At 40.4% G+C, this 249,509-nt stretch overlaps 5 protein-coding genes across 10 annotated transcripts in view; 2 read left to right on the top strand and 3 right to left on the bottom strand.

Moving 5' to 3' along the window:
- Positions 1-4,945: 4,945 nt before the first annotated feature.
- dnajb6b (DnaJ heat shock protein family (Hsp40) member B6b) lies at positions 4,946-31,386 on the top strand. Of its 3 annotated transcripts, none has more exons than XM_074621383.1 (10): positions 4,946-5,052; positions 15,066-15,191; positions 17,601-17,710; positions 19,306-19,371; positions 19,537-19,638; positions 23,391-23,528; positions 23,618-23,810; positions 23,969-24,039; positions 29,404-29,571; positions 30,372-31,386. In XM_074621383.1, the coding sequence occupies exons 2-10, from the start codon at positions 15,127-15,129 to the stop codon at positions 30,479-30,481; spliced, it is 1,023 nt and encodes a 340-aa protein (XP_074477484.1). In that variant the 5' UTR covers positions 4,946-5,052; positions 15,066-15,126; the 3' UTR covers positions 30,482-31,386. The 3 variants fall into 3 exon arrangements, with proteins under 3 accessions (XP_074477484.1, XP_074477486.1, XP_074477485.1); XM_074621384.1 differs by lacking the exon at positions 4,946-5,052 and adding an exon at positions 12,286-12,348; XM_074621385.1 differs by lacking the exons at positions 29,404-29,571; positions 30,372-31,386 and having other exon boundaries at positions 4,956-5,052; positions 23,969-24,906.
- A 15,615-nt stretch (positions 31,387-47,001) lies between these two features.
- On the bottom strand, positions 47,002-179,341 carry ptprn2 (protein tyrosine phosphatase receptor type N2). The gene is made up of 22 exons (XM_074622592.1): positions 178,965-179,341; positions 163,369-163,419; positions 155,791-155,904; positions 148,071-148,312; positions 144,157-144,610; positions 143,732-144,028; positions 143,460-143,500; positions 142,477-142,895; positions 138,976-139,062; positions 131,783-131,862; positions 99,705-99,769; positions 76,248-76,463; positions 73,814-74,017; positions 66,690-66,837; positions 64,601-64,674; positions 60,388-60,465; positions 57,161-57,280; positions 56,166-56,332; positions 53,813-53,866; positions 52,730-52,794; positions 50,632-50,705; positions 47,002-48,493 (listed from the first exon to the last, which is right to left on the bottom strand). Exons 1-22 carry the CDS (start codon positions 179,050-179,052, stop codon positions 48,422-48,424), a joined length of 3,210 nt encoding a protein of 1,069 aa, XP_074478693.1. The 5' UTR covers positions 179,053-179,341; the 3' UTR covers positions 47,002-48,421.
- A 2,833-nt stretch (positions 179,342-182,174) lies between these two features.
- ncapg2 (non-SMC condensin II complex, subunit G2) lies at positions 182,175-194,466 on the bottom strand. 2 transcript variants are annotated; one of them, XM_074622590.1, is made up of 27 exons: positions 194,389-194,466; positions 194,069-194,196; positions 192,646-192,825; positions 192,395-192,509; positions 192,140-192,297; positions 191,867-192,001; positions 191,665-191,759; positions 191,424-191,580; positions 191,233-191,325; positions 191,018-191,143; positions 190,661-190,837; positions 190,263-190,415; positions 189,509-189,731; positions 189,326-189,423; positions 188,425-188,595; positions 188,274-188,344; positions 188,040-188,193; positions 187,743-187,910; positions 187,476-187,592; positions 186,373-186,528; positions 185,030-185,129; positions 184,654-184,862; positions 183,540-183,674; positions 183,295-183,398; positions 183,063-183,163; positions 182,852-182,951; positions 182,175-182,744 (listed from the first exon to the last, which is right to left on the bottom strand). In XM_074622590.1, the coding sequence occupies exons 2-27, from the start codon at positions 194,144-194,146 to the stop codon at positions 182,693-182,695; spliced, it is 3,426 nt and encodes a 1,141-aa protein (XP_074478691.1). In that variant the 5' UTR covers positions 194,147-194,196; positions 194,389-194,466; the 3' UTR covers positions 182,175-182,692. The 2 variants fall into 2 exon arrangements, with proteins under 2 accessions (XP_074478691.1, XP_074478692.1); XM_074622591.1 differs by having other exon boundaries at positions 188,425-188,592.
- Positions 194,467-196,129: 1,663 nt separating this feature from the next.
- esyt2b (extended synaptotagmin-like protein 2b) lies at positions 196,130-236,706 on the bottom strand. Of its 2 annotated transcripts, XM_074622593.1 has the most exons (23): positions 236,097-236,706; positions 229,211-229,252; positions 228,592-228,726; positions 228,200-228,276; positions 226,511-226,583; positions 223,386-223,475; positions 219,394-219,449; positions 213,604-213,724; positions 212,127-212,303; positions 211,880-211,962; positions 210,366-210,414; positions 210,117-210,206; positions 209,926-210,021; positions 207,275-207,337; positions 204,793-204,867; positions 202,315-202,401; positions 202,069-202,218; positions 199,264-199,616; positions 198,902-199,000; positions 198,484-198,615; positions 197,408-197,513; positions 197,252-197,301; positions 196,130-197,139 (listed from the first exon to the last, which is right to left on the bottom strand). In XM_074622593.1, the coding sequence occupies exons 1-23, from the start codon at positions 236,481-236,483 to the stop codon at positions 197,070-197,072; spliced, it is 2,661 nt and encodes an 886-aa protein (XP_074478694.1). In that variant the 5' UTR covers positions 236,484-236,706; the 3' UTR covers positions 196,130-197,069. The 2 variants fall into 2 exon arrangements, with proteins under 2 accessions (XP_074478694.1, XP_074478696.1); XM_074622595.1 differs by lacking the exon at positions 207,275-207,337.
- A 1,336-nt stretch (positions 236,707-238,042) lies between these two features.
- Positions 238,043-249,509, top strand: part of dync2i1 (dynein 2 intermediate chain 1) — an 11,729-nt gene continuing 262 nt past the window's right edge. The window contains exons 1-23 of one of the 2 annotated variants that reach the window (XM_074621718.1): positions 238,043-238,191; positions 238,360-238,413; positions 239,055-239,709; positions 239,795-239,862; positions 239,960-240,184; positions 240,294-240,353; positions 240,766-240,816; positions 241,457-241,691; positions 241,849-241,951; positions 242,127-242,256; positions 242,343-242,454; positions 242,536-242,624; positions 242,737-242,866; positions 243,020-243,192; positions 243,552-243,714; positions 245,040-245,153; positions 245,283-245,344; positions 246,804-246,855; positions 246,971-247,031; positions 247,363-247,462; positions 248,171-248,302; positions 248,953-249,176; positions 249,251-249,509. The exon at positions 249,251-249,509 is cut by the window's right edge and continues 262 nt beyond it. In XM_074621718.1, coding sequence (XP_074477819.1) covers positions 238,177-238,191; positions 238,360-238,413; positions 239,055-239,709; positions 239,795-239,862; positions 239,960-240,184; positions 240,294-240,353; positions 240,766-240,816; positions 241,457-241,691; positions 241,849-241,951; positions 242,127-242,256; positions 242,343-242,454; positions 242,536-242,624; positions 242,737-242,866; positions 243,020-243,192; positions 243,552-243,714; positions 245,040-245,153; positions 245,283-245,344; positions 246,804-246,855; positions 246,971-247,031; positions 247,363-247,462; positions 248,171-248,302; positions 248,953-249,176; positions 249,251-249,422 — 3,180 coding nt within the window. In that variant the 5' untranslated portion in view covers positions 238,043-238,176 and the 3' untranslated portion in view covers positions 249,423-249,509. The remainder of the gene's footprint in view (positions 238,192-238,359; positions 238,414-239,054; positions 239,710-239,794; positions 239,863-239,959; positions 240,185-240,293; positions 240,354-240,765; positions 240,817-241,456; positions 241,692-241,848; positions 241,952-242,126; positions 242,257-242,342; positions 242,455-242,535; positions 242,625-242,736; positions 242,867-243,019; positions 243,193-243,551; positions 243,715-245,039; positions 245,154-245,282; positions 245,345-246,803; positions 246,856-246,970; positions 247,032-247,362; positions 247,463-248,170; positions 248,303-248,952; positions 249,177-249,250) is intronic. The other variant, XM_074621719.1, reaches the window with a different exon arrangement.

The following is a 249,509-nucleotide window of genomic DNA, read 5'->3' as shown; positions in this document are numbered from 1 at the left end:
TTATGTTTTGTTGTAGCGCAGTGCTATCTGGTGGTCAACCAGCGGTACTGCATGAAGAACGTTTTGAACGTTTATTGTCCTGTATTTTGCACATCTTTGGGACACTTCATGTAAAATTAGACACCTTATTCTAATTAGACTTCCTTCTTCCGCCAGTGCCAGCTTCTAATAAATGAAATGGGGTAAACTACAGTTCATTGTGCCGGTGACCCCCTGGAAACACTTCAAAGACGCATAATTAATTCACTTTGGAAAGACAAGAAATTCAGATTGGGCTTTATGAATATGGATACAAGCCCAAAGAGGTTTCAGGCAGAAAAGTAGGTTCATTAATGTGGCGTAGCAGCACATTAGGACGGCATTATGTGTGTGACAGTGCAGCGTTATTAGTGTGCGTTCTGCCTGTCCAGACATGAACAGGGAGTGGACCAACCTTGGTTTCAAAAATTTTGCATGTGAGCAGCAGCTACATTATTTTGGGCTGCTTTACAGCTCACAGTCAAGAATCATCATGGTCTTTTAACCTTCTGCATGTGTCAATGTATGAAGTAAATTGCAGTCATAACAATCAAAGAAAAGCATATAAAAGTCTTATGTGAAGACGTTTAGAGAAAGCTATCGACTGCATGATAACAAATGACCCGTGCATGGTATCTATTGCTGTGATTCCTCCTGCTCAATGAGTCTAATTAGATACTGACTGGCCATAATGTCCAGTATAATTAATAGCCATCTGTCATTTTCATTGGGTCTTCCTTTGCTGGCAAGAGCTCTGGCCGGCTTTAACGGCGAGAACGACCTTCATTTTCCATCTAAAATCAATGCCAGTCTGTAATTTCAGCCTTGATTCGGTTCAAAACTGCAATAACCTGCACTGCTTCATTCTGTTTCTTTGGGTTATGATGAGTTCAGCCGCGTGGTTTTCTGTTTTTTTTACACAGATCTTCAGTTTCCTGCCCAGTTTTTGAGCTGGAAATATGGAAGCCCATTCCTGCCATGAATTCATTTTGACTTTTTTTTGTGCTCTCATATGTTGACTTTAAAGCTTGTCCCCTCACATCATCTAATACAGGCCCTACAGAACTTATTTTGCCTGGCTAGACCTCTTCTGTGTGTGCAGGTATATTGTGACTTCTCTCTGACTCTCCTGACATATGATCATAACAATAAAATGTTTTTATATAGCCCTTATCAAAATCAGCAATCACAAAGTGCTTTCAAAACATAACACAATAAAAATCAATGTAAAAAAACAAATGAGCAGTGAAATCAAATGGCAAGAACAAAATGAAAAATGATACTAATAATACTAATATACATATATGTTCACAGAGACACTATGCAAGTTCCTCTGGCAGGTTGTGGTGCCTAACAGGAATAAGCTCTGGCTCCTTTACTCTTAAGCGTAGCCAGTGGTGAAGTGGAGGGTGTATACAGGATATACCCTCCTCTTTTTCTGGTGGTTTATAGTATAATCACCTATCACCCAAAAAGCTTTTGGAATATATGTAAGGTACCCACTTCCTCCTCAGTAACCTACTACCCATCTACCTAGTAGTCACCCACCTCATCAACGACCACTTCAGCACTGAACGTAACCATGATAACAGCCAACCAGTTCCTGCCTGAGGACATCAGACTGTTCAGGTTGAGCAAGCAAGGAGAGAGATATGTTCTAGGGCCGGGCCATCAATGCTTTAAAAATAATGAGTAGGAACACCTGTGTAGGACATTTAAAAGTTGCACTTAAACCCTCTGCAAAGTCAGCGTGTGTTGCATGTTAGTAGGGCTGTGTATTGGCTAGAATCTGGCGATACGATACGTACCATGATACAGAGGTTACGATTCAATATATTGCGATACTGTAAGCAAGCTGATATATTGTGATTTTTTTAGTATAAAGAATACACCACCATATGCATAAAATTTGAGTAAAAAAAGTTATTCTTTAGGTAAATAAAAAAATTTAATCAGACAATGTTACATATATTCAGTATATACAGATTGTATATATTTCCAACTATTATTTTTAAATCTATAGTGTTTTTGAGAATCGATACAGTATTACTAAAATATAATATCGCGATACTCATGTGTAATGATATTTTCTTACATCCCTACCTTTAGTATCTCAAAGTTTAACTCAAGTCAAAAAATTATGAGATAACGAGCTTTTTCACAGTAGATATTTTGTTTTGTCATAGTATGAAAAGCACAGGTGTAACATAACATTAAGGATGGTTCTTCTCTATTTAATTGTCCCTGTTATTTTCTATGCTTTTGGAGGCATGTGAGAATTTTTTTTTTTTTTTTATTATCACAAAGCATCAAGTCAAATAGCATAAGGAGCAAGTTTCTTTATGTAATACATAAATCATTGACTAAGTAAGTTAAAGTATACAAGAGAGTACTTTCATAAACTAAAAAGTGGGCTACAATTATATAACTATTACACTAACAGTATACCTATTCACTTGTAGTATAGTTCATAGTATAGTTGCAGTACAAAATACAACTTAGATGTGAACAGGTTGTGTACTCAAAGTTTAAAGTACACTTAAAAGTATACTTTTATAAACTAAAAAGTGAGCCAAATTTAGTCCCAAGAAGTATTGAATTACTTACTAAGTATACTACTGGTACATTGATATTAGTATACTTTCTACATAAAGTATACTTTGGGGAAATGTACTTGAACTTTAGTATACTTCATAAAATAAACTTGAAGTATACTACTTTTTTGTAAGCTCTATTAAGACCTACTTTTGACTCAAATATGGGACCATTTTAAATACATATAATTTCCCTCTTTTATTGGTGCAGGGATGTTCTTCCTTTGCATTATTTTGTATTTTGCCAAGTTTATAATTACAATAGTCATAGGTCACCTGTTTCCCACACTACACGACAGATGGCGCAGAAAGCAGTTTGTCTAGTCCTGGTTCCTGCATCTTGGCATGGTAGCAACTCCGATAATTAACACAATTATTTGTCTTTTGCATGAATAATCTGATACAGGAGAGGCTAAGTGTTGCAGTTCATGCTCAATGCACATGTGAACAGTGAAATCAGTCCTCTTCTCGCTGGTCTGTTGAGTGTCATCATGGATGTGTGAGCAGGTCTGCAAACAGCTCTGCTGCTGCTGTCGACACTCAAAGACATGGTGCTTTCAAGTTCCCCTCGTAAAAACCATAGTCGTGGGTTCAGAACAGTCCTAAATTCAATTTCAATTAAATTCAAGCCCTTTATTGTCATTGTGTAGTACAACGAAATTAAATTGTGACAATCCCATAGGTGCTAATGAAAAGATAATACAATAAAAAAAGTATACAAAAAATAAATAAAAGATATAAAATATATAAAAAATATAAAAGATAATACAATATAAAATATAAAAATACAATATGTATATTGATGAGATGACAGTTTTGCCAGATTACAGTTTTGCCAGATTATTGCACAAAGTGTCCGTCAGATAATTATATAATTATTGAACAGCATCATATAATTATTGCACGGAGTGATCAGCATATGTTATTGCACATATCCGTAACAGTAGATTACAGTATTTACGTTGCACAAAATGCAACCAGACTCTTACTTTGTGATAACTTCATTAACTGACGTTTGTTTAAGAATACGCACAATATAAATACGATATCAGCCAAAATATTTAAGATGTTAAGAACAAAGTTTGACACAGGGCCCCCTCAACATGGCAGAGCCTCAAGATTAGGTAGAAATACAGGAGCGATCTTAGGGTTCTTGAACCGTGTTACAATACAATAAATCTTTATTGTCCACCAGGGTGGAAATTTTGTCTTCTGCTCACCGAACACAGGAAACAACAACATTAAAGAAACACAGAAAAATCTAAGTATACTTGGCTCGCTCTGACAAGTAGACAGAAAAGTCTAAGTATACTTGGCTCATACTGACAAGTATACAGAAAAGACAAACAGTGTGTTCCAATCCACGTACTTCTGGAAGTACACTTCAATGTAGTGCACTGTGTGCACTCTGTACTTACTTGAGTAGTGCGTAAATTTCAACGGGGTAGGGTCCTCTCGAATCGAATACTCTGCGGCGCACTTACTGGAAATGACGATCGCAACATCAGCGGCTCGCTTCCCGCCAAAATATCTTCTTCGGGGTTTTACGGCAGCTGGCATCCTTTGTGTTGCGTTGCTGCCTCCTTCAGGTTTTACCCGTCCACTACCCGCCAAAATATCTGCCTGCTTCGTTGATCAAGAATACACAGAAAATGAAAGCAAAGTGGAAATTACGTTTCCAACGTCGTCGCCTACGCCTACGATGTGTCCTCCTGTTGGCTGAAAATGCACCAGTATGTTTACGTATTGTATTGTTTTATTGTTATCTACGTCGCCCATAGACATATATAAGGTACGTTGTTCAGCACCGCAAAAGCTCCTGCATCATCTACCGCCATTTACATGTTTGAATAGCGGTCATGGTCCCGTCCCTTCCACTACGTAGCCAAGATGGCGACAATTGAGTGTGAAAAGTGTCCAGCGTTCTACACTCAACGATTTGACCGTTTTGAGTACAACATCCGGGTACTTCGAGTACACTGCATTTTGCCATACTTCACAGCGTGAACGCACTTATGCACTCAAAATAGTAAGTGTAAGTACGGAAGTACACGCATTGGAACACACTGATAGACTTTTCTGTATACTTGTCAGTATAAGCCAAGTATACTTAGACTTTTCTGTATACTTGTCAGTATAAGCCAAGTATACTTAGACTTTTCTGTATACTTGTCAGTATAAGCCAAGTATACTTAGACTTTTCTGTATACTTGTCAGAGCCAACCTCTGAAGTACATAAAAAGTCAATTGAAACCCTAGTGCGTTCATGTGGCAACTCCAGTATCCCAAAGTCCCTGAATGCAGCAGCAGCAGCATAGTGTGCAAGTCTCTCTCAGTAGCTGTAGCTGTAACAACCAGCCACCAGCGGCTGCAGACACACACTCTGGACTCCTGTGAAGACAAAAGAGAGACTCTTTGAGCGCACATTTCCTTCAAACAGGTGAGCCCTCTTTTGTATAAATATAAGCATGTGTTAAAGTGATGTATAAACCGTCTCCTGTCGCAGAGACTCACGTTAACGTTAAACATGAGGAGATGCTGCTGCAACCTGATGTCTACAGCTAGCCACCATGCTAGCTTCAAGCACACTCAGCTGTATGGTAATTATGAGAACATTCAGTCAAGAAGCTGTTGAATCAGATATTAAGATGTGTTTATGTCCTCTAGTCCAAACATAGCTGCAGTAGTTAGTGGCAATACGAGACTACCAGTCCAACATTAAAGTTAGGACTATTTTTAGAGATGTTTTCACTTGTTATGCAATGCTTTTTTTGCTATTATTATAATAATATCCTCATGCTGTCTGTCTTTTTCTCTTTCTTTCTTTCAAAGGTCTTTTTTATTAATTGTCAATAATCAATAGAACAGTCACTATACAAGGAAAGTTAATTAAATACACAATGACAAAATAAGTCTAATGAAAATAAGTCATGAAATAATAATAATAAAAGGATATTTTTTTAATTAAATATATATATACCTATTATTATTATTATTATATCCTCATGCTGTCTGTCTTTTTCTTTCTTTCTTTCAAAGGTATTTTTTATTAATTGTCAATAATCAATAGAACAGTCACTATACAAGGAAAGTTAATTAAATAAATACACAATGACAAATAAGTAATGAAAATAAGTCATGAAATAATACTAAGAAGAGAATTTTTTTAATTTTTTTTTAAATATATATATATATATATACATACACATATATACACATACACACATATACACATTCATACATACATACATATATATATAAATACACATATATATATATATATATATACATATATACATACATACACATACATACACACATATACATACATACACACATACATATACATAAAAATAGAAGGAAAAAAAATAATAATAAAAATAATAATCATGCTGTCTGTCAATACAAAACATTTCATTTGGCTTTAAGCATTTCTGTTAATCTGCTGTGTTTCCGCACACTTGTCTGATTTTGCCTGTTGATGGTAGCTTCTAGGAAATATTGCACAAGGAGAAACCACTTTTTTTTTTTTTTCTGTTTTGCATTTTCCTCAATGTAGGGTAGCTTGCATGCACTAAAAGGTGCCTCTTGTTTCACAGGAAGTAGACATTAAAGGAGGGAGTTCACATGAAATACTATATTTGCAAGTGTAATAAAATACAGAAATGTGTTATTATTTTCCTTTATTTAACCAGGTTAGTCAAATGTTTCAAAAGTCGCTTAAAGGGTCATTTAATTGCTGTCTTGTAATTGCTTTTCCCCATGTTGTCCATGTATCTGTTTTTATTTTTTCTCACTCACAATGTTGTTTGGTTACGATTGCCCAGAACTCTTTATAGATATTTATTTCAATATCCTCCTCACAAATACTAACCATACACTTCCACACAACACACACACACTTGTCTTTTTTGATATATTAACTGTATTGTTATTGTTGTTATTATATATATCTTGTCCTATTTGTTTTGTTATCACTATTATGTAGTCATATTATTTCTTTATATTAATCTTGTCTCTAGGTGGAGGCTTCAGATAAGCCCAGTGTTTTTTTTTGCCTCTTCCTGCACTGTATATTATTCATTTTGTTTTCTTTTTTTTGTTATGTTATATAGTCTTAAATTGTACAAAACAGATAAACAATTAGTCCCATTGAGATCAAAGCTCTCTTTTACAAGGGAGTCCTGGCCAAGATAGCAGCAAGACAGTTATAGTGAAAGTAACAGACAACACATAAATTAACAACATTAAATCTTGCTCATACAAAACACTTTGCACACAGACAACCTGGACTGCAGCGATTTCACCAGAGCCTTAAACTCATTCAAGGTAACTAAGTTTTGAAGTTGAAGATCAAATAATATAACATAAAAATAACAGTATCCACTGCTATTAGCATTATTTTAAATATGGCTTCATCTACTGGCTGATTAGCCGCAAACAACATCTTAATTTCATGGTATAAAATGTGAACAGAGACAAACAATCTTTACCAATTTGAGGCTGTTGTGCTGAAACAACAGATCAATTAATCGATTGGCACCAAATTGATCATCATAATTATTGATTGTTGAGTAATCTTTAGTCTTTTATCTTTATTTTATTTATTTATTTAATTGCACATATATAAAACTGCACAAAATCCAGTCAATGAAAAAAACAAAACAAGAAATGTGTCAGGAGAGGTCAAGAAGCCACAGACAAAGGACCTCCCCCAACCACAGGAGAAAAAAAACAATAACAAAAAAGGAAGAAGGATCTAAACTAACATGATTTTAAAAATACAACAAAAGTTATACAACAACAAGAAATACACAAAATGTGCAGAAAAACAGGAAAACAATTGTATCTTTCCTGCGACAGTGCTGTTGAAGTGATGAGGAAGGATGCTCCGTGGACACTGTTCTTTTTGGTATAATAGAGTTTATTACAAACAAGCAACAAATGTCATAACGAACGTCTAGAACGTCCGGAGGTCTCAAGTCAAATCTGAGAGTCCTGCACTTCGGAGCTCTTGCGCCTCCTTATATCGGGTTCATGTCATGTAACATCTGAGCTGAGCGTATAACCATGCATGGCTCCTTTGTCCTACACATTTATCTTTCAGCCCCTGGTCCTATCTTATGACCATATTCTCAACTTATGCTTCTTACCCATGTGTTTACCCTTAGGGCCTCTCGGTCATGTGCAAGACTTGAAAATATACCACACAATCCAATAAAAACAATGAGATACATAAAAAAAGAACAGTACAGAAAAAAAGAAAATATATCTAAACATATCAAAAGATAATTAGACAACATGAATGTGATGATAATTTCCTTTCAAAATGTTCGAAGGATAACGAGCTCTTGATAACATGTATTCTAGTGTTCTATATATGTACACCACGATATCTGAGGGAGTACTGGCCATGTTTTGTTTTGTAAAAAGGCAGGTGAAGATGATTAACCTGTCTAGTATTATGTGAATGAATTCTATTTAAAGAAGTTGCTAAACGATGATGGTATAGAAGAAGGCAAGAACATATATTTATATATAAACACATATCTGATGAATATTTATGTCATAAACTGGAAGAATGTTCAGTTTCCTGAACAGTGGAGCAGAGGCCTCCTTAGTTGCCAATCTTACAAATAGTTTTTGTAACAAATAAAGTTATCAAGTAAACATTTGCCGATTCCAGCTGCTCAAATGTGAGGATCATTGTAAATTTAATATTCTTGGTTTTGGACTGTCAAAACAAGACATTTGGAAACTTGGGATCTGAGAAGTTGTAATGCAAATTGTCCCACTATCTGTATCAACCCTATGATGCTTTAATAAGCAAAGTGGTATTTTTACTTGATGAATGACTGAAGCATTTGATTATTGAAATTAAAACCTATTAAAATATCTATTAGGGTTGGGACAATACACCTCTCCAGATTTGATACTATCACAACACTTGGGTGCAGATTCAATATGTATTGCTTACGTAAGCGTATGTCTATTGTGATGTGAGCCAATTAAACAAGTGAGATGTTCTTTTTTTGTCCTCCTTGATTTTTGAAATCTGGGATGTGCTACCCTTTCTCATTTTTATACTCGTTGCTATGAATCATTTCAGGTAAGGTACAAGCTTGTTAGTGTGTTGTGTTTGTCTCTGTTCTGTCAGCTGTGATTTGTGTTAGGTACTGTTGGATTCTGGCTACTCAGAGCCTGTTTTGTCCGGTGCTCTTGTCTTGTTAATGTCAGATTTGTAGTGGTGTTTGAGAGTACTTGGATGCTGACAGACCCACTCCAGCTTCCTTTGTTGATTGCAATCAGTGATGTGTTAAATTTGTAACAGTATGAGGCTGCAGGTAAAACAAAGTCTGTAGGCAAAACTTGCACAAATCTGAAATGTTGGACAGAAACCGAAACTGACAGAAACCGAAATACTGAAGTCTAATCAGAGATTTAAATCAAGAGATAAAACCTGGAGTTGCTTTGCTGGGTAATTAACTGGGGAGTTGCTGTGCAGACGGAAATCGTGAAAGCTTTTATGAGACTGATGCACCTTTTATGAGCCCATACCCTGATTATCTGCTGAAACTGACATGATGTTGCTTTTAGTAAGTATACAGCTGCAAGACTTCAGGGCTGATATCTTGTGATGGCCCTCATTGTTTGGGAAATTCCAGTCAGGTTGTTGGCCTCCAATCCTGAACTGTATATAGAGTTTCTGGTTAGACTGAGTCTGATCCGATATTCATTTTTATTATGCATTCGTTTATTTTCTCCTAAGTAATATATCCAGCCACTCAATGCACACTAAGCCTACAATAGAACCACAATAAAATCAATAAAGCAGCTTAAATATGCTTGATAGCTGCTGAATAGCTCTGCAATAAGAAACCTCACATCTCTCATTTAATGGTATAATATATCGTGCATAGGGAATAGTGTTTTATATATCTGTGGTGTGTCAGTATAGATCTGTTGTGGCATACCAGCATACCAATATTATTTAGCTATTATTAACAGATCATCAAATATATCAGATTTATATGGTATATATACCCTATGTTGACAGATATATGCAGTTGCAGTACAGAAATGTTTTATAATCTGTAATTCTATGTATTGCCGACACAATTATTTTGTTTGTGATTTTATTTAGTTATTTAAAGTTTACCAACCAAAGTGTACTATAAATGACTGTTAACTATAATGTTAAACAGTAGTTAATTGTAAAGTTTAACTGTAAGATAATACTGCCTCAGTAAAACTTTTATCTTCACCATTACAAGAATTTGACATTTAGTCTCATTCATCTGCTGTTACACAATATTGCCCCTTCCAGGGAAATCTAATTTGGCACACCAGCATAGCACAGCTGAAAAAAAAAAAAAAAAACTTGAACAGATGTTGTCTTAATCTCTCGCTGCTCAACTTGTCTGGAAGTGTTTGCTCCAAAATCCTGTGGTATTTCTACAGAAAGAGATGAGTACTGAGATCAGACCATTACTGTTGACTAGCTATGCTCCTGAACCCATGAATGGTATGTTATGATGACTCGTATAAGGTCTTCTTCTGGCGACCTTCTTTTTAAATCATTGAATAATCCGTCCTTCATCTATCCATTGATTTTGCTGTCTCTTTTTCCCTGTAACCTCCACCCGTTGCTCCTGGCAATCCTCCATTTCAAAGCCAGCTGGGTGATCTAGTCCCTCCTGGAAGTCCTGCCCTGAGGTATCCTTGCAGTCAGTCGTCCTCAGCACACCTGCTAAAGGAACAAAAACAAGGCCATTTGCCCCGTTTCATTTTGGCTACTCATACTGCACCCAACCGGCTGTCATTTTCATGAATTCTATTACCTTCACTTTGAAATCCAAGGGCGCTTTCACAAACCAACATTTAGTCTGTTTTAATCTAACTCTGGTGCGGTTCATTTGGGCAGTTGTGAGCGCAGTAATCGTACTCTGGTGCAGATTAAAACAACCGGTCCGAGAGGGGGTCTCGTTTCCAAGCTAACCCTAATGCAGTTCGATTGCAGTGAGAACATGATCTGACCCAATTGCAGGAAGTGAACCGAACCGCAGTCTGCCTGCGAGGGCATTTGTGGTGATGGCCACAGTTAAATGACAGGTTAACATGAGTGGAAGAGGAGGACTGACTTTTGTTTGACATCTGGGCCAAAGAGAACATACAGAATATGTTAAATAAAGTCCACAAAAATAATGACGTTTATAAAGTCATTTGAGATCAACTGGAGAAGTGATTCGTGTGCACAGTAGATCAGTGACGAGTCAAAGTGAAAACACTTCGACAGCAATATTTCAAAGTCCGCGATTCCCTGCATAGACGTGGCAGCTCTCCAAACTATAAAGATAAATTTGCTCCTTCGTACACGCCCCTCAGCACATACATTTCTTTTTATTTTGGGCTGCTTTAATTTGTGCACTGTCAAACCGAACCAGACTAAATAGAAAACAAACCAAAACTATCTATTTCACTCTTATTCAGACTAGCCTTACGGACTATGGTTTGTGAAAGCGCCCCAAATGATACTTTGAGCTTTGGGGTGTTATTTCAACCAGCTCTTAACCCTTTAAAAATAGACCTCCCGCGGTCGATGTTTGCATGATCCTGTTTAAATCGATCTAAAATTAAAAAAAACTATCAAAATGAGCATATCTCAGAAACAAAAAAATGTAATTTCCTCTTGAGATAGACGTCAATGGGAAAATCCCTAAATGTTAAAATATTTATGGGAACAGCTGTTCCCACAGTCAATTTACTAAAAAAACAGATAAAGTAATTTTGTCATAGACTGATCAGGGATCTCTGCACAGCACAAAATTATGGTTAAATAGGCAAAACGCAGATTTTCCATCTGTTTTCTTTGATTATCCTCTAATTAACAAGAATTTAGAAGGCCTGTGTATTTGTTAACTTTATTATTAATTTGACTCCTACTAGAGCTTATTTCAGGAAATTGAAAATATACTGGACTGCTTCTGTCTCTGTTATCTGATTAACTTGTAAAACCACCACCTCTGGTTCACTCACTGAAGCATCATGGGATTGACTGACCCACATCTGTTGCTCACACTGTTGCTCACACTGAGGCATAGTTCACGCTGAGCAGAGCAGGAATCCATCAGATCTGGGTTAGCTGTGTAATGCTACCACAAAGCATAAATCTGCACACATCTGCACGTAGAGTACATGCATGGATACACACCGCACAGAGCCATGAGTAACCACATCTCTAGTAGGCACTAGAGTCCATTAACTCCCCACTGCTGCAGGGGAACTGGTGGCAGGCGAGTGGGTCAGTAATGGCTGAAGTGAGGGGGATAAAAGAAGATCCATTTAATATGATGAGTCAGGACATTGGGTTTGGTTTTTAGAGAAAACCCAGATGAAAACGATGACTTTCTGGGTCATATCTCTATATTTAGATTGTGGACTATATTAGGAAGTGGATATAGAAAGGAGGACATTCTAACGGTTAGGATTATATCAGTAAATGGGGAATTCAACAGAAAAAGATAAAGTGTCAGAGGGAGATTTGGAGTTACACAGGCATCTGAAATAGGGGAGTTTAGTGTCTGTGCCATGTCTCAACCTGGAGTCACTTACTGGCACTGCCATGTGCCAAACACCCCCAACCCCCCCGCATGCTCACAACACACACAAACACAATCTAACTGCAAAGGCCACAGGTTATAAATAGCAAACAAACAGGACACAGTGGACTCCCCGTGTAAGTAGTCCTCGCTGGTTTGTTTATCATTTTTAGCGCGATAGCTAAGATCTCTTGATGATTAATGGTCGACTGGGTTTTCTTGGCAATTTCCTCGTTGTTTTTGTTGGCATGTTGCCGTGTGATGTATGATTTTGCCTGTTTGTGGAAGACAAATACGTGTCGAGTTGTTGGATTATTTGGGTGTGGATGGGAACCCAGAAGGTCTATGTAAGTGTGGCAACTTTGGGTTTGATTTACCAGGTTTGGTTGCTATTTTGTGTCAGAGATTTTTGTCTAAAATCTGTTAAGAGACCTCGGTAAATAGAAAATTGGTGTTTATCTCCTAACATATCGTTTTTGTTTCCCCCCCCCATGCTCTGTTATAGAGGTGCAGATTTTATGGTTTGGTTCCAACAAGTTGTTTATGTGTGGGAGTAGTAACTGTAGTAGCTGTCTTGTTAAGTATGATGCAGTATCAATTATTATAAAATTATTATATTGGGGTCCTGTGAGGTCGAGATTTGAATGCAACTCAACATGTTTGCCTTTTTTTGCTTTAAGGGAAATAGAGTTTTGCAAGCCAAAACATAGAGATTAACTGTCAAACTCTGTAGCTTTAACATGTGAGAAGAAACAGATCTTCAACTTTGTTCTTCTTTATACAGACCGCAGAGCCTGAAAACCAGAGCCTGCTCTGCTTGTATAGGCGTTGAAAGAAAACTTGTGACATGCTGTGTTTAAGTCCCACCCACATCAAAGAATATAGCAGTGGGAAAGTCTTATCCTCTAATTAACAAACAATTATAAAAAACCTGCTCCTCATGTGTCATTTCACCTCACATCAGTGGATTATGCACAATATCACTGAATAAGAGGGTAGAACGTAGAGGAGAAAATGTTATAAAGGTCATTATTAACTGACATGGACAGCCAAAGGCAAGCTTCATTGGATACATGAGGACGATGGCAGCTAAAGCTATATTTGGTTTAGAAAAGATGTTGTCCACTGTGACTGTAATGTAACTGCAGTGTTTCCAGTGTTACACCACCACACCAAATTCTGTTGTCAAATTTAACACTTTAAAAGTTTCTTTAAATATTTAATATTTATTATCTTTTCCAAATATTTATCACTCACTTTTCTAAATCCACATGAGCCACTCTTCACATCAGCAAGAGTGGTGAAGAACACTAGGGGAAAATGTCCTCCTAAGTTACTAAATGACCGATTTCTGACAAGCAATGAGGTAGCATTTAAGAGGCTATTTTTCTTTTTTAAATGAAGTCTGGCACCGTGCTCGCTCCACATAAAACGTACCGCGGCTCGTCACTACCAGCAAACTTCATGGAGAACAACGAGGGCAAAACAGCATCACCGATTTGTTTTATTCTCTGGTCAAGCTCAGCTAAAATCACAGACTCCCGTCAGCACGGTAGCGTGTCGTTACCAAGCCTGTTTGTAACGTTATCTTCACTTCACTTGTTCAACTGACTTTGGCAGTTTAGATAACAGACACTCGACTGTCCTGCTAAACCACAGACACTTGCCTCGCTCATGGACTCACGGCGCTGTGCCGCTGCAGAGTGAATATTGACCTTTTCAAACTTAAAAACATAACCGTCTAAATGGGCCCCTTTGTATTTCCTGTTGCAATGTTTGTTAATGCAGTCGCTGACAGGAAGTAAACTGGGACCAAAGCTGTTGGCCTAACAACAGAATGGCAATATAAAGGTCTATATGGGAAACGCTGGAGTGGGTATTTGGTGTTATTTCTGGCATTGAAAAAGTATATATTTTTTGGCCTGGTGGGGGTTCCCGTTGGTACAATATGTTGTACAGTTATTGGGGAAATGCTGCACAGTGAATAACCATAGGTTGACACAGACTAATGATTGCAGCTTACTATCATTTGGAAGATGGGTAGCCACCAACATTTTGGTAACTGTATCAGTCATGTGATCCTTATCATATTTGTCTCCGTTGCCTCTTTCTACATCAGTGAATCCTGCAGAAATGTTATTCACCATGAAGCTCAGAGTCAAATGTGCTGCTTTTAGTAGTCTGATGTTTCTTTGTATCTACCTCTAGATCAAGACTCGGTATGTTGGCTGCAGTTCTTATTATATTCTGAGCCAACTAGGTGCAGAGTTCAGGGGAGATTTTGAGCGGATGACTTTGATGACAATGATGTGTTGGTGCAGATCACCCTCTCTGTCTTTCAGTATTGCAAAGAAATTGGAAATCTGGGGCTAAAACTTGAGAATATCTTCTGATAACTTTTTCATCAGACCTGTTCAGTCTTGATTTTGAGAGGCTAAGCTTCATAACTTCAACATTAGGTCATGTTTTTTTTTTTTTGTTTTTTTTTTTAAATGCTTCAGGGTCTTTATAGCGATATATCCAAATTTCAAAAGTAAAACATGAATCACATTTTCTCTCTTAAAGCCTCTGGGTTGAGGGATAATCACCCGCATATTATGTAATTTTGGTGGGCTTGTATTAGCTTAGCTGTCCTCCTCCCTGCATCTCTATTTCAGTGCAGTTGATTACATTGTTGGGTATTGCCACCCTGTTTAATGCCGTCGCCCCCTCCCTCCCCTTTTACAAATTCACCCCTCGGGGTCTGGAAGGGAGGCATCCTGCCCGTCACACATGGCTACGCTCAGTCGCAGTTTGTTGGACTTTATCTCTCCAAGCCAACATGTCTTAACAGAACATAACTTTCTTTCCACAGAGGCGGCCACATAGAGGACCCTCACATAGGACAGCAGCTATAAACTCACACAGACAGAGCCATGCTGGAATACTACCAGACGTTAGGATGCCAGAAACATGCAACGCAAGAGGACATCAAAAAAGCGTAAGTGCCCCTGAGTGTTTTCTGCTCTGTTTTCCCCCCGGTGCTGTTGTTAAATGTCGCCCACTCGGAGGGGTGTAATAGGTTAATTATATCCCCCTCTAGCTGTATAAACTGACACAAGGAGAGAGAGAGCAGAGAGGCTGCAATACAGAACGTTTCCACTCTTCTTCCTGTAACCTTGCCGCTGTCAAATACCTTCCCCCTACGCTCACCCACCTCTCGCGGTCGCCCACTGAACAGTTCCAGTTAATTACACACTACAAAGGTTTCTCACTAACACCTTTTTGTTTCGACAAGTGAAGAGTTTCCTTTAAGTTGAATTTGAATGTTACATAAGCCTGTTTTGAAATCAGGCTCCAGAGGAAACAAACAGTTATTTTAGGTAATGCAGTAAAATCATGTGAGAGAGGATGAAACCATTGAACTTAACTGATTTATTGCTGATCAAATCAACCAGTGTAGTCAATTTGCCAAGCGTAGAAAGATAGCGAATGCTGAGCTCCTGCTATCTCTATGCTCTCAGTTCTTGGCTGCCAAAGTCAAATGTTATCTCGACTGACACCAATCAATAAGTCATATCTTTAGCCTATGACCCTCTTCTTGATCTCCGATTGAATTATTTGCCATGCTAGCAGTTTGTTTCTAGGGACGGCAATGTCAGTCCACCACTTTAATCCACACTGAATATATCCACAACTATTGAATGGACTCTCATGAAATTTGGTACAGACATTCATGGTGCCCAGAGGACAAATCCTAATGAAATTGGTAACCCTTTGACTTTTCCTGTAGCGCCACCACCAGGTTGACTTCAGTGTTTTTGAATGAAATGTCTCGACAACGATTGGATAGATTGTCACGAAATTTGGTACAGACATTCATGTCCACCTCGGGATGAATCGTAATAACTTCGGTGATCCCTTAACTTTTCTAGTACATCATCTTGTCATTTAGCTCAAAGCGCCGATGTGTCTAGTGCCCTGTTTATGTCATATTGGAGGTACCGTAATTACAAGTTTCCAACTTGGGAATAGTGTTCACGTCAACTTCCAAGTAGGGCTGGGCAATATGACGACATGTTGTATATCGTCGAGATATGGAATGACCTGTATCGTGATAGAAGATTTTGGCCATAACGCCTAGCCCTACATCCAATTACAAATGAGAAACATTTTTGAAAGCTTCGATATATCCGACTTGGCACTTACTAGTATGGAAGGGCCTGAAAAAGAAACTAGGCTTTTGCCCATTGGCGATCGGACTGTATATTGACAGTTAAAGGGATGATCGACAATTGTTTTTTCTTATGTCGATATTAAGGCGATTTTAATTAATGCCCTACTCTACACTTACATGTTTCTGGTGGAGCGGCATGTCCACCTGCTGAGCCTTGTTAATCAGCACTTGGACAATTTGAAAATAGAAACGATCACCCAACCCTAAAACAAACAAGTATTGACGCCTCATATCAGCCAAATCGTTAAATGTAATCAAACCCAAATTAAATGGATATGGTGGTTGTCACTGCACAGTTTTTTAATCCTCACATGACCAACTCTATAATCATATAGCCGACTTATTACGTGAAAGCTAGTTGATGTTACCATGGGAGTCTTTCCCAGAGCTAGTATGGCTGTAGACGCTCAGTCTTGATTGTTGATTAAATGTGATGGGTGTAAAATTAAAGAGAGCTAGAGTTAATACTGTCCTCAGAGACTTTTGAGCCGAACATGGAGTATTCAGAGCAAGATAATGGCTGCGGTTGCTTTTACTAGTCAACATACAGGCTTCTGACACCACATTGTTCAGCTTAGTCTGCCCGGTTGACCAGGCTTTAGACAGCCAGATAATGTCACAGATTACAACAAAGACGTGGACGACAAAGACGTGGACGACAAAGACTATTCACCACAGACCCATAAGGGAGTCAATCCCTGGATTGTGTGCAGCCTTTTTTGCTGGCTGACTCTCAGTCCGTAGAGTCTTGTCCACATCATCTGTGTGTCCCCTCGCTGCCGGTGCTGCTGCTGGGCTTAGAAACAAACAGCTGATGCAGCGTAAGCGGCTGTGCGAGCCTCCGCTGCACGTCAGCGGAGTTCAGGCTGTCTTTGTTATTTCTGCTTGGATGTGGGGGAAGGACAGTGTGTGCATGTATGTATGTATGTATTTGTGTGTGCATAAAGGGGTGTCTGTGTGTTTTGGTGTAGGCATGGTTGCCACCCTAAAAAAAGACTTGAATGTGGATATGTGTTTCTGACGGGGATGTCCGTAATACATACATACACATTTTCCACATCCCATTTAAGAACTGAATGTCTGCCCTTAGAATATCTACAGTATATGACATACATTGTGTGTTTGTTTCCGTTTTGATGTCTGTTTTTTAACTGTATGGCATTTGTGTCTCAGTTACAGAAAATTGGCATTGAAGTGGCATCCAGACAAGAACCCAGACAACAAGGAGGAGGCAGAGAAAAGGTTCAAAGAGATCTCAGAGGCATATGAAGTGCTCTCAGATGGTACGTTTTTATTCTGTAGAGGGAGAAAATATATCATATAGCCATATTAAGTGGTGATTATATGAATGTGATGACTGGTGTTTCTCTGTTGTCATAATTAGCACCTCTAATTTAAGAGTTGACATTTCTGCTGTTGGAGAAAAGTAAGATTGGACTTCCATGTCTGATTAGTAGGGCAGGGTGTTGGTTTAAAATGTTGCTGCTATTATCAGTACGGTGACTTAAGGTTTTGGAACGGATACTAAAATTATCAATCATGTTTTCCTACAAGAACACATGCAGCCTTTTAGGAACTTTGCTTGAAAAAATTTAAAATTTAGGGATGCACCGAGCCAGATCTTTTAGTCCCTTTACCGATACCAGGGCATTGGGTATCGGCCAATACCGAGTACCGATCCAATACCACCAGTGTTTAATTAATAAGCTGTATGCCTCACTGTATGGAGTGACTGGGATCATTATTTTATGTGTAAGGCAACAACAGGTTTGACTTAAACATTATTTTCCTAACTTTGTAAAACAAAATTTAACAAATAAATACATAGATATACATTTATTGAATTATTTATTATTAAAATAATAAATCGTGCACCAGCAACTCGGTAAAAAATCTTCAAAATGATCAGGAATTACAATTCAAGTGTAAACTTTTTTTATTTAAATTCCAATATATAATGTATGTAGTATATACATATAAAACTGAATTGAATAGACCGGCCCCATTGTCACCTATCCAGCTATTTGAGACAGTATCAACCCGATATATCAGTATTGGTTCATCAAAATGATGATTTTAAATCAAGGATTCTGATCTGATTATATAATATTCTAACAAAACTGTTAATTTGACCTGGCATTTGATTCCAACTCTCAGTACTTTACACTTTTTGATAGTTTGTGCTATTTAGGTTGGTAACAAAAAAGTATGATGTTCAAAATTTAGGTCATGCATCAAATGTGCAAAGCAGATAAATTTTTTCTTTAGTCACATTTCTGTTTCTTACGTGGAAGTAGTTACCAGAATAACTCTGTAAATATGAGAATGTCTGGAATTCAGATGTAGGTTTGAGAACACAACAGAAGCCTGTAACGTTTTCATTGTATAATCCAGTCACAAGAAGCAGGTATTGTTGCAGTGCACAATGTCAGGATTGTTTTATGCTGGAGTGAGTGGGTCTTGTGCAGAGTTATTGCGTGGTGGGTTTAGTTTTGCTTTCCATATGTCATTTGATGTCATAAACTGTTATCAGTTTGGCTTGTAAATGTGTTCAGACACTGATAGTTACGCCTTTCTTTGACCATTGAACAGCCACTAAATAGATCACAGCACATAAGTGCACATGCAGATGGTCAAATTGATTAACTACATGCATAAATCGCAGCTGGATGTGATTTGGAAATGTTTACCCGTTTTTGATTACTGTGATTTGTCAGAGTGTAAAGTAAAAATTGAAAGGGGCAGTTAATATGATGCTAACACATACTTTGCAGTGTGAAGACTTTCATGACCCTAACTAAGGTTTCAAATACAACAGGGTGGGAATTTTCTCTTTCTGTTGGTCTGTTTTATCTTAAGTCCTCTTCTTTTGCAACAGAAAACAAGAGGAATACTTATGACAGATACGGCAAAGACGGCCTTTCAGCAGGAGGAGGAGGAGGAGGTAAGGAGACCACTTTCAAAATGAGTGCATTTCATTTCATTACAGCTCAGTATTGCGTTTGGTATTTTTTATGACTTGTAATAACAGCGGCATTTCTAATCCTGCCTCTGATAAATGAATTGTGTAGTTTATTAGCTTTTATTGTTGTTTTATGTTTTACAGGAGGCCATTACAATCACTTTGGCGGCAGCGGCTTCACATTCCGTAATCCCGATGACGTTTTCAGGGAATTCTTTGGCGGCAGAGATCCATTTGCAGATTTTTTTGGTAAGTCCGATTCGATTCAGGCGAGGCACTGATGTGATTTCATGTTTCCAAAGAGCAGGAAGAAAGAGGGACTGAAGAAAGTCATAAGAGTGCAGAGTAGACAATGGCTATTATTAGCTGCATCATTTTATCTGGTCAGAAATATACACAGATGACCTGAGACGGAGAAAAGGAGAACATCCTGAGTCTCCCAGTTGTTTATCATGTAAAACATCGATATTTCTATTTCCTAATTAGTTTGCCTGTTAGCTAGCAGCCCCTGCTGTGTAGAATGTGGAAGATGGAGCATAGAAAACTTTCTGTAAAGCCTCGTGCTAATCTCCCCACAGCACAGCAGTTTGCATCTCCAACACTCTGAGCACTGTTTCAGCCTCGGGAAGTCATCTGCCACTAAATGTCACATGTTGGAGAACACTGAGTATCTCTGCTGGATGTTGACCTCAACTTCATTACATAGCCTTCATCTACTAACCAGGGTTTAGAGCTCTTAATTTACTCTTTCAGTTAGTGAAACATTAACTATGAAAAGAACAAAAACAATGATGATATAAAAAAGATTAAACACATTAATGCTTCTACACATACTGCATACATACTACACACATAAAGTAGTTGGAGATTACATATAGATTTAATACAGTTTAGCCATTTCACCTGTAATTTTTCTTATGTTATTTGTGCTGAAACAATCAATTCGTACATTGCAACTATTTTGATGAAATGGATTAATGGTCTAATTTAGTTTTTTCTAGCAAAATTGCCAAACATTCATCGGTTTCAGCTTCTCAGTTGAGAGGATTTAGTGCTTTTCACATGTAATAAACTGATTTTGATTGGGTTTTAGACTTGATACTTGTTACTTAGATAAAACGTCACCTTGGGCTTTGTGAAATTTAGGTGTTTTTTTCTGTCTTTTTATAGATTAAACGATTAATAGGCTAATCGAGACATTAATAGGGAGATTAATTTATTGTAAAAAATAACTGTTAGTGGCAGCCCCATCTTAGTTTGTATGATTTTTGATATATGTTGAATTTGCCCTGTTATTTCTATCCATTTTGACAGTTGTGGACGTGTTTTTGAAGCCACTTCTTAGTAGGGATGCAAAACACCACTATTAAATTACAAGCCTGCTAATTATTGAATGAAGTGCCAGAGACATAGAAGAGACAATAATCTGAACATAGGCCTACTTGACATTAAATAGCCTGCCTTATTTTATGTATATAATCAGTGTTATGGCTTCATATAATATAGAAATATCATTAATGAATTTCTTAGTGATTAGTTTCATATCTTAACAGACATTTCTCATCTCTTGTAAACCCTTGTAAACTATTATACTGCTGACTAAGGTAATATACTGTTGACTAGTGGCCATTCATTTGTTCTAATGACAGCTTCTTGTAGTGCCTGATGGTTGATTATATCAGTGGTTGTGTCATGTGTAGTATAGTTATTGGGGTTTAGCGCCTGTCCTGGGTTGTCTGGGTTCAGCAAAAGGCTGATTGGAAGGCATGTGTAGTTCACCCCATGTAGCTCTAAATATGGAGTTCAGACGCAGGCGGAGGATGGATTTGAGCGTCTACATCACTCAACTGGAATGCTTTCAAAAATAGCTTCCGTATTAAAACAAAAGCAGATGTAATAACGCCAAGTGTGTGTGCGCCGCGTGTCTCCATGTGTCAGAGCACATGTAAAACTAGGCGAGCGTGGGTGTACAACAAGTTATTGAAAAAACTGTAATCTAATATCCGAGTTATTAGAGATGATTCTTAAGAGGAGGGAGGGGGTGGTACTGAATTAGAGCTTGTAGGGAAATCCAAGTCAGATTGTTTTTTATAAACTGACCTTTATTAATGTTGTATTTATTAACATGAATGAGATAAAGTGGTGGAGGACACCTGCTGTTTTCTCTCGGTGCAGATAACATCATGATTTGGCCTTTTTAAGTGTTGTTTACTGAAGAGAGTAAAGTTCAAGTTCTATTTTGACCGGGGACAACCTTTATTACGCTTAATTGGCATGCAACAGGATATGTCCAGACGTCCGTCTTGTCAAGTTTATTTCAACTCTATATTTAGTGTTTTTCCTCGGATAGATCTATATAAAGAAAGAGACATTTTTGGTTTCCTCAAGATGGCAGACACAAAAAAAGAGGGTTCAGATGTGTTTTTTAAAATCCCATCCAGCCTCCATTCATGGCTGTCCAGCAGCTTGTGAGCAGCAGCTGGTCTTGTGGATCTGTCAGTCACCCACCTCAGAGCGGCCAGCAGACTGAGGGGTGTGGGTGTAGGGGTGTGTGTGTATGTGTATGCGCGCGCTGTAAAGACAAATGTAGATTCACACAATGATGAGGGCTCAGTTGTCTGCCAAGAACAGCACACACTCATTCTCAAATTAATATATGAAAGAAGTAGACAAGAAAGAGATGTCAACAGACTGTTTTTACACACATACATACAGCAGAAATATATAAAAATAAAATACCATCTGGGTAATTTTGTATGTTGGACATACTGCAGAAATATATATATAAGAAAATATGCAAAAAAATACTCCCTGGGCAGCTCCTATAATCAGACTTTGTACATTATGGCGCATATTTTGAAAACCCATTGACACTGTCACTTCAATGTATCCTCTGCTATTACATCCTGTGCCATGTTGTATAGGTGTGGCAAATTCCTCACTGATTTAATCTCAGCCTTTTATGCCTGACAGGTCTTTTGTAGTTCTATCAGAGTGCATGAGTGTGAGAGCGAGAAGGCCTTGACTTTTCTCCCAGCTATCTCTTTGTGCACACTAATCATGCACGCAAGCATTACACCAGAATTCCTGTGTTTAAGCAGCATTTCTTTATACTCCTCTCTCTTTCTTCCACCGATGTCTGCCGTCTTACCGACAGCTTTGTAAGGGCTGAGCTGTCTCCTCTAATGGCTTCTTCAAGGTAAATGGACAGTAGTGCACTTACAACAGTGGTCAGGAGATACTTTTATTTAAAGCTTTCTCTCCGAGGGAACAAGCACAGCTTTCTTGTCGCTGCCTCGGTACATTCAAGGTTGAAGGAGGCGTCTCTTCTTTCAGAGAATGGTGCCAGTGATCCAGCCTTATCCTGCTGGGGCGACCCAGATTGGCAGCGTGCAATTAGTAGCGTGTCCATAGGGTTTTAGGAGGAGAATTAGTGGTGGGCACTTTGACAGTTTAGGGTTAAGATTGTTCCAGGAATTACAAACTGATGCTCTTACATCCCATACAGCTTTTTTATTATCAGGTACTTAAATCTTTTGGAATCTATAAACTCTGCTCTAATCAATATGTTTATATTAATAAATGACCTTGTTCAGACTGCCAGCTCAAATTTAGTTTTTTGGAATATCCAGATTGCATCCAGATTGATTTAAGAAAGTCTGGACAGCCGAAAACCACATGAATCTTTTGCAAGTCGGATCCAAACCACATTTGGAGGTGGTTTAAAATGTGATTCCAATGGGAGGCTCAGTCCGGACGCTCAAAACGGATTTCAGTGTGGAAGTGCTAAACAGAGTCCATGCTGCTCCTAGCAGAGCTCTATGGAGGACGACATAGAGGAGGACAACAGCCCGTTGACAGACGCCGAAATAAATTGTTATTATTGGCATTTTTACTTTCTGTTGCTTCTCCCCTCGCCATGTATACCGGCTGTATACCAACCACCGGACAAACTCAGCGACAGAGGAGTTCTGTAATCTGTACGATGTTTCCCTCCACAGCTGATGACCCCTTTGACGATTTCTTCGGGGGTAGTCGCAGTCGCCAGAGGGGCGCAAGCCGAGGTAGTATGGGGGGATCGCTCTTTGGTTTTGGGAGCTTCCCAGCGTTTGGGCACAGCCTCCAAGGGTTCGACTCAGGTACGTAACATCCCAACAAATAACTCCACATTGTACTGGATTCATCATGGAGTGTACTGAGGTTTTCTTGAATGTGTGCTCTTTTGCAGGTTTTAACTCATTTGGAGACGTGGGTGGAGGAGGATTCACTTCCTTCTCTTCTTCATCTTTTGGCGGCGGCGGTGGGGGAGGAGGCTACGGCGGCGGAGGAGGAGGAGGAGGAGGAGGAGGAGGAATGGGTAACTTCAGATCTGTGTCGACCTCCACCAAGTTCATCGGCGGCAGAAAAATTACTACAAAACGGTACTTAAATGTGCAGCATTTTAAAGGAATAGTTCCGTTTTTGGATCATCGATTTAATCTCGGCAAGAACGGAAAATGTGTGTCAAACTATTTCTATAAGACCTCTTTACCAGCCTGACTTCCTGTTCTCTGATGTCTGCTTTTTGTGTTTGTTCCAGGATCATCGAGAACGGCCAGGAGCGGGTGGAAGTGGAGGAGGACGGTCAGTTAAAATCCCTAACAGTTAATGGTAAGGAGCAGCTCCTAAGACTGGATAACAAGTAATTATCTCGCCACAACATTTGACCAACATACAGATTACACACCTGGAAAAAAACTCGCCCAGTGACTATGTTTGGTACCGGCGGTTGGTCTCTCCTCTCTCTGTCCTCCTGCATCTCATTCCCAAAGAACAATTTTTCTCATTTTAGCTTAGCTGCAAGGGAGGCGAGAGAGAAGCTCACAGTATTTGTATATTTGTATTTATTCCATTATTACGGGGGGACCATCTTGATGGGATTTGTGTTTTTGTTTACTACAATGATTGAATTGTACTTTTTATTTCGGCCATAAGCACAAAGCTGGGTACGTGCTATAGCTATATATTTTTTCCTTTGGGGTGGATATTGTCTTTCTTATTGTCGCTGGAAAACAAGATGCTGTACATTTAGACTTAACGCATGTCATTTTTGCTCTTTTCATTTGACCAATTTAACAAGTGAATGATAAAAGCCTAACCACTTCACCCTAATGTCTTTAACTTCACCTCGCTAACCTGTTAGCTGTTACCATGTTCACGCGTGTGTAATATGAATGACATAGATTGTTAATGAATTAATTAGAATAATGTGCATTTTTACTTACTTTTACATTTGTTTGTGTATTTTAGGATAACACAGTGTGTTTGATTTGTTTTTGCATGATTGCTGAGTCCAGGAGGCTGCTTTGTAGTTTCACTGTAACTGTGTCAGCAACTCAAAACCATGAACCAAGACCGCACAACAACCTTAAACTGTTAACCGGACAGACAGGGGAATTTTCATTCTTTGTAAAAAGAAAAAAAAAAAAAAATAAAGAGTTCAGATTTGGTCAATAAACTTAAGTTCGTGGAAGGAAAGTCTGCTGCAGTCACCTGGTGTCTTTGTGATGTTTCTTTTTGCTTGAGTGGCTTTTCATCTTCTCACCTTCTTCCTGGGTGTGTGAAGTGTGAAGTGTGTGCTTGTGCCTGATCACATTTAAAACCTGCTTCACACAACTGCAGTAAAGGAAACCACAAGCGGCTGCTTCTTTCGGTACACTCACCCATCATACAGCTCACCGTGTGCATTATTTTAACCTACTAATTCCTGGTGACTCACATTAGGGCTTGGTCACTGATTCTACAGTAAACCGGTAATGTGCTGTGTGTGTGTGCTTCACTACAATAATCCTATTTAATTTAGAAATCACGAGGGGAAAATCCTCTGTTTTCAGCAAAGACGCACCTGTAACCTTGAACCCTGAAGTGTATTTTTTCTGTGTGGTAGGTATTCTTTACCTTTACGTACCAGGTGAGAAGGAAACGACAGGATTCATATACCCTTCCTTATGTTTCTCTCTCTTTGCCTCTCCCATCAGGACATTTTTATTGGGTGGCTTGTAAAAGTGCTGATAGTGCACCTCTTTTGAATACGCCCTCAAACACAACCTGAGCTCTGCAGAGGCATGGAGCCAAACTAAGGACTCAAAATGTAACTTATTGTTAAGCCTATGTGCAAACAAGATCTTATAGCTGGGAAAGTCCAATTACTGTTTTAAAAACTTGCTTCATTTGGAGACAAGTAATAAAAACATAGTTCTGCTATCCCAGTGTCCGATTAAACACCAGGCATGATGGGCTCAGAGTCAAAGTTAAATTGAGTGGTACGTATGATTGCAGTTGGCTCAGAGGTCACTGTGTACAGACAAGAGAGTGTGCGTGTGTGTTTTCTTGAGGAATGTGCTCGGGGCTAGTTTATTTACACAAGCCTCGCTGCATATTTTTGTGAGAGACGAGTCAGGAGTGGGGAAACTGAGGAGAAAGGAAAAAGACAGGGTGAGGCCTTTTTAGTTGAGTCAAGCTTCAATGGTAAAGTCTGATATGGTTTACAGTTATGATATTTTTAATTTAAGATTTATGAATGTGTTTTGGTGTGTCTTCTACTATTTGTCTTATATATGTTTTTCTTCCTTTAATTTCTTTTTCACCAGTAGGCCTACTGATTGAAGGGACGTTTGCGCTTGCGCAGTCCTGTTGCTAGGTGACACTGCAGCCCTGCACCAATCTCTATTGCTTACATAGCGAGTATGCTCTCTCTTCCCCCCCTCTCTCTCTCTGTAAATGTGATGAGTAAATTAGGCATGTGTGTTGTAGATAGGGGATTACTACACATTGAGCATTAGGCCGCAATAATTGTAGGATCTATTCAAATATGTCTGCATTAGATTTTCATGATATCAGTGGAGGAGTATAAGTAGTTATAGTAGGTGTTTCAGGAGAAGGAATTATATTTATGGTGCAATAGCTCCCTCTCCTGGATCAGTAGAGGTTTTATAATTTTGTGCTAGAACTTGAACCATAAGTTATAACATTTTGCTAATATTTGTTTCTATTTTGGCAAATTGGCACCATCAAAAATATGCAGAATTAGCTACTAGTAGTCTCTATTTGCATTGTACCCATGTGTGTACAGATAACTATCACTGGATTATGTTGATACTGGAGACAATTTAAAAATGCGATGATTCTTAGGCAAGTTCTGGAGTTATGACGAGCGTCTTTTTTTCTGTAATTGTTAAGTGGATTTATGGACATTTATTCACGATGGACATCGGAGATGATGATCATTATTATTTTATTTATTTATGTTTTTATTATATTTATTATTATTATTATTTATTTTATTTTTTTTCCTACCCAGGCAATCCTCCCAGGACCCATGAGGCCTATATTTATCTCTTGACTCCATGTAGGGGCCCCAATGTAAAGCATTGTATAGTCTAACTAAACTTAAAGCTTTAACTTTACTTTACATAAGTCTAAGAATTAATGTAAAATAAGTTGTCGAGTAAAAGTAAAATCATTAGTTAATTTTGATATGTCCCTTTTTAAAAAAGAGAAATTGCTGCTACTAAGCCTATACCAGACATTTTAATGTGAAGGTGCACCTTCATGTGGCCACTAGGTGACACTGTTTGTATACAAAAGACAGCATGACATTATCTGGCTGAATGATAATTTCCTCAACAGGAAACCACACAGTGATGGGTATAGGATAACTTGAGCAACACGTGACAAGTTATACTCCTATTAACATGACTTTTTAAAAATAAAGAAAACTTCCATTTCCTTAATTTAATCATCAATATAATTGTCAGTATTATTTTATTATGATTTGATAAAATTGGCTTTGTATGTAGTGATAAAGTCTTGCTGCCTCTTCTCCTGCACCCATCCATTCCAATATGACACACAATACTGTGATTTCCTGTCCCTGAGTCCCCTCATGTTATGAAAGATGGCTTCCTGTTGGCAGAAAGCAGTATCCGGTGTTAACCCCCCTCCACCTCGTCTGCTTGACAGCTTAGCGTGAAGCATCGAAACGGCCCAGAGCCGCTGGCCACTTTATGAACGATGGCAAAGATAAGCTGCCAGTTTCTCTTTGGCCGTGTCTGAACAAGGACACGGACTATCTCTCTGTGCTCAGCAGTAGAGTCACATCAGCACGGCACCAGATGTCTTGAACCGGGGGAAGGTGGACTGGTGAAAATAATCTGGTCCACAGTTGTAGTTGTCATGTAGGGTTAGCCTCCTCCTGAACACTGATTTATTTTAGGCTTTAGGCTCCAGCCGGCTGCAAGTAAGGCTTGCTTTTGTCACAAAGATCTTGTGTGTGTTTAGGTGTTAACCCGGGTGCTTGTGCTTGTGCCTGTGTTGCAGTCTAGACGGCGTGTATCAAACAAGCTTTTACAGATTCACACAGCATTGTTTAGCCCGGAGACAAATGACAGGCACTCTCAAGACAATAGCTGCAAATGTTCACTCTGCTTTTCAAATTAAGTCCTTGATCCAGAAAATAAAAGGCCGCCTTTTATGAGCATTAAAAGATCTCATTATCATCACTGCACTTTGATATTGTCTTTGTTGAAATTAATTAACTGATGATGGATTATGCGACTTGATAGCAGAAAGAATCTTATCACCCAGGTAACCCGGCCCATAATAGCCCCCAATATTGATCCTCTGGAACAAAGCTCTCAAGCTTGGAGCCACATACATGTTGCCTTAATCCAGCTGTCTAACTTCAACCTGATTGGACGAATGCAGGTTGGGATTAGTTGTTTTTTCCAGAGCTGGATAGAGAGCGAGTGAGAGCTTTGAGAGCCTTGAGAGTAAATCCACCAATTGTCCTGTTTCTGTTGGGTCCTCTGGGTGCTGGTCTCTCCTCGCAGGGGTCAACTCTGTTTTTAAAAGTGTGTTCAATTTGGAAACCTCGAAGTGTGGCACTAAAGCAACATAAATCACCTGTTTTCAGCAAGAAACTAAACTGCATACGGCGAGAATACTCAGCCAATTTCAACCTTAACACACACGAGAAGCGTTTGTGACAAAGAAATCGACTCGGGGTCAGAATAGAGGTCCTGCGATAATAACATGCCTATTCAAAGAGAATTGAAATCCAGGGATGTCTTTGTTAAGACCTGAGCACATGCAGCCGGCCTTGATTACCTAAAAACCCTTGAGCTCCTCCTGAAAGCCTCGAAAGAGAGCCACCTCCCTCTAAAAAGTGTTGCAATATAGCCACAATCTTCCATGTAGTATTCATGATTAAAACGACTATATGTTTATGTCGAGGTGCTCCCACAGGTGAATGTCAAACAAAGCTGTCTTGTCTCTAAAGACTTCTGATGTGTTTAAGGCCGGGCTGTTACAGGGGGATTTTGAAATGCTGGTGCAGATCCTCCTCTTAATGGGACCAGGTTCAGCACGGCGAGCATCTGGCCTCCTTTCTTCTCCTCTCCACTGCCTTAATTACACAACACAATGGCGATGAGATCTGCCTGTAATCTCGCAGCATAATAAATCCCCCCCCCTCCCAACCCCCCTCTATACCCTGCCTGCCACTAATTCAATATAAATGTAAATTACCTAGAGAAAAGAATAACCAAATCTCATTTTATTTACATGACTAATCACAATAAAGTCAGGCAGATGAAATATGAATGAAATATATGGTTGGCGTTTGAAAGGAGGGAGGGGTCTGCATCGCCTTAGGGACTCTTTCAACTTCTTGTTTTATATCGTCTTTGTTGTTTCATGTTGGTTACATCAATACGCCTTTTTGCACTCAACTTGCTTTAATAGATGTATGTTTGATTGTGTTCACACCGCCAAGGGCATCACAAGGTAATATGTTTTCCTTTCAGCTGACTTCTTTTTGCACCACACATCTCATGTCAGAAGATTCAAAGAAGCCACACAGAAGAAAAAAAAAAAAATGATGTTGGTTTGAACACCTCAGGCCATCCATCCAGACAGCGAGAAGAGAGGGTTTAGGTGTGATTCATTTCTGCTCTGCTCTGCCCACACCCACAGATGTTGCAGCCGAAGAGCCCTCGGCGGAGGAAGAGTCTCGTCGCCGCAGACAGAACGCACTTCCTGGCCTCGCCCTGCACCAGCACCAGCGCTACCTGAGGAACTCCGCCCAAAACCCCTCGGAGGAAGAGGAGGAGCACGGCGTACAGAGCTTGGGACTAACGAGAGGTCCGCCCACCCGCCACTGCAGGGCTGATTAATTACCAGCACACACAGGGGCTCTCCTTTTTAAAGAGCAGAGTCTTAATAAGCGCAGCTAATTGTCTGCTTTTGTGTCTGATGGCCACACAAAGGACGGTGACGAAGAGTGGCGTGTTTGATTGGCAGATGTAAACACCGCAGTAACGACCAGAGGTCAGAGGTCGCCCTCTGTTTTCCTTTGTGGGGTCAGAAAGTCGCACACAAAAGCTGAGCAATTATCTGCAACACACAGTCGCTGAATGTTTTATAATAGCAGCTTCGTTAGTTAAGGAGAGAACCTTTAATTTAACTGTGCACACTTTCTGCTGGGACGCAAACAAAAGGCCCTAATTCTCCATCTGAGATAATGACAAACTACTCAAATGTGGGTCCTCAGAGAGTTTATTTTTAACTACTGCTGCCGGCTGAAAGTAAAAGTTTTAAAACATTTGTCCCACTTTATAATAATTCACTCTCTCTAAAGTGTTTACAAGCTGTGACAAATGGCTTTATTAATAATGAATTAATGCTTTACTAATGCTTTATAGATGAGTTACAAATCATTTATAAGAACAAGATTTTGGTTACTGGTGTTTATCCTCTCACCTCACACTTGTTTGTCTTCTTTAGCTATTAAAGTCACAATGAAGGCCATTTGACCTTTGACCTTTCGGAAAATAATTGCATTTTTCACAACCTAGCAAGCCATAATTTTATATTATTAAAGTTTTATAACTAAATCATTAGTGAATCTAAATATCTAACGATAATGTTCTTTTATTTTGTAGGACACATGGACACAAAGAGGAAGAAACTGTGGCTAAAAGAAGCAGAGTCCAAAAAGAAAAGAGCTCCTCGATACTTCCCTCGGTTTGGTGGATTTGGTACCTTTTATTAAACACACACAAACTCACACACACATGTAGATATTTGTTGGCAGAAGTGTCATCAATCATATGTGGCATTAGTTCATCGTTGCTATGTATCAGAGGCCCATAACACCCCCAGAGCTGCGCCGTATCTCCCCTTGTCTATCAGCTGCAGTGCAGAGCGTAACCCCCTGCCTGCATTCATGAGCAGTAGCCTGCAGAGACTTCACTTCAGTGTTTTGTAAAGTCTAAGATAAATTTTTAGTAGTAAAGCTTTTGCTATTGCTGTATTTATTGTGGGTGGGCGTTGTGGATGGATCATTCAGAACTTTAATTAACCTCCTACGATTGGGCTTTTCCTACTTTTTACAGCACACGTTTTCAGAAAGTGTGTTTTGAAAGAGTCCAGGTGGAAGGAGAACTACAGTAGCAGCCTTGTTTATGATGAGTGTGAAAATTACTGCAGTAATATTGTGTAGCATGCGAGGATGAGTGAAGGTCGAGCTATTCAGTGGATCCTTTTTTCAATAGAGACAAGGAGGGAGAGGAACACCTGGGGAATGTGAGAGTACGAATGAAAGCATTGAAGAGTGACTTTTATTACAGACTGAAATGAACATGAATGCTCACTCCTCCATCACACATGAAAACTGACAATCAACACTCTGGCAGCAACATTATTCACTCTTTTACCGCTGCTCCCCCCAGGGTGAAAAATAGCTTATTTTCTTTTTGTAGGATTCTTTGTACTGAGTAGATTCAGCAACATGTTAACCTTCCATGGGTGCTTTTTGTAAAGGATTTCTAAAGCAGACTAAGGTTCCCCTCATCAGATTTGTCCTTGCCAGGTTGCTCTCATGATTATTGTAAGTGGAAATGTCTGAGAAATGTTCATTTTTTTATGGACTCCTACCAATAAATGCTTAAAGAAAAACATGTACTCACGGGTAGTCAACTTTTCATTGTATAGTACTACATATCTATATTAGCACAAATACCAATAGAGACACATGCACAGCGCGTTAAGCTGTAAACACAGGTGACATCATATCAACATGTAAAGCTGATTTAGCTTAGCAAACAGTTGCTTATTTACAAAAAGCAGACACGGAGCAACATTAGCTTTCATTTGAAGTCCAATATTCACTCTTATTTTAGCTCTGTTTTGGTCTCCACCAACTTCTGAGGGAAATACAGTACCCAACACTTTCTCATCCCAACTCGTCACATATCGCCGCTTTGTCACGCCCTTTGGCGTCACTTTAGGTTTAGGAAACAAAACCCCTTGGTTAGGTTTAGGAAAGAACTACATGGTTGGGCTTAAAATGACTACGTTTGTACAAGGAAAATGGAACTGGACGGTTTTTACGTTGCAGCTGATTGCAACGTGAAAGTGAAACTTAATGCACGAGACACAAACAGCGACCTCCTGGATGAAAGCCTTGTTTGTTGTGCCCATCCACCTCCCTTAACAACTGCCCTCCTGCCCGCCCCGTGTGTGCCTTTTCACTCTTTGAACTACATCACCACATTCCCGCTGTGTTTACTTTTGCTGCGGATGGTTTTACGTTGTAGTTAATGGAACGCCCAGTGCGTTATATACCAGTGCTAAAGGGTGTCCTATGTGGCGGTATCCCACGCCGATGGCCGTGACAAAGCCCCGCTATTTGACGCCCTAGGAATGAGAACGGGCTGAAATACCTGGCTATGATAGTTGCTTAATTTGTCTGACTGCTGTTTGGTGCTGATCAGGTAGAGTAGAGGACAATCAAAGACTGATAAGAGCAGTGAGAGTGAACCAACAACGTTGCTGACCATAAAACTCCATGAGCTGAAAGACACTAAAATAGCTTGAATAGTCTTGTTATAATTCTCTGTGGATTTGTCACTATGAGCGACCCCTTTCACATTACACATTGATTAGAGCAGCTTTAATCAAACTGCTCCCTTGCTACAGCATCAACAACACCTCACACACATACACATCAACTCTTTAATCAAGTGCAAAAACACATAATCATCAAACACTGTCAACTCTTAATCAACATGTATTTCTTCTTTGTTTCCGTTGCCAAGTCACCTGAGCTGCAGTGTCTCTTTCCTACCGTATATATGTTCTGTGCCAACTAGTCTCCGAAGCACAGTAATTGAATAGAAGCAGGGACAAAACACTTTGGATTTTCCTGTCACATGGGCAGAGCCCTGGAAGGAGCAGTATTCTCAGATTATTTTGAATGAGCCTGCAGTGTTTTGTATTATTCATGTGGCAGAACGAATGCACATGACCCAGCAACTCATTTGGCCCTTGTTCCCATGCAGCTAGTCTCTAAGGGTTTAATTAAACAGTGTCGAGGCAGTGGCCCATCTCCCTCTATCGCCTTACTTTTTACAGCCCTCCTCCTCCCGAAGTCATTACACAACTGTTTCTGACTGGGTGAAAAAAAAAACCCAACTGTGAAATCCTCCTATTGACTTCCGCTCTGAGGACATCTACCTCCTGAGGAGCGAAGAGCACAGCGACAGCTCACTGTCAAACTCCCTGTCAAACACTGTCTGCCTCCTTTTAAAAGAAAAATCACCCAATTGCACCCGAACGAAGCAGAGCACATATCGACACCCATCACCTCATGGAGAGAAATGATGTTAAATTTAAGTATCTACACTCAGTAGAACGAGCGTAAAATGAAAGACACAACCCTGTTTGTTTTATATAATTATAATAATATAATAATGTTCAAAATAATTTATGTATCAAAGGACAAAATAGATATTGTAATCAAAAAGAGGAGTAGAAAAAACAAGTGTAATAATAACTCAATTCTAAATCATAGGATCTGTAAAATCAGGTAAATACACTATACCAACACATAATTAAAATCTACACAATGTGCAAAACTCAGCAATAAACCAGTATCCCAGCATGACAAAAAAGTCAAATATGTGTATTGTATACAAAAAACAACAACATAAAATGCCCCAAATAAACAATGTAGGCTGTTTTGAGGCAACTGTTTGATTATAGCACACAATTTGTCATCTACGGGGTCACAAATTGCATCATACATGTTTTATTCATATCATGCAAAAAGCAGAGAAGTGGCTTATTGTTCAGCCAGATCAACGTGGATAGCGTCTTTATTGTTATTGTAATAAAAAAGGGCTGCGGCCGTTCAAACAGGAGGTCATGACCGCAACAAATGTGTAGTGCTGTTGAAATTAATAAATGTAATTGCATTTACAACTGCTTGTGATTGGATTAAATCAAACAAGCCCTAAAACGCAGATGTTTTTTCACTTTTTCGCTTTAAACAGTCGTCACTGCAGAGAGAATTTGTTACTCATCCGCTCGTTAGAGCTTTTGTTGAGCTCAAGGATTTAAGACTTTAAGTAAATAAAAACAGCTTGGGTCAAAGAAGCTTGATGCAAGAAGATTTTTTAAAACAATTTTACAGCATGATTTAGCTAACGACATTGAAAAGAGGTAGAAACAGGACACATGAAGCGAAACAAAAAGCCACCTGGGTGTGCTTTATCTTGCAACAGCTGTCAGACAGGGATTTAGGTGGGGCTAAATTGGACTGATATTTTTCCAAGAGTGCACTCAGCAGATTAGGAGAGAGGAAACATCATAGCAAGTGTCCTTTGGTTAACTGGTGAAGGGAGTAGAGAGATATGCACCCCCACCTACAATAATGGCTTTCCACACAGTAGTATAGCGTGAAGTATTTTCTTTAAATGTCAAAAGAGTAACTGTGAAACAAAAGTTAACACAGTAGTTCCCAAACTTTTCCTGTCAAGGACCTCTAAACTGACGTAAATTTGACCACGGGACAAAGATTTTGTCCCAGAGTCCCCTATCTCATAGGATTTTTGCTTTTAGATGTTTTATATGTTTTATATTACAGAAAGTAAACTCATACAAAAGTCATAGTGTACAATGTTAAAAATAATCATAGTATAGTATCTTAGTAAAAGTCATAGATTTTACTAAGATTTTAGATTTTAGTATGTCGAAAATAGTAAAAAATAAAAATTATAGTATAGTACATAGTCACTTTTTTCATGATTTTTTTCTACCTGAATGAAGAAGTTTTTACAAAGAAACATTATTAGTATGTAACATGTGAAATAGCTCATTGTAGTGTAGGGTTAGGGCTTAGTAAGGGTTAGGGTTTAGTAAGGGTCAAATAAGGGTTAGGGTTTGGTAAGGGTCTAGGGTTAGGGTTAGGGCTTAGTAAGGGTTAGGGTTAGGGTTAGGGTTTGGTAAGGATCAAATAAGGGTTAGGGTTAGGTAAGGATCAAGTAAAGGTTAGGGTTTGGCAAGGGTCAAGGGTTAGGGTTTGGTAAGGGTGAAGGGCTAGGGTTAGGTTTTGGTAAGGGTGAAGGGTTAGGTCACAGTTATTGAGTATAACATCAACATGGGGACCTTCTCTTATTATTAATCTTACCGTATACAAATATATAGAAATTTCTGGTTTTCTGTTGCATAACCCGCCAGCTGTATCTCTTCACAAACCTGGGAGGAGACGCTCGTCTCACTCCACTGTCGGGCACCGGGCATCGATGTGAGGGTGGGGATCGAACCCTGCTCTGCCGCAGCCAGAACCGAGAACTAAGCAGCCAAGCCACCAATGCCACACGCAGTGAGGACTGTTCTCTTCGTATATTTGACTTCGTCATTAGGAGTTAGACCGGAAAACTGACTGTGCCACATAAGGATCGAACACACAACCTTCAGTATACCAACCAGATATCTACCACAATGAGCTATTTCACATGTTAAGCACTTATAATCTTTCTTTGTAAATTTGACTTCTTTGAAGTATAGAAAATAGAAAAAGTCATAGTATAGCATATCTAAAAAAGTCATGCAAAAGTCATACTAAAGTACAATTAAAAAAGTGATACAAAAAGTCATAGTTTAGCATGACTAAAAGCAGTCATATTATAGTATGTCGAAAAAAAAGTTATAGTATAGTATGTAAAAAAAAGTCATAGTAAAGTAGGTGAAAAAAGTGATAAAAAAGACAAAGTATAGTATGTCGAAAAAAAGTGATAAAAACTTCATAGTATAGTGTGTGGAAAAAACAGATACAAAAATGATGGTATAGTATGTTGTAAAAAGAAACATTATAACTTATAAAAAAAAGTGGTAAAAAAGTCATAGTATAGTATGTTTTAAAAAGTCTTTGTATAATATGTCGAAAAAAGTCTTAAAAAAGTCATAGTATAGTATGTCGTGCTGGCTCAGAGAGGGGTCAGCTCTCTGCTCTGCCACCAGGTCACTGCTAGAAACAGATAAGAGAGAATCAGAAACCGCCACAGAGACTACCTACCTCTCCGTCCACATGTGTCTGCCTACCAGACTTCTCTCAATACCTAAACCTCTGGCGATATGCCTCAGGCACCAACTCATAGGCCCTTAACACTGCAGCCTTAACCGATACATGAATCTTACTTTCAGCCACACTGAGCGCGGAGTACGCTTGCTGTGCCTTACCTGTGAAAACACATTGTAACAGTAACGTGCGGTCAGCATCAGACCAATCTCTAGTGTCGGCTATACGCTAAAAAAGTGAGAAAAAAAGTATCTGGGACTCGTTCACAAAACATAGGGACCAACACAGATTACTGGCAACATCAAAAGCACGTGACGGCCCGTGGAGCCAGGGACCTCTGGCGGATGGCCTGGAGGCAGGGCAGGGGCAAAGCAGGAAACCTCAGTCGGACGGTGTCGGGGTAGGGCAGAAGAGGAGCAGGAAACCCTAAGCGGAGAGCCTGATGGCAGAGAAGACAAGCGAAGCCTATCAGGAGGGCGACCAGAAGGCAAAGCCGACTGAATTTAATGCAATCCATCCAATAGTTGTTGATCAGTAAATTAAATTATCACTCACCTATATCTTTTATATTCCTTGCAGAGTGTCTTCTTCAGCTTTCAGTTTCAGTTGTGTTGGGTGTATCTACCTTTTTGTCTCCCTAGGGGTTTTGTGATAGCATCTGTTTGGTGATGACATTGTTCTGTCCTTGTATGTGACCCCCCCAGCCATCTCTACCTCCTCTTCTTCTTTAGTTCAACCTCTATCAGTCCTTTGTTTGATGGATTTCCACAAACGTTTCACTCAAGGCCATCACAAAAATGAAATCCTGCAGCTGAAGGTATGAGAAAACAAGTCAAAAAATCATACCCGAAATGCAGCTCGTGTTGCTTTTACTTTTATGCCAGCAAAGTCAACTGTTGGGTGGTATTTTGGGAAGAAATTATCTGTGATGGGTTTCACTGCAGACAATCTACAAGTAAAACAACAGTCTGCTGATTGAGCCGAGCCCTCCGCCAAAAAAAAGTGTAGAATCAAACTGTGAGACAAAAATATAGAGGAATAATCTACAGGCCACTTTGATGACAAAAATGTCCCTCGCCCGCTGTGTGCAATCAGCACACTCTTGTAAGAAAACATACATTCAGTGAGATGAAGAAATGAGGCGACAACAATGTGTGAATCACTTTTAGTCGCCTCTGAAACAAGCAGCACATTTACAACACACCATGTCTGGAAAGTAGTGATTTTTGTTACTGTATTTGGATGTCAGGAAGCCAGTCGTATCGTAAATTCATGAGCCTGGTTGATAGCTCAGGGCTTTTGCCCTTTTCTATCCATAGGCAATCATTGGAGGGAGGAGAGAGGAGATGGAGGAGGAGGCCAGTTGAGGAGTTATTTTTTTTCTTCTTTTATATATATATATTTTTTTCCTTTTTTTTTCTTTTCTTATAACAAAATAAAATAAAATGAAATATGGATAAAACAAAATGGAGAGAAAAAACAAACAAAAAAACAAAACGGATAAAATAAATAAATGAATGAAAAATAAATAGATAGATAAAAAAAATAAAATAATGAAAGAAAGAAAGAAAACTGGCCAAACTGGCTATTTTAATATTAATCAAATTTAATTAAATTTGTACTACTTTTTAAGTCTTATCATTGTGACGTAACAAGTATTTTTAATTGACTAGAACAAGAATATTTGGTAACTCTTTCTACTCCTGAACATGATTTCAAAACAAAGGTTAGCGCTAAAAGCAAATACTTTATTGCTACTTGCGCAATAAATTAATCATCTTTAAGGGTTTTTACTTTGAATACTTCACCAATTTCATGTTCGGACAAATATCACTGAAAATGTTCCCAGGAAGCTTCTGGTTGCAAAAGTTTATAAATTTGGATTTCTTACTCTAGAGAAGAATAAAAACTTATATAAAGTTATTGTTCGGTGGTATTCATCTTGAAGTTTGTGTAACTCTTTAGTCATCCCCTCCGGGCTGGAAAAAAATGTGAAACTGTATACTGTACTCACATTTTGAGCATTTCCTGTGTGTTTTTCTACATTTTTTGCAGGGACATGAGCCCCCTGCCTCCGTACACGGCACAGTGGAAAGAGCAAGATTACTGTAAAGTGGGGAGAGAGACATCAATGTGATGTACAGTATTATCTCACTGAATATTATCAGACCATTTGGACCAGCACAGAGCATCTCCCTTTGAAGTGAAGATCAGGCCTATCTGACATCAGATGACGGTCAGAGCGCTCTTTGAATAATGATGTATGATTACAGAGAAGCAGGCGAACAAACATCCCACACTTTTGGATCATTTACATGTGAGAGGAGTATATGCTGTAAATCAACACTATCATCATTATGTGGTATTTAGGCTGCGGAGGAATACATTTACGATGACGTACAAAAGTACAGAAAGTTCTTCTTGAGAAAAAGTGAGAAATTTAGTTACTCAATGTGCATCACTGGTTAAAAGGGAATAAAACTGGTTTTCCTTGTAGAGATACATTAATGGACTACACTTAAATAAAACATAATCTAATGGAGTTTCAAATAAAATCCAATTTAAGCAATAAAATTAATAAATCATATTACTTTTTTTCCGAATCTGAGAATGTAAAGAGAATAAACAGGCAGTGTAGAATAAAGTTGAGATTTCATGTGTTTACATGAGTCAGTTTATGTCAATATAACATTATAGCCAATGTGTGCATATACTGTAGGTTGGTAGGATGAGGGTTAAGTTGACAAAATGAGAAGTTTGTGCTGAAAAAAGGATACCATGGATGTGGGGAAAGTTTAAAAGGTGTAAAATAAAGACAAAAATGAAAGCCTGGAAAGTCAGGAAAAAAGGTACCTGGACTCCAATACGTAGACCTCTCTGCTACAGAGAAAAAAATATTAAAAAACAATCATTAAATACATAAGAAATACACATAATATACAAATGGATATTAGATTTACACATACAGAAGGATACCGACAGAGTTCAGAGCCCTGAACACACCCCCGTCTAGCCAGCAGCATGAGGAAACGCATCATCACGCTTTCCGCGTGTCCTCCCCTCTTCATTGGCTAAATTTTGATCAGGCATCAAAGTTTGTGATAGGCTGCCGCGGCGGCAGAGAGTTGTTGCTGTTGCTAGGATCCTGTTGCTAGGACGGTTGCCATCTCGGAGGCTCAGCAGGAAACATGTAATGAATCATGGATGGTTGATTTTTCTCTAAGCACCCTAATCTGTGATGCAGATGAGCCCAAAGCTCGCCTCCCCCCACCCCGTCTCCACCCTCCTCCTCCCAAACGCACCCACCCACCCCCCACCTCTGGATGGGTTCATTAAAAAAAAAAAAAATTCAAGTTTGGATTTCGAGGGCTGGCATTTCAAATGGTCCTGAGGTTGCTATAGAGGGGGGGATGTGGAATACTGATATCAATTCTCATGCTAAAACAGGCGGGGTCAAAGGTCATTATCAGTTATTTGTTGAGGGAGAGCCAGAGGGAGAGCGGCGGCGACCCCTCCTGACCCCTGAGATTATTCTTAATGCTGTGACTTGTGAAGTTCGGACAGTCTCACACCTCCTGAAAGGGGAGATACGTGCAAACGACAGCTGATATTTAAACCACAATTCACACAAAAAGCCACTTTTAAGATAATTTCAATTGTAGCCAGAGATGAAAAATGAAGCTAATCGCTGTCTGTGCAACTTTACGCAACACAGAAAAACTGTGATTTAATTATCTGCGGCTCACAAAAGCATTTAACTGTGCAGACGTTTCTTTTTCACGCAGCTGTTATTATGCTACATGCTACAGTATGTTTTGCCTTTGAAACTCATGAAAAAAGCCTCATTAGGATTCACAAAAGGTCATCCATCCCGGCGCAAATGTGCCGCCGTGACTTAACAATCGCTGTGGGCATTTTTAATATCATGCTATTATACTGTGCAGAGGGTACGCAGGCCTGTGTTTAGCGGGAGAATACGGGGAGGGCCATCTCAACCCCCAATTGAACCATAGTGTGCATGACTTATTTATTCCTGTCCTGTAAAAGGAGTGCAGCTGTTTCATATAAAGTGGCAAACAGTTAAACTGTTCATACGAAACACTTCTCGTATAGACGCTGAACATTATCCACAGAGGGTAAGACAGTGTAAAAAGTGGTAATTACAGACAACAGATGACAGACAATATGGGCCTGCTGCTTTAATGGTACACAGCAGAAATACTGAGCGACTCTGCTGTATGTAAACATCTTGTGTTGTTCACCACTGTGGGTTTCCCTGCTACTGGAGCAATATTTTCTTTGATGTAATTATATGTTATATCTCAGGCTTGGCTCCTCATCCTGCATCCTGCTGCTCTAGTGCCAGACTTAAGTCTTTTGAGTGCTTTTGTGATTTATCTTTTTCCTTTTTTGCTTGTCATTTTGTTTTTTCCAGTTTTGTTTGACAGACACTCTTAATCCCAATGGGGCTTCCTGGCCAAACAATGATTCAAAACTACAAAAACAACCTCACACGTCTCTATATGTCCCATCCCCGGATCTTTAATTAACCCCTTTCCCTCCATGCAAAAGTGCATCCCTTGACAGTCTCTCCTTTTCCTACCCTTTGCCCTCATCTTTCCTCCCGGCACGCCACTAAACGGATCCTTTAGAATCTCGTTGTATACGTGATGCTAATACCTTCTGACACATTTGTTCACCGTCTCTTTATCATTAATAATTATGCAAAGGAGGCGCGTTCTCAGCCGAGCAAAAGAAAGCAATCTTAGTATGCAAATGGTTAAGGTCCCAGCGGAGTGTGGCGATTAGATGTGTGTTGATAAACTCACTTATGATGAGTGACAGTGAGCAGGATTGAAGTTGCGCTGGTCAGCAACCGCCGCCGACACTGATGAAAACACCGCCGCCAAATGCCAGGGTATCCCCAGATGCATGATGGGACAGGGATGAAACGGTGTAAAATGTCATTGTGGCTGCTGTGAGCCCATTAATAAGCGGAGAGGAGGAAGCAAAAGGGGGGTAATGAGAGGAGATTTGTTTCCTGATTGAAGGCTTTGCCTTTTCTGCTCAGCCAGATGTTGGACCTCGCTGAGACTTGTCACCTTCAGCTGCTAACATCACAAAACCTTTTACTAAACCTCATCAACTGTCATGACTGGACCATAAATCCCATTAAGGATCCAACACCCCCTTTTACATCTGACCCTGTAGTTCTACACCTGGATTAGGCTGCACCAGCTATTCATAAATCCTTCACTAAGTTTGTGTGGTCTTAGTAGCAAGTTTTAAGTAATACTAGCTATAGGTTCAAACTATTCTTTTCTTAAAATTGTTTCATTGTAGTTTTATTCTTTGTTTGATCCTTTATGAAAAGCAAATGTTAGAGGAGATGGAAAGGCAGAATCAGATGCTGTTTGTAGCTGATTAAAACTGTTTTAGTTGTTTGTTCAAAGATTCGGAAAAAAACATAAGACTTATTACAAGATTTATCACAAAACTATTGTTTGTGGTTTGGTAAAATAACATCAGTTTTTATCTTAGCTATGCTTACTTACTATGCTTACTTTTGACAACATGGCGTGAGTCCACATTTTAAACCACAGATCATTGCATATGCACACAAGTACGTGTATAACTATTCAGGCAAGATCAATTTTCTCAGGATCAGCGTTTTGACAAACAGAGACAGAAGAGGAAAAGAGAGACACTAGCCCGGAGTGCCAAGTTTAAAAGCTTGTTTGTTTCTTGAGAAGATCAAAGGTATCGAGGCCTTGGACAGACATGAGAGGCACAGCCTCTGCAATCTGCTCTCCATTCACTCCCAACAACACCAGCAAAGAAAAACAAGGCTTTTCTCTTTGGGAAATCCTGGAAAGCATCCCAGACAGTTTTTCCAACAAGCAAACACTCTGGGATCTCCCAGCCCTCTCCGCGGGGAAATGACATGTTTGTCAGCATGTTGTGTGTTATCATTCAAAGGTTCAATGATCCGCAGGTGTTTTTTTTTTTTTTCCGAGTGCAGAAAGCTTAAAGCACCTCTCGGACTTGGCTCCAAAACCGAGACGTGACTAGAAAAGTTGAGTAGCTGCGTTTTTTTTTTAATGTACTCAGCAATTATTTTTTAAGCAACCAAGTAGATCTGATTAAAGCTACACTCAAGTTCTCCGCCGTAATTCAACGAGACGTGGTTTAATAAGAAAAATCAATTATTTTTGTTGACTTATCCACAATACCTTAAGGGGATATTTCACCCATGAGGCTATAAGACCGAATACTAACAACAGCATTCCTCTGCTAGTCCAAGCTGTTGCTGAAACCAACTGAAGTGTATCTAATGCAGTGGTTACCAAATTGTACCCCCACAGCACTATGAGCTGGGCTCAAGTAGACTGCTCTCTCTCATTGTAACCCTTCATTGGATCCATAGCACAAGTTAAATGCATGTCCACTATAAACATATCCATTGTGTACGTTTAGCTCTTTTTCTGTATTTTTCAATAGGTTTGGCCAAGTTTGCCTCTTGTACCACGACCACTTATTGTTACTCTTCAGGCCTTTACACACCGGAGGCGTTTTTTTTTTTTTGTGCGATTAATTCCCACATCGATTTTCTGAGCTTTTGCACCGCGAATAAAGGCGTCAACCAATCAAGTTGTGTGGAACAAGTTGAGTTGTGGCTATATTTATGAAACAACACAGAGGCTGTATTATCTGAACCAAAACGGCAAACTTTTAACGCCTTTCAACCTTGACAAAAGGCAGCGCGGACCAGATCGACTCCCTCCGTTGTTAACTTTCAAAATAAAATCCCTAGACAGATAACATTTGCAGCGAATATTTCACATTTTCCTGTCGTTTATTCGTCATGTGTACAAAGGCCTTTATCATGTAAAAGTCAAAAATGAAGATGGGGATTGCAGCAAAACCAAAAAACTTCAGTTTTGGACAAACTTTTAACTAACAGATATTTATTTAAAACTGCAATAAAAAAAATTTTTGGCCACTTGGAGGCAGCAGAAGAAAGCTGTGAACGCAACACTCACATATTATCGCTTTTTATAGCAAATTTGTTAGTAAAGAGTTGCACATTTACACATCCAGCGGATACGGAGTAACATTATCATTCATTGGGAATAGAGCTGCAGTTTCTATACTGTAGTTACTTCATAGAGCTGATGGAGACTGCGTCTGAGTCTGGTCACTATGAGCGACCACTTACGTAAGTAATTACTGTATGTGAACTTTGTTAAAGGTGCTAAATGCGAGATTGGGAGCATTTCTATTGCCTCCGAAGGGCTCTCAACATGGCGACAGCTGAGCTGGCAGCTTGTAGCTAACAGCGCTAATAGTGAAAACTACAGCCAAAGTGCTGACAGAGCTGCGCTTCCGCATTGGAGCAGTCGGTCGGAACGGCGTTATCAACTGTAACCGCCATGTGAGCACAGTGCAGAGTGGCGGCCGTGAGCTAGCCAATGGGGCACGCTCACATGCACTAAAAGCATGCACGGCCGGTCGGCTATGTCAACAAAGCGAGGAGAAGCTGGGATTACAACGCACACAGAGGGAGAGTGAGAGAGGTAGACATTACTGCTCTATATCTTTACATAGACAATAGTTGTTTAATGCTCTATTAACGCTGCAGATATCGTATGTAGAGCACCTTTAATGATTACCTGTACAGCCGCTTTAACCAATATTCTGCAGGTGGAAGGTGGAGCTTGACCAGCATCTGACTGCATTAGGCTGTGCAGAGGATTTTGTGATAGTAAAGATACTAAACATAAACATCATATCATTTTGTAACCCTTTTTCTATATTTATTTTCCTCCTGAACACAAAAATGTGTCATCTCCTAATAATATGTGAATGTTTTTTCTTATCAAATCATCTATGTCTTTAAATTAGCTGAGCTGCTTCTCGCCCCGGGGAACAAGCACCCTCACGGTTGGGAATCACTGCTCCACAATGAAAGACGGAGTTATCCGACGCATTTCCTTATAAGACTGCATGAATTTACAAGTGTGTCAGAAGGACTGAGAGCCAACAGTGATTACAATAAACCACAGAGAGATCATCAAAGAGTGGGCAGGAGCTGTAAGACTCACTGAGGTCCATGGCTGAAAAGGCCCACTCGACGTTCTTGGCGGCGCGGAGGCCCCTCTGAGGGACCTGCACTGTGCGTTTTAATCTGCTTGTTTCAGGACTGAATGATTCATCGGCTTTGAGATGGCTTTACTTCAAAAGTCTCTCTTATAAGATGTGTTTCCTCATTTCATGCCTCTGACTTCTCACTTTTGTGTTTCCCCTGATTTTACAGCTTTTTTATCTGGTGCTAGAAATTTAGTCTCCAGCGACGCCAGGCAGAGTTTGTGAGTATTTCTTGGTGGCATCAAGGTTACACAGCCTACTTTACAGACATTTATATCCCTGTGATATGCCGGCACTCCTTAACAACAGCGAGATATGCCGATTTTGACGGATCTAACTCCAAAGACTTATCCGAGTTTAAGCAGTAATTTAGAAATCCCTAAATTAAAAATCACTTTGAGTTAAACCAAGCATCCAAAGAGGCAATACACAGTATCTAATTTTGTGACTTTTTCAGAACGCATTAATCCTCCCAAATGGGAGCTGACAGGATATCACATGGTATTGTAGCTCACCAGATACCTCAGGAAGCAATTACCATGAATACATTTTCTAATAAACTTGTACCCATCAGATGATAAGCAATTAAACATGCGTAATTATGGTTTCCATACAGTAATTTCTAAGCTGATTAGGTTTGTGTGCTTTACAACCTGAATGGGAGAATATTAATAGGGCTTTGGTTTGGTGTTGCTGGTTAGCGGTGGCAGCTCATCAGCAGATCATATGCAAATGAGGCCTCAGGAAGTGCATGAAGCCTCATTCCCAGCTATTAGAACTGTCAGGGGAGGGAGGGACATGTCAACGGGCAGCACACACACACACACACACACACACACATGAATATGCATTCGCACATAGGAAATTATATAGTCTCTATACATAATGCACATATTTATGTTTGCAGCTTTCTAATCCTTATTACACTTTGTGTCAAATTCATCCAATTTTATTTTATGTTCAGTTACAGATGCTCCATTAATTCCAATATTTATGTTGGTACCACTTTATACAAATGCACCCCTTATAAACAGCTTATAAGTTGTGAGTAATGGCTTTATTAATGGCTAATAAATAATTAATAATGTTTTATAGATCAGTTATAAACCATGAATACGAACATTTGGATTGTCTCCTCCGCCTTCCTCTTTAGCATCACACTCGCTCTTTGGATCATCACTTATTGTAAAGAACATTTATTAATGATATTTTATCTTTTATTATTTGTCCCCTTATTAGAAAGTTACCCATTGCTCTTTATTAATGACTTACTAATGTTTGTAACTCCAGGTTTGTGAAAGGCAAGTGTCAAAAAACAAGTCAAAGGTATTTTTCACGACTTCTAAATACTCATGTTTTTTTCTTGGCATACATTATGTCTTTGACAAGAGGCAAAAAGGTAACACACACAGTATACTAACTAACTTTCCATATGTGTTTATATGTTATTATATTATAACTGTGATGCCTCTAAAAAACTGAGAACTCTGTTTCCGATCACGAAGACTTTGAGCACAAATTATCAAAAATTTAAAAAACTTATGTCACTCAATAACAAACCTTGGAAAGCAGTATTAATACTATTTGTATCATCTGAGTGAAATAAAGTCAATTTAACTGATTAGACAACTGAGATACTCCTTCCGCTGAGGAAGGTCATGAAATGTGAGTGAAAGCACATTAGTTTTAACATTTACGTAGCTAAAAGCCTCTCTTAAAGATGCTGACTGTAATGTTATTTGGGGGTGAAAGATCATTTGTGTTGTTAACAGAACTGGGGAAATCTGCTCCCTTTAGTCGTCACAAAATGATTAAAACAAATGAAAATGCACACTTATATATTGTGATAACATATTTTTAAGCTTGTAAATCCCACTGAGATCACAAAACTTTTTGAAAGGGAGATCGGGCCAAGACGAAACAAAACAAAAACAAGCAATTATTGTCCGATTCCAATAAGTTAAAAGTTACGGCACCACTTTCAATGACGCCCATGTCTATAATGCATTTTAAACATATTTATAATGTGTTATAATCTGCTTATAGCACTGTGTAATCAAAGTTATAAGCACTCATAATGCTTTTTAACAATAACCACAACACATTATAACATTTTTTATAATTACTTATATGGTCAAGTATCATAATACTTTATAATTGCTGGTCATTGTTTTACGAGACCATGTCATTATAAACATTCTTATAATGCATTATATGATTATACTGCATATAGTATATGATTACAATAAATAAAAAAACATTATAACGTATTACAACTATGGGAACTATAATACATTATGATCCTTACAAAAAATAAAGGGAAAAATTAAAATAATGTCAATGTAGTGAGTGTAGTATGATACTTGACCTAATAAGTCATTATAAGATGCATTGCCTTAGTTTTTAAGTCTTAATTATTGGTTTTCATACTATTTTTTAATCTCTTATGCCTATTTATTCTACTGACCTTCATTTATTTAAATATTTTATTGCTTTTTGTTGTCAGTTTTAGTGTATGAATTGTATGAGATGCTATATAAATAAAGTTGAGTTGAGTTAAAAATGCTTTATAATGTGTTATGATTATTGTTATAAATCATTATGAATCATTTATGAGTGCTTATAACTATGATTATACAGTACTATAAGTAGATTATAATGCATTATAGGCATGTTTATAATGCATTATAGACATAGAAGTGCTACCAAAAGTCCCATCCTTCAGTAAATATTGATGAAATTGGACTTTTTGGGCGACTGAGCCGCCTCCTCTCTGTAACACAGCGAGAGGACCTCAGTGGCTGAAATACATGACTGATTTCATTTCAAATCCCAGCCACTTTCTCCTCTGACAGAGCCGGTGAACCAAACATTTCATCTGTACAAACCTGCGAGTCTCTCCCAGATACAAACCCTCAGGGAGCGCGATACATCTTTTCTTTGTGACTTTACTAAGGCTACCATTCAATCAAATGCCATTCAGTGAGAGAGCAACCCGGCTCCCTCCTCTGTGTGTGTGTGTGTGTGTGTATCAGAAATAACATGAAACGCCAACAGCAAAGCAGTATAATCTGTTCTGATTTATTATCAACCTGAATGTTACTTTTCACACAAAATATATAGTTCTCATTGAGGCTCTCAGTGTACATTTCAGATAGCACTATAGAGGGATTCATTCATTGTCTATACATAGAGGGAATAATCTGTCATGTTGCACAACATATCACAATCTACCAGTGATGGAGAGGGACGAACAAACAATCCCAATATAAGTTCTGCTTAAATATATCCTATTTTAACTATCGACATAGGAAGTGTCTCAGTTGGTATATTTGTATTACATTTAATATTAACAGTGATGTAAAATGTACGCAATGAGGAATAAAAAACACCTGATATGTTGAGAATATATCAAGAATCATGATGAGTGAGGCTTTTTTTTAAGAATCAGAGCCGATGTCTGGACCCAAAATACAACAATACACACACTTCAACATCTGTACACGTGATGCTGAGTATATAGTGGGTTGATTCAGATCACAGAGGAGGAGAAACATGTGAGGAGTTTATTCCCAAAACGCTATTTATGTATGTATCCGATACATCACTTCATTTAGGGGATATAATCTGTACAATATTAAGATTTTTACAGGCAGGAACTTCATTTACTTTACATATTATTATACTAAAAGTACTACAGTTGAGAGCTGCAATGATTTTTTTTATTGGCAACCGTTTTGATGATTGATTAATTGTAATTTTTTTAAGCTAAAATGCTAAATATTCTCTAGTTGCAGCTTCTCAAATGTGACAATTTACTGTTTTTCTTTGTCATATCTGACTTTAAATTGAATATTTTAAGATTTTAGACTGTTAGTCAGACAAAATAAGCAAATAAAAGGCATTATAAATGCCATTTTTTTTTCAATTTCAACAATTAATAAAGAAAATAATGTGTATATTTATAGATATTTAAAATAATAGTTAGTTGCAGCTATACTATGGTTTGTTTTAAATGTGCAAATTGTCTGTTTAAGCATCTGTATCAGCTTTTCCAACGGCAGGTAGCTGATTTTGGAACAAAAATCTTCACTTGACATCACGTAAACAGCTCGTCAGTGGCACTAGAACGGTATGTTCAGGAACAACATCACAGTTATAGAGGACCGGGGTTCATATTGACAAAAAGGTCTCACAGTAGGAGAGCGTATCTTAAGTTCCCACATCAGACCAGATCAGGCAAGATCGACAGTCGTACTCTGAGGTGAGATTTCGCGAATATGGATCCAGGTGAGATATCTGGCACGACATTCATAAGTATACAGTATATATAGAGGTGAAGAGGAGGAGGCAGAGACAGAAGAAGAGAAACAGAGCGAGGAGAGGAGAGGGAAGGGCAGAGAGAGATGTCAGTCTTGAGTGGGCAGAGGAAACCGGTGCTCAGCGAGCGAGAAGAAGAAGAAGGTGGGGGATGCGATGCCTTCACTGAGGAAGCGCTTTCAGGATGGCGTTCACCTCCTCTGCCACGGCTGTCAGCGCAAACTCAAACTGCTCCTGAGGAGGAGGAGGAGGGAAGGATGCAGGGGAAGGAGGGAAAGGGAAGAAAGTTTTAGTGTGCTTACAAGTGTGTAACAGCTCAGGAATGCCATCTCAGAATGATTGGCGTCTTCCTCCCTCTCTCCTGACCCTACCCTGGATGGCTACAGACTTGAGGTGAAGGTGAACCGCTCTCTGAGCTTTCAACTCGGAGTGCACGCGTACACGGCATCGATCCAGCCAGGTGTGTCTTAAAATAAAGCTTTTGAGTCAAGCTGTCTCTCAGTGCTGTGTGTGTTTTCGTGTGTTTGTGAATCCCACTCATAGTTTTCCCCGAGGAGCGCAAAAGGGGGCTGATTGATGTTTGCCCCATGGACATGGTGTTTTTATATTCCTCTCCTCTCCTCGGGCTGCAGGCCACGGGGTCCTCTCACAGAGAAAACGTACGTAGGAGTTTGGAGGGAGCAGTCTTTAGATGTGTCAACACATAGCCTGCCGTAGTCTGGCCCGAGGATAGGCTAAATCAATACGGAGGAGTCACCGGTGGCCCCGCGCCTTCTCGCTTTGCAGTGGAGATTATCTGGAGTGATTAGGTTTTTCTATTTTTATGTGTCTTCTGATGTTGCAATAGGGCCAGAAAATATGTAACTACATCCATCTATAGCTACACCGTGCGCCTATCTAACCCCAAGTTGACTTTAAAGTTATGTGTGTTTTAAAAAAAAGACACTTTTAAAACCAGGTATTGTGCTGTTCACGTTTACACCACTGGGGGGAGATCAATCTCTGCTCGACACATCAGAGACAGACGGAAGAAAAAAAATTGGTCACACATGCTGTAATTACTGCATGTTGATGTCTGTCAAAAGCAGTAACCAGAAAAAGAAGGGAAATAAATGTTCTCTCTTTTATTTTTGCCGAGGTCTATCCAAAAATAAAGTGGCGACATCATGAAGGAGGAGAGGGAAAAAAAAGATAATTGGTTGTCCAATCCTTGAAACCTAACTCTAAATTTCATACCTCATTACAATCTAATTTCTGTGTAGACCCAGCATGAAGCCACAAAGTGGAATCAACAATATTCCAATATAATTTCACTTAGAGTTGTCGGAAAAGAAAAAGAGAGGGAGTGAGAAAGCGAGCGCTGAATACAGCAGCAGGGCTGTAAAAGCAGCATTAATGAACCATCGAGGAACACTGGAGTCTGTTAGCAAGCAGCTTCCATAAATATTATTATCACCCACTGCTGCTGCATGAGCTTTGCCTTTATTATTATTATTATTCCTTCCAATTACAAGAGAGAAACAAAAGAGACTTCCTACCTATTATGTGTATTAGTGGGTGAGAGGAAATGCTTTGTACATACAACTATTTCCTAAAATGTTGTGAGGTGGAGCGCCCGCTGTGATTTAAACTGTTCAGACTAAAACATTTTATTAGAAGTATGAAATCAGCAGTACTAGATGGGTAAAATGTAGAAGGATTAAATGGAAATAAAAGACAATGTTAAACAATATGTTTGATTGTTGGTTCATTCTTTCAGTCATTTTCAAGCAAATCTACCAAACATTAGCTTGTTCTAGCCTCTAAAATGTGAGGATTTGCAGCTTTTCTCTGTTATAAATCCTTATAAACTGAATATGTTTTGCTTTTGGACTGTTGGTCAAATAAAATAAGACATTTGTAAACATCACATTGGGCTCTGAGAAATCGTAATGGGCATTTTTTCCCCTATTTATTGACATTTTACAGATTTATCAATAGTTATCGTAGTTACACATCTACTTAATTCTCCCTTTAAATGAACATATTACATAAAAAACTGTACATTTAATAGTTTAGGATTAATTATATATGTTGTTTAAGTGATAGAAATGAGGAGAAAATCTTAAAGTGCTGCGGTTTCATGCACAAAATATTCCTGTAACAGAAGATCTTGGTCTCTGTGTCTAGTGATAAATGTGGAACAGTGAGTTATTATCTTCCAAGACAATGTTTTTCTAATCCTGCAGCAGTTATCAATTACCACATCATTTCCCCTGATCCATGTGCATATGAAGTAGACAATCGTCTGTTTGAATGACTGCAACCCCTCCCTCCCTCCCTCCTCCACCCTCATCTCCCCCACCTCTCTAACTCAAAGCCGGGGACCTTACCTTTGTCTGGACCATGCCAGCTCTCTGGTCTCTCAAGTGCTCCAGGGTAGCGGCAATATCAATCTCTTTAGCACCTGCAACAGACCGAAAATTGGACTGAGTTCAAAGCAGCGGAGTAATCCAGCTCACATCTGTCAATCTCTCTTTATACTGGGCTCCCTTTGGAACAGCGCAGCGATTGAAAATTATTACATTCATCCCTCGAAAGACTTGGACGAGAGCCACACACTGTTTCACGATAAAATATGCAAGAGGATATTTTTGGAGTCTGGGAAATGTGCAATAATGCATTCAAAAAACGCTAAGCGCCGGCTTCTCTGTGAGAATCTTGTTCAAAAATTGGTTTAGATTATGTGCAACTATAAAGTCGGCAAAGAGCTTTTTTGATACGACAATATCTGAGTATGTGTGCGTGTGTGTGCATGGACAGTATGTGTGAATCAGCAAACTCTAATTAAAATGATTTATTGCCTTTGCAGCCGCCATTAACCTATGCAACAGTTGCTCGCCTTCACCAGTGATCAGCTGCTGTTGAGTTAAGTCTGTTTTGGCTTCGAGAGTGTGTGATGTTAATCTGGAAATCTTATTCTACTTTCAGATTTATGGATTTCACGCCACAGCTCGTTTGAGAAAAACCGACAGAGAAGGAAGGAGAAAACCGCAGAGAGACCCTGAACTCTCGAGATGTTTTTGAAAGTGAGGCAGAGAAAGGAAGCAAAAGAGATAGAGCACGGGCGAAAATGTGTGTGTGAGTGTGAGAGAGTGAAAAAAAGAGGGCTTTAATGCAGCTGGACTTAGTAGTCAAAGTACTCCAGAGCTCCGACAAGACTTTCATGTCTCAGAAGGGCTGGATTCCAAAGTTAAGCTGAAGAGAGGCTCTTCGACCAAAGGAAAAAAAGCTTTGGAGAGTGAGATTATGTTCATTTTATACATTCGATTCTGGAGCAGGAAACAAAAGGTTAAAAAGAGACCGGGTGGCACCTTTCATCACCGCGGACGACGAACGAACCAGATGAACTCCATCAGGACGGGTCAGACTTATTACTGTTTTACAGAAAGTGAAGGGAAGGTTCGCATCAGAGGCGACCGTCCTCCTAACCAGCTCTGACGGGGAGCACGGGAGGAGGAGGAGGAGGGTAAAGGGCAAAGGTCAAAGGGCAAAGGGCAGAGGGCAGGCTAAGCTATGGAGGGCTTTAAGGTGACGTAAGGCAGCCTTTGGAGGAACCCAGCTCCTGTGCAACAATAGATGTCCACATCCAACTGTGTTTGGATGTAAAACTTGGATATCACAACGAATATGAATACAAAAATACCAGTTTATTCACTGAAACTGAGCTTATTCTTATTCAGCTATCAAATCAAACCATTCCTGATTGACATGTAGTGTAATGATACACCCACGCCGCAAAGATGCTTTTCAGGTAGCTTCTCTTACCCAGTTGTTTTATATTTATTTAGACTTTCCGCAGTACCATGATGGCGCCAGGTTACTGTGATTTGTGGCCAATTGCAGACTCCCTTCCTTGACTGTGTTTTTTGATTATACAACGCGAACTAGCAATTTTCAACTCACAAATTGCAGAAAATATAAAAAGCACCTGCACGGCCAGATTTTTATTTTAACATCCTGAAGCTCAGTTTAGTTTATATTTTTGTAAAATAGGAAAAAAACATAAAAGGTGAGAGTTGGGTGCAACCTATACGGATTAAGAATAACAATAATTGTTCCCATTAAATATTAAATATTGATTCAAACCATTGGAGCAACCTTTGCAAATTCGGATTTCCCCTTTAAACATTTCATTTCCATGCATGCGCTATATAAATTCATGTTGCAGTTGTGATGCAGGTCAATATGGCGTGACGGTAGCTTAAATGGATAATTACTAATGTGGGCTCTTTTTTCGTTTTCCTTTTTCTCTTTGTTCCACTCTCTCCAGCTCCCTCCGTGTCTGTCTTCGCTGCCTCTCCAGGCCTCAGGAAAGTCACCCTCTAATGCATCCCCAAGACCCTCTGTGGAAAATGAGAGGCTTTGGCGTTGCCAGGGCAACACTTCAACGCGAGCAGAAAGAGTGAAAAGGAAGCCATTGATCGTTACCTTTAGCCATCCTATTGAGGACCATGTCAATCAGAATGTAAGTCCCACTCCTGCCAGCTCCATCACTGCAGAGAGTCAGAGAGAGAGAGAGAGAGAGAGAGAGAGATGGAGATCATTAAGGTGGCAGAGTGAAGCTTTAATCTCAGAGTGTTTTTCTTATGAGGAAACAAATTGCTCATTTACATCTGCATCTGCTGAGACACTGTGGAGTATATTTAAACACAAATTAGTCTACGCACACAGACACACACTGCTCCATCTGCCTTAAACCTGATATCACGGATGAAATAGAATATTTAAATAGCAAAAATCAATGATAATCTTGTGAAAATACCTGAGCAGATCTGAATATTTGATGTTCCAATAAATGTGATTATGTTAAACCTTTTGCACACGAGTGCATGTGTGGTCTTGAGACTTGCTCGGCTATTGGGGAGAGGGGAATGGTTTCTGAGGCACGCTGGGGACAAAGGCTTTTAAATGAATGCACCTCAGGAGCAGAGGAGAGGTTGAGAGGCCAGGGGCGGTTCGAGAACAGCTTTTGGAGAGCCTTGCTTTTCCATTACTCCAGAGATAGCCTTATGAAAAGCCTCCCTTTGTGCCCGCCGGCCATTCAACGGCTCTGCATGTTAATTGCAAACAAGGCGTGCACATCTCTCTAATAAAGGCAAGGCCAATAAAACAGGAGAGCGGCCTGAGCACCACCGCTTCATTAATCCACTGCTAGACACTCAGTGCGTAGCGCTCCCTCAGAGGGAGAGCGGCCTGCCTCGCCCCCACGCATGACTTAACAGGATGTGACTATTAAAAGTGGTCAGACAGATACCTGGTGTTTAATACAAACCAATCAAGGCCAGTTAACTAACTCAACCAAATGGGAAATGGAAGTGTCTCTGGCTCTTTGTGCCCACACCATTTCCATACAGACACAGCCAGTGGAATAAACAGCAGCTCCAGTGGAGCCAGAGAGAGTAAATGGACTGAGCGGGTTTAGAATAAACAGCCTCTCCCCTCCAACACACAATCGCTACCGCAATTCAGCAGGGTCAGCCACTGTCACAAGGTTCAAATAGTTATACTTGCCTGCAGTGAACAATTATCGGGCAAGATCGACCCCGGTAGCACTTGTTAACCTTTCTGAAATAAGAAAAAAAGAGAAAATTGGATGTTATTGTGAGCTTGGCGGCAAGTTGTCTTGAATGCTGCTAAATCATACTCTGGAATTTTTTTTGCTGAATAACAACAACAACAGTGATAATTAAAGCGTGACTCATGAGGGACTTCTGCTCTTCTGTGGTCTGGATTTAAAGTTAACGACAGCGACAATCAGAAGAGCAAACAGGACCCTGAGAGATGCACCCTCCCGTCAATCAATCACTTTAATTTGAGGACGGAGAAAAACGAATCAGTGTCGCGCCACGCAGATAAATTGAGCATAATTTCAAACAGCATTATTGTGACATGTGGGTGATGATGGATGTGGCGGTGTGATGTTGTGATTGCCGACCGCCGACGCATTAACCCCAGCCAATTATGAATGTTATACACCACAGGCACGGTGAAGGCCAACAAGCCTTTTCACACCCCGCTGTTGCCATGGAAACTGACTACACTGAGAGCTTCCGCGTCTTTCCAGTTCCCCTCGTTTTTCACCTTTCAACGACAAAATGACAAATAAATGTCTGAGTGTCTCATCATATCTCTGGATTATCTGGTGTTTTATGTTACTTATTATTTATTATTATTAGAAACATGTAAATAAATATAACATAAAGCATATAAATAAATATACTATAATATAAATGAATGTGTCAATTCACAGTTACTACTTCTACTATAGTACTTCTACTACTACATATAGTAATAATATTCTCTTATAGCTTATAATTATATTTTATATAGCTAAATATACTAAAATACATTTATATAAATATGTTATATAAAATATTGCTAGCTTGTGCAATATTTACCTCTGATATGTATTTCCATTTTCATTGCTTCCTTTGTGGAGTTTTCTATGTATTTGGACCTTAAGAACTTCAACTGTGAACTGCATTTCCCATGTGTACTTGCATTTCAAAGCACAGGTGTGCTCTATTTGATGTGGTTATGAGCTTTGGGCTTGGCTTTATCATTTAAATACATGCATTAAACATAGATACAAATTAAAATGTGATGAAACTGCTTATATTTTAAGCAATTCACTGCTTATGTTGCAAGAGTAATGCATTTTTTTGTGTGTATTTTGCATCAAATTACATTACATCAAATGTATATTTTTACATGTATGTATATATATTAGGAAAAATCTGAATATGTCCTTAGTTAGCGAGCATACAGAGATGGTTGGAGTTCCCATGCAAGCCAGAGGAAGGAGCAGTGAGAGGAGGAAAGGGCAGACAGAGAGTCAGGCGTGAGAGAAAGACAGTTTGTGCACAGGCCTGGCTGAGGAGACACAGTTTCCAATGATCACTTTTGTGACTATGCAACTGGGCTCATATTACTAGCTGCAACATCACAAAAATGACACTGGCAACCGCAATATACCAAGTTGGCCAAAACCGTGAGTGTACCGTACGTCGTGTGGACCTCTGAATCACAGAAATCAGAGAGCTTTAGATTCCCAATAAGCTACAGCGGCGTTAATGGAGTTACATCGAGGCAATCTAGTCGTTAGGGAGACCTCAGCAGCAAAGGAAAACTTATGTATGTAATCAAAACACAGCTCAAACCTGCACACCAATACCATAAATAAATATAACTGACTGCACCCAGTTTAATTTGAAAAAAAAAAAAAAAAAGCAGCAGCGACTCTGTCAGGAAAGGATGACATGATAACACTGCACATCCTCCCTTTTTTTTTTTTGCTCTCATCTGCATTACAAACCAGAGGGACAGACTTCCATCCACAAATCAGATGCATCTTTTCTCATTTGGAGGGCTTTTCCTATCCCTCTGGGTTCTCCCAGAGGAGCTATTGCTGCTCTTCTGCCAGAACACATTATATGGAGAACAGAGTGAGGTTATTCAGTCACTAGCTTTCCCCCTCTCCCATGTTTTTAGTGAGACAGCTCTCATTTAATTGGGTGTTTGAATTAGGTGTTTTTTCTTTTCTTTTCTTCCCAAGCCAAGCCAGGCAGTGCGGGGCTGTTAATTTGCTGCATCACATGTGCTGGAGGGAGGTGAGGAAAATAGGCCCAGGATGAAAGGGATAGTACAGAAACACAGTCCTTATTAGAACAACCATTCTCTAGGACACCAAAAAGGCAGAGGGGCAAAGGGGGAGACGGACCAGAGAGGCGCTGACAGAATACAGAATACAAGGGAAGATGATTAAGAACAAGCTGAGGTAAAAAGGCCAGTTGTAAAAGTGGAAATCTGTCTGAAATCTGCTGAGTATCTGAGGCAAACCAGCAGGATCTGCACTCTACTATACCTGCGGAAGTCTAAAAGGGTCCTGGCGGAGTTGGGGATCCCGCGGTCCATCCAGGAAAGGAAGTGGAACTGGGTGACGGTGCGGGTCTCGTTGGTCTGCAGGTTCTTCAGGTAGAAGCTCCGCACCAGGAAGTCCTCACACCAGATGTGCTCCGACACCAGGTTGACCTACATATAGGAACAGACGGCACTCAGTTAATTAATTACAGCTTCACACCAGCAGTTTTAACAAGGACCCATTCATAAAGGGTTGGTTCACCCAAATTATGAAAAAAAAACTCCTTGCGGCCATGCAAATAGTTTTGTTTTCCCTAACTAACCATATATTTTAGTTCCATCCTGTTCACAGACACACAAGTCTTTTTGTTCAGAAAGAAACCGCGAGAAGGAAGGTGGTACTTTTCTCTTACACAATTTTAGTTTAAATGCACGCTTTGTTAAAGAAAAATGATTTCAGCTGTAAAAAGGGTTTAAAGAAATGGTACACAGTCAATCAAACATATTAATTGTTCACTTCAGAGTGTGTATTAGGGCTGACTTTGTTTGATGGAATGAGATGTAGGGCAGCGACTAATGATTTCTTGATTAATCGATTAGTTGTTTGGTCTATAAAATGTCTGAAAATGGTGAAAAATGTCGATCAGTGTTTCCCAAAGCCCAAGATGACCTCCTCAAATGTCTTGTTTTGTCCACAATTTAAAGATATTCAGTTTACTGTCATAGAGGAGTAAAGAGATCAGAAACTATTCACATTTAAGAAGCTGCAATCAGAGAATTTTGACCTTTTTTTCTTCTTAAAATTACTCAAATAGATTAATCAATGATCAAAATAGTTGGCGATTAATTTAATAGTTGACAACTAATCCATTAATCATTGCAGCTCTAATTAGGTGTCATTAAGTTAGATACCAAAACATGTAATAATGATTTGTTCCTTATGAACGTCTTTATGCTACCGACTGACTTTACAGCATCCACAACCTCTCGCTGACATACCTCGTAGATGTGGTAGACATCAGATCCTTCGTCGGGCCAGTAGGGATGACACTGCTTCACTCCATTTTCAGAAAGCGGGGTCAACATGACGGCGACGACGCAGCCGCTCTCCCACACCATCTACACGCCAGGAGAAAAAAAGACGTCAGACATCCCTCGAACGCATCCAGACACAACAACCTTTTCATACTCATCTGTATGACACTACAGTAGCACTAATGTGGAGCTGAACTGTGCCACTAGGAGCAGCATATTGCACATCAGCATTACATAGCACCCTTGTATTAGAGTGAAATTGATTTCTTAATCTTGGCCCAGGAAGTATGAATAAATGTCACCTCTCTGCGCACGACAAATGATAAATGTTGGGTCGAGCAGCGGGAGGGCGCGTCATGTGTCGCCCTCTCTCAGTCGTCTGAGTGAGATCACAACATCTACTGAGCTGCTGCTCCATTTCATCTTATCACGATCTAATGTGTCCTTGGGATAAAAAATACAGGCCCACAGCAGCCATTAGGAAAATGAGGAGGAAACGTGGCTTTTATGATTGCTATAAAAACACAATGGCCTTGACAATACACTAATCACAAGCTTCTGTGATCCAGCCCAGCGGACACATTATGCGCCAAATGTGCCAACTGTGCCAACTGTGCCAGGATGTGATGAGATTAGGCAAGGTGATAATGTGGGGGAATATTAACCATTTAGTCTTGTAAGATCTGGCAAATATTTGCAGGTAGTGAAGAAAAGGTGAAAAGAGTAAACAATTTCTAGGCTCCAAAAACATACATATCATATGTATGGAAGAAGGCAGGATACAAATAAAAGCCTGTAGTTTCTGCTCTGGGAACTGTGCTCAGCTTTGTTTTTTTTAATTCTGAGGAAAAGTGAGCAGGAAAGCAAGGCCCAGCAGAGCTAAGGTAATAGCCGGGGATGGAGGGAGGGAGGGGAGGTGGATGGAGGAGTGGAGGATGAAGGGATGGAGGAATGAGGAGTGGAGGATTAGAGCAGAGCCGCCTTTCAGAGCGCTGCCTGGGGCTGGTGTGGATTAGATAGGACAGAGCAAAAAGATTTGCCTCCTGCACGGTCCATTTGCATGAGAGTGCCAGTGTTTCCCCTGTTTGTTTACTTTTAATGGGGAGAAAGTGTGTGTGTTTTTTTTTTTTCTATCCTGCCACAGCCCAAGGTTTACCATATTGAATAATGAATGGCTACTACTTATTCACAGACACAGAACTTATGTTCATTGTGTCAGTCAATCTGTGTCTAATTTCCCGTCATTTTCTGCTTAATTGGGAAAGATTTAGAGTTGAGTTCACGGCTAAATGGCGCATTTCATTAGATAATGGATATGCATTTATTCACCTGGCACGAGAAAAAATTGGCAGACAAACAAATAACCAAATTGACTAATAGATAATTATCAACTGTTTCATTTGAGGCACTTTCAAATTTACAAATTGAATATAGGAAACAGGGCTCCAATTTGAGCTGATGTAGTTAATTAAAGGTACACATTTTAGATAATAGGTATTGAATCTTTCTTTTTTTAATTAAATTGAACACCGCAGGTTTGTTTTTTGGGGTTTAAAATGTGATTTACAACAAAAACCAAAGGCTTTTGGTCTTTTTGGTGTGCAGAACCAAACCAGACTAGACATAACATAGCGTTACCATCCTTCCCCGGGTCACAAACATCTGTCCTAACACAGTCAGCACTATCATAACGATTCGAAATGCGTATATCCAGTTAGTATAAGATGCAGAGTGCAGAGTGCACGGCCAGCTGGTCTGCCAGGATTTATGCTTCACACTTCTACATCCTGGTCACGGCTAGCAGAGTTACTTCACCATATGTAGGTGATGGGCCCACTAATTACGACAGTGCTGTCCTATTAACGCATAAGAACGCCATTTGGCAACCATGCATCATTTAAGGCATACCTCCACACAAGACGACGTGTTTTACAATAGCCTATATCCAGTGATTAATGACAGGCTCGTGTGACATTTATGGACAAGGGAAGGAATGCAAATAGCATGGAGAAAAATGCAATATGAGCAAACATCAGCATTACTACAAATAATATTATACTTCCTCGGGGTGTGTATAACTAGACTAGTATTTACAACCGAAAAGCTGCAGGTTTCTAGTACATACTCGGCTCGTGACACTGTTTTATTGATGAGTAGGAACAGTAGAAGCACCAGTTTGTGTCTATCGTGCATTACATTGAGTGACAGAGCCAAGCATACAATTTTCATAAAAATATACAGTTATTATTTGTCTTACCTCTATTTGAGGGATAATTACACTCCAAGTTTGGGAGCTACATTTCCCATAATGCTTTGGGGGATGTAAATCAGTGAGTTACGCTGTGAACTACAACTTGAGCCCTGTTTTTTTTTCTTTTTTGCCTATATTTGTTCACATTTTGGCAAATTGGCACCATTTAAAGTATGCTGAATTAGCTATTAGCAGTTCCTGTTTGTAATATAGTCATACATGTAGAGACAACTATCACTGCATTACTTTGATACTGAAGAAAACTTAAAAATGTGATGATTCTCAGGCAAGTTCTGGATCTAAAACGAGCGTCTTTTTATGATTTCCAAACGCATTTACGGAAGTTTATTTGCCGTGGACATTGGAGATAATGATATCCTAGGGGAGTGTGAGTCACTCTGAAGCTAGTAATATGTGTCTCATGTCTGTGTCTTCAGAGAAGAAGTGGTGCCATTTTTGACGCAAATTGCAGCAATCAGACGTTTTGCTTGTGACATATATGCCATTTCTGGTTACGTGGATTGGAAAACACAGTCGCAACTTGAGAGAAGGCTTATATTTTTCATCCAGATGATTAGAAGAGTCTTTGAGGAGTCTGGAAACACCCTCAGAACAGCAGTAAGTGTTGTTAAACGACCTTCTGAGTTTCTCAAGATAGATATTTTTAGGACAATTGGTGCTTAGCTGGGACTTGAATGTAATAGTAGCATATGAAAGGCACAAACTGGGGCTACATTACTTCATTGATCCCACTTTGAGAAACTCCACCGTTGCTTAAACACCGAAGAAATCTAGACACTCTTAGACCAAGAAGAAGACATCACACAGGAATTGGTAAATCACACAAAAAGCTCTTTTGGGGTTCATCCAAACCTTCATCTCTGCAGAAACAAAACAGTAAAAGATGAAAAACCACAGTGAATGGAGAGAGGAGTTTTACCTGCCAGAAGTCCGCCACGGTGGAAAGAAGTGGGCCCTGCGAGGCGATGTAAGTAGGGTTGCGAGGGTCATGGTCCATCTGGGAGAGAGGGAGCAGAGTGTGAGAGTGTGTTTGGGCGAATGGAAACATAAAGTCTGAGTAAAAGACTTCCATCAAAGCCTCCATCTGGGCGGAGGGATGAGAGCAGAAAACATTTGATTCTGCTGTCTTCTTTCTCTTTCATGTGAACTTGTCATTCTTGTTCCTTTCCTCCTTGTCATTTCCCTTCTGTGCTCGAGATCAGACTATTTTCAATGGGTCTGATAGACTAAATTGGAATTTGGTAAACTGTGAACATCACACGGCCTTACGCTAGATAAGCTTTAAACACATGCAGGAAGGTCGCGGTTTGTATGCCATGTCAGTTGTTCTTGTTTTTGTGAAAAAAATGTTAAAGATCAGTCTCTTTAAACATCATGTTTGCATAAAAAGACTGAAGACCTTGGCCTTTGCAACCCTTTGAATATTCAAAATAAACACTTTTATTACCTTCAGTAATTCATTATCTCATCATTCAAGGATGTTTTTTTATTTCTCCTTTAGTTACAGTCTTCTCTACAATGTCCTCACACCAATGACCTCACAAAATGGCTTTCAGATCTCAGTTTCTGTCACGTTTTGACGTGTTTCTGCATGAAAACGTGATATAGCGGTGGGACTTTAAAGCCTGCAGGCGCTTCATGTGAAGAGGGCCGAGTGTTCAGGTGGGACATAATGACACGGGGGGGACTTGATTTGAGGGATGTGATTGAGACTTGATTGAGTAGGTGTTGTGCCCCAAAAAAATCAATGATCACATTTCATTGAATGGAATTTTTTATGCACACCCTCGAGTGCGAGATGCATCAGAGGAAAGGTGTTGACATATTTCGCAGGAAAGGAAACGAGTGGGTACATATCAATGCATTGCTGATGTATAGTTGGCATTATAATGATAGACGACACTCGGGTGTATGTAAGTGTAGGAATACATTTAATATCATTGATGGTAGACCTACCAAAGATCTTATATGAGTAAAATGCAGTAAGAAAGCCGCTTTTTCTTGGGGTTTTTTTTACGCTGAACTTGTCAAGGACACTGAACATGAGCTTAGAAGTGTAACATTTAGCTTTTCATTTCATTTCTTGGTGTTTTTCTTTGACTCATTTGTCAAGCTCATAGACCTTGACACTCACCCTTTAAAAGGAAAGTAATAATGGAGCATTTCTCCATGGCTTTAATATTACCATAATGATTTTCTCGCCTCATGCTTAATAACCTCAACAACAGGATTAATTCTCAACGCTCTGATAAAAGCGAACATACAACTTTGGTCCAAATTTTTTTTTAAATCAAAATCAATTTCTTGTCTGCTCATGTCTTCATGTCTGTCTGTAATTTCGTTTCATTATGGTGGATTAAAATGTCAAATTGTTTTCTCCTTTTAAATCTACTTCCAAGCTGTGATTTAATTACAAGTCGGGCTCAGTAGAAAACTGTCGGCGTTATTAAAGAAGAGTTCATTTTAATGGTTGAATATCATCCTTAGTACCGTAAATTGTTTTGGAACGTTTAGCAGTGAAATACTAAAAATGATGCAGGTACAGTTTTGATCATCTATATTTTTTTATGATTCATAGACGTATTGTGAATCAAATGTCTGTGAGGTGTCAGGCAGGATGTCGGTATTCATTGTGGGTATTGTAGTTGTGACTAAATGATCATTGGGGGGGCAGATGTGAAGCGTGAGTGACTGAACATGTTCTTTCAATACACCTACACAAGGGCTGGAAATTTGACTGCCTTTCTATTGAAGAATTTTCACAAAAGGACACATAAATGCAGGAAATATTACGTTCATTACCCACCGTTCTACTTCAATTAGCTATAACCGCGATGTTCAATTTTCTCTTCATGCTTCCTGGTTGAAATTCCCCTCGTGGATTCGTTAAAAAAAAAAAATACTCCCCCACAGAAATGAAAGGGTGGCGCCGAATGCTAGCGCCGCCACTCCGTTTAGCCAATCTCAAGGACACAGACATGCTGTAGCTGTGTGTTGACATCCCTGCATGAATACTAAAGCGCAAACATGAAAGAGTAGTCCTGCGTTTCAGCTGTCCTCCCCTTGCCATTGTGGGAAGAAGATAGACTACAACAAAAAAAAGGCAAAGAAGTGCTCTTTGGTTTGAAGTAAAATAGCTTGTACTGAAATAGCTCGCACAAATATCTGTTCCCGGAGAAGCGTCTCAACTTTCAACGCCTTGCTGTAGCGCCTTGATCCGGTGTTTATGTAAGATAGAGGGCACAAAGCGCTAAATGCAAGCTTGAGAAAGTTTGAAAACAAAAGCTTGGGAGAACAGGTGGGTAATGGAAAAGCCACACAGCGCTTGACTTTTCTGAAAAAGCCAGACAAAGACAACATGGCTTTGACCACATTTTGTGCCACTGCACATTCCTTCGACCCGTTCCTGCTAATGATGCCGTACATCTGGGAGCGCTTGCATCATTTGTGGTCGAGCATTAACCATTATCCACGCTTGTCCCTGTGTGTATGTCACCCTCTCCTTCGCAGGGAGCTCAGATCGTTCCTTCCCTTTGCCTCTCTGACCCCTGATTTCCCAGAAAGAAGCGACAGATTATTTATTCGTAGGCCACTGCTCCTGGAGCTAATGAGGAGGAAGAAGCCGCATTGACAGACATAATTATCACAGTTTTGCTGGGCTCAGCCAGGGGTCCCTTTTGTGGTGTAATTACTGTCCTTTCATCCACACACCACTGCATCCGCCATTACTTCACCCATCTTCAGCATGTCTTTCTAGATGCTTTTTTTTTTCCAACTGCACCAAAACAGTGGATAACTCTACTTTATATTAGGGCTGTCAATCGATTAAAGTATTTAATCGCATGATTGTCCATGATTAATCGGGATTAATTGCAAATGAATTGCATATTTTTTATCTGTTCAAAATGTACCTTAAAGGTTTTTCAAGTATTTAATACTCTTATCAACATGGCAGTGGACAAATATGCTTGCTTTATGCAAAAATGGATATATTTATTATTGGAAATCAATTAACAACACAAAACAATGACAAATATTGTCCAGAAACCCTCACAGGTACTGCATTTAGCATACAAAATGTACTCAATCATAACACGGCAAACTGCAGCCCAACAGGCAACAACAGCTGTCAGTATGTCAGTGTGCTGACTTGACTTGCTCAAAACTGCATGTGATTACCATAAAGTGGGCATGTCTGTAAAGGGGAAACTCCTTTCTCCTCGCCAAAATTTTGCGTAAGTTTGGAGCGTTATTTAACGTCCTTCTTGACAAGCTAGTATGACATGGTACCAATGGATTTCTTAGGTTTTTTCTAGTTTCATATGATGCCAGTATCTTCACTCTATCTTTAAAACTGAGCCCGGTACAACCTCCGTTAAAGAAATTAGTGGCGTTAAAATGAATTTGCGTTAACGCGTTACTATCGCGTACTACTTTATACCCATTGTCTAATCCACCAGTCAGATTTTTTGCCAAATTCTCCCTCTGATTAATTAACCTTTTTATAATATTATTCTATAACGGGGCAAATGTCGCACCTCCATGAATATGCCATTAGAGAAAACAGAGGAATAAATGTTTGTTTCTAAAGAGTAATAGACTTTTAGTGCAGCTGTGTGCGCCCCTCATCTATCTCCGCAGAAATTTTGGCACTGTATTTGAAATGCATAGTTTCCTGTTCCCTTTGATGGAATCCCTTTTCAGCAGCCTCAGGGGAAATCATGACTGGCAATGTTTTGGGGGAGAGAAAAAAAAACCCTTAGCCCTCTCCAACACTGAGGTCTTTCTGGATTTGTGGTGGGCTACATTTGTTTAGTCAAAAATAATGTATAATTCTTTATAGTGCGGATGAAAAAAAAGGGGTTTCTCTTGGGAACGGCCATTTTGAAAGCAGTGAAAGTAGCAGTGTGATTCAACAAAACACACCGAATCAACTGAGACTCCCAGCATGGAGAACAAAGTAAAAAAAAACAAGATCAATGCACTGGGATCGATGACAAGTCCTTTGAAACTTCTTTTATCTTAAAGTAAAATCCCACCACAACAGGTGCTCCTCCTGGTACAAAAAACAGGTTTCGTAGACGACAAATATCATCCACAACGTAGAGCAATAATGAATAAACAATACTCACTATTGGACTGGCGTTGATGTAATCGGAGTTGCCGTGGTTATTCTCCGCTTTCAAGGTGATCCTGGAATGATCATCTGTAATGGAGATGCATAATTCATCAACATACTTTTCTACTGTTTTTCCTCCCCACACAATAACAACAGAATTTTGAGCAGCAACAGAGGAATATGTAAGTAAAAAGGCTGCAGGGTCTGCAATTTCACCAGACTTTCATCATATGCACACACACTGTTTCTCAAGTCCTGAATTGCTTCACCTTCAATAAGGAATGTTCAGAGTGAGGTAATACTAAAATATCTTATCTTAAGAAGTCTGTAAGCCGGGAGCCTTTAAATCCCCTCTTTCTTTAACAAGTGAAACTGTTGAAAGATTCAGATAATCTGTTCCCAGTCAACTTAAACCCACCTCGGTAGTCGGTATTAATACCCCGGAGAACTTAGCGTCAAATATTTTTCTTAAATTCAAGACTAAATAAGCAGAAATCAAAGTTTAAAAATCATGTTTAGGTATTGTTTATGATAATAAAGGAGTTTTAACAGGCAAAAACTCTCCTTCATCGGCACTGTGTAGCTGATCAGATTTGACTGACAGTAACCCAAGCAACCCACCAACTGTCATCAGGTGTTTGTCAAAGTCAAGGAAGGATCCTTCAAAGGCTGAATTTCAAGTAATTTACGTCATTGAATCCCACCGAAGGACTGTTCCAATGTCTAGGATCCTTCAAATTCTACCAAGGACTGATTCCTTCATTCAGAGGATTTTCAAGGATGCATGTGTGTATCCTCTGCGCTCCTAAAACACCCACAATCCAATGCACAAGATGCATTTCCTGTCCCCCGATTTGGAAACACGCTTGTAAACTTTCAGTTATTTCACCTCAGCAGTCTGCCAAAATCTGTTTCTGAACAAATTTGAGGCGAGAAATTGGCAATCTGAATCTTCACTCATTAGATCTACAAGACAAAATAAAAAATTTGTTCTGACTTTCGTTGCTCAGCGAGCTAACCCAAGCACAAGCACAAAGAGGCCAGCAATGACAGAGAGAGACAGCGGGGAAAAAACAGCATGTAGAGCCAGCATGTTTTCACATCTAACTCTGTGAATTAGGGGTTTATTTTAACCAAACCAGAGTTAGTGATTGTTGGAACAGTGGAAAAGACTAACAAAGGCTGTTTTGGTGAGTTTTATTTTGTTTGTATCGAGTTTGAAATGTGTTTTACAATTGGCAAGGTAAAATTACTGAGTTTTTCAATGGAGTTTGGTAGCTTCGAGGAGAGCATAAAGGCTGTATTTTTTCACATCTAACACTGTGAATTAAGGGTTTATTTTGAACAAACCAGAGTTGGTGATTATTGGAGCAGTGGAAAAGACTAACAAAGGCGGTTTTGGTGAGTTTTATTTTGTTTCTGTCGAGTTTGAATGAAGTGTGTTGAACAATCGGCGAGGTAAAATTACTGAGTTTTTCAATGGAGTTTGGTAGCTTCGAGGAGAGCATATTAATTGTGTGTTTTGTACTTTAATACATTGTAATAATTGTCCAAATCCCTATTGATTTTATTTATTACTAGAAATTGTAATGTACTGGATTGTTCTAAATAAAGTTAATATATATATATGTATATATGATTCTTGTTTGGAAGAAGTGTGCCGGTGTGTGCTCTCCGAATGCTAGGAAGGAGTCTTGCCTATAGCCTCAGTAGGACCAGAGAAACCCTCCTCAGTTGTTGCTAAATCCTGATTGGTGCATGTAGATATGTGACAACACTGTGTTGTAACTGAGCCACGCCCACCTCAAACCAGTGAGAGAGAGTTTGGCAGATATTGTTATGTCCTCGTAGATCTCTATCACTCATACTGTAGTAAGAAATTTGAGGGAAAAAAGGTCTTGGCTAATATAAAGACAAAGTAATTGACCATTTGTTGAACTCTGATATACTCCAATCTTGGCTTCCATATAGTGGATGTTTAATGTGTAATGTGTTGAAGAAACAAACGGATTATTTGTTTGGAAGGAAGCATATTTTTACAGTGTAGATTTTATGCAAAAAAAAACAGCAAAAAAGTGAATGGACATCTGAAATGGACTCACATACGACCACGGCGTCTGAGCGGTTCTTCTTGGAGTTGTGCTCGCCGTGCCCCGCGCTGCAGGCGCCGGGCTCTGCCTGGTAGGAGCACAGAGCCTCCCACTCCCGCTCCAGACGGTTCTTGTTCTTCAAGTGGTCCTCCATGTATGACTAGAGGAAAACAGACACCACCTTAGCCACCATTTCACACTGTAACAAGCCAGAACCATTCATTTCAAAACGTGGCTGTAAAAATACATTTCGTGAGCACATTTGGTTTAATTAAATGAGACGCATTTCACCATGTATAGCTGGTTTGAGATACCTTGTTGTTATTTTTTATTGTATTTTCTTCACCATGAGCTAACCGATAAATAAAGTGGAGCAAAAACGCTAAACCCTCGACAAAAGCATCTCTCCATTAAAGCTATGACCAGGTGTCATGGAGCATTATTGTCCTACGCTGCTGTACAGCGTAACAACTGGGTGAGGAGGAGGAGGAGGCTGCTGAAGATCTAGGTGGGGAAGGTGTGCTAATGTTTGTGTCTTTGTGCATGTGTGTTTGACCGAGAGAGAGAGAAAAAACATCACGCACAATTAAGACTCCTGAAAGGTTTGTCTGCATTGGAAATACTTCAGGGGTGTTTCAATCACGTCCCTCACTGCTTGCACAGCCACTGATAAGATTGTCTGCATTTAAGCCGTCGCTTGGAGAAGACAAAATTGAATTCGCTAGAGAGACAAAGATGGAAAAAGAGAAGGGGGAGGGGTAGAGGCCTATGTGTGTGTGTGTGTGTATGTGTGTATGTATTCTCCCAAACCAGGGCAAGTAGGGAGCTTAGAGGCTGTAGCTGGCAAGACGATCTTTTGTAGCGTATAGCGCCGTGTTTCGCTTTCTCTCCTGTATCATGGCTTCCCCTTCCCAATGGGGTTAAATGCTTTAGTCCGCTATTGTGTGAGGCAGAAGATTACAGACTCATAAACTGATGTCAGGGATCAGCTGGCTAATACAATGAAAGTGACACCCAGATGTGCTGGGTTTTTATCCCATATTAAAGGCAGTATAGGTAGGCTGAGCAGAGAGAGGTGACACTCCATTGTTACATCCGACTTATTCACTCCCGTCTGTCAAAAGGGAAATCCAACTCTTTGCAGAATATATACAATTCATACATAGATGATAATCACAAATAAGCTTGTCCAACACATAATAGGCAATTACCCTTTGATGGCTGGCGAATTCAGACATCTCCTGCACGCACGCAACGGATATTAGGCGACTTATAAGAGCATTACGAATCCTACAGACAATGGAAATCAAAGTTTATTGTTCGATGCGGTGCCAAAGGTGCCACTCAAGTGTTAAAGGCCACACTGAGAACAGTAAAAGCAACTCTTGTGATTAATGCAGCTGCATAATGAGAGAACACAACAGCACAGAGCTTTCTCTCTGAACCCATTAAGTGACATTTCTGAAATATTATTGTAGATTCTCCGCTGTTATACTTTGAACCATCCGTGTTTGAACTTTTAATTTTATGCGTGCAAAGAACCCAATTATAAAAAAATGTCAATTCTAATAGCAGCCAACACACATATATCTGCATGTGTGTTACTGTGCATCGCCTACGCAACCACACAGCGCTGTCTTCCCAGGAAAATGACAGCATGCCATTATGGCCACTTGACAGAGCCTGTCACCACGATGCTCTTGTCACCCCGTACAAGTACTCTCTGCTTGCCAGCCTGACAGCATCCCACCTCCCCTACCAATATTACATCTCCATGTACTTGATAAATCCACTCTGAATTGCCTCCCATTCTATTCAAACGATGCCCTGAATCGATTGCATTCCAAATTCATATTTTCGCAAGCTTAATGCAATGCAGCCAGCAGGCCCTTATCAAGCCCTCCCGCTCCTAGGGGGGAGGCAGTGGACCATGGCGTATTCCAGAGACAGGGTAACGAAGGTTTAGTGAATGGGGGGATTATGTCTGCCAATCAGAGGGTTGGGATGGGAGGCCTGGGTGTCAGGGAAACAATGTCTAATCCTTCCTAAGCAGTCTCCTCGGCAGCACAGGGTGCTGGGTGAAATCAGGATGAAGGGACAACCAGGGGAGCCAGACACAACAGGTAACACATTACTGTCGAGCTCCGCTGTCAAATTAAAACGAACAATACCGGTAACAATTTGTACGGGGGAGCTTTATGATATGATAAACAGCACTGAGAGGTGGAAAAAAAATTATTTGTTTGCTTGCTAATAATAGCTAAATGAAAAGAACGCATTGTTTTTTGCCTTAAATGGAACAAATTGTTCTTTTGCTCCTATAAACAAAATTCAAAATTGTGAGTAAAAGCCACTGAGGGCAGAACATGTTGCATGAGTCAGTGGCTAATTTCTTTTGCCTAAGTCTATTTCACTTTCAAGCAAATAATTCATCATTTCATAAAAAAAAAAAAAAAGTGAGCAATAACTACTCAACATAATGAAAAAGAGCCTCAAGCGACATAATTATTGATTTTTTTTTTTCTTATGTTTTTTTCAGTAGAGAGGTGATTAAGCCATGGGGAACGTTACAGCAGCAGCAGCAACGTTTCTACCCTGTTTCTGGACAGCAGGACAGCTGGATAGACAGAGGTGTTTTTATGAAGAGGAAAAACAAGTTGTGTAAAGTGTAAAGTGCTGTCCATGGTGCTGAAAAGACTGCAGCAATAAGCACAGAAACATAAGTAACTCATGCTTCCATGTTACATCTGGTAATCATTTTTGAGGTTTTTTAATAGGGGTGTAAGAAAATATCGAAATATCGAAATATCGAATATGGCAATGCATTGATTATTAATCAATAGTTCACATGCAAAGATGTCAGTCAATACTTTATGTAATTTGCAAAGAGATGCGCCCTCTCAGTGTATGTGCCCTCTCAAAGTAGTGCAATGATGTTGGATGTTACAGGGACTGTGATAAATGCAAATCCCACTGTACTGATTGCATAAAAAACTAAACCGTTTTTTACTTTCTTATTTAATTTTATGCATATGGTGGTGTGTTCTTTACACTATGACAGTTTTCCTAAGATTAGATTTTAAAAAATCACAATATATCGCCTTGCTTACAGTATCGCAATATATCGCGATACATTGAATCGTAACACCTGTATCATGATACGAATCGTATCGCCAGATTCTTGCCAATACACAGCCCTATATTTTTTAATCAGTAAATATCATTAAGTCAGCGTTTGCATGGTTGTAGCACCATGCTGCAGCTGAAAAAAGGTAAACGAGAGAAAATGTAGGATAGCAGAGGTGTGTCAAAGCCCTGGAAAAAAAAAAGCAGAGCGGATGAGTCAGCACACAGAGGCATCCAATTTCACTTTTGAAGTTGGAAGTCGTTATGCAAGACTTTTTAAGTCTGGAGGGGGGTCGAACGGTGGGGCGCAACATCGTAGTTCATAGTTGTTGTGTGCGTGTGTGTGTGTGTGTGTGTGTGTGTGTGTGTGTGTGTGTGTGTGTGTGTGTGTGTGTGAGGTGATCGGGCCTCAAAAAAAGGGACCCCCAGCGTATGTGCTTTGGAAAGTCGGGTATTCATCATCCTTCTCCACACGGTGTGAGCTCCAAAGAGCGAGAGAGGGGAGATGAGAGGAGAGGAGAGCCGAGATGGGAAATATAGGTCTGAGATCAGTGATAACAAGGCAATCTCACACATGGTTTCATGTGAGATGGCGGCGGAATCTTAAAGAAGAGCCCCTATAGGACATCTCCATGTCAATCATGGCATGAAAGAGAAGTAAAGGTCCCTGAGTGTTTTACCTTTCTACGTTGCAACGCCTGCATAGAAGAAACTGGGGGCTAATAATAACAGCTCCTAGAAATGATTCACAGTGTGTCTTTTGTTATTGCAGGGCTAAATGCTTTTCTATTGTCAATGTTTTCAAAAGGGGCTTCACAAACAAGCCTTGACGAGTGCAACAAAACCCATCTATTACCACCAATACAAGGCATTACTCAGATTCACTCTCATTCATTACAGCCTCCCAATATAAAAGCTAGACATGCAGTGTGATGAATGCTCTCTCCATTAATGGAAACACTGCAAGGCATCTATCCATCTCTTTTATCAAGCTTATCTCAAATGAATGAAGCGAAAGTTGGGCAAAATTAAAACAATCCATTGTGTGTTTGGTGGAAAGCGTTGGCAACCAAAAAGCTTTTTTCAACCAAAATAAAGAAAATTTCTAAAACATCCAAATGACAATCAGATGGATAATGATATTTCGGGTTTCGTGCTGCTCTCATCACGCAAAACAAAGTCGGCCTTATTTTTTGCTGCAGCGGTAAGAGAGACGGAGGGGGTAAAGGATGTAAATGACAGAGGGGGGAGAGATGCAGGGCGGAATGATAAAGAGAGAAAATGACACAGTAAAGGGAGGGAAAAAGTTAGAGGAGAAAAAATGAAGACAACAGAGCCGAGATAAAGCAAGAGGGAGAAAACAGCGGGAAGAGTGATGGGGGAGAAAAAAACAAAGATAACAGGGTTGTGAAGGGAATGAGGTGAGAGAGGGATGAAAAAGAGACACATCCAAACAGATAAACAGAGCGAAATCAAGCTGTTGGTTTTCAGCACAGGGCCTAGCATATTCATAGGCAAAGGGAGGTTTAAAAGCAAACACTATAATGTATGCTGCACATGAAACATCTGAATAGACTATTCCTGTAGATCTGCCTTACAGATGATCTCAAGTATACCTCTACATCGACACCACCCGTTGTGTTTCACATGGGTTTATTTTAACTTTAAATGGATGTTGTTTAAAACTGTTAATTATATAAAACAGTTTATTATTACAATATTCTAAAAAAAATTAACTGTCAGTGTTTAGGTCTGTTTAGATAGTCAAGTTATTTGCATTTGTACCACCAATTGGAGTAACAGAAGATGTTTCAACCATTTATCCATTACGTTGAGTTAACGGTTTCAACTGTTTATCCATTATGTTTAGCTAACATCAATTATGTTGGAACAGTTAGCTAAACATAACGGATAAACAGTTGATATCCATAACGTTTAGCTAATGGTTTTAACTGTTTATTCTTTATGTTCAGCAAACTATTCCAACTGTTAATCCATTACTTTTAGCTTACTGTTTCAAATATTTATGCATTACTTCTAGCTGACTATTCTAACTGTTTATATCCATTACATTTAGCTAACTGTTCCAACTGTTTATCCATTACGTTGAGTTAACGGTTTCAACTGTTTATCCATTACGTTGAGTTAACGGTTTCAACTGTTTATCCATTACGTTGAGTTAACGGTTTCAACTGTTTATCCATTACGTTGAGTTAACGGTTTCAACTGTTTATCCATTACGTTGAGTTAACGGTTTCAACTGTTTATCCATAACGTTGAGTTAACGGTTTCAACTGTTTATCCATAACGTTGAGTTAACGGTTTCAACTGTTTATCCATAACGTTGAGTTAACGGTTTCAACTGTTTATCCATTACGTTGAGTTAACGGTTTCAACTGTTTATCCATTACGTTGAGTTAACGGTTTCAACTGTTTATCCATTACGTTGAGTTAACGGTTTCAACTGTTTATCCATTACGTTGAGTTAACGGTTTCAACTGTTTATCCATAACGTTGAGTTAACGGTTTCAACTGTTTATCCATAACGTTGAGTTAACGGTTTCAACTGTTTATCCATAACGTTGAGTTAACGGTTTCAACTGTTTATCCATAACGTTGAGTTAACGGTTTCAACTGTTTATCCATTACGTTGAGTTAACGGTTTCAACTGTTTATCCATAACGTTGAGTTAACGGTTTCAACTGTTTATCCATTACGTTGAGTTAACGGTTTCAACTGTTTATCCATTACGTTGAGTTAACGGTTTCAACTGTTTATCCATTACGTTGAGTTAACGGTTTCAACTGTTTATCCATAACGTTGAGTTAACGGTTTCAACTGTTTATCCATAACGTTGAGTTAACGGTTTCAACTGTTTATCCATAACGTTGAGTTAACGGTTTCAACTGTTTATCCATAACGTTGAGTTAACGGTTTCAACTGTTTATCCATTACGTTGAGTTAACGGTTTCAACTGTTTATCCATAACGTTGAGTTAACGGTTTCAACTGTTTATCCATAACGTTGAGTTAACGGTTTCAACTGTTTATCCATTACGTTGAGTTAACGGTTTCAACTGTTTATCCATTACGTTGAGTTAACGGTTTCAACTGTTTATCCATAACGTTGAGTTAACGGTTTCAACTGTTTATCCATAACGTTGAGTTAACGGTTTCAACTGTTTATCCATAACGTTGAGTTAACGGTTTCAACTGTTTATCCATTACGTTGAGTTAACGGTTTCAACTGTTTATCCATAACGTTGAGTTAACTGTTTCAACTGTTTATCCATAACGTTGAGTTAACGGTTTCAACTGTTTATCCATAACGTTGAGTTAACGGTTTCAACTGTTTATCCATAACGTTGAGTTAACGGTTTCAACTGTTTATCCATTACGTTTAGCTAATGGTTTCAACTGTTTATCCATTACGTTTAGCTAATGGTTTCAACTGTTTATCCATTACGTTTAGCTAACTGTTCCAACTGTTTATCCATTACTTCTTGCTGACTATTGAACCTTTTCATCCATTACTTTTCTGTTTAGGCTTCTCCTTTTAATTTGTTTTCACACGCTCTCAATTGGAACACATGGTGTACAGACGTCACAGCTCACTGAATACGCACATATATGCACATTTTAAGTTAAATAAAATCCTAATTTCTATTTCTTCAAATTAATTTATTAAATCCACAATCCACTGCAGAAGTACCTCTTGGGGTGCAAGTACCCCTGGTTGGGAACCACTGATGTGGATCTAAGTACACAAGCCTGAACTTAATGTATTCTCACCAAAAGCACATTTCTCAAACTACACTAGACCCAGTCTGGCAGGTTAAGTGCTTAGTCAGTGAGACATGATGTTGTGGTTGTTTAGTTGTAACAATCTGATGCGAAGAACCGCAAAAAAATCTCTGAGGGCCTGACAACAAACCACACTTCAACCAACTTCCTCCCTCGCCACATGAATCATTACTCACATCGTCTCTGGAGTCAAAGCAAGTTCCTTACCAGTATCATGTGACCAGTGGAGATGTCCATGTTGGACGGCACTGGCTCTTCGCACCAGGAGGAGGTGCTGCTGCGGGTCGACGGGCTGGCCGCAGGGCCATCGCTGAACTGGGACGAGACGCTGTTGAGCCGTGAGTGGCGCAGCGTCTCAGGCCGCTCGACACGCTCTGACGTCCGTATAGCCATACGCTGGCGACACAGCTCCTAAGGATTAAAGGAGATAATGGTGAAACACTGATCATCAACAATACAGTTTTTTCCCCCCAAACTCCTTGCAAGGTTTCATGTCTTCTTTTCATGCACATAACAATAGTTTTATGTAGGTTATGTGCTTATCCTTGCAGTGAGGGGCTGAGTTCTGTAAATGCACATTGTGAAATCCTGTATCTCGGCTGACTTGATCTGTCCTCACTTGCCTGTAGATTAATGGCTTATCCTCGTGGATTATGGAGTTTATACTAATTATGTCAAAAATACATGGTTGAGGAACCCTACACGATTTACAGAATAAATTCAGTGTGTCACACCTGGCTGCCACACAGCCGTTGTTTGAGAATGGATCTTTTAGTTGTTAAAAAAAGTGAGCTTTTATAAAGTCAAATCCTGCACAAAATCTCCATACTGCACAGTCAAGCCCTATAGAGCAAAAACTACTTTCTTTAAAAAGAAGATCCTTTTTTTTGTTTTGCAAAGAGAGGAGAATCTATCCATCAATCAAATAGGAGTTCCACAGTGAATGTATATAACCACAGCAAACCAAAGGAGATAAAAATGCATTGGCACAATTGTAAAGTATAATTTTCTATTTTGATTGATATCTCCAGGTTTCTCACTAACGGGCCCCACTGCTACAAAGATTACACTTCTCCCAATGACTCAGCTTTTCTCCCATAATGCCTCAGTGCAGAGACAGGGCATCAAAAATTCAAAGACTAAGCATTATCTACTCTAGCATATATAAAATGAAAAAAAATGAAAGAAAAAAATCGCCATTGTGCAATTTTATACATGTGTAAACGAATAAACACAGGCACACACTTCAATCCATAAGGTGTGGTCACACATCTGCCATGTTAAATTCATAATCTGTAAACCCCATCATGCTTGGTTTTGTGAGGCAAAGCCAGTCATCTCCACAGAATTCATTTGCATACTCAATTAATAACAGCGAGGGCAGAGCAGAGCAGAGAAAATGCCTCGTGCTATCTCATGATCTATCATAGTGATATTTCCCTCTGGAGCACACAGGCCCCTCTAAGCCCTGGTCTTGGATCAGCTTTTCCCGCCGTCAGACTTTAATGATTAGAGCCGTGAAGCGGTGCCCTGGGCCTTGGCCTCGGGGCAATATCCAGGTCCACCTCATAATTCATCCTACTTCTCAACATCTCTGCAAAGCGCCGTGCTGTACCGGAGCCCAGAAAATCGTCCCAGGAGCAAGCGGAGAGATGCAGTTAGCACCAGAGAGGGCCAGAGGACAGACACATGGAGCCCAGAGTGGAGCACTGGTAGTGGGATTACAGCTTCCCCTGTTCCCCCTCCCTCTTTCAGACTACTAACAAGAACGAAAACAGGCCAACAGCGATGTAACGATATCTCTCTCCAATATAAAAACACACCACTATCTGTCAAACACTGAGAACACACCCAGTAAAGGTATATTGAGAAAGAGAACATTTTGTACTGAAGCAAAACTTGATTAAACAAACAAAAAAGGTATTTATAATAAAAAAAATATTCTTAATGTTTAAAGAAAATGCATTCATATTCTTTTGCTTATCTGTGTCCATCTTTATAACACTGCAACACCTTCGGATAGATGGAGGAGCCCCGTGAAAACCTGATTAAATATTGAAAATGTTAACGCGACATGCAGATAAATATGTTCTGAGTGCCATGCTGGGCACAGCTGAGCCCCAACGCTGAAAATCAATACAGCCCAGGCTGTCCATGGCCCTGAAGGAACAGAGGGAATAGGTCACAGTGGCGGCCTGTTCCTCTGTCTCGCACATACACACGCACATACACTCACGCACGCGCGCACACGCATGTGCGCACATGCACACACACTTCTCAGGCAAGGGTGAGCACTGAATAATTGGATGAAGCGAATATCTATTGGAGCAATAAGTGGAAAATCCAACAAATAACGAGCAAAAAAATAAGATAAATAAACATAAAAAAGACAATTATTGAGCTACACAATAAAAAAAAAAATTAATTTCATAAAAAAAAGCAAATCACTATCGTCACAACTGCCAAAAAAACGCCATAAAAGCAGGTAAAAAGAGAATCATACACACATTAACAAACACACCCTCACAAACCAATCAGAAAATACACCGTACTCGAACAGTGTGCGTGTTCGTCCAATGGCAGAGCGCAGGCTAAGTGTCCTGGCCCCTGATTGGCTCATAGCGAGGTGGGCTGGTCTAACCTGATAGGTTGCGGTGGCATCAGTACTGGTGTCAGTCCCCAGGCTGGCCAGCTTCTCCTTCATGCGGAGGTGGGAGCGCTGGCGCACGCAGAAGAAGGTGGTGGACATGGCCAGCGCCACCAGGATGAAGAGCATGCAGAGGACGGAGAGCAGCAGGAACTGGCCCGACTCCACCCTGGTCTCCTTCACCACCGGGATCTGGGTCAGGCTGCCCCTCTGGAGGAGGACAAACAGAGAGAGAACACACTGTCAGAGCAGTACAGGATGCCACTCTGTCTTTTTTGTCTGATTGATGTAGTCTTTTTTTGATTTACAGCAACTGCCATATCAAATCTGCAGTGCATCACTTTCCAGCTGAAGTCTCGACTTTGAAAAAATGCGGTGCTTCCATACCTACCGCCACTTCCTCTCCCGCTCTTTCCTTCCACCCACCACCACAACCACCACCATGTCTGACCGGCCCCACTCATTAACCAGCTCTAATACTGGCCTTATAAGATGCATTCAGACTCAGTCAACCCCTATTAGCAGCCCCCTGTCCAGTGCTGTCTCCACGCCGTGCCCCACTATAGATATTTACAACCCCATTTAGTGCTGGCATGGGGTGGGCTGGCACTGTGCAGCTACAGGAGGTTGGGATACTAAAAGCTTGGGCTTAATTAGCTCCTCTGGTCCTGAGTTTGGCTGGATTAGGCCCTGGCCCAAGCCACACAGCTAATGGCTACCAGGACCGGAGAGACACCCCAGACTGGACCTTCACACATGCACCACCAGTTGAATAGAAAAGCCTTTTCACAGATCCACACCCACGCTGCATGTTAATTCAAAACGGGAAGGTATAGGCTTTGTCTCGCTGTGGCAGACTTGTTTTTTAATGTGCTGTAATATCATCTAAGAGATTTTTATCAGCGCAGGTTAAAGAATTGGCCTATGTGTTGATAATTGGTCCACTCATGGCCATTTACTGCAATGATAAATTCCCCGTGGGCCCCACTGATGCAAAATATTTTGAGAGCATAACAGCGGTAATTAGGAGCATTAATTGGGAAAGATAATTAATGATACCTAAAATGTAGCTACTGTTTGCTGATTGCATAAAATATACACATCGTGCCAAGCTAGTTTTGCATTTAACACTAAAAAACAGAAAGATACTGTTTTTTTCCAGCACATTTTAGTGACACAAAAACATGGGGTTTCTGTAAAAGCCACATTTTTGCTCTAATTTGATCAGCTGCATACATGCCAATAGCTATACATCTGCAAAAGGGCAATATCAATAACAGTCCACGAACAAATCAGCAGGCTCCTAATTGTCCGCATACGAGATGGAAAGATTGATGGGTGACGTGAATCAAATCTACAACATGAAAAAAAAGCTCTGACATTTAGCCCGAGGGGTCTAATGGTCCGGCTGAAGGATGCCTACATCTTGTTATAAGCATTTTCAAAACAAGACACTTCACCTCACACCAGCAACAATACGGTTTGACCTTGTGGCTCGTAATTGCCAATGTTTTAGCGGTTGTGCGGATGCCAAGGTCTTTTCGATTACGGCGTTGGGCCTGACGACGGTTGCTGTTGATTGCGATTGCTGCGGTTGGAGCATGTAGTTTTAATCAAGCATCAAGAGGTTAGACAACAACTGAGAGGTTTGAAGAGGCTCATGTACGGCTAGAGAGGAGAGGGATGGCCTCCATCCAATGACTCGTCCGTGTTCTTCAGTGATCAAGTGAACATATAGACAATTTCCATTTGCTGGAGTACTTGTTGAGAAGGCAGCCAGCATCCTCTCTCACATAATCACACTATAAAAGACTGAATATATAGCACATTAAAAACCCTCATTAGACGTATTTAATATTCCACATTGTTTGCTCTGTAGACACAGCATGTCACATCGGTGCAGTCGTTAAAGACTGCTGCCTCTGAAACCAAAGTGCCCCCTATAGACCTATTGGTTCAATCCTGCCTGACAACTCTAAGCTATTCCTCTTTAACGAAATTCTTTTCTTTATTCTGAAAAACAAAAAAAACTCTTATGGAGTTAATCAAAGACGTGGCCTTCTACAATCTGTGGCGACTCTTACTATTTAGGTAAACACCTTGAAATGAATAAAAAAAAAAGAAAATCATTTCCACTGTGGGAGCAAACAGGCTTGAAACGCACTGCAAGCATAAAAGAGTGTTTGAAGGCGGTAATCGTGTTAGAAAGAAACCAGAGGAGAGAAAGAGGAGGAGGAGAAGGGAGGAGATGTGAGACGAAGAATTACCTTCATGGGCCTTTAGACTTCTGTCCCTTTGTTTTTTTTTTAAATTGTTTTATTTATTTTTTGGGGAATCATTTTATTTTACTATAATTAGAGTATAAAAAACTGATTTGTTAAACTAAAATATTCAAAAACACAAAAAAAATATGAAAATGTAATTTAGTAAATCAAATGAATTATCACCATAATTAAAACTTGCAAAAATATTTAGATCTGAATGTTAGAGCATGATTTTGCATTGAAATTTGACATCGATATGAAATACAGTTTTTTCCCTCCATGAATTCTATTTTAAATGAAGATTTGCCTTTTAAACCTCAGTAAATTAATTTTTTTTTATTGATTCCTTTAAAATCCTGTGTATTTGTGTAGGATCCACACTCAGTGAAGTTATTACTCTGCCTCTAACAGACTTTCTCTCTTCTATTCATATTGGCCCTGTGTGGTGAATTAGCCAATCTGAGAGGAGACAAGGGGCAGATGGATTTCGGTGCTCTGGATTATTCAAATGATAGAGGAGAGGTCAGGCAGAGAGGTGTTGTTGGGGCGGCTGGCTGCCCATTCACTCACATCACAATACCTTTCAGAAGTACAAGAAAATCCTCCCAAACACACAACTGACAAACCTCAACCCCAAAAAACTACGGTTGATTTTTTTTTTTTTTTTTAAGCTGCAGCAACAATTGAAGATGGAAGAGGTTTGAAATCAGTTACATTTAAAGTAGTTTCTATGCATAAAACATGACTGATGGTCCTGCGATTAACACAAAAGATTACACATGAGATGCAAAATTTAGCATCATTTTATAAGCATTTTTTTTTTTTTTTTATAAATCTAGAAAAACACTGCAAGTAATCTATAAAATTGTTGTTGTAAATATAGTACTAGTGGAAATCGTTAGGCCTCCTTTTCAGACGAATTTGTAAACTAAAAACCTTTGGAAAATAATGATTAATTTGAGAATTAAAAAATAAAGTAATCTGATGTGGACAAACTCAAATTACCATAAAAACTACAGCATAAAAATGTGTATTTCTAGATATTAGAAAACAAATCTAAGAATAGAATAAAATAATAGGATATAAATTAAAGATAATTGCGTTTATTTTGAGATTAAACAGGATTAAAATAAAATAATTTATGCAAAAACAGAGCGGATTTGCCATCTTTCAGTCTCAGTGTGTAGTACAGGCTGTATTAGTTGGAGCTGCTTGCCGGGCAGCACCAGACAGGATCAACCTGCACACAAACTTTGTCCCCTGCAGCCAGATGTGCTCACAGCACCAACCGGGCTAAAGATCCACTTTTACTAGGATTTTTTAGATGCATTTATACATTAAGATTAACTACATTTGCACATTTGCATAGCCTATTTTTTTTTTCCAATGCTCGATCATATTTTATCCCATAAGCTTTTTTGGAGAGATGTGATCTCCAGCAGCAGAAAAGGATGAAACAGCTCCTAATATATTCTGCAATATATTCTGCAAAACACACAAAAAATAATAATTTTTCACATCGGAAATCAGCTTTCAACGTGCTGTGACAATGGATGACAAGTTTTCAAAGCCGGTCCTTTAACGCGCCTTTTTACGCATTTGACGCATTAAAACTTGCACACTGAACACGACCGAAAAAAGAAAACCAGACACAAGCCAGAAGATAATTACCTAAATCCATGTCGTGGAGCAGAGCGCACATTACGCAGTGATCGGATGCTGCTGCTGCTGCTGCTGTGTCCTGTATTCCAGAGAACATGGTTAACCACTGACGCTCGCCGCAGCTCCAAGAAGACGCGTCTGTGCGTCCCGGCCGCCCACTCAGTCCGCTTCTCCAAAAGTTCCCCTGCGCGGGTCCCATGCGTCCCCCCCAGCGCCAACAAAAGACCGCGGCTTCAACACGAAGATGAAGAAAAAAAAAAAAAGAGGGAAAAAAGGGAGAGTCGGAGAGAATAAGAAAAGGGAGAAGAATGTGGGATATGCCCGCCTGATTTTCCGAGCCTCGGAAGAATGTGCAGAAGCCCCACTAGTGAGTCCTTTCAGCATCCTCTGTGCCAATGAAAAGAGGAGAGGGGAGGTGGCGGGGTTGGGTTTTTTGCGATCATTTAGTTAAGGCTGAGCCCCTCCTTATATTCAGCAGCTCAGGAGTCCCCGTCCATTGCACATGTCATATCCACTGGTTGCTATAGCGATGCCTCCACATGTTGTCGACAGTGAATGTTCAAGGAGCGATGCCTGGCTAATAGGCTTGCGGGCCGAGGGGCGATATGAATGGACATAGGGCTAGACACTCATTTGTTGAGCTACTAGGGGTCTCTGTGTTTGGTGTGTGAATTGCTGTTTTCTCAGGCTCTCCTTTTCCTCCGCTCCCTCTCCCAGGGATTCAGTTATGTGAGCAGAATAAGGGAGATGGGGCAGTCTATTCTTCAAAGTAGGCTTTTGCATTCAAAGCTGAAGTGAGCACTATAATAAGAGGCTATACCACACAGTACAGTAGTTTGTAAGCTATATGAATGCTGCATGGGACACTGGGTGCAAGTCTGAGAAAATGCTCAAGTAAATTGTATATAATTGGCTAAGTCCATTCTCTGCTTCCCTCTAAGATCTGCCGGAATAAAGAAGAAGGAAAAAAAAGGAGAGGAAAATTGCAAGTTTAACAAGTTTTAAAGATAAAGCTGGCCAAAAAGCTATCCTAATTAGCAATCAGTCTGAAAAAAAAATGATCCAATGGAGAGCAACAGCTGCACTTAGCAGGGAGAGAGAGAGAGAAAGGGGGATTATGGAGAGCACAGGGTAGAGAAAAGGAGAAAGAAAAAGAAAGGGGGCGGTGAAGAGAGGAGAACGGGGGTCCTGTCAAATGCAGATGACGAGTCTTGGGGAGGGGGGCTGTGTGTGACGGGGGCTCTCCAGTTTATTTTTTCCATTCAGAGAGCACCCCCTCCTCTTCTCTATTGTCCCTCTGTGTGACAGCTGGAGTTGGCAATGTGAAGGGGAGAACAAAAACCAGCTCGCTGTCCAGCCTGGGTCCGCGGCCGCATCGGACGCCACCCCACCTTCAAAAAGCATAGCCAACCCCTCAGGGACAAAATCTGAAGCAGAACACACTCAAACTGACTCAACATTTTCCTTTTTAGCATCCCCAAACTCTAAAATATCATATCTTGTGTATGATAATGCTGCGAAACTGAAATAATCAGTGCATTTATGCTGTTTTTGTTCCTCAAAAAACACTATGTTCCTTCCTTATGTGTCACAGAGTGACACGTTTCACGTCATGCTCTCTGCACACTTGCATCCTCATTTATCAGGAATTATTCAGAATCCACATTCAGTTTTTTCGCCTGCCAGAGGGCACAAAAATGGTGCGACCACCAGTCGTCTGAGAGGCATTTTTATCTTGCACTTTGAATGCAAAGAAAGAAAGAATCGGCTGCAGTGCTGCTCGCTGCTGCACGAATGCAAGATGGATGCAGGAGTAACGCATGGTGGGAGACTTTTATCACGACTGCCAGTGAGTGGTTTTATTATTGGAGAGAAATAAAGAGTGGCCCCGGAAGTTAATCCCCAGAATATCAGTCCTTACATTAAGTCAACCGTACGATCATATCTGTCGAGATCTACGGTGAACTGGAAGAGAGCCCTGCTCACTCTTTTCCTGAGATACCCCGGTCATCCACCTGTCAGCCATATCTAAATCCACACTCATCCAAACAAGGGTATTCCCCTGACACCAGAGAAAAGGAAGGAAAAAGAAAATGTCTACCAAGAACCAGACACCTGCTCTTCGAAGGAAAGCCTCGACTTTGGCACCTGTTGTTTTCCTTCAATTGAACTCTGCGTAAATGGACATTATTTTCACACGTTTCAGCCACTACTACGCACCGCACAGTACGATTTCACAACCCGTGACACATCCTCCAGCGAGGCCAGTGCTAATGGTTATCACACCAGGGAGGTTTGACGTGCATCGATTCATTCTCGCAAAAAAAAACCTCAAAAAAAACTACAAGCAGTCAAATACTGAAGTCCCTCTTATGGTCACTGCCGATATTCGTAGACGCTGTCACGCCTGTGTGTTCCTCCAGTAAGTACTTCCTCGGGGTAACACATGTTCCAACAGTCGGCGTGAGTCCTGCCAGGCTTATCTGTCCTCCTCTCCTGCGCCGCTCCGGTGTTTGCCTCCATGACACATTTCACATTTCTAATAAAAAAGATGGAAAGCGTGTTTAAACAACGGGAGAAAGAGGTATGCGGCACTTCACCGTGTCGCTGAGAGAGAGGGGGGGGGTGGATGAGGAATGTTAAACAAATGTCACGATCAAGTGCACTACCTGAGATGGCAGAGCAGACACATCCACTGATGCTTGTGCATGTGAGTTGAGGACGGGGATAAAGAGACAATAACTTAAATATTTGCTTGCACCTACAGGCTGCACGGTTTTTAACACATGTATGTCCCTGAGTGTGCAATCTGAATATACATGCATAGATTTTTCCTTGCAAATGCACATACATGTATGTGAGTGTGTATACCTGCAAGGACAGCTTGGACACAGAAAAGTGAGAGATTGTAATATATGTGAGCAAACAGAAGCCCAGCAGCACACAGAGCCGGCGGACCACATACCAATCACACTATAACGACATCAGCGAGAGGCTAATGCCGTTTGCACTGCTGCTGCACAACAGCTGCAATGTGTACCTGCAGACTTAACTAACGCGCCGTGCCGTTACACCAAAAATAGTTGGGAATATCTGCTCGGCTCTTTGAAATGGGGTGCAATAAATTATTCATAATAATATCTGAGCGAGACTGTTGCTGCAGCTCCATTTGGGAAGGTGTTGGAGGATTAGCTTCCAACTGTAATGCAGAGAGAAATGTATATGCAAAACAAAACACGTTTGGGGTGTTCTGTTCCACCAGCTGTTATTGTTATTGCTGAAGTGATATTAGAAGATGTGTGTGATGGAAAAGATTTAAGCCTAATCTGGGGTTTTACTCTTTAAATGCTCAATTTTTCATGCTCATCTTTAACATTTGTAATGAAACAAAGCCCTCATATATGTTTGGTTTGGAAGTGTCGATTTGAATTCACAGTAGTGATGTAATTTTGCTATATTTTTTGGTTGGTACCCTGCAGTTTGATTTTGCCTGCCATGTCATAAAATAGCACTTATACTGAGATAAAATATAACAGGTGACAATGTGCTCTCCCGTTTAACTCCCTTTTAAACATCACTTAAGGTGCAGAAACTTAATGTCTCGGTGAGTGTGTGTGTGTGTGAGAGAGAAAAACACCATATTTCCTAATGGATGATGTTCAAAGACACAAAAAGGTCCCATTTCTGGGTTTCACTTGAAACATCTGAATTGCTGTGTCTCATGCTCATCACTTGCTCAGAGAGGAACCATTCAAAGCCCGTGTGTGTGTCAGCCATGTCATTCTGGTATTTTCCCCAGATGGGCTTGTTCAAATAGACCTCTTTCTTATGTGAATCCCAGCCCAGGCATTGCCCATGCCAAGTAGTTCAAAGCAGTAAACATCAAGGTAAATGCTATGCCTGTCATCTTGACTATATTTAAAGCAGAGGCAAACCCACACACAAGCACAACAATGTGCACTTCAAAAAGACAGTGCTGTGGCGTCATAGCCTGGAGTAGAAAATCACAGCATATCTGTAAAATGATGTAGAATGTTGTTGTAATCTATGAGGATGACAACAAAGTGATACATATTTAATCGCTTTACATGTTCAGAGTGTACTGAGTCTAGCTGATGATTTAGAAGAGTTAAATTGTACGGACTAATCTGTATCCGATGATGTTAAGAGGTCAATCAAAGTCTTTTTTTGTTTGTTCAATTTACTGTTAGCTGAGTGTCTCTTCCTACACCTGTCAACCTTTCCTTTCTCGAATGACATGCAGTTTACTGCTCAAAATTCGTAGTAATTTTTTAAACAATGCCTCCTTGACATAGACTGTATATAAGAGGTGAACGTAGTCACCCTGATGTCACCCATTGGTTTGTGGACTGCCATTTTGAAGCCTCGAGTTCATCATTTTGGTTGTCTTTTGCAACCAGAAGTGACACAAGAGGGTGGAGCTAAGTGCAACCAAACTCTGAATAAGACATTTTTAGGCGACCAAAAAGGTTATAATTAACTTTCATGAACTGAAAACACACTGTGAAAGGGTTTAAAGACGAAAAGATGGACAACTACGAGACCGGACAACGCCGTGGTAGCAACCTGTCAATCACAAGGTAGCCACGCCCTAAAATGTCCCCTGCTTTATGGTCTATTTGACTCTAAATGGGACCATAATTTACTAAATGAACATCATGCTGTATTGAATAAGACTTGAAACTAGTGATTGAGACCATAAACTCATGTTTACAATGTTTACTGAGGTGATAAATCAAGTGAGAAGTAGGCTCATTTTTTCATAGACTTCTATACAATCAGACTTCTTTTTGCAACCAGAGGAGTCGCCCCCTGCTGGCTGTTAGAAAGAATGCAGGTTTAAGGCACTTTTCAGACCCGGAGGTATCCCACCGGTTTTAGCCTCCGTCTTTTAACACAACAGAGAGTATCACTCTTACTACACCCAGATGTGCACTGCTTCAACATTTGGAGGAATCCAAAGCTTGGCCTGCCCTGAATAGTTACGGTTCCTAAACTATGGGAGTGGCGACCAAGCTTAGCGAGCAATCATTTAACACACAGAAAAGTTGTAATTAATAGCATTAATTATGGCCCTGTTCCAATTTGGTGGTCCAGTATTGTGCATGCTGGCTCACTGGAATGGCTGTGACTAAATAGAACGGGACCATAATTCATTTTATCAATTACACCTGTGTTTACCCTGCAACGACATGTCACAATGGCTGCTGTGAAAAGGGCCTGTACTGGGTTAGTTCATTCAAGACAAGACCAAGCTGTCAACTATGTTCATGAAAGTGGAGTTGATTTACTTCAACTTGTTTTTCTTAATTTGTTTAAGGTGCAGCCTTAATTCCCTACTGGTTTTAGCTGACAGTAATGATTCTTTCTACCTGCAGCTGTGTTGACAATAGCAATATGTCTGACAAGGATAATGTTCATGTTTGCTAAAGTGCCAGCCGAAATTAATTAAACTAAGTTAGCAAATGGTGCTCACACCTTAAAAATTAAAGTAACTCAGTATCAGTGAAGATGTTTGCACTGTGGTCTGCGACAGAGCAAATTACACCCAGATTTGCATTAATCACAGAGGCAAGGATAATTTTCTAGATGTAATTAGTTTTTGATGAGGGATATTACGATACTGTAGGTGAAAAGTCATTAGGCACCAAATAAAATGGTCAGGTCCAGAATGTGATCCGAGTTTGCTAAAACACAACCCAATCACGACAGGTAATTGAAGGTAATACTTCATTCTATTGTGTGAAAAGATAAAAGAAGAACCACCACTAAAAATCTCATCCAACACGTCCACAGTCAAAAACAGCGAGGAAAACACCAAGGTTTTAATTGTTTTGTTTGAATAGAATCCACACTACTTTTAGACTATTATGTTCCCGGCTGGGTTTTTTTTTTATCTTGGGGAGAGATAAAACTGCAATTAATTTTGAAAGGGGGGAAAACAGTGAGACAATACATCAAGTCACACATGAGTGGTGGCAGGCAGGGATATGTGGGCTGCCGCGGAATAACAGAGGTAGTCAAAGGTAGCATTCATAATTGAAACCCCAGTCACAAGAGACTTAGTGGGCTGGGAGACTCTGATACTGAGACTGACAGTAAAGGGACAAAGAGAAGTGTTCAGAGGAGAGCGCAGAGTGACTTCATGGGTTCAATAGGATGGGTCCTCTCCACACCTGGGTCCAAAGAACATCTGAAGGCCTCTGAAACTGCATTTCTCTGTGGCTGTTTGAACGTATATAGCACAGTGGTGCTGAATTTGATTGTCCAAAGAGTTAAAAAATTCCACCAACAATCTCAGAAAAATGTGAAAGGGCTGCTGTTGGGGGATTGAACTCAGGTCGTGTTGGATGAGTGCTTTTTCCAGTGCACCCTCCAGGCAGCTGAATGAGTCTGCTGCCTTAACTGATTTTAGTAACTTGACTATCACACTGTGGGATATGAGCTTGATAATGGCTCAATTCAAGAGACACGGGGAGCAAAAGTGACAAAAGGACAAGACAATTTGTCATTTTATCTCATGTGTCAATGGTGGAAGAGAACCAATTCCAGCCTTGAAGAAAAGACTAGCGTTTAGGCTTCCTCTGCTGAGTTCGTCAACGTCTAAATCATGATTGTTGATATTTTTTTGCATGTCGTTCAGATCACAAAATACTGCAAGTCATGTGTAGTCTGACACGTGTCCGGGCCAAATCTCGGTTACAAGATCACGGCAAGAATCGCAGGATCACATATCACATGAAAAGCCATCCTGTCAGGCTTCAAGTAACGTGTTTGTGTCCGGCAAGCCAGAGCAAGGAGACAACGACTTTGAGCGACTTCATTCTCTGCTCAGGTAGACATTGCTCCTCTATATCTTTATATAGATAATAGTTGTTTGCTGATATATTAATGCTCTCGATATCGTAAAGAGCACCTTTAAGAAACCATGGTCGCCTAATTTAGTTCAGGTTGAATTGCAGGCACAGATGTGTACCTTAAACTGACAGGAACTACTTGGTACCCTTATACTAGATTAAAAGGTATGCATCTGTGGCCCCTCAAGCCTGCTAAGGTATATTGGTGAAAAATATACTTGACAGGACCTCACACTCCAGATGGCCCTCCATTTGTGTCAACACTATAAGGTCAGAAGTGTACTTTAAATGATTCAACTTTGACGTGTTCTCAAGGGCTGTTGAACTACTAGTTGAAGATGGCGTCCCCAGCAAATGCCAGCACACTCCATCAGACCCCTGGCCTGTTTGTTTAATGGTGTTCATGACAGATACCAGAGCTTGCAAGTCATGATGGGATCAGACACAACCTTCTCGAAACAACTGGGAAATAAGAAGCTTAAAGAACTTCTGTGGAAAAACACAACTAATGGTCAGTTACAGTGGAGGGTGGATTGATGGCTGGCTATCCACGTTTGGCAATCAACGCTCTTTTATGGTCACATTTACGTCATTTTGCCTTTATGAAAACACCAAATTCAATTTGGCTGGAGTACACAGCCACCTTAATACAATTTGTATTTAATTTGCCGCCATGAGAATGCCTCTCAAGAGATTAGCAGATACCGGTTCTTCTCGTTTAGACTAAATGAAAACAATATACTTTTCTGATCACACTGGATTATTGGACAACTGACGTTGCCACGTGCCTCCAACTCTACCTGGGTGTTGCTGCTGGACTTGCAGCATATTGAGGCCGCCTGCCCGAGCATACGCCCCGATGATCAGCTACAGCTTGTGTAAGTGAAGATATACATGTAGAACCACAGGAGGCAGCGCGCGATAGGCTAAGGGTCGTATCCCTGTAAACGCACACAGCCACAGCCTCATAAATTCTCATCAGTGTCTCCATTAAACATTTTCCCCTGTTATCACCATGACAACGCCGGCCCAGCGTGCGCCCGTGGGGAGAGGCAGGCGTGTGTGCCTGTGTAACCCCGGGGGTTACTTAGAGGGTAACTTGGCACAGACGCCAACACCCCATACCTCTCCTCCAGACTCTTACTTTAGGGACGAGGAGGGGGGGATCGTGGAGTGGCATGCGGCCAAGAAGGCTCGATCTGTTCCACGGCGATCTCGCTTGACAGGCACTGGCTGTGTCTGGACTGGAGGCAAGCGCTCTGATTTCTCTCTTTAATTACTGCAAATCAGAGGAGCCACAGCCCATGCTAATGAAGCCACACCAATCAGCTGGGGGAGAGTCAGGGGCCTGGCGCTGCAAAACAATCCTCTGCACGAACAGAGCTGACACTCTGCCTGGCCGGCGCCGCAGCCTCCCCGCGTGTCTCGCTGTCCGCCTGTCTGTCTCACAGCTCCAGCAGATTTATAAGAGTAGTCTGCCCCCGAGTCAAACCAAGCAGCGCTGCTCGTCGAGAGAAACCTCTGTGAATCCCTAATGAGGCCGCTGCCACAGCTGTAGTACGGTATCATCCGCCTGTTCGCCGCTCACATCTCCCATCGCTTCACGCCACCACCTCTGACAACAATACAAAGTGCGGCTGATCAAAAATTCTGAAGGCAGAATTAATTATGATTTATGTCAAGATTTTGATTGCTCTGTAACGTAATAATACATTGACGGCTCATTATTGTAAATGCATATAATCAATCTAGCCTATTTTCACCCACAAACATAATTACACTGTATGGCTTTTTGTGGAGCGGCGATGATGTCTTTTCTCCCCTCCCTCTTCAAAGTGAATAATGTAATGAATGGTGACATGTGATTGTATGTGTTTATGGACCTGGATTGCCAAGATCCTTTTGCCTTTTGTTGTTTCCAACAAAGACATGTAATTCCTTCTATTAGTTCTTGATGTTGCTGAAAAATGACACGTTTTATTTGTTCTTTTTTCTCAAAATTATACAGATTAAGTCCCAAAGTGGGAGACGATTAGTTTGTTGAGTCCATGTTCTAGATGTGCAAAGTTTTAGTCATTACTGTTGACTGACATACTGTTTTGTATGTTTTTAAAAGCTGCAGACACGTAACTGTGCTCTGGTTTAAAGTATGATTCAGGCTCGGTGTACTTGTAGCAGCTTCTGTTGATGAGCAGGTAATCCTATTTTTATACAGAGATTCACCCGCATCCCGTCAGGTGTTAGCTGCATCTGTGCATTTGCCGCCAACACCCGACGTGATGAGCATGTTCCTGAATGTAAATAGGCATGTTGGCAACCACGTACACATGGACATGACTGTGATATGTAAAGCAAAAATCCCATCACAGCAGGCCTCTACTCCAGTTCACAGCACAATATCGGATGTTTGATCTTTTTTACCTTCACATGTGCGCCACATTTGCAAAGATTGCATCATATATCAGGATGAAAGACAACATATATTGCAGCAAACACATTGAAGAAATGTCTTCAGTTCATGGCTAAAGGGCCTAATTATTACTCTCAGTTATTGATGGATATTAGACGAAATTAAAAAGCAAGTTCAGATCCAGGTGAAGAAAAAAAAATCATAGTTTCTGCAAGTTTCTGCCGTAGTTTTGATTTAAATTCAAGGTTGTTTTTCTTAGCAAAACGTTGACATTTTGCAGACACATTGTTTTCACAGTAGTGAAACAAGTAATGATTACATATTTGTATGCAATACATTAATATATACTTACTTATATACAATTTTACTAGGGCTTTTAAAGATAATGCGATAATTATGCATTAACGTAAATTTGTTTTAACGCCACTTATTTCTTTAACGCAACTTGGGATTTTTAGGTTGTAGCGGGCTCAGTTTTAAAGCTAGAGTGAAGATATGGTATCATATGAAACTAGAAAACCTAAGGAATCCATTGATACCAACCATGTCGTACTCGATGTCGTACTGATATGTGAGTAGCCGTTTCAGCTGAAGTCTCATAGCCATGTGTTGTTTTAACAGATATAATAAACAGACTTATTATTGCCATATCTGAATCTTGCCAGGCCATTACCGCAGAGCATTTCCAAGCAGTGGACACCGACCAGTAGATGCTGTAAAGCCACTTAGAAGCAGAGTGGTCTAGTTCCATTTCATGCTTTATCACCACAGATGGAATATATTCATACACCCTCCCAAGTCAAGGTCATCATATAAAAGACCATAACAGCTCATCAAGCCATTTAGTTGACCTTGCCATGCAGAAAGTAACTAGCAGTTACAGCAGGGTTCACAATTATGGTCAATTAAAGTCAATAAAACATGATATGACAGCTGATTACATTTAATTTGCTGAGAGCAAAGTGGTTTCCGCATTGTGCGCTCACTGAGCAATAATTAATCGGCTGCAAGTCAACCACAAACTCAAAATGTGGTGTTTGCTAAAAAGACAGCTATGACTGATTTATACATCAAGATGAACATCTGACTGAAGTATATTCTTAAATGTGTCTTTTTATTGTATACTACTTTACAACCTGTCCTATTAGATTTGAATTTTTTTAAATGCATTGTCGATTTCAGCAGCAAAATCTGCTCAATACTTCCTCAAAATATGACTGCATTTCCAGCGACTAAGCCCCTACGGACACTCTGGAGTGAATTCACTCAAACAAATACTTCTGCCCTAATTTTGTTGTGATGTTAAAAAGATTACCATGGGCCACCGGTTAGCCTGCAGCTACTGCTTTCCCTGCTGCTGTCAATGCGAAGGTGCCAGATGCGCTAGGCAAGTAGCCGCATGATAAATGGCAGAAGGTGAGAGCTCTCTGTGGCCGGGACCGGGAGCACCCTGCCCCTGCATCCCGCTGCCAGTCCCTTGGCATGCAGCTTGTCAGGCCAAATGGCAGCCACATCCCCCTTCAACGCTGACATTTAAAACCTCTGCCATGCTATCCAGCTGTGGACACCGCAGGTTCCCCCCCCACCTACCCTCAGCCCCCCCCAGGCCCTCAACCCCACTGCTGCTGCTGCTGCCAGTCGACAAATTACCATAAACAGCCTTTTGTTCAAACAAGTGTGGCATTGTTTACAATGAAAGCGCAGGATGATGTTACATGTAGATCTAAGTTACCTTAATAAGGGTGCATTATTGGTATTTAGCAATATTAGGCAAAAGCAGGTGTATTGTATGAGTCAGACACTTCTTACAACAATCAGACAAGGTCATAATCTCAGTCATCAGTTAAACGTTGGACTAGGGGACCTGGGAGAATATGTACCTCACTGACATATTTCACCCATTTTACAGGTTTTATATTCCATGTAGTATGGTTATTAAAGCTGCAGTCCACCAAGCACTACTACAATTTAACAGCAGCACAGAAATCAGAAGCTGTCCTACACCGGGGAGAGTTGAGTTCAATGATCACCACATAGGGAATTTACTGAGGCGAAGACGGAGGGGAAGCAGCGGGGTGTCCAGTCAGTCTCTGGCTGCAGTCGGGAGTGTCATTATTTCTTCTTAAAATATTCCAAGCAGGTCAACCTGCACCCAGAAGGACGTCAGTGGAGCTATTAAGTCTGCCTCGAGAGATGTGGAAGTATCCAAAAGTTGAATTTTGTTTCATTTGTGGTTCACTGCACCCCATAAAACCTACCGTTTGGGTGGGAATAATCAAAATGGCAGAGCTAAACCGGTCATCTCCAGCAGCTCCAGAGTCCTATGTGCGGTATTAATTTAATCTTTTATATCATCCCAATCACACAAATACAGTGTATGTGTATATATTTAATTTACCCTGTATGTCAGGATTAATTACTGTTACTTTAAATGTCCAGATGGCACAATATGGTGAAACCACAGCACAGCTACAACTAAAACAGAAACAGATGATTTTTTAATGTTTTGGTGTCACCATGTCAGAGTTTCTCTCTCCAGAACCACTATTTAACACACGTAAAGAAAGAAATCCACTGTATAAGAGGCATAATTTTATATTCTTCGACGTCCGCTGACAGTAGCCTCAGCTGTCCAACATGCAAAGCAGCTACAGAACAGGACATGTTGCATTTTGAGAACAGATCACAGCTCCAGCTGCAAAAACTCTCTCATCTCCTGCTGCTATGCTTTTACTAAAAGTATTGCTCTCTCAACCTACACCAACTAGAGTTACCGAACATCTATTCATTTACTATTCTGACTTATTGCTTTGAAAGGATAGGCGGAGACACAGAGGCACCTTTTAGCACTTCAAAAAAAATCAACTCAGCTTATTTAGATGTCCTTATGTAGACTAATGTGTAAAACTATACTAGAGCCGCTGTAGGTCTGTTGACCCCTTTCTGCAGTAGCTGCTTTGGGCCTATTTCTGCTTGATTTTACATAAGCACTATTATGTTATTTGCATTTTTTTTTATTTTAAGGCTGTTAAATGGCCTTTGATTTACACATGGTGCACTTGATCATCAGAAAAACTAGAACGGGGGTTGGAAGCATAGACTACATGTATATAAAGATGGACGACGCATCTCCACTTCCTCCCTTGTTAGCGAGAGAGACGCACAGCTGCCAATCATGAAGTCTCACATCCTTTTTATAGCATCAAATAACTAATTAACCAAACTTATCAGAAAAATGAACACTTGAACATACATCAGCGTGATAAGAACTACCTAAAATCACAGACACCGTCTTTGGGATGGACATTTTTTTGTAGCATATAAGTTGCCTACAATTTTGAGACTTGCATTTCTACGATACAGTCCTCAGTTTTGGTTATTTGTTTCATATGTTAACAACTTGTAGACGCCAGCGTCTACACGCCAGGGCGCGCTGCAGCTATTTTGATTAATCATTTTAGTCATGCTCTGGTTCCAGCTTCTAAAATGTGAGGATTTAATGCTTTTAATTGTCATATATGATTGAATATCTTTGGTTTTGGACTGTTGGTTGAACAAAACAAAGGTTTTGAATACTTCATTTTGGGGTTTGGGAAATTATAACAGCCACTTTTTTTCACAATTTTCTGACATTTTATAGGTAAAAACGACTAAGCAAGTGGCAGCCCGATACAGAAAAAAGAACCAAAGACCTTCTAGTTTCAAGAAACTAACCATTGAATCACTGCACAACCCTGAGTTATTGTGAGATGTGCAGGGAATCATTGACTGGAAAAGAATAAATGTATGAAAGCACTGATCACAGATTGATGATTTATAACAGTGTAAGAGTTTTCATCAGTGGATTTTGCTTTAATTTGATCTAAACCTCCATAACACCTCCAAGGCTACCTTGGCCTTGAGCTTCTTTTTTTCCCAAGAAGAGATGAGTATGCCAGAAAAAAAAATATCTTATTTAATTCCTTACAAAAGGCGGAGGAATTGCCCTTCAGAGTAAAAATACCACAGTCAACTATACGCAGTAACCGTACCTCTCTTTAACAAAGGCAGCGGATCATAAAAGAAGCAAAAGGTAGGAGAGTAAACACTTTACATTCTGACACTCATTAAAAACAGACAAGTTCACCCTTACCCGGGGGAACGCACACGTCATGATATATAGAGAGGCAAATACCAAACTGCATGGCATGGTATCAAAGGCATTTCTGCAGTCCAAAGGTCAGGTGATGGTAAAAGGTTGCTGAGAAACGGAGCTGCTGGACGGTCTTTCATCAGTGGGAGGCAGCTGGAGTCTCCAAAGAGGCAGCGCTACTCAGGGCTGCAGGCACAGTGGGGCTGCTCCAATATGACATTTCACATCCAGATCTGCCACAGTAATGGCATTTTAGCCACTTTTAAAACAGCCAGATTGGCCTTCCTGCACTGCTGAAATTTTTATAGGCGGCAATTTTTTCATTGTTTGGGTTTATTACAGTGTCTGACGGAGATGGGATAGGTTGTCAATGTGGAAAAGGCAATTGAGGGCCGATGTGGAATTGATTTGCTGATACAGTACACATATACGCAACTATACAACACAAAGATGGGTAGAAAATATACCCTGCAGTGCAACCAAGCCACTGTCATTTCATCCGAGGACCCAAATTCACACTTAACGGAGAATAAGAGATCTCGGAAATTAACATAAAAAATTATTTTTCTCATCTTGTGATTCTTAAAAAAAACAGCTTGAAAAACCAGCATGGGGAAACATGTTTTGAAGTAAAGCATATACCCATGCCCGTTGCAAGATCAATTTGTACAACTCTTATCACAGTTATTTATTTATTTCAGCCTGTGTATCTGTCTCTCTCTGGTAGGAAATGGTCAGTGTGGTTTTCCTTTGAAGTTCCCTCTGAAATGATTTGTCCCATTCGCTCGGAGGAATTGCATTCGCTGATGGCTGCACATGGTATTTGTTGTTAAGTGGTATATGCTACAATATTCAAGCGTTGCTAGATTAAAGGAAAGCAAAATGCACTGATATTGCCTGACAACCATGCGCATAATATAAAAAAATGTGGAAATAAATATTCATGTGAAAAAGTGTTCCGCCAAAACAAAATGCAAATTTAATGTGATCATCCCTGAACCAGAAGTTATTGGATCCTATTGAGTGCATTAAGGGTGACTGCACAAATGTAGTTTTTGTTGCTCAAGTTTCCATTGTATTATATTTAAACGTAAAAATGACACACGATGATAAGGTGGAGGGACATTCAACCCAAGGTACATTATATAAAATGTCCATTTGTATCTGGAACAAAGACATGAAAACGTGCTCACAATGACAATGCTAACAAGCCTATGTTTAGCAGGTACAATGTTATTCACTTTCCCATCTTAGTTTAGCATGCTAGCATTCACTATACAGCTAAATATGATGGGTATGTTATTAGTTTTGCAGGTATTTGGTCATAAACCAAAGGTCTGACTTCATGATGGCTAGAGGAAAAGTTGAGGGATCACGAAAGATGCTAGGATACACTGTCTGGCCACCATGGATATCTGTACCAAAAGGTGTCAGGAATAAGGTCCATATCATACAAACTGCACTACATAAAAGAGAGAAGCACCATTGCTATTTAAACCAATGAAACCCCAGGGCTTAAACACATACACAAACTCATAATGTAGATGGTTTATAGTTCATAAAAGATGAACTATTACTGTACACTAGTGTACTGCTGTTACAATCATACTCGAAACCTGATGCACTGTAATATTTTTCCGAGGAAGCCTGTCAGAACATTTTCAAATAGATGTGCCCTTGCATTAATTATGGCACAGGATATTGGAAAGAAAGCCTTCAAATCCTTGGTGAGGGGCCATCACTACATGTGACCTTTCTCTGAGATGAGTTTTGCCTCTGTGCCTCCGCACTTAGTCCTTTCATTAGAAATATAACGTGAGCTCTCGACCACCATAAAATGCATCCAAGTTCTTTATGTAGCTAGAATAGAAATCAAATAGGAAAACCAGTGAGTTACTGTAGGTACACATTAACAGTCAGACGCGTCAAAAAATGCACACTTAAGCCCTATAAATGCCAATTACAGTATACACTAAGGACAGACACTGTAGCCACACAGACATCCATACTGTACACATTTACTGTACATTTGTGCATGCATACACACAACACACATCTGCACAGTGCAGAGACTCCCTGCCTGCCATATATGATTTACATTTAGTGGTTGAATAATCAGTTGACATGCAGCTCAGGGAATTCTATGCTTAATGAGAGCCTCTTCACATAAGCAGTTTGCCGGAGTTATCTCGAACATGAGACCGCTGTCAAAATGTCAATGAATCTCAATTTAACTACCAACTTAATCACATAGGGACCGACTCATACAGGCAGGCAGAATGTGGAGATATGTGCATCCATATCGCAGTGTGTTTGGAAATATTGGCATGAAGAAAATGGTAATATGGGAATACTTTACAGTTGTTCGTTACAGATGTGCAGTTTACAAAGTTCCCACATATTTTGACAAATTCATTTTTAAACTTTTCTATAATATCTTACCCCATTAGTTTAAAATTGGTAGGCCTATGTAGTGGTCATAGGGCGCAATAACAAGGGTCTTTCTCTAGAGTGCTATGCCCTAAAGGCTGTTACACACCGCGATTAATTATTTAGCATTTTCACGTGCGTCTCATTTTAGTGTAGAGCGTCAGATTGGTTTACAAACGCACCCGCCGTGTCTAAACATACAGTAGGTACCACCTTCCCTACATAACTGTACAAATAATGTGAGTCCATCGTCTTCAGTGCCGACATCACTTCAGCCGATAGCAGATCATTGGATGCATTGGACGGGTTGAGTGTGGGTTGAAGTTGTCTCGCAGCTATACCAAAGCTTGCCGTGCTGGTAGAAGCTGTGACGTTATCTAGTCTGGCTATGGCAAGCGTGAAATATGTGCCAACGCTGGCAGTCTGTTGAGCGGCCTTTTGGTTGTCTTGATATTTTTTTCACTTTAACATGGCTGACCAGAGCCGATTCTCCCATCTTGCCAACGTCAAACGTTTTGGTGCAGAGCCTACATCCAGCGCGGCTAGGGGTCTACCATTGGAAAGCCATTCATTATTAAACACGCACTTCCCCGGCATTTGCGGATAGTTAAACTGCTAGCGCTAGCTAACTTCCCTCGCTCGTTAAAGAATTCCCGCCGCCAACTAGCTGTATACGTCAAAACATTTCAACCGTGGGAACCCTGAGTGTTAAAATGTTAAAAAGGTCTTTAGACATTGCTTTGAACAGTTAGAATAGATGCCTAATTAAGCCGGTATATGGGGTAATATTTTCTCAGCTTCTGTCTGGGTGGAGTTTTGTCATTTCAGCTGTCAAAACTGTTTTATACTTTCTATTTCCAGAGCAAAGCTTCTTCTCACTGACATCAGTGTGAATCTTCATTAGTAGATTATTAAGGACTTGATTAGGGCAATATTAGCAGAGAAATATTTATCTTGAGACAATATTTTTAGATATTAGCCATCCCCTCACAAGCATTAAGTAAGATTTAAAGGTCTTAGTACACTAGGAGCTATTTCCAAACTTTGTATTTGTTATATTTCTCTCTTTTGGCCTCACATTGTAGAACACTCTTCTCTGACTAACCATAGCAATCGCTTGCAAAAAAACCATCTGACCGACATGCCCCTCCCTTTCAAAAAATATCTTTCCGAGCCTCCCTTTTATTCCCTCTCCACGCTCCCCACTTGTACCAGCCATGCTGTGTCTATGGCTGCTAGCGAAAGCAGCCCTTTTGCCTACTTTAGTGCCTGGTTGCCGTCTCCAGCATGGCAGGGGGGGGTGGACTCACGGATCCCCCCCATCCTGCACGGAAGAAGGTGCGGGGAGGCGGCGAGGGGTGCACAGTCACAGAGCTTTGTGCCATTTAGGAACGATGCTAGTTGAGGAAACAACCTGCCAGATCTTGTTTCCACAGTACTATGTGATAATGGCATGTATGTTTTGAATGTATATGTATGATTTCAATGCAGTATGAATACAGACGGTGGAGCCAATTGATGCTATAGCTGCAAAGAGGCCACACCAACCATGAATTTCTTTCCACTTCACTTCTTCACCCACCCACCCTCTCAGGTTTTCACACATTTACAGGACTCACAAATTGCTGTGAGAGGACCTCCATTTGCCTCTAGGGTTGCCACAAGAGTGCAGCTCCCACTTGGGAAACAGCTGTTATTAAGAACGATACACGATAAAATACACTGCTTATGCCCCGCACGTACATACATTATCTAAGATAAACAAAAGTAGTCATTTTTCTGTTGTTTCTTTCTCTTTAGGAAGCCGACTTCCCTGCGATCTATAATGGAGTAGATATTGCTCGGCCTATTGATTGATGTCTCCTTCCCCCCACTTTGACATTTGCTTATCCTCGTCCGCATCTACCGCTATTGACGTTCGCTCTATCTGGACATCTTCCTAAGCTGTTTTGTCATTTGTCACCTCTTAAATAAGAACGGAGGAGGGGGGGTTGTCAGCGATAACACTTAATGATACCAACCACATTGATGGTTTTATACAAGCTCGTGGAAAGAATACTGTCTGTGGAAAGCAGCTTTACTTAATTTCCAGCTCTATACCTCTTATACCACTAGGCAATTTTACCCAGCATATTTCTATTTTTCTAATAATAAGACCCATTCTGCAACCTCCAGCACGCATTCACCCATAACTGTGGTCAATTTACTGCAAATTTACTGAAAGCAGGCTTTTGGTTTAACACCTTTTAAACTAATGTATTTGAAGAGCCCACTCCACAGGCTCTCCTGTCAAAAGCTACTATTTTCCCCCGACTTACCCTCAACTCTTGGATACAAACTGGTGCGATCACACACATCCACATTAGAGCCGTTGCTAATAAAACGCCCTCTGAGTGAGTTTTGTACTTTGCCAACTCTTTATTTGTAGTACAGTAAATGCCGCGCTTCCTTGACATGCATTTCTACAAACACAGTCTGGGCGTAGATTTTTCTCCCCATGAGGTGGAAGACAGATTCTTCCTTTTCCTCCCTCCCTCTTTCCCTCCATCCCTCCCTCGCCCTGGCTCCTGCAGAGAGGCTATTATTGCAGCTAATTATCTACAAATAGGCCCAATATGACAAACACAACCCTGTACCAGTGCTGGCTAAGCGCAGGAATCAGTCTGAGTGGGAATAAAAGAATGAAAAGGAGGCGAGGCGAGGCAGACAAAGAACAGGACAAAAGTCACAGTGAAGAAAAAAAAGGGAAAAAATGGTGAATCATAGATAATTGAGAAGAACGTGATGAAGACACAATGCGGGATAAGATGAGAGAAAATGTGGTGCTAAAAAAGATATAAGTGGGAGGCAGATGGGCGAAGAAAGGCAGTGACACCAAAGGGAGACAGCATAGAAGGGACTAACACGGGAAAATGATCTTGTCTATACAGTGTGTGACGGTTGTTGCCAATGGCAACTGTCCTGCGATGCACAGGCCACATCCATTTAGCTCCCAGCATGCCTCATGATCAGGGCAGCTCAGGGGTCTAAGGCTGTCTGTCTCATTTCCATAGAGAAACTCATTTACCAGGCGAACACTGAGGGCTAAGACGCATCAATGGGTGCTTGATTAGATCCTTACCGCTGATACATATGAATATTTATCAGTGTTCAATGAAAACACATTTACTCTCCTTTCATCTGGATCATCCCTGAGTGTCCTCCTACTCTCCTCTTAATTCTTTCCAATGAATATGTCACAGGAGCATCAGGGCTCCCGGCAAAGTGACAGCACTCAGGATAATCTGGTTATTGTTGCTCCGCTGTGATGATCAACACTTGCTTTAAGTTTCGCAAAATGCATCATGCTTTTGTCTTGTTGTGTTTTTGTTCGCCATGGTGACGACAGCTCTCAGAGAGGTAAAGGAAATGAATACGGGGGACGGTAATCAAAGCAACACACTTAAAGGGATGTGTGTTTGGAATACATTGCGGTTGCAGATTAGTGTTTGGCTGCACAACTGAAGCTGCAGGTGTGATCCGGATGAAAAGACAAGTTGGAATCACCGAGTTATTCCCGTCCCATGAGGCCAAACACAGAAGTCGCACACAATCACAAGCACACCCACTCTTCTTGTCTTTCTTTTCTCACACACAGAGCATGAACAACAGATATTTTTAGTGAGTATAACTTACATCACTAACTCCGGCCTCCACTATCTTCAGGCCTGTCTCCTTCTCCAGCTGCTGCTTCTGTTGCACTGCACGGGAGACAAAAGCAGAGGAGGTGTTGAGTATGAGCACTGGATGACAAAGTAGCAGATTTTTCAGTTCCTTAGGCAAAACAAGTGGTTAGTGAAACTGAGAATGGATGTAACAGCATGAGTCAGATGTCAAACTGGTCATAGAAAATGACCAGCCCACACACACAACACACACACACACACACACACACACACACACACACACACACACACACACACACACACACACACACACACTCACACACACATCAAGAGGAGAAAACAATCTTCTGGGTAAGACAGAAAGCAGTTCTCCAGCTGACAGGAGTCTGTGGTGGCACCTGGAGGAATGATATGTTGTGTGGGTAGTCGGACTATAATAGGTAAGAGAGTCTACAGCCAAGCTAGCAGCTTTGTGAGGCTGCACTTAGGCACAGTGGTGCTTTCAGCTAATGCCAGCATATTAACACGCTCATAATGGCAATGCTAACATGCTGATGTTTAACCTGGATTTATGGCTGAACAGGAGTAGATGTGATTTATTGTCGGATTTCACCAGTTGATATCACCACCGCAACACCAGACGGATGTATTGGACCCATAAAACTAAACTGTATTCTCAATTACGTTTGGAGGGAAACACATTTTGTAACGGCTTACGTTTGTTTTAGAAGTATCACAAATATGTTTGTAATGATAGTCCGCGGAAGGCGGCAGCAAGTGATAAGTACAACGAATGCCACGCAGAGCAGGTGGCGTAGCATGTCGAGCGACCGTTAATGAAAGGTATTACGTGGTATAATAACGAGTATAATAAGCAAGAATGTCCACTACAGGCAGGTGGGACTGGTGGTGGATGGGTCAAACTTTCCCCCGGGAGGCTGCTGTTTGTTTCCCGTTTTGCGTTTTTGTTTCGTTTCAATGTCAGAGTCATTTTAAGCCAAACCATGATGTTTTTTACTAAACCTAACCAAGATGATAATAGGAAAGACTGCCTTGTTTCATGTCTGAATATGGAACTATCTTATGCGGTCGCTGTATTTACATTGTTTTATTCACTGTTGTAGCAAACAGGGGTCGCAGTGAGCAGAGAGTTTGCAAAGGAGATGGCTTTGCTAGATTTATAAACATCCAGGCCAACCAATCACAGTTCTTGCAGTTCCCACATGCCACTTCTGTAAAAGCTGATAGCCCCGATATATATTTACTTAGTTAGTTTTGAGAAAGGTGCGCGTCAGCTGCAGTGTCGCCTACAGCTTCACTGTGTAGCCGCAGCAGGTACACAGAAGTATAAATGAAGCTTTAGCAGGTATAATGTTCACCATGTTCACCATTGAGGGTTTGCATGGTAACATTTGCTAATTAGCACTAAACGCAAGCTGAGGTTGATGGAAACGTCATTAGTTTTGCAGGTATTTCTTCTGGAAAAATAGAAATCATGACCTGATGATGGCGCTAGATGAAAAGTTCAGGGATCATTAAAGTTATTGCAATTCATCCTGAGGGGGACATGAATGTCTGAACCAAACTTTATTGCAATGCATCCAATAGTTGTTGAGACATTTCATGCAAAACCTCATGGTATCATTAGAGGAAAAGACTAATCTTCTGGAACTATGAATGTCTGTACAAACTTTCACGACAATCCATCCAATAGTTGTTGAGATATTTCAGTCTGGATCAAAGTGGTGGAGAGCCCAACGTTTCCATCCATAGAGCCATGGTTAAAAATATAAAATGTAAACAAAATTTCCAAATAAAAATTGGCCGTTCTCCTCACACACGTTGAGTCAGATCTGCGGAAGATTACCAGAAAGCAGATGAAGTGCTTGCGGATTCGCAGCACACAATAACTTGAGCTCCTGCCTTTGTTCTTGCGGTAATTAATACACCACCCGAGTTTGATCCTCAGATCTATTGATCTAATCAAATATGGCATGCTATTTCCAAAGCTTTGTTCACGAAAGATATTCTCATGCAAATTAAACCAAAGTGAGGCAATGTTAAATATCCATCGGTCAAGATCACACATCTCACCGACTTTTTCCCCCTCCTTCCTCACTTTGATAGAAACATTTATATTGAAAAACAAAATCAAAGGGGCCTTAATAGATTATGCCAAATTATAGAGGAAAAAATGGAGCATAATTTTAATTGAGTTTGTTAGCATGTGAATGTGATTGGTAATGGGGAAAAGGGAAAAAAGTGAGTTAAAGAGAGAGGAAGAGAAAGAGAGCAGGTCCTTTAAATCCCATTTCCCCAGATGAAGGCTATGCAAATGACCCTGAAGAGCTGAACCCCACCTCACACTCCAAATTCGGCAAGGGCCTGTTTAATTAGTATTTTAATCTATCCCAATGATTCCACTCAGTCCACAATGTATGCAGCATTCCATCTAATTAAGCACGCTACTTTTAGGATAATCATCCATCTCCCTCGCTCTTCCTCGCTCCCCTTTTCTCTTTCTGGTTATTAAGGATCCTGCGCACATTGATCATCCTATCATCTCATCAACATGGCAGCGGAGGGGACATCTTATATTTTAGGTGTCAGCCAGGGGTTTTCTGAAGGATGGCTAAAAGGAGGATAAAGGAGGCAGGCGGGGAGAGCTGGAAAGGTCAACTATACATACAAGTTTAAATTAGAGTGCCACATAAAAGAAGTAGACAGAGGAGAAAATCTGCCCTTAGTGAGAGTCTTCGATGTCTCCACTTATTTCATGTCGCCACCCCTGTATTTAGTCACAGACATATTGGCTCTCCATAGATAGCAGTACCTGCACGGCGCCGGTGCTATTTAGGAGGGGGGTAATGAGCGAGGTAATTAGGCCCAGCTGGGTGAGGGCGTAGGTGGTGTGGGTAGGTGAAGCCGCTAAAAGGTCACACAACGTTTTGGTCCTAATGAGGACCCCTCTGGGGTCGCAACACATCACGAGTCAAACTACGGAAGATTAGCCTGGAATCAACACACATGTGCGTCACGGCGGCTTGCAGCTCCGGTTTTGACTGACAAGCTGACATTAACCGTCTTACGGCGAAACCAAAGAAGCCTGAAGGTCAGTATTTACTTGTGAATCAAAGCTGAGGACTCTCCAATCAACCTGAGGGAGAGGACGGTCCCACAACAGCCACTTTAAATGTAAATACAATGTACTTGGCGGGCTCATTAGCCGGTAACTGGATGGATCTGGGCTGCGGCGAGAATCCAGCCAATGGATTGCTTGTTCTGTCACTGACTGTACAGATAACAGCCTACAGCATCTCTTTCTGGTCACCCCTTATATTAACCTCCCACTGGAGCTCACTCTCTTTCTCTTTTTCCTCACAGACACTCACAGAGATTTTTGTAAGCTTCAAATTAGCCACCAAATACTCCTGACAGACTGTGGAAAAGAGATGTCAGGTCTCATTTCAGAGAGGCTCCTCCAGCCATTTTAATAGGCATTGTCTGAGTCTATCTAGTCTGATCTCTAATATCGAGATCTGATCCCTGCTGCTCATTTAATCTTTTTCGGTTTCCGAGTCACATTGAGACACATCATCTGATGTTCACCAGGCAACAAAAGCACAGCAAAGCCAAAAAGGCTTTTTTCATGTGTGTTTAAATGTGCTCCAGTTTCATGTTGAAATGACATACACATGCAACAGTTTTATTGGAGATTATAATATAGAGGATTGCCTGATGACCTGGGACTATTCAGTACAAATTCAGTTAATGTGGGTGATTACTATTTGGTGAATTAATATCTTAAGATGACCTACAGTGTCACTTGTGTACAATACAATTGGCCCTTGCCCATGTCCAATTAAAAACAATCCCTCTGCAAGAGAAGGCGGCTGTTGAATCTCCGAAATAAAGATTTTCATGAAATAAAAAACAGATTTTTATGCTATTTATGGTCATCATTTTCCCAGCCATTAGATACATTTACATTCTGTAATTACCTCTCTATAGAGTAGTTTTCATTGTTAGTGGCAGAGTCCGCCATTAGCGCAATGGACTACCTGCACACGAGGGAGCCACAGGAAACGATGCAGCAGCAAGCAGTGTTTCTGTTTTTAATTTGATCTCATTGATATCGGCCTGTGCTCTCTCATTACACTGTGTCAGAGCTGTGCTACGTTACTGCTAATGCAAACTGAAAATGTTCTACTGCTGCTTCTTCACGCTGAACTAAGACTGGGTGGCTTTTATTGTGAAGCAGCCACAGGAAACACTATGTATTTGTCAGAGAGGTTAGCTTTGACCATGATCGCTCATCAAAAATGCATCGACAATGGTCATTTTGTGCATATTTTGTCGGCAGATCATTTTCAATCTTTGCAAGTGAGTAACGGAACAAGAAGGAGCAGCCAGACTGAGCTGTTAGATGAAGAGTTCACCTCCAGCTCTACTTCTCTACGGCCTGCTGTGTGGAAAACGACTTGTACTTTGTGCAGCATGAAATCAGCTGACGTCTTTACTAAAATAACGTGAGGTTGTTTGGCTTCACTATAAACAAAAACACCAGTTGCTCTTCTGTTTTTCTGACAAAGTAGCTGCTCAAGAAGCGTTTGCTTTCATCAGCTACACTTATTATCACCATAAACGTATCCTCATGCAACAGTTCCTATGCTATCTTAGGAAAAGTTATTCCTACGAATGTACGTGAGACATGTAAATTTCCGCTCCAGTCTTTTCAAAATAAACTTCTGTCTTCACAGGAAACTACTTGGTTAGGTTTAGGCAACTTAAATATAAAAAAATGACACCGGAAGTGGCATAACTTAAGTACGGAAGTCACGTGACAAAAATTACTTTGTTAGGTGAAGGAAAGGATCAACTTGGTTAGGTTTAGGCAACAAAACTACTTGGTTAAGTTTAGGAAAAGATCGTGGTTTGGCTTAAAATAATACCGAAAGTAGCGTAACTTAAATGCAGAAGTTACGTGACACATAAATCAATGTTGACTTCTGGGTTTACACGGGGTACGACAGAAGTCTCCTGGGCGAAAGTCTGGTGTTTTTTGATCCATTCATCCACCCGACCTCCTTCCTACGCGCTATTTGTTGCTCTTTATATTTCCTGGTTCACGATTACATGGAATACATACGAATTGATTTAGTGCGATATACACAAATTACAGTGCATTACTTTTCGTAGGTACTTTATAGCTATAGTGTATGAGAACAGCCTGTCCCCAGCCTGTCCCCAGTAACGACGGGTGTCTCCAAATCAACCGGGACTGAAATCTTAAAGGTTATAACTTCAAATTAAAAGTTTAAAGTGGGCCCCTTTCACATGCAACGCTGCTCTATATATAGTACATTTATTACAAACACATAAAACACCCCTGAATGATTTCAGCTGGAACTGTGCCTGCTGCCAAAGAACATTTTTCATTTTTAAAATTACACTTGCCGCTATCAAATATTAGAAGAGTGTCTCCGCTAAGCGTCAGAAAATTCAGCCAGGTGAACAGAAAGAACTGAGCAACACTTCAAAAACTCATCAAGAACTTGCTGAAGAGGAAAGAGGAAGAGGAAAAGGCCATTTCAATCATCAATCTAAAGAATGATTCAAAACATCGTTGCCTTTCCTTGACACACGGCACACTAATGAATGAAATTACAGAAAAAAACAACCACACAAACACACATTTAAGCTTGATTTTATGTGACCTTTAAATTGCTCTGTAGCATATGCGCTCAACACAAATTATCTCGTGGCGAGATATAATTTGATTAAAATGTTGCTTTTCTCCGCCATATGCTGCAAACTGAAGCAATTGTGCGCTCCTCATCATAGATTCTAATAGCAATTCAGAAATGATTATCATGAAGTCATCAGAGCTTAAAGTCATGAATATATATATTCATTTTTTCTGATATACGACAGGGTTGTTATTGTTAGAAGCAATATAAATTCAGCATCGGTAGACAAATCACCGACTGTAGGCTGTAAGTATTTTGTATTTCACAGCAGCCAGCGCTGTCACATGATCGTAATGTTGCCTCTTTGGCCGAATGGGGGTATATAGTTGACAAAATGCATATTTCACCACCCTCTGATTGATCTGTTAATATTGAATAACATCCACATCCATTCCATCTATCTCCCCCCTCCCTTTCCTGCTCCTCAGGTCGTCTATTCACCACTTCCATCTCTCCATCCGTCACTCCAACCAAACAAAATGAAAGTGTTTATTGCGGAGGAGGGCTGACGCTCACGCCTCTCCACAGCCGTTAGCCTTATCAGCAGGCAATCGCTCCGATATTAAAGCTGCCATTCCACCCATCACTTTCCCCTTGCACATATGATGGCTGTCTCTACCTATCAGAGTGGAGAGAGGAGGAGGAGGAGGAGAGAGAGAGAGAGGAAGAGGAAAACAGAGGGAGATGCACCTGATCCCCCTGACAGATAAGATGCACGGCAACCCATTTTCTCAGTCAAAATCCAAGGCGGGAAATAAAAACAACAATATCCCTTCATACTTGGGAGTATGAAGAAGCACAGCGCTGACTTCCGAGCAGCAGCACATTCATTACATGTATGATATATAACATGAATGTGACCCCTTTACGTGTGACGCTGATGCTTATCAAAATGTAAATCAGTCCACAGATATTGTTGTCATTTTTATAAGGCTTATTTGTTCACCTTTTCCCCCCCCCACTACCAGTATATATAGAGAGGATATTCTACAGGAGACACACTAATATAAAATGACTTCCACATGAGCTCGGATTTTTTATGGTGAGGATAAACATCCTGTAAATAACTTAATATATACCGCTATCTGAGCACACATCGACGCCCAGAAAATCCCACAGACCCACTCTCGCTCTCTCTATCTCTCCCCTCTGTCTCTTCTTGTTCATGCGTATCAATTGTTATTCTGCTCCTTGGCTTTTATAAATCAAGACACCAAATCAAAAAGACCTGCACCTCTGAGAAAAACCTACAAAATGAAACAGAGGGACGAGCCGGAGGAGAATAAGGTTAAAAAAAAAAACATTCAGTGCCTCCAGCCAATGACATCATTATGCTAATATCTAATCAAGATAACGATTAAACCATCAACATTGTGTCAAAGTTACTAAATCAAAGGAGGTGCATAAAGGGTTTAATGATTAATATAAATGTATTTTTTAAATTTGATCGATAACTTGATTAAATGTTCAGTTACAAGGCTTTGTTGAATACTCAATTCTGATTGGTCAATCACGGCGTTCTATGGTCTGTTATTTCTTTATAGCAGACTGTTGCTATGCATACCAGACTGTTGCTATGGGTGTAGTGTAGGACTCTGGCGGACCGTTTTTTGTGAAATTATTGATTTCTTAAGTAAGTAGCCGTGTAATAAGCGGGATAATGTACAGCGAGCCGGTCCTTCAGGGCGATGCGAGACCCCTCCTCCACCGCAGGTTTATTTCACAACAATAACCGGCTCGCTGTACGTTATCCCTTACCGGTGCATCCCTAGTAGTAAACTCAATATTTTTAGGATTTGGGACTGTTCTTTGGATAAAACAAGCAATTTTTATTATGTCCACTTTGGTTTTTAAGAAATTGTGACACTTTATAAACCAAACAATTAATTGAGAAAATAATAATTGTGAGATTAATCAACAAACAAATAATTGTTTGTTGCAGCCCTAATTCTATTTGTAATGAGACAAAACAGAGTAGTGAATCTGCACATTAAGAGCGGGGAATCAGTGAATGTTCGGCATTTTTGGTTCATTAATGATTTAAAAGATTAAATAATTAGTAAACTGTTGTTCATTAATTTCCTATCGATTGTCTAATCTGATTAATACGTCTTGCATTATCACTGCCCATTCACTCTTTAATACTGGCGGCTTTTATAATGATAATCTTGAAATCTAATATAATTACACATAATTTAATATAACATTTCAACTTAATCCCTAAAAAGTAAACGTGCAGCCAAATAATTCAACTGAATAGAAAACAAACCATCTTCTCTCTCTCTCAGTGTAACCAACATGATGATAGCCATGACATCATTAGGCTCTAATGTCCAATCAGCAGTGCCAATCATATACAGCCATGTCTGTCACATGGTAGAGCCGTGCTGTTAACAGCAGGGGGTCCTGGCTGCCTCACTGTTTATTCACCCCGATCGATCGTTTCCTGTGGCTAAGCCAACAGAGCTCCCAAACAAACCAACTGCTGTTATTCAGCCTAAATCAACACACCACAAACATTCGCTATCAGTAACAGAATACACTGGACTCTACTGCAAAATACCGCAGAAGCAAAATGTTCCCTCTCAGATGTGTCTGGTTGACGATGTAGAAAAAGAGGAGAGGAGATGGTTTCTAATGGCTGTAGTCGTGCAATCAGCATGCGCCTTGTGTCCGTGGCAGGCCTTTGGTATCAAACACATTACAGGCCCCTTCCTCTTTCAAACAGAACCCACATGACACTTTTATAATTGCATCCTCCCTTATTAGAGCCCCCTTTCAAAGATGGCTGAATAATACACCTGGATGAGTCCTTGCCTCTGCTGCACATGTGCAGACACACGCACACAAATACACACACGCACACATAATATCTGTTTCTTTGCCGCCTGCTTGATTAATAGATTGTGGCTGCTCTGACACTCTGTGTAGAATAGGCATTTTGCCTTTGATAGGCACTGACACCAATTCTTCACGGGCTGCAGGAGATGGGTGGGGGGCGGGGGGGAGCAGAAGCAGCACCGGCAAATGACTTGGATGGCGGGCACCTCCAGATGTGGGAGAAACCCCACGGATGTCACTCTGCATTCTCACCGGGACACATTTACATCGTTTACGCTCCCTTTCGGAGATGACAGTCTGCAGATGTGCGCGACGTAAATCACATCTGACAATCGCTCACGAAGAAACAGATAGGTTTGAGGATTACGGTGAGTGATGAGGTGAACACATGCACATCTGAAACAATCATGGTCATCAGAAGTCCAGCACGCTGCAGAGCCACGCTGCTTGGTCTTTGGACGACCTTTTGCCAAACAAGCTGGTCTAATACACCGTTTGTAGCTCTACCTACGAAAAGTAATGCACTGTAATTCATATATATCCCACGAAATCAATTAGTGTGTAATTAATATGTATCCCACAAAATCAATTAGTGTGTAATTAACGTAATTGTGCATCAGGAAATATAAATAGCCGTGAACACCGCGTAGGGAGGAGGTGGATGGGTGGGTCAAAAAATACCGGACTTTCACCCAAGAGACCGGTGTTCATCTCCCGTATGAAACCAGAAGTCAATGCTGATATACTTGTCACGTAAGCTACGTATTTAAGTAATGCCACATCTGGTGATCTTTTCCTAAACCTTACTAAGTAGTTTTGTAGCCTAATCCTAACCAAATCAATCATTTACTAAACCTAATTGAGTAGTTTTGTACCCTAATCCTAACCAAATCGATATTTCCCTAAACCTAACTAAGTAGTTTTGTAGCCTTATCCTAACCAAATGGATCTTTTCTTAAACCTAATTAAGTCATTTGTAGCCTAATCCTAACCAAATCGATCTTTTCCTAAACCTAACTAAGTAGTTTTGTAGCCTTATCCTAACCAAATGGATCTTTTCTTAAACCTAATTAAGTAATTTGTAGCCTAATCCTGACCAAATCGATCTTTTCCTAAACCTAATTGAGTAGTTTTGTAGCCTAATCTTAACCAAATTGATCTTTTCCTAAACCTAACTAAGTAGTTTTGTAGCCTAATCCTAACCGAATCGATCTTTTCCTAAACCTAACTAAGTAGTTTTGTAGCTTAATGCTAAAGAAGTTGTTTCCTGTGAAGACTGAAGTTTATTTTGAAAATACTGTATGCATGTAACGAGCGGATATTGACATGTGTTGCTGGACATTCATAGGAAACATATCGAAAAAGGAGAAATAACTTCCATATCATAATTACTGTTTTATGAGAAAATATTGTGCAATAACACAAGATAGCAGCTTTACTGTCAATAAGACATTGAATAAAAAAACATTTACTGCAGGAAACTTCAACAAGTCTTTATGCATCCACATCCAGAGTCCTCTACAGCACTTTGCAACTGCAATATACTCCATGTGAGATACTACATGATACTCTAAAGCTAGATGAAAAACTATTCTCTCTTTCCTCGGGTAAAATTTATATCCAAACCATTTTGGATTGACGCTCTCTGTAAAAGAAGCTTCATTTCTTCCCCTGGATGTGTGTGTGTGTGTGGTACAAGATGAAAACATCTGGAAGTCTGCCACCGTCTGAAGGGAGCCTACTGGGGAAAAGCTTATTGGAGGAAGGGATGGCGAAGCTGACACACAGAGCTGCACACACACACACACACACACACACTGCTTCCCCACTGAGGGAACTCTGACAGAGGCAGCCCTACCTGTCACTGTGGCAGCAATTATCCTGCAGGCTCTCTCCACGGACCGTCTCCTGCAGGTCTCCACATTGCTAACCACATCACTGAGCACACACATACTGTGTATGCACACTGACGCACAGGAGGGCACACTGCACACCCGCAAGTACACATACTGTACATATTCATAGACACACACACACACACACGCATACGCGCGGTTGTGCTTTTCATCCACAATTCGCTTTCCACAAGCTAATGGCTCGAACGAATCGTAATGATGTGTTGGTGCAGACATCCTGCTCAAGCCAGGAGAAACACACATCATTACGTGGATGTGAGTGCTCATGCAAGCATGCATACCTCTTCTGTTATAGATAAATGCATTATCGCAGATGAGACCGCTAAGAAGTCCACAAATACACGCGCTAGAAAACCTAAATAAATCAATAAATATGCTAAAGCTGTCACAAGGCTGAGTTTGGAAACGGAGCAGGCTGTATTAGCATGAGGCCAGGATATGAGCTCCAGTGAGTCAAGACATAATAAGTCTTGGATATTGGGGAGAAAAAAACCCAGACATGCTCAGAAGGACACAGAAGGACAGGGTGTCCATTTTGGCTGCAGGGAGGTCTTCCCGAGGAAGGAATTGATCTGTTCCCCGCTGGTTCACTGGAGCTCGGATCCAGGACTCAGTCTGAGTCTCAGGAACAGGTTGCTTGTACGGAGCTGTGAAGGGTGATTTCAGAGAAAGGAGAAGAAAAAAAAAAAAAGAACCCAATGTGACCTCATTACCGTAGATTTGTTCCGACTGTCATTAGGAATCACAAACGCCATCACTCAAGTCAGGAATATGAGGGAGAGGATGAGAGACGGGGTGAAGGAAGCAGGAGTCGGGGGGGGGCTCTGACTGTAATCAAGTGGATTTGATCTGAAAACAGGATCTATCATCAACAAGCTATAGATAACAGAGAACATCTACACATGCAGTGCGTTTACCAAAGCATGCATTTGGCAGACAATTACCAACATCACACATTAAAATGTTGCCATGATGAATCCACCGTAACATGAAAGCAAGAAGCTACAGTTTGGTACAAATAAGATAATGTTACTGTGATGGGCAACTCCTCACAACTGCTTAACAGACATTTTCAGTTGTGAACCACAAACACAAACCAACATTTACATCATACAACCACCTAAAATTCCCAAACTCTTGGGTAAGGTTAAAGATTTACAGTTATATATTGATAAGATCCAATAAGTGTAACCAACTGTAACATACTAATCCAAGAACAAAGCGAGAACAAAGTAATGCACTTGTGTAGGCTGACAATAATCAGCATTTATAATGAATAAATGTAAAAAAAATATAAATGCTTCTTCAATTTTTGGAAATTTAATGGCCAGAAAATAGCCTTGAAATCAATATAAGACATGCTATTACAGACTTTATCTATGTACCAGACAAATATTTCAGATAAATAGTTAGTTTAACCGTTTTAACCAGATTGAATCTGATTTCTTGGCTAGAATCATATTTATTTTTCTCTTATTCTTGAAGAATAATTAGTAACTCTTTGCTAATTTAGTTATATTTGCCACTTATTTACCCTTGAAAATGGTCTACAAGGACATCCTGGTTGCCTGGTGGTTGAACTATGTTGTATCTCTACTGTGACCAAATAATGTAATGAAGGCAACATGCCCAAAAAACAAATCTTTTGTCAGGAATACTTTTCCTATTATATGGTCCAACAGTAGCTCACTGTTAATCAAACATCATCATGTCTGTTGCCGTCATAAATTAGTAGAAAAACTACATTACTCACACTCTGCCTCAACTGTCATTAATCTGTTGGTATTTGAAATTAAGGCTGCAATCGTCAGGGCTAACAATCATTTTCATTGTCAATTAACCAGCCAATTAATGAATTACTTTGTCAATAAAATAGTGATAAATGCCATCACAAACACCAAGGGGCTGTCTTCAAAATGCTCATTTTGTCAGACTATTAATCCAAAACCCAAAGCTATTCACTTTAAGAAACTCACAACTGAGAAGCTAGGTACGTTTGTCATTTATAGCTTGAAATATGACTTAAAGCTAGGGTTGGTAATGTTGAGAAACTAGCAAGAGTACACTAGATTTTTTTCCAACCGAAAAGCCCAGCTCAGTGTTGCCAACTCTTTTCCAATGAAAGTAGCATTAGCTCCAACAGTCCCTACATCTAGCGAGAAAGTCACCAAGTCGACAACACTGACAATCCGTCCGTTCAGGTTTTCCTCCAAAGCCACTCCCCCAAAATTATCATTATGAACGTAAACGACAAACGTGGCTATTGTTAGTACTCGCAGCTGTCAAACTAGCAGCTTGTGGAAGACTCCGGTGACGCACAATAATGACACAGGCAGAGGATGAGTGCACGGGTAGAGACCGCGCAGGTTAACCATAGGGCAGAATGAAATGATTGGACGGGTTTATTACAGTCCTGCGACAACGATTTAGTTTTCCTTTTTTTCTCAGAGCATTTGATTTATTGTTTGCTGTCGGGATGTAATGAGAACTTCAAATAATATAACAAGAAAAGTTTTATGAAGAACACTACCAAACCTAGCTTTAAACAATTTATAGATATTGAATCATAAATAGTAGCTAATTCATTTTTAGCAATAACAGACTAATCGTTTCAGCTCCGTTTGAAATGAGTTGAGAATAAATGTGACAGTGCGACTCAGTAAAAGATGCCACCATTTTCTAACACGATCCAAAATGGATCCTGAATCAGACCCACACTGAACTCCTGACAGAGTACAAACTCATCAAAATAACAGTATGAAAACACACTTGAAAGATGCACCGATTACAAAGCGTCTGTTTTGTCCCTTTTTCAAACAACCTCAGCCTTCCAGTTCAAACTAATGCACTGGCTGAGCATTTTAAATTTAATTTCCGATGCTCTTTTTTTCTTCCGCTGAGGTATTCAAAATGCTTTCAGCTGGAGGAGGTTAATGTCAAAGCGAGCACATTTGCTGTCAGCGGCCTTTAAAGTCAATCCCTCCCACCACGTCTACAGAGCAGTGGACATCTTTCCACAGAGAGAGTGGATAAAGTAACCTAGAGCTGCCTCCCTCTCTCTCTCTCTTTCTCCGTCTCTGTGAAGCATCCTGGCTGCTCCTCAGATCGCGCTGTTAATCTCGCCGTGTTGCCTTCCTGTGTACAGCTGGGAGTGGTGGGTGTAAAATGACAGCGTAACACAACAGTCTCACACAGGTGTCAAAATGACAAATATGACATTTCCCTTCAGAGATTGTATTAGTTCTGATATCATTTTGCATTCAGCCTGCCTGATGTGTAACCGGGCTCTTACTGCTTCAGGACAAAATGTGATCATCATTATTATACGTCTAAAGCAGAGCAGCTGCGACTGCAAAGAGAGGGGAAAAAAAAAAGCAAGAAATGTATTCAGGATGCAATTCAAAAAATCAAAATACACAGTTTGACTAGTGTGTTTGCTATTGTAGAAGCCCCCCCCCCGCACACTCTGAATCAATCATCTTACTGCGGAGTTTCTCAAACAATTCCTTTTAAAAGTGAGGCAGCGATTCAGAGTCGCAGCGTGATGATTAAATCTATACACCACAGCGGCGCCGACATACTGTTTTTTTTTTTTTTCAGCTTCCTAAATAACTGCAGAATCTCTCTATATGTTCCAAACTCTCCTGAGATTGAACTAAAGTAGTTAGAGTGGGGGAAAGACAAGACCGTATAAGCACACCTCCCCGTCTTTTTAAGGACACCTGTTGGGCTGCACGGCTCATCTCCTCCTCATTTAGCCGTCTGTCTGGGCTCCGCGGCGGGGCTGATTACCAGGAAGAGCTGATTCCAGTTGCACTGCTTATCAGTCTAATTAGAGCCCCTGGCAGGTGACTTGAAGGAAGTTGTGTCTCTCAGCTACAGCGATTTGTACAGGCATGCTAAGCTGCTACATGTAACAAGGAAGAAGACTAACATGTAATAATAAAATAGACGGGTGTGACATTGTGGCTTGAGAATTGTCACTGTTAGTGTGCGGGGGAAGTATTTTCCGGGGCGCCTTGAGGAGGTTTAATAGAGTATTTTGCATCACAAGAAAATTTTCAAGCGGTGACAACAAGTCAAGAGCAAAGAGGCGACATCTTGACTAACATCCTCTGGTTAAAGTATCAACTGTCAGAAACCGAGAGTATAATTGAGACAGGCTATGGTTCAATAGATGCAGCAGAGAAAATGGAGGATGAAATGAAAGCTCGATTTAAAAAAAAAAAAACACACAAAGAAAGACAAGAAAAGAAAAAAAAAAAGTGAGAAGTAAGGGCGGAAAGATATCGAAAAGAGTTGAGGACAGAGGAAGAAATCCACAGGAGGCGAGACAAGTTTTCCAGGTAGTGTATCAGTCACCGGTAAAAGGTCACTCATCTGCTGTTCGCACATCCAGGTGCTAATGTAACACCTCTCACACCTTCCCCGGTTGCCTGTGTCTGGCTGCCTGCAGGTTGGTGGGCAGAGAGACTGTTGTTTGTGCTAGAATAATATGCTGTAATCCCCCGTCTCAGATGTGGCCTTAACACAGGTAATTGGACTTGGAGTGTGAGGAAGCCTGTGGCTAGACACATACACACACACACATACCGCTGAGATGCACATAAACCGCAGTCTGATTTGAAATAACAATAGAATTGCTCATATTCTCAAGAAAGATAACAGGCCACTTATGAAGTATAGCTGCTTCTTTGTTTCTGGTTTTACACTGATTTTTTGTCACGCTTGGGATTTCTCTGCACGGTGAAGCGGTGTACATGGGGCTGTATAAAAGAGATCATCTGTAGTAAAGTGAGTTTGGATGGTGGATTATGTTTTTAATCCTCTCCCAAAACCAAAAATACCAGAACAAAAGCGTTACGAATCAATTAAACTGTGAGTTTAAGCAGCAAAGTTAGCATGTCCGGCAAACTAGCGTAGTAACCGACTGTTATGTCCAAGACCAAGACGCATTTCATTCTGCATTTTGTGCAGTTACAGATTATGTTAAAATAGTGTTGTGTTAGCCAAACAAATCGGTTAATCCTCGGCCTAAAAGCTTTTTCTCTTGTAACATTAGAATTGAAAACATAATGTTTGAAAATACAAACAATAAAGCATAAATGTCCAAGTACTGTATGTACAGTAAGCTACTGTATGCAGCTAAACAGGGTGATATTAGAATAAAACAACTGATCTGATCTTACATGTTTTCTTATCATACTTGTAATTACGACTGTCAATCAATTAAAAATGTTTTAATTGCGATTAATCGCATGATTGTCCATAGTAAATCATGATTAATCACAAATTAATCACACATTTTTTTATCTGTTCAAAATGTACCTTAAAGGGAGATTTTGTCAAGTATTTAATACTCAAATATGCTTTTTTATGCAAATGTATGTATATATTTATTATTGGAAAACAATTAACAACACAAAACAATGACAAATATTGTCCAGAAACCCTCACAGGTACTGCATTTAGCATAACAAAAATGCGCAAATCATAACATGGCAAACTCAAGCCCAACAGGCAACAACAGCTCTCAGTGTGTCAGTGTGCTGACTTGACTATGACTTGTCCCAAACTGCATGTGATTATCATAAAGTGGGCATGTCTGTAAAGGGGAGACTCGTGGGTACCCATAGAACCCATTTTCATTCACATATCTTGAGGTCAGAGGTCAAGGGACCCCTTTGAAAATCACCATGCCAGTTTTTCCTCGCCAAAATGTAGCATTTGGAGTGTTATTAAGCGTATTTCTCAACAAGCTAGTATGACATGTTTGGTAACAGTGTAGTTTGAGCCCAGTACAACCTCCAAAAGATCGATTGCGTTAATGAGTTAAAGAAATTAGTGACGTTAAAACGAATGTGCGTTAGTTAACTTTGACAGCCCTACTTGTCATATAAGAACTAGTTCTACACAGCGATACAAGAACAATGCTGTGACTTTATTTCCATGTGTTCTACATGGATCATCAACTGGTGAGGGACTTTTAGCATGGTATCGTTCCATCATGGGCCTATTTACGACCCTTTTCCAGGGTTCACATTATAACACTAGTGAGCCGGAAACATTAAAGGGAACATATCTCGCTCATTTCCAGGTTCATACTTGTATTTTAGGTTTCTACTAGAACACGTTTACATGCTTTAATGTTCAAAAAACACATTATTTCTCTCATGCTGTCTGTCTGAAACGCTCTGTTTTAGCGCCTGTCTCTTTAAGCCCCCCTCCTGAAAAAGCCCAGTTTACTCTGATTGGATTGTGAGAAAAATATGGTGCAACGGTAGTTCTCAAGCTGTGGGCAGTATATTATAATGAGTCTGCATATGACATAGGAGGGAGAGCCAAATCTGAATGGCTTGTTGAATCACATGTTTTCTGATCTACGCAGCCCACAAAAAAAGTGAGTTTTTCATAATATGTCCCCTAAAAATTCAGCTGAAGGCGGCGTTTTCAACCAACTAATGAAGCCAACATCAGATTAACTATCTAGCTAACTACCGCAAAGCGGGGCAGGGTTTACGAAAGGTCAATTAAAATACATCTTCATACTTTAAAAAAATGATAATCCACAATGTCTTCAGGCCAGGCGTACTTCAATCCTTTCAATCTATATGCAAAGACATAGCTGCAGGTATTTAGGCATGCTCACTCTCTTTCTGGAAAAATGATCATATATATATAAATTCCTTTCCTTTGTGTCATCCCAAGTCAATCTGAGGTGGATATTGGAGTTAAATTGAAAGCCTTAAAGAGCGGTTTGAGATAGGAGGGAGTTATCACCTCCACAGAGCTCCTCTGTTGCAGTCCAGCCTGATGCATACAGGCCACTGACCCATGACAGTCAGCCCGTATCGATTTAAGAGGAGGCAGAGGACACAGAGAGAAAGAGAGAGAGACAGGGAGGGAGGGAGGGGAGGAAAGAAATGAAAAACAGTGAGGAGGCCAGGGAGCAATATCCCTCTTAAAACTTATCCATAATTCATTGTCTTTTCTTTCTCTCTTCCTTCTATACTTTCTTTCTCTTTCAGATGGGTGCACGGCGGGGGAATGTTCATTTTTAAGGGGGATTAGCGACGACCTATTTTGAAATGCATCCCTGTGGTACTCGTTACACACGCGCACACGCACACACACACACACACGTACAGTACGAACATTATAAGGACGCACACTCGCAGCCTGGATCGTACAGCCACGGCCCTACTGTGGGAAAGAAGGAAATGTGCCCGACAGGAACCATTTCTATACTAGAGAGATGATTATTCCCTGTTTCTTGAAATTTGAAATTATAATGAGGTGAATCCATTACTGCAGGTTTTAATGCTTATAATGTAAAAATAATAAATTCATACATAATATAGGTATGTTCCTGCCAAAAGCGGAACATTGTGGACATTGTGCCAATAAAGCAGAGTCTGAAAGCAGCTCTGGACTGATGAGGAGCTTTGACCATGTGGTTTTTAAAAAGGTGTCATGTTGAATCCATTAAGCTCTGTGAAAGTTGCAATAATACTTGCCTTAAAATGTAATAATATTACCTGTCCGCCCAAAATAAAGAGCTGTGAGTTCCTCTCGACATGTCCACTCCTCTCTCTAACTTCTCCTACTCATTTGTACATTGGGAGGAACAGTATGAACAGTTAGATCATGGTGGAACATTGAGCATGTTTAACAAAAAAGCAGGAATTACATCCATATTGGACACTTTGCTTCAATGTTTGGTGCCAATGCAGGAACTACTGTGCCCTTTATGTAATGTTTTAGTTGGCTATCGCTAACCATTACTGTACCTTACCCACAGTTTACTTGCTATAACCACGATCATTCCTTAACCTTAACTGTACTGCCGTTGCCATGCAAGCTATATTTTCAAATACTTTGGTATTAGACACAAAAGAACCATCCAATACAGTTGGTGGTTCAGCCCAGCAGAAGAGTTCTGGGAATTAGTTGCTATAATATGATCATCATTGTAAAATTATATTTAGAGATACACCGATTTATTGGCCTTCATCAACATCGGTATTAGCTGATATTCGTCTTGTTGATTGCCATCGGCCTATCGGCAAATAAGATGACATTCGTCAATGGCAGTGTCCGCACTTCATCACAAAACAAATATTTTTGTTTGTCTGTGTCAGTACTGAAACATTCTTCTCATTGAGTAGGTAGTTGTATAGCAGCTGAAAAGGCTTTTATTTATTTTATAAAAGCAGTTATTTTTCAAAATATAATAATATATTTCTAATGTGAAAGAAGGTAATAGTAAAGGTTGCTTAATAAACAACATGACAGTGCATGATTGAATTTGTGCTCATTCAAAGACAGCGTAATGAAATGCTAAATGACTAAAACAGCCCAGTTATTCTTCTTATAATGAAGGTATCTTTGTTTGCCTGGCACAAAAGGGGGAATAAATAACAACAAAAAACAAACTAAATAACAACAACAACAAAATAATAACTGGCATTGTCTATCGGCCAAATTGTTATTGTAAAAATCTGTATCGGCCCACAATTTCACAATTGTGCATCCCTACCTGTGTGCTTTTTAACTGTTGAAATTAAGAACATTTTGTGAGTTGGCCAAACAGCAAAATTAAACTCTCCCTCTAAAACTATCTTGCTGATCCAAATATGTTTCTTACTGTTCATCATCATATATATACAGCACACTGCTTATAAATAAAGTGGTAACAAGAAAAGCGTGCAGACATACAGCATGTCTCTTGTGATAAAGGTAAAGAAAGATAGCAATGAAGTCTAGATCTCTCCAGGCCACAACAGTGCATTATACTGTACATGTCACTTTGCAATATAGATATCCACCTGCAGAGTTCAGTCACTCCCACAGCTTTGCAGTCAGCGGGGGGTTCATGCGTTTTGTATGACAAGATTGCATGTAAATACAGCTGTGCCGTGGGCACATCTTGGCACATCGTGCTTCTCACGCTTCTCACGATGTCCAAAAAAAATCAGCTCGCCATGACCAACATCAAGAAAAAAACACAACAGGACTGGACATTATTTACAGAGTTTTCAGCCAGTTGTGGATAACGGTTTCTTTACATCCACGCTGTTTTATGTTTAAGGTGGTGCACAAACTCACAGGTAACAACAAACACATCTTTGTGAAGAAACACAAACCATAATTCCGCATGAAAACAGAGCCAGCGGTTAGTCACGGCTGCGAGTCGCCTTAATTACTGCTTACGCCGAACTACTGGGACGCCACAATCTGCATTACAGGTAAAAAGGGGGCAAAAGTGGTCCAGAAGAACACAAACAGATATAAAGAGATGCACAAAGGAAGTGAAAATTGAACATCTGTCTTTTTTTCTTTCAAGCCCCGTGCCAAAGAAAGCTGGTGCTGCACCTGGACATGAATTATAGAGAGGCACTTGGATGAGGGGGGGGTGGAAGAAAGAGACAAGAGGAAGAGAGAGGTGAATGAAAATGAGGGGACAGGGTGGATCTCACGTCTCCCCCATCTGGAGACACTCACCGGGTGGCTCTATGGGATCAACGATCAATTGCCAATAGGAGGAATAACACGGTGATATAGTGGAGCTATACGCTTCATAAAAAAGTTGTATTAAATTATGCATTATAGCAAATAATAGTGGAATAAAGGCGTTTCAAAAATAATGACAGCTCATTGTGTATCCTTGTTGCAAAATGGCCCTCAAATTCTACACTATGTTTTCAGACAGCTGTAATCCTTTAGGAAAAAAAATATATAATTATTCTCAAAGAGGAACTACAAAAGCAAATAGTGCTTTGAAGATGGAAAGCCCGAAATGTCACCCACCCGCTTTGAAGCTCCCTGGCTCTCTTTGTTTCTCTACACTTGTAACTCGCAAAACCACTGACAGAGCGCGCTGCATTCAGGGGCCAATTTAGTGCGGATGTACCATTAAGAGAAAAAAACAAAACTCACACATACAAACACATGCTCATGAGCTCACACAGTGATATACTGTAGAGACACACTCAAACACCTGGAAAGGCTGCATCGTGCAGCAAATGTATGGCCATCTCGCTTTGTTTTGTACCAACCCTTTGTGCTTTCAAGCACTTTAAGTGTCATCTGCCGCCTCTTTGATACACAAGTCCATTAACAGACATATACAACAAATACAATATACATCTATCTCCAGTATATTTAACCTCATTATAAAGAGTTTTTGTAACTGTAGATTAGTTACTCTTGATGAAGTTTTGAATGTTTTACATCCGGTTTAGAGAGTGTAAAGCTGAAACAAAGAGTTGATTAATCAATCAGATGAAAAAAAGAATTGGTGATGATCGATTAATCATTTGAGTCTTTTTAAAAAAAAAAAAAATCTCGTTCCAGCTTCTAAGTTGTGAGAATTTGCTGGTTTTCTTTGTATCATTTGATAGTAAATTAAATATTTTGTGAACTAGGAAATTGTTGATTTTTGAGAAACCAATTAGCAGATTAATCGATAATGAAAATATGTTTAGTTGCAGCCCTAGTGTAATGCATCATAGGGATTTGATAAACTTAAAGGCGCAGTGTGTAGGATTTGTGCCTCTCTAGAGTCAGTGTTTGGTTTGTCCGTTTTGGGCTACTGTAGAAGAGCCCATCTCCGTGAAGAGGACCCGCTCCCTATGTAGATATGAAGGGCTCATTCTAAGCTAATGGAAACACAATTCTTATTTTCAGGTGATTATACACTACAGAAAACATACTTATTAATATTATATTCCATTTCTGTTTCTGTCCATGACTATAATACATCTCCAGTGTTCTTTAGGCTCCTTGGAGGATTTTTTTTTTTTGGCTTTCTGTTTGCCAGTTAACTAATTTCTAAATGACTTAATTTATTTTGTCACATACTGGCTGCTGTTCTGCAACAAGCAGGGAAATGTTGTTGCATATTGACAGAGATTAATTAAAGCACTATAAAACTTAAAGCCACCATGTGTACAATTTTCATGTGATGCATTCAGTAGACGCTTTTGTCCAAAGAGACGTGCAAACGAGGTACAATTAAAGCAACGTATCCTCATAATACGGTTCGTATGATATTTTACGAAAAGTTATTCCTCAGTTTTCTATGCGTTTTCCTACGAATGTCCAACATGAGACGCACATGTCGATTTCCCCTCCATTCTTTTCAAAATAAACTTCCGTTTAGGCAACAACATGACTTGGGTTTAGGAGAGGAGCGACTTGGTTAGGTTTAGGCAACAAAACTACTTAGTGAGGTTTAGGAAAAGATCGTGGTTTGGGTTAAAATAACTCCTGAAGTGGACAAATGAATGAACGTTGACTTCTGGTTTCACATGCGGTACAAACAGCAGTCTCTTGAGCAAAAGTCTGTTTTTGTTTTACACAAACAACCACCCCAACATCCTCTCTATGCGGCGTTTGTCGCTATTTATACTTCCTAAATACGAATTACAGTGAATTACTTTTGGTAGGTATAACTACAAACGGTGTACGAGAACAGCCTGATCCAAGTAGATTGAGAAGCCTTCAAGAAAAAGCGCCACAACACTCGGTTCCACGTTCCATTTACCAAAGAAATAAGTGTATAGCAAATTACTTTTTTTTCCTTAAAGATAGAGAATGATGCAGAGAGAAGTTTTGGTTTGTAGAAAGTGAAATTGAGGGAAATTGAGGGCTTTAATTCCTCTTTAAATGTAAAACATATTCTTGTCCTTACAGGTCATTTGGACTACTAATGAGTTCTAAAAATGTTATTATCTTAAGTTAAATTTCTGCTAATGGGTTGAGACAATTTCATCTGTTTCAGAAAATGCATTAACGTTCTTGATAATAAAACAGAGATCTGCATTATTTCATCTTGTTTTATGAAACACACACTTTTTGAAAGTATATGAAGTAAGAAAGTCTTATGTTCAATAAAATATAATGTGCTCTAGCTGCACGTTGCTTCGAATGAAGGCATCGTTCCCAGACAAACAGGAACATAAAGCCTGCGACTAAACTTCTCTATAAGTCAAACAAAGCCTTCTCAAATTTTCAGTATAATGGGAAATGTTTCAATGCTTTTCTTTTATTGAATTATGACTCATAGAGTAGCAGGAGATGGAAAGAAACTCATTTACATAGCCGTTTGTATCTGCTGCCTCATAAAGTAGCACCCATCAAGTATACAAACCACTGTGCACACAACAAACACGACGCACAAGTGCCTGCTGTTCTCGACATGAGGGCCATCAGCACATGGTCTCTTCACTGTGGGTGCAGGCATGGAAGATGAAGGGATGGGGGGGGGGGGCACGGAGAGGAGGGGCGGAGGGGCGGAGGGGTCGGGATGAAGCAAAAAGGGAATGAGAGAGTACTGCTGGTGGTATAGAATCGAAGAGGAGGTTGGATTTTCTGCTCAACATGGTGCTCAAACCCGCAGCAAGTATCCGCTATCTCAGTGGTCAGACAGCTTCTTCAGCTCCTGCTGTTGTAGCGACAAAAACCTCTAAGAGAATACAAAACATGAAGATCCCAAAGGAGGCTGCAGACACAGGGCTCTGGGAAGTTCTTTAAAGCAAATAATCTAAATGTTCTGGTGTTTGTGAACAGTATGGATGAAAAATGTCATTTTACTGTTTAGATGCAGAGAGAAAAACTGTGATGTGTGACCGTCTCATTGCGACTTTGTGGCAAAGTGTGCCGTTTTGTCAGTTCATAAAACATGAAGCTAGTGAGCCATTGTGTTATTACGTTTACCACCGCGTGTGAGAAAATGTGTTGTTGCCAGCCGTCCTGCGTTGCTCAGCTGGAAATTAAATCATGGTAAGATAAAAAAAAAAAAAACTCTCATCAACACTTTGGCTCAAATCCAGAGATCAATTAGAAGAAAAAAAAAATGTGGAGTCACATTATGACGAGTCCCTGCAAACTAGAACTGTTTGTACCAAAGAAATACACAAATAACATGATCATTAGTTTGTCATGTACACTCTGTGTGACTGCAAATCTTCTGAGAAAGTCCTGGGTCGAATATTATCTACAAAACAAGGAATATCAAGAGGAAATAAGCTTGAAGTGGACCAATCCAATGCATGCTCTATTATGGTATACTAGTGCAGTGCCTGTTCGGAACGGAGGTATTTATTTGATATTTTTAGGTTTAAAAACTGAATTGCTGATCCATGCAAGCCCTGAAAACATTATTAAACAAATAAAGTTAAAAGTAAGACTTAAAATCCTAATCTTTATTGTCATCTTCCTTCAAGAACAAACTTACAGATGCAAAGTATTTAGTGTGAGTTTAGACAATGGAATAAATATATTCATAACCTTGTCAGAAAGTTGGATTTTCTACCAAAACCAATGTGTTGATTCAATTTAAAAACGCTCAGTATTGGCAATTGAGAAGGTACCTTAATACCACGGCATCATGCTTTGACACACTTCACATTTAAACACATCGCTGTTTTCTTAATCCGCGTCTTTCTCATCTCAATGCTTTTTCCCCCCGATGAAACAATGCATATTCAATTTTTGTTTACGAACTCGGGGTCTCCCCGGGTGTCTGAGAAAGGTTGCTCCGTTGTTCCAATTTGCGTTGCGTTTCACCCCCTACTCATTAATCTCCCTCCTTTCGCTGATAGCTTCGTTTCGTCCACTAGAAATCGCTTTCAATTATTCATGCCTATTTTCCACAAATACCTTGGAGATGGAATTAGCAAACAAACAATGCCAGGCGACACTAATCCTCGTCTACAGCAAAGATCCTTTAATGCACTAGAGATCTGGCCGGCTGTTGACAGGCACCTGTTACTGTCTTCAGCTGCTTCGCAACAGCCATGTTGACACAGTAAATATGTTTACAGGAGCAGTGCAGCCCTGACCCTGCAGTACACCGAGGTGCAGGGATAATACTGAAGGAAAAGGAGAGAGGAAGGGCGGGAGAGCATGGAGAACGGGAAAGAGCACGAGTGAAAAGGATAAGGGGAGTGTAAGACACAGCTCAATTCATCGGTCGGGACATTCTTGGCTCCTCGGCACAATAGCGAACGTTTCCACATGACACCTTTTTCTCAAAGAGTCAGCGGCTGATGAAAGCTCGCTCTCCGGGCCAGGGACAAGGATAAAAACTCGATGTTTTAGACTGATTTCCAGATGCCAGAATGCCCCGTTTTTTTAATAGCCGTCTTTGACAATTTGAGATATTTTCTCTTTCCTGGAGGCACTAGAAAAACAAAACAAAACCGAGGATGAAGCATCGTGACCTTGGAATTAAAAAGACATCTGACGCCCTGGTGGAAAAGTTTCCAGCAAAACAAAGCGCGCAATATTTAGCGGTTTACTCTGACTCATACAACTCTGGTTATCTAGCATCCTGCAGCAAGCAAACACACACATTCACACACACACACACACACACACACAAACGCATGCATGTGTGGAGTAAACATACTGCGGTTTACCTATTGCAACAGACGGCAGAAGTTTCCGAGATCAACAATGCATAAATGTTAAGAAAGACGGAAAAGTGAGATGTGTCATATCGAATAAGCATCATAGTGCGTATATGTATATGTGTGTATGTGTGTGTGTGTGTGCGTGTGCCCTCTAGCAGACAGGAAGATGATGCAAGGGAGCCTGGCAGCGTACTACTGAGACTGAAAGAAGATAGTGAGACTGACGGTTTAGACGACTGAGAGCCGAGCTTGTAGCTGGATGACACACACACACACACACACACTTTCACACACTCACTTCCTCACACACACACACATCCACAGAGCCAGGGGCGATGGAGGAGAAGAGACTGAGGAAGACTTTGATCACCGAACTGAGCACATTCAAGCACTCAACCAGAGAGGGCAGTCAGTGATGAGGAGGAGAGAGGAGAGTGCCCAGGGAGAGAGAGAGAGAGAGGGGGGAAGAAGAGGGGGTGAAGAGGGAGGGAGAGGATTCGGGTTGTTTTCTGACCTCTACGCTCATTGATACAGATGTTAAGGCATGAACACACAGACAATCAGGCATCCGACACAGACACCGCCGAGCTCTGTTGTGTTAAAAGAAGAAAAAAAAAAAGGCAGTTTTTCTTGACATGTTTCTTGATCGTGCAAACCCACGCTGACAAAACTAATTTCATTTCAGCCGTGTGAACGCTGTGTCTCGACATGAGCATATTGAAAGCGGTGGCAACGTTCAGAAAATGTAATTCACGCTTATTTCTTTAGCCTCTAGCCGCTTGCTGAAATATTACAATATCAAACCAGACACACACACCTGTGTCGCATAGGAATCCCCGCGGCTTATATTACCTTTACAAACAGTGTATGTCCGAAAACAGGCAGCCGCAGCACTAACAGATCCGTCCTCCGCGCCGCCTGAGATGCAGGTGGATAAACCATTGTGCTGTTTGCGAAGAGAGCAGGTAATTATCGTTGGCATTTTGACAAGTGTTTGCCAGAGTGAAGGTCAACTCTGTCTGCGTGGGAGATCTATGCTAATCTGCTCAGCTGGAAAAGACTACCACTCACCACTCAAATGGTAGCTAGCACCATTATGCAGTTGCAGCTACCGTGTTTTCACTTTAGAGTCTGCAAGGGTGTGTGTGTGAGAGAAAGTGTGTGTGTGTGTGAGAGAAAGTGTGTGTGTGTGTGTCTGCAAGTGGATCAGAGAGGGTACTAGGCCTTCCCACAAAAAAGAGAGAATAGACAGACGGACAGACAGAATCAGGCAGACAGACGGAGACAGTCGTAAGAGTAAGATAGAAAAAGTTAAACCCAGTTATATTTAGGCTGGCTCTCTTATGTTTTTAGAACAAAACAATAGACATAGTGTGGGCGGAGTATATTTCACATCTGCCCACAAAGTATAGAAGTCCTCTTGGCTATGAGGGAAACTTCTCATTAAGTGCATTTCAACCCACTTGTTTTTATGCTGATTTTCAATTTGAGCATAAAAAAAAAAATTAGTAGACAACTGCAATTTAAAAAAAAAAAAAACGATGCTTGGCTGAGGTGGAAAAATGTGATGTATCGTTAAAAACAAAATGTGACAACGGAAACGGACTTAGTGAATTAATCGTGACGTACATGAAGACTTGAGGCCTTTACACACCAGGAGCGAATAAACAACATGAAAAAGCGAAATACTCGCCTGCGAATACTATATGTCTTGGGCTTTTATTGTGAAAGGTAAGAACCAAAGGAGTGGATCTGTCTTTGTCAAGGTTGAAAGGAGTAATAAAGTTTGTCGTCCTGGTTCGGACTACAGAGCCTCTGTGTTGTTGTTTCATAAATATAGACGCTACTCAACCGGTTGCACACAACTTGGTTGGATGATGCCTTTAGTTGCGGTGCGAAAAATCTGAAAATCAACCTTGTGGGTGCCCTGGTACCTCACCTGGTAGAGCGGGCGTCCCATGTACCAAGACTGAGTCCTTACCTATCCCCACTCTCTCCCCCTTTCACAACTATCACTGTCTCTCTTAAATAAAGGCAAAAACGACCAAAAAATAATCTTAAAAAGAAAGAAAATCAACCTTGTTCTGAAAAAAATATATATATTTTTCGTCGTGTAATAATCACGTTCTGTGTAAAAGTATCTGTGTAACTCCTGATATTCGTATAAGAGCAGCTGATGGAAACGCCCTTACATACATTTTCTTACAATCTTAATCTTAAAAAGATTTTCTGTAAATTCAGTTAAAAACAGGAAGGTAATAGGAAACTTGATTACTGTCTTTCCCCCAAAAACACATGAATTTTCTCACCAACATTTCTGCTGTCACTTACATGTGAGTGTGTGTCTGTGTGTGTGCGTGTGTGTGTGTGTGTGTGTGTGTGACAGAAGCAGAGGCAGGAACATGGGGGCATACATTGTCTTACGTCCACGTCTCTGCGTGTCTCCCTCGGGTGACAGCCGTGTGTCAGGGTCTCTGCTCTCTGCTCCAGATGGCCCAGCCAGTTGCTCCCAGGGTCCCCAGGCTCCCAGCGCTCATTGACCAGCGCCGGGGTTCTCACGGCCTGGGGGCCCGCGGACTCATTGCTTCGGCCTGGCCTCTGGGGCCTTTGGGGCCTCAGAAGGGCTCCGGGGTCGCCCAGCCGTGACAGCCGAGACAATGGGAGTGCACTCACCCAGCTCCCACCCACCACCTACCAGCCTCTCTTAACACATACGTACACACTCACTCATCGTGGTGTTTGGCCTGGCCTTCCTTGACCACAGTTGGTAGACAGCGGCCAAGTCGCCAGGCGTCGTTTTTAACATAAAACGCTCTCAGAACCAATTAAATAACAAGCGTAATTATCATAGAAGTCTGGGAGATGATCGATCAAAACACATCCATATCGTCATTAAAAAAATAATGACAGGACACAATTATAGACACTTCACGAGGCGAAAACACCGTTCCTACACATGAATCCACCTACTCACTGTGAAGAGCACAAACATGTGGAGACAGGGTGTAGATCAAATCCATCATCAGCTACAAAATGTTGCTTTACAGTGAGCAAAAGCAACTCTGGCAGATCCAATTTCCCTCAACTGAAGCTGATTTACATGTTTAGAAATCACATTGAGATTGAGAGGCAGCAAGACGGCAAAAAAAAAAGTTCTAAACAACACATTTCAACATTGGTTTTAACAGCTTGGCTGCCACTTCATCAAATATTGAATAAATCATTTCTTGGCACAGTATGAACACAGCTGCAAAAAAAAAAAAAAAATCACACACACAAACATGCACACATCCGAACACGCGCGCACAAACACGGACACACAGAATGCCTTGTAGTTTTGATAAAGCAGCAGCTTTCTCTTTTGTTTTGCAGCCGAGCAGGGATTAGGCAGTGCGGGTCTTTGTCCTGCGGTTTTCCAGTTGAGCAGAACACAAGAGCCTCTACCTCCACTAATACAGTCAGACCTCCCAGCAGGCCTTTCACCACACAGCCGCTAAGAACCTGCTGCCCAAAAGATGCTTTTCAATGAGTTATCAAATCTCCTCTATACTGTCCATGCCTTTCAACCGAGTCTCTTTGTCTATTCTTTTCAATGGAGCATTGAACACATCAAATAGAAGTGATGGGCAGATAGATGGACAGCAGAATGTAGCAGAGCTATATTAACCTCCTTCAGACGCTGCACAGTACAGTCAAGGTAGCACCAGTGAAGGTTTAATATGTTGCATCTGTACAGTATGTACAATATAAAAAATAACTACATCTATTTAAAGTAAATGTGTAGCATTCCAGGAAGGGCAGGGTGATAATTTAATTTGAGAATTTCTCTAAATGGTATCGTATCGTGATGAAATCATATATCAAGATATCGTGATACACAATCACATCGTCTAACTTGATGTCTTACGGGTAATTTGGTTACTCTGTATTTGTGTGCATGCATGTAAAGAGTCAATATTGTTTAATTTATTTCTCTAATTTCACTTGAAATTGTCATTTTGCACTAAAATTCATAATTAAATGAGAAAATACTTTTCATTTGTCAAGTATTTAATTCACATAGGAGTATACAACACTAGGCTTTACCATGTGGTTATTTCATATAGACTATTTATTAATTGAACTACCAGAAAACATTGTGATATATATCGTTATCAAGATATGAAATTACCTATATCAGGATAGGAGATTTTGATGAGATACAAGATTTTGGCCATATCTCCCTGATCTAATTCCAGGTAGTTTTCCAACAGGAAAGTTAATCTACCACATTTTTGACAATTAATTATCGTTAGAGACGATTCATTAAGCATGAATTATAAACAATTGCTGCTTCAAGCTTCCCAAATGTAAAGATTTTTGGTGTTTTTTATAATTTTAAAGTAAATACAGTTGGGTTTTGGGCAGGGCTGCCCCTCTTAGTCGATTAGTAATCGTCCGCTTTGGTCTTAGTCGACTAAGATTTGTTTAGTCGATTAGTCGTTTTTTAAGCTTTTTTCATGCTGAATGACTTATTTCCAAGAAACTTGGCACATCTCTGGTAAACACAAATTTTAAAATGGTGCTTTTGTGTGATTCTTTGCGGAGAAACTCGGTTTTACAGATCTGTCGATTAAATCAACTAATCGACAAAATCGTCGACTAAGAATTTCTTTAGTCCAGGACAGCCCTAGTTTTGAGCAGTTGGTCAGATAAAACAAGACATTTGAAAATATCTCTTGGGATCTCAGGACTTGTGAAAGTCATTCACTATTTTTTGACATGTCAAAAAGCAAACGCATATCTTCTCGAGCAGATAATAAGTCATTTCAAAGATATCTTCTTGCATTTCTATGCAGACGATATTCAACTATACATCTCATTTAAGCCTCAAATTGTCTATTCTACAAAACTGCCTCGATTCTATGAAAAATTGGATGGCAGATTGTTTTTCTACAGCTAAATGCAAAACAGAAGTTCTTATTTCTGCCCCAGCTAGCTTTGAACCAAGGTGATAGAAAGTCCTGGTTCTCTTTATTCTTCTGTTAAATCTGCTCTCCGTAATCAACACGTAGATGTGTCTAAGGACCAGGCTTTGAGTCTTGTTTCTACCAGCTGAGGAACATGCTTAAACTCAGGCCCATTGTGCATATTTCATTCTATACATTTGATGTTTTTAGCGTATTTCTTTATGTCTGCATTTCATGTCTATTATTGCGAATCAATTTGTGGCGTCTGCTCTTTAAAAGGTCCCATTTAAATAAACTTACTTTCTACTTAATCAGCTATAAAGAAGAATACATTTGCTGAATTTTCTACAGCATACTGCTACACTTTTTTGGTTTTCTAGTTCCATAGCTGCTATAAAAACACGCTGTGCAGGCTCTCAGCAGCAGGTTGAGCAAAGGATACAGCAGGGGTTTTGATGAGTTCATTAAGAGGCCACGTCATTTATGCACAGTCACACATAAGGCAATGGTCAGCCAGGATTACCCAGGTGGCCGCTGCATGTGGGTGTCAGTTTGATTTTCAGATTCCACTTAAACCATGCTGTTGCTCCACAACCTGGTAACCACTGTGAAATCGCTATGCCATTGCCACATTGTGTTGAATTCAATGTCATGCATGCATATTTGGAGTCGGAATACAGCTAGAAAATTATTTGAAACACGAAAAGGAGAGTTTCTGCATTCACTTCACATTGTCTTTTAATATCGGGGGGGAAGAGCGGGAAGTCCACTCCACTTCACACTGTGGGGGAAATAGAGGGGGTAACAAGGTGGGAGGGCGCAGGAGATAAAGCAGGATTTGATCTAAGGTCAGTGGGGGCACACATGTAGCTCTAGAGAGGATTTAACCATGCTGCTGTCTCCAAGCGCCATTTTTACATTTTTAATACATTTCAGAGGTGCAACCTGCGATCAGTTGGGACTGAACGACAACGAAGTAGTTTGATAAGCTCCGTCTGTCGCCTTTTACAAATCACTATTCAGGTGGGCTGTATTCGTAATTCATCACCATGGGTCAGCCTGATGATCATGTTGACTTAACATTTCGTCTGACATTTCAGCCCTGCTCTTGCCCGTCATTAGCTCTCGCCACACGCCACCTCATCAAAGTCAGTCACACAAGAGAGGAGGTAAAAAAAAAAGAAGTAGATGTAAAAGAAAGAGAAAAAAAGATGCTATGATACAGTATGATTATTACACCTCATGCGGGAGAGTTAAATCTGCCGCAGCTGCAATATTTGCTCATTTTGCTAAACAAACGTTGCAAAAGTGGGACGACGGCGAGGGATAAATACGGATACACACTGTAATCCAACAAACACACACGCGTACGAAAACTCACACTCGGAAAACCACTGAACCAAAGCTCAACCCCCCGGCCCAACCTTTCTTGCGGTAAATCTGTATCATCAGCCATCATCCAGCACATCCCTGATAGGAAACGAGTTGGTGCCAAAAAATTTCGCCGCGTAGGAAAAAGTGGAGCAGCAACACATTTCAGCCAATAACAACACCACCATGTTGATTCCAGTGGGGTGATATTGGATGATATTGACTGTTGGGAGTATTGCTGCGCTTCTCAAAGTCATTTCCGACCAAAGCAAGGACATCGACACACACACACCAACGCCAACGCCGGGCAGATCGGAGTGCAGACAATGAACAGGGGAGTGGAGGCATACTGACAACCCTCTTTTCTGTGGGTGACAGCTCTCCATCAGTCTACATCAAACAAGTGCATACATGCAGCCACACACACACACAGAGGACTATACACTCTAACTGATTGGCTGGTGCAAACCTGTTTCAACCTGTCACCCTGTTGGACATAATAGAAGACCAAATAAACTGTCCTCTACCACTGTATATGTGTGTGCGTATGTGTCTGTGTGTGTGTAGACAGACTCATCGTCTCAGTAATTGATGGTCATCTGTCATTGCACACTGTTGATAATCTTCTCTGGGACGCGGGGTTTGTCTGAACAAGATGAACACCAGCCTATCGTACTGTATCTGGAGAGACTAATCTGTGTTCTCATTTACTGAAGCACAGACGGTGACAGAGTGGTCTGGCTCGTGAAAATGAGATGAATCGCAATGAAGGTCGTCAACAGCAATCATCGTGTGATAGGTGATAGAAGAAGAAAAAAAGATATATATTGACTGCTCTTACCTGCAACTTGAACCAGGTCTGCAGTGGACACGTTCTTGGGGTTGGGGCCAATTCTGAAAGTCAATGCTGGACCCAAGACGCTGCAGAAAAACAGCAAAGAAAAGAGCAAAATGAGCAGTTGTATTTAAAGGAATAGTTTCAGTCTGTTAAGTATGAAGCCGGAGACAAGACACATCTTTTTATTCACATTATATATGCTTAAATGCAACCAAGTTGATGCTTCAAGTCTGTTTTACGACATACAGTAACTACAGTGATTGTATGTTGGACTCTGAGGTGTGTTCAAGCAATACTATGCCTGAACACACCTTGAGTAGACTTCCTGATGTCTCTGCTGGTTGCAAAGCTTCTGCTTCCGAACAAGAAATAGTCCAGTGCATAACCCTCCGTAAAACAGCAAATTACAGCTTTTACATGTATTTGTTCAGATTAAACATGTTAATTAATGAGCTTTAGAGGCGCTGGTAGGTGGATTTCAATAACTTTGGACAGAGCCAGGCTAGCTGATTCCACCGGTTTCCAATCTTTAGGCTAAGCTCAGCTAACTGGTTGCTGGTGGTAGCTTTAGATTCACTGGACAGACATAGACTTGGTAACTCTCGGAAACAATGAGAAAAAGCATATTTCCCAAGATGCTGAAGAAGAGAGAAGTGGCAGAATGCACAAATAAATGGTGTGAACGATGAGAAGAGAAGCTGTATTTCTGAAAGAGATGTGAATCATCATGAATCCTCCTTCCCTTTTTCAGTTTGAATTTGGCCAAAGACCAACGAACAGTCATCTGCTGAGCACCTTGTTTTCTTTTCACCTCCAGTAACCTGCCTGTACTCCCTGAGCCTATACTCTGTCTGGTCAGGAGTCAGCTACAGACTCCTCTCCCTGGGGCAGAATAAATGTTTGAGGTCCCTGAGGTTGAGCATGAAATAAAACCTGACAACCCCACCAGACTCTGTAAGAACTCTCTGCAGTGGTCAGAAAAAAATGGCGTACTCTGAAGCAATGTGTACAGAAAAAAAAATCATACTCATCATGTCTACTGTAACCTCCTTAAACCCCAAATGATTGCATTGCATGATGCATTTTTTAACGGCAAAAAGAACAAATAAGCAGCACAGTCCTGGGGAGTCTTTCAGAACAGGTTTCAACCATAAGCATGTGATCCCCCACGAATGATGAAGACCCTGTCTGGGCCAATCAGTGACAATGACACCTCGTTTTGAGCTGTAATTGTAGTTCCCCAATGGGCCAATCAGGCTAATTCTGAATGCTGTGAATGCAGCAGTGAGATCATTCTCTTCAAGTTTTGTCAAAATCACAATTAAATCAGTGATGTCTGAGACACCGCTGATGAACACATGGCACGAGTGAGCAAATGATCAATGCAGGAGTCAGATGCATCGCTCTCCCACGTTCTGGGAAAATCCTAACAGGCCATTTAGTGAGAATTTGTAAAATGCCATAACTGAGAAATGAGATCCACGCGGTGAAAATCTGCATCTTATCAAGTACTTTGAGTCTTTTATTCAGATCCCAGATGTCTCATTTCTTTAAAACAAATGAAAAATCTCCCAGTGAGGTTGGTAAATTTCAACCTGTCTCCAATACAAACCAACTTGTTTGAACAATTTTGTAGAAGCAAGTTATGTTTTACTTGATCCTACTACAGACATATTCTGTCTTTTTTTCTAGATAATGGAACTTGTTTGTGGAGAATTAGTTAAACAAATTTGAATTGTATCAGAAACAGGTTGACGTAAACCTTTGAAGAGACTTTTGGGCTCAATAAAAGACACAATTTACTTCATAAAAGGACTTTTTTTGTAGTGCATGTTTCCTTTGAAGAGCCATACCAGTGTTCTTGCATGTTTTAGCTCATTTACTGCAAATAAAATACACCACATCACAGCTAACTAGCTAATTATGTACACCATGCTGCTGTGTTTAGGATTTTAGACATGCTCATTTCAGGTATCCATTGACTTCCATTCATTTTGACTCTTGAAACCTGCTCAACATGTGTAATCCATCAGAGTAAAAATCAAGTCTGCATTGATTTCTACATGGTGATACAGTTTAGGTACAGATACTGTAGATTTGAAATAACTTCACTGCATTAACATGCAATGATAAATTAACAAAAATGTAAGACATATACATACAGAAGAAATGTCTGCCAGTAGTTTCAAGAACATAAAACTCTATAGCATGCATTTTTAAAAAAATATTTAGAAAAATGTAGATTATACATAATATGTATTTAAACCTGCATAAACTGATTTTTATCTCCTAATGAAGTTGTTAATTGTTAAAATACAGTATGTGCAGCAAAATTAGCATCCATTTGGAGTCATGTTTCGGTCAACCTGATGAATATAACTCACTCTCTTTTAGCTCTGTTTTGGTCTCCACCAACTCCTGAGGGAAATATCTGTCTCTTTAGCTACTAAATGCTCCACTATGTTCACCGGCTAGTCGCTAACTGTCTCTGTCTGCTGTTTGGTGCTGAGTAGGTAGTGTAAAATAGATTTTTTCCGCTGAAAACAGCTGCCTACTGCACTTGGAAATATCACTGATACGAGTAGTGAGCCAAAATAGTATGTTGAGGCGGTACGTAAAGCTGAGGGTGATAATTCTCAGTGGGTTCGTCACTACAAGTGATCTTTTTTCACATACATGTAGTAATTTTATCTATGTAAAAAAAATATATATTATAGCAGCTAAATCTTGCAAAAACACCGGTGTGATAATTTACAGTAAATCAAATTTAAACAGTGGCTTCTGAGATATTATATGTGGTGGATACAATAACAAATGTAGTGATAAATGGATGGATACTTGGTCCTTAATTTCTATAATAATAAGTGACTATAAATACACGAGGCGAGTTGAGATGTCTACTCGTGCCACCTTTCCATCAGCTCTAAATCACTAAACCGTTACAGTTCATCATCACGTCTTCACACTTAAGTCCTGGAGAGTGTACATACATCTTTAGCGTATACTTCTGCAGACTGTACGACGTAGAGGGAGATTCATCAGACTGCCAGAGTGCTGTGACCCAGACCCACTCACCATCAGTCAGCCCGCTACAGAGGCAGCAACACCCACTCCGCCAGGGGCAATGTGTGAGCCGATACTGCCAGACAGACGGACCCAACCATGCACGGTGCATTTGTGAACATGAACACACACACACACACACACACACGCTCTAAAAGAAATACGTCCTTCGCTAATACCATCACCTGGGCTGTTTGCTCTCGTAAATGTCAATATTTCCACAATCTTTACCCCTGCCTCCATTCTCCCTGACCGAAGGTATTCTGCCAGAGAGCTCGATGCATCTCAAATTGAACTGACGGGATTTTTTTTTTTACACAAACCCTATTTAAATATACTAGGAGGGAAAAACCACCGCCACAGTCGGGACATGAAGTGAAAACAGAGAAGTTTTCTGGAGGACTTCACACCGTCTCCTGTGTTATTGGATGCGTAAGCTTGGACTTCATATTAGCTCTGCTGCTGGGACATGACGGGTGTATATGTGCAGACTGGTTGGCGGGATATTGGCAGGGTGTGTGTGTGTGTGCAAAGACTGTGTGTGAGGATGGACTGTGTGTGCATCCCACTCCCCCTAGTGTTTCTGACGAGTAGAACACTTACGTCATCTGAAAAAGGCACATATTATCCCACCAGCCCATCATCAACCAAAACTACAATTTCACATCTCTTTTGAAAAGAGAATATTCTGCGCTGATTACTGTAGTAGCAGCAGCCTCGAACGTAATTGTGTTCGGCGTCTGGAAATCTCAACAACATCGAAACCTTCAGCCTCCCTCCTCTCTTATTCTCTGTCTGAAATCCTTCTCTGTCTGCCTGTTGTCATATTCGAGTATCTCTTCTCCAGTCTTCCTATCAGGGCTCATCAGAGCGAGCGGGGGAAAGAGAGGCCCCCCCGAAGCAGGGCGGCGTGCTCTGACCCAGCTCTCGCACTCGAGCCGACTCATATTCAGACGGAGGCTCTAAAACACTCACCTGCCGAGACCACACAGCCAGAGGCACAATGGGGTTTGTGTCACGTCCTCTGTCTTGGCTATGTCTACATGAATGCGCTTTCATTACTTTGTAAAAGGAGAGAAAATGGCGATAAACAAGCCAAACAAAGAGGACTTTTTTTGTATGTGTCTTGTGTGTAGAATACTGTTATCAATATGAGGTGTAATACAGTGTGGACACTTCATTTAAAGCATCTCTCTTTCTGGCTTTTACACTGGCTTAACAGCTTTAATGCACTGCGATCATGCCTGTATACAATGGTGGAAAAAAGTACATTTACTCAAGTACTGTACTTGAATATACACATTTTATGCCACTTTGTACTAAAACCTAAGCGGACATCATGATACTTTTAAGTCCACTACATTTATTTGACAGTATAGCTACTAGCTACTTTGAAGATTCAGACTTTACAGATATAATTTATCTTATCTGATGATTTGTTAGATGAGACGAAAGGCAAGACGAAGGAGGAAAACAAACAAATCAAAACAAAATAAAACCAAAATAGATAAAGAAATGGATAAAAGAAGGGGAGAATAAATTAGAAATGGATAAATAAATGAATAAAGAAATAAAACTCTCAGCTATCCTGACCCGTCCTGCTCGCCCCGACACCTCTTCGTCCCTGGGGCTCGACCAGAGATGCCTCTTCTCTCACTTTCTCACTATTACTGTTGTAATTGTTATTATTGTTAATCCCCCCAGTTATTTTGTTCCTTTCTTTTGTTTCTTCTGCCGACACACACAACTCCCATATTATGCACTCATGCACCTGCTTGTGTGCAATGAGAAAATCGAAATGGTATCTATTCAATTTTACTCAGGTACGTCCTGTTAATTTCTATCCCTTTTTTATGTTGTTTCTCTCTTGCCTTGTCACTTCTCCTATTTGTCCTCCTGTTAATCACTTTTCTTGTATTATTAATTAAAGAACACTCCCCCAAAAAGAAGAAAAAAGATGAAACTACACAGTGATGTATAAAGAATTAGTGTCATCTCAAACAGCTACAACATTAAAATGCCGCTTACACATTAATGCAGGGGGGTTTTCAAAGTCTGACACTATGTGCTGCTGCTCAGATGAAATTTTTTGGCAAATTAGCACCATTAAAAGTATGCAGAATAAGCTATTAGCAGTTCCTGTTTGCAATGTACACATGCATGTACAGATAACTATCACTGGATTATAACGATGTTGCAGAAAGCTTAAAAACGTGATGATTCTGAGGCAAGTTCTGGATTTGAGGATGGTCTTTAAGCTGATTTTTTGGCAATGGACATCAGAGAAAATCATATCTTCGGAAAGTGTAAATCACATTGAATCTAAAAATATGTGTATCATTTCAGTGTCAGAGTTATGACTCAGAGAGTGGAGACTAATTCTGACTCATAGTTTGCATTAATGCATCAGTAAAGCCGGTTGATATGTTTGGAATCAATATCATGATATTAATAAGAGTGTTTTTCTGACAACAATATAAGTCAAAATACAGGAAATGTTTGCAGAATCACAAAATTAAATTCAAATGGATATAATGAGCTCTGTTCCACAAGGACACATTCGAATTATCACTGAGCTCTTTTCATCACAAATAATAATAACCAGTAATAATTTGCCAATAATATAATATACAGTGAATATATACCACTCTGAAAGGTGATATTGTACAAAATGAGTACTTTTACTTTTCATAGTTACTACATTTTAAAACTTCTATACTTTTAGGGCTGCAACTAACGACTATTTTCATTGTCGATTAATCTGTTCTGTAATAATTTCTTGATTAATCAATTAGTTGTTTGGTCTATAAAATGTCAGAAAATGGTGAAAAATGTTGATCAAATGTCTTGTTTTGTCCACAACTCAAAGATATAGATGAGTAAACCGGAAAATATTCACATTTAAGAAGCCACAATCAGAGAATTTAGATTTTTTTTTTTTCAAAAATTACTCAAACTGATTAATCGATTATCAAAATAGTTGCAGATTAAGTTAATAGTTGACAACTAATCGATTAATCGCTCTTCTAGCTCTACTTGTACCACTATATTGTAGTGTTACTACTTTTCCGTGAGTGAAAGATCTGAATACTTCTTCCACCACTGGATATATGAATGATCCGCATCCAAATAACATCAATCATTATGTGCATCAGGAGTTGATTCTGCATGATGAGGTGTAATAACAAGATTGACTCAATCGGCGCCGGCACGATGAAATGTCCCGGTGTTCTTTCTCATCTAAACTAAATCCAAATTTTGTATTTAAAGATGGGGATCACCTTGTCTCCTTGGTTGCATTCATTTTGAGGTCACTGTGTATTTCCAGCGTTGAACACTAGATACAGAGCGTACTGTCAGACAGTTTTCCCTCTCAGTAGCTATTATCCGAGCCAGGATACTCTGTCTGCAGTTACAGTGCAGCCGCAGACTGCAGTGCACCGGCTTTGGTGTTCATATGCTGCGGGTGTTACTGAACCACCCAGACTTCACTTCTCCTGCAGGAGCGTCTTGAAAGGCTTGTCAGATCTTAGGCGAACACATCTCCTCTGCCTCCTACATGGTCTGACACCAAATGTACAGCAGAAACATGGTACAAGCACAAACCAGACCGAGTTCAAGGACAGTTCGCCCGCTCATTAATATATTAACCGCCTCCTGCTGGACTACTTTCTCTATTTCCAGCTCTCTATCCGCTGCTGCTTCCCTTTCTCTCTCTTCCTCTCTTTTCCTCTAACCGAGAGTCGTTTGATGGCTTGACTGCTCTCTTTTTGACAAGGCGTACAGTGACAATAGTGGCGAGGCAGTGTTTTGAATACAATGGAGACATCAGTGTGTGTCTGGAGGTAATTAGGCCTGATTTCTCTCCCTGCGAGAAGTCAAACACTCCAAAAGGTCAGAAAAACAACAAACGCCTACAGTCTCTGGCAGTGTGGCACAGCGTTTTCCACACAAACAGACCTTGCAGCTTCTGGACAACCTTCACTCTGTTTCCCCCGAGCTCAAAGGCACAAAACACAACCGTTTCAAACGCTTCAAATGGGTCCAATTATCATTTATGCGACGTATGGCTTGTAAACTGCAAGGTGAATCATCATTTGGGACAATGTGGGCATGATTGTGTTTGCACATACGAGAGCTGGGTGAGGTCCGCGGCGTGGAGGTTCAGCCTCTGCGTCAGCCGCTCCATCAGGTCGGAGCCCTGGTCAGCGGTGAGGGAGCTGGGGGAGGAAACACACACAGACAGCTGGGCGTCACGTTTTGGAGATCCATACCCATTCAACATACATGCAGCTATTCAGCCGTTAAAATGCTATTTTTTTTAGGGAGATACTGCCACAATTCATACCCACAAATGGGTCATTGCACACGAGCGAAGCCACGGTTGTCTGAATGGATGTACTGCACACTGGTAGACAGACACACAGGCACGCGCAAACACAAACAAACACACAAAGAGCCGTGCCAAGGGAAAAAGGGATCAGCTGCCTCTTCAGGCTTGGTAAATCACCTGCTTTTTTTTCCAGCAATGAGACAAACAATAAGGTGCAAATGGAACCTGCATGAGGTGTAATGGCTGTATCATATGGACGCGCCTTTCTCTCCCTTCCCCTCTCTCATCTTTCTTCTTCGTCTTCTTCGCCCACATTCGCCTTTCTCTCTACGACGCGCACACACGCACGCACGCGCAAAGTAAAACATGATAGCACAAAGTACACAAACACACGGGCACGCACGCGCCCTCGCGGCGAGATGAGAATAATAAGGTGCAAATGGAATGGAGGTGAAGTGTAATGGTGGTCTGATAAAGCCATGCCTCATCTCAGCTCAGTCCGCGGCTGCTCTCTCACTCGGAGAGTAAATCGCCAAGGAAATAGACCAAACAAAGGCAATCTGCAGGCCAACGCGCTGGATGGAGGAAATGAGAAGGGCACACACAAACACACACAGAAAAGCTACTTTATTGCTGACAGCTTAACCTGGAATCCCTGAGAGTGCCAAGTGACTGCAAGGTGACATGCACCGAAAAGTCACGGATCATAATGAGACATTTTGTTAGCAGAAGAAATGAACCAATTCCATGCAGCGCTGGGTATTGAGCGCATTATATGTTTTCGTTTTTCGGATACTAACATATACTATAAAACAGTTTCATTTTACATATTCAAGGTTAAAATTCTGCTGAGATATTCTTTTGTTTAGCCTGCATTTGACACCAACAATACAGCAGCTCCAACAGAACAGTGTGCCGTGCATGAGTAGCTGATTCACTCCACCTTTGAGAGAGTGGGTGGCTCTTTTTTTCCCTCCACTTTTTGAGGGGTTTTGAAAGTTAAAGATTCACCACCGAAGCAATTCCAGACACGTTTGCATCCCTCTGCGGTAATTCTAGCAACTGGAGAGCTCCAGGAGTGACTTGGTTGTTGATGCTAGTACTTTTCCCCTTGGGTTTCTCCGTCTCCTTCTCTTCTATCCAAACCTTTCCACTTCCCCCTCCTCCACCTCCCTCCTATTCCCCGAACCCCCCCTCCCTCCAACCACCACCACCACCACCACAATGTCAGGAGCTGTCAGATAAGCAAGTTTGCGTAGCCTCTCTGCAGGGTGCGAAGGAGCTGGGGATAACAACCGTGCAATCATGAGGTCTGCAGCGAATGCAGACCCCTCTATAGGCCGACTATAGGTGGCCGCTCGGTGGGCTGAGGACAGACGAGGAGGAGGAGGAGGTGAAGATATTTTATTCAGAAGGTGACCTGTTTTTTCTCTCCCCTGGCATATATACTCACCTATATTGTTTACGTCTTAATCTGCGTTTCCATACGTGTAGCAATAAGGTGACAAAGATTGCGCCCATCGCACCTTTATGAGCCGACGTGTGTTGAACAGGTGAAGGACAACGCACTGACGTGATAACGCCATAAAGGGATTTGAGAGAGGGCCAGGGGCGAAGAAGACACAGTCGATAGGAACTTATCTCTGCTGAGCCTGAGTCTGACTGAGAGGTGAGAGCGAAGGAGAGGGAGAGAACTTGGCTGTACCCTTCCTGACAAAGTATCATCATTAAAGCCGTAATACGGCACAGTAATACCCACACACTGAGGGATTTATCATCCCTGCTATTGTAATCAGGTGCGGCGCACGCTGAGGATTTCAAACTGCGGTATTCTTTTCCATAAAGACGTGAATATGTGGGTGGTTTTACAGAGAAATTGTGTCTCTTAAAGGCAGTTTTAAGTAACTGAACAAAGCAGACATATGCTCGGTATTAAGGTATGTAATGAGTCTGCCTTGAAACAGGTTCAACAGTACAGCTGGTGAGAGCAATAAACTATGATATGAAGCTGTGAGCAGCACCATCAAGTCAGCTGATAATCACCACTTAAGAATAAGAGAGTAGCTTTTACAGGGTTGTCACTGATGCTTTTTGCATGAGGACAACAATGACTAAGGTAAAAGAGGTTACTGACATACTGTAGATCAATCTATTGACAGAGTTTTCAACAGTAAAGCTACAGTTAATATGAGCGCAGTTCAAAGACGTTCAAGTCTACATCTATAATGTGGCACAGGACAGCTGCCACAGCATGTGTCTCTGTTTTATACTACATCTAATATTCAATGCAATGCTATTTCAAGCCATTTATTAAGTTTATTTTTATTAGGATTGGGGTGACATGATATATCTATATTGACGATAACCATATTTAAAAATGAATATTGTGTAAATAATCCAGCGCCTTTTAAATCATTCTATATGTACAGTTATGGTTACAGACGCTCTCTCCACTTCCCTACACTACATTTTGAGTGTAATTAATTTGCCAAAAAAGAGACGAAACGCAAAATAAACAAAGTTAAAGGCGCTAAATTGCCAATTCTGAGCATATCTATGATATATCTTTACACAGAAAATAGTTGTTTGCTGCTATATTAATGCTCAGATTTTTTTATTGAGCAACTTTAAAGATGAATTTTTATTATTATTAATATTATTATTATTATTATTATCACCATTATAATTATTTTATTTTATTTTATTTTATTTTATTTTATTTTATTTTATTTTATTTTATTTAGATATCGCAATGATATTGTTGTCATAAACTCTTTTGGCTGCGATTCTTTTGGCCAATATCCCATACCACCCCATTTAAAGTCTAACTAGAGGAACCTTTATACAAATACATACAGCTTAACAGGAAAACACAGACCAAATGACACAAAAAGCAAACTGTATTAGAATAAAATACCTACAAATCCTAATAAAAGGCACCTGATCATTCATGATTAGTCTGATCCCGCTTTAAAAACTTAAATTTAAGTGCAAGCAATCAGTTCAAACTGCTCCCCACCACCCCATATTTAATAGACAAGAATCTGTAATAATCATTATTTGTATGTATAAGTTTTGACACATAATATTGAGACACCCACTATCCATTCCTCAATTTCTAATCTATCAAATTTCTGTAAACTAAACTTTGTAATTCAGTATACAGAAGTGAAGCACCAGCTTCAGATTCTCATACTGTGTGTGTCTAAAAAGATGCATTGATTCAGACTATTATGATAGTACAATCTGAATCATTGTAATATCAATATGTAATATTGTATATTATGTGCATCCTACTCACTCTGAGCCGGTGATAATGTAGCCGAAGTGTCTGTCCTTCCCTCTGCTGGAAAACTCCTTCACCCCCACGTGGACCAGCTGCGTTTTGACTCTCATGTCCTTCTTCTGCGGCTCCTCCAGCTGCTTTTTCCCCGCTGGGGCCTGATTCCCCTGCATCCACCTCTGAATCTCTGAGTCCACCTGAACGTCAGGCCCATCTGCACCACCGGTGAAACGCAGGGTGGCGCCTTCCTTCGCAGGCAAGGTCTTCTCCTCCCAGCGGTGAGGTACGGGAACTTGGCCCAGCGTCGTCCGGCTTTGGACGTTCTCCATTCCGACCATTTTCCGGAGGGGAGCTGGCGGGCCGACGTTGGCGTCTGGAGCATCGCCGAAGGGCTCCAGGTTGAGGTAGTCCAGCAGCTTGGAGAAGAAGGCTGTATGCTGTGTTAAATCAAAAATTCCTCTTTAGAACATTGAAGGCATTTCTACATCATTTTAGCAATACATTACTTTTAGTTTCCTTTTAGAAGAGAGCTTAAAAAGTTCTGAGGAAAAACTAATTAATACCCTGAATAGAGACTTTTATTCTATTGGATGTGGCAATCATTTAAAAAGGTATGAATATGTGTTGCATTCACTGATATTTCTATGTCTGAGTGCTGGTCCAAGGTCTAACGACATCCTTTTTACCTATAATTATCAAAGAGTGCATTCAGTAGCTTTACTTACTTACCAAAAGTTAAACAAAAGATTCATGGCATCATGCAGAACTATTTTCGTTCATCTCACTTTTAAAGTTCCATTAAATGGAAATATAGACACTCAAGGAATTTTATAAGATCCTGCAGCTGCTTTCAAACTCGAATAATTCAACAGTAAGTCTGCACAACTTTCAAATCATCCCTGTTTGAAGTAGCATTCAAAAGTGAATAAAGTGCAAGTTTGGACATGTCTCCCTCCCCGAGAAACCAATTTGTTGGTTGAGCAGAGTAATTTTAAATTCACCTTGTCAACAGGCTCTTTGTCTGCGCCGTCTATTTGTTGGCCTGGAAACAAACACAATTTATGTGAGCAGATTGTGTGAAAACTGAAGTTCTCTTTTGTATTTAGCAAAGAAAAAAAACAGTAAAAATGAAAGACTCAAAAATACATTTGGCACTTTCTATGAGGATTATACGAACAAAGCATTATTAACGTATTTATAAACTTATATCTATGGCAGAAAATAAACACATAAGTACTCCAAATGGTGCCAGTTTTTATTCTCTTTCACTCACCTTGCTGTTTCGTTCTCAGTGTGTCTTCCTGGTTTGGATCCTGCCCTTTGTCTGATTTCAGGTCCTGGTCTTGATTCAGTTGCACGGCTGCCAGCGGCTCCCTGTTACCCTCTGTGTCCACCCTGGAGTCAGCGGCTCCTGGTCCTGGCTGGGCCCCAACCACAGGCCGCTCCTCATGCACCTTCTGCAGCCTGCCTGTGATGACCCCAGCCAGCTGGTCCAGGTCTTTGCCCATCAAAGCCTCCATGTTGACGCTGTGCCTCCCCAGCTGGCTCACCATATTATGGATGAATCGCTCTGGACAGGAAACAGAGAAGAATGACAATCAAACTAAGTGTAAGACATCATTTTCCCTTAAAAGCAAACAAACTAACAAAAAATAGGAATATTGTGGTGCAAATATAAAAGCCAGAGTGTGATCTTACCGTCCGTGACACTAAGAGGCTCTTTGGCGGTCATTCGGTTCGAGCCGGCCTTGAGCAGAAGTCTGTCTAGATTAGGCCTTTGGGTTTTGGAGCCAAAATCCACCTGAGACTGCGGTTCGGCGTGGTCACTCGGAGCTGGCCGGATGTAGCTGAGGTAGTGGAGCTTTCCTTTGGGCCACGCAGACTTGCCACCCGGGGCGCCCTGCTGAGTGCTCGGCACCTCGGCGAGAAGCCGTTCCAGCTGGCTGGTTAGCAGTTTGCTCCTCCCCGGGTCCCGGTTGGAGAAGGTTGTACTGAGCTTGGGGTGTCTACCCTCTCCGCTCTGGGTGAACACTTTGGTGACTGGAGTTTGGCCAGCTCCTTTCTGATGGCTGTAGATGGTGGTCTCCTTCCAGCCCTGCTGCGGTTTTGACCGGCTGGGCTCCAAGTGACCTTCAGACTTGATGTCTTCATTCTACAACACAAAATGCCACTTAGCACATGTAGAGCATTGTTAATATGTCATTCAGCCACGCTAGCGGCGTGGCTCTAGGGATGGCTGATGGTCTGACAGTTGGTCCAAACTGAAATATCTCCACAACTATTGGATGGATCGCCATTAAAGTTTGTGCAGACATTCATGATCCCCAGAGGATGAATCCTAATGACTTTGGTGACCTCCTGACTTTTCCTCTAGCGCCACTATAAGTTTACATTGTTTAGTTAAGACAGACAACAAGACATTCATGAATTTGTGAATTGTAATAACTCTTTTTTCTTATGTGGGACCAAGTCCATATACCTCCTTAAGACAAGTTTAATGTGTTGTTTATGATACCAAATACCCGCAAACCTATTGACATTCCCTTCATCCTCATCTGTACTTTGTGTTTAGTGATTTAGTATGCTACTGTAACACTCTAAACACGGCTAAACTAAGATGGTGAACATGATGAACATTATGCTGCATTCACAGGGAATCAGGCAAACCGGATATCATGTTAGTGGACAAAGTTAAAATATTTAAACTTTTTTTTGTCCACTGCAACGGAATTTATAACCAGATGTTACGTAGCTCCCTCACACCGGAGAAAGTTGTTTAAGTTTGAAATATATTATTAAAAGAAAGCTGCATTTTGCAGCTACATGCATTACTAAAATAATTACATAAAATGGTAGAGACAAAATATTTTTTTTTAATATATTTTATTCCTTCACCATAGCAACCTATATGTGTTTCATTTTGCCGTCCTGCCATTCCGTCATACTGTTTGTATGTCTTTCCTGTGCCGTCCTGACGGTGTTGTCTGTCTGCCTGACTCCATGTGAATGCAGCATTATACCTGCTAATCATCAGCATACTAGCATTGTCATTGTGAATGTGTACAGCCTCACAAAGCTGCAAGCATGTCCGCAGACTCTTAAGTCTTATTTAGTTAGTTTCTGTAGTGTAAGTGACAACATTCACATGATGAATCTTCAACCTAGTTTCAGCTCTGCGATACTTTTTTTTTCTTCCCATGAGAACATTAGATGGGTTGCGCTGGGTCAGCATTGTTGTGACAGGCTTTAGTATAAAAGGAGAAGCAACCTGGGCTCGACTAGACAGGACAGGATATGAATAGGGATTCTAGATCAAAGACAACTGCCCTTGGAAATTGCATTATGGAAATCACAGATGAGATAGTGTCACTCAAAGAGTAATTTCATGCGTTTCCACAACAAACTTTAAAAGCATATCCCTTCTGTCAGAGAAGTAGCAGCAATCCCTTATCTAAAAACTATGAGTCATCTGATTTCAGATTTAGCCATATGAGTTTATATTTGACACATGATGAATTATAACATCACAATGCAGTGGTACTCAGGCATTCAGAGGCCTTTTAACCATTTGGCGATAGTAGATGGTATTAATACTGGCGCCAAAATGTGAGTTTTTGTTCTTTGTTCTGTCTGTGAGGAAAAGAAATCATTCTTCTGAAATCATAAGGACCCACGCTTCAATTCAGCACACAGTATCCGATCCACTGAGCAGCATTATTATCCATGTCGCTGCTGCACTAATACTAGCTATCTCCCTCGGTGCCATTTTCTGTCCGTCAAATGTATATAGAGAAAATGTCAGTCTTTCCAAGCCCGGCATACTGAGAGGCCATAATGGCATTAGCACAGCGAGACGGGGGTGCTCTGCCATTCACGCTAACCATGTTTGCCTTTTTCCATCACACTACACAACAAAGGAGCTCGTCTCATCAATAAGGAAGGTCCTGAACTCTTCAACTTTGCATTATGGCGGCACTGACACAGCAGCAGGAAGCGGCTCGCCGATGAAGGATGCAGAGCACATTTCACACAATGCCCGGGTTCCACCCTAAATATGAGGATTGAATAATGTAAAGAGGTGATGGAGGATCTTTGTGTAAAAAGGTCCCCGCTCAGTGGGAGAGGGAGGAGAAGACAGAGAGCGAGAAACAAAAGCGGTGCGGGGACAAGAGGGCGACCCCGGCAAATACTGACTCTGTTTCAAAAGGAATAGGAAGAGGCCCTTCCATAATTTAGCTGAGGGAAACGTGTTTGTTTGTTTACTTTGTGGACCAATATTTCTTGCCTTAATCCTGGACCTAAATGCTATATCTCACTCGGTTACATTAAGACATTAAAATATGGTACGTTTTTTAAAGGGTCACTTTACAGGGACAGATTTTAAAAAATGGTCAAAACTGAAGCAGCAGAGGCTGAGATATCTTGACTTTTAATCTCTCTAGTATAGACTAAGCTCCAAAAACACTGAATCCTACATTTTCCATAATGGATCTAGATAGCATTTTTTCATTAGACCCTCCCTGCCTCCTAAATGTGCTCATCTTTCAGACCAAACACCTTCAGTTTATAAGAGGCTTTCTGGTAAAAAAGTGTCATGCCCAAGCCGAGATAACCGTGATGACATCAGAGTCACAGAAGACAGTATACAGTACAACTGTTTTTCACAGGCTGAGTAGTAGGGCTGTCCTCCACCAAAGAAATTCTTAGTCGACAAACACTCATACAATTCGGTTACTAATCCATTAGTTGATATAATCAACAGATCTGTAAAACTGAGTTTCTCCACAAACAATCACGCAAAAGCACCACTTTAAATCTTGTGTTTACCAGAGATGTGCTCATAAGTTTCTTGGAAATAAGTCATTCAGCATGAAAAAAGCATAAAAAATGACTTATCAACTACAGAAAACTTAGTCGACTAAGACCAAAACGACCGATTAGTCGACTTATCGACTAAGAGGTGGCAGCCCTACTGTATAGTACTATTTGTGAAGAGTAAATTGAACATACTTCATGTGTAAAATCTGTAGTGTGTTCCTTTATGTCTTTCTTTAAAGGGGAACTACGCCCATTTTCAAAATTCATACATGTTATTCCTATGGTCTAAGACAGTCCAAAAATATTAGCAAACATGAACAACTCTCCCCCAAATCCAAAAACTAGAGTGCTAAAACCCAAACTTGTGATGTCATGGGGTATAAAGTCTGGAGCTGCTCCATAGACAATGAATTAGGAGAGATGTTACAGATGACACTGAGAGCACCATAGGGAGATGTTCTGAGTGTATGGGAACATTTTCTGAATCACAACTGACAACACTACAATAGAATAGAAAACAAATATTCTGTAGGACGACAAAATCAATCTCCCATTCATTGTCTATGGAGCAGCTCCAGACTTTATGACATCACAAGTTTGAGACTTACTTCTTTTGTTCAGCTCATGTTCACAAATAGAAATTACATATTGGAATTCTTAATTTAGGCGGTGTTCCCCTTTAAAACTCTTTGATTATTAACCTGCATGGATTTTGAGGACTTGTCACACCTGTCCAATCCACTCCAAAGCCAGCAGCTGCTACACGGCCAAAGTGTGTGAGACTCTTACTGTACCTGAACGTTGGCTCCCTGTCGTTGGATTCCTGGTTGTCTATCGAGCTCAGACTGCGTCAGGAAGCCCAGGCCCGTCAGGTACTGCTGAAGGTTCCTGCTCAGTTTCCTGGAGTCTCTAGAGCTGCTGCTGTAGGCGGTCAGGGGGCTCGGAGCTGTGGCCTGATGGCGGAGAGGGATGGTCCTCAGTTTGGAGAGCTCTCTAGAGATGACCTTCTGGGTGAGGTCGTCCTGCCATGTCAACCCTGGAAACAAAGATTGAAATTCAAACAATCAAAGTAGGTAGCATACGATGCAGAGTTTAAACCCTTTGGTCGTTGGGTCTTTTAAACACCTTTCGACTCAATATAACCTTGAAGTGTCGAAAACAAATTCCAAACAATCAGTTCATCTATTAGTCTGTGAGTATTGTTAGAAATATTGTTTCTTTGGCACAGCATTCTTGTAAATGGTGACTGAACAGTAAGTTCTCTACTTGAGGAAATTGTTAGTTATAGTTTTATTAGCTTTAAACAAAACAGCGAGGAGGAATCCGAACGGTAGAGTAGAGGAAGTTTAAAATTACTTATAGGAAGCCATGACTACACATGCACACATGTATGGACACATGTATATACACAGACATGTACACACACCAACACACACACCACAGCCAGTCAACAAGCCCAGGGAGAATGTCACACTGCGGCCTGACGCCTTGCCAACATCTCTGCTAATTGCCAACACATAGTTGGGATGCAGAACTCCTGGGCAGGGGCAAAGCGCACTGGTGCCAGGACCAGATGGAGCTACCCAAGCAAAAAAGATACCCAAAACATGGCCCCATTCCCAATGAGCCAAGAGGCACAGCATTCCATCGGCAAAGAGCGTAGGAATACCACAGATATTATACTTTTTTTAAAAGGAGCCAATATGTTCACTGATGACACTTCATCTCAGTGCAGAAGCATTTTTTAATGAGAATAATTACGTTGCATGTGAGGGAAAGTTTCGATTCCAAGATGCCACATACCATACTTTTTATTTATCTATAGAAACAATGCAGCTCTTAATGATGTAGACATGTTTAATAGCAATAAATTAACAGCCTGGGTTTAAAAAATACGCAAAAAATGAAAGTATCAACACCGCAGAATGTCTTCATTAGCCCTGTTTCTCACCCATACACTCTGGGTATTCTCATAGATATTCATAAGCACCAGATGAGGATCTGAGCAATGCAGAGCAGCTACAGATGCCTCCAGTCATTCTTGGCAGCGCTGAAAGCAGCACAAAGCAGCGTATGTTGCCACTGTTCTGGAACGCGGCTCAGCCATCCATCCGTACAACAATGACAGTTAACTACCCATGGCTTAACCGACGTGGTGTATACTTGTTATATATTAGCGCGGTGATGATCATTTACGCTATCATCAGCGGTGACGGGGAAATCAGGTCTGGCTTCAGCCCTAAAGGATCCATATGGTACATAGCGGTTAGCTGCAGCTGGTTAAACGGGGTTCATGGTGAATGTGCGAGGGTGACGCCGGCTTCATTGACTGTGACACCTCTATCCCCTCCGTCTCCTGGGGGATGCACTCATTTCCATACATACCATGTTGTTGTGTGTCTGTGATGGGTGCACTTGAGGGGAAAAAGGTACGCCGGTGCAAATTACAGAATCAGAATGAGCCATTTTGCATTTTGTAAGAGGAAAAAAGTCAGGAAGGAAAAGTGGAGGGCCTTTACGGTTGGATTCCTCTCAATCAACCTCTCAGCTGATTATCCTGGCACTGAGGAGCTAAATAAATGTCATGCAAATGCATCTGTAAGTCCAGGTTCCATCACCAAGTGCTGCTGGGTTTTTCGCCCGTTAAGGGTTGCACGCCATCTCAGGCAAATGCCTCAGTTAATTAACGCCTTGCCATTAGCGCAACAGCTTTCAAACAAGCAAGATATTTCTGTTGGCCTCCTGTCTGTTTTCTGTGACACAGAGAGAGGGGTGGAGGGTGGGGGTGTCTCCTAAATATTCAAAGCCTATTAGATGGGAACCTGTCTACATGTCTTGTAGTTTCATCTGCTGTTTTTGAAATGCAGATTTTCCCCTTTCCTTTACTTCTGCCCACCAACTGATTTTAAAAAGCATTAATGGAAGAGAGCGTGAATAATTTAGCTGCGAGTTCGACCCTAATTAGTCTAAATGAAATGTGTCAATCCAAATTGAAATTAAAGCAATGGTGCAATGGTGTGGCAGAAAATATGAATACGTTGTGAGCAGTAGGGCTGCAACTATTTTCATTGTCTATTAATCTGCTGGTCAAGAGGGATTGTGTTGCTCTTCCTAAGTGCTCTGTATAAGTTTGGTCTTATATGTGTTTGTAGTCTTCAAGCTAAATCTAAGTTTTTGATCTGTAAAATTTAAAATTGTGTCTCTTTAGGCTCTGTTTTTGGTCTCCACCATCTGTCTCTTTAGCTGCTAATGCTCCACTATGTTCACCAGCTAGTCACCTAACTGTGTCTGTCTGTTGTTTGGTGCTGGGCAGATCGGATTTTCCGCTGCAAACAGCTGCCTGCTGAATCTGGAAATGTCCTTGATGAGAGCGTTGAGAGTGAACCGAAACCGTAAATGTGCTGTAAAACCAAAACAAATGAGCTGAAAGATGCTAAAATGCTCTATAGAGATATGGAGAACTGCAGATAAACTGCTGATAATTCTCTATGTCACTATACTACACATAGTCGTATATTTCATTGTTAATATCGATTAGTTGTTTGGTCTATAAAATGTCAGAAAATGGTGAAAAATGTCGATCAGTGTTTCCCAAAGCCCAAGATGACATCCTCAAATGTCTTGTTTTGTCCACAACTCAAATATATTCAGTTTACTGTCATAGAGGAGGAAAGAAACCAGAAAATATTCACATTTAAGAAGCTGGAATCAGAGGATTTAGACATATTTTTTCTTAGAAATTACTCAAATCGATTAATCAATTATCAAAATAGTCGGCGATTAATTTAATACTTGATAAATAATCAATTAATCGTTGCAGCTCTAGTGTCATTTAATTTCCTTTAAACAATATTACTGCGTATTGCTGTTGTCTTCTTAACATACTTACACCACACATACGTTGTTTAACCCTTAAGTAGCTTCATGGTCTTATTCCACCAGCTTATATCAACTTCTCTTCACTGAAGCTATATGATGTTAACACAGCGATATGACTGCATTTTTTTAAGGCTACACTATTTCTTAAAATGCAAATATTCTAAATACCCTATCCATTATGTTATACACATTCCCCCAAAATCCAGACTGATGTATTCGGTATCTTTAGAGGCTTTTAAAGTAACATTTAAAATAAAGTTCTGTGGGTTTGAATGAAGCGTGACCGCCCGACCGCCTCTACTGAAGTAATTTCATATTGCCATTACTGAAAAACAGTTGGTGAACATCTACAAGGATACAAACGATTATTTGCCTGTGGAGGAAATCATTTTGCTCCGAGTAAAAAATCTGCAGCAGGTTTCTTTGAAATGATCGTGCCCCCTTCACAGACACGGACTCACACTGAACGGTTCAATAAAAGCACTCTTGTTTTCCTCATAGCAACTCAAGTTTTCACATGGCATGTTAGTGTGTGAGTGTGTCTGACTTTTTTTTTTTCTCTCCGGTACCATCTAGCAAGGTTGTCAAGGAACAGACAGAGCAGAATATGAGGAGGAACAACAATGGGTATTGTCGATTGTCTGTCAAAGAAAGAAGTAGGAGCATGTGGTTTCAGTGGCGCTGGAGTGACATGATGTCAGTTTATGGTCACTGATTCTCCTTGACTGATGCTTCCTGTCAATGGAGCTAATGCAAATGTCACAATGCATCATCTTACTTCACTTGTCAGTACTATGAGAATATCCACCGCGCAACACGGGGTCAGGAGGTCAATCGACTGCAGGTAAGTGTAGTTTAACGTGGTATATCATGAACACCGTTGTTACATTCTGACATGATTCATTTTGATGTTGAGAGTGCGGAGCTTGATAGTATAAATACCTACCAGGAATTGAAAAATAGGACATGAACTAGTTTAAAAAACGCAGAATTAACCTTCATCTGTCCTGCAGTCCAACTGACCGTTCACTAAGTTCGGACTAAGCCAATGCTAACGCTAAAACTCCGTCAGTTGGTTTGGTTTTAAAACGAGAATCCTCTAAATGGCTCTTAAATGACGTCTACATACATGATATTGTGCTAAAAGACTGAGGCTAAAGCTACTTGTCCCAGTCAGCATCCTCACTAACTTATAAGTAGTTTTTCATGTATTTTTACTGCATTATAAATAAAAATGTATATTAATTAAAGTGTTATTCATTCTAACATAACCCTTGGATGGTTTGGATGCTTACTATGAAAAAGCATACTTACATACAGTGGTTAGATTTATGCATATTGTTCTTGTTTTCAAACACATTTACAAGAGAAAAGAATATAAGGACGAAGAATAACCGATGAATTTGCCAAATTAAACATTAGCTACCGCAAGTTTGGGTGGGGTTGTTGAAGTGTAAACGTTCCCCAAGTCAAATAAAGAGCAGGACTGACCCACTGCTTACTTTAAATTCTGATATAGTAGCGTGTACCCGATTCAACTGTTATCAGGCCATTAGATGTGCATTATCGGTCACAATAAGCATCATAGATGTGAGTCATTAGGGGCCTACTATGCCTACTACGTTGTAAAAGTGAAAAGCAACACGTTCTAACTCGTAAAACTGAATGAAAATGTTACGTTTTCAACACAAACAAAGCAAAAACACTTAGTTAAGTTTAGGGGGAATAATCATGTTTTGGCTTAAAATAACTACATTTAAAAAGTGAAAGTGAAACTTACCACAAAGACAAATACACGTTGTTGGTCTCACATGAGGTGAACACCCCGGTCTCCTGGTTGAAAGCCCTATGTGTTTTGTGTCCAATCTATCGCCCCCGACCTCCACCTATGGAGTCTCACACCGTCTATACTACAGCGCCTGACTCCCGCTTTTGCTCCTGTCATAATTTCTACGGTCACTAGAGGTCACTGTCGTCTACTTTTATTCCTTCTTTCTGTGATTTAACATGTGAATCAATGATAAAGCGTACTAGTGGGTGTAGCAGGCCCCTACTGACCCACACACATGAGGCTTATAACCACTGATAACGAACCTTTAATGGCCTGATAACAGTCTAACCGTCCGTAGCGTCATCAAGGTGGATGTTCTAGTCATGAGCAGGTAACGTAACATGTAACCCCAAAAAATATTGTAGGTAGCTACTGCCACGCCTTTTGCCTTTGTAAATAACACTAACGCTAGGTTACTACTATAGACAGGTAAAGCTAGTTAGTCGAGAATGTGGGATAACGACAGATTCATCGCTCTAACTACAAACCCCTCCAATATGTGGCAAAGTCCAAAGCTAGACCGGCCTGCCCTGTCTAGATACGGTTGCTAAGCTATGATTGGACATTTAGCGTTCAGGGGCAGTGTTTAGCGAACATTCAATTAAATGCTCCGTCATTTTAATATATTGTACATCAAATTAATATATTACTGAATTAGCTCCTGTGTGTATCTTTACACAATCCCATCCTGCACACCCACTCACACACACACACACACACATTTAGCAGAGCCCATAATGACTCCACAGCAATATGACAGCAGCCTGGCTATGAAAAGTGTAGACACACTGTGGCTGCACACGGTGAATACTAAAGCTGCCTGGCTTTAGGTGATGCTGTGTAATATAAAAGTCATTTGCAGTTGGATGACAGGGTCTTGCATTCAAAAAGGTATTGTGGTGAAAATGTAATACCAGACATTGTGCTCTGCCATTGGGGACACATCCAGACAACCCAAGCCCTTTTGTACAAGGGTCAATTTCTATTGATCTGAATGACATTGGTGTTGTGCAGTGAGCAGAGATTGTGCGATTTCTACCTGCATCTCTGATGCAAGATAAAGAGGATTGTAAATCGATTCCATTGATGTTCCTTCTCGTTTTTTCCCCGCCTTCATCTCTTCAATTTAGGTTACAGTACAATGGTCTCTATAACCCTGTCTGGGATGAAAAATTTAAAAAAATGTGTCCCCTACGTCTTAAAGATGACACTTCAATAGCTGTTGAGCTGTTGAGCTGATAAGAATAACGTGCCACCGAGCATTAACAGTGCATCGTGGACTCATCCGAGGATAATGCTCCGTGTCTGTGGATGTGATTCTACAAGACAGAAAAGGGGGAAAATGATTCAAAGTGATGATGTCATGTCTGCGGCGTCTGTAAACGGGTGTCTACAAACACAAGGTCAGAGTCGCGTGATGATCTAAAGAATTTAAACAGCGGAGCAGGAAAAAATTACACACCGGATCTCTTCTCATCCCCCTCACTCTCATTTGTTTATTTCTAAGCAGTAATTAGAATAAATGTGTGGTCTCGCTTTGCTTAATATTCATCACTGCATTTTTTTTTCGCCCCTCTTTTTTTTTTTTTGGATTTCCTCCGGCCGACTGCTTACTCTTAATGATTTTCAACAGTGGTTCACGCCTGTTAAAAGATATTAAGCTCAGAGTGGCCTGCAAAGCCAATTATATTCTGTGGGCTGATGCTGGTGGTCACGGTCTGTGTTAAAGGAGTCTACTGCCCCCTGGTGGGTTATAGCTGCAGTTACAGGCTGCCAAATGGGAGGAGAAAATATGCACATAATTTTCTTATAATTTGCTTGGTCTGTAAAGTCCTACAAATTAATTAATAATTTCCTGTCAAAAGAAATAACCATGTAATTAGTACTAATTATAAGTAAAATAGAGACATAGGTCTGAGACTGTGAGACACTGTGTCTGCATTATTTCACATTTAATTAGTACCAAATTACTTATGTCTTTCCCGGAAACTTCCTAGGAAGTAATTAAGACTATACGGGTCCATGTAATCATTTGGGACACATATTCCTACATCACATTCAAGCTAAATTTAGGCATTTTATGGGCGGGAAATACCTTTCCAAGAGTTGTCTGTTAGAAACAAACAAGCCAGATCCATTTGTTTAGCAGCAATGGATCCATAACGGCAGACTGCCTGGAGGCTCCAGTCAATTCTAGCTGTTACACACACCGTAACAACCATCAGCAAAGAAGAAGCTCTGCCTACCACAGACGGTACAAGACATGAATATAAAATCGGCCATATTAACGGAACAAAACTGAGGAGATGTGCCGCTGCATGACTCCAGAATGGCTCCAAGGTTGGGGACCCTCACTGTAACTTCATTCATAATGAGCTATACTTCTGCCATGAAGACATCTTATTGTAAATACGCCCCCCCGAAGATGTAAGCTGTTATAACAAACACATTAGCTGCTGCCATTGATTGAGTAGGAGACTGCCTAATGTGATTACACCGTGCACCTCACAGTTACTCATCCACAAAATTAGCTCTCAATGTCCCACCAGCGTACAAGCCAATTAGATTGGCTGCTGGGGTTCGGCGATGATGGCAAAAAACAATGGCCCGATATGAGTTAAATGACCTGTTCTAGCTCGTTGGTGTGGCACCGCGCTAGCCAAGGAGACAGCTCGGCTTATTTGGCTTGCGTTACACAATGGCAGTTGACAAGCATTTGCTGTAAGGCCTTGTACATGACTGATAAAGGCTGCTGAACAGGAGGGGGGGGGGCGCTCGGACAAAGACAGACAGGCGGCGTGTACCTCTGTGAGCCAGTTTCTGTAGGAGGATCCTGAGGCGTTGCAGAGCAGAGGAAGAAACATCGTATGTGTACAGGTCTGCGGCGGCCAACTCCTGGCACCTTCCAAACACTCCATCTACAGAAAAAGAACAGAGGGAAACAGGTTCATGAGGGATGTGTTTTGATAGCTGAAAGTGAGAAGCACACATGAGAAAGATGTTTCGTGCCCAGTTAAGACGTTGTAATGGTGTGTGGCACCTGCAGCGTCTCCGCACCTCAAACTTCCTGTTTTGGGGGAGGTAATAGCTGACATTTTTCCTCTGACAGCACAACGATAAGCAGCCGTTCATGGCAGGAAGGACTTTATCAGGGACCCTGGTAATCTCCCTATCAGCAGGGCCTCCCGCCTCACTCAATACAGGTTGCTAGGCAACCCACGCCACAGAGTCCCTATCAGCCCCATAATTCAATGGCTGGTCCAGACCTCAGAAGGATGCGGAGGCTCAGGGGGGGTCAGAGCGCAATGTGTGCAAACGCAGCGCCTGGAATATAAATGACCCGCGTTGTCACCTTCTCTCAGCTGGAGAGATAAATCCACGCGTCTCTTGTTGGCTAAACTCACCAAATGAAAGTCCACCTCTCAGATGATCTCTGGAGATGAATCCTGCAGATTCGATCTGAGCCATCTCGTCCGTGCGCGCGAGCAATCAGGCGTACTGCCGTGTGCGAGTAAGTGTGAGGATGCCACCGAGATTAGACGAGATCTAATGATGTGAATCAACACTTTGTCATGCACCGCAGCGTCCCATTAATTAGGCCCAAGATGTCAGTGACAGCAAACATCAACGGTACGACTGACGCCCAATGACACGTCGGGGGACCGTAGAACACACAAACACTGATGTCCATTACATGCTGTCTCCTCCTCTGACACCATTTATACACTGCACGTTTATGATCAATAATATCTCTTAATCATCTATGTCAGGGGTTCCCAAACTTTTCCATGCCAAGGCCCCCTAAGTAGCATTAGTTGACGGCTGGGGTCCCCTTTTGCAAGATGTCTTTGACAATGCTACAGTAAATGTTAAAATAAATAAATAGATAAATATATTTCCTTACTTTTATTAATGCAATAATAATTGCAATTGTATTTCAAACCTTTAATCATTAGATTCAATATTTCTGGTTTCCATTATAAGATTTTTTAAATTTTTTGTCAGTTAAATTTAACAACATTCAACAATATCGTGTATCTGTGTGTCTGTGTGTTTGTATCTTGCTTGTCAGGTGATTTCCTTTTCAAAAAAACATGTCCATTTTTGTGAGTTAGCACTAGCTAGATAGATGATAGCTACTTTCAGCAGCAGCTTTGTGGCAGGCGCAGACCATTAAAGGTCAACACTGACAGCTTATGACGTGATGAATGATGTTTTAGGAAGAAGGGTGTGGCAAATAAGATTCTGATATGTTATATATTATAATACATTACATTTTAGATTTCATAATAATAATAAAAATAAGAATTTATTTTTCAAAATAGATTTTCTTTTAGCATTTTCCTTCATCGTCCCTCCAATTTGCGGAGGCCCCCCTGGCGCCAACTGGCCGAACAAAGGGAGCCTGATCTACGTGACTTAACTTTTTGACACAGAGAGGAGGACGAGTGAAAAGGAAAAATATTCACTTTTTTATTTCATCTATTTAAACCTCATCAAGCATCAGTTTTCACCTTCGACTACAAATAATTTAATTACAGTGGCGTGTTCGGTGTAGAAGTCAGTGACTGCTGATTACAAAGATAATAACGTGATGTCAGAATCTAAACTCAATTCTTATTCCAAATGAGAAGCGGGTGTTTTCCTGACTCTCCCCCCCCTTCGCCTGTGACCCGTTAAATGACAGCTCTGTACAGGAAGAAGCCCGTGGGAGGCGGTGAATTAGCATAAACAACACAGTGCAATGCTCAGGAGTTATTCTGGGAACTCAAAACAGCGCAGAGGAAAACTTCCCACCTACAGATGCACAGATCATCACAGACGTCTGATTCACAAGACGTCAACTGTCTCCTTACTCTGCACCAACAAGCACACTCTTCTAATGATATTATCGCGGGTGACATGGTTAATATAATAGCTTAAGGTTTTGTCATTATATTATATTTCTCAAGGACTTCTGGTATGATTTAGTTTTCCCCAGTCAGACGCTAACAAACACATATTATGTAAGAAATGAGGAGAGGCTGGTGACATAACAAGTCATGGGAAAATGTAAAATGTTTGACGCTCTGCATCCCTAATTGGTTTCCATGGCAATGGCTACAGTTAAACATGTTACTTCCTTCTCCTTTGTCAAGGATTTAGTGCATTTAAAATAGAAGTCAGAGGTATTTTACAACAAAGAAACCCTTGTTTCAACATTACAGTTGATTGTCTTATCGAAGTGAACCGTTCGGAGCAGCATGCATGACAAATCACAAAGCACTGTGCTGTCACTTTATAATGTTTATGCACAATACTGAGATTATCAAGCAACAGTGGCTCATTGTAGTTGACAGTTTGCAGGAAACTGATTTTTCTGACAGCTAAAAACAACATTTTAATTTCAGGCGTGGAGGAGCGCAGCGTGTGTCTGGTGCATGAAGGGTTGTTCAAATTTGAGAATAACAGAAATGCAGGGCAATTAAGTATTTTGAGAGTTTTTCCTAAAATATATCAGCAGATAATCTGTGTAGGTCTGACACATTGAAGGGGAATGAAGCAAAAATCCATCAAGCAGAGCAGAACACAGTGATTTTTGAGTGATCATCTGTCAGGTTTAAGGAAATATTAAGCTGACAATGGATCAATTTGTGGCCCTGCAATGAACAAAAGGCAACAGCAATGCAAATGACCCCTGATCAATCTAATCTATAATGCATGAAACAGGCCACAGAAATCAATCGATCAATCCTCAGACGTACAACCCTACAAATCAGTGACATCCTCACTAAAGAGAAGCTACGTCTGGATAAGCGCCATGTTGACAGGAATAAAGACGAAGATTTTCAGCCCAAAAAAAAGGTAGAGAGCTGTAAATCCAGACGCCGTCTCTCCTCCCACTGTGACAGACAGTGCGACACCCGGCTCCCGCTAAAGCTATTTAAACTGTGAAGGCTAATGCTCTGGGATAACAGGAGCAAACACTAAAGCTGACAGTCAGCAAGGCATTTCCAAAAGACTGTACGTCGGGAGGAGGAGGAGACGGACCCGGGAGACAAATTAAGACGTATTGGAACAGGTGTATTAGCTGTGCAACTCATGTCATGAAAATGAATAGGGCCGAATCAATGCACCGAGACCGGCCAGATGTAGTCGGCTACTAAAGAAAAGGACAGAAACAAAAGTGATCAGGATGTGATTCATGTTTACAGATTATTCAGGTCTTTTTTTAATGTGAACATTGTGGCTTTGAAATGATAATTACATTTATGCATGCACTGCAATCTACATGTAAATACAGAAATTAATAAAGATAAACCAGACTCTCAGACATCAAAACGTACCGCCGATTCAATTTGACTGTGGAATATAAATTAGGTCTATTTTATTTTTATCATTACTTCTCCCATTTGGCACCAAAGAGCTTGTGTCTTTTGTACAGTCTCATATGTGTTTCTTCACTTAACACTTCTTGATTATTCTTGGATTTGCACCCACTGCGTCGGCGCTCTTTCTCCACCCATGCACACTGTTTGGGTTTATAGATTTTGTAGTGGTTGCTTTAAAGTGTTTATGCTGCAGTTGAACTCGTTGCGAGCTTTTCGATCAATGGACGCATCACCTAAATCGTTTAAATCTAAAATACAGCGCGGACGTTTCAGACAATATAGGCCCAAGTGGAGGCGAGATAACCACCAATCGATGAAGCGCTGTTGGTTAAGTGTTTAATAGGAGGCAACCGGTGCCCTCAGGGAAACTTGTAGCACTTATCCACTGTACTTTAGCTTAGCTTATCATACCAGCAAGCCACAGACTCTGGAGAGTTGCATCAAATTAAAATGCACTTCCGGTCTCCGGGTATAATCACATATCCTTTTAGACGAACCCCTGACAAAGTATTCCCCTGAAGATGGAAACAAAGATTTGAAAAGGTTGGTTCCAAAATGAGACATGACAGCAGAAGATCTAATGATATATGGAGGATGGTAATTGACCTACTTAATCAATGACACAATAACATCTACAGCAGAAGAACATGTTTCCTCTTTGCCCTTCTCATTTATTAAAGCTGGTACTTGTACCATATAAAAAGTATTCACAATTGATCTAAGTAGTTAGTGGTAATTACAAATATAAAACAGAAAGTACCTGTTTGGATCAACCCTCAAAGTCAGTATTTAGTACAAGCACCTTTAGCCAACGCTTCGAATGATTGAGCCGATCGAATACTTGTTACATGCACTGTAAATGACAGACAGTCGTGTATAAAATGGTGCTGATTGACACCGCAGAGAGCAGCTTCTTCTCTCAACCCTCCCCTCCCCTCAGCCACTTTGCATGGCAACAGCATGGGTGAGGAAGAGCACGGTTGGCCCAGCCCAGAATAAACCAGGTTACTCCTTCAGGGACCTGGGGAAGAGTTGAAGTGGCAGACCTAGTTACTCCCACTCATCCTCTGTCTGCGCGGCGGATGCTGCTGCTGCTCATCAGGAGCCCGATGGAGAGTGACAGAGCGTAGATTGAATATATGTAGAGGGTTATGAAGCAACTAAATAATGTCTCATTACTTGCATATTAGGTACAACATTAATCTTTCTCGCCTGTATATATTTGCCTTTATTGAGCATAGCGCCTTGTAATTATATTTCAGCGTGAGAGGGATAATGTGAGTGCTGCTCCTTGGGCCAAAGCGTCGTATAAAAAATAAAATAGAAGATGAAGAGATGTAGGGGAAAGAAATGACCATCCACATCATAGCTTTGCGTGATAGTCTAATGTAATATGAAACGTCCACACCCACCACGACCCTCCTCTGTACCTCTGGGGTTTTTTCTGTCGAGGTGTCAGCAATTTCCCTCTATTAGGCTTTACACACCGCTCCCTTCTGAACCAATGCAGTCGGTGTAATTAAAGTCAGTCTTTCATATTTCTCTTCTGCACGGCCTCCTCCTTCCCTGTTTCTTCCTAAACTGGGTTAATATGGAAATAAGGGAAGGGATCTCCAAATTTGCTTCTCTAACATGCTGCAAACCCAAAGACTACTGACTATCCCTCACTATTAGATCTTACCCCCGCCAACAGATATCTTTAAACCCCATCTGAGGACTGATACCACTCCGCTAAATGTAACTACAGCCAGTTCACAGGTGTTATCCCGTTAATTCAGTTATTGTATAATATGGGCTAAATGTTGACCTTCTTTGTTCCTTCTGATGAACAGATGAAACGATAACTCATCTTTTTGGGGACTGTACCTTTAGTCAGACTTTTTGTTATGACCTTGATTTTTTTTTAAACAGAAAAATAGATGCTTATTGTTATTTTATTTGTTTGGGTTTTTTTTGCTTGTCAAGAAAATCTTTGTCATGAATCTCAATATACACGCCAGCAAATTTGCAAAACAGAAACCCAACCTTACTGTCTTCATATCCTACTTAAAATCCTACCTGAACACACTAAAATACTGCAAGCTGTGAAAACTAGAGCCGTATGTCATGAATTTGATTTGTAATTTATTAATTTAATAATAATTAATTTATAATATTATTAAAATAATATTAATAATTTAATTTTGTTTGAAATAAAATTTGCTTTTTATTTCGATTTCTCTATCCTTTTATCTTCTGCACACTACCTCGAGCTTACATTGCCTTGTTTTCTGTCGGTAAACCTGAAATTTCCATTGTGTAAATAAAGTTTTGAATATAAACTACGGATTGTTAGTTTAACTTAGCGTAAAGACTGGAAAAGGCTGAAAAAATCATCCAACCACTACCTGTAAAGCTGACAAATTAAAACGCTAGTCTATAACTAGTTGTTGATTGTTTGACAGGCTAGCTGTTTCCCCCTGTTTCCAGTCTTTATGCTAAGCTAAGCTAACTGGCTGCTATAGTTGTAGCTTCATATTTACCGAATAGACATGAGAGTGGTATCAATCTTTTCATCTAACACACTGAAGAAAGCAGATAGGTACATCCAGAAAATGTCAAACTATTTCTATAAGACCCGTCTCTTTTCTTCAGCTTGTTGATATTCATTATTTCTGCTTTTGTTAAACATTATTTCTATGTGCAATATGCTTGTTATTCAGCATCGATTTTGATATAATAGTAAATTGAATATCTTGGCTTTTGCACTGTTGATTAGACAAAACAAGTAATCTGTGAATGTCACCAACTCTGGGAAATTACAATTGGCATTTTTCACTATTTTCTGACATCTTATAGACAAAATTATCGACTGACTACTAGAGAAAAATAATCAATAATGAAAATGATTGTCAGTTGCAGCCCTGATAAACTGACTTGACTGTATGAGCATTAAAGCATTAAAATGAATATGTTCACTGTAAATACACAAGAGGTTAGTAATAAACAAAGCCACCCACAGACTGTAACGAGAGACAAACACTAAACATAATCATCTCAGGTCATTCTCATCCCTCCTCTTCTTATTGTCGTATTAATATTCAAACCGGTACTTGTCCTGTTTTTCATTGCTTGTCCTGTTTCTTACTCCAAGCTGTCTCCCATAGGTCACATCATGTTTTGCATGTAAATCTATTGTCTGCCAACGAGGCACGAGTCCCCTTCGCTGGCTTCATCTTGCTTGTGAAATTGATTGTATGATGAATCTGCAGAAAGCAAATGAAGCGAGCAAACAAAACAAACAAACTCAAAGCGCAGGCATTCAATCATTAAAAACAAAACACGCCCTGGGACGGATGTAGATCTCCAGTGTGCATGTAAGAACAATATGGTGTTGGAACCTTCCACTACGGGAGAATACATTAACCTTTCACGACGGCTCTCTCGTGAAGATGATCCTCGATATCGACACGCTATCAATCTCCTTTAAAATTGAAGCCCCCCTGCTGTGTGTGATTCTGCTGAATGCCACGCTGTGAAAAGCCATGACATTTCCCCTCCATTCATCAGGTGACACGTTGCCACGACAACCACTGACACAGACGCATCCATCCTCCGTGACAAGATGGTTTTATAGATGAGGTCGTGACCATTTGCGGTTTGGGTAAACCTTGACATATAAAAGGGAAAACATCCTGCCGGTATTGATCCGAAGCCTGGTGGTTAGTTAGATGAATTAAATGAGACAACTGTTTAATAGGTATATTGTGCTCGCCTCTCACTGTTGCAGCCTTGCTCCCAGATGTTTTAAAGCTTTTCTTAAACATGACTCATGTGTCTAAACTGAGCTGGAACAAAATGCGGTGAGCAAGATCTCCAATGACGATCTATCTATCTATAAATCCCTGAATGATTAAAAATAGCCAGGACGGGTTGAGAGGTGCATTGGGTCGATGATGGTTGATGCTACAGGGATGATGTACAATATAACGATGTGTGGTGGGCGTACACGACTCGCTGAGTCTGACTTACCATTGACGCAGAACTCATACGGTGTACAGAGCTCGTCTTCAAACAGGCAACCTGGAGGGGAGAGAGGGAGAAACACAAGACTTAGTAATAGACAAAAAAATCCTCCACAGGTTGCTCTACAACAATTTTGATAATCGCGTACGTCATTTATCAAACAGAATTTACATAAATTATCTTGTTACAGCTTCTCAAAAGGAAGAATATGATGCTTTTCTCCTCTGTATATCATTGTAGATTGAATATTTTGGGGTTTTTTGTACTACTGGTTGGACAAAACAAGCATTTTGAATATGTCACCTTGGGTTCTGGGACCATTTTATGGTCTAAACAATAAATGCATTAATCAGTCATTAAACGAGTTAGATGAGAAGATTGATACCACTTTCATATCTGTATTTGTTAAACGGCTCTGTTGAATACTCGATTCCGATTGGTCAATCACGGCGTTCTACGGCCTGTTATTTCTTTACAGCAGACCGTTGCTATGTATAACAGACCGTTGCTATGGGCGCAGTGCTAATGTCGGACTCTGGCGGACTGTTTTTGTGTCAAATCATTGATTTCTTAAGTAAGTAGCCGTGTAATAAGCGGGATAATGTACAGCTAGCGGGTTATGGTTGTGAAATAAACCCCGAAGCAGAGGTCTTGCATCGCGTTGGGCTGCTGCATAACTCAAGATGGGAGGGACATTGTAAACCAGTCCAGCAGGCATACAAGGAGGAAAACAAAACAAATGTGTTGATATTGGATATAAATGGAGGCCATAAGCAAATGTAGTACACACATATAGACACAATTGACAACTGAATGTACAGAAAATGTACTAAATTGCAGAACAAAATTAGCCCAAAGTCACAAGTTCTAAATATGTCCCCGCTCTATAAGAGTACAGCTTAGTACTACATTAACTGTGGCCGTGGGCCTCGCCACTAATGGCAGAGCCATCAATCACCAATTAGTGCGACTTCTCCTATCCTGTCTCTGACACTAATACCCCAACGCTTCCATATATGAATGTTGTATGAATATTAATGAACTTTTACGCTTGGACCAGGGCTGGGTGTTCCAGACTAATAAATGAACAGATGGCAGGAGCATTATGGGTAGCTGTTCCCTGTGTTCATATTTCACACATGGGAGTTGCAGCGAGCAGAGGACTGATTGTTCTGCTCGCCGATCTGCACAGGTGATCCTCCACGTTCACACATTTCCAGGAAAAGACGGGGGAAAAAATAGTCTGTGGGGTAAAAACTCCTCTTGAAGTGTTATTTTCTGTCACATTCAGGGTCAAAATCAGACATTCAGCCAGTAAATGAGCCACTAATCATTTGGGTTTGTTCAATAAGCTCTCGACAGGCTACAGTGTTTATGGCGTTTGCAGCGTTGGCAACACGGAGACAATCAACAACTAGGTCATGCCTCAGTCCTCTTTCGTCAAGTCTTTTATCTTTGTTATTTCCCTGCTTCAGCTCATCAGTAGGAGTGACGTACTTGGATGCACCCTCTTGGCCCAGGCGGCCTCGATGGACAGCAATGAGCAGCTCGTGACCGTGAATAGAGAACAGGCTGAGTGGGAGGAGAGGCCTCTGTCAGACCTCTTTAATAATGAGAAGAGATAGGTGCGAGAAGTCTGTTAATCAATTCACACAGAAAGGAAAGATAATCAGGACAGGTGGGGATGAGACGGGAACTTTTCAGGCATCACTTGCTCCAAGTTTGTTCAAGTTCTCTTCTGTGCAGATCCATCATTAGGATCATTATTCTGTTATAATTATTAAAGTCTAGTCTGCGTGATAACCGGATTACACAGTAACAATATGCAGCCATTTTGTTTGGAAAGTCGAGGGCACATTACATCTTTCGGAGGTAATGGCTTCAGTATGTCAGCGAAATGGCTATTTAACGATGTAGAGTGAGGCATCATAGCAGAGCTGTAAGGTCGCTCAGTTCTCTAGAACAAAACTAAAAGGCAGAATGTCCTGAACAGAAGAGACGCAACTTACTGTTCGAACATCAAATGGCTTCTTTGACAACACGTACTTTCCTGTTTTTCTCATTTTCATGGACAGACTAAGCTACATTTTGCAGGTTATACCATGACTCTAAAATGCTGTTCTCGGTTGAAAACTGCACATGGACTTGAGCATTTTGTTCCGAAGCTTCCTGCCACAGCAGATCCATAATGACACTAGAGCTGCAACGATTAATGGATTAGTTGTCAACTATTAAATGAATCGCCAACTAATGGATTAATCGGTTTGGGTAATTTGTTAAGAAAAAATAAGTCAAAATGTTCTGATTCCAGCTTCTTAAATGTTAATATTTTCTGGTTTCTTTACTCCTCTATGACAGTAAACTGAATATCTTTGAGTTTTGGACAAAACGAGACACCTGAGGACGTCATCTTGGGCTTTGGGAAACATTGATCGTAATTTTTCACTATTTTCTGACATTTTATAGACCAAACATCTAACTACCAATGATTAATGGAGAAAATACTCGACAGATTAATAGACAATGAAAATAGTCATTAGCTGCAGTCCTAAATGACACTCTTTTCCATAGATATTAAATACTAACGGGCACAATATAAAATCTTGGCCAGGACTCCCTTGGAAAAGAGATTTCAAACCTCAATTGCACTATCCTGGATAAATAAAGGTTAAATAAAATAAAATAAATAAATAAATTATAACCATAAAACAAACTTTTAACACACATTTCAACTGCTTTACAAAATCTGAAAGCTCCTTTAATCAATAATTTTATATTAACAATGAATTATATGTATAGTATAGTGACATAAAGAATTATCAGCAGTTTATCTACAGTTCCACATAGCTCTATAGAGCATTTTAGCATCTTTCAGCTCATTTGTTTCGGTTTTACAGCACATTTGCTGTTTCGGTTCACTCTCACTGCTCTCATCAAGGACATTTCCAGATGCAGCAGGCAGCTGTTTGCAGTGGAAAAGCTCTAATAAACACTCTGTACACGACCTGCCCAGCACCAAACAATAGACAGACACAGTTAGTGACTAGGTGGTGAACATAGCGGAGCATTTAGCAGCTAAAGAGACAGATATTTCCCTCGGAAGTTGGTGGAGACCAAAAACAGAGCTAAAAGAGATAGGATTTTAAATTTTACAGACCAAACGATCAATATTTCCCCATTTAGCTTGGAGATGACTACAAACATATATAAGACCAAACTTATGCAGAGCACTTAGGAAGAGCCACACAATCCCTCTTGACCAGCATGCATCTCACCGCTCTGCAATTAGTGTCAGTCCATTCAACTTTACCTCCCCATCACTTCCCTGCTTAATTCATCGGGTTCTCTGGGAGGCCTTGTCAGCTCTCAATATTAATTACGACCTTCCATTTAATGAAGCATCCAGCCAAGCATAGTTAGTCAGACATGTGTGTGTATGTGTGTGCGTGTGTGATAGGCAGGGACATAGGATTGATAACGCCACATCCCCTTTCTCCAACACCATGCCAGAGATGATTAAAATGGCGCCTTTTAATTAAAATGCAATCACAGTGGATGCTGCTGATTATACCTCAGGCGAAAAAAAACAAAAGGGTGCTCGACTCGTCGTGGCTGAGGAAGAAAAGTAGAAAAAACAAAAAGGTGTCCAGGTTATATCTTACTGAAGCATCCTGATAAAAGAGTAGCCACATTGTTTTGTGTAATTCTAGGTGTGCAAAATCATTCACAAAGAAAATGACCTTTCCAAAAAAGTACTACACTTGCTATTGAGTGTTGATGCTCTTGTTGCCATGTCAACCTCATCACAGTAGCTCCTCAATGGGAAATTTAGACGAGTAAGTGCAGCCTCAGTGGGATTTGGTGGACCAACAGAGATGATTTGAGTGTGCTTTTTGTGTTGAAATCACACAAATGAACAAGGCCCTGCCTCCAACGCTGTATCCAGTTCTCTACATCCATGGGTTTCAGGCCCTCAAATGTGAGCATTTACTGCTTTGTGAGCTTTATATCATTGTAAACTAAACATCTGGACAAAATTGGCGTCACATAGAGCTCTAGAAAAATTGCATTTTTCACTATTTCCTGACATTTTATTGACTTAATCAATTAATTATCAAAACAACTGCCAGATTAATCGATAATGAAAATAATCCTTTGCCGCAGCACTAGCTGTGAGCTAACAGGTGCTGTAAATGCGCACTAGCTTCCCCTCCCAAAATAGGCACCGTGTGACCTAATTTACAACGACAGAATGCAGGGAGAATCCAGGAGGTCAATGGATGCAGTAAGTCAGTTCACATACAGGCAGTTACTGGCCTGTATTCACATCATTCTGGGAAATAAGAGATCGTAGAAAGAACTGCAACCTTATAGATCTTACAGTTTTATCTCTGTCTGTCTTTGCAAAATTAAATACAAAATGTTACGGAGGTTTTGCATAAAAACACTTCCAGAAATCAAAAACAATAACCTGTGGCCTAAACCTCTCCAGAGCCTCCATCCACAGCTGTGTAACGGAGAGACACTTTCCCATGATGCCCCCTGCCTGCTTTATTACCACTAACTGCTATTAAGGGAGGCAAGTGCATCTTCTGTTTAAGTAAGCAAGGATTAACACACACACACACACACACACACACACACACACACATACACACATAATACAATTCACCTTGAGCTAAAATCTCAGCTCCACAGCGTGTCAGGGACACAACAACAAGGGTGTCAACCCTCGGGGGCGTGAAATCCGAGAGGAGCGTGTTTGAAGGGAAAAGCTCATTTGAGGTCATTTAAGGAAAAGCAATTACATTAGAATGACTGAGAGTTTCTCATTAGACAATAATATAGCCACATTAATATCTCAGATAATCTCCACCTGTACATTATCAAGCCATCCATTACACAGCTCAGAGCGGGTTTCTGTCTGGAGGAGCTGCTTGAGATCGTCTTCAACATTTGGCTGACCTTGCCTTGAACATTAAATATGTCCCGATGAGGCTAAACCTAAGAAGAAGTCAGAGACTTTTATCGTTCACTTTCCACTCACAGGTGGTTGGCCGGTGCCGGGATACCATCTGTGATGTCTAAGAGGCCAAGGAGGACGTTGGGAGTCTGGCAGCGAGGACAGCCACTCCCAGAGCCTGCTGCAGTTTCGGACATATTTCATTCACTCTCTGGGGCCACCGACATATCTTTTATTATAATTATAAGCTGCGACCAAGGACACCTGACGTATTTTTACTCTCACACACACACACACACACCTGGACTGTCGGCCAAAAAAGCCATTTCCGAACAGTGCAGAGGGTGACAACGTCAATAAAAGTGCAAGTGAATTGAAAAGGGAGCGCTGCTGGTAGCAGGGACAGCAGAGAGGAACATCACCTGCAAGCAAATTAGCACCAGCTTGACACCGTGTCCGCAGATTTAAACAGCTTGTGTCGTTAAGGCGCTCTCCTGCTAAAATTAAAGATGGCTCCGAGCTTCTCTCTCTGCTCCAAAAGGTCTGTTCTTGTCAAGAGCGGCACGTCACATGTCGGCAATGCAGCCAAGGTAGCTCAACATTTTCATACATTCCACATGCACTTTCCATCTTAACATGACAAGACGTTGTTATAACAATTGTTTGAATAATGCTGTGACATTCTGTGCACCGACGTTTCACAAGGAAACTGAGGTGAAACACACTTAACTAGGGGTGGGGGAAAAAAATCGATACAGCATAGTATTGCGATATTTTGCACGGCAATATTGTATAGATACTGGTAAAACGCTAAATAACGCTCCAAAGTTGCACTTAATTTGGTGAGAAAAATCTGGCATTGCCATTTTCAAAGGGGTCCCTTGACCTCTGACCTCAAGATATGTGAATGAAAACTGAAAATGGTATCTTATTAGATAAAACAGATGTTGACAAACTGCATAATTTGCAGTGGAAGAAAGGTAATAAATCGCAACATATCTTATCGCAATACTCGGCATATCGCAAAATGTTTAAAACCGCAATAAGATCATGATAACATCGTATCGTGGGGCCTCTAGTGATTCCCACCCCAACTGTTAACAATCCATTTTCACACCACAAAATTACCGTGAGCTACACTAACTGTCGAGGCTTCTTTTTTCATATTATATTACAGATAAATGTCCATTTTGTGCATTGAGGCAAAATTTGACATTTTAGAAAATACACTTATTCGCTTTCTTGCTGAGAGTGAGATGAGAGAAGATCGAAACTACACCCATGTCTTAACGCTAAATATAAAGCTACAGCCAGCAGCCAGTTAGCTTAGCTTAGCACAAAGACTGGAAACAGGGGGGAACAGCTAGCCTGGCTTCGGCTGTAGCGTCATATTTTAGACATGTTCTGATAAAAACGCTCAGCAAGAAAGCAAATAAGTGAATTTCCAAAAATGCCAAACTTTTCCTTGAAAGAAAGTGTAATGCATCAGAGAATACCTCTAAAGTCATTTTTAAAAACTGAATGAATAATTAGTAGGAGCTAGACGCAGGTGGGGTTACTTTGATGGAAGAGGGAACCTGACATGAAACCCTCCGACATCCCGAAGTGTGTAACCAAACACATTTCTCAACGATTTTCCAGAGAATTTGTCTCAGAATTCCCAGGCAGGCAGGTCACTCTCAGTCACTCAGCTGCCAGCTCCAGGCGACAGCCCAGACAGCGGCCATGAATTAAAGATGGCAGCGTCGCCGCGCCGACGGAGGACCCAGAAATAGGCCGGCTTGACCTTTTCTCCGACCCGCGTTGAATGATTCAGACATTTGATTGTCTCCCCTCTTCTGAGGTGTGATTTGGGCGTTTAAGTGCGGAAGCAGAGCGAGTCAAACAGCCAAGCGTCCTCCTCATGAGGAGTGAACCAACACAACCCGACCCCAGAGGGAAATCTACGGTCCTCCAGATGAAGTAAAAGGTTGAACTCTTATGAGCGCCAGCTGAACCTCATTTAACATGTAGGTCATCACAGCACAACAGTGTTTGGGTTCCCTAAAGTAGACATTCAAATGCAGGTGTTCCCAAGTCATTCTTGTGCCCGTTTGGTAATTTTAATGAAACTGTATCCACACTTGTACCCACTCAGACACACTACTTCTCATCACTAAGGGAGGGACAGTTTCTGTGGCTTGAGGAGAATCTAAAGATCTTTTCAAAATCAAACTAACTACGTCTGTCCTCGACAAAAGAAATTCAACACTCTAACACTCATACAATTTTGTCGACTAATCAATTAGTTCTGATACAGACATACATTAGATACAGATCTGTGAAACAGATTTTCTCCACAAAAGCCCCACTTTAAATCTTTAGTCATTCAGCATGTAAAAGCATAAAAAAATACTAAAGAAATCTCAGAAATCTTAGATTAAAAAACGAAAGAAATCTTAGTCGACTAAAACCGAAACAACCAATTTATTACATCTACTTTACCTGTTTTATTTGCTTTATAAATGTGTGTGTGTTTTACCTGTTATATGTTTTATCTGCCTCGTTTAGTCTTGTCAAGTATTTGTTTTAAAGCACTGACCAGAAGTGGCAACTGTGAATCTCGTTGTATTTAATACAATGACAATAAAGCTTTCTATTTCTATTTCTATTTCTAATTAGTTCGACTAATCGACTAAGAGGGGTCAGCCCTAAATCAAACCCATCAGTTTTGTCTCTTTCACTGACAGAATTGTTTTCATTAAATACAGCTTTCTAATACAATTAATTGGATTGCAAGATTAACGGGTGATTCTCAACAATAACGTCATCCACAAATGAACATATGAATTCCCTTCAGCTGATTAAATCTCTGTCCTAACTCGAACTGGATCCATTTTAAATATTGAACCCATTCCTGTCGCACCTGAGACTGTTCTTCTGACCCATTATAATCATCCAATGCTCAGTCATATCTGCATTAGACTATCCAAATATAGCATAACCTACAATATATTCAGGTAAACTGAAAAGTAGTTACAGTACTTAATGTATAATAAACAGGGGACATTATGAAAATGTCTAGTTTTGGGATGGAGATGTTATTTAAACCTCTATCAACTAAATTGTGGGGCCAGTGGAATGAGCATTAAAGACAATATTGACGTGATACCAATGTTGTTATATCTTATCCTGTTATATCCTATTTGAGAGCGAACCAAAACAGTAAAGTTGCAGGCCATAAAACCAAAACAATGAGCTGAAAGACCCCATAAAGCTCCATAGAGCTGAAGGGTTCTGCAAAGTCGGGTGATAATCCTCACTACGAGCCACCCCGCCCTTTCACATTACACATAATCATTTGATCCATTGTGAGCATAGGGAAGAAAAATCGGGACGGGGCAGAGTTCAGCAGCATTGCCAGCAAATCACACCGGTTGTTGTTGAATAATGCTACAAACAGCTTGTTTCATTAGAGCTGCTGTGGAGTGTTTCTAGTGGATTTGAGCCAAATTTGCCAGGAAAATGGCACTAATGTACTTCGAAGACTACAGTAGTCACATCAATTAGTCAGAAAAATAGGAAAATACCTCCCCCATTAGATTTCCAGCATCTCTCTCTCTCGCCACGCTTCCTCCCAACAGTCATTTTCTCTCCCTGCTGCACTGAGAAATGGTCTGGAGTATTAATCAGCATCACCCTAAGACGAGGCAGACACATTACTGCTTTAATCACAGCTGAGATAGTATAGATTAATTCTTGTGCTCAACTCGCTGTCTGCAGAATCCTCATTACTGGGTTATTGTCCTCATTATAAATCTCTGCAACACAGCGCTGACCTTCGCACTGACCCCTGAACACCATTTCATACGAACAGGAACAGTTGTGAAAAGGCAGAACCGAGCCGTTGAAGCTTCCTTTTGACGCCAGAGGATGTTTTCACACTGTGTCAAGAGGTGGTGAAGCTCAGGTATATGACGAGGTGAGAAAAGCACTACTGCTATGTGGAAGTGGGAAAACTTAACCAACACTAGCAGTGTTAATGCATCACATTCTTACACCTGACAAGTCTCCAAGGAGCAAAAAAGCCTCGACTGAAATGTAATTTAATTTAGATTAGAGAGTGAAAAAGAAGAGCAGTCCCTCATAACCTCCCGTTCCTCTCTGGTGGCACTCCTTCCCTCCTTGACCCAGAATATCTTCTAGCTTTACCTTGAACCGAAGCAGGAAAGAGAATAACGAGATGGATTGCCTCGACGCGTCTATTTGACACAGTTCTGACTTCCTTCCTCTCAAGAGCCGCCGACATTTGTCGGGAAAAGACACAGAAGCACAGCCAGCCGCTTTGCTCCCACTCCCTCGTCTCAATAACCACTCAAAAGCCAACACACTCCTCCGAGCATCTGTTGAGTCACAGAGAAACATCGCACGTCGTCTGTTATCACACCAGCCGTGGCAGCGTCCCAAGCCAGGAATATACAGCCGGCTTTGTGTCAGAAATTCACTGCTTACACTTTAAAGGCTGCAACTTTGAAAATTAACCAAACAACCTAATATTCCCCGTGCATTTCGAAAACACTTCATGAATAGCTTATCAAGTCAGCAGCTGTATGTTGGTTCAGTGCAGCTGAGGAGAGGTGGTTTACAACACTGTGTGCTGTTTATTAGTTAAAATCAATAGGCATATATTGCATTCAACCACAGATGATGGCAGACAATCTTGATTATGCTCACACTGAATGCTGCAGCTGTTGAGATTATTAATTTAGAGACAACAGGCTTTGCAAACAACACACCAAATGCTCGTTTAACCATTCTGCGTGCGCAGCCATGTGCACAAAGAAAGGCTGTATAGCACAATAAAATCTCATCCGATAAATAGTTTGCCATTGAATGGATGATGAGTCAAAGCCTTCCTAGAAAAAGCTCAACATCCAAAGTGTCAATAAAATGTGAACTGAAGGCCGACGCTAGCTGACCCTTTAGCAGCTCAGTCAGGATGACAGACGTCCTAAGAGATAAGAGAAATGCACTGCGACCTTTTACTGAGAGTACGAGAGACACCGCTGCAGGGTCTTATTCCTTTTGGCAGTCCTATTAGTTTTTATCCTTGGATCAGCTTTTACTTTAATTATGAGTTCTGAGGGCATTCAAGCAGAGCTTTAGAAATGAGTTTTCATTATTCAGAAGTGTCTCTGCTTTTAAAATACACAGTATGAGGCATTGTGAGCAATGTGTTGGTGTTGAAAGCGTATTGATATGGAGTCTACATGGACATATTACATGTTTAAACAGTTGATTGAAGGTTTTTGGCCAAGCTAGACATCAAGGGATGGCAACTTTGGTCTGTTTCGGTGCAAAAATACCCACAAAACTATAATGCCGTTTCATCAACCTCAGCTGTATTTTGTGTTTAGTGCTAATTGACAAATGTTTGGCATGGTAAACACTAAAGACTAAATGTGTCAACATAATTTGTCTTTATATACAGTATATGAATTGGATTTGAAGTACAGTTGTAGTTCCCTCTTATATTCCCCTCCTTTCACATAAATGTGTTTGCACTTTTAGTTTAAAAAAGCTGTTTTAAAATGCTCAGTGTGAACTATAGTATACGCTTGCTCCCAGGATGAACCATGTGAATAACTGGTCCCCTGGGACAGACTGGGAGTGTCCTAGCAACTCAGGAAATAATAAGACAACACAAACCACACAACACATGTAAGATGAAAACAAAGCACTTCCACTGTAAGTAAGATGTCCAACGCCACTTAGAAATACACCATGCTCATAATCCACGCCGTTGTAAAATGTCTATCTTCATGTCAGAGCACATTTCAATCCTCTCAGATGATTTATAACCACTATAAAGATATTTGATATCACCACTCAGTCCTGATATCTACGGGATGACAGAGCCCCGTGGCAAAATAGATAGAGCTCAGCAGCCTATGAATCAAATCTTACTTGTCTGGGTATATTAAGAGATGGAGGCTGATAGCCAGCCGTAATGAAAAGACCCAGCAGCACAGCCTTAAAGGACAATGTCTCCATGTACAGATTGGAGATAAGCGGCCCAGTCACATACCTCTATCCATCAATACATGTAACACTCGTTCATTTGAGTCATTTCTAGGGAGGTAAGCTGAGACTGAATCGTTAAAGCCTGCTACACTTTGGTAATCAACACAATCAATAAGGTGTGATTACGTTTTTCATATTCATGCAGTCTCACTTTTGAAAAACTCAAGTCTGATCTCCGTGTTCCTGTTAGATTTGTGAATGCATTATTAGAACACTCTGGTGTGATTGATATTTTCATTTCATTAAATCACAAAAAGCTTTTCATAACTTGTGGTTTTATTAGATTGATATTTCTCTATTTCAGTTGATTCCATGTCTGTTCAATAAGCCTAGCAGAAAGTATTTATCCTGCTAACAAAACATGACCTTGGAGAGCGGGAGAGCGGCTGCCTGCCTAGTTAGCAAACTACAGGATTTTCAGTGGTTGTTATTGGGATTCAGGACACTGCCAAAACCTCTGCAAACAGAAAAGAGACGCCCAACAGAATTTTAACAACAGGCCTCATAGCAACACTGATTGCAAGGCGCTCGAGTGTTCATGCGCAACAAAATCAATTCCTGCAAATTTTCCATTGGCAGGGTGCTCTTCGGTAGTCAGTGGATTCATTATTCAAATTATATTCTTCCTAACTTTAGTGTACACAGGGCATTAACCTTCCTGCACCCTTAAAGTAAACCACAGTGTGAATATCCTCAATTTAACTCCATCCTTTTTTTCCTCTTTCAGCCTTCCGCTGTGTATTTTATGACATAATTAACGTGTATCAGTGTTGTTAGGTTTGTCAAACACCTCCCACTGATAGCAATACCACCCTTTGGCTAAATCTCAAGCATGCTTTTGAATCATGCCTCACTTCAAGGCACTGCACTCAAGGCTGGTTGTTGAGTCAGCCCAGCAGGAAAGCACGGGTAAAGTACAACATGTTAACCCATGCATGACCTTGTTAGAAGATCAGAACGTCATCCTGGAAGAGACGGCATGGACAATATGATCAGATCAAGGTGACCAAACAAGCATGTCTTAGCATTTTACTGCTGTTTATGTCATCCTGTAAGGGTTAGGGTGAATCTAAATCACACCAGGCAGATGTGACCTATACTATACTGATCTAGAGAGCTACAGAGGCAGCGAAATTGAGAAAGAAATGTTTAACATTTTCAAGCTGGCGGCAACAGATGGAAAAGTAGTTCATTTTATGACTGTTTAAGCTGATTCAGTACCTATGTAAGTGCCATAGAACCTACATAAGAAGCTAAAAATAGATACTGCACTCTGCCTTTGGACAATCTTCAAGGGAAAACACAGCATCTACAAACAAAATAAGTTCTTTCATCTTTCTTTTGCATTTTAACTATTTTTTTTCATAGAAAATAAACTTTTTTAGGGGATATTTACAGTGCACAGTTAGGCCTATAGGTATTAAATGTATCTCTGTCCACCTACTATCAATATTTACAGTATATTGAAATGAATAATAAATGTATCTACAATTTAATACATTAAAATGTGTGATAGCAGGTATTGTTTCGCTACATGTAGGTGTCTGCCTGTCCATTTACTATTCATATTTTTATTGATATCAGTTGAAACGTGCTATACAAATATAGTGTATTAATATAATAAATCAATTAAAAAATGTTGTTGATTTAAGAATGTGATTTAATTTTAAGGTAGTTTAACCACAAGTCATTTAATTCCACTGGAGTCAAAAACTGAGATGGCAGTTAGGCTAACTGCTCTGCTAAGATAGTTACCGTTAGCAAGAGTTTATCTAGGTTTTTATCTCCATCTTTATTGATAGTTATGTGGAATAACAAACTGGATATATACATTTCTATAATGTAATTTTTTTAGTATGGTAAAACTGATGCCAAAAAGTCAGATTCAGGTCTTAACTCAATTTGACCAACTGTGTGGTTACTGTTTTGGCTTGAGTTCTAATACACACCTCCTGTATTTTAATATTATTTGTGTTGTCTGTATGCATAGGCATACTACCACCGATTTACACTCACATAAGAGCCAGTGCATTAAAAAGTCAACTTCGGGTGACCTCTTAACAGGTGTGGGCGATTGTAAAAGTGCATTAAATACTTCAAAATATGCTAAAGAGATGCATTCAGGCTCTATGAATGTGAAAAGTTCTGATGCTTTTAGTCCTATATGCACAAGGCCAAATTCACACCTCTGATTAAATTTTACAGCACTTAATTTCACAATCAGAGCGTGCAGCTGCAGACTTATTTCTCCCCTCGTCTGGCTTTCATGCGCTCTCAGACAGACAGGACATAAACACCCACGCACAGCACGCTCCCGCTGCCGTCTCTCCACGTCTCCACACACCCATGCATATATACTTTATATATATGCACTGTTTTTATTATAGGTAGATGTGTATATATACATCACAGCAGCACACCTTGATCCTAAAGCTTTCCAATGACACAGCGTAATCCGCAGAGGGACTCATTAAAAACAATAACCATCTCTTAACTCCCAGCCTCGCTCTGACAATGGAGACCTCTTCATCACACAGAGAAAAACATGCTGAGAATTCAATGAGAGAAATGCACTCTCGGGGAATAAACACTGACTCATTCACAAGAATTGTAAACTTAAATTAAGGGACGTGTCAAATAAGTTATGTTTGTTGACCCAATAGCCAACAAGGTTATATGTAAAAAATGAACTGTACAGTGGACGGAAAGATGGATGGATGGAAGGAAGGAAGGATGGATGGAAGGATGGAAGGAAGGATGGATGGAAGGATGGAAGGATGGAAGGATGGATGAATGGAAGGTTCGATGGATGGAAGAATGGAAGTAGGATGAATGGATGGATGGAAGGATGGAAGGATAGATGCTTGAAAGATGGATGGAAGGAAGGAAGGAAAGATGGATGGAAGGATGGATAGATGGAAGGAAGGATAGATGGATGAAAGATGGATGGAAGGATGGAAGGAAGGATAGATGGATGAAAGATGGATGGAAGGAAGGATGGATGGATGAAAGATGGATGGATGAATGGATGGAAGGATAGATGGATGAAAGATGGATGGAAGGAAGGATGGATGGATGAAAGATGGATGGATGGATGAATGGAAGGAAGGATAGATGGATGAAAGATGGATGGATGGATGGATGGAAGGAAGGATAGATGGATGGAAGGAAGGATGGATGGATGAAAGATGGATGGATGGATGAATGGATGGATGGATGGATGGAAGAATAGATGGATGAAAGATGGATGGAAGGAAGGATGGATGGATGAAAGATGGATGGATGAATGGATGGATGGAAGGATAGATGGATGAAAGATGGATGGATGGAAGGAAGGATAGATGGATGAAAGATGGATGGACGGAAGGATGGATGGATGAAAGATGGATGGATGAATGGATGGATGGATGGAAGGATGGATGGATGAAAGATGGATAGATGGATGAAAGATGGATGGATGGATGGATGGATGGAAGGATGGATGGATGAAAGATGGATAGATGGATGAAAGATGGATGGATGGATGGATGGATGGATGGATGGATGGATGGATGGATGAAAGATGGATAGATGGATAGATGGATGAAAGATGGATGGATGGATGGGAGGATAGATGGATGGATAGATGGATGGATAGATGGATGGATGGAAGGATAGATGGATGAAAGATGGATGGATGGCTACCCTCTGCTTCTAAATATAAAGAATATGATGCAGTTCGGTGCCTGTATGAATCATCACAGAGCCGGAGTGCCAACCTGAGACCTATATTTGCCTCTTGCTCATTATAAAGTTTATACTGTCATGTGTCATAGACCAGTAAGTGTGATAAGAGGTGTAAATGGGAGGTGGTTAAGTTAGGAAGCACCTGAAAAAAGTAAAATGAGATCCTCTCTAATCTCTTTCTGTCTTAAGGACACAATTATCACCATGGCTTCTTCTCTAATATGTCATACGTTGGACTTGTGCCATACTTTTTTTTTTTTCAAATTACAGTGTGAGGGGCAAGAACAAATCAAGGGTAATGAAAAATACAACCGGGCCAAGTCTGGAAATGAAACAGGGCTGTATGAAAGATGCCCCCGTCTCCTGAGGAGGCATTATTAAATATTAAAGTGGATTTAAAATTGCATGCTCTTTAAGGGCATGTGTTGAGTAATTTTTATTATAGGCATGGCAGCCATTAAAAGCCATATGAAATTGAGTGCATTAATATGGTTATAGTGTGTCAATCTGGCTGTCATTATTGGGCTGGCAAAAGTTATTTTATTTTATATAGTATAAAGTGTTTTTTATGAAACTAAATATAGTGCATCATGCAAGTAGTCACTGTGGGCCTGATATTATGTAACTTTTCCACTTCAGATCTCATGCACACAGCTACACCACAAATTTGGAAATAGCAATTAAGAAGACACTTGCAAATGTTATAATAATAAAGTATAATATAGAATAACTTTTGCAATGTTTGTTTAAACGACCCAGGCAAACAGAGACAGACTTAGCAGCACAGACACAGGCACTAAAAGGATAAAACATTTGGCAAAGAATAGGGTAAATATTAATGAAACCTTACCAAATTTGCTGTCAGCTTGTGCAGGTGAAGAGGAGCAGAGGCTGGCGGCCAATGCAGCGCAGAGGATGGGACACCACGGTGAAGCCATACCGCTCCTGCCTGGTTCAGTACTACTAATCCATCGCACACCTCCGAGAAAACAGCATGATGGACGCAGACTCAGGTGGACTCAGACTCAGGACTAGAGAGGCATGGTGGCTGAGGGCTGAGGAGGAGAAACGCTGGGGCAAAGAAAAAGAAAAAGAAATAGTCGCTTAAATGGCAACAACACAAGATAGAGGCGTTTGTTTCAGCACCACAAACAGCAACCAGCAACCAGCTACACGGAGAGGAGCCCCTCCTAAGTTACTGACGTCAAACACACACATGGTGAGGAGAGGAGGGAGGAGGCGGGCAGCATGCAACAGCGACCTGGATGGAGGGATGGAGGGATGAAAGATGGATGGATGGATGAAAGATGGATGGATGGATGGATGGATGGATGAAAGATGGATGGATGGATGGATGGATGGACGGATGAACGACAGGAGGGAAGGATGGATGGATGGATGGAAGGAAGGATAGATGGATGAAGGATTGATGGGAGGAAGGAAGGAAGGAAGGAAGGATGGATGATGGATGGAGGGAAGGATAGATGGATGAAAGATGGATGGATGATGGAAGAGGGATGGATGGATGGACGAACGAAAGGAGGGAAGGAAGGATGGAAGGATGGTTGGAAGGAAGGAAGGAAGGAATGATGGATGGATGGAAGGAAGGCAGGAAGGAAGGATGGATGAAAGATGGATGGATGGAAGGAAGAATGATGAATGATGGATGGAAGGAAGAATAGATGAATGAAAGATGTATGGAAGGAAGGAAGGAAGGAAGAATGATGGATGGAAGGAAGGATGGATGGATGGATAAAAAGGGGCATAGGATGAATGGATGGATGGATGGAAGGAAGGATAGATAGATGGATGGATGAAAGATGGATAGCTGGAAGGATGGATGGATGATGGAAGGAAGGATGATGGATGAAAGAGGGATGTAGGATGGATGGAAGAGGGATGATGGAAGGATGGATGAAAGAGGAATGTAGGATGAATGGACGGATGGATGGAAGAGGGATGTAGGATGAATGGACGGATGGATGGAAGAGGGATGTAGGATGAATGGACGGATGGATGGAAGAGGGATGTAGGATGGATGGACGGATGGATGGAAGAGGGATGTAGGATGGATGGATGGAAGAGGGATGTAGGATGAATGGACGGATGGATGGAAGAGGGATGTAGGATGAATGGACGGATGGATGGAAGAGGGATGTAGGATGGATGGACGGATGGATGGAAGAGGGATGTAGGATGGATGGACGGATGGATGGAAGAGGGATGTAGGATGAATGGACGGATGGATGGAAGAGGGATGTAGGATGAATGGACGGATGGATGGAAGAGGGATGTAGGATGAATGGACGGATGGATGGAAGAGGGATGTAGGATGAATGGACGGATGGATGGAAGAGGGATGTAGGATGGATGGATGGAAGAGGGATGTAGGACGGATGGATGGATGGATGGATGGATGGATGGAGACAGGAGGTTTGACTGAATGATTACTGCCCGGTAGCCATGAAGGCAACACAATAAAGGAGGTTCACATCTTATTTGCTTGACTGAAAAAAAATAATGTACTGTTCCAAATTTAGATTTATGAGAAACACACAACAGCAAAAATGACATTATAGGGAAGCTATAGAAATATATATAAAACATGTCACTAAAAATCTAAATAAAACTACATGTTTTAAAGTCCTTTAGTGGTGATTTATTTTTATTTGTTTCTATTATTGTAGTGATTTTTGCAGCCAAGCCAGTAGCCTACCTTGACATACACAAAGTAGTGTTGACAAAAACATCAAAGTAACGATAGATTCTGAATATTTGAAACTATTCCAATACTATATTTTCCACAGCGAGTTGACACACGCCTCTATTTTTTAATAAAAATCTAAAATTTGATGCCTTTAATGTTGTGTCAATTTATAGAAAATGGTATCGAATATCAATATTTTTCAGGTCTCAGTCTGCTGGTGTGAGTCCTGGGGGTCCTGTATCTTCTACCAGAGGGCAGGAGGGAGAACAGGCCGTTGTGGGGGTGTGTCGTGTCCTTAATGACCCTCAGGGACTTCCAGAGGCACCGCTGGGTGTAAAGCTCCTGCAGGCCGGGCAGCTCGCACCCGGTGATGTGTTGGGCCGAGCGCACCACCCTTTCCAGGGCGTTACGGTCCACGTTGGTGCAGCTACCCTACCATGTGGTGAAGCAGCCTGTCTGGAGGCTCTCTATGGTAGAAGTCCCTGAGGATTTATGGTTTCAGTCTGAAAGTCTTGAGTCGCCTCAGAGCGTACAGTCTCTGCTGGGTCTTCCTGACTACAGCGTTTAGTTTAAACCTCTTCTAGTGATTTCAGAATACAAGTGCGTCCAAGACTATGCCTTGAATATGAAGGACTACAACATATTACCAGTGGCGGAGAAGTATACCGATCATTTACTTATATATTAAAGTAGCAATACTGCAATGTAAATATTTTCGACTACAAGTTAAAGTTCTGTATTCAACATCTTACCTGAGTAAAAATACAGGATTAGATAAATGTACTTAAAGTATCACAATTAATGTTTACCTCTTAGCCTATATACTGTAGGCTATAGTTTAATCTGTGACAATGCTACATTTTCTATAAACTGCTTTTAAAATATTCATCTGCAAATAACTGGTAACAATAGCTGACAGATACATTTAGTGGAGTAAAAGTACAATATTTTCCTCTGAAATTAATCTAGTACAAGTACCTCAAAAATGTCCTTTTGAGTAAGTGTACTTAGTTACTTTCCAGCACAGTATATAACATTATCAACTAATCAAATGTAGTACATGTAGCCTTTCAAGGAGACTAGCAATACATCTAAAATATATATTTCAAAGAGGAATGAATAACACCGATGTAATTGATGTGCTCCAGAACAGACATTTTCTTTCCTGAAGCTAGAAATCCGATAAAACCTTTGAATTTGTGCACCCCAGAAACACAAAACAGTATGTGCATTCATAAAACGGGTGCCATTCCCCTTTAAGAATAAAGAGAGGATGATTTATAGATTGTTTGTTCAGAGTTATTACTTGGCAAACCTCCGCACAGTCTGAGAAAGAAATAGCCATCAAGTTCAGGTTGATTGATACAGTTTGTTTTATTCTTATTAGAAGTACACAACAGCTGACAGAGCGACAGATACACAAACACAGATAGTGAAACATGAAAAAATATATGCATTTCATATTAAAAAAGTGAAGCGCAGAGCTGCGGAGAGAAAGCTCTAAAGACAAATACCACTCAATCTAAGCAACCGTATGTCTGCAGTGTGGAGTACTCCATCAATACTTCTCAGCATTATCAATGCACAAAGCCTGAGAGACAACATGTGAGCAATGTGTGCCATCAAGAAATAAATAGAGAGCCAATCTGGAGAAACATGGTAACAGACAGGCACTTGTCCTCGGCTTTAGATTTCAATCCAAACCATATTTTTAAAAAAAGCCTGGTCGGTGAAGTTGAAATATTTAATTGTGTCATTTTTAGTCTGCCAGAAACTGAAAGTCTGAAATGCTAACAGCGAGGCAGATATTATACGGCTCTCCTTAGCTTCACAGAATATAAATGTGAAGCAGATATTAAGTGTCAAATAACTCATAAATCCAGAATTTCATTCAAGGTCTTCACAGAAGATTCATAAATAACCCTGTGGCAGGAGGAAGGGATAAAAAAAAGGTTAGTCGTTACAGCTCATATATCAGAAATCAACCATTTGATTTATCCAAAGAAAACATCTTATTTCCTTCCACCTACCTCTGGATGTCTCCGGCGTCTACAGATGTGACTGCATGTTTGTGAAGCTGCAGCTGGACAGATGTGGCAGCGCTCTTCAGACCTGCTTTAGACTGCCCCGCTAAAAGTGTCACATATAACAAACTGTGATTTATCTTTACTAGCAGAAAGATAAAAATCAGCTTTTGTTTAACTACATTTTATAATCTAAATTCTGATCACGTAAACTCACTGTGTCTGACGACCGCCAAGATGTGCAGGATGGCAGCCAGTTCGTTCAGACTGCTGATGGCCTCAGAGTCCACAGACGAGCTGACTTCTGTCAAAAAGGCCCTGAAAGAAACATTCAAGAACAAATAAGGCTGTTAAACTGTATATTTAGTTAACAGAACAAGCAGGTTAACATCTCTAAAAGAACAGAAAAGATCGACAGGCTTAAGAGAAAGTGGACGGAGGATGTTTACCTGGTAAGAGAGGGTAATTTGAGGACGACAGACAGCAGGATGCTGGACAGAGGAGGCATGTCCTCCACTGTCTCTGGGGTGATCACCTCTTCAGGATGGGTAATCTTTAAAAATAACAGCACAACAGCAGCGTTCATCATTCCCTTAATTGAACTGCTCAAGAACATAATCGGTCAAGTTGCTCATCACGCCCACGACGTGTGCGATATTGGTAAAAGATAAATGCTCTGGTGGGTAGGTCACACCTTCTGAAGCAAATGTCTCTTCTCCACGACGATGACAGCAAAGAGAGTAGAGAAGACCCCGCAGAGAGGAGCTTTGTCCCAGGTCTGCGCCACCTGGAGGAAGTCTGTCAGGCCGGGAACCGCTGACTGGCACAGCTACGTCAGAGATGGAGAGATTGTTAACACAAGGAATATAAGAATAAAAAAGTCTTATGGTACAGTGCTGGAATAATGAAAGCAACTAAATACCTCTGCAAAGTTTGATAGTGTGTTTATAAAAGGTTGTTATAGATGCAGTTTTACAAGAATAAACCAAACATGTTCCTTTTGTATTGAGTGAGAAAACAGCCGGTGTGGAGGTTAAAGAAATACATCACCCATAAAATTACCATTTGTATATCAATTACTCACCGCATGTTACCTTGAATCTTAATTATCAAAACATCTGTTTACAAACTCTCACACACCTCGTGCAGTATAATCCGAGCCTCTTTTGTCTAGTCGTATTTAACGATTATTTTCATTGTTGATTAATCTGTTGATTATTTTCTCCGTTAATCGATTAGTTTTTTTTTCCCCTCAAAAAATGACTCAAACCAATTAATCGATTATCAAAATAGTTAGCAATTAATTTAATAGTTGACAACTAATCGATTAATCGTTGCAGCTCTAAGTTGTATGCTCACTACTTCCCAAACGCATGCATTCACTTCCTCCACTACAATCTCATGCAAAAACTACGATTTTGGCAAAAATGCATGTGTTTGGTAAAAACTGAGCTCACGACTGGATAAATGAGACTTGGATTATACTGCATGAGCTGTGTGAGCGTTTGTAAACTTGATAGATATTTTGATATAGTATTGTTATTGTTAAACGCGGCCCCCATTTACTTCAATTCATCAAGGATTTACTCCGTTTTCAGATTCTCCGTTCGCAATGGAGGCATTCGAGAAAAACATTTTCTTCAAGAATTCAAGGTAACATGCGGCGAGTGAATGATACATAAATGGACATTTTTGTGGGTGAAGTATTCCTTTTAGTGAGAAAGTGCAGTTTATATTGAACAAAAAGGTGGCAACACACTAAATAAAAGAAATAAATCAGCACGCCGAGGGTTAAAATGTCTGCATACCTGTTTTCCCTCCTCTGGTTCCTTCCTAAGACGGCGAGCCAAGAGCTCTATAATCTTCTGGAAGATGTTGGCCACCACACCCAGAACAACAGTGGTTGCATCTTCCTCATTTTCCTGAGCCCGATTGTTGTTGTTGTCCTCGGGCACATGGCTGTCTGCCACCTCCTTCAAAATCAGCAGCACTGCAGGAATACACAGGTAGCCTGCCTCTGCAAACACAAAAGGAAAATACATCGTCTGTTCAGATGTCAGTTCAGGTAAAGAGACATGATGCAACAGGACTGCAGTAAGTGAAATAAACTCTAGCTACATGTTATAAATGTACCAGTACCGTTGCTGTATTGTTAACAAAAAAAGAGATATTTGAAACACTCACCTGAGAGGAGGGTGAGCGAGCACAAGTGCAGGATTTGACCCTTGAACGTCTCGTCGCCCAAACCCACAAGTAAAACGTCTCGGCACACTGTCAGGAAACTCTGGTAAAACGCATCATCATCATCATCATCACGATGAAGGAGAAAAACGTTTCACACGCCACAAAAAAGAACACTTATTAAAATCAACAACAAATAGAGCCGACACAGAGTCTTAGGGGAGCTATGTTCATTTCCACTGGTAGCAGGCGGCCTGGAGAAGCAGCCTGCGATCCCCCGCCACTGCATTAATAAGAAGGGCACTGAAACAGGGTTATTTTCAATATCTGATCGCAGCAGTCATGTGGTGACAGGCTGGAGAATAACGGCACAAATAAAGGAAATAAGCCCATTTCAGTGTGGCAGTGTGAGCAGGAGGAGGCATGTACACGAGTGTGTGTGTGTGTGTGTGTGTGTGTGTGTGTGTGTGTGGACCGGAGCAGAACAATCTATGAGGAGTCTAAATTTACCGAGCAGAACTGAAAGTCCTGGAAGCAGGAGGCAAACAGGCTCCTCAAAACTTAATGTTCTGGATAACAACATCTACACTCGAGGTACAGGCTTATTAGAGGGAAAATGACTGGCAACTCATGAACAAGGAGATTTAATTTGCAAGGAGTCTGCATTTGCCTGCAGAGAAATCATCTTGCACGGACTGACTTTACAATTCACATCAATGATCGTACTGCAAAAAATATTATGAGGGAGATACAGATGCACTCCAGTATGGCACTCAACGCAACCACCCAACCATCCATCCATATCATCCACATCCATCGTGGAAAGACCTCACAGACCTCGTAGTAGCTGCATGATTATGTTCGGTATCAACAAGTATCACAGAAATGTCTTCTACTGAGAGCTCTTGGGTATTTATTTGAGGTTGGTCTAATTTTGTGGTGAAAGATATAATCAAGAAATAATTTACTTCATCACAAAATAAAACACATTTTCATGTCAGCTGTAATATTCTGTTATGAAAATGTACCCACCTTGCATGGCTAAATCACACATTTGTGCAGCACTGGAGAAAAGTGTCCCATCCCATCTCCCTTAATGGAGACCACACACATTTTCCCTATTTGCCCAAATTAAAACGCTGGTGATAACTGCAGCGCTGCATATTCAGCAAGTCATTTTAGCTTCACTACTTATAGTCGGGCAAGGCTGAATAGATGCTTGGAATATGAAACACATATTTGTTTGGGCTCAATTCATCCTGAGTGGATATTTCCCAGTCTAGAGTCCTCTACTGGAAACATGTTAGTTGGCATTTAGCTATATGTTTAGTAATAGAAGAGCTCACCTCAGTTATCTGTGCAGCCAGTGGCTGTGACTTCTCCAATGCCGCCTCCTCCTCCTCCTCATCATCGCTGGTGCGTTTCAGGAAGGGCAAAACCCTCTCAGCTACCCACGCTGCCACATGCTCCAGAGACAGCAGGTAGTCTCGACCCTCTGAGGACTGGGAAAGAAGCAAAGGGTTTCATTTTCTTTACTTTTTGACTTGTTTTCGTAGTTTAGGAAAGGAAAAATATATATCTGGACACAGAATAACAAACTACACCACTGAGGCTTGGAACCAGAAAGTCACAAAACTGAGTCACCTGGAAAAATGTGGGCAAGAAAAATGATTAGCTCTGTTCCCTGCCTCAACAGCTCCTGTAGGGCATCAACTAATGATTACTTTCATTATAGATTATTCGATTAATCATTTGGTCTATGAAATGTCAAATGACTGAATCACAACATTTCAGGGTTCAAAGTCATGTCTTCAGATGTCTTGTTTTGACAAGGGTTATTATTGTAAACTAAAACTGAAACTAAAACTAAACTAAACAGTGAAAAATATTGTAGTAAACTGAAAATGAATACAACCATGTATTTTGTATGTATATGTAGCAACATACTTTTGAGACATTATAGCTGGCCCTAACAAAAACAAACTAAACCTTTCTAAACTAAAATGAAATTAAAAAGTCAAAACTAAAATAAAATAAAAACCAAATTCAAATCCATTATAACCTTGGTTTTGTCTGTCCAAAAGTCCAAAATCAAAAAAGGTATTCAGTTTTCTATTATATATGACAAAGAGAAGCAGCAACCTGTGACTGTGTAGAATTGTTTCACTATTTTTACTTGAAAAATTAATGAGATTAATCAATCAAATCAAAATAAAAGTTGTTTCGTGTCGATTGACTTATCGTGTCTGCTCTAACTTACTATCAAGCAAGAACTCAGTCCCTAACTGTTCTAGTGGAGTGCCCGATTGCAAAGAAAGCAACTGCACTAAACATCCTGGAACTGTATGAATGCAAAACAAAGTGTTGTTGGAGTGAGCAAGTGTGGCCACTGCATGAATAAAAGTAAAAAATGGGATGAGAAGTAATGTGAGAAAAAAGAGAAACTCACACTATGTTGCAGATGTGCACCGAGGCGACCGTGGTGCCTGAAGACTTTCATCGCGGTCTCCACACTGGGACTTTTAGGATCTTCTGTGGTGGAGCTGAGGTGAGTGTACAGCACCGACTGTTGGGACAAACATCACACGGATGTCAGAGGAAAAGTGCTTCTCATAGGGGAAAGATATAAAATACATTTATCTAATCTATGTATAAATGCTGAAGATAAATGTATTCAAACAGGGAAATGAAATGAAATGAATAGTATCCTAAATACCGTCCAGTTTCCTAGAACTATGTGGAGCTGCTTCAGAGGTCTCTGACCGAGAGCCAGGACTTTCTCCCGTGATGAAGTGTGGTTGAACAGGTACTCCAGGTAAGCCAGAGCCAGGTCTGGTTTGGCCTCCACCGTCTCCTGGATACGCACCTTTCGTTTGGGGTTGTCCTGAAGTTAAATAGATGATGACTTTTACAAAGAGAATCAAGGGACGTGTGTTTGGATTTAACCTCTTACTTTTCATAGAGAAACCCAACAGTAGAATCATTTCAGCCCTTTGGTGCTGTATTGACTGACCCCTTGCTTAGGCAGAGCCTCGGTGAGCCAGTCAGTGACGAGTTCCAGGATGTCAGCAGCCTGGCCCCAGCTGCACAGGCAGTCTAACAGCTGGCCGTACTGTGCTGGCGCTGCTCCTGAGTCCATCCTCCTCAGTCTGGACAGGACGCCGCAGCTGGGAACGAGAGAGACGGGTTAGACAGAAAAGACGAATGAGATGGAAGCAGAGAGACGAGGAGACGGGTTACAGCTTACCTGAATGTTGGAACTGCAGCAGGAGGCATAAACGAGGCCAGTTGTATGAGAGCAACGGTACATCGCTCATCCTGGAGAAACAAATAAAGTTTTACAATAATACTTGTTCATGGAAGAAAAAGTAAAAATACAAACATGGAGATTGAAGTACCTCAAAGGCCTGGAAATACTTGGACATGACGTTTCCAAACTTGGCAAAAGTGTACTTCTGGGCCTCTTCATTTTGCCTCAGGGCCTTCTCGACACTTCTCCACAGGATGACAACGATCTCCAGCAGACTGGACACGACAGCCTTGTCTTTCCCCAGCAGTGGTTCAGCCTGCTGGGATCAAACTCATGAACTCAGACACACAGTAAACACAATTTCAACTCGTGTATCAACATACTTTTCCATCTTATCCGATTAAGGTTTAGAGACAATAAAGGTTTAGATTGACAACTAAATTAACAATTACCTCTTCAATGACTTCTGTGACATGACATCAACAAGGACATACACATAAAGGCTCTCCCTCCATCCCATCCCAAACCACACCAACATAACATGAAAGTAATGAACATGATAATGATGAACAAAATGATGAACATAATTAGAGCTGCAACGATTAATTGATTAGTTGCTATCAAATCAATCACCCACTATTTTGACAATTGAGCAGTTGATCAGTTTGAGCAATTTTTTAAGATATTTCTTTTATTAAAAAGACTAAATTCTTTGTTTCCAGCTTCTTAAATGTGAATATTTTCTGGTTTCTTTAATCCTCCTCTGACAGTAAACCAAACATCTTTGAGCTGTGGACAAAACAAGACACCTGAGGACATACCGTATATGATTATAAATTGAAAATCTTTGGATTTGAGACTGTTGGTTTGACAGAACAAAGCAATTTGGAGATGTTGCCTTGGGCTTGGAAATATTGTGATTGGCACTTTTTTCATTATTTTTGACATTTTATAGACTCAACATATTTCTCAAAGTTTAGTTTGTGGAGATAAAGTCAATTATCTTTTTTTTTTTGTCAACTCTGTTAGCGTAAATGTCTCTGTCTTACTGCGCTGTTCTCCTTGTTGCTGTCATTAATCTCGGACAGGTCGCATTCGGTATGGACACAGCTGTTCAAAACACGGCGAATGGCCAACATCAGCTTTACTGGAAGAGAAGACAAAAGAATGGATGAGCGTACCACAAATGCAACTTCATTTTTGGCTTTCTGCCATGCACAGGCAGCACTTACTTATGTTAGTGGGGGCTGTGTGTTTGTGGGCGTGCTGGTAGAACTTCCTGGCAGCCATGGGGTTCATCTGGATGAGGGTGATGCAGCGACAGCACCACTCCGTGTCCGACTCGTTGACGGGGAAGAAGGACTTGAAGAGCAGATCCACAATGCGTTTAGAAACCGAGTGGGAGTCGATGGCCAGACGGGCCAGCAGGTGGTCCATGTTGCACACGTCCCAGAACTGGAGAACGGTACACAAGAAACCTCTTTTTACACTTGGCATTGACTTACAGTACATCTTGTAAGTGGATTGTGTCCCAATGCAGTTTGGCTGAACAACATCTGGATCTGTACCAAACACTTAAATATGTCTTCAGTATTAGAAATTTATGACTTAAGCTACTTGCCAATTATTTGGTGTGAACTTCCTTGTTGGATTTGAACATAAAAGTTTATTTTACATCCGTCAAGCTACTATGTGTATTTTAGAGACAGATTGTGCATTTTTTGTTTGAATGGGCTTTATTTACTCTCAACATGGGGAGTTTGCAATGTATTTTTTGTATTTTCTGTTATTCGTTGTTTTTTGTACAGTTCATTTAATTTAGTTTAATTAGGAAAACAACTCATTAAATTGCCTATTAAGTCTTAAGCCAGATCGTTGAGTACTTTAAATGGCTCTATAATTTAAATAAGGCAAGAGAAACACTTTTGAAAAACTGTGATAATCACACAAGACAAAACCAGCCCTATTAAGAAACACATACGGTACCTTGGCAGCACGCACTGCCTTGACCTTGATGAGCATGTCCAGGAAAGCTACGCGGACTTTCTCCGAGTTGTCATGAAAGCTGTATTTGAGAGTGGGCAGGAGTTTTTCCAATATTGGATGGCTGAGGCCGTTGTCCAAGACAATAGTCAGACACTAGGGAAGACATTACACAAACCACAAGTCATTAGATATCCGGTCTACTGTCTGCCAATTCTGTCTGCAGTGACAATAAGGCTTACAATTTGGCATCACAAAATCGCTGGACAAGAATGCCTAATTACTGTAATTTCTAATATAACTTCACTTAATACTGCCAGTTTGTTAAACATCCTGGATAAGATTTGTCGACATTTTACAGGACAATATACATCAGAACAGAGAGAAACGGCATTTCCTACCTTGAAGACTGAGCAGCGGACATCAGGGGAGCTGATGTCAGCCGCCAGCTCCATCAGCTTCTTCAGGAAGTCTGTGATGATTGTAGGAGGGAGGAGCTCCCAGCACTTGGCCAGGATCTTACAGACTCCCAGGGTCGCATTGGAGCGCACGGTGGGGTGAGGGTCATCAAGAAGGCCCTGAGGATGAGAGACAGGTGGTTGTAGTGTTGGCAACGAGGTTCATGTTCAGATTATCAAAAAGGTGCAACAATGATTTGGATTATGTTTTGCTTCCGTTTAAGATCTGTGTCTGTGTGTTGTGGATTTACAGCACCAGAAATGAAATACTGAATTAAAAAATATGAAATAGGCTCTCACCATCGCGGTGTCCAGCTGCTTTTGAATAGCCTCATCTGTATTCTTGTTGTTCTGCTCCGGGTCGTGGACTGGGAAGGCCTCAGTGAAAAGCAAAGTGGCATTTGCACGCACCTCAAAGTTTGGAACCTGAGGAAATCAAACAGAAACACATTAGACTCAAATAAAATAAAAATAAAAAACGATTAATGAATGCCGTTAGAAATCTGTATCCATACACTTAAAGCTTTCCAGAGAATGGGCTTGTAGAGATTACAGAGCATCTTGTCCACCTTGTTACAGCCCTTCCTTGAGTGGAAATAGCTCACGATCTGCATGTAAGAGCAAGGAGATTAAATACACACAGTATGCTGTATGCATGACCAAAAAGACTGGGGAAAAAAATATTTTAGGTAGCTAATAACTCTACCTGTCGGACTTTGGTATGGACAGGAGACGCTCTAGGAAGGAAGATTGCATTCTGCATAAAATCCTGAATGCATGAGCTCTCAATCTTCTCCAGGAAATCCCCGCTAGCCTTCTTCCATGCTCGGAAATAGATCTCCGGAATTTGAGTGGTTATGGTCCTGCATAGAACAATTTAGTAGTAAATAATAATAATGAAGATAAAATTGACTAGTTTCTAAAACAGAATAAAGTAAGCATCTCACTTGTTATAAAACTCCAGCTGGTTTTTGATGGTGCCGTGAATAACCCAGATGAAGTCGACGTTCCAGCTGAAAAGAAACACCAGGAATCGCTTTCCCTGCGACAACATACATATCATCATCAGGCTGACAGCTCAAAGACAAAACCACAATAATAAGAAATGAAACAGAGACTCAAACAGCGTCTAAATATCGCTGTACTCACGTCATCGCTTCTAATGTAATTAGGAAACAGGAAGCACTGAAGCAACAAGTCGATTATCTGCTTGCTGTCTTCGGATGTGTAGTCCAGACTCAAAAGCACATCATGGAGACTCCAGACTCTTTGGATCTCAACACCCTGTCAACACAGATAAAGCATTTAAGTTATTCAAAACAATGCAACAAAACTACAAGAACTGAAAATAGAGCTTAATGATGATACAGCAAGAGGCCCAATATTGATTCATCTGACGTATAACTGAGGACATATACTGACTGGTTTCTTCAAAATTAAGCTCTTCTGCAGAGAGATGAGGAAAGCGGTGCGACCAAACTGTTCTTTCTCCTTCAGCCCTTTCTTCCACCAGGCCTCGCACAGTGTGTGGATGTGGTGATGAAGAGGTACCTCCGAGACGGGCAGCGACACAAGAACATCTGAGGGAAAGACACAAACATCATCATGAAGTTCAAATAACCATCTACCTAAAGACACATCAATTTAGCAGAGAGGGAAATCGTCAAGGACACTGACCGTGAAGCCTGTGGGCAACTTCCAGAAGGGCGCTGTAGGTGTCACCGTCTTCAAGGACCTTTAAGGACACAGCAGCCACTAGTGTCACGCCATCCACAACAGCCATGACATGTTTCTGAAGGAATAAATAAAAGTAGATATGTGTTAACAAAATATGTATCAGTTTCTTAGTTAAAAACAAATCTAAACAACAACAGAATATCAAATTGTAAAGCCATCAAAGTTTATGTCACAGCTGTACATAAACTCACAGGATCCGCAGCTGACTCCACTTCCATGCCCTCCTCCGTGCCCTCCTCCCAGCGCTCTGGAGGTAACTCCTGCAGGACATCCTGAAGGAGTGAAGACAGTTTTCCCCACAGAGTTTGTCTCTGGTCTCTGGGCATCTCCTGCACCACCTCCTCCACATCGAAAGGCTCCGCTTTGTCCTTCTGCGCAGCGACACAGACAGAAACGATTTGAGACATACTAGATAGACACGCTGACCGCTGCAAAAACACTTTAAATTTGTGACTATAATAGGACGTTTCATTCCCAGTAGTAGATGACATATAGAAAACAAATTTGTTCCACTTTTGATAACCAGTTAAAAATAAAATACCAAACTTTTGCTTACAAATGTACATACTTGCTAGCATTTCTGTGCTTCATTGAATTCTTTGTTTTTTGGGTTGTTGTCAGTAATTTACTAAACACTTAGCTTTGGGTTTCGGTAACGTATGTCCTATTTTGACATTTAATAATTAAATTAAGACAAAATTAAGCAATTAAACAATTCATTAAACAAAGACCTGAAAAATGTGATTTGCAGAAACTGTCAGACGTAATGCAATTTAAGACTAATTTCCCACATAATATTCCCAAATTATATAGACTTCCCAAATTGTAAAGTTACCTGTACTTCAGTTCACAGCTGCTAACTGCAGTTCACAATTGGTCATTTTTAATCACAACATGTAAAACTGCCCTGCATTTAGTTGCCAGTTGTAGATAGATAGTAACTTTATTGATCCCGAGGGAAATTCAAGTTTCCAGCATCACAGTGCCATAGTGCAAAACATGTTAGTAAAAAGGCAGTAAAAAAGTTAGTACAAAAAAATACACCAGATATAAAAATACAAGGAGATGAAGAAAACTGTTAAAACTGAATATAGTGCAGGGTAACAACTGTGATACACGACTATTTAAAAAGTGAATATAGTGCAGAAGAGACTGTTAAACATGAATATAGTGCAGAAGAGACTGTTAAAAATGAATATAGTGCAGAAGAGACTGTTAAAAATGAATATAGTGCAGAAGAGACTGTTAAAAGTGAATATAGTGCAGAAGAGACTGTTAAAAATGAATATAGTGCAGAAGAGACTGTTAAAAATGAATATAGTGCAGAAGAGACTGTTAAAAATGAATATAGTGCAGGGTAACTCCAGTAGCTTAGTCTATGAAAGTGCTCTGTGTGCATTATTATGTCCTGCGTGGTTTTCCATGCATAAAAACATGTTTTAAAGGTATAAATTCAACTCAATGGTCATTTTTGGAGGCTGTAGTTTAGTTTAATTTCTCTAGTATTAGTAAGTTTTAATGCAAGAGTTCTTACTATACAAGTTAACCTGAGACACATCCGGGACACTTCTGATGGCTCTGAAGCTCATATTTACTGTACAGTAAGTTACTCACATGAAGTTGGATAAAGTGAAGGAAGTCCTCCACATTTTCCTTACAGACAGCCTCTAAAAACGCCTTTCGTTTGGACATATTCTCGGTTTTCCCAGCGACGTGAAGCGACGTGAAGACTCCCAGTAAACCTGCAAAGAACAACGTGTTAGTTTATCTAAACTAACGTTAACTGTAACAAGATCAAAACAAACCTGGCAACCCGTGAGCGTTAAAAGTGTTATTTACGTTACGTTAACGCTACTCTATCTGTTCGTACTTACAGTATTATGAGTTATAATCATTAAAGTATAAAAATATTAACCAATAGCTTCGTTATTTACCTTTTTATATGAACTTTTGTGAGCAGACAGACGCCGGATGACAGCCTCACCATAACAACAGCAAACCCGCGCAAAATTTGGATAAATTGCGTCATGACGTTGTGCGTCAACTTTGACGCTGACGTCATGACGTATTGTTGTCTTTTTTATCCTGCTCTCTTTGCTACTTTCAAGATTTTTATTTTTTATTTGCCATTTGCACCTACATTGTACATTGGATTTCTGAGCAGTTTACACCGAGTCAGCTTTAAGAAAAGAAAAAAAAAAAGGTAGAACAGGCACAAGGTAATTACAGTACAAAATAAGTAGCACATCCAAGTCAACACAATAAATCAATAAATAATTAAAATATAAAAAGCCCTGTCTAGTCAATAAATAAACTAAACTACCCTCTGCATAGGAACGATACCCCCAGAATACAAATATACAGTAAATAAATAAATACTTCCAGAAATGAATACAAAATAAACGCAAAAATAAATAAGTACATTTAAATATTTATAAAAAATAAATAAGTACATTTAAATATTTATAAAAAATAAATACACAAATAAATAAAAGGGAAAATTAAACAGAAACACAAATAGATAAAGGATTAAATTATGAATTAATTAATGGCTAAATTATTTTTTTATATTTTTGCTACATTTAATGATATTTATTTATTTATTTATTAAGTTATGTTTGGTGTTGGCAGGTTGTTTTGAAGTGAGGTTGTATGAGGTACTTATTGTATTACCTACAGTAGATGGAGTTTGGAGAAACAGACAGGAGTACCAACACTGGAGCAAAGCAATGTATTGCTAACTAAACTACCCTCTGCATAGGAATGATACCCCCAGAATACAAATATACAGTGTATATGCTCCATGACCATGTTAAAAGAACTTGTAACTCTCAAAAATATTTAAAAAAAGAAATAATTAATATATTTCAGACAATTACACAGTCTGCCACTTGATGGCGACAAATGAATACATATATATTTTACAGGCTGTAAGATACTAGATTTATGGGTCTTTAGTAACACTGTGTCGTTGCACACATGATTTTATTTATTCCACATTAAATTACCCTTATCGATTACTCCCCAATCCTCAAGGGAAATTAAGCTGCAAGGTAGAATTCAATGTTTTTGCTCAAGGCCATTTCAGCACACACATTGATATACAGTGGTGAAAAGCAACTAATTTACCCAAGCACTGTACTTACAGTAAGTTAAATTTTTAGGTACTTTACTTGAGTAATTTAATTTGATTGTACTTTATACTTCTACATTTCAGATTGAAATATTGTACTTTTTACTACACTACATTTAGTTACTTCAGAGATTTATATTGATACAAAATTAATAAAATGTGAAATACAGTACGCCCTATCATTATAGATGAAGCTATATAGCAATATATAAAGGCACTATATGAAGTAATTAATATTAGCTCCACTTTAACCAGCTGCAACATTAGCTTAATACCTACAGGTACATGGATTTGTCAATGATTACAATCAATCCAATGATGTAATATACATTATTCTGAAATGGGCCATTCTGCATCATGTGTAATATAATATAATAATAATAATAATAATAATAATAATAATAATAATAATAATAACAACAATAATAATAATTAAATAAATACATAAATTAATAAATAAATTAATAAATAATAATAATAAGTAAATAATTCATATTCTTTGTTGCCGAACAGAAGAACCAATTTAAAAAAAACAAGCGAGACCATTTTCACAAGAGAAACCATTTATTCCTCAAAACCCATGAGGCGTCATATCATTCAAAATAATAACATTAAGAAGGCAAAAATTACATAGCGGGTTTTCTTTAAGGCACAGGATAGATAACAAGAAAAAGTATTTAAAACCTCCAGCAGTTACAACTGTGTGGCAAAACATGTACAAGCCTTTACGACGTTACAGCTGTGTCATCATAACAACACGTACTGGCAGCCCTGCTCATAAAAACGCAATAACTGTCATCTCTGCTCATATTATTCAGTTTGTTCGACTCACGTTTGGTTTGAACATCAATCAAACTCGTATTCAAGTATCCTTCATATTATACAGTGCTTCTTCATAGCCCTAAAATGCCCCACGGGTCTTCAGTAACATCCAATATTGCACGAAGTCCTCTTAAAATATACAGAGCGATCATTTTATTCTTTGCATATGTGCATTCCGTGTTTGTAATCAAGCATAAAGAACAATAAAGAGGTAAACAATCAAATAACACTGCATGACAAAATAAAATATCAAAGTCAAGACTGCTACCTACTTTTGTGATTGTATCTGTTCCTTTGGTTAAGAGTTTTCTCAGACGACAAAACATCATTTGTCACATTTGAACAAATGGGACAAACAGCAAGAACAATTTTGATTTCAATATCATTTCCCTGAAGGAAATATAATGCCATGAAACCCCTGCAAATTCTTACTAGCAACTTGATATTTACATGAAACATTGAGACAAGGCAGTTAGTGTGTTTCAACGCATTACAATATGTTACAATATCTTCCATTAATGAAATAATGATAGGAAATGTTTGAAAAACGTTTTGCATGCTGAAATAAGTTCTGGGAACTATATGAAAAATGTACATGATTACAACAAATTGCTGTCCCCTTATATTAATAACAAGATCACTATATTACAGGTGGTTTCACTATGTGAGGAGGGAGTCTTGAATACTTCTTATGCCTTGAGACGACACACCATCTTCACTCAGATCATACCTGCAAGAGATAATAATACAAATACATATATTTAAGCTCTAAAATAGGACGTTTATTACTTCAATAAATCATCTCAATGCTGCACAGGGGCAAAGATAAAATACAAGTTTACCATTGTGTGAGTCCTTTTGATATATCCTCCCCACTTAAATCTACCAGCACCTGTGATTTTGAACAAAAAGCAAAGACATTAAGTTTTTGGAATATATGGCGTATTTGGGAGTGGCTCTGATGCTGGAGGATACACATAATAACAGCCAGAAGTTACCTTTCCCAGAAGCCCTTTGTGTTTGGACAGGATGCTCCCTCCGTTCTTCACTGCTACATCCAGAGTTCTCCTGTGGAGCTCCACCATAGATACGCTAAACTCAAACCTGCAAACACAAATACACACATTTGATGCAGATTTGATGACAACTAATCTACCATGGAGTAATTCTTCAAATAAAAATGCTTCATTTGATTAAAACATTAGATATTTTCATCAATTATTATATAGAAATTTAAATGAAATATTCCACCCATGGTGGAAAGATGACCGGAGGTGCCAACCCCTTTTTTCTATTATTATTTTTACACATTTATTTACATTTAAATAATGTAAATTATTATTATTATTATTATTATTGTTATTATTATTTTTTATTATCATACATATTCATTATTATTATTATTATTACTTTTTTAATATCAGTATTTGCTCAGGCTTCCCTCTCTCCTTCCTATCAGTTTCACATACACATGCACTCATATACTCTTGTGTGCCTTACGTAACCACCCTTAGAAACATCGACTGGTTTGCAAATTTATAATAGCAATAATAAGTTGCTTTTTTTATTTATTTATTTTAATTTTTATATTTATTTATTTATTTATGTTTTTTGTTCTGTTTTGTTTTTGTGTTCTGTTTTTGTTTATGCTTGGTTCTACCGGTCTTGTTTCGTCTATATTCCTATCTGTCTATTGCTATGTATTATGTACATATTGTTTATTGTGTCTCTGTTTTGTGTACTGCCCTTTGCACCAATAAAAAAACAAATTCCACTCTTGATGTTGCTTCCTGTGTTCATTTGGATCATAATGTTTGAAAGCCTTTAAGAGGCCCCTGATCATCAGTAAGAAAGGGTAACAATGAAAACACAACACCAGCTATCACATTAATATAATAATGTTATAACTACCAACATTAAGCCTATTATTAAAACTGTAAACCTTCAACAACAGGGCACAATGTGAAACGCCCAACAGCTGCAGCACACTTCTGATATTCATGAATACTTTTAAGATTGCAAACATGCCGCTGACTAATGTTAAGCATGAGATGGTGATAATATCTAAACTCACGTTTGATCATAAACAGGGTTGAGGGTCCTCTTCATCGTGCTGGTCTTCCTCCTCCCCGTCCGGCTCTTGTCAGGCAGCAGATAGAGGCGGATGAAGGGATCCGAGCCATCTTTGGTGAAGGCTATCAAGTTACTGAGGACACACACACGGGACAAAAATGGTTTCACTCACATGTTGCCAGTCACATGTTATTTTGGTTAATGGGACCTGTTTATTCTTAAATGTGTGAAGCTCAACAGGAAGCAAGAGGACCCGCATACTGAAGAAGCACTACCCACAAATTAATAAGAGACGGACACGTGGGCCAAAAAACTAATGAGTTGTCCTTGAAGATGAGACCAACTTCAAACAAGTCTACCGTAAATCTTCCCAAAAAGGAAATTTAAATGCAGGGTATGATGGCAGCTGAGGACCTCACCGGCAGGCGTGCGCCACCACAATCAGTTTGTTCCTCTGGGAGCTGTGCCGCACAGTCAGTTGGACCTCGCCCAGGGGGTACTGGCTGGGGGCCGAGCCACTATAAACACACAAGAGTAAGTCAGTGTCACTTCCACAGACTGCAGTTAAATTATACAACAGAGACAGACAGAGAGCTCGACAGGTAGACAGATAAAATATTCATAAAGACACATATTCCCCAAAAAGTCAAGATGAAATTCTTGAGAGACAACTGCAGAATTTAAATTACATAAATAAACCAACAGGTTCTCTGAAATGAAGAGGGAAAAAAAGCTGTAAAAGAGAATCAGAAATGGGGAGCAATATCTCAATGACATTTACTTCTGCAGCTGGCGAAGCCGATGCTGGAGCTCCATGGTGGCGAAGGGCAGGGAGATGTCCGAGGCCAGGCTCGGCGTGGACTCCTTGTGAGGCAGGTGCTTCTGGGAGCTCGACATGCAGGTGCTCAGGTTGGAGATGCTGCGGAGAGGGCTGGCCGAGTACGGCTCGCCGTCCCTGTGTTGGAGGGTGAGGGTGGAAGAGTGTATACGTGGCGGAGGCGTGGGCGGAGGCAGCGGGGAGTCTGAGACCGATCGTCTCTGGGTGGGGGCCGGGGTCGGCTGCGGCACGCTGGACTTCCTGACCCGGACGGAGGAGGGCTGGTCTGAGGATACCTGCTTCTCCAGGGACAGGATCTACAGACAGACAAGAGGACATTACTGGGAATAATAAATATGAACTATAACAAAGTACTGGAATAAAGTTTTAGTATTTTACTTGTGTTAATTCCTGTCAAAGTCCAACTCAAGTGAAATACATTAACAAAAATGAAGGTTTTTTAGAGGGGGTTTGGCTAGGTTGCTGGTTTTAGATGCAACCTTAGAGGGACTAAAGCAATGCTCTGACTTGTTAAAAGACTTTATGGTCACAGTGACTTATCCTTTCACATAAAGTGGATTTAAAACTGCTGATCCTGCTGGAAAATGTCAGATATTTTTGAGGGTGTTTTGTAGCCAAATCTGTCTTCATTTTTCTATCTTATGGTTCCAGTACGGTCAATAAGTCTGAAAAGCAATTTCCCCTCTTTGGATATCCGTTATGAATCTTGATATGTTGGTTGTGATCCAATACAAGAAAGCTATTCCAGTTCAGGTCAATATTTTGTTACGGTTCCATTCATTTTCTTATTTGATTAGTTGTGATGATTTAATACAAGAGAATGCACTTTGTTTCAGTGTCTTGAAGGGTAATACAATTTACTTGATTGAGTGTCCCATGTTTTAGGCGATGACTTAAATTAATGAGAACAGAAAGTCAATGTAAGCGTAATAGATTCATTAGTATCTTATAATGAAATGAGTGAGCGTTTGAGTTGGGATTTGTGATGTTGGGGTGTGAGTGTGGTGCTTTCCACAGACTACTGTATACAGTTTTTATAGTAATTATTTCTATTTAGAAAGTAGTTCCACTGAAGACTGTACATCGTGTTCTGTGGATGTGGACCGTCCAGAGTAACAATGAAACAACTTTCTAAATGTCTCTTTTCTTATGCTGTACCACAAACTATATTACATTTACCTTCTTTGTATTGGTGAAATTTCAGTGAGAGATATCTCAAATTGAATCTTACTATCTTAATAGCCAGATACCACCAGGGAGAAGCAAGAACATTTTAATTTTAATTTAATTTAATTTATTTATTGGTTATTTGGGGGAAGTGACCTTCACCTCCGTGAAGCATCCCATCACCGAAAATATATAGGTCTATACTAAATACACTGCTAGTGATGAGGATGCTGAATTTCTGCCTCGGACATGCATTTTTAGTTGGGCTGTCAAGGCGATAATAACATGTTAACGCAAATTCGTCACTAAATTCTTTAACGCATTAATTTGAGGTTGCAGCGGGTTACCATGTCATACTAGCTTGTTGTGTAGGAGGCTAAATAACGCTCCAAACTTACACTAAATTTTGGCGAGGAAAAACTGTCATGGCCATTTTCAAAGGGGTCCCTTGACCTCTGACCTCAAGATATGGTAATGAAAATGGGTTCTATGGGTACCACGAGTCTCCCCTTTACAGACATGCCTACTTTATGATAATCACATGCTGTTTGGGGAAAGTCATAGTGAAGTCAGCACACTGACACACTGACAGCTTGAGTTTGCCGTGTTATGATCTCAGCATATTTTTTATGCTAAACGCAGTACCTGTGAGGGTTTCTGGACAATATTGGTCATTGTTTTGTGTTGTTAATTGATTTCCAATAATAAATATATACATACATTTGCATAAAGCAGCATATTTGTCCACTTCCATGTTGATAAGAGTATTAAATTCACTCTTAGTTAAACCAACCAGATTTTGCCACGATCTCCTTAAGCTAATCATATCGTTGCTGTCAAACTTTAAAAAATGTTCTCCTCTCTGCTGTCAGTTCTCCTTCCTCCTCCTCCTCCCCTTTCACCTCCAGTCTTCATCAAATCCAGTGCCCAACTTTCCTTCCACTGAGCTCATCAGAGGTGCCGCTCTACATCCCATCATCCAGCTCTCCAGCTATTCTCACCACCACCACCAGTGTCTAGACTCCTGTACTAACCACGGCATCACTACACCCCTGAATACGACTACATCACGATGGGGTTTAATCGCCACAATTCTAACTGTACTGTGCACAATGTAATAAATGTATTTGTTCACTCTAAATAAAGTCTCTGTCAGGGACAGTTGACAAAATCAACAGTTCTGAGCTAGAAATGAGAACAATGCTTCTTTTCACCTCCGTCTGGAGTCAAGGATTAATTTTTTCAAGTATTCAGTAGAAATTTGAAAGTTAAATCTGCCACTGTTAGTATTCTATGAGCCTGGTGAAGAAACCTTGAAACAGCCAGGTGCAGCAACAGTAACGAAGCCAAATCAGTATTGAGCTGAGATCATAAGCTGTTAAGACTGTTCAATAAATAATATTCCTCTTATTGTTGACACTGCAACACTGTGCTTCACCAGAACATTAGTTCAGATGCCACTCAGTATGCAGCCATCTCACAATCCGTTCTGTTTGAATCAGCAGATCGTGAACATCTGTTCTGGTCTTACATCACTAACAACGCACTGGGACAGAGAGCAGTGAAGCAGTTCATCTTTACCCTCAGGGCCATCTTGAGTTTGATGGTGGAGCTGGGCCCCGAGTTCTTGAGGGGAAAGCACTGAGTCAGCGTCATGTCCTCCTCCGCCAACAGGCCGCTCAAAGGCACCGTCAAATTACCCAGGATGCATTTGTGCTTGTCATCTTTTACCTGTGCATTGAATAGAAAGATCTGCTTTAACACGAGACGGCTACTTCCATACATCAGTGACAATTATAAACGAGTGGTTGGGTTATAAAGCTTTACCTGCAGCTCCAGCTCCTGCCTCCTGGGATTGTGAACAAAGAATGAGAAGCAGTCCTCCCACAGAGGCTCCTTGGTCTTGTACCGGATCTTTATGGGCAGACAGGTAGTCCTTTGTTAGTCGTTAATTAGAAGACACTCGAGAGGAGCTAATTAACAACACAATTCACCGGGAGACATCCGTCAATGGTGCCTTCTGTCATTAGAACGAGTTGTATTTCTAACTTGAATGTTGAATCCTAATATCACTATTAACTTACTAATACTGTCAGCATGATGCTATTAACTAAATATTATATATTTTTATTGCATGATTTGGTTATTTTTTGTATATTTTACTTATTTTCCCTTAATTGTTTGCATCTGATATTTCTGCACACCTTACATAAAGTATTTGCTTTTATTTTAATATTTCATAATCTTCATTTCTACAGTTGTAATGTTGTTTAAAACCTCTAATTAGCTCTGTTTATTTTTATAATCTACTATCAATTAGTCACTTTCCCCACAAGATTCGTTTCTATGACCAATAGAGTTAGGACAGTGATTGGCTTTTCATAGTTTTGGTGCTGTAATTAAGCAAATTGGATTTTAAATGGAACAACTATGAGATTAAAGTGGGATTTTTAGTTGTAAGGGTGTTTGTGGATGCCCACTTTCATGCTGATTGAATGGTGTAGCCTTTTCTTACATACAGAGTACCCTAATTTTAGAACAATATAGCAGGACAACAATCCTAAACATAGCATAGTGCAGGCAAGGAGGTGACCGAGGAATTTTTACAGCCATGTCAGTCACCCGGATTAGACCTCCTCTAAGGCCAGCATCAGCAGACTGATTGACACCACTCACTCTTGTGAGGTGAGAGGAGCTATTTCGGGTGCTGCTGGTCTGGAAGTAAAACTTCCATTTATTTTTCTCCAGTGTAGGATGTGTATGAAATTCTCCCGGTTGAATTATTAGTGCTAAAAACTGGGTTAGAAAATATCTGGTACTTTAATAAAAAAGTGACTAAAAAGTTAAAAACGACTCCCAAGGTGCATTTCAGCAAGAAGCACAGAACTTTTTTGTTACATGGCAGGCGAAGGCTGATTATTGTGTTGACAAAACTAATAATACAATCTGCAGCACTTTTGGAGTCTGGGTCAATTTTGGATAAATTCAGCAACTATGGCACCCTGTTTTCTTCCCATCTGCAACGACGGAGCATTTTGAATTTGCTACAGCTCTAATAGGCCTTTTTCACAGCAGACTTTTTGACTCGTTGTAGCAGGAAAAGCACAGGTGTTACTAATAACACTAACAATGGCTCCGTTCTGTTCAAGTGTTCCAGTAAAGAGCGACAGCATGCACGATACCAGGAACCTGAAATCATTAATTTCATTATTTACCTACTGCTTTCCCTACTGTGACATGTAAAAATGTCTTCTGCTTCTTCTCCACAGCAACGGCGGCCGAGACTCATAGGTTTTATAGTATTTTGAGCTGTCCGGCATCCTAAACTGACGGACAAGACATGATTTCTCAGAAACAAAGTTGAACGAATGAAAACTGATGGCCACAACATGAACCTAATGGATTTTATGATCCTATAGTCCCATGATTTAATGTTCAGGGACTTCAAAATATGATGACAGCATACATCCTTTGTTTTGATTTATTTATATGTTGGCATCGGTTCCAGTTGCTGTTGATATATACTCATAACTGTCCCTCATTTCTCTTTTTTTATTGGGTTTCTTGCAGACATGGCAAAGGTCATCAGTGTACGTGACATGAAATAAAAACAGAAAAAGGACCACCCCTTCCCCCCCACACCCCACGTTATGAAAGGAAAAAATAAATAAAAGAATAAATACAAATAAATAAATACAAAAGAAGAAAAACAAATAATAATAGTAATAAAATAAAATAATTAAAAAAGTAAATAAATAGAAAATAAAATAATAAATGAGAGAAAAAAAAATATAAAAATCAAATAATGGAGGAGGATTTCTCTTTAATGACCGAACAGCGCTGCACTTTTGTTATGTCCTGCAAAACCTCAATAAAAATGATTTTGATTTAAAAAATATGATGACTCTATTGAAGTTCATGTTAACTTGTTCACTTACAGTAAGTGTTTTTTCAAGAGAAACAGCTGGTAAACACATTAAATGTCAGTGAAGAAGCTCTATAGCTGACACTTAATGGTGTGTTGGAGGTTATAATAACACATTTTATTTTCTAGTACAACAATTGTCAGTTCATCTCTTTTTTAATACCACAGCCAGAGGGAAATATTTTGTAGCTCCATGGAGAGACGGTTAAAGAATGAGAAGTGCTGGCTGTTAGACTTCAATACGTCTTTGTGTGTAAGAATGTGAGACACATTGTGGTAAATATAACGACTGTATTCAGATGCTAAAAATCACCTCCAGAGGTTAAGTTTTTCTTCTCATAATGAAAGGACAACATCTGACAATCTTAAGGAATGCTTACCTTGCTCTCAAGTGTTTTGTGTCCAACAGTGAATTGGACATAAGGACAGGGCTCGCTGCTACTCTTCTTTCCCGACTGTTAGAGAATCAGAGAGAGATGTGTTAGCTGATTCTCCTCACTGTGACACACAATGCATCAGCAACGGACAACATAATCACACTCAAACTCAAACATTAGCTTGTGGAGACTCCGTATCACACAGCACACAATGGTGAAAGAGCCTGTAGTTCAAAAGGGGGGAAGAACAGGGCTGCAGGCAGAGAGAGGCTACCAAGGAGACTGCCAGGCTTTGTCTCCTCTGCTTTCTAAATTTAGCATGCTGGGTTTTGACAGCTAAGTATTATTCAGTGCTCCTTACAGAATAATAATACCCTGCATATGTGTGCGAGCCAGGGGGGAAAGTCTTAACTTACTTGTTAAACCCGTCCTTTCTCTTGAGGATGGTGCTTAAATTTGACATCTATTTCTCACCATCGTTAGAATTAAATTCCACATTGTAGATGCAGGCTGATGAACACAATCCCACACTCTGATACGCTACGACTTGAACTGAGAAGGCACTTGGCACAAAAAACTTAAATAAGCATAGGGTTTCACATTATCAATATGATATGTTTGTACTTAATTTGCCTAAAAATAACATTATGTGTCTCTGTGTTATAATTCTACAACTGCTACTTCTGTCTATAGTGTATAAACAACACCTATTGTCTGTTCAGGAAGAGGAATCACTGCTCTTCTTGAGGTTTTTCCCATGTGAAAGTTTTTCTTAGTGGAGTTTTTCCTTATCCGAATTATTTCTTATTCTTATTTCCACATATTTCCATTGTGGTGACATGACGTGACATCTTGTCTTCATCAAGTTGGTGAAGACAAGCAAGCTGACAACTTTTAAAGTATACAGCGCAGTGTGTCGAGAAGAGTTGTGCAATCTGTGCAATTATTTTGATTGACTCATACCAAATCTCACACTGGTGTGCACCTCATTGTGTGTGCATTCTCAAAAATTACAGACATGTCTACATCCAGAAAACGTGCCAATGTTCTCTAAATCTTTATTCTGATGTCAGCTGCCATCTTAAGATTTTGACGTAATTTGGAGCCGGAGTCTGCGCAGTAGTGATGGGGCGGCTGGAGCCACAGTATCGAGGTCCCGCCCACACACACACCGGCCCGAGCCAATCACGAGCAGAGCACGGCCGCAGCTTGCTAGTGTGAGCCACCTATAGCTGCTACGTTAGCACCACGGAAGCTGTTTGGCTAGAAAGACACAACAACTCACCATAATATCTCTATAACTACATTTATGATCAAACTGACACATGTTCTATTACACAGACTGGTGACGGTTATGGAAAGTTAAACTTACATCTCCTCTCTTGTACTGATCTCGTGAGTACTTCACTCAGAGCAGCTGTCAATCATGACGTCTCACCCCCTTTTTAGAGCATCAAATAACTAATTAAAACCAAACCTAAAAACGACAGAAACTATCTTTGGGAAAAATATATTTGTGTATGTATATGTATATGTAATTTTGTGTACTTCGACTGTGACATGTGCCATCCGCTAACATGAATGAGGTGGGATTTATGACCTATACTGCAGCCAGCCACCAGGGGGCAATCGAGATGTTTTGGCTTCACTTTTGGGGAGCTGTCATGTCGTCCATCTTCATATACAGAGATGCAGAGGCTCAGTCTGTCACCTCGCTAACAGCCAGCCCAGCCAGGTAGCAGCAGCACTGCAGTCAGGATAAAAAAAGAAGCAAACTGGAAGTATTTGTACTCCAGTTGCCCTACAATGCTCAATGAAGCTGAAGCACAATGCTGCAGAGTGTTTCACCATCATGGTGTTGCACTGAGGGAGTGCCACTGCATGTGTGACAACGGGAAACATCATGGAAATATTGAAGGCAACAAACAACTATGAAGCATCAGATTTCCCTCTATTTTCAAGAAATGCAGAAATGCTGGCCCGACGAGCACGACTTCCTGCTTCATACCATAAGTTACAACATCAACTTCTCGATTAGATAACACAAGCCGGGTTGCTCTGCAGGTTTGCTGTTGAAAACCTTTGACCGGATTCACTTTCACAATGCAAGAAAAATGAGCACATGTTGGACGGGCAGAATGACAAAATCTCTTCTAATATGAAAGCTGCAAAAGTGGCCACAGTTTCAATCAACCACAAAGATTGAAGACAGAATAGAACAGATTGAAAAAAATTGAGTGCAATATTATACTTTTGCATGCAAGATCACGAGTTAGGAAAAGTGGAAAATCCTGTATCATTACAAATAAGAAGAAAAGAGTGTACAGCAGACCATCCATCTTCATGCACATTGACAAAAAAATAATTCACTCTGCTTGTTTGATAATCATCACAGTCACATGACGTTGGATGGTGCACAAAGACGGATAACACGGATGAGACACAGGGTGTGATCTGTTCATGCAAACCATTTTTCCCACGTTACCTTCAGGGCCTTAAAGACTGAGACTTGCTTCAACCCGTCATAGGTGAAATCTGACAGGTTGCTCTTTAAGCCACAGGGAGATTTGGGGGAGAAAATCACACCCACAGTTAGTAGGACGGGTGGGGTTGAGTATGGTTTAGAGAGGACATGAGGACAAACCCAGAAAAACATGTTGAAATGAGCCAAAACATGGATGATATGGGTGATAATAAATAAAAAGCAGCGTGAGGGCTGATATGTTGACAGTGCAGAGAGCTAACAATGAAAACACAAGTCAGAATAATGAGGGTGTTTCCTTCAGGGGAGATTCGTTGGAGCTACTTTGAGACACATTTTTAACAAGCTACAGGCTTTCTGTATCTGTGCAGCTTCAAATTAATTGGCTCACTAATACAGACGAAGATCATGACGCCAGCGAGCTTTTTGTGCTGCAGATATCTTATATTTCAGCCTTGAACTAACCATCTGATTTAGCGGAATATGCATATGACTAACAAGCTGGCATAGCCGAGTCCTCCGTCTTGAAATGTCTGCTTTATGTTAATGGTTATTGGGCACTCGGGGTAATTTTCATCAGACATTATAATAAAACCGTGCAGCTAACACATGCTTGAAGATGCAGGGTTTTTACTGTTCAACCCACGTCATTGCACACCGCTAATACTGACACTATCGGGATGCAAACGCACCGGGGGACTCACAAATATTGTTTTATACTCTGACGTATTGCTCTCACAAAAGACTAGACCCGACGCTCTCCTCTCACTTAAGTTCCCGCAGCCTAAGCTGCCTGTGAAGACGCTCTTGGGTGAAGAGGAAAGAGAAAAAAAAGGTGGAGTTATGAGGACTGAGATGACTAAAAATAAAGTGTTATTTTGTAATTAATGGTTCTTTACAGGTTACGGGTGCCACATTTGGTGCAATGAAAGCTTTCAATTCGTATTAGAGACATAAGGTACAAGGAGTCCTGAGAAGTTTCAAGGTTTACAGCTACAAAAATATTGACATAAGACAGAATCCCTGCAGTGTAGTGACCTGATCATTAAAACTTGTTAAAAACATATTGAGCCGTTTGGAGCTGGAGGCTACATCCATTTTAACCAGTTGTTGCTTTTATGGCTGGGTTAGTAGTAGCTAAGATGATGAAGGAAACGATAAACAACCTGCCCTGGTTGTGAGGTTCACCTGGAGGTCAGAGTGAAAACCAAATTCCAAAGAACATAGAAAGCACAAAGCATTATGGTAACACACTGACCAATAATCCTTATTTAAACAAGTGTGCAACACTGGTATTTCTTACTAAACTGGTTCAGAGTGTTGCTAAATGTGGTGTGTGTGTTTAGGGTGGGAAACAAGAAGCCTAGGCTGTGTCTGAAATCATTCACGACTCACTACCCACTATCCAGGGAGTTCTATGTAGAGGACTATATAGTGAGCTCAGCAGCAAAATGAAAAAACACTTTTGGACTCTACTCAAGTCAATTAAAAGACGCAATTAAAACGTGCTAGATCAACGTTAGCTGGTAGAGCATCCATAATTGTTGAGTTGCCTCTTAGCGAAATGCTCTGAGTGAATTTAAGTTCCCCCTGGTAAGCAGTGATGCAGCGTATAATGTCTAGGGCTTTTACTGTGAAAGGTAAGAACCGAAGGAGTAAAGCAGCCGTTGTCAATGTGGGGGCAATAGGGAATAGGAATGTGACGTCACCGACAACAAGTTCGCCATTTTTGGAGGGTAAAGGGTAAGACTGCAAGTGTCAAAGATCACACAAAACACTGCACAGTGAATACGATTCAAAAGCCGAATTGTAGTATATATAGTATACAGTAAGACACAAAGGTAGGCTAACGTTATGGGTTTCATTTTGCAAGATACCAGTAGATTAAATATGCAGTCTTAGCCGACGTTTTATGAGTATTCAGTTAGCATAACATTAGCTTGTGTTGTCTGGATGATTATGTAGTTGGCATTTGGCTTGTAGATCTGAAGGTCATGTCGTAAATCGACATCGGCCTCCAAAGATTTACATATTTTGAACTGCTGACAGGTGTTCACTAACGCCAAAACAGCGTCAAATCAGTGACCGTAATGGGTGCCAAACTGTCAAGGTCGTCCTAACTCATAAGGAAGGATATCATAAACTAACTTCAATTTTGTAATATATGACACCTTTGCCTCTGTCAGCTTCTCTGTATATGGGTAATTGTCTTTCGCACGTACTTTAAACATTTCTGATGATGAACAACTGACAGATGACAGATGAATAGACCGGTGAGAGATAATGACAGTCTACCGTAGCTCCGTACGCTACCCTCCAAGAATGGTGCCAGAATACACCGCAATTCCCATTCCCTATAAGCATATTTTCCCAAATTAATAAATACAATACGTCTGCCATTTTTCCTTCAGCGTAATGCATGATGGTATATAGTGCCTGCTTAGTTACCATCGTTGTCCACTAATTTTCACAATGCATTGTGGGACACTTTGAGTACACTATAGCCTAAAGGGTATACTAACTATCACTATACAGTCACTACAGTCACTGCAAACTCACTATATAGTGAGTGGTGAGTGATTTTGGACACAGCCCTAGTGCTATATTACCACAAGCTATAGCATCAGAATAAAGTGAACATTGCAGTATCTTACAGGCAGGTTCTTCGCTGTGTCCAGGAAGACCACAAGCAGCGCTGACGACAGTCCATCATTGGCCAGGCTCCTGTCTGCTCGAACACTTTGCAGCACCTGATTGGACAGGAAAGACAGAAAAAGACCAGTCACCACAGAGATAGACGACAGACTGTTAAAGCAAAAAGAGTTTGTTTGTTTCAGTGTGGTACCTGGTCCAACTTGTCAGGAGTGGAGAGCAGAGACAGCCACTCCAGTTTTAAGTGGAGTTTTCCAGTGGGAGCTTCTTCCAGGTCAAACCACTGCAACGGAGTTACAAAAACACATCAATGAGGAGACCAAACTATTGATTTACGGCTAATAAATTACCCTAAAAACCTCCTTTAAGATGCATAATATGTAATCTCTAAACAAATAAAAATGAAATGAGTATTATGATTGAGCCATAGAGATTGTTTTACCTCATCAACCTTCTGTTCCTTGTGCAGCTCAGTCATATCGATCATCAGGCTGTGAATAATGACAAATAATAATTACTTAAACAGTAAGCAGAGAAATCACACCGATTAATCTGAGCAGAGTCATCGATTGGCTGCTTTGTGTTGTCAGCGCTTGGTGTAGTGTTACAGCCTTGGGCCACAATCAATTGACTTTGCCCTTGAGCTATGAGAGCGGGATAGCACCTCTTCTTTACCTTAACTGATGTCTACTAGCACTAGACACATCACACCGTCCCCTCAGGTCTCAACAAGGTTGTTTAGGACACTATGGGCCTCATGCAGGAAGTGATATACTAACGGATTTCCTCTTATTTTTGTTCGTATTCACTATTGTGACCCATTGATGTCTGGGTGTTTTCTTATTTTTGCTCTTCTTTTAGGTAAGAGAACATTTTTGAGCGGTGGGGAGCACTCTTCTTTCCAAGATAAGAAAAAAAACATCTTGTTTTCACAGTCCACAGATTGTTTGTCCAACGCAAAGAAACACAAGTTTTAAATTTGAGGAACATAAAAACAACCCATGAATATCATAAAATCAGTTTTAGAACAATTACAATGATTGGATTATTACATTTGTGGGCTAAAGAAATACTATTAGTCCATTGATGCCAATTAAGACGGTAAAAACCCTTGGATGATGTTGCGTGCATTCAGCTTCTGAACGGCTTACATACTGCTCTTCGATGCTTTTTGATTTTCTTGTAAACACCAGTACTGACGTTCTGGAGAATCACATGTTTACTTTACATAACCTCTTACCATTCCTCCCCCTTTTTTTGGAGAGGAAGGGGTTGGGAACAGGGGATGTTCAGGGGTAGATAAATAGTCAACAGTAGAAGGGGTGTACATCATCTCAAAGCTGGAAACCTGAAGATTAATTTGAGATGCAGCTCAGCACTGTGCACCAAGTTGTTCTTTATGATGGTCATTCCCATGCTTTATTATATCTCGTAAATTGTTGCAGCAATTTTTAACCTTTTTTTACCACTCAAGAATTGATAAAAAATTATCAATAATCCCTCCAAAATAGCACATTAAGACACCAAGATCTTGAGGAACACCATAGAAAAAGCCATGCTGTGATTTGGCGTCAAAAACTTTTGATATTTGGAGATTTTTGCAAGAATTGCATTTTTCGGTGATTGGATGGCGAGCACTTTTGTCCTAGAAACTACTCAGAAACCTCCTTATTGTCAATCTAGCTAGGAAAGCCATCCATCCTCTGAATGCTCTAGGTCTTTAGAGTGTGGCTGTAAAGTTTCATGAGGCTGTGATTATCCTAGAGGATATTTTATACAGTGAGGTCAAATTAAAATAAATGGTCTCACTACAATGAAATGGCTACTGTGGGGACTAATACCATCACACATGAATACAATTGGGCTCATTTGATCCACAAGAGTCTCAGCTTTACAGTGATATATGCAATTCCAAGACTGTTTAGGGACCCCAGTATGCAGTAATATGAAACTCACCTTCCCAGGAAATCATCTTTATCAGGATCCTCGTCAAACAGCTCAATCTCCAGGTGTTGCCCTGAGTGCTCGTACACCAAAGCCTGATGAAGACAAGGACACGTTGATGCTTGTTCAATAGACAGATAAACTATGGTGATGCACGTTGGGAGAATACACTTGTTTACATTGTTCACAAATGATGGTAATACTCAAACTGCACTGTTATAAACGTTTCCTACTCCAGGAGACGTCCCAAGCTTGTCACCTCGTAAACTTCGTTCCATTTGGGATGGAGGGTCTCCTTCACCGCCTTGCTCTGGAACAGCTGGTTGCCGATCTGCAGGACGCCGTACGGGTCAGACTTGCCCTTGATCAGCCCTCCTAGAAATGTGTCCTTCCCTTCCAGATCCTGAGCCTCCAAGAAGTGAATCCTCAGGACTCCCTGTGGAGACACGCAGAGCATGGCGTTAAGGGGAGCCACTCTGAAATAGCAACTTCTGACACTTCGAGGCCACAGTGGAGTTGATAGGATGTGATATTACCTACTGGGGCTTATTACTAGGGTTAGGGAGACACCAAATTTATCAAATGATGTTATTTAATATTTGCATTTTATTTAATTTCCTACAGATATTATTAAATTACAGTTAGTGACTGTAAGAGCTAGAGACAATCTGCGTGTATATCATGATGAAATGTGATAAATATCTGTTTGCATGCACACTTGAAATGTAATTAACTTACTTTTCCTTTTTTTTTTTTTTATCTTTTCTTCCCTGAACTGAAAAACTCCCACTTAAACTAGATTCTGTGTGTGTGTGTGTGTGTGTGTGTGTGTGTGTGTGTGTGTGTGTGTGTGTGTATATAAAGTGTCTATTCCACTAAGGCTGCAATTAACTATTATTTTCATTGTCAATTAATCTGTTAAACCTGTTAATTGCAACGTAATTGCGTTGATAGGCAACAGTTTGGGTTCATGTTTACCTCCTGTCAGCTGATGTCATTCACATAGGTTTCGTCCGAAATCGCATACTATGCACTACACACTCAACATGTGTACTATCGTTCAACATACTTTTGTGTGAATAAACAGTAGTATGTATCTTTTCGGATATACTGAGTACTGAGAGCCTTCTTGCCAGTTGGAGACGTGTAACCATGGTAACCCGTGCCAACCTCATGTGACCAAAACGACGGTTTGTGAAAATCAAATTCTGAAGTAATTTAAAATAATGATAAATGGATTATCAACATTGTTTTTGATTAATTCCCCATCCAATTTTTCAATCCACTAATCAACTGATCATCTTGTGAGGTTCATGACTCACAAGTCTGAATCGGCAGAATCACCAGAAAAGAGTGCAAAAGGCATACAGTAATTATAGCCTAAAATATCTCAAAATAATATCTCCTCAATAAGGATGCTGCTTGCAGTGAAATACACTGAAGTGTTTATCTTGTTGCCATGGATACAGGTAATTTATACAGCCTTGACATGCTTGTTTTTGCTGCTTTGGCTCTTTTTCATTCTGTTTTAATGCTGCGAGTTTCCTACAAAACCTTGATAATTACTTTTTTTCATTACAGAAACAATCACGAAACACACAGAACCCATGAGATTGGACTATCAAGGACTTTCATCTACTAACCATGAATTCCCTCATGAAGCGGTGAGCTTATGAGCTAACCCGATCAGTTAGAAGAGGCCCCTGTTTAATGGCCTCTTCAAGCTGAATTAGTACCTTTGGCATGGGGAAGCGTAGCTTGGCCAGTTCCACGTCCCCGACCAGTGGGATGGTGATACGATTGGGTAAAACCAGGTAGCTGTAGATGATGTCTTGAATCAGATTGTCAGAGAAACCACTGTAGAGACAGGAGAGGGGGGGTTGAGAAGTTGAAAAGAAGATAAACAGAATCAAGCGATGAATTATTTAATAGACAGTAAGGGTGCCCTTGGGTTATAAATATTCTGTTATAATCTCAGCTTAGTACAGTGCATTTCTGATTTACATCTGAGAAGATAGTAGGAAAATTGGAGTTGATTCAAGCATGCTGGTGCTGCTAGCCAACAACCCACTGAATGTCTATCTGATCCACTAATGACTCAACACTTCGTGACAACAACAATGACAATGAGGGCAGAGAATGCATTAGCGCCGGGCTTCCATTTATTCATTTAGCTGGCGCGGCACAGCTGGAAAAAATATGGAATTACACTGAAAACTCATCATCCGGTGTTATTGCTCAAGGCTGTCCCTCCGAGAAAAACAGTTGTGATTACGGCACAGCTGTCCATACATCACGATGTTGTGGATGTCCTAATCAAAGGTCTTCGTGAACTGGAAGTGATCCTGTAATTCTCTGGAGTGATAAATCTGCAGAACGGGCGGCGGGAAAAGTGCTGCCATGTGAGCTACAACGACATGGTCAGCTGACAAGTATCCTAATAAATCAGACCTTTACTAATAACCCTGATGTACCTATCCCAAGAGCTTTCTAGTTGTCCACTAGTGTAGCAGCTTACAGCAGCTAGGTGTCAGTCTGTATGTAATTGGGTGTTGTAAATTTCAGAAAAGTCTGTGATATTTATAATTAGCCTAAAAAAGGCATAAAACGAAGGTTTTACAACTTATATATGTGTTCCACAGTGTCTCAGAGCCTCCACCTCCAAACCCTTTCCTCTCAACTTCACTGTTTCTCTAGTTACTGTAAGGGAGAGTAGAAATATGTTCCTACGGTATGATTATTAGGTTCACAGCTACTCTACAACACCCACCATGTTCCTCTCTGCCCTCAGCTCCAACAGCAAATAGGTCAGACCACAGCTGACCCCAACGTACAGCAGCAAACACGGGCCAACTAAGACCAACTGATCCCTCAGAGACAAAGTCCAACAGCAAACAGTGAGCTTTATTATGGAAAACAGCTTTTTTTTCCACCCCCAAGGCATACATATACAAATACTAACCACAAATGACTGAAATACTAACCAGCCATAATGAGCAGTTCTGAGATGTCAAACAACCCAGGTGTCAGGAATGTATAACTAGCCAGCAGCTATTTGTCAAGAGCAAAGTGTAGTTCTGAATCTTAATGGAGTTTCGGGATAATACATTCAATACTGGTTTTATTCCTGTCATAAACGCCCCGACTCCCTGCCGGAGTGGGGTCTGATTACAGCCCCTGAAGGGCACCCTCCTTTTCTTAAGTACACAGGACTGTAGGAAAGTTGTTTCAGTGTAAAATCGCCACTAGATGTCTCACTAGATGGACAAAAAGGATGCCATGTACAGAAGAAGAAAAAGTGGGTGTTCTTGTATTCCACGAGCCAATCATAACAGTCCTGTCCTCTACGAACCAATCAAAGCAGCGGTCTCTACAGGAACTCCCCTCCGCGCCTGCAATCAGACTCTACTGGCCCGGATCATCAAACTTTCTGTTGCTGCCGTTACACAGGTTAGACTCCACCAGCACCAGCCCGCTGTGACTCCTGGCGCTAGGGTTTGCGCCGGCTGAATGGAGTACAGCTAACCGCTAACTTCAGGTCCGTCTCCCGGAGCCACCGTCCCCACCTCACCCTTCGCAGTGAGGAGGAAATGAAAATACTAGTTGTACTAGTCTTTTGTCGTTTCTGCCACTTTGGATTTAATCTAATAAACTATCAAACGTACACAGACCGTACAGCCCCCCGGTTAGCGGCACAAACACACCGATGGCTAACGTAAACTATAGGCTGACGCCACACTCACTCAGTTTCTGCAGTTTGGTCGAATTTTGCATATTCTTGCCCTGCTGTTAGTTAGTAGTTGGCTTTTTTTTATAACTGATGACTGCAAATTGACATTGCATGGACTGACCTCTAGTCGACAGGAGCATGTGGTCAGATCTTTCACATTGCACCTTTAAAGACTTCCTTTGCTTCTCTAAAACAGCACTGAAGGAGCACAGACACCATCTGCTCTGAAATAAACTCAATTAAGCTGTCTGTGTTTGTGTCTGGAGTCAGGAGAAACATTCACTTGATCAATCCTCAGCTTATTTTCCAATGAAGCGGCAGGCCTCAGCTCTTCTCTGTGAGCCGATTAGAGACGTTATGATTCTCTGGTGGGGGACTGATCAGAGACGGAGCTTTTTCTCCAGCCGGGAGCTGAGTGTGTAAAGGGATTCCTGCCGCATCGGCGCTTATTACTGCATCTGTGTTGCTCCCCTGGCGTAAACACTGGAACACCCCACGCACCTGCTTGTGTGTGTGTGCACGCACAGTAAGAAAAGTGGAGACCGTTTATTCATTCATTTCAGGACAAGAGTGCTGACTGCAGACGTACTTTATAATATACAGTATGAACAGTGAGGGACTGTGTGTTTTACTGTCTAGTGAGCCACGTCAAAAACAAATTTATATCCTCCTTTGACAGACAGTAATGTTTTTACCCTCTAGCCTTTATTTTATTATGTTTTTTGTACCTGTGTGTCTACGTCTCTGTGTGCTCTGTGTTTTAGCTGCAAGACAAATTTCCCCTAAGGGACGATAAAGTTAAAAGAAAGTTAAAGTTGTGGCTGCAGAGATGGCAACGCCTGTCTGTCAATCCACCACTTTAGTTCAGACTAAAATATCTCAACAACTTTTGGATGGATTGCCATAAATTTTCCGTACAGACATTCATGATGAACTGTACTAAATTCGGTGATCCTCTGAATTTTCATGTAGCGCCATCATCAGGTCATTTAATTTGTCCGATACTTTGGTTTACGACCAAAATACCTGCAAAACTAACGACAATCCCATCAGCCTCAGCTCTACTTTGTGTTTAGTGATCATTATTAAATGTTAGCATGCTCTCACGCTAACCGAATATGGTGAATATGCTAAACATTATACTGCCTGGTTGTAGAAATCACATCCAGTCGCATTTTGCAGTATGCAAGCCATGCTTTTCTGCAGTGGATATATGAGAAAGAGGGTCAAAGTTCAAGGCACAATGTTACGATGAAGTAATATGGCGAAGTTCCAAATCGCATACTTTTTCTTTTTACTTTTAGTACATACTGCAGCTGCCCTTACAAAGTACATACTGTTGCATGCAGTATGCATACAATTGGGACATACTGTGCAATCCAATACCCATACTACCCTACTATTTAGTATGCAAGAAAAATATTTAATATATCCCAATACATAGTGTGTCAAATGCAGTGTGCCAAAAATACCAGGATGTCCTATTACATCCGGTCGCATTTTGCAGTATGCAAGCAAGAATGCTTTTCTGGCTATTCTGATCCACAATCCTCTACGCAGCAGATATATGAGAAATAGGCTAGTAGGAAATAGTATGTCCCCATTGTATGCATTCTGCATGCAATCGTACTTTGTAAGGGCAGCTGCAGTATGTCCTAAAAGTAAAAAAGGAAAAGTATGCGATTTGAAACTTAGCCATATTACTTCATCGTAACATTGTGCCTTGAACTTTGACCCTCTTTCTCATATATCCACTGCAGAAAAGCATGCTGGCTTGACATACTATGTATTGGGACATACTAAGTATTTTTCTGGCATACTATATAGTATGGTAGTATGGGTATTGAGACGCACAGATCGTCTTGTTTTGATTCTGATTCTAAAACCAACTCAACAGCGATGACACGTCACAACATGTAAACAAGTAAGAGATCGGTTGCATAATACTAATAACAGGGTTTAGGAGAGACACACAAGGAGGCAGCTGATGTTGTTTGTCTGTCTGCTGCTGCATTCAAAGAACTCTGTCGCTGCAGCTACAATTTCACCATCTGGGCCTCTCCTAGGAGCTGCTAACCCCTCTTGTTCTGCACGTGCCCTCCCCTTCCTCCACAACCAACACACCCACACGCATATATTGCATTGCACAAGCCACAAGGATCAATTTCCCCCCAACGGAGGACTCAACAGAAGAGCTGACGTAGACCGTCCGCTGCCTGTGCCAGCATGTCTGTCCACGGCAGCAGGGTATATGACAAGCAACTGTAATCCAGAGAAATCGCATGCAGCATTCATGAGTGTGTCACTTTATTTTGAGGTGTAAATAATGTACGAACCACTCAAGGCATCAGCGAGTAATTGTGTTGGGGCTGTTAGCATCTCTTAATCGACTCTCTGCTCAACCCACACAACTACCCCGAGGGAGAAAGACACTTAATATAAACAAGACAAACTAAGCAAGAATGAGCAAACAGGCGACAAGAAGCACATTTCCTCAGCTGACCAGTTTCAGCCCAGTTAGATCATTAAACTATTATCTTAATCTGGTTATTCACGGTAACTTGTGCATGTAAACATACTGCATGTCACACATTTAAATAAATATACTTGTGCTCAGTGTTTGCTTTCAAAAAGACAAGTTTATCTACATCAGCTCAGTCTGGTCGCGCTCTTAATCCCAACCGTAACAAGGACAAGGACAAGGACACCCTCGGCATCCAGCTGGTAAAAAACACATTAGTAGAAAATACTGCCAGTACATTTGGTGGAATGTATCTTCTCATACTGGACAGGATAAGTTCTTTTTTACGATTTTGAAATCATTTTTTTAATGCTGGAATCGATATATTTGCTTCATTTGACTCTATGCAGAGGTAGAAGGAAGTTACTGCTTTTATTGTTGTAGTCTGAGTTACATGATGTCATATCTGTTCAGTATCCGTCAACAAAAACATACAATAGCCGGCCGGACGTAACGAGCCCCGATGGAGCTGACCATGGATGTATAAAGAGAACGGAGGTGACGGCAGAGCTAGCGACGGACTTGGAGAAGTCAGAGGAAGTATACACGTGTGACCATGTCCGGTTTTCAAAATAAGGTGTTAACAAAGAGAACTGTATATACAACATACATATATTGCCTTTATTCTTTGATTTTTGGGTTGCTGGAAAAAAAATTAATAAATAATGCCTGACAATGATTGATATATTTGACTTCAGGACATCTCTGACTACATGCATGCTTAATGTATTCATTTAGATATTTTCCAAAGTAAAAGTCCCTAGAAGTGTATGATTCAACTTTTTCCCATGGTCTAGTGTTAAAAAAGCAATAAATCATAATATTGAATCGCAATACTTGTGGAATTGCAAAACATACCGGATCGGCACCCAAGTATCATGATAGTATCGAATCGGTAGATAGGTATATCATCCCAGCCCTAGATAATACACCCAAAAAGTCCAGTGAAAGCACCCTCTACATAATGTCTTTTCAGTATCGGGCGCATAATCAATTGTTGTTTTTTTAAACTTCATAATCTGGACTCCAAAGTCATTCATAACTGAACATAATGTTGAATCCATCCTACCCTAAATCCACCGAAATGCCAAAATTATATTTCACGGTCGCAGTTCGACAGTACTACATGAGTGATTAATGGCATGGAAAGTTTCCTGAAACCAAACACTGCAAACCTCCTACTTGTTCTGAAACTCAACATTCATTTCACTTTATCTCACTAACCCACAAGGACATTCCTTGATAAGCAAGGAGATCAAGTTTGAGCTGACTTACTTGAGTCCAGGAATGTCAAGTATATTGGTGAGGCCAGTCCAGTTTATGTCCAGAAGCTACAGGATGAAAAAAAAGGAAAGAGATATATATCAGTTGAACAGGAAGTAGACAGTGTGAATGACTTTAAATTGATTCAAACACTTAACTATATTGTTTCCTGCCCGGCTGTACTACATTTACCACTTGGCATGTCTCATTTTCTGGCCAACAAACCGTGATGATTGATAACAGCGGGGCCAAACAGTCCCACACGAGTTCCAGCAACACAATATAAATCAAAAGTTCTGTGGATAAGTTGTTATTGTATGAAAACCAAGCACTACTTTACCTACTAGCCTATATTGTTAATCATTTAAGAAAAATTTGTTTATCTCACTGCACAGCAGTTTGGCAAAGCAAAGTAAAAATAAACTACAACTTTCTCTCCTCGCTTATGGTTTTTAGTTTTTCCATCTAAGATCGCTTGACCTGCATAAGTGGATGCTGTGTGCACAATTAGCTACAGTTTATGAGTCACAACAAGAGGCCAGAAAGCACAGATCCTCGTATGAAAAATGAATATGAAAACACCTGCTTACTGGAATATTTATAAAAGCAGCAGCGAGCCTCTGGGGTCTCATTAGTGTTCATGGTATAATGAGTTCAGGGACATGTACTTTTACATGGTTATTATAGAGTCGAAACTTATACAAAACCAAACAATTTCCATTCACTCTCCGCAGCAGGTAAGTCAAATTGGATATGGGAAGAGACGGGAGAAGAAAGTAAATCAAAGAAAGTGTGGATGGCGGATCAGCTGAGACCTGAAATGCAGATCCTGCCTCTCAAGTCAGCTTTGATCCGTCTCTGCCTTCAAGCTGAAGCAGCGTTCCTAATGAGTCTTTCCCACCCTACTTTTCTGCCCGAGTTGCTTACACAGTACTGCAGCAGCAGATGCACTGACGCCGCAGGGGAGAGGGGAGCACTGCAGGGTTGACAGTATTGTGGGAAGGTGGTGTGGGAGAGTCAAAAGAGGGACTTTTGTTTTTTGTTTTATTAATTTTTAATCAAGAACGTTAATATTACAAATCAAGAATGGGTCAATAACAGCTGTGCGGAAGATGCAATGACTTCTTATATGTTATAACAAAAGGTAATGCTCAAAGTTTTTCAGTAGTTTCATGGCTTTAGTATTTTATTTCATCAAGATATGTAATGATTAAGATTTTCTATATAAAATAAGACATCCGTTCAGCTAAATATGGGAATATTAGGTATTGCAATACACGTCCATCCGTGTACATTCGTCCAAAATTGTTGTCAGACAGGTCAAGAAAAAAAGAAGTGTTTTACAGTCTGATGAACAAGAGAGCAGAAAGTACACGGTTCTGATATGAATCCAAAGAGTTTCTGCAAAGATTCTCCAACCGGATATATAAAAGAAATGACTTTAAAATGAGTTTCTTTAACCTTTGGCTGGGCAAGAAGCATAAAAAGAGAAAGCTTTATTTTTTAGTACTAGAGTTTGGGTGCATAGGACTTTGGACTTTCTTTAACTGTTTCCTTGATCCAATAGTTGTTGCATTTTTGTCACTCAAAAGACTCTTGTGGGTAACAAGGATGTACTGAAGAAGGCTAGCTGTTTCCTCCTGTTTCCAGTCTTTATCCTAAGCTAAGCTAACCGACTCCTGGCTGTAGCTTTAGTGTGCAGACATGAGAGAGGTATCAAACTTCTCATCTAACACGGCAAGACAGCGAATAAGCGTTTTTCACAAAATGTCAAACTATTCTTTAAATCAAAATGTCCAATGTGCTCTTTTAGCACAGCTCCTAAAGGTTTTTGAAATGATTTTCCAGCCAGTCATTACCATAATAGTTTGGCCCCCTTAATGACTTAATTTTGATATTTTATCACATTGTTGCAGCAGAATCGTCCCTTAAAACTGGAGCATCTGTCTCTGCAAAAAAAAAAAAACTATTCCCTCAAATGTACTTATTTCTTCCCTACAGTAAAGCCCAAATAAATAAAACGTATATTGATATCAAAAAGGGAAAAGCAGGGTATGTATGCTCAAATTTGGGTCGCTGTAACCTGCAGATGTTGGGTATTTTTTAGGATTGACTAATTATCCAAATAATCATCAGTTATTTTCCGATTGACTAAATGATTCAGTGACTATTTGTTCCCAAATCTTGAATCTTTAAGATAATTTTTGTCATTATTTTGGACATTCTGCATCCTAAAGATTATTATATATTCAATATATTAATTCATGAACACATTAGTGGATGTAAAGAATCATATATTAACAATATAACCGGAGGCAATAGATGTCACCCACTGCTTCTTAAGTCCTTATTGAAAGTGTGAGCCAGAGCCATGAACTCTCTTTAGAGGTCTCACAGCAGAAATGTGTAGCATCTTGTTATTTACACTGCGCTGAGCACCGCCGTGGCCGAGACCTCTTATGGTCTGGAAATGTTTCTATTTCATTTGGCTTTCAGGATCAGGCCGTGTATGGCACGCTGAGCAGAAGGAAGATGAGTTATGTGGATCCCAGGGTAGAACAATGTCAAGATTCTTTAGCCTACAGGAAATTGCTTTTGCAATTTATTTTCTCTCTTCTCCAGTATACCAATGAGATGTTCCTCATCTAGAAGCAGGGAGAAGATTGAGATGCATAAGCATGTGTGTGTGGCGTGTGTGTGCATTTGGGACTGCGACAGGATTTACTGACTAGAGCTGCTGTCTTCTCCCTTCAGCCTCCTACAGTAATATCTCCACCTTGAGCTTTAGCTGAGTGCCTGGGGTGGAGAGATCTGCCAAAGTAGGGCTGGCTTGGTCTGCGGCTATTTAAAGCTCTGCTATAGTTCCACTGGGTCCTCCCATTTGGTATAAATCGGCCAAACATTTTGAAGCTGTGCAGGAGTTGCTCTGCACAGAGGTTTGAACGGAGAGATGGATGGAATGTGACCTGGAAAATATTAGATGTGCAAACAACTGGAAGTGTGAAATGTAACACTGCAGACAATTTCAATAGCGATGCCAGAGAAGTTACGTCCAATTTACATGCATTATTTCTGCCTGAAACAAAGCAGAAAACCTAGGAGGGATTCGTTTTTATGAGGTGGAATGTCATAAAAAATGACTGAGAGAACCGAAGTGAGATTTAAAAGACAATCAGGACGTGTTCACAGAAATAGGGCCGACCTTGGCACACATATTGAATAAAGAGAAGTGAAAGAAAGCATCCGGTAAAATGGAAGCATAACACTGAATGGGTAATGTGTTGCACTGCTGCACCATCTCAGGTGCTGGGAAAGATTGAAGGGGACCTATAATGCTTTTGTGGTTTTTCTCTTTCCTTTAGTGTGTTATATAAGTTTGTGTGCATGTAAAAGGTCTGCAAAGTTACAAAGCCCAAAGTCTGAAGAGTTTGGTTAGGCTGACCAATCAGAGCAGACTTGGCTTTTCGGGATATTTATATTTGAACAAACTTGTTCACATTATCTTTGGAGTGAAGTCATATTAGATCATTCTGATGTGCCCTCCCAAAGCTACTGTATGTATCCAAGACTACCTAGTATGCTAGCATTTGATTGGCTGAAAGGAAGGGGATATCTGAAGGCTCACATCACGTGCAAATATCGTACTTACTGCCAGACATGGAGGAGGCGAGAGCCTTACTGCATATATTCCATTATATTTAGATTTGTCACCTGCTGCCTGAATTTTGTGTTTTCCTTTACATAAATAAAGTATAAATTTCCACCATAAATTGGTGCATAAAATACATAAAAAAACACCCCACTTAATGGGTCCCCCCTAAATGGTGAAACGAAACCTACGTCCTTGTTAAGGAGATACCTGTTTTTGTTTAAATCCCAGTTTAAAAGCCTCTACTCTAATCCTATTGCATGTATTCAGACTGCAGTGTCATTATAACTTTGCTGCTCTGTTAAACAGGTTTAATTGAATTAACTGGTGTCATATTATCAGCGTCTGGACTTACTGGCTTCTTGAGAAAGAACACAGAGAGAGCTCCAATGAGAGGCAAGTCACCCAGCAACGGCTCCATCACCACCCTCAACACGCCGTGGATCTGTGGAAACACAAGAGGAACACGGTGTCATACACAGACGTACACAAAGGGAGAGCTAAAGGGGCACTCACACCCTGCTGGCCCTTGACATTCCTCAGCGGTGCAGCCGTTAGCCGTAACACACGACAGGTGGGAAACTCGATCGCAGCCTGACTTCACACCTGCCCCGTGTCATCCTCCACCTTCTCCATAACATATTATGACAATTACAAGGCTTACGGTACTGGAAGTGCTTTTAACACGCGTTACGCGACACCACATAGCTGCTCTAATCCACAACGGAGAACAATAGATGTTTAAATTCTAGCACAGATATATTAGTTTTTTGGGCTATTTTTGTATTGACAGGATGGAGAGCAATAAAATCTTAGTGAAACAGCAATTACGCCACAATACTAATAGAGCACCACTGAAACCAACACTAATAAGGCTCTTTTAGTGTGCATGCAGCTCTTTGAAGTAAATGCCATCGCATTCATTTTAAGACTTTTTGAAGCTCACTTTGAAACGTTTTTTCCAGAAACCGAAATGTGGGAAACTGATCCTTCACTTTGTCATCTGTGAGATTAAATAAGCTCCTTCGAAAATGATATAGAGACTCAGCTGGAAAACTGAACTGAACTTCAAATCTAATTTTAAATGCAAGAATTTGCACAAAAATCATAAAAGAAAAATGAGGCAGTACCACATTTTACATCCCAATGTTCATTTCTGTATAGCTCTGCAGCTTTAAGGAATTACAAATGTGGTTCAAGTATTGACTTGTCCGTCTTAAAGACCCAGTGTATTACAACAGAGAAATGGCTGCAATTTGTCATGTTCAGCAGATGTGGTGAGGCGTAGTGGGACCACACAACACTGATATATTAAATAAATAATAATATCCGTCAGCGTTTAACCCCTCTCCTCACAAAGCCATCAGTAATCTAAGCGTCATCGCAGAGTCCAACGCACCTGCTCTTTGTAATGTGAACCAGCTCAAGGAGTGATGGGGGCTGATGTATTAGTGGCTGATAATGAGCTGGGGAGATATGTAGGTCTCCCTGAGTTACATAATGGGAGCAGTGAGTAACAAATGTCTCCCAGGGACCGACCCAACAGCGATCTGTCTCCAAGGAGGCGCACTGATTGTTTTCTCTGCCTGTTATGTTCCACCGCAGCAACACAAAAAGCCCAAGGACACACAATAACAACACACAAATACACTAATGTAGTCAGGCACTGCAGAGATCAGAGGGGTCTCCTCAGGGGGAAAAGATGCAAATGAAGAGGTTATATATTTGTATTTTGAGATGTAAGAAAATACTGATACACTTGAGTGTCGTGATGTTCTGTGATACTGTATCGATTCTCAAAAGCACTGTACCGATTTTTACTTATTTATTATTATTATTTCATTTCTTTAACGCATTAACGCATTTTTTAGGTTGTAGTGCGCTCAATTTTAAAGCTAGAATGAAGATGCTGGTATCATATGACACTAGAACACCTGAGGAATCCATTGGTACCAACCATGTCATACTAGCTTGTTGAGAAGGAGGTTAAATAACGCTCCAACTTACGCAAAATTTTGGTGAAGAAAAACTGTCATGGCCATTTTCAAAGGGGTCCCTTGACCTCTGACCTCAAGATATGTGAATGAAAATGGGTTCTATGGGTACCCACGAGTCTCCCCTTTACAGACATGCCCACTTTATGATAATCACATGCAGTTTGGGGCAAGTCATAGTCAAGTCAGCACACTGACACACTGACAGCTGTTGTTGCCTGTTGGGCTGCAGTTTGCTATGTTATGATTTGAGCATATTTTCTATGCTAAATGCAGTACCTGTGAGGGTTTCTAGACAATATTTGCCATTGTTTTGTGTTGTTAATTGATTTCCAATAATACATATATACATACATTTGTATAAAGCAAGCATATTTGCCCACTCCCATGTTGATAAGAGTATTAAATGCTTGATAAATCTCCCTTTACTGTACATTTTGAACAGATAAAAGAAATGTGCAATTAATTTACAATTAATCGTAATTAACTATGGACAATCATGTGATTAATCGCGATTAAATATTTTAATCAATTGACAGCCCTAGTCTGTACATACAGTGTGTAACATGGTCTGTTAAAATTTGATTTATTTTTGTTTGTTTGTTTACCTAAAGAATTATACAAGACTTTTTATTTTTTACTAATACAAGCAAATGTTAATTCATTTGATCAGATTGCACAAATGTACATGTAAATATATTATTTATCAAAGTTTATTTGTTAAAAATTATGCTCATTACATACACTGAATCAGTCAGATAATAATATAATATATAAATATGTATAATATTTTACAATAACATGTCAGTAACACCTTTTAATAATCATATTTTTATTGTCTCCTTTTGTATTATGATTCTCTTTTTTATTTTGCCTTCTCTTTAGTCACTCTGCTGTATTTGATTTATATCTTTATAATTCTGCAGAGAGGTATAGTTCCCAACTTCAGACCCACCCAAGCGGTCTTCTAATAAATCTAAGGTGGTTAAAAGACAATAAATACGATAGGAAGGAAGGAAGGAAAAAAAAATGTCTGCAGTGCAAAATAGATTTGCCTCCAGCAGTTCTTTCTTTGGAAGTACATCATTACATGACAGCCTCATCAGTGTTAGTGTACAGTACACATGAGCAATTTGTGCTTTTATACCAGCATATGATGAAATTATTCACTTTTGCTGAAAGCTTTATATATGCAGACATTTAATAGACGTCACTGAGCAGAAATAATAAGAAATAATATTCTAGTGAAAAGAGAAAAGCTTAAAAACTTTCATCATCCTATTTTTCATGTGCTGCACAAAAAAAGCTGCTACTGAAAAAGCCTCTTAAATTACAGCAGACAGCTCAGACCTTTACCTGAAGTCAGCGTGCCACTTTACATCCAACGCATCATGTTCCTGTTCTGACAGCCTTTGTTCAGGCCAAGACTCGTGCCCGAGGAAAGTACCTCTGTGAGGATGTGAAATAAATAATAAAATTTCCTCACCTGGATGCTCTTGATGCCGGCTTTGCAGTAGTAGCGTTTGATGTCTACGTCGATCTCGGTGTTGCCAACAAAGCTGAGAGACAAGAGCACAAAATATGTATCAAAAAAAAAATCCAGGACTTTCATGGTTGGATAAATTTAGACATCATGATGTTTTATTTCATTCATGGAATTGTTTCCTCCAGATGTGACATGATCGTAGTCATTGAGCTCATTGAGTCATATTAAGCATTATAAATCCTGATGGTTTCCAGACCTTTAATGGATTTTTCTGAAATCAAACCCTGTTTTTCATACTACTTATGGTGGGCATTTTTCCAGCAAAAGGCACTCAATGTACTTACAGTTCAGTAATTACCTCTCTATATAGTGTTTTTTATTGCTAATGGCAGAGCACCCCATTCCCGCGCTGAATTCAAGACTTTACATATCTAACATATAAAGTATATATCTTTACATAGCATATAGTTGTGCTGCTAAACTCTAATTTTATCTCATTAATATAAACCTCACTGTTTACTGTCCATGCCCCCTAACACCACATCAGAGCTAAAGTTACTGCTAATGCATACCGAACCTTTCCCACTGCTGCTGCTGCACATTAAAGAGTTGTTAATCAGTTGTAAATACTGCAGGGCGTAATGGAACAAGACGGAGCAGCAGCCACACTGGGCTGTTAGATAGAACAGCTGCAGGCGACAAGATGCATACCTCTAACTTCTCAGCATAGGTAACCAAGTTTATTGTGCTCTGCTGTTGTGTGGAAAACTACTCGCACTTTGTGCAGCATGAAATCAGATCCCATTTGCAATAATAATTGACTGACTTAAACAATGTGAGTTTGTTTGGTTGCACCATAAACAGACACACCAGTTGCTTCTTCTGATGTATTTCTCTCAGATCAACAAAGAAAGAGGGGGACTGGGACTCCCGGACCAGGACTGATTTTACACATCAGAATCTGTTTACAGGTCTTCCGGCAGTACGACTGCGTGTGAGAATAGTTGTATAAAGCCTTTTGTGGCTCCAGAGGGAGCTGTGCGAAATCTGACAAATTGCCTGAAGCGAGGTCACATTAGCCGCTACCAGCATTACACACCGGGATCTGTCAGCAGTCAAGTTGCATTGTGGGTAATAAAGGCATCAGGGTTTTAACAAGGAAGAAGAATACATGGAATAATAAAAGACGATATCTCTGGTTTTGCTGCATCAATTTTGATCCTTTTTAGTACCTGCCCATCATCTGATAACATTATTTATTACATGGCTTTGTTGAATACTCGATTCTGATTGGTCAGTCACAGCGTTCTATGGTCTGTTATTTCTTTATAGCAGACCGTTGCTATGTATAACAGACCGTTGCTATGGGCACAGTTCTGATGTCGGACTCTGGCGGATCGTTTTTGTGTCAAATCTTTAATTTCTTAAGTAAGTAGCCATGTAATAAGCGGGATAATGTACAGCTAGCGGGTCATTGTTGTGAAATAAACACGATAAAAGATGGGGTGCGGCATCACCCTGTTGGGGTTTATTTATTACATAAGCCCTTACATAAGTGCATCGTACTGGTAGAATTTTCAAGGTCTGTGGAAACTGGAAATTGGAAACCATAATCAAAAAGAAGCTACAGAGGTATTAATCAACAACAACAACATAATAATGATTTAAACAGGGCTCTGGTGGGCTCACCTGATCTGTAGATCCATGATGATCTGTCGCTGATCCACATTTTCTGAATAAACCTTGACCCCGTTGACCCTCAGGGGCTAAACCGCAACAGAGGGAACCATTATGACCACTGCACCACTCCAGTTCATCAACACTACACCAACACCTCCAGCCCTCCCAAACCCCCACGTGGTTAAGCACAAGGTCGACCCCTCTCCTGACCTCCATATGGAAACTATTTATGAAACAAGCACATGTTACCAGCGACGTGCATGTGCGTTTGCGTTCAAGCTCCCACACACACCCTTGCCAGCTGTCCCAACAGCACCTGCTGCCAGTAGTCTGTGTTGTCACTGCTGAAACAACCCGTGATCAGTCCCAGAAACATGCAGGACCACTAAGAGGGGGCTCACTTTGTCTCCCATGTCGACCTTGCTGAAGCAGAAGGTGCTGAGGTGGGCGTTGGACTCCTTCACCGCCGGTTCGATCGTCTCGTGGAACAGTTTCTCCACAAACTGGCAGATGTATGGCCACATCTGTTTCACTGTCTGAGGGGATACAAACAAAGGAGACTGAACTTCAAAGAGAAATCAGAGTCTTGTTTGGACAAACTGAGAAATGTTGCCCTTTCCCGTCATATAATCATCATAAAAAAGGCATGTACATGTACTTTACAATATTAAAAATGCAGCTCTATGACTCAGACATGTCAAGCAGGGACACCAGCAGATTAAACTTTGATGTCAGCATCTAGATCATTTACTCCTGAGTGCTTTACAATTTTCATCCAGGTCGTTGCCATGGGGATCATGGGGATCATGGGGATGGGGAAGGGTTAATGCATTCACAGCGCTGCAGAAACAGTCAAAATGCGCTGCAGTGTTCAGCGTGGCAACACTCACAGTCCCAGTGGGAAGAGGAGAGAGCAGAAGAGCGACAGACATCCCATTTACTTCAATTTACAAAAGGCAAAAAAAAAAGAGGGCTCCGCTCAAGCAAACAAATCGAGGCGACAGCCGCTCAATTCTTTACCTTGTTCAGCCACTCCACTCGCTCTACGTCTGGGAAATGGACCTGCAACGGAGAAAGGAGAGCAGATAATCTTTAGTATGTATTGATTACAATAAGGCTGCTAATGCAACATTTTTAAAGGCAAGTTCCACATACGATCGATGTGGTGAGATAATTCCACTGGCAATGTGAAAATGACAGCGATCAGTTTAAAAAGCTGCCACTTTAGAGGAAATGACTGCACTCAATGTAGCAGATACTGAGGTGCAGAATCGCCCTCATGAAAACCAAAAGCTTAGACATATTATAAATGTTTGTTTTCATCTCTTCCATTTCAAACAGTGTCAAATTACTACTGTATGTACTGTAGTGTAAATTTCAAGAGCCAAATGAATCTTGCCATTTTCTCTACCAACATCGTGTCAAATTGAATTACCAAATTCATTCATATAATACTAGTAGACAGGTCGTTTTTACAAAAGGAAACATGGCCAGTACTCCCTCAGATGTCGTGGTGTACAGCTAATGCCAAAGGAACTCCAAAGAACACATTATCAAGAGCTCGGTATCCTTAGAAAAAATTTAAAGGAAACTGTCATCATATTTAATTCATAATATCTAATTATTTATTGATGTGTGTTTATATTTTTCTCTTCTTTTTCCCTGTATTGTTTTTCATGTATTTATTTGTTTTTATTGGATTGTCGTCTACTGACTGGTTCGTTTTTCAGCCCAGTTTGCATGCTTCTTGTTGTCTTCTATTTTTTGTTGTATTTTTCTAAATTATGTGAGCTTAGTTTTATTTTTTGTTCCTTTTTTGTTATTGTTGTTAGCTGTTAGCACCGTTAGCTATGTTTAGAGCCGTGCGGAGGCAATAGAAATGCTCCCAATCTCGCATTCAGCACCTTTAAGTAGAGGGGAGGTAGAGGCCTGTGGCTTCTTGACCTCTCCTTTCACATTTCTTATTTTTTAGTTAAAGTCTAAGTTACATGTATGTGTAAGTAAAATAAAAAAAATAATAATTTAAAAAAAATCCAAAATGATATCCCCTTTCATAACCCACGTTAAAGGTTTTTTGAAAAGCTTCCAAAGCTGCTCTACTCAGGAGCAGCCAGTTTGAAGATGTCAAATTTCTCATTAACCTGCCATTCTGCATCGCTATAGCAATACAACAGTGTGATTACAAAATCAACTCAAAGAAAAGAGGGCAGAGTGGGTTTCTATTGGGGTTTGATGCATGCAGGAGCTCATTGATATAGAGTGGCTGCTTAATAAAAAATAAAGAAGATGAAGGAAAAAGGAAATGAAGTTTCAAAACAGTCTTTTAAGCAAAGGTCATGGATTTTTTTTCCATCCTAACTTACATTTCTACCTGAACAATGCATTGCTTTTATGACCTTTCTTTTATCAACATCTTTTTTGTGTTATAAAATAAGTGACATCAGTGGAAAACTACTTTTTTCATCACCATTTTATTTGCTCAATATTATTGAATTTACAGATAAATTGGAAAACAGAATTAGGATGACCTTAACACTGGTCTTTTGTAATGTCTCCAGGCCTCCACACTACAGTCGTGCTGCGAGACGGAGCTGCTGTTTGACTAATCCTCTTTAACGACCAAAGTAAATCGGCCATCGATTTAACATGAGGTAAAGGAAATGCCTGGGATAAAGTCATTTGTGCAGCGGTGCACACACCGCCTCAATAAATAACAGATAAACAGCCCTCCTCCCTCCATCCCACTGAATTGAAAGCGTTTACTCCTTAATCTCAACAGTAAGATAAAGTGATGTCTCTGGCTGGAGAGCTGTTGAGATATGACATGCAGTGCGACAGCAACAAGGAGCAGCACTATTCCTCATGGAGGCGGCAGAAGTGCTTAACCAGCATTTATGTCAAAGTGTGGATAAAGCAGTGACAAGAGCAGGAGGACGGGGGACAGAAAGTTCTAGCTAATATGACAGATTCAGGCCTATAGTTTTGTTATGAGGTGGATAATATAATAATAATATAATCCTCTGGAAGAGACGCTGCCAAGGCTTCATTATTACACCTGACACAGTGACCTTATTCAGAAAATATAGGTGAGGTAATGGATGATACACTCAACGGGACACCTTTTAAGTGCTGGCTGATAAAACCGAGGTGCTTAGCAGAAAGTGAGGGTAAAGCATCGTAATTATTCAGCTTGTTGGTGCGAAGCTGAAAAATAATTGGGGGTATATGTCTGGAAAGTGTAATTAACAGTGAGACTAAGAGGGTTATTCTCTCTGAGTTGAAACTGCTTTAAATGCGCACACTGAGTCTGGAAAGTAATCAGGACCTTGACAGCAAACTCAAAATACAAACTTGTTGCCAATTAGATATTATAAAGTTAATGAGGCGTCAAATATATCTTGAAAAAGTACACCATTCAGAGATACAGCAGACAAACGATTTGACTCAGCTGACGTGTAGTATCTCTACTGAGTTCAGACACATAATGCAAACGTTGTCTTACATCTCATAAGTCAGACTGACAGAAGTGCATCCAGCTGAGTTTGTAAAGCAGCAGATTGGCCTCCTCTTTCTTGACTGCCCATGTGACGTGAGAAAATTGGAAAGAATCTCTGCACAAATGAATTGTGACAGACGCGTCAGAGCAAAGCACACCTTGAATAAAAATGACTCTGTGTATTTACTCGGGGTGGGAAGCACCAGAGGCCACACAATACGATATTATCACGATACTTAAGTCACCATATGATCTATTTTAAACATTTTGTGATATGCTGAGAATTGTGATGAAGATATATTGTGATTCATTACCTTTTTTCGACTGTAAGTTATGCCGTTTGCCAACATCTGTTTTATCTAATAAGATACAGTTTTCACTCAGAGCTTTCATTCGCATATCTTGAGGTCAGAGGTCAAGAGACCCCTTGAAAATGGCCATGCCTGTTTTTCCTCTTCAAAGTTTAGCCTAACTGTTGAGCATTTAGGGCTGTCCTGAATACCACTTTTTGGGCTTCGAAGCTTTGGTGAGAAAAATTCGAAGGTATTTGAAGCTTTGCAGAGCAGCGCGGCGCCACGGCTGACGTATTCTTCTGTCTGTCTGTCTCCATCTCCCCTGTTTCAGTGCCGCCGCTGCTGCACTACTGTACACACACGCACCTCTAGACACAACAAACAGCGATATCCGTCTGACAATAACTAATAATAATTAATAATGTTGAGGGGATTATTCTTTATTTCATGGGCTATTTTGGGATTTATATATTATTATTATATACTTATATTTATAAAAAAATAAAATAAAAAAAACAAAGCATTCGAATAGTGATTTGTTGGTCGAATACCATGGCAACAGTCGAAGCGTCGAAGCATTCGGGTCAGCCCTAGGAGCGTTATTTAGCGCTCTGACAAGCTAACATGCTGCTTGATACCAATCGATTCCCTACTGTAGGTTTCCTAGATTCATATGACACCAGTATCTTGACTCTTAAGACTGAGCCCGCTACAACCTCTGAAAGACGGAACAGCGGCCGTCGGATTTTTAAGAGGTTAATACTTTATACAATAAAAGATCGAGACTTGACGTCCGTGTATCAATACAATATTGCCATAGTCTAGTAATGTTCTATATATGACGCATGTCATTTTATCATACATAGAACATTACTATGTAATATTTCATATATGATTAAAATGTAAGATTGATGAATAATGGCACTTTTGCACTTATTTACTTTGTCATTTTCTAATTGTTTTCTAAACTTTTTGATTGATAGATTAGATCATTTAGCCAGCATCTATGTGTATATACAGTTTATATTATGTATATATATATATATGGATCTGTTGTGATGCTCACACATATACCTGACGAAGCAGAGCAAAATGTCATAAATCAATAAATACAAAAGCAGTTAGCGAGACAGTATGTGAAATGTATTCCGATGTGATCCATATCGTTACTTTTAGTGTAAGTAGCTGCTCGCCCAGCCAGCCAGTGACTCATCCTGATGAATAGCCGAGGTATAAGCTGGAACGAGGAGAGCTCTTTAGCAGTAGAAGTTTGGGAATGGGGCACTTCACTAAAAAGCCTTTGTGAAAGCAGTGCCATCGTGTCTATTAAGGCTCACATCTGCCTGGTGGGGAGAAACTGCCACTAGCAAAGATTTAGGGAGCTATAACTGGCGAAAATGCCCACCTCTGATGAAAGCGTAGTGTAAACGCAGTGATATGGGCTCAACTGGGGCTAATCAATTGCTGAAAAGCCCTGAAAGGTGTAATGTGATGCACAGCCTCTCCAGGTATGACCGGAGTTACATGTAGTGCTTGCCTTGCAGTTTCTGTTATGAACCACAGACTTAAGGCCATTCATTAATGCCCCTTTTCCTCTAAGTGGGATGCTCTTGCTCTACCACATCTAGCATCTCCACCCCCATTTAATAGCCTCCAGGCCTCCTCAGGCGTGCGTCAGCAGAATAAGCTTTTTACTCTTCTCAAAACATGAGGCTGCGCTGAGCATCTCGAAGCAGTTGAGCTGCAACTCTGGGATGAGTCTGATAGGGGAAGTCTAGTTCGATAAGTTAGGAAGCTGACACTTGAGGCTCACTTTAATTTGCAGTTCATTCAAGCTGTATGCTGTGCTTGAATAGAACTTGATTAAATGCAATCTAAACTGTTTCCTTAGTGATTTTCAAACCAGACCCCCGGAGACCATCTGGTGTCCTAAAAGAGGTTTTAATGAATAGACATCTCTCAATTTCACACCAGTTTCCACTGCAGAAGATATACAGCACGTTAATACATATGAAGGAGCCAGTTTATCTTTGCCCACCGGACTTTCAGTAGAGTTAACTTGTGGATGTGTTGCAAGAGTCAGCAGGTAGCCTAAGAGTGAATCAATCGATGGATATGGAATTGAAATTACGGATGCGTAAACATTGTATATTCTTCATTAGGGGGACTAAGTGCATTAACTTATCATACCACCGTAAAAAGAGGCCAAGCCATTTGCTTTCCTATTTGATGCTATAATCCAGCTCTCAGCAGTTAACAACATGGATTACATGGTGTTTTACAAACCTCTTTCAAAGGCACAAGCGCTGGAGAAAAGTCACCGGCTATGTGATAAAAATGATGAGTTCTTCTGCAAAACATCAGATATTCATTTTGGTGGGAAAACACTGCCTGAAGGTAATCTTCAAATATTTATCTCTAAGATATCATCTGAGTTGCAAACTATATTATCTCATTGATTATACATACTGGGGCTCCCAACGGTCTTTCAGTAGGTTTCAGGAGAAGGGAAGGAAGGGAAAACTCTGGGGATGGGAAAAGAGAATCGGTTTCCCGTCAAAAAACGGTTCCGAATTGTCCGACTCAATCGATTCCTCTGTATTGATGCTTTCCGACAGTCACGCATGCACGCTGTATCGTGTCTCAGTTTGTTTGGAACTGGAAGCCCCTCTCTGATAATGCTACACTGTGAACAACAAATCTGTGTTGAAATCGTCAGGAGGAGAGCTAGTAACGTTATCTGTTAGTAGTCGCTGGGCAACACAGTCCTGCTTGGCTAAATAACGGAGCGACTAACGTTAACGGAGGGTCCATTGAGTTACATTATGGTGCGGTCAAGTTCAGTAAAAATAAGTATTGGGCGAAGGTAAATTCCAACTTTATCATGATATGTTCAAATGTAAAATTACATTTTTGGAGAGAAACTTGAATAAATCCAGATGTTTGTCGGAGATGTTTTCACAGAAATATAAAATAGATACCAGAGAGGGAATTATGACCTGTTTAACTTCCTAACACTAACTCTAAGCTGCTTACAGTATAATACATCATTGAAACTAATGATGCCAAGATGTTTTTTTAATCAAAGCAAATATTTAAATAAAAATGCAATCATTTATTTCCTATGATCATTTGAATTATATTTTTATGCAAATAACCACTATAGATGACAATAACAAAGTACAGTACAGTACTGTGTACAGTACCCTCCCAACCCTGGAAAATAGGAGTCCCCGGAAGCCACGGTGTAATAAAAACACTGTAATTTATCATGCATATAATGTTTTTTTTATGTAAAATATAGCTGAACATTGAATGACATCAGATCTAGATTGTTATTCCTTCATTTAGCACATAGATTTTAAAAGTGGCAGATAAAATTTCTGAGTGGCAGACATAAAAAAGTGAATTTCAGACCCTACCCTAAACACTATACTGTTAACCCGGATTATTTTGCCAAGATAACATGCTGCTGTAATAGAGTGAGTTACTGCAAGAGAGATATAGCAGAAATGTGAATCCCAAAATAACAGGGACCCTGCATATATTGCATATATTGAACATTGAATTACATCAGATCCAGAATATTATTCCTTCATTTAGCACATAGATTTCAAAAGTGGCAGATAACATTTCCGAGTGGCAGACATAAATAAATACTTGCATGCCACTGAAAAAAAAGTGAATTTCAGACCCTGTCCTAAACACTATACTGTTTTAACCCTGATTATTTTTGCCAAAATGACATGCTGCTGTAATAGCTGAGTGAGTTACTGCAAGAGAGATAGAGCAGCAGTGTGAATCCCAAAATAACAGGGACCCTGCATGTGGGCATGTTTCCCTTCCAGCGTGGTGTCTGGTTTACCATTGTACCCTGCTGTATTTAGACTGGGACTCAGTCTAATGTCATAGTGCTGTTGGGGACAGCTGCTTCATCACAGCTTTACAGCTCAACTCAACTCCTCCTTGCTCTCTTGTCAGCTGACTGTATCTTCCTGGAAACTCCAAAATATTTGTTCACCCAAAAATACCACATGCTCTTCAGAGAAAACCAGCTCAAGTGGGATTTAAAGGACATTATTATCATCATCACATTGTATATGTGTCTCTTACTTACCCATGGTGGCATATCAGAGGTGGCGAGGTTCTGCTTGATACTTCTCTCCTCCTCTTCATCAAAGAAAGCCAGAGCTCTGGTCAGTCTGCTGTGCTTCCCTCCAGTGATTCTCCTCCACCAGAAGAAGATAACGAGTCCAATGAGCAGCCAGGAGAAGCTGAACTCGAAATAGCCAAGTGCATAAATGGGGAAAATGAGCACAAAGGTCTTGGCGACGTGAGCCCAGGTGTGTGTGATCTCGCTGGTCGAAGACACCGGGGTGTCGTCGGGTATGTCCTCAGGCTGAGAGGGATGGGGATGGGGGAAGTTGGTGCTGGAGCTGGGGACGTGTCCATTCTCCTTAGGTGAATGGACTCCTCGTGTGTCTGTCATGCTGTCTCTAGACATGTCTCCAAACTGTTAAAATGCGCATAAAGGTTGCTGTTCCCATGTGCGAAAGCGGTGCCTGGCGGTTCTCACGTTGGCTCACCTGCACACCAGCCCATTGAGGATGCATTCATCATGGTCCAGTCCAGCCAACAGCATGGTCCAGTCCAGTCCAGTCCACAGCTCAGCTCTGCTCTGCTCTGCTCTGCTCCACACAGGTTAAATGCTGCTTTCCCAAAACGCACACAGGGATCATGCACCGTGCGCCACCAGCTATATACTATACTAGAGTCTAGCTAATAAAAAACAACAACACACCGCCATCTGCTGCTCAGTAGAGGTTAACACAGCTCAAAGCAATATCAATGTAATTTTTTTTTTGCAGCCAAATATAATATTTCTATATATTACAGTGCAAAATCTGAGAAAATGTTAACATGATTAAAATTATTGACATCTTTCCACAATTCACATTAAAGTTTTTTGTTTTTTTTATTATTTCAAAATGACAGTATACATAGTAACAGCAGAAAATATTAAAAACATTTACAAACAGAAGAAGCATAGCGAAAACATAAACAAAGAGTTGTGCCAAACATAAAAGGATAACAGAAATGAAACAAAACCAACATGAAATATTAAAAAAAAAACACAATAAAAAAAACACACACAAAAAACTAAAACATAAATAAAAATAAATAAATAAATAAGAAGAAAAAAGAGACCACGTGAGAGTATGACAATAATTTAACTTAAAAACTTTAAAGATATTGCATACATTCATTGTTTTCATTGCTTTTTTGTGTTGTGAGGAAGAAATTGTTGACAGATATAGATCCATTTCTTTCATGGAAAATTTACACTTGTGAATGTGGAACTTTGCTTTGCTCCACACAGGTTAAATGCTCCTTTCCCAAAACGTACACATGGATCATACACCGTGCGCTAGTCTAGCTAATAAAAACACAACAACACACCGCCATCTGCTGCTGAGTAGAGGTTAACACAGGCCTTCCACTGTGTAATTGTCTGAAATATATTAATTAATTAATATATTTTAATATATATTTTTCATATATTATATATTATATACTATTTTAATATATTTTAAAAAATATATTTAAAAAAAAGAAATAATTATTATTTTTTTTTAAATATTTTTTTGAGAGCTACAAGTTCCTTTAACATGGTCATGGAGCATATATATATATATATATATATATATATATATATATATATATATATATATATATACTGTATATTTGTATTCTGGGGGTATCGTTCCTATGCAGAGGGTTGTTTAGTTTATTTATTGACTACACTGAGGGCGTTTTATATTTTAATTATTTATTTATTTATTGTGTTGAGTTGAATGTGCTACTTATTTTGTACTGAAAACATCTAAAATGAACCTTAGCAGCACATATACTATTAGTGTCAATCATTAAATCGTTTAAACGACATAGAGTTTGTAAAAAAATACGCATTTAGTAATAAAGTGGCCGTTACCAGGGCAACTGCTGTTGACTCCAGCGATTGCTCTGCTGTTGATTAACAAGCCTGTTGTTATGCTAGAGTGACGCGATCTCCTTGGTTTCCAACAAACTGCGCATGCGCAGACGATATTTAACCATCATGGCGGCGTCGTTACCAAACATATGAGTTGATTTTCGGCGTTTAAAAAGCCTTTAAATATACAAACACAGATTATAACATGCACAGTGACAAGGTAAGAGCTTTATCTATGACTTAGACTAAAGCTGGGACGTGTTTATTCAGTAGAAATGTCGTGTCCTTGTCATTGGTTTTATGTTGATATGATAGAAGTATGTTGATGTTGTCTTTGAGTGAACGTTGATGTGGTCTAACAGTGAACATAACACATGTGTTTATACAGAAACTAACCAAGGAAGACACATGGAGACCAGCTGACCTGAGGAGACACATCAGGGTGAGTTTAGTAAAGCTGGATTTATATCAATAGTGTTACAAAACCCTGGTGCAACATGAATAATGAGGCTAGACACCCAGCAACGAGGAGTTTGCAGCCCTTTTAAAGTTTATTTACTCATCTTCAGGGTAATAAACAAAACACAGCTCAACAACCTAAACTTACCTACTTAAAATAAAGGAAACAAAAGACAAATACTAACCTAACTCCTACTGAAAAACAGGAGAACAATGGGTTAAACAAAAGGCTGCCTACCCTACCAAACCTGGGCTGTGTTATGTGTTTGCAAATGTCATTACAATTCGTTGGTTTTCTTGCTGGCCGTCTTGGTGAAAGTTGAGAAAAAGGAGAGCCCGCTGGGACTGAGGGAAACTGGCCTTTTGAATCGGTGTCTTGAGGCTGGAACCAACCATCTCCCTGGATCAATCTACGCACCTACACCCAATCAGCCACCTTGCCAAGCATACCTGCAGCTCATCACACACACACACACATCACAGAGAGAGAGAGAACAAAAGGATCCAGCACATTACAGCATATACACAGAATACAGAAATAAATGTTCATACGACCTCGGGGTCGTTACAGTAGACAAAATTACATCCAAATCATATGAATGGTTTTGTTCTCTCTCTTTTTAGGAGGAAGGACATAGTGATGACGTAAGGAGGCGAGATGACAATGAGAGGAAGCACCGTGGTGGGGAATCCATAGAGAGACGCCGCAGGGACCCAGAGAAGGAGTCCAGACGAGAGAGGGACAAACCCAGGGAGAGTACAAGGGAGAGGAGAGATGAAGATGAAAGAGACAGACATGCAGATCGGCGGAAAGAGGGTTCACGGGATAGGAGAAGTGACAAGGACAGGGACAGAAGAGATGACAGGGACAAGGAGAAGAAAAGGGAAAGAGACAAGTTGGTAGATGGGAAGAGGAACGATGATGATCACAAGAGGAGAGAACGGGAGCACGAAAAGGAGAGGGACACAGAAAGACACAGAGATAAGGAGAAAGAGAGGGAAAGGGACGGAGAGAAACGCAATGAGGAGGACAGGGACAAAAGGAGGGAAGAGAGAGACAGGGAGAGACGGAAAGAAGGACGGGACAGAGAGCACAAGGCTGAGAAAGAGAGACGGAGAGGTGGAGAGGGAGAAAGAGATCGGATGGAAAGGCACGAAAGAGAGAAGAGGGATCGAGAGAAAGAGCGACACAAAGATGAATATGAAGACAAGAGGAATGACAAGGAAAGACGAGAGAGACATGGAGACGGGAAGATTTTGGAAGCGAAGGAGGAAAGAGGTGAGGCCACAGCAGTGTGCACATTTAGCTCACCATATTCACAGGATAGTTATTTCCATATGGGGTCATGTCTTTCTGATTTCAGAGCACAAAGAGGAACAGAAAAGGCACAAAGAGGAGAGAGAGAGGAGACACAAAGAGAGAGGACATCATGTAAGCATATAGAAAAAAAATTAACATTTTGCCTATATACTCCAAAGCATTTCACTTCAGAGTTGTGGCTTGTGTGTGGATATTTGCTGTTCTCCAGGATGAAAAGCGGAGGCACGACATCGAATCCAGAGAGCATCGGGACACGAAGGGGGCAGGCGAAGAGGTCAGGCGTCACCATGGTGACAGAGAGCGAGCAGAACGGGACAAACACAAAGAGAGAAGGCACAGAGAGGAGAAGGAGGAGGAGGAAAGAAATCATCACATAGACAAGACCAGCTCCAAGAAATCTGACAAAAGTCATAAGCATGAGACTAAAACTGAGGTTTGTGTGCCCATAAGTTGCCTCTAATAGATCATTTTATTTTCTCTTTATGATTCCCTAATGGATTGGATGGCTTCTTTTCCCTCCATGTGTCATTTTTGTGATCCAGGATGTAGCAAAGGTACCTGAGCACCAGAGTATGACAGATGTAGGAGTCACAGAGGAGCCTGTAAGATGCTTGATTACTTTGCGGTGCATTTCAGGGGACTTTTGTTTTTAGTTTGGCGGTTTTTCTTCTTCTTCTTCTTCTGATTGATAACTGACTGAACATAAACAATATAATATCAAGCCAGTTACAATGGAGATGATCTCGCAGCTACATTTCCATTGCTTCTTGCATGAAAACAAACCATATTTCAGCTCATGCTGCAGCTGTTGGTAGGCTGAAACTTGGTGTTTTTGTTTGGTGTGTGAGCCATATACTGTCTGCACTGCATGCTACAGTATGTATACAGTATGCACTCTTTTACGGCTACAGTACATTCAGCTTCAGTTTCACTGCAGTGCTGAATCATCCCAAAGAATTTCTGCACACTTATTTAAGATATTTTCTATTTCATGCATTTATGTAATGTCTGCAGGTTGCCAATGATGAAGATTTGGCCGACCAGGAATATGAAGATGACTTTGAGGTAATAAAACAGCCTTCTAATTATGAAATACGCTACCTATTGTAAAACCAAATTCTATTGTTTTTAAAGGGACTGTGTGTAAGATTTGGTGGCATCTAGTGGTGTGGTTGCAGATTGCAACCAACGGAGTACCCCTCCGCTCACTTGCTGTACCACGGTTTTGCACTCTGCGGCTCACGTTACCGCAGTTTCACAAGCGTGTCAGAGAACTACGGTGGCCTTCAGGTGACGTAAAAACGTGAAAGGCTCTCTCTAGGGCCAGTGTTTGGTTTGTCCGTTCTGGGCTACTGTAGAAACATGGTGGAGCAACATGAAGAGGACCCGCTCCCTATGTAGATAAATGAAAACATAGTTATGAATATTATATTCCATTTCTGCCAATAGATCGCCCGAAATGTTACACACTGTTCCTTTAAGTTTTCTCATCATGTTTAAATTTAGTTTTTTAACATTCATTTACTCATTTCTGTGCTGCTTTTGCATGCTGTAATCGATTTACGTTCAAAGAAAGTGGTGAGTATTCAGAGCTTTTACGAGCGCATCCATTTTCATTCTTGCAAAGTTTGTGCTCATGGCATCATTATTTATATTGCGTTACACATATTGCATGTAATAAATGGTGGAATTTCTCTATTGAAAGGATTATGAGGAGGATTTTGAGGAGATGGACGAGAGCGAGAATGAAGGTGAGGATGAGAAGGAGCCACAGCATCCAGAGGCGGGTAAAGAAGAGAAGGAGGAAGTGACATCGCAAAGGAGGAAGGAAATCGAAGCGATTCAGAGAGCCATGGATGAAGAGAACGAGAGAGTCGGAACAGCTCAGTCCAGACAAACTACGAGCACAGAGGAGGAAGAGAGGCCCAAATGGTCCAGAGGTACAGCTCTTTCTTCTGTCTTATCAAAAGCACTTGGTGTTAATGCATGTTACAGTGTACCCAGATTAGTTTCTTCATGTCTGATCTGAAGAAAATGTCTGCATATTTTGTGTAGAATTATAGGGGACATAATGCATCTTTGCTGCTCTGTTGATAGGATCAGAAAAGAACCAGAGTAGAGCCTCCCAACGTGGGAAGTTTATCGACTTTGTGGCCGCAAAGCAGCGTGAAGTCAGCAAGAAGGTCGCCACAAAACAGAAGTAAGTTAACCTGCAAAAATGATATATTGTTAAATGGTCTGTAATTTGATCAGATACTCATGGGGACTCACTTTTTATGATCCGGGGCACTTTTGTCTTGGAATCTTGTACAAGGATTTCTCATGTACAGAGTGTATATGTTCTTTAATTGTACCTTCAATGTGTATTTTTTCAGGAAACGCAGTACAGAGCTTCTTCGCTTAATTGATCTGGATTTCTCAATGACAGTCTCGCTTTTGGATCTGCCACCGGTGAATGAATATGACATGTATATCAGGACCTTTGGAACTGAAAACACTAAACAGGTCAGTATTTGTTCTCTTTTCCTTAAAGGAAAATATTCCATACAGAATTGCAATAGTCCATGTCTAAATATCGTCTTCCTTGTCAGGCTTATGTTCAGTGTAATGAGGATAATGCAGACAGAGACATCCAGACAGACGAGATCGAGGTGTGTGAGAAGTGGACGCAGCATCCTCCGGAGCACAACGGAGCCTGCGGGGGTGAGGAGAAGCTTGTTAAAAAGATTTTCTCTCTGATGTGTTTACATGTAGAGTTCAAAAACAGTGTTTTTGTTTTGACAGATCCGAACCGCTCCCAGGAGGCACGAGACAAAAGTGAAATGAACTTCGATTCACAGCGTCTGACAGCATTCCTGCGCTCAGCCTCACAGGTTGTCATTTTACTCGTACATAGTTTTGAAAATGTAACACTTCTTGACTTCCTACATGAAGGTTTTTTTGTGGCCTAAGCTAATGTCTGCTGTCTTTTGTGACTGACTCAAGGTCATGGTTGTTCTGTTGGAAGAGGATCGAGCTGAGAGAAAATCCCTGAGGAAGCTGAGGTCTCAAACCGACACGCCGTCTTTCAGCGATGGGAGTTTACAGCTCAACACTAAGTTGCCTTTTCTTTATGGTACATTTTCACAGTATTCTCATTAGTGCTTTATCAGTTGTTAGTTGCTATTTGCACCTTGTGGACCATAGCAACTGTTCAGAATATGCTGTACAAACCAGCACATGTGTAGCTCTTCCCATGGATTGCACCATTTTTGATTGTCAATTGCAGATCGCCCCATCAGCCTGGTGCACTTCTCTCAGGTCCAGAGGCACACCATGATGTCAGTCCACAGCCCGACGACTAAGCCCAGCGCTGTGCGTCTAGACAGCTTCACCCTCATCTGCATCTGGAACATCTGGGAGCCGTCCAGACCTCAAAGAGTCCTCGTCTACGAATCTGAGGTGACATTTTAAAGATTCTTTTTTCAGTTGTAGCAAATTTTGTTGTGATAAATAACAACACTTTTCCGACATTTTGGCAAGACTAGTATTTATTAGCTCAGATTTAACAATTTCAATATACTGAGCATTAATCGTCTGCCTTATTGCTCTAGTTGCCCTCGAAAATAATAGTGTAAATCTCCATATTCCATGATATGAATATCCCAAAAAACAGTCTTAAAATGTAACATGCACTAAAAAACAATTTAGTGGCCTGAAATCAAATCTGCTAATAACTCGTATAGGAACCGACACACATCTACGGCTAACATCCACAAAAACGTACTGACAGTAACCCTTTTTAATGCTCACTGCTGCAGGTGCAGTGCTGCTGCTTCAGCCCTGGGAAGGCCATATTGGTGTTTGCAGGCACATCGGTTGGCTCTGTGTTGCTGTGGGACCTGAGGGAGCGTGCTAGTGACCATTACCGCCTGAAGATAGGGGAGGATGAGTGGACTTTCCGGCAGCCGACCTTCTCCACTGGTATGTTACAGATGAGAATCACGTGGACATGGCTGTTTGAGATGATAATACCACCGATGAATTTGTGCTACAGAGTTTGAAACTGAGATTTTCCCAAAGATGTAACGATTTCACTCTTGCCATATTATAATTTTATATGTTTTATAGGATGCTTTTTGTGCCTTTTCCCTCTACTTTCTTCTCTGTTCCACTGTACCTCGAATTGTATCTTTATATAAAGAAGATGGTGATTTCCTCGTGGGTTTCTGCAGGGTTCACCAAGTTCAAGAGGACCTATTATGCTTTTGTGCTTTTCCCTTTCCTTTAAAATGTAAAAGGTCTGCAAAGTTACAAAGCCCAAAGTCCATGCCAAAGGGAGAAACACTGCTCCTGAACTGCCTGAAACGCCTTGCTTGAAGTCCCACCTTTTCTTCCGTAACGTGGTGATGTCACCAAGTAACACATTTGCATAATACCTGCCTATTAGTTAGCTTGTCACACCCTTAAACAAAGCTACAGTAGTTAGAGCGGAGCTGAAGCAAAGTGTTTAGTTCGGTTGACCAATCACAACAGAGAGGGCCAGCTGACCAATTAGAGCAGACTGGGCTTCTTGTAGCAACCCAAAATACAAGTATGCAACTGAAAATAAACATATTAGGTCCTCTTTAACTTTAAGACATTTTGAATACCACATAGAATGCAATGTAATACACGACTCACAGTCATACTAATATGAAAGATATCAATGAAACCAGTAGGGATGAATGGACGGATTAATCAATAATAAAATAACTCATTTATTTAAGGAGCACATATGAATATTACATAAAGTCAGAGGTCTGGAACAATGGCACTGGGGATTTTCCAGACAGTTTTTGCTAAAACCGCATGCAAAAAACAAGTAACGCTACTGTTGACTGCAGGCTAGGAAAAATATTAAAGCTCTTTCATATTGAATTTTTGCCTTCTGAGGCGTTTTTGAGGAAATTGAAATCAACACCTTTCAAGCTGTTAAATATACCGTGTCATTGGTCGTTTTAATTTCCGCAACCTAACACCAAGCATGTGTTTACTGAGCTTTTTTTGTCTCCCTTTATTTTGAGAATATAAAGCCCAGTGATCTTTCACTCGGTCCTCTTTGTTGTTGTGTATTTCACTCTTTGCGCTGCAAGGAAATGAATGTCAGCAGGCAATAAGAGGTCAACATGCTTATTTACTGTATACGGTAATTCAGTACAGCCTCTGCCCTTCCTCTCACTTAAAGTTCAGAGGCTATTTTTTCTCATAACATTAGTGTTGATTCAGTGTCTGCTCTTATCCTCTCTTTTGTCACCTTGTCAACACAGATGCAGTGATGTCCGGGTCGGGCCATTTCTCGTCTGTGACGTCTGTAGAAGTCGTCCCCTCCGCTGTAGCGGGGGGGCCGAGGCCAGAGGTCCCCCTGTTGGCATCTGAGGAAGGTATGGAATGGTGTAGGGATAGTTAACACGCTGATTGAAGGTCTTGTGTATCGTTTTATAAATATGCCGTGTGCTTCTGCTATTCACAGGCGGGTTTACATTTAATTGTTATTCCGTTTCATAACGCAGAGTCGTCAGGATTGTCATTCCAGCTGGCTTCTCTGGATGAAATCGGGGTTTTAAATTTCTGGGTAAGTTGGGCAACAAAGTAGATCCTACATATTTTTCTTCTCTGCACCAGAATTTTTCAAAGTATGAGGTGCGCCTCCCACCTTCACCTCACGAGAGACACGTGAGGCAAAGATACTGCTGAGGTGAAAGGGACAGGTGCATGCCGCTGTAAAAACAACAGGAAGTTAGTTATAATAGTGTGGCCTGCTGATTTGGCCCACTCATAAACAGGGTCAGCAGTTGCAGCAGCAGTGGCTGTGACAAGCAGCTCATGGAAGATGCACCGATCCGTGGAAGTGATAAATGAAATGTGACAAATGACAGATATAAATTTACTGAATTGTTATTTATTATTAAAATAAAAAATCGTACACAAGCAACTTAAAAATCTTCAAAATTAACAGGAATTACGATTCAGGTGAAAAGCTTATTAATGCAGCAACAAATTGGTCAAAACTTAAACAGGATCATCACCATTGTCACCGATATCCGAGAACCTGAGTCAGTATCAGTATCGGTGCATCCCTAAATTAAGGTACTTAACGCCTACATCAAAAATCACACTCCTTCTCGGAGTCATAATTCAGTCAAATCTAAATACACAGACATGATACAGATATTTTTAGATTGAGCTTGACTTATACTTCCCCAGGATATCATTATCTCTGTCTTTGCCTTATTTATCGCAAATAAATGATCATAAATCTGCTTATAAATCATAGAAAAAAGATGGTCTGTATCTGCAAAACTTGCCTGAGAATCGACACATTTTTAAGTTTTGTTCAGTATCAAAGACATCCACGGAGTACATCAGACTATGAGTGTGTTGCAGATGGAAACTGCTAATAGATAATTCGTCATACTTTTAATGATGCCAGTTTGCCAAAATGTAAACAAATTAGGGCTGTCCTCGACCAAAAAAAATTCTTAATCGACTAACATTCATACGATTTTGTAGACAAATCTATTAGTTGTTGAAAGAAAGTAGAAAGAATCACACAAAACACCACTTTAAATCTTGAGTTTACCAGAGATGTGCACATAAGCTTCTTGGAAATAAGTCATTCAGCATGAAAAAAGCACAAAAGACAGCTAATCGACTAAAGAAATCTATGTTGACTAACACCAAACAACCGAGAGGAGGGCAGCCTTAAAACAAATACAGGCTTAAAAGATTGACTCCATGGCGACATCCCTACTTTTCACATCCCTCAAAATGATGGGAACTGTATTTCCAAAACTTTCAGCATGATTATAACCTAAATAAAACTAAGACAAAGAATAATAGTACAAGTGACAAATTCCATTCAGTTCAATTCAATCCAATATGAACTTTTTTCTGTAGCAGGCTCAGAATGGCACTCCCCTCTATCCTGTTATATACAGATATTTGCCCCGTGTTGAAAACCTCTGTACAGAACGATTTTGAAAAAGTTATGCCTTGATGGACTTGCATGATTTCCTCTCTGTGTCCTTTAGGTGGTAGTGGAGCTCCCAAAAGCCAACGAGGCAGGCTCTCCAACAGATCTAGGTAAGGCCGTCACGTTTCAGAGCACTCCTATTTTTTCCACAAACATACTCATCTTTCTCTCACATGTGGCTCCAGCTTCAGCCTCTCTCTCTCTCTCTGTCGTTCTCTCATGCAGGGCTCAGGCCCGGCGGCAAAGTGAAGTTACTTCACAGCTCTCATCTTCTCACTGCTGAGAGGTGAGATTGATAAATAGCTTGAGATGATCATCCGTCACTGCCACCCGCTGGGCTCAAAATACCCCACAATGTCTTTGCCCAGTGGAATACAGCTGCTCTGTCGCAGTCATACGATCTTGTTTGTTATTTACTACGGGCTGGTGTTTTTGTCACCTCAACATTTGATGGGAAATATATCTGTGGTTGTATATATATATGTGCAGTGTGAATGTGATGAAGTGTCGTGTTCTACTTTTGCACAGTTTGTTTTTGGCTGGGAATGCGGTAACCTTTGACCTCCGGTTTGGCTTCTTTTTTTTTGTCCTTCTCTCTTGGTCTGTCTATCTCTCAGGGTATCATCACGAGATGCAGCGAAAACAGGGCCGTTACAGACGCTGCATTTAAAGTTCCTTCCAACAGACTCCAATCATTTCTTTATCGGCACCAATATGGTGAGCGTTATCTTGTCTGCCATATATGATGATCTTACAAATTAAAGGGATAGTTCAGGTGTTTTGAAGAGGGGTTGTTTGAGGTTCTTATCCATAGTCAGTGTATTACCTACAGTAGTAGAAAGTAGTAAGTAGTAGTAGTAGAAAGGCCGACCTAAACAATTCGATATCAGTCTAAGTGTATGCTATATTTACAATGTTTTTACCACTTTACCTTGCTGTGAGACAGCCCTTTCCGACAGGGAACTGAAGCCGTTGTATCCATCTTTGCTCCCCCCAAAGCCACCAGACTCCGTTGAAAAAAACTGTAATTTTATCTCACACATGTATTTTTCAATGGAGTCTGGTTGCTTGGTGAAAGCATAGATAACAGCTTCAGTTCCCTGTCAGAAACAAAGACTGTATAGCTATGTCAGGGCAAAATAAACCGGCAAAAATATTCTAAATATAGCGTACACTGAAACTGATATTGATTTTTTTTAGGTGAGCTTTTCTGTTAGGTGGCTAAAAACTTCTCCAAACTGGGGTCATGCTGACTGTCATCTACTGTAGGTAATACACTAACTATGGATAAGTACCTAATACAAGCCCACTTCAAAGCACCCAAACTATCCCTTTAACCCGCTCAAGAGATTCAGAAACTATTTCCAACCCAATGCCCTACATTTGTTTTATGTCATTTTGTGCATTAATATCCTTTCTTTCTAGGGTCTGGTCAATCATGAAACGAGTCACGGTTTGAAGGCTCCACCAAAGTTTTACAGGTTTCAGGAGGCCGGAGTCCGACCCATTGATGTCACTTCAATCCACTTTTCTCCCTTCAGGCCACACTTGTTCTTGGTGAGAGTGAATTGCCTTCTTTGTTTTTCGTAAATATTTGTCTCTGATGCCCAGTTCCTTAGACATGTTTCCTAGGTAGAGAGAGAGAGACACAAGTGAACTCAATATCAAATCCTAATATCCTCCTTGTGGCAGCTTGAGCAAAAAATGCTGCAAAATGGGACAAGACCACCCAACCAATATTGCCTCCAGCACTGATTCTGAAGTCCAGTTTTTGATTTCATTTTTGGGGTTATGAAAAACCTCAAACTTCCAGCAAAAGTCTCTCCAGCTTTGTGAATTTGCAGTAGTCATCTGGGTGTGGATGATGAGACCTTTCCTCTGGAGAGATTTCAATGTCATTAAAAGCATTAAATGAATTTAACATAGAAATGTTAAAGAACAGGAGCCTGCAAGGATTTAATGCTGCGCACAAATGCATCTCATTTTTTCAGGGTGCTTTGATTATGATCCAATCCAGAGATTATGATCAACTTTTGCCATCACAGCAAATGCCAAAAACCATAAACTGTCCTTGGTGATCTCATAGTGCAGGACAGAATCAATACAGCATGCCAATAAGACCATCAAATAAAAGTACCATAAATATAAAAGATAATCATAAGACTATAATAAATTATATAATATACTTTTCCCTGTCCTGATTCCAGGTGGGCTGTGGGGACGGCAGTATCAGGCTGCATGCAGTCAGCCATGAGCATCCTGTGGCGGAGTGGAGGAACGGTACCGCCGGGGAACCGGTGGTCTCACTTCAATGGACCCAAACCAGACCAGCAGTGTTCTGTGTGCTCGACGCCGCCTCGAACCTCCACATATGGGACCTGCTGAAGAATGACACAGAGCCCGTGGTCACCGAACGGATGGACTCTGACAGGTAACACTGGACGGATATGAGGGATGATTTGTTATATTGATGTATGTGGTGTTCATGCTCTCCTCTCCTCTCAGGGTGACAGCCATGGCTGTGTTTGGAGACTCAGGACAACAAAACACATATTCAGGAGTAGCACTGGCACACAAGTCGGGGAAGATAGAAATGCAGTATTTCACAAGACATTTTACTGCGCCCATTACTGCAGAAGAGGAGAAGTTGGAGAGTATGATGACGGAAGCCTTCTGAAACACCTCGAAGCATCTTGTATTGCTGCATTAACTGCATTTTAAAACTCTGGAAGAGCATAAAGATCAATTTATACATCTGTTTTTC

Source organism: Sebastes fasciatus, chromosome 21 (genome assembly GCF_043250625.1).
Source record: "Sebastes fasciatus isolate fSebFas1 chromosome 21, fSebFas1.pri, whole genome shotgun sequence".
Lineage (NCBI taxonomy): Eukaryota > Metazoa > Chordata > Actinopteri > Perciformes > Sebastidae > Sebastes > Sebastes fasciatus.
The sequence above is the reverse complement of the archived record's forward strand: the minus strand, read 5'-3'. Positions and strand labels throughout refer to the sequence as shown.

Bases quoted from the DNA above. Each gene is read 5' to 3' on its own strand.
- dnajb6b (XM_074621383.1), top strand. From the start codon at position 15,127: ATGCTGGAATACTACCAGACGTTAGGATGCCAGAAACATGCAACGCAA. The intron at 19,372-19,536 runs GTAAGGAGACCA...GTTTTACAGGAG, and splicing joins AGCAGGAGGAGGAGGAGGAG to GCCATTACAATCACTTTGGC. The intron at 19,639-23,390 runs GTAAGTCCGATT...TTCCCTCCACAG, and splicing joins TCCATTTGCAGATTTTTTTG to CTGATGACCCCTTTGACGAT.
- esyt2b (XM_074622593.1), bottom strand. From the start codon at position 236,483: ATGTCTAGAGACAGCATGACAGACACACGAGGAGTCCATTCACCTAAG. The intron at 228,727-229,210 runs GTAAAGAATTGA...GTATCCCCTCAG, and splicing joins GAGTGGAGTGGCTGAACAAG to ACAGTGAAACAGATGTGGCC. The intron at 199,617-202,068 runs GTAAAGATGAAC...GTCTGTCTGTAG, and splicing joins AACTCAAGATGGCCCTGAGG to ATCCTGTCCCTGGAGAAGCA.
- ptprn2 (XM_074622592.1), bottom strand. From the start codon at position 179,052: ATGGCTTCACCGTGGTGTCCCATCCTCTGCGCTGCATTGGCCGCCAGC. The intron at 163,420-178,964 runs GTAAGGTTTCAT...TCTCCCCTCCAG, and splicing joins ACAAGCTGACAGCAAATTTG to GTTGCCTGTTTGAAGACGAG. The intron at 57,281-60,387 runs GTAAAACTCCTC...CCTGGCGTGTAG, and splicing joins CCGTGGCGGACTTCTGGCAG to ATGGTGTGGGAGAGCGGCTG.
- ncapg2 (XM_074622590.1), bottom strand. From the start codon at position 194,146: ATGTCCAAACGAAAGGCGTTTTTAGAGGCTGTCTGTAAGGAAAATGTG. The intron at 185,130-186,372 runs GTGAGCTCTTCT...GCGTTTTACCAG, and splicing joins TGGCTGCACAGATAACTGAG to AGTTTCCTGACAGTGTGCCG. The intron at 182,952-183,062 runs GTGAGTTTACGT...TGACACTTTTAG, and splicing joins CTTGGCGGTCGTCAGACACA to CGGGGCAGTCTAAAGCAGGT.